The sequence below is a fragment of the Sebastes fasciatus genome, chromosome 15 (assembly GCF_043250625.1).
Source record: "Sebastes fasciatus isolate fSebFas1 chromosome 15, fSebFas1.pri, whole genome shotgun sequence".
In the NCBI taxonomy this organism is placed as follows: domain Eukaryota; kingdom Metazoa; phylum Chordata; class Actinopteri; order Perciformes; family Sebastidae; genus Sebastes; species Sebastes fasciatus.
The window spans coordinates 24,099,371-24,343,163 of NC_133809.1; the positions used below are offsets into that span (position 1 = coordinate 24,099,371).

At 39.2% G+C, this 243,793-nt stretch overlaps 1 protein-coding gene across 4 annotated transcripts; it reads right to left on the minus strand.

The window, feature by feature from the left end:
* Positions 1-67,621: 67,621 nt before the first annotated feature.
* On the minus strand, positions 67,622-218,989 carry lrfn5a (leucine rich repeat and fibronectin type III domain containing 5a). 4 transcript variants are annotated; one of them, XM_074660708.1, is made up of 12 exons: positions 217,953-218,989; positions 189,490-189,546; positions 143,888-143,998; positions 99,858-100,081; positions 97,394-97,522; positions 97,069-97,249; positions 96,309-96,464; positions 94,950-94,994; positions 94,551-94,810; positions 90,100-90,567; positions 70,445-70,718; positions 67,622-69,869 (listed from the first exon to the last, which is right to left on the minus strand). In XM_074660708.1, the coding sequence occupies exons 4-12, from the start codon at positions 100,052-100,054 to the stop codon at positions 68,937-68,939; spliced, it is 2,643 nt and encodes an 880-aa protein (XP_074516809.1). In that variant the 5' UTR covers positions 100,055-100,081; positions 143,888-143,998; positions 189,490-189,546; positions 217,953-218,989; the 3' UTR covers positions 67,622-68,936. The 4 variants fall into 4 exon arrangements, with proteins under 4 accessions (XP_074516809.1, XP_074516810.1, XP_074516808.1 ...); XM_074660709.1 differs by lacking the exon at positions 189,490-189,546 and having other exon boundaries at positions 94,950-94,991; XM_074660707.1 differs by lacking the exon at positions 189,490-189,546.
* Positions 218,990-243,793: the final 24,804 nt, after the last annotated feature.

Sequence of the window (243,793 nt, forward strand, 5' to 3'; positions counted from 1 at the left end):
TCAACCATCGCTGCTCTCTCCCTTTTGCCTCATTGAGCTGTTGAGGTGTGGCCAACTTTGAATGCTGTGAGTTTACAAACAGTAACTAACAACGGTTACATAGCCGACCGAGCATCGGTGAACACAGTGAGGCGACACACCAGAGACCGAACGAGATTGACAGCTAAAACCACAATATCACTATATATTTCACACACTTGGCAGTAATATTAGCTCGCGTGTCCAATAGAAATTGTGCCAGCTCGGGGTCCGTTTTGATACCTAAATCCAAACGAAGGTCCTTCCATGAATCGAAGGCCCGGCCGATGTTGATCCTAATTTTCCTCCGATGTTGGTCACATTCCTTTTTTTGCAAAACGGGCTTCAATAGATATAACTTTGTTTTTTTGCGCTTCCGTGGAATTTGTGTTGTGAGTCTGAGTTGTGGTAGCGGACTCCATTTCTAACAGAACGTTAGCTATGGTAGCACACTGTAAACCCTGTAAGTGGAGCTGAAAATGAAGGCACTCGTGAGCGTGCATGATGTCACATTCGTTGGATTTTCCCAGAAAAAAACATCCAGCATTCTTCACGTTAAAAAGCAGTCTACAGGCTATAGAGGACACTTAGAAAGTCGTGGAAAGTCTAATTTTTCACACATCAAAAATGATTAAAAAACCTTTATCTGTGTAAAAGATGTAAAAGAAGGTTTATCTTAACCTTTAAAGTTGAGTGTCAAATCTAAAATATTTTAGACTTTTCTATATATTTGGAGCTAATTATGAAAACTGTAAATCTGGGGCTGCTCATATTGTTTTATGCTTACTGTAGGGTAAATACATTATGCTAATAACCTTTATTTGAAATTGAAGAAGTCAGTGTCATCTACCTTCAGGTAGGTACTGTAGATATCATATAATTTGTATGAATCAGGTTTGGATCGTTTAAAAGAGAATGGTAATATTAAGACTGAATACCAGCGTATAAAATATTAATACCAGCATTAAAAAATCCCATGCGATAATGTTAGCTGCACCCTGCAGAAACCTGGATGGGCTCTGTGGGTCTATAACTGCAGTATTCATTAACTGCATTAGAACTGCACTACAGAGAGCAAAAGAGGATCAGTCGGTGCAGAAAAGAGGAAGAGGAGGAGGGAGAGGATGAATAAAAGGCAGAGGATGGAGAGGAAGAGGTGTGGATTAGGAGCAGAGGGTAACAGTGGGCAGGAAGTGTGAAGGGCAACATCAGGCTGCTTCAGGTGAATGTGAATATTGATTTAATTAACACTAAACTATGTTGACTCTCTCACACTGACACACACACACACACACACACTCTCTCCATCCCTGACGCCCCTTTCTCTGGTATCAATCTTTCAGCACTGTCTTGTTTTGGGAAGGTGGTTATTTTGCTCTGAGGAGAAATTACAATGTATTCCCAAATCCATTTTCTCCTATCAATTATTCAGATGTGACCAAGACTCATTATGCATGGAAATGTTCTCAGCTCACTGAATCGAGCGGAAGCTGTGTAAGTGTTTGTACACGTTTGTGTTTATCCCTCCGTACAGTTTAATACTGTCTGATCAACAAAGAACACGTGAGTGTGTGTGTGTACGTGTACATGCAGGTATCTGTCGAGTGTATGTCTGTGTTTACCTGCCGTGAAGAGAGTTAATACTTGCATGTGCACACTGAGGAACATCTGTTTGTGTAGAGTTGTGTGTACGTGAGTGTGCCTATAAACCGGAAAAACAAAGTTCGGAAACTTGTGTTTGATGAATTATTTCTCTGTTGTTACAATGCTAATTGGCATTGCATTTTACATTGTTGGAAAGCCTGTTTATTTACCTTCGCAATGATGCCCAACTTGTAAGGATCATGAATTTGTGGGATGAGCAGCACAGCTGATTATGTGGGTAGCGCCCAAGAAATATTTGCCAAAATGCTCCATCAATGGTAAAATACAATGTCAATTAGCATTGTAACAACAGAGAAATAATCCATCAAATACAAGTTTCCGAACTTTGTTTTTCCAGTATAGTTGCTTGTTGCAAAAAGAGAAACATGCGCCATTCAGTGGACTGGCAACTTTTGGTAGGGAGAAAAAGTGCATGTGCAGCTCTGATTTGATATTTTTATGAATCTTAGTTACACAAAACAAAGTATTGAAGGAATTTAATTTGGCATGTTGATGGCATTGGATGAAAGTCAAGGGATCCACAGCGTTCACACAATCCATGAATGTCTGTACCAAATCACATTGTTATCCATCCAACAGTTGTCAAGACTTTGCTTTGGACCGTAAATTTCAACCTCATGGTGGCTAGAGGAAATGTCAATGGTCCTACTAAAAATTATAACCTGCTGGTGACCCAAAATGAAATCTAATCACCGAGATTCATCCTCTGGGGACCATGAACATTTGTACCAAATTCATTGCTGATCTATCCAATTGTTATCGAGAAATGTCACTAAAAAAATAAAAATGTTAACCTCATGGAGGCATTAAAGGAAATGTCAGGATCACCAAAGACTGAAAGTGTTTTCCTATATGCAGACCATGAATGTATATACAACATATAATGTGAATCCATCCAGTAGTTGGTGAGATATTTCAGTCTGGACCAAAGGACTTAGGGATTGCCATCCCTAGAGGTACACCACTAACGTTGCAAAAAAAAAGTTGACATTAACTATTAAATAGATTCACGGAAGTTTTATTTTTCCTTACTAATCTTTCATCGTGTATAGGCTACACTTATTCACTGCCAAATGCTCACTGAAATATTAAAATAATCTCAGCCAAGATGAACACTTCCAAAATGTTCTGACAGTATTTCCACTTAGAGCAAACGCGCCAGATTAATTTAACTAAGTCTGGGCTGGACCTGCGTAATATGAAAGAAAAATGTATTTCTTTGGCACAAAACTTGCCTGTAGGTAGTTCAATTTCAGACATTTCCTCAATCCTTGGAGGTGTGGGGCTTAAATGAAACAAAAATGTTCTAAGCTCAGGTAAGAAATGTATAAATATGGATGAAAATGCTCCAAGCCTCAAGTGAAGGATGTGCATACTTACTCAACCAAGGTCCTGTCCATTTGTATTATGGTAGGCTGGCAATGAGAATCCTTTAGTACTTGGCAACAGGATTGGTGGTTATTTTATCCCAGTACAAGTGAGAAATATGGAATACATGGTGAATGAAAGCTTTGCACTGCCAGGATTCAGGTTCAAATCCCTTTTCCTTGTCCTTCGGGCAAGAAATATGGGTGTTCTCCCTCAGATAGATGGAAGACATCCATCCAAGCCATACTGGGATAGGCTCTTGGCTCCATGAATATTAAAAAAAATGAGAAAATCCTGAATAAAAGGTTTTTATTTGGGGCTTCGAGGCACTAAAGATAATCCTTTAAATATACTTTTCATATCTACTGTGAGTATATACCACCATAGAGTAGAGTCAGTGTTGCCTTTGCAGAATGACAATAAGCCTGACGCTGTCTAATAAAGATAGAACAGGTCACACGTACACTTCCCAGACCTGTTGCTGTGTGTGTGTGTCTGTCTCCATGCTCCAATTAATTCTGCGATGTTAATCAGGCTGCTGAACCATGATTAGTATGGTTGTCATGGCAGCACTCCTGGGATCTGACAAGAGTTTCTGGGATGGATTGACAGCCTGGCTCTCAGTCTAACTTTGACTTTAGCTGTGGTTTCCGAATTGCACTCGAACAGTTTGCAGTTGAGATGCAGAATGAGAGTCAACAGCATCACGTGTGAGACCATAGTTCTCTTATGGAAAAAGGTGGATTGCTCAACCCAGATAAGTGTGAACAGCTACAGCAATTGAGCAATTGTTGAGTTCAGATATCCTTTGTTTTTTAATTTAAGTGGTGGTAAAATATTGTGAGATCGATTACAAATTTGGGGCATCAGGTGCAGGTTGTGTAGTCTTTGCTTAAAGCCCTCATCCAGTCAGTGTTGCTTCCAGTTTTTTGTGGTTAAAGTTCTTTCTCAAACAGAGAATAGGGGTGTGGTAAATAGATAGACGTAATCATTACCATGGCAACCAGATTGCATCGTTTTTCAAACCAGTTTAGATGAAACTAGCTTTGAGGTTTACTGTTTATCAGACCACAAATGAGACAATAATTAGCACAACACACCGACCACCAACCACTGCACACCGGTTCACAGCGCACCGGAGGACGGATAAACATGTTGCCGAGGTTTGCTGTTTGAAATGCAGGATGTTTCGGGATGTTTTAGAGGTGCACTGTCCACCAGCACCGGCCGCTCTCGCCACAGCTCCCAGCTCCGACACCGCACCGGGCTGCTCTGTGATTTATTTATTTCTCTAACAGGACATTTCTCTTGTTTTCTCTTGGGCTGAAAGTTGTGCGCTCCCCATCATCCAGACCTGTTAGAGGCCGGCGAACCTCCAAACAGATTTATCGGTTTGCCGCTCCTCAGACGCAAACAAGCATGAGTACGTCTGCACAAGCTTGGATGATGACGTATGACTTGCAGCTTGTACTATAGTCATATGTCATATTCCCATTTCAGCGACATCCTTCTTTTTTTTTTTCCAGTACAAAATTAAGTTATTTGTCAAAAAAAAAGGTCTAAACAGTGTGGCTAATCAACATTGTCAAGAAATGACTCAAATAAATATTAAATATCATAGAAATGCCAAAATAAACTGGAGGGGGGCTTTAAACTGAAGTTATAAGCTTTGGGTAGTAACCAAAAGAAACTACAGATACAATCAGGCAAGAGGAGGTCTCTCCCTATGATGGCTGGTCGCTATCTACGTGATAGAATAAGTGGTTTAGTGACTGGGGAGGACCTAGATGATGAGCCACTGCTCCTTTTGAGCTGACAGAAACCACATGAAGTGGCTCAGGCATCTAGTAAGACTAGGTACCCGCTAGACATGGTTTTATCGGACAGCATATCATGTTATCTGGCGCAATTTCCGTCTGAAAATTGACTGATTCAACCGCCTACACGAGAAGACTGCCCTGGAAAATATCAAGCATGTCTGATAGGAATCAGGATGTCCGAGACAAGGTCAGGAGTACATGACAGCAATTAAACAGAGACCCTCACACATGAGGATGGCGATAAAACTCCACAGTGACCATGCCAGTGTGCTGATCCTGAAAATATCCTTTTGTCTCGGGTGCTTGGCCTAAAGACGCCTCTCGGCAGCCTCACTATTGTGAGTGCTTTGGGCACTTCCATCTGGAAGACCCAGGACACCCTGGAAGAATTACATCTCTCATCTGGTTTAGGGAACAAGGGAAACCCCATAGGGGCTGGAGAGAAACAGTGCAGCACTACTCTCCAAACCCAGTCTCCATGAAATTGCACTGGTCATAGTGGCAATGTTTTAGCAAGAGTAGAAAATGCTACATTTGTCATGAGTGGTGGTCAAGGTGGAGTAAACATGTCTGAGCTTGTGCTTCAAGTCACTTTTGACTTTTTTTTTTATATCAACCGAGACCACAATCTTTCCCTAATCTTAACCAAGCCCTTTAGGATTGTTAAGCGGACCGAAGTTAAATGATCTCGCTCACGTGAATGTTTCGTTTATTTCAATACAATTTGACTTGTTTTATTAGTAGAAATGTCTTTTTGCTAGGATAGAACAACACTTTCTCATCCCAACTTGTCACATTATGACGCTTTGTCAGGACCCCTTGGCATCACTTTACAGTCACAGTAAACATGTGGTTAACATTGTGAATTCAAACCTTTAGGTTTATGCAACAAAACATCTTAGTTAGGTTTAGGAAAAAGTACGGAAGTTACGTGACAAATAAGTCAACATTGACTTTTGGTTTAACACAGGACAGGAACAGAGGTATCTTGGGCAAAAGGCTGGTGTTTTTTCACCCACTCTTCCACCCCAACCTCCTACCTATGCCGTTTGTCGCTCTTTATACTTCCTTGTTCACAATTACGTGGATTACATCCGAATTGATTTCGTGGAATATATACGAATTACAGTGCATTTACTTTTCGCAGGTATAGCTATGAATGGTTTATGAGAAGAGCCTGCATCACTACATCACTTTATCCTGTTAGATGTTTGTGAAATTGACGTAATTAGCATAGAATTATTGAATTATGGCCAAAAATGTGTTTTGTGAGGTCACAGTGACCTTGACCTTTGATCCCCAGTTCATCCTTGAGTCAAAATGGACATTTGTGCCAAATTTGACAATTTTTTTTCTGAGATATCGCTTTCCCAAGAATGGGACGGACATCAGGTCACAGTGACCTTGGACATTTGACCACCAAAATCCAATCAGTTCATCCTTGAGTCCAAATGGACTTTTGGCGTTCCTGAGGTATCGCGTTCACGATATTGGACAGACGGACAACATGCAAAAGTGCCCTTGGATGTCCCTTTGGGCATATAGAACACGATAACTTGTCATCTATGATGGCTCAATGTGCAAGAAAACGTGATGAAGGGCCCTCTAGGGTGCCCTCTATGGTGTCCTTCCAGAGGATAGATAGAGATGAAGTGCTCTCCTGGGAGCCCTTCCAGTGGAGAAAACGTGATCAAGAGTTTTCTAGTCTAGGCTGCCCTTCAGTGGAAAAACGCAATGCAGTGCCATATAGGCTGCTCTACATGCAAGAAAACTTTCTGCATGCTGGCGCCCCGCTGCACGCCCCTGTCCCTCAGAAAGCCACCACTGACTGACTTGGTGTATTGGTTTATTTCCACAGCCTCTAATCTGAGCTTTGTGCTGTCACACCCGATGAAACTGGTCAGCCAATCTGCGACTCTTTGATTAGTTGATTAGTGTGGTTCAGGGTGAATCAATGTCATTGTGGGGAGTCTGCTGGCACTGCAGACGTGACATCGATAGAATAAGAGATTTACACATGCAGAGGCAGGAAGGGTCTTTAGCCTCCCAGTACTATAACTGTCGTATCAATACTGGATGGTCCTGGTGTTTTCTGATTAGTGTCTCAGCGCTGATTTACTCAACTGAGTGAGGGTGAATATTTCAGTGCAGCTGGAACATCAGTTATGTGTGTTCTTTGAACCACATGTTTAAGAAGACTTAACAGAAATTTATAAACTTCCCTTTGTGCATTTCACCTTATTGACATGTTTATCTCTTTGATTTGTAAAATATTCTCACACAGATGGGACTACTATCCCTGTTCCCACTAATAATTAATGGAAACCTGTAAGTAAGGATTTTTTTTTTCTGCCAGTGTATCCTGGCTGAGAAAAACATGTTTTCTATCAAGAAAAGCCTTCGGTGCCGTTCGTTGCGCATCTTTCAGTGAAGACATACTCTGCGGTTCTGATATAACTGATGCCATTGCAGCTATGCTGAGTTCTTCAGGAGCCACTGTTGTTGTTGTTGTTTATAACCAACACTCGCCTCTTTCACGCACGCCTAAGCCACGCCCACTGCCAGTAGCTCCTCACAGGACGCCTTACTTGAAGCCTGAGAAGATGGATTTTCATGTGATATGTGATCCCGTGATTCTTGCGTAACCTAAGGTCGTGATCGCGAGAATCCAGCCTTGCAAGGTTAATTAAATATGCCAACCAGTTCCATTTCTGGACATTTTGGTGCTCCAGGCCAGACATCCAGCCAAAGGGTAGATTTTCTTTCATATTTTGTATAGATTCCATTTATTAATTAATTTCTTAAATCATACTAATAATAATAGTTATTTACCAGTAATAATAATTCTAATAATTTCCTGATATATTACTTTAATTAACTTTTTTTTAGTCATTTAACATCACTCAAATTCAAAATGTATACTTTTTTGGCTGATGGACAGCCCTACAAACACAAAAGTATGTCACTGAGTGACTGAGTGACTCAGTGATGAAGCCACACGATTGGTCGGCCAAGTGTCGGAGTTTCCTCATCGGCCATTGCTCTTTCAAAATGAAAAGGCAGGGAACAGTCCTTTATGCAAATGAGCTCGTCAAGCGCTACGCGCCCAGTTCACGGAACTTAGACCAAGCTGTGAAACTAGGCGATCTAGTTCTAAAATGAAACAAGATTCTGCAGTGGCATAGCCTATTTCTTCCTTAAAATGTTTTGAGATGTTTAGATTAGATTAGTAGATTTTGGTGGATTGTTTAGATGGAATAACAGAAAGTTTACGAACAGACCGCCAGGAACCAATCAGGTGCATTCCACGATCAGGTATGTCACCGCTTGAACGGCCAGTTGAGTGGAGCAGCGATTCCCCTAGTGTCCTCGCCGGACCTGGTGGACATGTACCGCTGGATTTAACATCATAGACATGACCACTGACTATTTGTGTAACAATTTAGCCACAAATTCACAGACTGACCATACATGGTCCAGCCATATACTCGGTTTTGAACAAATCTTATTTTTGGGCTCTTGGTATGGTTGAAAAAAACCTGTGAAGTGTATTTTTTAAACACATTTTCTTCGTGAGTAATTCATATGAGGCCCAGTTCGCAGCTGACCTTGCAACAAGGAAACATATCTACCAGCTTTTTCATTTGGAATGAATGCAGCACATCTCTCTCTCTCTGTTTTCCATTTTGTCACTCTCCGTCTCTGTCTCTCGCTGCCATCTCTGCTCCTTGTTAAGATTCCTAGCAGGCGTTGATGAGGCATCAAGAAACGAAGAGTCACTAAACGAACAGACAGATTGTTAATTTCCCTCCTCTGGGCACAGACTGCATGGGGTTGGAGTCCAATTCTGTTTGGAGACGGAGCAAAATACTGTCACTAATATTAGCTTCCTGACCGTGTCAATCTGTCCCTCCATCCTTGACATCCTCCTTTCCACTTTGACATGTTTTCCAACCCCTCTGTCCTCCTGTCCCCCTCACTGTTTTTCTATCGCTGCCTCCCTGTTGGGCAAAGTAAGCTAAAAATAAATCCTGACACATTGTATATTAATAATGTATTGAATATAAAATAGATAGGAGGGATGAGTCAAGCTGTTCTGGACCATTTTTTTTATGCAATTAAGGAAGTCGCTGATTAAGAGTTTATTGAAGCAGAGTGACTCCTTCAGACCAGTAGGAGCACTAATGCATAGGATATACAAGGTATTTAGCCCAAGCTGTTTTTCTAAGATCTGTTATTAGTGCTGTTAAAAAAGAAAAATATCAATGGATATGCACTGATCTTAAGTTCATATTTGATTTTCCATAGAAAATATTCTTCAGGACCTAGGTATTTTATTTTGGTGGTACTTTTTTTTTTCCATAGGCTTTCAGTCCTGGTTGATATGGCAACATCCATAGTTACTGTGGTAACAGCAAGTGCGGTTTAATACAACAGCAAACAATCCTTCAGCAGCTACTTGTCAGAAATACAACATAAGATAGACTGTGTATATCCGTTTTATGACCAAACAAACTCATGTCAGTAAATAAGTCGGTAAATAATATGGTAGTAAATCAGTTCAACTCTGATATGGTGTAAACAAACTAAACTTTAGATGGTGAGGCTGTTATCCATGATAAAAAATAGCTGCATTATTTCCTCTTAAGCCCTCGTGGATGTGAAGGAAATTTGAATCCAGGGTGGAAATGGCAGACTCCACCACTAACAATAAAAACTTTATGAGATAATTATTGAATGCAAATACATTGAATGGTTATTGCAGAAAAATAATGTCCATAAATAAGTTTCAAAATAGAGTTTGATTTTACAAACTATTTTGTAACTTAAGTCTTAAAATGTCTAACTAAAATGAAAGGAGTCTCTGTCTGTCTGTGTGTATTAGTGTTGACAAAAATATTGCAGTATCGATTCGATACATATCGATACTGAACAATTGAAACTGTTTCAATACTCATTTTCCGAAGTATGGCTTCACTGGTACCGGCAGCGCTTTCTGCTTTCTCTTCTCTCCAACTGCAAGTTGACACACACATCGCTATTTATTTTTGCTAAAAATCCAAAATTGAATGCTCTCAATGTTGTCAATTTTTCCTTGTGGTTTCGAAAGTGGTATCGAATATCGATATTTTTCAAAGTATTGTATCGAAGTTAGAAATCCCAGCATTTTGACAACACTAGAATGCGGATACTCGACCGAAGCCCGATGGACTACTGTTTATTATTATTGCGTATTATTATGTTCACAATGTGTAATGTAGTGGACCTGACCAACAGCGGCATTGCTGATGCGTAGTACCCACACCCATCTCTGTCAGCACTTTCGTTGCACTGTTTAACACTGTTAGCACCGTTAGCACCGTTAGCTGCCAGCCGCGGCTCGCCGTTGCCATGTTGAGAGCCGTTGAGAAGCAATAGAAAGGCTCCAAATCCCGTATTTAGTACCTTTTAAAGTAAGTGATTATTATCTTCCCTGTTTCTGTGTGAAAACGTGGTTTACTTAAATAAAATCCAAGGTTGATTCATTTTCCGTATGACAGGCCTTGATGTTTTCTCGATTATCTTGGTTCTCAGTTATTCATGCTTGAAAACAAGTGCCCTCCCTTATGAGCTGTCAGTTAGTATTGTAAATTTCTAAGCTGATTCATTCCCTCCTCCAAGCTGCCTGTTTATACTGTTCGGGAAGAATACTCAGAAAGTGCTTTGGTTAGAAGTCCATGGGTAACAACCCAGTTTATCATCCATACTGGTCAAAGATAAAAGCTGGTGCCCTTACTTTAGCTGCTACTGTGGTAACCTGCTAGAGGATGCAAATATGCCACCTTTCCAATTAGATCCCAAGGACTTAATCCATTGCATTTACATGAGATTGAAAAGCATGTAAGCTTTAGTAAAAAGTCCTGTCACTTTCGTTTGGGCGGCTGCCTGGCCCGCTGGGGCCCGCCTGTAACAACAGGTCTGAACTATGGTGTTTGTTTATTTGAGTATTTTCACAAATTACTGAATGAGCTCCTTACGGGGTATTCATCACATATTTCCCAAAACAGTTTTATCTCTGATCAGTTTCCACCACAAATTGAACCATCTGCAATTTGCACTCCCAACGTTCTCCAAGATCTGCATGTCTGTAATATTGAGTTTGTTGGCGGTGAGTTGCCAGTGTATGTAGCCAGAGCTCATCGGTTGGAAGTGTTGGTGAAAACAAATTAGAGCTGATGATCTGCCAGCCCTGGAAAACTTTATTCCCAGTTAGGCGTCAGCTCAGATGATGAAGAGTGAATTCCAGCAGGGCACACAAAAACAGGATTGTGGACTGCAGTTAACAAACAGGAATGAGTGACATTTTTAAACATTACGGGAAGTTGATTGCTCCGAAACTGACAACAAAGATGCAACAATTTGCTGTTAGTTTTTGTTTTATTAAAGTTAATTTTAGAGCAGCATTACGGTTAAAGTCACCGAACAGAATTGACGAAACTACACAAGGTGGTGTAGCATTACTGTCAGAAGATGAAGAAAATCCAATTTACTGACAGCACTGTCAGCTAATGACACTTTCACACTTCTTCTCCATCCCAGCCTCCGCTCATTTCCAGTAACTTTCCCTTACCTGAGAGCTACGCTGTGTTGAACCTTTGATTTGTCTTGTGCGGGTGGCATCTGTGCTGCAGCGTGATATCTATAAAAAGACATACCAGCTCTATGAGCAACAGATGGTGCTGTTTTTTTCCCCTCACCTATTTCATGTGTTTAGCTGCTATTGTTTACATTGTGAAATACGGGAGAAAATGATCTGAAGGCGTGTTGTCAAAACTGCACATTGAGCCACTCTTTGCTCTAAGAAAATGTCATTTTGATAGACGTTGAACTGATGACAGGAGTTGCGTATATTGACAGATGAAACAGACTGAGTGGTGAAGTTGGTAGCTTCATTGTTACTCTCTCCTATCTATCTCCGTCTACCGTTTCCTTTGTCAGTCATACAAATTCAACTCACTTCATCTGTGTTAGAGAACTTTTTTTACATTTTGTGGACAAAGCAATGCTACTTGTGTATGATTATTTACCAATAGGTATGCTAGGTATGCTAAAAAATTGCATGAGCACCAGACAGACTTAGCTGAGATACAGAGATGATTTTGGAGTTACTTCTTATCACAGGTGACCAATGGGCCAAAATGTCAGTGTAGTACTTCAGTCATATTCAAAATAGGGCTGTCAATCGATTAAAATATTTAATCACAGATAATAGCAAATTAATCACGCATTTTTTAATGTTCAAAATGTACCTTCAAGAGAGATTTGTCAAGTATGTATTCTTATCAACATGGGAGTGGGCAAATATGCTTGCTTTCTGCAAATGTATGTATATATGTATTACACAAAATCAATTAACAGCACAAAACAATGACAAATATTGTCCAGAAACCCTCACAGGTACTGCATTTAGCATAAAAAGTATGCCTAAATCATGTCATACAACGTTTTTCATATGTTTTCCGTACTGACGTTACATTGTTTACATACATGTTTTATACAATTTTAAATTTAAACTTATTTTAAGTCCAACATTGACGTTTTCCCTTAACCTAACTAAGTTGTTTTCTTGCTTAATCCTTAATGAGTTGTTTTGTTAAACACACACAGAGTAAATGCCCACCATGCATGCTTATTCGCCCACACAAACACCTTATTTATCACGCTTGCACACACACACAAACACACACACACACACACACACACACACACACACACACACACACACACACACACACACATTCATGCACGGACTCACACACACACACACACAAGCTCAACCCTCAAAGACACCTCCCATTAGCTACTGTAGATGTCATGAGTGGATTTTTTACCCCCCCAAACACACACACACACGCACAAACACGTTTCCCACACACAACATATATACCTCCACCAATGCCCCTCCAACACATTTTCCCATGCCACCCCCCCCCCAAATCTCTATATGTGTCAGCAGTGGATTTTTCCCCCTTAAGTTAAGTCGAACAGCTCAAGCTTTGGGCTGATAGGCCAATTATCGAGTGTTAAGTCGCGGATTGTCGACCCCCCCAGTTGGATTACTGCGCCTGTCAATCACCTTTGGCACTAATCCAGATAAAAGTCACATGGGACTGAGAGAGACAGAGACAGAGGTCGATGTAGTCCGTTGGCAAAGCATATGACTTACCCTTATCTTTGATTATCTTCCTCTCATTCTCACTTTTTCAGTTAGACCCTTTCCTTAATACCTCTGTGGTTGTGACTTCGACTATATTCTGATGTCTCTTTTCTTTCCTCTTTTTCTTTGGGGTTTTTGTTGGTTTCCATTAGTTTCAAAGTGAATTTAAAGATGCATTCATCAATTATCAGCCACTAGGAGGCAGCAACATATCAAAACAGGCTGACAGACACACAGCTTTGGCATATTGTCACATTATGAACTTGCTAGGGCTATAGTCTAAATGATTTGCCACTTACACACCCAGCAGACACTTGAACACCATTATCATTTCACAGGAGTTGAATCTTTGACAACCTGATATGAGTGTCCTTTAACTCTGGTTTCATCATTACCAACTCCTGAGAAAAATATGTTGGTATTTAACTGCTAAATGCTCCACTATGTTCACCAGCCACGCCGGAATTTTGTCTGTGTGCTATCAGGTTCTGGGCATGTAATGCACAGTGTTTTTATCGTACATTTTCTGATGTAAATAGCTGTAGGGTGATGAGAGAAGTAAGACTCAACCGTATGGTAAATATGACAAGTTGATACAATAAGATAGAAGAGGCTAAAAAGCTCAGGGGAGCTGCAGAGTTGGCTGGAGATTCTTTGCAGGTTCATCACTGGGAGCGATAGCTGAATAATGGAAAATGCTTTAATAATTGACCACTGGGTCAAATGTTACTGCTGTGTCAAATAATGTTGGTTGTATAGGAATGTCATTCCATCTTTGGATAGATGTATTTGTATTTTATTCATATGCAACTGATTAACCTTTATGGTAAAGTATATCATTTTAGGGCTGTCATAATGGACTCATATTTGACAGAATGTGTTTGTTGTCCATAGAGTGTGAACTAAGGGTGTCAATCGATTAAAATATTTAATTGCGGTTAATCGTGTGATTGTCCATAGTTAAATCCCAATTAATCGCATATTTTGTATCTGTTCGAAAGGGAGATTTATCAAGTATTTAATAGTTTTATCAACATGGGAGTGGACAAATATGATTGCTTTATGCAAATGTATATATGTTTATTACTGGAAATCAACTAACAACACAAAGCAGTGGCAAATATCATCCAGAAACCCTCACAGGTACTGCATTTAGTATAAAAAATATGCTCAAATCATAACATGGCAAACTCAAGCCCAACAGGCAACAACCGCTGTCAGTGTGTCAGTGTGCTGACTTGAATATGACTTACCCCAAACTGCATGTGATTATCATAAAGTGGGCATGACCCCTTTGAAAATGGCGTTGCCAGTTAGTATGACATGGTTGGTACCAATGCATTCCTTAGTTTTTTTCTAGTTCCATATGATACCAGTATCTTCACTCTAGCTTTAACATTGAGCCCGCTACAACCTAAAAATCACAAGTTGTGTTAATGCATTAAAGAAATTAGTGGCGTCAAAACAAATTTGCGTTTACGCGTTATTATCGCGTTAACCTCAACAGTCCCAGTGTGAACCATTCATCAGGTCTATATCATGCCAAGCCTATAATTGTTTTTTCAATAGATATATATTTATTTATTGCATTGTCTCTTTACTAAAAAACTGATACGTCTGATTATTTTTTTGCATTTAAAAACTTTGAGCAAATCCTTCCATTTGCACACCACTTTGGTCAATCAATACTTCCTAAGACACATAAATACTTGGCTGGAAAATCAACTATACTGACTGAGTGTGTTAGGTTATCATCCCTGACTAGATGTGTGTTGTGATGTTTACCTTTGTAGATCAATACACCTTTGATTCAGATCTCGGTGGAAATCACATGGGACAGAGAGACTGATAGAAGGACTGGCATTTCTCATCTTCTTATCTCATCTACTGTTTAATGTTTGATTTGCCTCTGCGCTTTTCTCATCTCTTCTTTTTTTTCCAACCACCTTTAAATAATCCAAAGACCTATTAATATCACCCGGGTGACTGAAAATGCCACCGCTAATGCAGAGGTGCACCAGCAGCTTTAGATGAGGAGTCCACTTCAGCACTTATCTAGTCGCAGGGGAGGGAAAGAAAGAAGAGAGAGAGAGGGAGACAAACTCAATTTACACCTGGTATTGAGATGTGAGCTGCATGTGGATATGCTCTGTGGATAATGAGCAATCCAAATCACACCGTTGCATTTACACCTGACTTGAATATGCATCGCTGTCTGCACACTGTGTGCATTGTGGCTGCATCTCATTTTTCTCCAACAAAGAATGAGATTAATGGATTAACAGCCGCATTACAATTTTTTGAAATTCTAACCAGTATAATAATTCAATGTTTATATTATATGTTCCCTCTACATTATTAGCTTCTGGCAAATACGGCATGACTATGGTCTTCGGTCTTATGTTTAACCAAACGTGAGTATGAGGTTATATGAGGGACACATTGTGGTCATAGTTAATACAATACGATTCAGATCAGGCAACTAAAACACTTTGGGTTGGGCAAAGTTTTTGGTCTTAGTCAAACCTGCATTAACCGACGTTTGGCCACTTGGAGGGACCGCGATGTGTCACAAAGTGTTGACAAAAAGCTTCTTATTTATAAATCCAACAGACATGGAGCAACATTATCATTCATTTGGAGTCAACTTTCAGGTCGCTTGACAAAGTCCAATACTCCCTCTTTTTTTAGCTCTGTTTTGGCCTCCACTGTACCGACCCTTGAGGGAAATATCGAAGCAGTCCTCCGAGTGTTACGTTTTGCCTCATCAAGGCGTGAATATTACATGCGTGTGTGAAGGTGCAGTACCAGCAGGGGGTAACAAAACCACTCACTTAGGTTTAGGCAACACAACCACTTAGTTAGGTTTAGGAAAAATTTCATAGTTGGGCTTAAAATAAGTAAACTAAGTAAAATACTTATGGAAACAAGGTAACATAAGTGTGAAAAACATGCCAGGTGACTTATTAAAGAGCAACAAAGTCTGAGCAAGCTAGGCTAACTAGCTTCCTCCTGCTTGCTAGCTTCTACCTTCCAAGTAGACACTGTTTCCGCTACATTTCCAAACTGCTTTATCCTCTTTTGAAATAATGGAAATATATAGGAGGTATTGGTGGTATTGGCTACCTCATTTACTAACCATTTACCTACCTTTTTGCTGTGTTGCACTACTTTTCCGTATTGTAACTAAATACTCAAAGTAGTTGTTTATCAATGGAATTTGAAGGAGGTGCACTGCCAAACTGTTCTCATTCCCAGGGTGTCAAATACTGGCGCTTTGTCATGGACGTCGGTGTTCAATACCACCACAAAAGGCACCCTTGAGCGGCGGTATGAGACGCACCGGGTTACCATTAACTACTCATCGTATTTCTAACTTTCCTTTTTGCTTCTCTTTAAACTGTGACTGTCTTAAGATCATCTTTGTTATGTCTCTTTTCCATCCCTCATGGGGTTAAAAACCCTTTTACAGATCCCATCCCAGTAGGCTGGATCAGCATATTGCTCAACTGATGGAGGACCTTGTCAGCTGTGGCCAATGGACTGGAATACTGGAACTGTCTTTTCCTCTTCACTTGTCCTCCCTTGGCTTACAGTGTCCTCTCATCACTTCTTTTCTTTTAAACATCCAACATATTCAGAGCTCAAAAGCAGGATACAGCATATCCAATAATGTTGCTTTCACAGGAACATTGTATGTTACTTAACTTATTTGTTCTTTTCTCTCCTCTCCCCTCCTTCCCGGAACATAATGTACCTTGTCTACAAATACTTAGAGCATATTCCCTTCCCGGTTCTTTTGTTCCTTCTCCTCTTCTGTTTTCATGCTATGCTAAAGTGCAGTTGTGTTACTTTCGTCTCTGTAAGCTCAATTCTATTCTGCACATGTCCTTTGTTGGTGAGGCACACAATGAGCTTAACTGGAACTCGCTGTTTCTCTTCTTGTTATTCACTTTTTTCTACTATCTGTTACTACTCAAGCTACAGTTTTCTCTCCGTGGTTGCCGTGTGGCTTTTCTATTTTCCATGCTTCTCATCTGTTCACTGCATCGTGTTCTATTGGTTCAGAATGGAAAATAGCAAAGGGGTTCGAATACTCACATTTAAAAGGTTATTAAGAATTATGAGAACATAAATGAGCTCTGTCCTTGATCAATAAATCCCATTGACAGGTCTCTGTCACTTTGTTGCTCTACTTGACAAACCTTTCAACCTCCTGCACATATTTCATGGTCATTTCTTTACTGTCTGAAAGGCTGACAAATACAAAGAAAACAGCAACTGAACAAGGTTAAGATCTGCTCTCCGGAAGTAGAACTTTATTTTTAAATTAATTAAGTCTCCAATCAGAAAGCAGAAACCCAGACGCTAGATCAATCAACCCTTCTTCCTGCCAACTGCAAGTGCAAAATAAGATCTATAAAGAACCATTTAAGAGGTAATTAGTCCACTTGGTCTTTTTTGAACATCCTGCAGAACCTTGAAAACTCAAAAGGGTGAGAGAATGGTTGTCCATTACTTTCATTGAGGCTACTTGTATCTTTATCTCTCTTTAAAGCCACATCATAGGGTGAAATATGCTGTTTCTTTTTTTTGTAGTGTGTGTCTTGTTGAGTTGCACAGTGGGATACTATTATACAGTACTTCCAACCTCTTAAGATTTTTTCAGGGTTTTATATTTAGTTCTTTCCTAGATTCTATGTGCCAGGTATTAACATTGTACTATACAGAGGCCAGCTGTTTTCAGAAGTATAATTTTTGCTGGCTGGTATTTTACACCGTTCATAGCTATATCTACAAAAATGAATGCACTGTAGTTCATGTATATCCCAAAAAAGATTTTTTTGTGTAATTCACGTAATCGTGAACCAGGAAGTAAAAAGAGCGGTGAACGATGCGCAGGACGGAGAAAAAATAGCTTTGATTTATTTGTCACGTAACTTACATACTGAAGTCACGCCACTTACAGAGTTATGTTAAGCCAAACCATTATCTTTTCCTAAACCTAACTAAGTAGTTTTGTTGCCTAATCCTAACCAAGTTGATATTTTCCTTAACCTAACCAAGTAGTTTTGTTGCCTAATCCTAACCAAGTTGATCTTTTCCTAAACCTAACCAAGTAGTTTTTTTGTCTAAACCTAACTATGTAGTTTTGTTGCCTAATACTAACCAAGTTGATCTTTTCCTTAACCTAACTAAGAAGTTTTGTTGCCTGAACCTAAGGAAGTTGTTTCCTTTAAAGATGGAAGTTTATTTTGTAAAGAAGGTATGCATGTAACAAGCTGAAATTGACCCATGCTGCTGGACATTCGTAAGAAAACGAACAAAAAAGGAGGATACCATATGAACCGTTGTATGAGAATACGTTGCATTTCTGTAGAAATGCTTAAATCTGATCCGATGTAATGAGGGTTCATTCAGAAATGAATAAATCATGCATACAAGCAGGATATCAGTACCCTGAATTACATCTTTTTGTACACACATTCTGAAAACAGAAACAATGTCATCTTGTAGTGTATGTTTAAGGGATGTCAACAATAATTCAGCGCATCATTTCACATCTAAAACCCAAGTTAACCTGCAATTCTAAGTGTGGTCCATTTATATTCAATTCAATTCAAAATTCAAGGGCTTTATTGTTATGACTATAATCAGATGCACTATTGCCAAAGCACTGTATGAATACTTATATCAGTTTATATGTATTCAGAATATTTTTAAGAAAAAAATGATTAAATGTAATTAGTATTTAAGAATTCTGAAAAGCGAAACCTCACTGAAACAACAGATTTATATATTTTTAAAAACAGCATTTTCACAAAGTTGCATTAGAAAGAATAGATGAATCGAACATGACAGAATTTCCTTTTGTGTGTGATGTGTGTGATATCAGAATGAACACAATTAATGATTTTGATGTTAAGAAGAGGAATATAACACAAAAAATACATGAATATGTTGTATGTTCTCCGTAACTGGCTGCATTAACTACCACAACCTGTAACTTCAGTTCCCACTGCTTCAATAATTCGACAAAATTAGTTTGACAGAATTAATTGTACCTTGGGGGACAATATAGTAATCTAAAGGGCAAAGATTATTCATTTGACGAAACATATTAGCTAATTTGCAGGTAGAAGTTATTGATTTGAGGGCACTAATTGCTGCTCACCAATTAGTTATTAAAAAATAGCTCCTGCCTGAGCTCCTTAAAAGTAATACTAGGGATGAATAATTATCTGAATATGCAGTAAACGATTAAATATAGATTGGTAGATTAACGTCAGGAGTAATTAAGATCGTTTGAAGCGATTTTGAACTCTAATTTGAACTAAAATAATAGTTATCTATCTATCTAAAATTAAAATGGAAGGCTATAACTGTAATATTTGACTTAATCATAGTTTTCTAAAAATGTAGAAACCCTGTGATGATAGTGTGACTTCAGAGCTCAACAATTCACCTGTTTTTTTAATTTCAGTTTTACCAATTATTTTTTAAAACACAGTTTAAGGTTTAGGTTTGGTGCATTGAGTGAGTCATCACAGATAATTATGAATTACATACAGACCCCTTGCTTCTTTCAGCACAAGTGTCCTCAAAAAAAAGTCTATTTAAAGTGGATTCACTACTAGGACAGCAGCACAGACACTGGTAGTAAGAAATACAGTGTCATGCAGTACAAAGCCTGTTAAGGTCGGTCGTACTGTATTGCAGGTTTTGCTGCGGCACAACCAGGAGTCACTTATCAAACTTCCTTTGGTCAGCTGAGAGAAAACATTTGAGGTTTGGGCGGTTACATCCCGTACCTCAACGGACCAGATGACAGGATGATGAAGGGGTTCATCCCGTGTATGTTTGGCCTACATCAGCCCAGGTCACAGGAGACTTTGTCGGTACAAAGTCCTGAATTGAGCGTGTGAAAGATGAAAAAAATCCAGATCCGAACCATCAGCTCAGGTCTTCTCAGCAGAATGGAACATTACATGGACACAAAACCTTTAATGTAGTAGCAATAGTAGTACAATTACACTCCAAAATATTCAACATTTAATTAATCTCGAGAGAATATGAATGGAATAAAAATGTTATTCATCAAGCAGTGATGAGTCTCATCCTTTTCTTTATGAGCTTTTTATCTCTATACATTGTTTTCCTCTTTGAGAGCTTGGAGCTGCCAGTGTTTTTTTGTTTCACAATGAAAAGATTACATGCTTTTAGTTTGGGTTTACTCCTCATTATATCAGATAAAGTAAAGATATCCCAATGAAACCAAGCTGTGCTGAGCAATCAACCAGTGACTTCACATCAATGAAGACTGAAACAAAATCAAATGATACACATTTAATATAGACTTTTATCCACGATGAAATGCATTTAGCAGAAATATTACCCAACACTTGAGAGGTGTTGTTTTGCTTGGTTTGTCAAAACCAGTACATGAATTGGATAGAGTCGCTCCTTTGTCCATTATTTCGTCACCAGCCTGACCTGAAACTCTTCAGCTACTGAAGATACAGATTCATGACTAAAACCTGAACAAATGAGCCATCCCCAAATGAGCCAAATTTTAGGCTTTTTGCTTTTTGTCATTTGTATGCCACTTTTCATGTGTCATTTGTAAAACCACTCACTTAGGTTTAGGCAAAAAAAAAAAAGTTAGTTAAAAAAACGTCATGATTGGGCTTCAAATAAGTACGTAAACTAAGTAAAATATGTACAGAAACAATGTCACATAAGTAAGGAAAACACTTAACAAATGTCACTAAAAACCACGTCACAAACGTTGCTAACGTAACTTAGAAAACAGAACACCGGTCTCCTGTTTAAAAGTTGTGTGTTTGTTGGACCCATCCAACTCCCCACCCGCCATAGGCAGTCTTTCTCGCTTTTTATTCTTCGTCAATAGCTCTGAGTGTAGCATATTTACCTGTATGCATTTACATCAGACTCAGTACAGAATGCATGGCGTACTAATGACACGCCAAAAGCAATAAAGGCGTTCTTATTGCACTCTAAATGCCTTGCGGCATTTGTACGCCTGTTTGTGCGAACGGGCTGAATGAGCAGATAATAAGATGTGAAACCATTGGGATTTCCCCTGCTGTATCACCTTTATTCATCAATGGTTAGCTGAAGAAGAGCAGGATAAAGAAGAAATAAATAAAACACTGTTCTATACCCTCATTCCTCATTACCTTAAGGGTATTGATGCAATGCTCATAAAACACTCAGGGCCATACAGAGAGGCAGTGGAGAGAGAACAAAACAATTAAACAAATGCAGGAGCAAGCTAATGACTTGATGAAAATGCTGCAGAGATCAATCGATAGACAAATGCCAGACAGATAAACAACACTAGATGAGTTTGTTGGAGGAAAAACATTTAGGAAAATGGAGGAAGAGTGCTGTGGGATAACGAGGAGTTAAATTAATGCTGATGCGTGGTCAGATATAGGAGGAGGGCTGTCAACTTCACATGATCTTTTGTTGTGAGGAAAAAAGGAAGAAAGGTAGCATTTATATGAGCAAATTGTTTTTTTAATGAACACCAGTTTCTGCCAGAATACTGTTCTGAAGCATCTTTTACTTTTGGAAGAGGGTTCTGGTACATTATGCCTTATTTATATCTAGTCATATGGTGATAGATTGTGTTGGTGTTAGAAATATCTTTCAAAATAATGCACTCCAAAAAAAGAAAACACCAGCACTAACTACAGCCTCAAAAGAGTCTATTACTGTCTTTGAGAAACTATGCACACCATCTTAGTTTAGCCTTTTAGTGTGCTAAAATTGTATTTGAATAGTTCAAAGCACAAAGTATCATTAGTTTTGCAGGTATTTGATCATAAACCAAAGTATTGCACATATTATAATTTTGACCTGATGATAGCTAAGTGATTGCCAAAATGACTACAATTTATCCTGAGGGGGACACAGTGGGCTACCACCAGGTCTGAAAAGTGAAGCCAATGCTGAAGTGCCTTAAACTTGCATTATGTCTAATAGCCAGCAGGGGGCGACTCCTCTGGTTGCACAAAGAAGTCCAATTGCATAGAATGAGAAAATGACCCTTCTTCTCACTTGATTTATTACCTCAGTAAACATTGGTAACATGAGTTTATGGTCTCAATCGCTAGTTTCAAGTCTTCTTCGACACAGCGTGATCTTCATTTAGTAAATTATGGTCCCATTTAGAGTCAAATAGACCATAAAGCAGGGTGTGCTTTAGGGCGTGGCTACTTTGTGAGTGACAGGTTGCTACCACGCCATTGTTTAGTCTGGGAGTTTTTCGTCTTACAACTTTAACCCTTTCACAGTGTGTTTTCAATTCATGAAAGTTAATTAAAACATTTTTGCATTGCCTTCAAACGTCTCACTCAGCATTCAGTTGTACTTAGCTCCACCCTCTCGTGCCACTTCTGGTTGCAAAAAAACAACATGGTGATGGCCAAAAACCTAGATCGCGATGGCCAAAATGCTGAACTCGAGGCTTCAAAACGGCAGTCCACAAACCAATGGATCCCAGTGACTACGTTCACTTCTTACATACAGTACAGTACATTTACATCATCAAGGGGGGGACAAGAATGTCAGGGCCAAATTGTATGATAATCCATCCAATAGTTGTTGATTAAAGTTTCAGTCAAAGGATCACCGAAGTCAGTGAGATTCATCCTCCAGATACCATGAATGTCAGTACAAAAATGTGTGTGAATCCATCCAGTAGATGCTGAGATATTACACTGGATACATGAAAACTTTGACCTGCTGGTAGTGCAAGATGAAAAGGCAGAGGATCACCAAAGTCACCAAGATTCATCGTCCAGGGCCATGAATGTCTTTATCAAATTACATGCAAATCCATTTAACATTCGTCAATATATTTCACTAAAATCCAAAAATATCAACTTCATGGTGGTGCTAGAAGGACCATCAGGGGATCACCAAAGTCTCTAGGATTAAGGTATGAATGCCTGTACAAAATGTCATGGCAATTTCTCCCTATAGTAGTTGACCTACCGTGACTTTGCCATCTGCAGAGCCAAGCTTGGCTAAAAAACTGAAAATGAGACAAAAGCATAAATGTATTGGAATCATTAGCTCAGTCTGGTCTTAGAGATAAATTGAAACATCGTCAGCAAAAGAAAACATTTGTGATGGAAGAGAGCGACCTCATTAAAATGCTTAAAAGTTCATCAGTGCAGATGTGAAACTGCTATGTGTTGATATTCGTAAATGTTAAAGGAACTGAGAAAGGCCAGATAGTCAACACCACTTATATTAGAGAAAGCAAACTTTTGTTGAATGCTTACAAAGACCCATACAACACAAACAATAAAAACTGTTTTATTTATTTATCTGCCCATTGGAAAAGAACGGAGAAAATAATCGACACTGAGGAGAATGGCAGAAAGGGGAGACGAAAGAGCAATGAATGAGTAAATGGAGATGAATTAGAGGAGAAAAAGAGGAGGAAGTGATCTTAGGAAGGAAAAGCTCCGCACAACGATACCTAAAGGAGAAAAAAAGGCAGTAAAACCCGCCGCCAATCTACTCCAGCTTACTTCAACAAAAGATCAGAAGTGTCATCAAACACAACATATTTACCCAGCACACTCTAATTGCTATGTTTTAGAGTCACACTGATGGTACATTCTGTAAAGCTGGTGTGTCAGGCTTCCACTTCAGATTACAGCTGCAAACAACACCGTGCATTTATGTGCTTAACACACACGAGCACTCACTGACACGCAGACAAAATAAAATACGCAGCGAGGAAGAGAGGGCTGACAACTCCCAGCAGGTTAGCTGTTGTTTGCCATAAGGGGATTAAGTGTAGAGCAGATGGGACAGAGGCAAATGACTAAAATAGGACCAAAAAGAGAGACACAGAGTGAAAGATTCATACAGACAGAGAAGAAACACAAAGTTGTAATTTCAGCTGCCATATTATAATCAAAGCTAAAGAGACGTAGTCTGGCAGACAGACAACGGGGAAGGCCTGCTATTGTAATTCAAGGACAGTCTCGGGTTTAAGAACTTTATTATAAGAGTCTGTCTCTGGTCTGTAAGCAAAGAACATTAGGGGAGACGGTATTCAACTCTGAAGAGGTTTGGGACGAATGGCTATTCGTACATTAATGTAATTTATGTGAATTGTCCTGATATACTAGGAGCTATGTCACTCTCTATTACATACAGGGAGCGATATTGATTCAGTTACTGCCAGCATCAACTTTGACAAGTGAAAATAGGTTAAAGGTGCGAAACTTTGCATTAATATAGACAGAGCGAGCGACACGTCACTTTCCATGTTCGCTGATGTATGGAGCAGGTTAGAACATTCTCATTGCGAAAAACTGAAACAATCTGATGTTTGCTCATTCACATTTCGTCCAGTTAGGAAGAGTTGTAAGACCCAAGCCAAGTTCCCGTGTCTTGCTTGCCACAGCCTGTTTACTGAAGGGGATTTGCCCCAAAGTTAGCCACAACATTGGCTCAGACTCGCTTAAGGTGTGCTGACCTTTACGGTGGATCAGCTCTATTCTCATTATGACAAGCCGCTCCTCTTAGTTTTGCTCATACAACAGTTGTGGGCTTTAGAGGAACCGGTAGGCATATTTTTTAACTTTGGTGAGAGCCAGGCGAGCTGTTTGTCCCTTTTCTTTATGTTGAACTAATCTTACAACTTCCTGGCTCCAGATCTATTGTTGGCTCACACTGTTTGATATTAATCTTATTGATATTAATCTTTTCATCTAACCCTCAAGAGAGCGAATGAGTGTATTCACCAAAATGTCAATCTATTCCTTTGACTACATGTTCATGTGGGCATCATGCAAGATGACAACAAAAAATTGCAGAAAGTTTTGGGAAGAAAGAGGCGGCATGTTCTACCAACTAAGGGCGTCAAATTTGGTGGGGACGGGACATAATATTACGGGACGTAATATTGGCCAAAGACTTTATTCTCGTCTTCTCGAACACAAATACGTGGGAAATTGTGCAGAAAGTTTTGAACATGAGCAGACATTTTGCTGAAACACATGTGAGCTATTAAAGTCCAGGGGGTTATGAATTAATTAAAATGAATTAATGTATCATTGATGTGTCACATGCACATTTAAAGAGGTTACTTCCCCCAAACAAAAGACACAAAAGAGGACAGAATAGTAAATCATGCCTTCGTGTGTTTATAACATGAATATTTGAAAACAATACAGAATGACAGAGAACCTTGCTGCATTATATTCCATTATATTTTGAATTGTCACCTAGTGCCTGAATTGTGTGTTTTCCTTTACATAAATAAATACATTTCTACCATAAAGTAGTGCATAAAAAATCATCAGAATGCAGGTAATGAAGCGGTGACATTCTAAATGTTCTGGGGGAGGACCCCCCAGCTCACCATGTTTAATATGTGACCCCACTCCAATGTTGAAATGAAACTTTCTCCCCTCTATTATACTGTACAGCTTCAGATACTGACAAAGTAAACTATAAGTTAGAGGTATCATAAAACCCAACCTGTGCAGAAGAGATAGTCTGAAAAATGTTAGCAGATGGTGTAAAAGGGACAAGGACGAGAAGAGGTGAAGAGGATGGAGAGGAGAAAATGGAGGAGGCTGTGGTCCATCAGAAGTATGAAAAATAGATCAGTCTCAAGTCAAAGGTCTCTCTGCTCAACAAGACTTGAGAATGTGAGTGTCCAACACTGCATATAACAGTGGCACTGACACACACACACACACACAGTCACACTTCCTCTCTGAAGCTGATTTGTTATCGCTGCCTCTCCAGGGTCACTGCTCGTGTTTGATTGGCTGCCACACCGTAATTTAGAGGAAGTGGAGTGTTGCTATGCCGACACCAGTCAAGGCCAGAGACAGAAAGGAGGAAGAAGAGAGTGATGTGTGACGAATATTGATTCGTTCAGCGTAACATTTGGCCAGTCACTGCTTTCTGATGAAGTTAAAGGGTGATGAAGCACTAAGGACTGTATTTAGTAAATGTCTCAGGTGGCGCTAATGCACCTGCATGCAGCAATACAAGCATCAGTCTGAGTGGACATGTCTTTCTGAAATGAGGAAGGCAGGGTGCCATTATCCCTCCTATTATCTTTGGGGTCAATTTGACCCCATTCAATTTTTAACGTATTTAAATAAATGATTGACATAATTTTTTTTGCTTCATATTTAATGACTTTTCCTAATTTAATGGGGACAACTGGGTAAACATAAAATTAAAATGATGATATGTTTTCAATGTCCTGTACACATGCTGTACGCATCGGTGTTCTTTGGGGTCAATTTGACCCCATGCTGTTTTAGCTGTATAAAACATATAAGAAATATCAACATTTTACACACATTTGTTTTGGATGATATTGAGGTCACTATAACATGCAACTTTATAATCTTCAAAAAGCTTTAGGGCCCTAACCTAACATAACCATAACTGTAGTAGTGCGAGAACCACTGATAGTTCACACAACATGGGGGGAGGGGAAACATCATTCTCGCGAGAACTTTGATATTTCCCCACGCTTTGGGGGCGGCAAAATATGGTTCCCGTGAAGATATTGATTTTATTTAAAGGGCTATTTAGGTAGTCAACAAACAAACATAAAGTACCTGACACATAAACTTGGGTAACAATTTTAATTATAATCATTTTCTGGAGGTTTAAATTGCTGGGGTCAAATTGACCCCAAGGATAAAGGATGTTAGTAAATTTGAAGGTAACAGGAGGGTTAAATGCATCTGATGTTAGCACACCTAGAGGGCTGAATGAGATACCTCTAAACCATGACTATCTGGCTAACTTACTTGTTCTGCTTATCAAATGTGTCTTTCATTGTGTAAGACAGGGGTTCTCAAACTTGTTTGGGCCAGGGATTCATTTTTCCAACGACCCCCTCTTAATCATGGCAGCGATTAAGCAGAAGCTTACTACCATTTGTACTCTTAGATGCCATTTGAACTATTTGTATACTAAACTTTTCAACTTGAATACTTCAGACCTGTTTCATAGTGATAAACAGAAACACATTGCACTGTTGATAATGTTAAGATAAGATGACATAATCCGTTATTTGTCCCACAGCTGGGAAATTTGGGATGTTATTGAATGTTAATACCACTTATGTACCTTTAAACAGAGGGTGATTTTATTCAAATTGCACTTGGACTCTTTGGAACTTGCATGTATAGCCTTCATTTCAAGTAATTGATCTCAAAAGCTTTCAGAAAATGAAAAGGAGTAAGACTGGTGTAGTCATACAAGAAAAGGTAGTTTGCTAACTGTGTCTGTCTTTACTGTCAGTTGGCAAGCTCGTTAGCTCAGTTGCTAATGAAACAATAAGTTCACAGTTTATTCAAAATATGTATTTGTACCACTGACATCTGTCTTGTAACTGTCCTCATATCATTCCTCTTTTGTGGAACAGTTTATTTACCTTGCACACCAGCTGGATTCTTGCGGATCCACGAGATCAGCCAAGAATCGCGGGGTCACATATCACACGAAAATCCATCTTGTCAAGTAATGCATTTGTGTCTGACAAGCCAGATCACAGGCCAATCAGCTTCCTGCAAGAAGCTACTGGCAGCTACAGGTGTGGTTTAGATGATGACACGGAGGCCACTGTTAGTTCTTAGGCTCCTGAAGAGGTAAGCGTAGATGCTGCAATAGCATCAGTTATATCAGGACTGAAGAGTATTTTTTCATTGAAAGAAGAGCAAAGAACGGCACTGAAGGCTTTTTTAGATGGAAAATATGTTTTCGCTCTTCTCCTTACTGGCTTGGGTAAGAGTTTGATTGACATATGGTTCCTCCAATCACCTACCAAGTGCCTGCCTTTTTTCCAAACAGTTTCCAATGACGGCTTCTCAGATGGTTCTGTGTAACAAATCATCAGACGGGTCACGTTAGCAGTTAATACCCTGACTGAGGACGAATGAATAAAATTGAATTGAGCAAGATAGCTTCTACCATTTTGGATACAGTTCTCTATTCGATCAAAGATCAGCGCTGTCCACAGGGTTTAATATTGGTCAACGCCACAAATTTGCATGTCAAACTTCATCAAAGTTGAACTCATCACTAAAACTGATTTATTTCAGCCCCGCTAGCAAATCCACCGATTACGGTGACTCCGTTTAAATGACTTGATTTGGCCGTTTAATTTCAGAATTTTAAATGGTGTTTTTTACTGGCCTTCAACAATTCAGATTCCATCAGGTGACAGCGTGGATTCATTCCCCCTAGCTGCTCTCACCTTAGGAAACCTTGACCACTCCAGCTGAGCAGAAGTACTTCAACGTTGAAAAAATATAATTTCCTGTGGAGAAAAGAAAGCATCAGTAAAGCTGCCTGGTCCAGGTGGACCCCTCTTTTCCTGCCTGATAGCGTTAAAGAAGAGGTCAAGTCAGGTGAGGTTTCAGCCACTCGCCCCCGTTTGATCTGACCATGTGCCTGCGAAGAAATTGAGGTCCATATTTGATAATGGAATCACTGAGAGTCTCGCTGGCTAAGGTCCTAACATCAAGCACTGGCAGCTTCACCTCTGCATTTCAGTGGGTGTGTTTTGATGCAGTTCAAGTCCAAGTCCGAGCCATGATTCATTTCACCAGTTACATGGAGTTAATATTAAAGACTGCCAGTGACTGACTGATAAACTCTGTCTTAATGGAAGCTTATGTATTTGGCTGATGTGACAATAGTGAAATTTATTTTCTTTTTTTCTGACCTGTGTCTCTATTTTATACCACATTCTATCAGAATATAATTTGTATTACAGGTAAACACTCATTTTTACGGTATATTTTTTTTACTGTTTTGTACCAACAAGAAATTATACAAAACATGAATTGACTGACACCAATTATCCCTATGTCTTAATTAGTTTAAAAAGGTTAGATTTGCATAAAAAATACAGGAACATAATGCAGTAAAATATACAGTATTTAAGTGTTTAAGTATGTGAGAATAGAAAGGAGAGAGGGAAGGAAAGACAAGTGAAAACTGCAGCTTATTATGACTGTCAGTTATATATGAAAAATACCTAAACTCTATTTATTTTTTGGTTTATGATAGACTGCCTTCCCACTACATTCAATTATTATTTCTTTCTAATCGGAAGTAACTCCTTCATTTCCTATAAACTTTAAAATTGAACTGTATTATTTAGTATACTGTACATACTATACTTGAGTATATTGTCACTTCTCCACTTTGAACACCTTACGTATTTTAAAACATTGAAAAATGGAAAAGTCATCCATTAGTTTGTGGACTGCCATTTTTAAGCCTCGAGTTTGGCATTTTGTCAGTCACCATTTTGGTATTTGCAACCAGAAGTGAGGGTGGAGCTAAGTAAAACCGAACGCTGAATAAGACATTTTTGGCCGACCAAAATGTTGCAATTAACTTTCATGAACTGAAAACACACTGTGAAAGGGTTAAAGCTCTAAGACAACTCCCAGACTGGACATCGCCGTGGTAGGGACTTGTCAATCACAAGACAGCCACGCCCTAATGCATACCCTGCTTTATGGTCTAATTGACTCTAAATGGGACCATAATTTACTAAATGAACATCATGCTGTATTGAAGAAGACTTGAAACTAGTGATTGAGACCATAAACTCATGTTTACAATGTTTACTGAGGTTATAAATCAAGTGAGAAGTAGGCTCATTTTCTCATAGACTTTAATACAATCTCACGGCTTTTTGCAACCAGAGGAGTCGCCCCCTGCTGGCTATTAGTAAGGATGCAGGTTTAAGACACTTCCGCATTGGCTTCACTTTTCAGACCACAGAGGTTACCCACTGGTTCTAAAACGTGTTTCCCAAAATGTCAATATATTCCTTTAAGTGTTTAGCATCAAATGGTGCCCAATCTGTTTGGGTGTTCAAGACATTAGACACTTACAATTAAACGTTGCGATTCAGAAATGCCTTCATTTGGCCTTCTTCAGTTGTGCACCAGTTCTCATAGGCACAAAAGAACCTCATGTAACCTTTTTTCAAAAAAACATCTCTAACCTATTCACTCTTTATTTTTATTTTCATCATTTTCATATTGAATACAGGTACTTTCTTTTCATAATCCACATAATAATCAGCATTACTGTAATCCCTCATTTTTAATCCTCTAATCCCTAACGTTGCTCTCTCAGTCATTTTTCTGATGCCGCCTGAACAGCATGAGCGTAGGACTGAGGACTGCCTGTGCAAACAAATATGCAGGACAAATATTTCATTTACATCACTCCAAACAAATAGAGGCAAAAGGCAAGGGAATAAGAAAATGTCACACACACACTTACATGTGCTGGCAAGCGTGTACACACTCATCCCTGTAATTCTGAGAGGAGAGATGATGTGCAAATAGACAGAAAACAGAAAGACCCAAAGCATAGATATGAATACCCGTTTTGTGTTCCTAGCTTTTTAATACAACAATTGGCAAGTATCTCTTTGTATGGATGTCTTCTTGTCTTTTCAGCCAATAAACAATGTTAACAAACTTCAAATATTCCGAAAAATGGTAATTCTGTTTGTTTATGAATATTGTGGCGTATACTGCTGCTCCTTCATAGACTGACAGCAGCTCAGTATACCTCTATCTGAGCACAGAATAAAGAGCACTGAGAGGCCAACAACGAGGGTTTGATGGTAATGTTGTAAGTGTGACATGAATCCAAGAGAGTGTAATCTGGTTTCCCCCTTTTCAGATCCATACAACATTTTATTTTTCAAAGCCCAATAATCCAAAACCCAATGTAAAAATCCTTGGCTTTTTGTCCAGGGAACCAGTGCGATGCTAACTTCCTGGTTGACCTACGGAAATACACCATCCCTCGAGCACTCTATTGGGAACACGTTGGCATACTTACAAACAGGCAGTGGTAATCCTCAGAACTGAAACGTTTCAAAAGGGTGGCGAGCTAGGCCATGAGCGACCGTGACCATTCAAGCACATGCTGGCACAAATCCATTTGTTTCCACAGCCTAGCATGTTAGGTAAAAAATTATTGTTTCTTTGATGGCATGAGCCTGGAGTCATCTGCTGCTCTTCATCTAACAGCTCACTGTGGCAATTTCATCTTGTTCTATTCCTCCCTGAAATATTAAAGACATATCCGCTGACCAAATAGCTCAGAATGTGTCATATTTTGTTGTTAAGACCAATCTTTATCGGGGAATAACTTGATTGTATTTCTCATAATACCGTTGGTTTGCTGATGGAAAACTTTTAACATGATGCAGGAGCAGCAGGAAATGCTCAGTTTGCATCAGCAGTAACTAACAAAGTTCAAACCAATCTCTGATAGAGCTGTAAAACGATCGTAAACGGCAAAATAAGGCTGACGTCTTAAAGTACAGACAGGAACATAGGAGTGAAACTAAATTCTACACCACAATGATTAATTTGGACCATCAGAGCTAAACAAAAAGGTGCTTTCTTTCAGATTTGGCCCTCCTACCGAGGAGTCAGTCCAGCTTGGCACACTTCTCCCGTTCTGAGAATGTAGTGGAAATGTGTTTACAGCTTGGCACAGTAGTATTTCCCACTTTAATGCATACTGAAATATACATGTACCGTATATATTAGGGCTGCCAGTCAATTCAAATATTTAATCGCGATTAACCGCATGACTGTCCAGAGTAAAACAACATTAATCGCACGTTTTTCATCTCTTCAAAATGTCTTTAAAGGAGATTTTTCTTTTTAAAGAAGTATTTAATACTCTTATCAACATGGAGAAATGTTGAAAAATATGCTTGCTTTATGCAAATGTGTGTAAATATTTATTATTGAAAATAAATTATCAACACAAAACAATGACAAATGTTTTCCAGAAGCCCTCATAGGTACTGCATTTAGCATAAAAATATGCTAAAATCATAACATGGCAAACTCAAGCCCAACAGGCAACAACAGCTGTCAGTGTGCTAACTTGACTATGACTTGCCCAAAACCGCATGTGATTATCATAAAGTGGGCATGTCTGTAAAGGGGAGACTCATGGGTATCCATAGAACCCATTTTCATTCACATATCTTGAGGTCAGAGGTCAACGGAACTCCTTTGAAAACTTCCATTTTTTTTTCCTCACCAAAATGTAGCGGAAGATTGGAACATTATTTATCCTTCTTTGCTACTAGCTAGTATTACATGGATTCTTTAGGTTTTCTAGTTTTCATATGATACCAGTATCTTCACTCTAGCTTTAAAACTAACCCCCGCTTCAACCTCTGAAAGATCGATTGCGTTAACGCGTTAAAGAAATTAGTGATGGTAAAACAAATTTGCGTAAACGTATTATCTTTGCGTTAACTTTGACAGCACAAAAATATGTTTTCTCCCTTTTTGCGATATAACAAAACCAAACATCTCCTCTGGTACAGTATACTGTACATATGTCTCTTTTTCATTTACCTCTTTAGAGTTTATAACAACAAGCTATAGGCAGGCAAGGAAACAGAGATGAAAAGAGATAGCAATACAAATTTGAACAAAAGATCCGACAAAAAAGTAAAGAAAAATTAGGGTAACATTAGATTGAAAACAAATGGCATTTGCTTAATGTTTTTCAAATTTATATTGAATAGTTGGACATTAGTTCATAGACAAGAAGGTGACCACATGCATGGGTTCAGCTGTTAGTCAGTACTGTAGATGTTGGACAGTGTGCTTGCTGAGTATTAGTGACGCTTTCTCGGCCAAGATGTGGTTTTGCTTTCTTTAGCTTCCTTCTCTTGTGTGTGTGTGTGTGTGTGTGTGTGTGTGTGTGTGTGTATTTGTCTGTATATTGTGTGTGCTTGCGTCTATCTGGGCTCTGTTTTTTTCTCTGTTCATTTGCCAACAGCAGTAATTACATCACTGTCACTACACACTCAATCACACACAAATGAGCACACACAACTTATTAAATAGATGACCTGGTTTAAAGCACCATACTGGTATACCTATCTGTTGTCATGCAGTTAATAAAGCCTATGAAGAGTCTAAACCCCACTGCTGTATTTACCACAAAGCTCCCACTGTCTGCTGCTGTGAGATTAACTTACCGCACAGACGTCATAGGCTCCCATTATTTTCAAAAAATCCCTAAAACTGCTCAGACACACTGCCGCTGTCCTAACATAACAAATCATGTTGAACAGCATGCCTATTGCAGCTTTCCTAACTCGGCCTCGCTCATAGTTTTTGCTGTGAGTGAAACTCTTTTTTTAGTTTTTCTCATTAGGTGTCTATTGTTACATATACCTGGTGACAGTGACAGTGTTAGAAGAACGGAGAATCAGCTGGAGACACAAAGTTATTCTTTATATTAAATTCTGGTAGAATAGAAATACCTCAGATGCAGCTACTGAAGTCATGTTAGGAAGCAGATAGGAGAGCTATCTGATGGATTTTGTTTGTCAAGGAAACAACATTGGATGCCCTTGAGAAAAAAAATACTATTTTAAAGCAATAGAAAAATATAAATGTACACTGGTGTTACCCTTTATGATGACACTGTTTATTACAAGATGATACAAGCAATTATTGCAATAGCTACAGCATGTCTCTGAGCCACTGGAAACAAACGGTTTGTGTGGAGAAAATATATATTTACTTAGTGCAAGTAGAAAAAGTATTATGTATTGTCTTCGCATGCCCGTTATAGACATAAAATATACAGGTTTTACTGTTTGTACTACACTTTGTCAATGATGGGTCCTATTTTTCAAACAATATGCTAATTTTTCCAGAAATTGGACAGTGGTCCAGCTTTCAAATCTGTGATAATTATGTGACTTTTAAAGAGGACTTATTATGCTTATTTTCAGGTGCATACTGAACTTGTAGTTTGGGTTTCTACTAAACGTGTTTTAATATTAAAACAATGCTTTACTTTTCTCATACCCACCTTTTTTCACCCTCTGTCAGATACCCCCTCTGTCCTGCCAGTCATATGTGTTTTTGGAAGTTTCTGACAAATAACGTCATCCGGACAATATGGTGACAGGAAATGCTGGTATGGGTCAAATTGTACAATCACAAATGCACTGGTGTAGTGGTTGTAGATGAGGTGGATGTATTGCTAAGTAGATAGGTAGGTTGCCGAGGATGAGGTGGGTATACTCTCCTATATATTCCAATGGCTTTTTGTACCCCGTGTCCCTGTGTATACCCTCCACTACAAAAAGTAAAGTATACTCAAAAGTATACTTTTATAAACTAAAAAGTGGGACAATTTAGTCCCAAGAAGTATTCAAGTAGTACACTTCCACTAGTACAGTATATTAGCATACTTATTACATAAAGTATACTTGGGATTATACTTGAACTATTCTTAAGTTTACTTTAGAAAATAAATATGAAGTATACTTCTTCTTTGTAAGGGCACATAAGCTGTGTGCTCCACATCAGCTGAACAACCATCAGTGCCGCATCAGTAGTATAGAGGGGGTGCGTTTGCGCGTGCATGTGAAATGCGCGTGCACGTGAGCACGCGCGTGCGCGCGCGCGTGCGTGTGTGTGTGTGTGGATACAGGTGAACCCTTGGTGACCCTGGTGTCCTTTTTGTAACCCTAGGGCTGATGTTAATTATTGGTAGTTGTCCAAAGGTGTCTGCTGTAGGTGTTATCAGTTGCTCCACAACAAAAAAAAGAAAGACCCCATCCTGTGGATCCTGATGCAGATAAAAAATACAGTTGTATCCCAATATGTGTCTTTTATTACAGTATCATTAAAAGTTCAAACAAACCCCTGGTCCCTGTGACCAAATGTTTTTGCTTTTTGGTGTTTCCACAGAAGACCCATACTGTTGATCCTGAGTCAGATAAAAAAAAAAGTAGGTTGTATCCAAGATGTTATCAGTTGCTCAGTAAACAAAAGAAGACCCCCTCCTGTTGATACTGGTTCAGTGAACAAAACACTGTTGTATCCCTATATGTGAACTCCGTTGTATCCAAGAGGTGTCTTTTTTTATTACAGTACCATTAAAAGTTCAAACAAACCCCTGGTCCCTGTGACCAAATGTTTTTGCCTTTTTGGTGTGCCACAGAAGACCCATACTGTTGATCCTGAGTCAGATAAAAAAAAAGTCAGTTGTATCCAAGATGTTATCAGTTGCTCTGTAAACAAAAGAAGACCCCCTCCTGTGGATCCTGCTTCAGTGAACAAAACACAGTTGTATCCCTAGATGTGAACTCCGCTGTATCCAAGAGGTGTCTTTTTTATTACAGTATCATTAAAAGTTCAAACAAAGCCTAGTGTGCTGTGGTCAAAATGTTTATGGCTTTTGATGCTGTGGTGGTTGGTACTGTTTGCAGGCTATAGCAGCATGGATCCTGTAACCATATGTTTGTTTGTGAGAGGGTGTATGGATTAGCGTTGTTCGTAGTCGATATTAACATGTATCCAGGACAAAGGGTGTGAGAAGGGAAGTATGTCATCTCCTTCATGTCATCTCCTAAAATTCTTTATGAGATGTATCTGTGAGAGGGGGTGGGGTATGGGGTGGTATTGTTTGTAATAGATATCAGCATGTATCCAGGGACAAATGGGGTGGATGTGAGCGGGATGGGGGTCATCTCTTGTATGCCATCTCCTAAAATTCTTTAGGAGATGTATCTGTGCTGTAATGATTTGTTAACATTTTAAATTGGTAGATGTGTGTTAGTACACCACTAATTTTGCTTGTAGTCATCTCCCAAAAAAAAAAAAGCGGTGCAATGTCGGTAGAGTTACAATATAGTGGGTTTTTAAAAAAAAATAAAAAATGTATGTAGTGTGAATGGGGCAACCTCAAGGCCTGTCAACCATGCGTATTCATGAGATGTCACTAGCTCCATCTTTTACCTACACTTTGTGTATATAGTCAGCATTCAGCTGAGGTCGTGTTTACCAAACTTCACAACTTTTGAAGAGGACGCTTTTCCTAACGCCACTCTTGCATTTTGCACATTAGGTACAGTGTTCTTTTCTTTGGATGCTTCATTTTTGGCGTCTGTGAACATAGAGCTGATGTGACTTGCCAAAAAGCCCCAGTTTTGTCTCATCTGTCCAAAAGACATTCTCCAAGAAGCTTTGTGGCTTGTCAATATGCATTTTGGCATATTCCAGCCTCACTTTTTTATGATTTGGTGTCCTCCGGGGTTGTCTGCCATTAAGTCCACTTTGGCTCAAACAGGAGAAAATGGCTCATGGACTACTACTAAAACACTATGAATACTATAGAACTAACTAGCATTGTTAGAAAAATAATTATTAATGGGACAAATTTCTTGGGTATTTTAGCGTGCGATCAAGTGCCTAAACACATCAGGCTGCTTGGAGATGGTCTTATAGCTTTTACCTTTAACATGCTTGTCTATAATTTTCTTTCTAATCTCCTGAGACAACTCTCTCCTTAGCTTTCTGTGGTCCATGTTCAGTGTGGTACACACCATGATACCAATGTTTAATGTGTCCCTATGGTCAAATTATTTTCAATCTTTTCTAGGGGTACCATCATTTTGTCCAGGACAGCTTCATTAGTTTGTTTTTTTAAATGATTCTGAACCAAAATTCAAAAACATTAGCTGATTTTCATTAGTTCATTTTCAATACATTTTTATTTATTATTACTTTTTTGTCAGTTTCAAGTTATTTCAGTGACCATTGTTTTTTTTTATTCTTTCTTTAACGGAAGGGTACCAACAATTTTGACTATGTGTGTAGATACACACACACACACACACACACACACACACATACAGTATATACATATGTCTATATCCACACCCACTTACATATAGATATCCACTTAGACACAGCCAATGTTTAATGTGCCCCTATGGTCAAATTATTTTCAATCTTTTCTAGGGGTACCATCATTTTTGTCCAGGCCAGCTTCATTAGTTTGTTTTTTTAAATGATTCTGAACCAAAATTCAAAAACATTAGCTGATTTTCATTAGTTCATTTTCAATACATTTTTATTTATTATTACTTTTTTGTCAGTTTCAAGTTATTTCAGTGACCATTGTTTTTTTTTTATTCTTTCTTTAACGGAAGGGTACCAAACAATTTTGACTATGTGTGTAGATACACACACACACACACATACAGTATATACATATGTCTATATCCACACCCGCTTACATATAGATATCCACTTAGACACAGCCAATGTTTAATGTGCCCCTATGGTCAAATTATTTTCAATCTTTTCTAGGGGTACCATCATTTTGTCCAGGCCAGCTTCATTAGTTTGTTTTTTTAAATGATTCTGAACCAAAATTCAAAAACATTAGCTGATTTTCATTAGTTCATTTTCAATAAATTTTTATTATTACTTTTTGTCAGTTTCAAGTTATTTCAGTGACCATTGTTTTTTTTTTATTCTTTCTTTTAACGGAAGGGTACCAACAATTTTGACTATGTGTGTAGATACACACACACACACATACAGTATATACATATGTCTATATCCACACCCACTTACATATAGATATCCACTTAGACACATTCGCTTACACAGTTATCTATTCTATTTTACAGACAAAAAAAAAAAAAAGGACATATTTACATCCCTTTAGTTGACCTTTTTGTCGACATTACTTATTAATTAATTTTGTTTAACTCCAATCCTCACCCTGACTCAAAGTAGCCCACCCATGATCAAAAATGATATTCTCTTCTTTTATTTCTATTAACATCCCTCTCAAGAACCCACTGATGTTTCAAAAACATTTTGAAATGTTCAGTGTTTAACTGTTGTCTTTTTATAGCTTTAAATATAAATGCTTTCCCCATCGTAATGATGATGTTGTTCAGGTCTTTTCCTTTTTTTTTTTCATCACCCCTTAAATCACCAAACATTATAGATAAAGGACAACTATAGAAATTTGATTTGTAGACTGAGATCCACTTTTTTCAACGTTAATCCAAAATAATGCAACTTCCTTACAATACCAAAAATAAATGAATGTCTGACTCCTCTTCCTCCTCACACAATCTACATATGTCACCTTGTTGGATGCCCCATTTTAATTTTTTTTTAGCATTCTCTTAGTAGGCAAGAATTTGTAGATTAGTTTTAGTTGTAAAATTCTAATGGAGACATCAAAAGAAGTTGTGTAAATACATGCATATACTTTCCTCCATGGGATACATTTGTCTAACAAATACCCCCATTTTTGACTGGATAGCTACTGGTGTAGCAGAAATGTGTTTAAGTTGCATGTATAACTGATATATTTTCTTGTTTATTTTTGTCTTATTCATCCATGTTGTGTCCTTAATGTAGGGGTAACATGCCATTTGTTTTGTACATAATAATAGCTTCCTTTTCCAGATCTGAGGTATAGCTGCACAGAGTTGATTAAATGTAAAAAGGTCACAAACATTACCGTATACTATTTTAAATTCATCATAAGTCTTGATTTCGCCCCCACTATTCAAGAGGTCATTTATAAATAATATTCCTTTTTTCAAACATTGATTCAATAAAGATACGGTGATCATTAACCAAAATATTTCTATTATACCACAACACTTGGCTCTGGATTTCATAACTTCACACTGGTTGATGATATTGGTATTGAAACCAACTGACTATGGCCTCGTCCAAAAAGCCGGATAAGTATGGAAATGACTTTCTCTTTAATATAGTGAACTGAAAAGCAGTTAACTGGAGGTAAGGATAGAGTTCTTTGTGGAACAGAGGATGAGCAGACCTCAATCATTTTGCTGAAAACCACTGCGGATTTAAGATACATTTTGGTATAAGGGATGCTTTTAGTGCAAAGTTGAGTGCCTTAAGGTTTAACAATTTAAGTCCACAGTGTTTGTAATCATTATACAGATAAGCTCTTTTAATTTTGTCAGGCTTCCAACCCCATATGAAATTGAACACATTTTGCTCATATTTTTTAAACAGCTCCTCTCCTGGGGTAGGTAATGACATGAGGATATAGATAAACTGAGGAATCACTAAGGAATTTATCACGGTTATTTTTTTTCCATATAAAGTTAAGTTAGTCATTCCCCAAACTTTTTAATTTTCTGTCTACTGTATGTAGCTTTCTATCAAAGTTTTCCTTCATGATAAGGTCCATGTCTTTAGGGATATGTATACCAATGACATCTATTGGGCCATCTGACCATTTTAGTGGGCAGATTACTATAGATATTAAAATTTGTACCTTTCAGAGATCCAATTCGCAGCACAGTACATTTATCATAGTTAGGTTTTAGTCAGGAAATTACTGAGAAGTTATTCAACTCTTTAACTAATGCAGTAAAGGATGCAACATTTGGTTGATTTTGAAAGTTTACATCGTCCGCATACATGGATATTTTTGATTCCATACTATTTATTCTCAAACCTTCTATGTTAGTTATTCATTTGTACTTTTTGTACTAAGATTTCTATAGCTATAATAAATAGATACGCAGACAGTGGACATCCTTCTTTCAATCTTCTATATTGCTTAATTGTTTCAGAAAAAAAACATTGTTTATTATTTTACACTTTGGATTACTATACATTACTTTTTATCCAACTAATTAAAGAGTCTCCAAAGTTAAAATATTCTAAACATTTATAAATAAAATCCAAACGTACTTTATCGAAAGCTTTCTCAAAGGCAGCAAAAAAAAAAAAAAAAAAAAATGAAAGCAGAGGTTTTTGTTGAGTCATAATATTCAATTATTTCAATTATTTGTCTAATACTGTCACTGATAGATCGACACTGTAAGAAGCCACACTGATCTGGATGAATAATATTGGGCAGTACTAGTTTTAATCTGTTTGCAAGACATTTGGCTAATATTTTAGCATCGTTACATTGTAGTGTGATTGGCCTCCAATTCTTTAGAGTAGTGGGATCTTTATACCTTCCACCTGAATCTTGTTTCAATAATAGTGAGATTAAACCTTCCTGTCGAGTTTCTGTAAGTTGTTTTTTGCTATATGACCAGTTGAAGGTGTTCAGCAAAGGTGTTTTAACAGACTCATAGAAGGTTTGATAAAAGTTTACAGGTATGCCATCGGCTCCTGGACTTTTTACCTTTTTCAAAGGAGTTAATAGCTGGATGTAATTCCATCCAGCGTAATAAGTCCCTCACAAGATTTTTTCTTTCTCTGTTAACTTTACGGTATTATCGTCTTGAGAATTGGGGGTAGTATTTTGAGGCAATAAATCCTCTGGTGGGCTCTGTAAGGAGTACAATTTTGAAAAATAATTATGTTGTACCAGCAAAATTTCCCTTGGTTTTTTCAATGATTTTATTTCCTACTACAAGCTTCAAAACATTTTTCTTTACAGTGTTTTTATACTGCAGATTTAAAAAATATTTGGTTGATCTCTCCCGATTTTTCCAGCCATTCTATTCTATTTCTCAAATATGATACGTTGGCTTTCTCTGCACATAGTCGTTCTAACTCTCTTTCCTTGTGCTCAAGATTGTCCAGTAGAGCTTGTGACACATTTGTATTATTGTCTACCCGTTCTGTTAAATCTTCTATCTCAGCTATCAATATTTTTTCTGTCTCCAAACGATTTTTATTTTTCCTTGAGCTGTATTGAATGCAGTGTCCCCTTAAGGTGTATTTTAAAAGCATCCCATATAATCAAAGGATCCGCTGTATCATTATTCACTACAAAGAAATCTTTTATGAATTTGTTTGTTGTATCTATAAACTCTTTATCCTTCAATAGCTTCTGATTTAATTTCCAGTATCCTGGACCCCTATGAAACGTTGTGGTACAAATGCTCAAGGTTATAAGATGATGATCTGACCTAAATCTCTCTTTAATCTCGACTTTATTCATTTTTGGAGTCAAAGAAAATGATGTTAAGAAATAATCTATTCTGCTAGCCTGATTTCCTCGTCTCCATGTATATCTTGTTTGCTTTGGATTTTGCAATCGCCATATGTCAATTAAATCTAGTGAGGTCATGAGGCCAGAAATAGCATTATATGCTCTAGAATGATAATTCTTAGTTTGTATGCCTTTTCGATCCAGATCTACATCCAACACAGTGTTGTAGTCTCCTGTCATTATCAAATTTTTTATCATGTAGTTTTTCTTTTCTTGCAACATGTTGAATATATCTTGAAAGAATGAGGTGCATACAGATTTACTAATACAAATTCTAGGCTATCCACCAATATATCTTGTATAATATATCTACCTGCTTGATGTATTATTGTATCTTTGACCACAATATCTACTTCCTTTTTATACATTATCATTACAACTTTAGAATTTGAGCATCCGTGTGAAAAGTATATGTTATCCCCTCCACTCTGTTTTCCATTTAATCTCATACAGTTGGGTAGAGTGAGTCTCTTGTAAACAAAATATATCATAGTTTTTATCCGTAAGCCAACTAATAAAGTGTCCCCTTTTCTTCCTATCAGCTAAACCGTTACAGTTGAAGCTTGATATTACTAACTTAGACATATTTGATCTTCAGTGGATTCTATACTTTCATGATTCTTGAAAAAAAAAAAAAAGGATGGAAATAATAATAGTGACACCAAAACAACGGGAAGGGGCTGAAAATATTTCCTGTTTCTTCCATCCTCTGATGATATATTTTCTATTGTCATATTTCTCTCCCTTTTTAAATAGCGTCTAAGAGAAACATTTTACTATAACAAAACATCCAATCCCAATTTATGAGCGCAAAACTAAGAACAAAAGATCATCAATGCAGAAAATAAAAAAATGATGATCTTTTGTTCTTAGTTTTGCGCTCATAAATTGGGATTGGATGTTTTGTTATAGTAAAATGTTTCTCTTAGACGCTATTTAAAAAGGGAGAGAAATATGACAATAGAAAATATATCATCAGAGGATGGAAGAAACAGGAAATATTTTCAGCCCCTTCCCGTTGTTTTGGTGTCACTATTATTATTTCCATCCTTTTTTTTTTTTTTCAAGAATCATGAAAGTATAGAATCCACTGAAGATCAAATATGTCTAAGTTAGTAATATCAAGCTTCAACTGTAACGGTTTAGCTGATAGGAAGAAAAGGGGACACTTTATTAGTTGGCTTACGGATAAAAACTATGATATATTTTGTTTACAAGAGACTCACTCTACCCAACTGTATGAGATTAAATGGAAAACAGAGTGGAGGGGATAACATATACTTTTCACACGGATGCTCAAATTCTAAAGTTGTAATGATAATGTATAAAAAGGAAGTAGATATTGTGGTCAAAGATACAATAATACATCAAGCAGGTAGATATATTATACAAGATATATTGGTGGATAGCCTAGAATTTGTATTAGTAAATCTGTATGCACCTCATTCTTTCAAGATATATTCAACATGTTGCAAGAAAAGAAAAACTACATGATAAAAAATTTGATAATGACAGGAGACTACAACACTGTGTTGGATGTAGATCTGGATCGAAAAGGCATACAAACTAAGAATTATCATTCTAGAGCATATAATGCTATTTCTGGCCTCATGACCTCACTAGATTTAATTGACATATGGCGATTGCAAAATCCAAAGCAAACAAGATATACATGGAGACGAGGAAATCAGGCTAGCAGAATAGATTATTTCTTAACATCATTTTCTTTGACTCCAAAAATGAATAAAGTCGAGATTAAAGAGAGATTTAGGTCAGATCATCATCTTATAACCTTGAGCATTTGTACCACAACGTTTCATAGGGGTCCAGGATACTGGAAATTAAATCAGAAGCTATTGAAGGATAAAGAGTTTATAGATACAACAAACAAATTCATAAAAGATTTCTTTGTAGTGAATAATGATACAGCGGATCCTTTGATTATATGGGATGCTTTTAAAATACACCTTAAGGGGACACTGCATTCAATACAGCTCAAGGAAAAATAAAAATCGTTTGGAGACAGAAAAAATATTGATAGCTGAGATAGAAGATTTAACAGAACGGGTAGACAATAATACAAATGTGTCACAAGCTCTACTGGACAATCTTGAGCACAAGGAAAGAGAGTTAGAACGACTATGTGCAGAGAAAGCCAACGTATCATATTTGAGAAATAGAATAGAATGGCTGGAAAAATCGGGAGAGATCAACCAAATATTTTTTAAATCTGCAGTATAAAAACACTGTAAAGAAAAATGTTTTGAAGCTTGTAGTAGGAAATAAAATCATTGAAAAAACCAAGGGAAATTTTGCTGGTACAACATAATTATTTTTCAAAATTGTACTCCTTACAGAGCCCACCAGAGGATTTATTGCCTCAAAATACTACCCCCAATTCTCAAGACGATAATACCGTAAAGTTAACAGAGAAAGAAAAAATCTTGTGAGGGACTTATTACGCTGGATGGAATTACATCCAGCTATTAACTCCTTTGAAAAAGGTAAAAAGTCCAGGAGCCGATGGCATACCTGTAAACTTTTATCAAACCTTCTATGAGTCTGTTAAAACACCTTTGCTGAACACCTTCAACTGGTCATATAGCAAAAAACAACTTACAGAAACTCGACAGGAAGGTTTAATCTCACTATTATTGAAACAAGATTCAGGTGGAAGGTATAAAGATCCCACTACTCTAAAGAATTGGAGGCCAATCACACTACAATGTAACGATGCTAAAATATTAGCCAAATGTCTTGCAAACAGATTAAAACTAGTACTGCCCAATATTATTCATCCAGATCAGTGTGGCTTCTTACAGTGTCGATCTATCAGTGACAGTATTAGACAAATAATTGAAATAATTGAATATTATGACTCAACAAAAACCTCTGCTTTCATTTTTTTTTTTTTTTTTTTTTGCTGCCTTTGAGAAAGCTTTCGATAAAGTACGTTTGGATTTTATTTATAAATGTTTAGAATATTTTAACTTTGGAGACTCTTTAATTAGTTGGATAAAAAGTAATGTATAGTAATCCAAAGTGTAAAATAATAAACAATGTTTTTTTTCTGAAACAATTAAGCAATATAGAAGATTGAAAGAAGGATGTCCACTGTCTGCGTATCTATTTATTATAGCTATAGAAATCTTAGTACAAAAAGTACAAATGAATAACTAACATAGAAGGTTTGAGAATAAATAGTATGGAATCAAAAATATCCATGTATGCGGACGATGTAAACTTTCAAAATCAACCAAATGTTGCATCCTTTACTGCATTAGTTAAAGAGTTGAATAACTTCTCAGTAATTTCCTGACTAAAACCTAACTATGATAAATGTACTGTGCTGCGAATTGGATCTCTGAAAGGTACAAATTTTAATATCTATAGTAATCTGCCCACTAAAATGGTCAGATGGCCCAATAGATGTCATTGGTATACATATCCCTAAAGACATGGACCTTATCATGAAGGAAAACTTTGATAGAAAGCTACATACAGTAGACAGAAAATTAAAAAGTTTGGGGAATGACTAACTTAACTTTATATGGAAAAAAAATAACCGTGATAAATTCCTTAGTGATTCCTCAGTTTATCTATATCCTCATGTCATTACCTACCCCAGGAGAGGAGCTGTTTAAAAAATATGAGCAAAATGTGTTCAATTTCATATGGGGTTGGAAGCCTGACAAAATTAAAAGAGCTTATCTGTATAATGATTACAAACACTGTGGACTTAAATTGTTAAACCTTAAGGCACTCAACTTTGCACTAAAAGCAACCCTTATACCAAAATGTATCTTAAATCCGCAGTGGTTTTCAGCAAAATGATTGAGGTCTGCTCATCCTCTGTTCCACAAAGAACTCTATCCTTACCTCCAGTTAACTGCTTTTCAGTTCACTATATTAAAGAGAAAGTCATTTCCATACTTATCCGGCTTTTTGGACGAGGCCATAGTCAGTTGGTTTCAATACCAATATCATCAACCAGTGTGAAGTTATGAAATCCAGAGCCAAGTGTTGTGGTATAATAGAAATATTTTGGTTAATGATCACCGTATCTTTATTGAATCAATGTTTGAAAAAAGGAATATTATTTATAAATGACCTCTTGAATAGTGGGGGCGAAATCAAGACTTATGATGAATTTAAAATAGTATACGGTAATGTTTGTGACCTTTTTACATTTAATCAACTCTGTGCAGCTATACCTCAGATCTGGAAAAGGAAGCTATTATTATGTACAAAACAAATGGCATGTTACCCCTACATTAAGGACACAACATGGATGAATAAGACAAAAATAAACAAGAAAATATATCAGTTATACATGCAACTTAAACACATTTCTGCTACACCAGTAGCTATCCAGTCAAAAATGGGGGTATTTGTTAGACAAATGTATCCCATGGAGGAAAGTATATGCATGTATTTACACAACTTCTTTTGATGTCTCCATTAGAATTTTACAACTAAAACTAATCTACAAATTCTTGCCTACTAAGAGAATGCTAAAAAAAAATTAAAATGGGGCATCCAACAAGGTGACATATGTAGATTGTGTGAGGAGGAAGAGGAGTCAGACATTCATTTATTTTTGGTATTGTAAGGAAGTTGCATTATTTTGGATTAACGTTGAAAAAAGTGGATCTCAGTCTACAAATCAAATTTCTATAGTTGTCCTTTATCTATAATGTTTGGTGATTTAAGGGGTGATGAAAAAAAAAAAGGAAAAGACCTGAACAACATCATCATTACGATGGGGAAAGCATTTATATTTAAAGCTATAAAAAGACAACAGTTAAACACTGAACATTTCAAAATGTTTTTGAAACATCAGTGGGTTCTTGAGAGGGATGTTAATAGAAATAAAAGAAGAGAATATCATTTTTGATCATGGGTGGGCTACTTTGAGTCAGGGTGAGGATTGGAGTTAAACAAAATTAATTAATAAGTAATGTCGACAAAAAGGTCAACTAAAGGGATGTAAATATGTCCTTTTTTTTTTTTTTGTCTGTAAAATAGAATAGATAACTGTGTAAGCGAATGTGTCTAAGTGGATATCTATATGTAAGTGGGTGTGGATATAGACATATGTATATACTGTATGTGTGTGTGTGTGTATCTACACACATAGTCAAAATTGTTGGTACCCTTCCGTTAAAAGAAAGAATAAAAAAAAAACAATGGTCACTGAAATAACTTGAAACTGACAAAAAGTAATAATAAAAATTTATTGAAAATGAACTAATGAAAATCAGCTAATGTTTTTGAATTTTGGTTCAGAATCATTTAAAAAAACAAACTAATGAAGCTGGCCTGGACAAAATGATGGTACCCCTAGAAAAGATTGAAAATAATTTGACCATAGGGGCACATTAAACATTGGCTGTGTCTAAGTGGATATCTATATGTAAGCGGGTGTGGATATAGACATATGTATATACTGTATGTGTGTGTGTGTGTGTATCTACACACATAGTCAAAATTGTTTGGTACCCTTCCGTTAAAGAAAGAATAAAAAAAAAACAATGGTCACTGAAATAACTTGAAACTGACAAAAAAGTAATAATAAATAAAAATGTATTGAAAATGAACTAATGAAAATCAGCTAATGTTTTTGAATTTTGGTTCAGAATCATTTAAAAAAACAAACTAATGAAGCTGGCCTGGACAAAAATGATGGTACCCCTAGAAAAGATTGAAAATAATTTGACCATAGGGGCACATTAAACATTGGCTGTGTCTAAGTGGATATCTATATGTAAGTGGGTGTGGATATAGACATATGTATATACTGTATGTGTGTGTGTGTGTGTGTGTGTGTGTGTATCTACACACATAGTCAAAATTGTTGGTACCCTTCCGTTAAAGAAAGAATAAAAAAAAACAATGGTCACTGAAATAACTTGAAACTGACAAAAAAGTAATAATAAATAAAAATGTATTGAAAATGAACTAATGAAAATCAGCTAATGTTTTTGAATTTTGGTTCAGAATCATTTAAAAAAACAAACTAATGAAGCTGTCCTGGACAAAATGATGGTACCCCTAGAAAAGATTGAAAATAATTTGACCATAGGGACACATTAAACATTGGTATCATGGTGTGTACCACACTGAACATGGACCACAGAAAGCTAAGGAGAGAGTTGTCTCAGGAGATTAGAAAGAAAATTATAGACAAGCATGTTAAAGGTAAAAGCTATAAGACCATCTCCAAGCAGCCTGATGTGTTTAGGCACTTGATCGCACGCTAAAATACCCAAGAAATTTGTCCCATTAATAATTATTTTTCTAACAATGCTAGTTAGTTCTATAGTATTCATAGTGTTTTAGTAGTAGTCCATGAGCCATTTTCTCCTGTTTGAGCCAAAGTGGACTTAATGGCAGACAACCCCGGAGGACACCAAATCATAAAAAAGTGAGACTGGAATATGCCAAAATGCATATTGACAAGCCACAAAGCTTCTTGGAGAATGTCTTTTGGACAGATGAGACAAAACTGGGGCTTTTTGGCAAGTCACATCAGCTCTATGTTCACAGACGCCAAAAATGAAGCATCCAAAGAAAAGAACACTGTACCTAATGTGCAAAATGCAAGAGTGGCGTTAGGAAAAGCGTCCTCTTCAAAAGTTGTGAAGTTTGGTAAACACGACCTCAGCTGAATGCTGACTATATACACAAAGTGTAGGTAAAAGATGGAGCTAGTGACATCTCATGAATACGCATGGTTGACAGGCCTTGAGGTTGCCCCATTCACACTACATACATTTTTTATTTTTTTTTAAAAACCCACTATATTGTAACTCTACCGACATTGCACCGCTTTTTTTTTTTTGGGAGATGACTACAAGCAAAATTAGTGGTGTACTAACACACATCTACCAATTTAAAATGTTAACAAATCATTACAGCACAGATACATCTCCTAAAGAATTTTAGGAGATGGCATACAAGAGATGACCCCCATCCCGCTCACATCCACCCCATTTGTCCCTGGATACATGCTGATATCTATTACAAACAATACCACCCCATACCCCACCCCCTCTCACAGATACATCTCATAAAGAATTTTAGGAGATGACATGAAGGAGATGACATACTTCCCTTCTCACACCCTTTGTCCTGGATACATGTTAATATCGACTACGAACAACGCTAATCCATACACCCTCTCACAAACAAACATATGGTTACAGGATCCATGCTGCTATAGCCTGCAAACAGTACCAACCACCACAGCATCAAAAGCCATAAACATTTTGACCACAGCACACTAGGCTTTGTTTGAACTTTTAATGATACTGTAATAAAAAAGACACCTCTTGGATACAGCGGAGTTCACATCTAGGGATACAACTGTGTTTTGTTCACTGAAGCAGGATCCACAGGAGGGGGTCTTCTTTTGTTTACAGAGCAACTGATAACATCTTGGATACAACTGACTTTTTTTTTATCTGACTCAGGATCAACAGTATGGGTCTTCTGTGGCACACCAAAAAGGCAAAAACATTTGGTCACAGGGACCAGGGGTTTGTTTGAACTTTTAATGGTACTGTAATAAAAAAAGACACCTCTTGGATACAACGGAGTTCACATATAGGGATACAACAGTGTTTTGTTCACTGAACCAGTATCAACAGGAGGGGGTCTTCTTTTGTTTACTGAGCAACTGATAACATCTTGGATACAACCTACTTTTTTTTTTATCTGACTCAGGATCAACAGTATGGGTCTTCTGTGGAAACACCAAAAAGCAAAAACATTTGGTCACAGGGACCAGGGGTTTGTTTGAACTTTTAATGATACTGTAATAAAAGACACATATTGGGATACAACTGTATTTTTTATCTGCATCAGGATCCACAGGATGGGGTCTTTCTTTTTTTTGTTGTGGAGCAACTGATAACACCTACAGCAGACACCTTTGGACAACTACCAATAATTAACATCAGCCCTAGGGTTACAAAAAGGACACCAGGGTCACCAAGGGTTCACCTGTATCCACACACACACACACGCGCGCGCACGCGCGCACACGCACGCGCATGCTCACGTGCACGCGCATTTCACATGCACGCGCAAACGCACCCCCTCTATACTACTCGCATCGCTCGCAGCCAGTTAGGTCACTCCAAGAGAAAACGTAAAGTAATTAGGCTAATTTTGTCGCTGACACTCGCTCACATCGCATCCAGTTAGGACACAGTCTAAAAGGTATAATATGAATTTCACCGTTCCACTCAGCCAACAGCGGGTAGTGCAGTACCCTCAACACCTCCTTTCCCACCACTGTTTCAAATGTTTGCTACAACAGCCATCGCTTGAGCCTGTTTTTGTGTTTCAACATTAACACTAATTCACCTTCACAGCATGTCAAATCACATATCAAGTTTGCACACAGCTTTTCCACAAAACACATTCCAAAAATGTGTAAATTGCCATGTTTTTTTTTCACATGTAGCCCAATCCACTCCTTGTCAGCTCCAGAGCTAAAAATCACAGTGGAGCTGTAAACCTCCCAGGGTCTCTGGATGTTACCTGTATAGCCTCTGAAGAACAATTTTGTCTCATTTCTTTTAACGTCCCTCCTCTCCCTCTCTCCATCTCTCTTGCTGAGTGTTAAATAAAAAAAACATGTATTCCTCCTTTCATCTTTCCCTTCTCCCATCCACCACTCCCTGCGCAACACTCCCCCTCTGCTTAAAAAACATGTATTCATGCATCTTTCTCACCCCTTCTCTCCTTCTCGCTGTCAATCTATCAGTGTATCACCTCCCTCCCCTCTCCGGGCCCTCTCTCTATTTAAACATCTCTCCACTTACCATTCATTCATCCATCCGCAGAGAGGGATTGAAGAGCATGGTCACACTGCAGAGTGGGGTAAATTGGCAAACGCTGCCTGCACTACTGGGATGGAGGGAATGGTTGGAGGAGAAGGACTGGGAGGGGAGGAGAGGAAATTACAGCAGAATGGAGAGCTTTTGGAATGGAAAGGGAGAGACTCTCTTGACCTCCGCATTTCACATTTTTTATTCCTTCTTCACCGCCCCCTCCATCGATTTCTCTCCCTCTTTCACGGTTTATTTAGCCCACAATCCAATATGTTTACCCATGTTTCCTACCTCCACCTCTTCCATATACCCTCATTCTTCATCCATCTAACTCTCTCGTCCACTAATTCCCTGTGAGGTCTGGATATAAATGTTGCAAAAAACCCGACCATCTGCCGGCTTTGTGGTGTGATAATGTTCTTTTGAGGCACTGAAGCTTGATTCTAATACATGCTGACATATGAAACTGCATTGGAAACAAGAGCAATTATCTGACCCCCAATAGTAGATTTTTTTAGCCTCTATCCTCACTTCTCTCGCTTTTCTTTCCCAAAGGTGTCTGTGTTCCTCCATCTCAGCCCTCTAAACATCCTCAACACATGGGGGAAGTAAACAAGCAGCCTTAAGGATTGTGTTAACATTCAGCCAACAGCAATTGATCCACATTGGAGTATAACAGTTCTTATTCTTATACAATCTTCATCTGCTGTCAGTCATAATAATAATAATAATCTTTACTTATATAGCACCTTTCACAACACAGTTACAAAGTGCTTTACAATAAAAACAGAACACATTTAAAACACAAGGATAACCAAATGTACTAAAAGCAGTAAAAAAAAAAGTAAAGAGTAAAATAACTAAAATGTCATAAAATATAAATAAACTCACAGAAAAGCAATTCTAAAAAAGTGAGTATTTAAAATTGATTTAAAAGACGTGACAGAGTTTGCAGCCCTGATCTCCTCAGGCAGGTCATTCCATAGTCTAGGTGGCCTGACTGCAAAGGCTCTATCACTTTTGTGTATGAATCTGAACCTTGGAACCGCAAGAAATGACCCATCCGAGGATCTCAGAGTGCAGGAAGGGACATGGGGTAATGACAGATCTGATAAATGACTTGGGGCGAGGCCTCTCAGGGCTTTGTAAGAAATCAGTAATATTTTAAAATCAATTCCAGAAGCAACAGGTAACCAGTGTAAGGAAGCCTGGATCGGTGAGATGTGGTCATGTTTCCTAATCCGGGTCAAAGTCCTAGCTGCAGAGTTTTGGATGAGCTGGAGGTGGGAGAGGGATTTATTTTTGGTGATGCCAGAGAGCAAGGAATTACAGTAATCTAATCCGCTAGTTATGAAGGCGTGGATAACGGTTTCCAGATTTTTGGAAGGAAGAAATGGTCTAATCCTTGAAATGTTTCCAAGCTGAGGTCTGATTTCTCCTCGTCAACTAGAGGCTCTTTTGAAAGAACCCAACCTAGCCAAGAATGAGGGTTTACTTACCGACACCAACAAATTATTGAACGACATCCTTGAATAATGTAAAAGTTTGGGCTTTTATCAAGCATACAATTACTACACTTAAATTGTCAATTCACTGTGCAATTACAGTTGAAAAATGTGTGTGTGAGAGAGAAGCTCTCTCAGGACTCATACATACAATGTAAAAAAGCCCCTGAAAATGAACTCTTAAGATGTTTTTTAGCCACGCTAATGGATGGCAATGCTGACCTGTCGGTCCACCACTTTTATTCACACTGAAATATCTCAACAACTGTTGGATTGCCATGATACAGACAGTCGTGGTCCCCAGATGATGAATCATAATGACTTTGGTGATGCCCTGACTTTTCCTATAGCGCCACCAGTTTCCATTCATCCTTTAAAATATCAGGTCAATTTTTCCCAACACTTAGGACCAAATACCTACAGAAGCTATGACATTTCCATCAGCCTCAGCTTTGTCAGGATTACGTTAGGGAGGTGGACCCAAACGCAGAAAGACCAGGCGGACATGGCACAGTGCCAGACCGTGATATGTTTTGCGCTAATTTGCAAATGTTAGAATGCTAATACGCCAAGCCAAGATAGTCAACATGGTTAATAGTATACCTGCTTAACACCAGCATGTTAGCATCGCCATTGTAAGCATGTTAGATAAGATAAGATAAGATAAGATAAGATGAACCTTTATTAATTCCCGGGGGGGAAATTCAGGTGTCAAAGCAGCAAAGCGCAAGAGAAGTACAGGTGTAGAAAAAATATAGAAAAACAATAAATAGAGTTACAGAATATACATAGTGAATAAACATATTGTGTATCGTCCGTCAATAAAAAAATGTACAATAAATATATGTAATATGTACAGACTATAAAATAAAAAAATACAGAAAAAAATAAAATCATTTAAAGAGATAAGGGTCTCAAGTGTAAGCTTGGCCTGCAGATCGTTCCAGGACCAAGGACAATAGTGGAACACACTTGTTTTGCCAGTTTCTGTACTCATAGAAGGCACTTTGAACTGAAGCCATATATGAGATATAAGATTATGATGTTTTGGAGAAATACAAACTTCCGGCTTAAGTAAGTATGAAATTTGCCAGAGATGATCTTACAGACTAAAATGTACCCATAAATGTTAAATAAACAAACGATAGCGCTCTGTGCAGCGGCGGGTGCTTCTGGGCTCTGCAGACTGGGTCGAGCATGACGGGCCTTAATGGGCAGCGGTTCACTGACTGCAGTTCACTTTTGCTGCTGGATGCTGGATATACTAGTGTTACAACCAAACTCTTCTTCACTTCCCTGAAATCAACAAAGCAATGAGCAGTTCTTGACAACGCTTTCTGAACTGTCACGATCTCTGAACGGGCACGCCCCCGGACAAACACTGCAAGCAGTACTACCGGGAGCCAAGCAATCTTTAGAGCCAAGTTAGCTTTTTCCTCCAGCTCCTTTATGCTGATAAGCTTAAGGGTTTCTTGGCTCTAATTTCATATTTAGCTTGCAGATGTGAGAGAGTTATCAATCTTGTCATCCAACTCTTGGCATGTTGAAATTTGAGTGCATCACCCTTTGGGTAGTATTCTTCTGTTGTGATTCTTTTCACCACACAGAATTGCAAAAAAAGAAGACAAATCTCAGATACGGGTCCTCACTGTGATGATTACTTTGGATTGGGAGTCTTTGGTGGTGTTAGAAAATGTTGTTACCTAGCGTACACTTATAGAAATACATAATTGCATACCAGTGCCCCATATGCACAAGCTTTTCAACCTCGGCACGTATAAGCAGCAAGGCATGTTTTGTTTGAATGCATAGGTAATGCTGCATCTTTGACATCTGTCGGTGTTGACAACGTTACGCTTGCCGCAGATGTGTTGGAAATTATAGCTTTTCAGAAGTGCAGACCTTCTTCCACTCAACTATTCGTTCATCCATAAATATGGATTTTAAACGTCCTTGCTTCTCCCCTCACTCACCCCTATTCCCGTTCTGCCCTGCTATCATCCCTCCTTCCCTTTTTTCCATCCCTCCTTCACCTTCTTGTAAAGAAAAAAGGTGGAGCGGCAGTATATGAAAAATCAGACAGCATGTAGTATTCAAATCAGTCCGGTCCCCAGGGGAGTGCTGCAAGAGAGTGTACACTTAAGGTGCTTTGGGACGGGAGGGTGGAGAAATGGATGAAAGAGTGTTGCAGGGGTTGTACGTACACCTCCCTCGTCCTTTCATCCCTCCTTTTCGAGTCCTTCAACCCCCCCAAAGCCTCTCAAGTGCATTTGGCGCTCAGCTCTGTCTCCGATTTTTTTACATTTCGTGGCGTATGAGCAAGCCAGACATCCTCCGCACAGCATGGTGCTGCAGGAAGGTGTTTCTTCTCCTCTCATTTCACCCATTCATACTCCGTTTAAGGCTTGAGCTGTGTGACTAATTGGTTGGCAAGTCAAATCCAAGGGGTAAGGGTAACGCAGAGCAATAGTGTGTTTTCAGGGACACAGCAGAACAGCTTCAAGAAAACACGATCTGCTACGGAGCCAGCCTCTTCTTTATACTGTCATCATGTTGTCGGCTACAGTGTGCCAATGCACTCACAGAGCTTTTTTAGTAAGACTGCTTAAGAGTTGGAGAAGAAGTGAGGAGGAGGAGTTGGCCACCAGTTACAGGCAGTGAAATAAATGAAATAAGAAAAGACATACTTATTTGTGAGATTGTTTACTGTATGTAACTTCTGGGGCTCAGTGTTAAACTTGTGAATACTTTAATCTCGTCTTTACCAAGTTTTAAATGCAAAACTTTAACATTTAGTGGAGTTAGTCTGCACAGCTGGAAAGGTAACATTTTTTTAATATATGCGGTAGAAACATAACATCTCTTCACGTGTGTTTGCATTTCTTACTGTGTTCACACCTAACCTGCGTGGTGCTGTTGAAATTAAATTGGATGAATGTACTTGTTAGGTCTGGTTCGTTAAAACAAGTGAGAGTGCTGTCAACTTAACTTTGGTGAAGACTTCAGAACTGCACTGAGAAGTAAAAGTTCAACTAATGGAACATATCTGATATGTCAGGTCATTATTGTACCGTAACAACACATTCTCACTCCCAACTCGTCCAATACCGTCGCTTGGTCAGTACCCCTCGACATCGGAGACTGAGGCACGGGGTACCCCTCTTGCATTACTTTTGGACGGACCGGGGACGGCGTGTCAATATACGCTTGTTACATACACAGTTTCCTTTCAAAGTAGAAGAAGAACAAGAAGAAGAAGAAGAAGAAGAAGAAGAAGAAGAAGAAGAAGAAGAAGAAGAAGAAGAAGTTTAGGTCGTGGTTGACGTTAACTTCACTGACTAGCGACGTGACTCATGGGACTGACGACAACGACGAGTCACAGGACTGACGACAACGACAAGTCAAGTCACTAACGACTGACGTGACAAAATAAGTCAATGTTACTTTTAGTTTCCCACGGGACACGCACACCGATGTCCTGGTTGAAAGTCTTGTGTTTGTTTGACCCATCCACCAAATCTTTGACTTGCCGCAGGCCGGTTTACATGAAAGTTAGCCAACAACAACCAGTTGCAATAGTAACATTACACATAAAAATGGCCGCAGCTCTGACCATCCTTCTACGTTGATTTGAATGGGAATGTACTACTCATGTTCTATTTCTATGGTTGAATGCCCTTTCTCTCCTCTTGAAACACTTCCGGAGTATTTTAGAAGAATTTGACATCTACATTGTTTATATTTATATATAAATTGCTTGCTTGCTAGCAATTTAGTTTTTCCTCGACTTTGTTGGAACAGTACTACATGTCTTCAGACTAGCTGTCAATCGGCGAAAGAGTGTGAGATCATCAACAGGACTGCATGTATGTCCTTGGCATGAGATACTAACAAAATGGGGACACACTGGTTAAAAACATTGGTCCGTAAATTCTACAGGGTACCTTTTAATTGACCACATGAGGATATAAAGAAGTTAAGTAAAGTGAAGTGCAACATGACCTGCTATCAGCCAGTATAATAACCTTTTTTTCATTTTCTCTCTGGGCTGTGATTCAGGATGTCAGGTCACATGAATGAGTGACGTGCAAGACAATTTGACTTCATAAGTACAACACCTTTTCATTTTTAATAAGTGTGAAGCAAGAACTAAAATAAAAAAATTAACCACAGTACAGGTGACAGTACAGCCTAACATGGTACTAGTACTTTAAAATACAGATGCAAACAGATGGATTTGCAAAAATGTCAATCTTTGAGTTAGGTTTGTTATCAAAGATTCATTTGTGACATATTTTCAGCACATAATGTATCCCATTAAAGGAGATATTACATGCATGGTAACGGTGTGCTAGATGTGACAAAAAAACATGAAACCAGACAGTAGTCAGGTTTCATGGTTTTAACTTCATTTAACTGAATTTCTAGAAAATCTGCAAAAGAAACTGGTAGTGTTATTGGGAATATTAGGAGATGTCTCATCAACATAAACAGCTGGTGGCGATAAATTCTCAGATGCCATTGAATCATTGCAGGAGAAGAGTGCACAACAAGTTGCAGTAAATAAAAGAGCGCCAGTCAAACTTTAAACAACCTTAAATGATATGGAAAACATGATGGAAATATGGAATTTCTGTTTTGTTTTAATGCATTGATTTGAGGGATGCTACAGTCTCCTCATACATCGTGTTTTCAGTCTGTTTCCATTGCATTTGCATTTTGCATTCATCAATAAACCAACTTTACCATCTCAGCCAAGCGTTACAAGTGAACTTTTTTTGCAATAAATCTATATTTTTTTTCCTCGAATATCTGTCATTTCCGCTCAGTTTTTTTAATATGCATATTGAAAATGCGCATAAAAACGTTGGGTAGAAACACACTTTAGAACTTTAAACCTAGTGGAGTTGTAGCAATTGTACAGAAACACTAGAACAGGCTCATTCTCTTTGTCTCCTCTGAAATAATGCAATATGCGTAGAGAGCTTGATGTAAATGTTGCTGTTTTTCCTTGTTCCTACAGCATAGTAAACTACCTCGCCTTCCTCACTCGAGTCGGCATGTCATTTAAATGTTGCCTTGAGATTATTCACGTAATGAAAATTGAACCATCCGTGAAAGAAGAGGACATTCACAGTCACACATGGTTTGAATATGCAAGGCCAGATGATCATGAGTAACAAATATGATTCTGCTTTTATATATATATGCACCTTTACAACCTCTTATAATAAAGCAATAAAGTTTTCCATTCCATTTCTTCCATTAACTACTTCCCATATAGTGCATCAATGTTTCTTACAAAACAGGGACGCTTTAATACAATGTGCATAGGCTTTGCTTGTATTAAGTCCTTGATAATAAATAATGCCGGATCCACTTTAACAATCATGAATGTAGGGCGCCTTATCTCAAAGACCTTTTTATTTATTCTGAGGATGATTTAGTTGTTGTTTCTTCTCTTTGTCATGGAATGCAATTCATAATGTATGTAAATAAAAGCATGTAAATAGTGTCTTTCTATGATGTTTAAAGAGAAAAAAAGACACCGCAAGGTTTCGGATGTCTAATTTAATGACCTTTTTTTCCATTAAATCCGCAGTAGGCAGAATGTTTATGGCATCGTTGTGCAGAAATACCATAATAACCTTGCAGCATATTGTAATTCAAGTGTTTTGAGAGAAAACTAGACTTCTGCACCTCCTCATGGCTCTTTTTTCAGGCTTTAGAAAATCAAGGCCATGACGGGACACTTTGACCAATCACAAGTCATTTCAGAGAGAGAACGTTCCTATTGGCTGCTCATTCAATGGGAACAGCTGTCAATCTCTCGCAAACTCCGATCAAACTAGGCAGCGCTGATCAAAAATTAATCAATTTTATGTTACTGTAATGCCTATTTCTCGCATCAAATGTTTTCAGAAACATCTTGTAGTGTACTGTTGGGCTGGTGGGCGGTGCTTGGTATTTCCTCAACTGATCTCAACATGGCTGCCAGGTCACAAATGTTCTCATTTTACAATTAAACGGTAGTTTTGATGTGAGAAAAACGCATTACAGTAACAGAATATTGATTCATGTTTGATCAGCGCTGCCTAGTTTTGACCGTTTGATTGGAGTTCGCGAGTGATTGACAGCTGCTAAGAGACGGCAAGGCTCCAGCTCGGCTCTGATTGGTTGTTTTCCTCTGGTCTGTGAAATCTTGCAGATGCCATTAGGAGCACCGGAGGACACAGAGGCACATGATTTTTTTTCAGATGACCTGTCTCATGCACTACTGTCAGGATATAGTGATCGTTTATAAAAATAACTTTTTTTAATCATATTTGCTCCAATTCCATCCACTGCTGCTTTAGATGATTAGTTGCCTAACTATTTTCCTGTTTTCCTGCAGAGTCTGATCCTCAGCCGGTAACTTTCGAATGCCATGCTCAGAGGAAAACAAGATGTAGAGCCTCATTTGTTCCCGGTGCGGTCCATTTGCTTAATACAAAATGATGTTGCTAACTTGACACTTTGCACTTATTTAATAGGATGCTGTTCAAAAAACGAATCTCATTATTTTCCTTTGAGGTGATGTCGAGGTGATGTTCGCTTCACTCATTACACACGGACGTTCGAAACCAAATCACACACTCGCACACACACTTCCTGCGTCGAGTACATGCTGACGCTCTCTTTCTCTCGTACACAAACACATCGCCACAGTTGGCCGGCACATGCTGACACACTCATTAAGCATTCCTTCTGGCTTCATGAGCAAAGGAAAAGGGGCAGCAATCATTTCTCTCTTACGCACACACACACACACACACACACACACACACACACACACACACACACACAAACACATACATGTTAGTGCGATACTACTGTCCAGAACGATGCATTTACTTACTTATCATTATGTTCCTAATTCTAACCTCTGTTCCCTCAATCTCTCAGTTTGACATTTGATCCTATAGAAGTAATGAAAAGACAGTTATTTTACATTTTAGACAAATACATTCACACAGGCTTGAACACACACACACACACACACACACACAGAAGAATAATTAGCGTTCGTCTCATTATACAACACCACAGTCCCTGAGGGCACAGATGATTCAGAATGGGAAATCTCCTGTAAAACCGCAGGATATTGTCTGTGTGTGTGTGTGTGTGTGTGTGTGTGTGTGTGTGTGTGTCCCCACAATACATGATACACCTGCTCAGATGCTCATATAACCATATGGATGGCATAACAAGGTGGGGGGGAAGCTGAAAGTGAGAAGACTATCTGATACTGTGGTGGAGGAACTCAATATGCAGCGATGGGGGGGCAAAGCATATCAAAAATCCCGAGCACCAGTGTATCCCTCAAACACCTCACTAGTGCTTGACCAACCTCCGACTCAACACTACACCTGTTTCTAAACCTAACTAACTAGGCTAGGTGAGTGTAAGTTAGGCATGCAGGTACGTGTTGGAGGTACTGGTGCTTCACCCCTCATATGCAAGCAATCCCAATGTCACACACACACACATAAATAACCAATTGTCTATTGTCAATTGGATGGATAATGAATGATAGTTAATTCGGTTTAAAGTGAGTACTTATTTTAAGGAAATCCTTCTGGAAATCAACAGCTGTTTAGAAACTCAACTTTATCCTAATTAAAATAAAATAAATGTCTCAGAACTTTCTCTTCATTTCCCCTGTAATTTTTATAAATTACGTATTTCTTTCCATGCAATTATTTGAAAACAGACCCATAAACTGTAGCATTACCCATGTTTTCAAATTTGCTTTAAAATACCCTTCAACAGGACAGCCAGGAGGGTTAGAATGACTTCCTTAAGCCTTGATTACTCTCCTGTAAATGTGCATACGCTAAGCCTGATCCGGCTCTACCATCTCACTTAACAGTTTGACATGTGTCCAAGCTTCAGAAGTTAAGGTTGGCACAGTTAACTACATTGTGAAAGCGTACTTGTTTTCCAATCCAATTAAATTGCATTCCTTCTGTTTCATTGCGACATATTAGCTCCCATCAGCCTTAGAAAAACGGCCAGTCTTCTCCGAGGAATCAAGCCATCCACCCCTCTCTCAGCCCCATAAAGCCTGTAGCATCAACCTCGAGTTTGGAAATGAGAGATGGTGCTCACAGTCAGTTTCTTTTTCTTTTACATGGTTATTTTTCTCAATTGAAAAAGATAAGATTACTAATGTCACCCTGGCCTTGGTTGCTTGCTCTACTTGTGTATTCAGTGTCATTCATGCTGGAGGAGAGCACCAGACAAATTCTTAAAAATTCAAAATTACAAAGTGAGACAGACTGTGACATGGAAAAGATGAGTAACCATAGGAGAGAAAGGGTATAAGAAATAGCTTTAGAAAGTTTTAGTTAGCAAGTTTCTCTTATATCTTCATTTTGTCCCCCGTGCTGATCTCTGCTGTGATTGTTTTGTGCTGCATTAACTTGAGACTAGTTGTCAGTGAAAGGGACTGCGTGGTCTTTTTCTTGGCTTTTTCTCTGATTGGGTTTGAGTAACAGTCGATGGCATTCTTGTCTTTGTGTTACCCAGATAATAAGAAACCCATCACTTTCTATGTGTGGGGGCATTTTATTTGTTCGGGAATGACTTACTAGACACTGTGTATTTAGAACAGGAAGTGTAAAGCTGTCTTCAGCAGGATGACCCAGCAATCTGGAGTAGCAAAACAGGGATTTATTTAGTCAGAAATTGCTGAACCCACAGTTTACGCTATTCACTCTGGCTTAGCTTCTTCCTCACCTTTAACACCTGAAACACTGTTGATGTTAAAACTGAATTAACTGATATCTTTGAGCCAACAAAACATTGACCTCTCTCAATGTGATATGCAGAGCCGGCGTGTCCATATGGGCGAACTAGGCAAATTGCCTAGGGCGGCAATTTTTTTTTTTTTTGTCTAGAGCGGCAGAAGTGCATGCGCCGTTCCGGGTGATATGGCAAACTTGTGTTGCTATCCACCTGATGAATGTTATGCTGACCCCATACTAGAGGGTAATTGGGCAGATTTTGGGTCCCGACAATTGCAGGGGTGTTCCTGATTGTAAACTGATCGGCCCAAATGATCCTGTAGCGTGAGGGGATCATAGTTTAATCTATTTTGAATTGTAAATATAAAACATATTTGGCATCATTTTTGTCCCTTTAATGCATATTTTGGCTTATGTATTACGGTTTTATTTATATTTATATGTGTATGTATACATATGTACAGTATATGGGTATATGTAGGTGTGTCTGGGTACACATACTTCTTTCCGATTTATTTACTATTACTATTATTATTATTATTTATATTATCCATTTATTTATTTATTTATTTATTCTTTGTTTTCCCTTCTCTGGGATTTATTTAATGTAATTCCATGTGTACATTGCCAAACTTTCCGTATGTACCACATTATCTCCATCACTACAAAGAGGAACAAGTGGGGTTAAAAAATATGGGTCTAGGATAACACTGTTTGAAACATGTAAAACACTGATTTCTTTGTAGTTGTGCTGCTTTATTGTACTTTTTGTGCCAATACAAAATTTGAACATAAGTAGCTAGCTTGCTACCGGTCAATCACTTTTAACTGTAAGGTAGTGAGCTCATTAATCCAATGGCTAAGAAGACAACAAGTTTATACAACTTATTCAGAAGACATGTTAATATTGTATTTGTCTTCCGTCTTACAACTTTCTGCAAGCTCTTCTTAGTGTAGCAGTTTATAGGCTACTTGGACAGTTAAATAAAATGTAACATAGCTACACAGCTTATAAATAAAGTTGAGTGAATTCACATGTTAAAGTTCACCAAAGACGAACTTCACGCAAAAAAAATCGTCCAAATTTCCTTTGCTCCCGTAAGCGCCTTCACAGATTGCGACAATTCCAATGATATTAATTGATTCCAGCGTGTTAAATACTGGTGTGACTGGGCCTTTATTCTGCAACAGATGGCGACTTCACCTGGAACCGAAAAACAGCCAAGAGCAGATGGCCTGTTTCTCACCATTAGATGTCAGGCTTCACACACATTTACAGGTTTATGGTTTTGTTAACTCTTTAAAACTATTATGGATCACGTACCAAAGTCTGTAATAAGCAACATTAAAACTGGAGTTCTGTAATAAGGCTTTTTTTCGGCTCTTGTCCATCCTCCTCTCTCAAGCTTTTTCCTCAGTTTCAGCTTCTTGTCTCTCAGGCAACCCTGCCGCCCACCACCTGCTTCCACCAGATGACTCGAACTTCTGCTGGGGCTTGATCCGGTGGCCTCCATTAGAGCGCTCTGCCAGGTTCTGCTCCCCAGTCATGGATCACGCGACTCTGGAGTCCTCGACAAAACCTAATTCATTAATGTTGCACCTCATTCAGAATGTGGCAGGATGTTTATTCCTTGAAATGCAGTGTAAATGTCACAGATTATCACTTTAAGCTCCGCCTAAACACAAACTATCACTCACAACTCGCACAAAGGATGCTGCTAAATCCGCAAAATACAAAAATTATAAATGAGAGAAACTGGGAGATGGAGGGAGGGAGAGAGGTTATAGGGGAGGGAAAACGGGGAAGAAGGATATAGAGAGGGATTGTCTCCTCCAAAGCTTCTTACCATTAAGCATTTACAGCTTAAGAAACGTATTGGAAGGTCAGTCAAGGAGGCATGAATCAGGACATTACTGACACACTTTTAAAGAGAGGAGCGTTGTGGATGTGTGAGCTCCTTTCTGTGGCTGTATTGGACAGCTGTACAGCCGAGGCTATGGGCTTTTTTTTACACAAATTAAACAAGGACAATTGTTTTCCCTCTCATCCTATCGTATGACTCTCCAGCGACTCTGGTTCCTGTTTAAATATTCACCTGATGTCTGTTGGTGTCATCAGCTATTGTAATTTAAAACCAGCTAGAGTACCTGAATTTGATAGTAGGGGGTTATTATGGTTTCAATCCCACATGAGTTTGTGTTTGTATCTCACTCTCTTTAATTAAATAACTTCGTCAGGATAAGAGACATCAGTTTTATTGACTTCATTATTAATAATTTAACCCTAACGATCTAACAGTGTGGGCCCACCACTGCAGGAAAACACAGAATAAACACTCAAATATGCCCAGAAGGGTCAGTAATGATTCGCCATCAGTTCAGTCAATTCAATTTACTTCATTAAAACAGCAATGTCTGATAATTGAAGTGAGAACGTCCATTTGCAATTGCCTGTCAGAACAGTTTCATGTCAAACAATTTTCAGCGATTTAATTGCGAAGTGAATCAATTTCCTGCGTTGATGTTAACTGATAGTGACTTCACCCATACTGGCTGTGCCCCCCCACACACACAGGTCGCCTTGTTGCTGTAGGTCCACGATAGCAGACTTTGCGGTGTTTATGATATGCATGTGTGTCGGTGTTCTGTGCTCACATTGTTATTGCTGTGAGTATTTCGAGGAGGAGATGTTAAAGGTGGAGTTTGGGTTTGAGAAAAATATATTCTTAACTAATATTTGATTTAATTTATCACCTTGATTTGATATGGTCATATCACACCTAACCTGTTTGATGTGATTCAAATGAACCCTGGTGCATTTGGTTGGGTTTCATTTGGGCTGGTGTGAAAGGTATCAATCAAACTCGATGCTGGAACGGTTCATTTGTGGTGTGAAAACAGAACAGAGCAACCTCAGGATTTTAGAGTTGCGATTCCAGCATGAATTCAAAAGCTACGTTTTTTATTATTATTATTTCTGTCTTGTAATTCACTTTTTTTGTTTTTTTACAAACATAACAATAAAATTACTAAGACCGCATAAAAACACACACACACACACACACACACATAGAGTATGCATTGGTGGTATCAAAATGATGGAAAAAACTAGGGAAAGTATTGCTAAATATATAGCTGACATTTCTAATAGTAATATTTAGAGCAAACATCCCATTACATTGCTACCAATTTACATCTAAATAGGTATAACCATCCCTCACATATCCTGATAACTTTAATTAGAGTTTATGTATCGCTCAATAAGGAAGCTGGTTAATAATTAATAATTGATTTATGGAGAAGGGTTGGGATTAAATACATTTATACTTCTTCTCACTCCTTTTTGAATATGTAAATCAACTGTTTGACAATTTATTTTTCTTATGCTTTTCATTGTATGTAAATACTATTTGTTTCTGACTGTCCACTTGGTTGGTATGATCATTCTTTTTCTTTATTTCTTTATTTATTATTTTGTATTCTACATGTTCGAAAATAAATTTTGAAATGAAAATTAAATGAAATAACATCTTATTGGGTAAATGTCACCATGCCTTAGTTATCATTCATAAGTCATAGCCTAATTGCTGTTAAATCCATCTGCCAATCATGGGAACTGTCAAGGATGAGATCTATATAATTATTCAAGATCATTTGGTAACTATGGCAACACGTGGCACCATGCATGTCAGCAAGTGGAAGCTGAGATTTTCCCTGAACAATCAGAAAAGTGAAAAAAGGAGTTTAAACAGAGGTGTGTTGTGCTTTTATCCATCTGTGTGTATTGTGGCAGTCACTCAATAGAATATGAGTGAGTAATTACAGTATTGCTCCCTAATATTATGAGTACAAAACTCCTTTGTTTCAACCTGTCCATTATTATTTATGACACATGTGGTCCACTTCCACTCTGGACTAATAATGCTCATAGTCAGTATCACCATGGAAGATAAATAAACACATATGGTGCAGTGAAGTGCTGCATGACTTGCTGTCTTTTTCCACATGAATTCATGCGGTGCTGATGATGCAGGATGACAGTCACCAACACTGTCCAATGAATGAATTACCTGTTACCTCTTTTTTATATGCAATACATCAGTGTGAACATGAAATAGAGCAGAACTAGAAGGCAACGATGTACATTTTGTTTCTTTTTCCAGACCAATGCTGGATGTTTGGTGCTCTGGGACACTCATTTCATTCTTGATACTGATAAAAGATGAACATCAGAGACATTGACATACAGTATATCTCCTGTATCTGGAAATAGTAACTTGTGATCATAATGGCAATATACATGATGTTTGTAAGTTCAGATTTGACTGAGTTATGACATGCTTTATGTCAACAGGGTTGATGAGCACCAAGCAATTGTATCCATGTGCTCCCCATGTAGTGGTGGAACATCACTAAGTACATTTATTCAAGTACACTTAAACCTATAGGCAGAACATTTTTGGCATCATTGGGCAAAAATTCCATAATACAGTTTCAGCATATTGTAATTCAAATGTTCTTGGTATAGTATGTCGAAAAAAGTCATAGTATAGTATGTTGAATAAAAAAAGTCATAGTATAGTATGTTGAATAGTAAATGTCATAGTATAGTATGTCGAAAAAAGTCATAGTATAGTACGTCGCATAAAAAAAGTAATAGTACAGTACGTCAAAAAAAGGCATATTATAGTATGTCGAAAAAGTCATAAAAATGTAACAGTATAGTATGTAAAAAAAAAGGCATAGTATAGTATGTCGAAAAAGACATACAAAGTAATAGTATAGTATGTAAAAAAAAAAATCATATATAGTATGTCGAAAAAAGTCATAAAAAGACATAGTATAGTATATTGAAAATAAGTTTTAGTATAGTATGTCGAAAAAAGTAATAATAAATTCTTAATTTAGTATGTCGAAAGAAAAGTCATAGTATAGTATGTAAAAAAAAAGTTATAGTATAGTATGGCAAATAAAAAAAGTCATAGTATAGTGTGTCGAAAAAAAGGCTTAGCATAGTATGTAAAAATAAAGTCACAGTATAGTATGTCGAAAAAAGTAATAATAAATTCTTAATTTAGTATGTCGAAAGAAAAGTCATAGTATAGTATGTAAAAAAAAAGTTATAGTATAGTATGGCAAATAAAATAAAGTCACAGTATAGCATGTCGAAAAAAGTCATAAAAAGACATATGTTGAAAAGAAGTCTTAGTACAGTAAGTCGAAAAATAGTCATATTATAGTGTGTCGAAAAAAGTCATACTATAGTATGCCGAAAAAAAGTCATAGTATAGTATTTAGAATAAAAAAGTCATAGTATAGTACGTTGAAAAAAGGCATATTATAGTATGTCGAAAAAATTAATAATAAAGTCATAGTATAGTATGTTGAAAAAAAATCATAGTATAGTATGTCGAAAAAGTCATAAAAAAGTCATAGTATAGTATGTCAAAAAAGGCATAGGCAAATTGTCAAAGGAAACATAGTCATACTATAATATGTCGAAAAAAAGGCAATGTATAGTATACGTAAAAAGTTCAAAGTATAGTATGTCGAAAAAAAAGTCATAGTATAGTATAGCGAAAAAAAGTCATGGTATAGTATGTCAAAACAAGTAATAAAGTCATAGTATAGTATGTTGAATAAAAAAAATCATAGAATAGTATGTCGAATAAAAGAAATCAGCATAGAATGTCGAAAAAAGTCATAGTATAATTTGTCGAAAAAAAATCATAGTACAGTGTGTCGAATAAAAAAAATCATAGTATAGTATGTCGAAAAAAGTCATAGTATAGTATATTGATAAAAATAGTCATAGTATAGTATCTAAAAAAAAAGGCATAGTATAGTATGTCGAAAAAAGTCATAGTATAGTATATTGATAAAAATAGTCATAGTATAGTATCTAAAAAAAAAGGCATAGTATAGTATGTCGAAAAAACATTCGTAGTATGGTATGTCGAAAAAAGTAATAAAAAGACATAGTATAGTATGTTGAAAAGAAGTCATATCTGATTAATGCAAGTTCATTTATATGATTTACTGCACTTGTATGTTTTACTGCAATCATGTTAATCTTTTAGTTTAGTTCACCCAACCACCGTCGTTACACTTATGATTGGAAAAAACAAGATGGCGACGGCCAAAAACCATGATGGCAATGTCCAAAAAGCTGAATTTGAGGCTCCAAAACGGCAGTCAACAATCCAGTGAATGATGTCACGGTGACTACGTCCACTTTCCATATACAATTTATGGCCCCAAATAAGGGAATAAAAAAAATTCAAATTTCAAACAAACTTTTACTATTTTTAACCAATACTATTTTAATAATATGATTTTGAAATATTACAAAAAATAAAAAGCCCACAACAACATAATTAACTACGTGACCTTACTTTCTGGGTTTCCTGCAACATCACGCCAGTGTATACCTAACCCCCCTCCCCCCGCTAGTTAGACTTACCTCAGGCTCAGTGAGTGAGCGAGTGATGCTGACTGTGAAAAATATACTGTATCTTGTCAATGAGACTAAAGCCTCCTGGACCCCAGGAAAGAAAAGAAGATAAGGGAAAAAAAGGGAAAAGAAAGAGGTAATATGATGAATGAGAACAGCAGATTTGCTAATTTAGTAAATAGCTAGAGCTAATTTCAGTTACTCCCACCTTACAGTCATTAGGGAATTATTCAGACTATTCAGGTGTTTGGAGAATAACCTTCAACATAATGTTGAGAAACACACTTTCTTTTACAGATAGTGTGGTGCATAATAGGTACCGTTGGAGCAGTGTTTTAGATTGTGTTTCTTGTTGTATTTGTTTCCTTAAAAATAAAGTCAAAGACCTAAAGCTATGCAGTATCTGTGTGAGTGTATAAACACACATATTGGTGGTAGAATTGGCTGCGATGCAAGGGCACCAGCTAAAATCTTGCCTAGGGCACCAAACTGGTCAGGGCCGCCTCTGGTAGCAGCTCTTGGGTTACAGCCAGTGCCTGATACTTTAGGTGAGGTTTGTACTGTATAAGAAAGTGAAAGCATATAGCGAGACGTACTGCCCCCTCTCATAGCTAGGTTGTATTTCAGTTTATTACAAGTTTTCCTGGTATTTAAATGTTGTATTTTTAAAAAGCCTTTCATATGTTCCTATGTTTTTGGTCCATTTTCTACTACTGCTTTGGGCATTAACATTTTAATATCTCATAATTTGAACAAAGATAAAACAATGAATATTTTTGTAAGCACTTAACAACAACTCATCCCATGAGTCATTGGCATACTGTAATGGCCTCATGGGAGCACTTCTTTCTGAATTGTCACACTCTCTTAAATGTGTTTGCAGCCAGGTAAAAGTGGGATGTTTGGAAATGAGATTCTCTACCCTAAATTAACAGCCAGACAGTGTGTGCGTGTGTGTGGGGGGGTTTCAAGCAAAACACTGGTGCATCAAATCACAAAAAGATGAATGAAAATGGTAAACTTCAATTGTTTTAATTAAAAACTACCATACGTCTGTTCCGTTTTGGCAGTGGGAAATTGTTGTATTCCAAATGAAATGTAATAATGGGAAGAACAATTGATGCCACACACATTGATGCCAGATGAAAAGTGATTGTGACCTCCCATTATTGTTGTCTTTCCTGGTAGAAAGCAGCAATCTCAGTAGAGACTGATGCTGAAGACATATTGCGACAGTTAGAACGTCATCCTCGCTAAATATGCAAAGATCCAGTAAAGAATATATCCTCCATATGTATGTAAAACACACGTTTCACATTTCCAGTTTTCATTTTATCCCTTTTTATTTTACACAACATAACAACACAGTACATGTTGTCTTTTTCTGTACAGAAGCTTTCCGGGAGCTTGTGACCAACACAGGCTGCACTATACCAATGTCAGTGAAAAGCTCACAAGGTTTTTATGTTCTTCTTTTCTTTTATTCTTCCCTTTAAAAAATATCAATTTCGTAAGAGGTCCGTTAAAGTCTTCATTTGTATGTTACTGTTTGTCTCAGTTTGTGTCTGTCTATATGTCAAGAAATGTCTGTACTCCTCAGTAGGTAAGAAAGGCTATGTGTGAAATCTCTCTCTTCCTTTTTTGTCCCCTCTGTCCTAATCCCTCGTTCAGGGAGCATGGTGGAGTCCTAAATCCGGTTAGGTCATCTGTCAGAGGGTGTGTTAGTGCAAAAGAAGGCACCGACTGCTATTCTCTTGCCGTGGTATGGACACACTTCCTGTGGATGTGTGAACGTGAGAATGGTGTGCTTTGCAGTTCTTGTATTGTTTTTTAATCCTCTTTTTTTCCTGTAACAATTCCCTTTTCGTGGTATTTTCAGATAAGGTGAGCGTGAATCGGGAAATGACGTGGCGAGCCCATTGTCTTGTTTTATTTTGTGCTATAAAGTGGAACCAACGAGACAACTCGGGGACGCTACGAGACAAGGCGAGTTATCCACTTGCTGAAGGACCAACTGAAAAAACAGATCACCGTCAAAGTGAATAAAACTGTAAACTGAATACAGAGAAATTTTGAAAATAAAAAAAACAGGCTGAAAAAGAAAAAAGTATGGTCACGCTTTCACCCATAAAACACACAGTCGCCCTCTCACACATATATAAACAAAGGTTCCGACATTAACACACACATACTGTACACACCGAAAACGCACACCGTGAACGGCAACAACGCGCACACTGTTTCATATGTCACAAACACACATTAGCCTTCACTCATACACCTCTAGACAAAGTCAAACTAACACACACACACACACAAAACCTCAGACATACACTCATACAAAAGATAAACAATAATGGATAAACCAAAGTTTATGGGTGCTGTCTCCAGTTCAAACCGTGCTTTCTAAGATCCAGTCCGAATCGCACCGCCCTTTGTCCGAGTCTCCATCCCCGTCTTTCGGGAGTAGCATCCCGCTCATTGATTGGCTCCTTTTGTTCCGCATTATGCGCCCTATTTTGGGTGCTCCTCCTGCTCCCTGATGGGAGGAGTGAGTCTTTGAGCCTCCTTCACTGAGTGAGTACCTCCTCCTCGCCCTGCTCCTCCCTGCCTCTTCCACAGGGAGAGTCTGGTACTTGCCGGAGACAGAAGTGCCGGCGCGAGGAGCCCTGCGCAGGATGGGCGTCTCTCTAAATCGGATGGAGTGGACGGGGCTCGGCGTGGCGAGAGGGCTGGAGAAATTGGAAGGGGGGAAGGGAGGCGGGGTTTGGTTGAGAGAGGTGGAGTTGTTGCGGTTGGTGTTGAGGTTCTCCAGAGGGGTGGAGGGGAGGAGAGCAGAGGACGCGGTGGAGAAGGAGGAGGAAGGAGGACGAGGGGAGGAGAGGAAGTTTTCAGGAGCGGCTGAGGTGTTGGAGCAAGGCTTACTCGGAGCGGGCTTCCGCTTTGGCTTGGTTAATGAACCAGTATTGCCGGTGGGCGACGAGACGCCAGCTTGAGCTCGCTCTTCATCCGCTTTCTCCCGTTCCTCGGCTCCAGCTGTCGGACTTCTGGCCGCCCAAGGCTGGCTGAGAACTGACGTAGTCGTGGAGCAGTCGGGAAGGGATGAGTCGGACGACTGGGTTATCGTATCCCTGCACCCTCCTCCTCCTCCTGCTGCTCCGCTCCTTTTCTTTGTGCCTCCCGAGAGGTCGTCTAATCCGATTGAGCCGTGTTTAGAGGAGCTGGGAGTCACAGTGCATCCCTGCGACTGCTGCCCATTGGTCTGCGAGTGAACGTTGGTCATCGACAATGAAACGCCTTTACCCCCCTCACCAGGATTACACACCTGTGTAAAAAAACAGATGGAAGCTTAAATGTTTGATTAAATATTAGAAAATGACAAAAAAAATACAATTTCTCATTGTAAGAAATAATGACTTACAGGGGACCCAGTAGCCTAGTGGTAAAGGAGTGCACATTTCTTGACTTCGATGCCAGCCAGGCACCTTTAATACATGTCATACCCTTAAACTATCACTGTGCAATTAAGGTAAATGCACAAAAAAAACATAAAACGTTAAAAAGACTTCAAAATTGACTTTATATCCCCTAAGTTTTACGTTGAGAATCTTTTTTTTTTTCTAATTCCAAATGTCGGCTCCCATAGAAAGTCAATGAGACATGACAAACTTGTAGTAACATATAGACTCAATGGGATTTGGTTGCATGTTGTGATATACTATATCTCAAATGGTAAAAAAAAAAGTCTTGTGAGTGCTTGACAGTTAATCAAAAGTAGACTAGGCCAGATGAGGCCACCATGCGAATAATGCCAATCTACCCACGTAATGAAAAGCTCTCTCCTCTTATTCTCTCTCCTTTCTGGCCAGAGTGGATTAAGCGAGACAGACAAAGACCCACCTTGTAACGTATCATCAGGATGATAATGAAAACGAGCACCGAAGCCACTATTATCCCTCCGATGATGATGATCATAGTCCCGCCGAGGAACTGAGACTGCATAAAATGACACCTCATGTACTCCGACTCGGTGGAGAACTGCACACAGCCGACCACGCGGGTTGCTGTCAGAGAGGTGATGACGTCGTCGTAGATGGCCAGCACGCAGAGGTCGTACTGGGTCCCTGCTGCCAGGTTGTTGACCAGGAAGTTCTTGCTTGATGGGGGGATCATTCTGTGGCATAGAAAGGGGGTCAGAGAGGGAGGAGGAGACAGGAAATACAGATTTTCAATCCTGGAAGAACAATGTACAAAGTACAATAAGTAGTGGAATGCACAGGTAATGATAGGGTTTGGATCCCTTCAACAGTTATACGGAACAAAACTCTGAAACCACTGCCCAACATTGACATAGTATGACCTTTGCAGTTGACATGGTAAACATGTGTGAAAAATGACCGATTTACACACCCAGAAGAGAAGCTCAGACGTGTTTGAATTTACAGTAAGTCCAATATTCATTCACATTTTAGCTCTGTTTTGGTCTCCACCAACACTTTTAGGGAAATATCTGGCTCTTTAGCTGCTAAATGCTCCACTGTGTTCACCAGCTCGTCGCTAACCATGTCTGTCTCAACACCTTTCACAAACAAGCAGTCCTGTGATCCATTAGTAATAAAATGTGAAATGGTGAGAAAATGGTGATCACAGCAGCTCCCTCGCTCTCCATTTATGCATGTGTATAGGTCCTGTTTGTGCATGTGTGTATTTCAGGCCTATTTGTGTGTAATGTGTAATAAAAAACGACAGAGGGAAAAATGTAAATACCCCTCGGGGATCAATAAAGTATGTTTTCTTCTACTTATTCTATTTGACACCCTCATGCGACTGCATATACATAAATTCTTATCTAACAGTGGTGAGACAGGCGTGACAAAGGGCTTCAGCATGTGATAATAGCAAGCACATATGCTTTCTGCACAGCATACATAATTCATTCAACTTCTGCTTTGTTACAAAACACCTTCGTCCAGAGGAAAAATATTACAGTATATTGTTGAAAGAGGAGGAATGTAGCAAAATCGCTTTAACGCCACTAATTTCATTAACGCAATAAGGTTGTAACGGGCTCAGTTTTAAAGCTAGAATGCAGATGGTATGATATGAAACTAGAAAAACATAAGGGATCCATTGATATCAACCCTTTCATACTAGCTTGTCTCGAAGGAGGCTAAATAACGCTACAAACTTACCCCACATTTTGGCGATGAAAAACTGGCATGGCCATTTTCAGGGGTCCCTTAACTTCTGACCTCAAGATATGTGAATGAAAATGGGTTCTATGGGTACCCACGAGTCTCCTCTTTACAGACATGCCCACTTTATGATCATCACATTCAGTTTTGGGCAAGTCATAGTCAAGTCAGCACACTGACACACTGACAGCTGTTGTTGCCTGCTTGATATGTTATGATTTGAGCATATTTTTATGCTAAATGCAGTACCTGTGAGGGTTTCTGGACAATATTTGTCATTGTTTTGTGTTGTTAATTGATTTCCACCAATACATATCTACATACATTTGCATAAAGCAAGAATATTTGTCCACTCCCGTGTTGATAAGAATATTAATTACTTGACAAATCTCCCTTTAAGGTACATTTTGAACAGATAAAAAAACGTGTGATGAATTTGCAATTAGCTATTTTAATCGATTGACAACCCTAGCAGAAATAAAAAACAAATATAAATAAAATACTCAACAGGGATTGAAGAATGGAAATGATAAAGAATCAATGCACTCAGATCCACTATGTATAGCTGAAGTGCTGAATCCTCGAAAACCCAAAAGTCATCAGCAGAACAGGAGACCAATTAGGTGATTTATTATTGCACGGATCAGGAGAGATGCCACAATCTTTCGCCTTCAGGTTTCTCGATATAACATACAAGGGAAATCGTTTTCAGCTCGCAGTGAATAAATCCGGATATTGTTTTCGACGAATACAAAGATGCTCTGCCATTTTGAGTGAAGTTGGTAATTCTTCACTGGACGTTTGTCACATTAGAGATTTGCACATTTGTCCTTCAGTTTCCCTTAAAAGGCTTGTCAGCTTTCCTGGAGTCCCTCATTAAAATGCTAATGAAATCCCTCATTAAAACCAAAGAGGGTGGCTAGTTCACAGCTCACGGCCTTGTGTGCACTGAGAGTAGCAAAGGGCTGTTTTGGCCAGGTTAAGCAGCTGGTTTAGAGCTCGAGTTAAGCGAAGGTTAGGAGACATGGTGAGGTTTAATGGTTAGTATTAAGAGCTAGGGAACGAATGTAGCGGTAGGTCATTAGCGCGTCCTCGGTGGAATAACAGCACAAGGCTGTACGAGTGTGTGTGTGAGCATCTATATGACCCCATGAATACTAAACGGACCATCTGAACGCCATGAGTGTTCTCTTTGCTTCTCTTGATGTTTTCATCACTAAGGTGGTGAACCTTGTTCCCACACACACTCACAATGCCATTATTTTCTGTGTCAGGACACATAAAGTGACATTGAAGTGTGCAGGTTAATGATAGGAGCGAATGTCGCCGGCACCTACAAGCTCTGATACAAGCAGCTACATTTGTATACACATACATGCACGGACGGATATTAATATCCCTATTATTGCTGTGGCCTTGGGTTTCATTTGTGTGAATGTATGTGTGTGTGTGTTGTTGTGTGTCACATTTGCCAGCAAAGCATTAATATCTTTGTGTAAAATAATGTGTTTGTTTTATAACTCTGCGCGGCCCGCACATCCTGGGTTCATCTTTTTTTCTTGCAGGCATAAACACTGTCACGCTCTAAAACAGAGACCACTGTTTACCAGCTCATTAATACTGCATGTCTCTGGGATATGCATTCATATACCAGTAAGTGTACAGAACAGAGAGAGAGTAAACAGTTATGAATATTCAGTGGATTTTTGGAACATTTTTTGACCCTGAATGCCTGCACCTTTTGATTCTGCAATGATTGGACAGTATAGGAGTGAGACCTAGAATGGCACTCCGCCAAGCTGCCCGAGTACGATTGCCCCCCCCTCTCCGTGCAGCTTGCGCCATCAACCACGTGCATTTTTGTTTATGTTGAGATCAGCGCCATGAACGCCATCAGTGCGAATGCCTTAAAGTCTGTGGTGTTAATGCACAGGCTGAGTGGAATTATTAAAAAAAAAAGTCCCGAAGCTGGATCATGATCCGGATCGCCACCAAAATCTAATGGATTGTTCACTGTGCCACACCCCAGCCCTCCAATTTCATTCAAATCCATCATGGACTTTTGGAGAAATCATTCAAACGGACAAACCAACAAACCAACAAACCAACGCTGGTGAAAAGATAACCTCCTTCCTAGGCCTTCGGCCTTGGCGGAGGTAATAAAGCTGCACAGATGCACACAAACATATACATAAGAGATACCATAATCATACTTAAAAGTGAACACTCACAAAAACAATGAAAAGCTTATGTATCTTTGGTGTAAGTGCCTGTAGTTTGAATAAATTTTTTTTATATAATTAACTCCATGAAATCCATCCTGGGGCTCAGTATTATTGCTTTATAATAATAATAATAATAATAATATTATATTGTTACTACTATTATTATAGTATATATAAAACCACCTTGATAATAAATGATAAAAGTGTCCTCGTTCAACAAAAAAGGGAACAGTTTTGAAGGGAAATACAGTAATTCCAGGTGATTTTTTTTCTTTTTAACCAATATAACAAAACAAATTCTTGTTATTCTGGGTGAAAAACGCCTTGAGCGCCTTCGTAGCCGAGTGGTAGCAGTGCATGCCATATAACCGCAATGCCCCAGGTTCGATTCTGGCCTTGGGGCTGGTAATAACTCAATCAGTTGGGATTTTTGGAACCGTATGGACCAAGTACAGAGTGTGGACTGGTAGCTGGAGAGGTGTCATATCACCTCTTGGGCACTGCCGATGTGCGCCTGTCCATCAGCAGCCCCTTCACTCTGACATGTCTTCATTAATGCCTGTGTATAGGTCCTGTTTGTGAATTCGAGCCTATGTGTGTGTAATACGTAAAAGTAACAACAGAGTGGAAAAAATTCCCCCTCTGGAATCAATACAGTATGTCTTCTTCTTCCTCTTAAAAAACTGTAAATATGGAAAACAGGGAGCATTCTCTCTGCAGAAACAAGTTGTTATCACCATGCAAAACTATATTAAATTGTAGTTATCAAAATGTACAAATAGGTGACAAATTTAAGTGACATAGAGGCGTTTGGTTCCAGGGCAGTAAACTGGTGGTACTGGCTGATAATGCCATGGTGTCTATGTTCTCAGGCTTGTGTCGTAGGCGAACCTGATGTGGGTATGTTATAAATTGTCCTCCTACTCTCTCCGTCTTTGACTGTTGCAGTTGCACCTTTTGACAATAACTAGCAAATAATTCTCTCCCCATTTCCATTTCCATCATAATGTTGCTTTCCTGTGAAAATGTATTAATCAGCCCAGTCTCACCAAATGGCATATGAATGACATGATATTTTGTAAGTCATTTTGCGTGCAATAGCAACACCTTTATTGCTTTTGGCGCGTCATGCATACGCTATGTAGTCCGTACTGACTGCAATATAAACACATTCGCATAAATATGCTACGCTCAGAGCAAGTGACAGAGAATAAAAAAGTAAGAAAGACTGCTTATGGTGGTTGGGAGGGGAGGTAACACAGGACTTTTGAACCAAAAGACCGGTGTTAGTGTCCCAAAGTGTTATTAAGTTTAGTTAGAAATGTGCTTTCTGTTCTTATATTACATTATTTACATATGTTTTTTAAGCCCAACCATGATGTTTTTCCTAAACCTGACTAAGTGGTTCTGTTGCCTAAACATAACTGCTGCTGTTACCCTAGTTTTTTTTGCTGAAACATAACCATGACCATTAAAAAGGTAACGACGTGGTGCTAAATGTCACGCAAAAAGCCGCTTCACAGCGTTAAGCCTGTGGCGTATCAAGCCTAAAATGCGTTATCATGACACATGAAAAAGGCATGCTATTCATACGCCTTCCTGTGAGATTGGGTTGGGGTAATATTACAAGCTCTGAGCTCAGATGTGCTCTAAATCCCTCCAGGAATACTGTAAGAAATGTACATATCTCGTAATGCCTTAGCCTATTGGGCCTAATCAACACATGTCATGTTAAGGCTTGTGCTTTATACATAATTGAAATTGGTTTTAAAAAATGTGATAATAAGATGGTGTACTCTATATTGGAGGAACGGGGCACCACTATTCCAAAGGTTATTCCTTCAGCTGATGTTTTGATGATGGAGAGTACTATCTAACATGTCAGTCCTCAATCTCCAAAACATCAACTGTTGTCTCCACTGTCTCCACATTATATAACTATGCTTGGAAAGAAACATAAAGATCATGAAAACACAACTCTGCTCTATTAGCATAGAGGAAAACCCCTTCTCCTCACATCAGCAAAAGATAATCTAGTATCTATCTTGATCAGTATCTTGTAGCTCCATAAGTGGAAAGATATGCTTGATGAGTCTGACTTATCTGGATATCTATTAGTAACTTTTGTTCACAGTGAAGGCAGGCAATTGTGATTTAAAACAGCAACAAGGCCAATTAAAAAAACAAATGTTGCAGCTGTGTTTAATTCCAAAAAACACTGAATGTGTTTTGGTTAAAAATCAGTGAATGGGCTGCAATTATGTACCTTGCTTGAGGGTTTGTTTACTGCTTTGCCATTATCCCACAAGAATAAATGAAATTCTCTCTTTTCTCCACCTCAGAAAACCTTCGCTTCTAAGAAACCCATTCGCTGCACGACTTCTCCTCCTGACCTGGACGCGGCCCAAATGAGTTTTCTAAACGAAATCCATCCAACCGGACGCTCTGGCCAGTGACACTCACACTGCATAGTTTTTTATTGTCAGCGTGTAAGCCAAGCTGTCATCATTTATAATTCAAAGATACAATGCAACAATCGAGATATTGATAATGTTCTTCGGCGTGTTTGGACCCCTGTTCCGCCGCATGCTGAGTCCACAAAATACATTTTCATGCAAATCAGAAGATTTTCTTTTTTGTCTCGCATACGATTATTTCTCGACTGTGTGAGCCGTTAGCATTGTGAACTCATCCAAACTGACTCATTCATTGTGGTTAATTTCTTTGTGTCTGAGCTGAATCTCGCTGCCAGTATTTGAAGCCCTACAGTGGGCAGATGATTGCCTTGGCCGAGACTATTACACTAATCTATCTACTCTGCTCTGCCAAGCCCTCAGCCCAGGGCGCCTGTGTATGCGTGTGTGTGAGTGTGTGTGTGTGTTTCTGGGGGTTTCATTACGCTTTCATTACACGAGAGAAAGTGTCTGCGTGCATGCTCCCTCTATGAGTAGGCATTTGTGTACTTATGTCTATACGTGTCTGCAGTATATGCTATGTGTGTACATACATGTGTGTGAGTTCCATTACAGTAATCTTCTCCTCCCGCGGCAAACCTCCTCTTCCCAGTGTCTGTCATTGTGTCTGGCTCTCCGCCAACATCCATCACCGATACAGCACTACATGCTGGTATTGCGTATGCACGTGCACGGATGTGAGTGTGCATGTGTGCATGTTAATCAACTCTAGCTTTTTCCTCACTCCAAAAGCCAGGAGGACAATGTGATCTCCATTAGTCGCTCTCATCTTTTTGACTCAAGACAAATGATTGCCTCCATGCACAGAGCAGTGAACTATGATACCAGATTGTTCTACTTTCAGGCCATTTTCACTTGATTAAATATCGGACAAAGCCTACAGGACACAAACATGCATTATTCCAGGAAAAAAAAAAAAAAAGGCATTGAAAGCAACACAAGGCGAGGGCTTCCAGGTTGAGCTGGGGCCGTGCGATAAGAAGCCAGGGCTTCTAATAACTCAGCTACACTGCAGTCAGTGGCTGCCCTTGCAGCAGAGCCCAGTCAGACCATGTGTGACAGCAACTTCCAATGTTTTTTAAATGATATTCAGTGCTCTGGGCTAGCTCATTAGTGGTTTCATGTAACTGCAGGGGGATACTGTTTTTGCATTTTATTAGGGGAGTGTAAGCTGTCCAGTTTTGAGGCAAAACTGAATTTCATTTGTGTGTTTTTTTATGGAGTTTTCTGAGAGACTCGCACCCGACAGCTGTAAAGCAACTGGCATTAAACTCGGTTTTACTTGCAAACTTCTTTACGTCATGTCATATCCAAGACTTAGAGTCACAGGTTTACTCTATGGTTTTGACTAAATTAAAGGAATAGTTCAACAATTTGGGGAAACAACCGTATTTGCTTTCTTGAAGCGAGTTAAATGAGAAGATTGATACTTCTAATGGTAAATATGAAGCTACAGCCAGCAGTCACTTAGCTTAGCTTAACATAAAGACACAAGGGGAAACAGCTAGTCTTGCTCTATTGACAGGTAACAAAATCCACCAAGCAAGCCTTGCAAGCTTGATACATTATATCTCATTTGTTTAATCTGTTGAAAAAAATATACTATATACAAAATTACTTCCTGGAGTTTCGGGTTTGGGTTGTTAAATTTAGGCTAAGCTGGTACGTTATATCTTATTTGTTTAATCTATACAAAAAAAATTCCGTAAAAAACATTGAGTTTTACTGGGGGTTATGTACCGGACTACTTCTTGGCAGGGCGCAATTATTTCCTAGAGTCTCTGGTTTTGGTTGTTAAGTCCAAGCTAAGCTGATGGTACCTTTATACTTTCTGTTAAAATTAGACTAGAGTGATCTCTTGACAAGCTTATTTCCCAAAATCTCAAAATGTTTCTACAAAAAATTGTCCATATGACAAATTGTGTCTGCCATGAAGTGATATCTCACAATTGAATCCTGGATTACTTATATATTGTATTTTGCAACTTCAACAGCTATAAAAGAGTAGTCTATGTAATAAATAATAATTAAAGGCCTTTATACACCGGGGGCATGATGAATAAACGTCACGGAAATGCGAAATACTCGCCTCTAAATATTATATGTCTAGGGCTTTTATTGTGAAAGGTAAGAATGGAAACAGTGGATGTGGTCTGCGCTGCCTTTGTCAAAGTTGAAAGGAGAAATAATGTTTGCCGTCTTAGTTCGGATTACGGATCCCTTGTGTTGTTGTTTCATAAATAAAGGCGCCACTCAACACGTTCTGCACAACTTGATGTCTTTATTTGCGAAAATCGACCGTGTTACAAAAAGAAATTAAGCCGCTTCTTCGCCTCGTAATATTCGTAATATATTGACGAGCGAATAATCACATGAAAAAAATGCTGCCGGTGTGTAAAGGCCTTAAGAAATGTCTATTTTATTTTTATATTGTTACATGATATTAGATTATTTCAATCATAACTTCAATCTACAACTCCATGACACTTAGACAAACTCCATCTGTTGATGGAAATCATGTGATGTGATCAAAAGCTCCAGAACAAATACTAAATGGAAACTGCCATTTCCAAAGTCAAGAATGAGCTTTAGCTTTTAAAACAACATGGGCGAGAAATTAACATGCTGAGAAAAAAATCAAAATTGAACATTTCCATTACAGCTGAGCACCTCATTTGGTGTGACTAAAAAGCAACAGAATAGCTACTAATTGACATTGCGGTGAGATTGTTTTCCCCAAAAAATGCTGAAAAATTTAATTTGTACAAAATTTAAAGCAACATTTCAACATTTTCATTATATTCTAACATCTGCTTATGTTATTAGATAGCATCACACACACCAAACCCCTGCTAATGAAGCTGTTACAGCAGTTACATTTTCTTGGTATATAGTAAAAGATGAAACTACTTTGGTGCAAATATCAGTGGGCTCCTGTAGTACTGTACATTACCACTATCCATTATCATTAGAAGTGTTTGAACTGAAAAACATTGTAAAACTCCACAGCAGTGTTGGGATGGGACCAACATTTGGGTCACAGATATCTAAAAGTAGGTTGTCCAATTATTTCAGAAAATGGTATTCAGTGCTTCTGGCTAAAGCCTCCCATGCTACCGCAATGCAAGCTAGTCTAAATTAAATAGCCTGAAACATGGAAAACTTTGTCGGATAAGCCAACAAAATAGCATGCAGAAGCAGTTATGGGTTTTAACAAACTTTTCTTTACACTGCACTTTTTAAACATGTGTTATCCTCATGCTTATTTTTGCTGTTATATAATGCAGCAAATGGCAACGTGACATTTTTTAACGATTCATTTCCTTCTAATTCAAAATCTTTTTTTTTTCCCTGTACATTTTCTCAACAATTAAGAAAACAATAACACACCACATTGTAAGGCAAACAAGTGCAATCAAACCAGTTAAGAATAACTGGTTTATAAGCACAAGGAGAAGGGGATTAATGGTAGTTCAACTCCTGCCCCATTACTGTTGACCTCGAAGCTAATGTGGCTTATACGGCAGATGGCATGCTGCCATGCTAATAGGTCTGAGTCTCTCAGGCAGACAGAAACATTGCAGAAGTTAGCTTCTTATCTCTGTTTTACCATGCATAATGCCCCTGATGCCAGAGCTAATGGTTAACAAGCACCCACACAGCTTGTAGTCAGAGGTGGAACAGGGATTTTGAGCCCAGGCCAGGTGGGATTTGCCAACACTTCCCCATCCATTTTTATTCATAAGACCCTATTCAGAGTCCAACTCAGAGAAGAGTTGCTGCAAAAGTAAATATTAGCCACCTAGCTAGTGGTCTGGCAATTATTCCACAGTTTTATTAATGCAGCAATGGAGCGGAACAGTTCACACTGGTGGAAACAACTTGTTCCGAAGATAAGGATAATATTTTTCCCACCGATGAACAGCCCAAGAAATTTGTATTTTAATTACAGTCATAATATTGCATTTCCCAATAAAACACACTTTATTTAAATGCCAGAGTGGAGGAGTATTATCTAAAAAACGGTAATTATTGCCACCCTTTGATTTGCTTTCCTCACAATCATCCTCACACACAAAAATAACCGAAAAAGAAAATAGCTGGAAAGTTCAGCTCCTTTATGTGGAAATATTATACTAATACTCCTCTCTTATCAATCAACACAGATGGCAAGAACATCAAAGTATTTTTGTTTGCTCTTATCAGTTAATATTACAATCAAACAAACAGCAACAACAAAACAAATCTTAACTTAGAAATGACTTTAAGAGCAGTTCAATTATTTCTTGGTTTGTTGTGGTTTTTATATCATTCTATTGCTTCGCAGTGGTGTTCCTTATGTATTCAGACCCGAACATTCACACTTTGATCTAAGTATGTATGTTTTAGCATCAAAATGCTTTTTTTCCAACTTTTCCCGCGTGACCTGACGTAGGTTTCTGCATGATGACGCTGCTACATGTACAATTTACATCCTTATAGTCAGAGTATTAACGTTACATACAGTAACTTAGATGGTGGTACTGCTGTGGATGCCACCTTTGGATCCAAAAGTCCCACAATAACACAAACTAACTAGCCGATCGATGCAGCGGTAGACAAGAAACTCCTGTGTTCTGCAAGGTAAAATTACTGGTTTTTTTTAGTCTGGTGGCTTTGAAGAGAGCATATATAACGGCTTCAGATCCCTGTCGAAAAGGGCTGTCCAACATCAAGGTAAAGCAGTGCAGAACTTATACCAATCTCTTCAAAGCCACCAGACTCCATTGACAAAAACAGTAAGTTTACCTTGCAGAACGCGGGAGTAAACATACAACCCCACTTCAAAAAATCTGAATTTCCAAATTTAGAACAGCTAACATTGACTCAGCTAGTGCTAGCATTCACATTATTCATAATCTTGTTGATTAGCTTACTTTGGTAATTTACGTCACTGCTTGTCGCTAACAGCTGAGTGGGTGTTTCTATTTGAAAACCCTGGAAAAGAAAGCAAATTGACCCACCCTTTGATATCCATTTCCTCTTAGGGGTATGTATTAAATCAGTAAATAATTCCTCAAACATGATGAACAGTGTGTGATCTTCTCTTGAATAGAGACAACCAGCTTTTATCTTTTGCCAATTCCTATTTCCAACACTAAAGGAAAAAGGCTCCACACTTAGCATGATCTCATTATCACAAGCAACGCCAAAGTAGGCTACATGTCAAAGTGCCGTGCGACGAAAGCTGTCCCAGATGTGGAGAAGACATTTCAGCACCATCTGGAGCTGGGTGGAGACCTCCATCTGCCCAGCTCAGCTCCATTCCTCCAGTTTAGCTGAGTCATCTACATTTCTCTTTAATGCTGTGCTTGGCTCCTTCCACACTTTCTCCCTCCAAACTGTCATTTCTTCCCTTATCTACTCTCACTTGCTTTTAAATCTGTTGTTTTTAATCTCCCATACATTATTTTTTTCTGTATCTTCCTCGAGTAATTGCTTTTTTTCATTTTTTTGGCTTTTTTTCTATTCCTTCCTCCTTACATTTCCTCCATCCTTCCTTCTCTTATTTTTTTTATTTCCTCTTGCTCACTTCTCCTGCCATTTGTTCCTTTTTTTTCTCCTGTCATTTCTTTCTAAAATCATTATTTTTTTCTCTTTCTTTTGATCATTCTTCTTTCACTATTTTATAATTGTATCTCTTCATTCTTACTTCTTCCCATCCTTCCTATTATTACCCTTCATCGTACCCTTCTCCTTTTTATCCTTTCTTCTAAACTTTCTACATACTACATTATGCCCTTTTTTTTTACCCTTCCTCTTTGGTTCCTTCCTCCAAGCTTTATTTTATCCATTTGTCCTCCCAAATATTCTTCTTTTTTCCTTTTTCCCGTACTTCTTGTCACTCATTATTTCCTATATTCCTTCCTTTCTCGCAGTCTCTTTGTGCTGTATGTTCCTCTCTTCTTCCCTCCTGGTTTTCTTCTTTTTGTCATTCCTCCCTCTTCCTTCCTGCTTTCTTTCCCTCCCTTTCACTTTCCATCCATTTTATCTGATTTAACAGAGTCCCATAAATCTTCTTCATGTTCCGTTTGTCTCCTTCTATCCCTCCTTCCTTCCTTGCTTTCTTTCCTGCCTTTTACCACTCCACCCCCTCTTCAGAGTCATCCTTACTGCTGTGGTAGTTCCCCCCATTTAAAACCCCTCAGACTACTTACAACAATAAAACTGTTACGTTAGGCCCGCGATATGTTTATGGTGCTATAAAATCAGAATTGGAACATTACGGCGGGATAAAGGCGGATGTTTTTTCACGCCTTAAGCACAGCTGAGCAAGGTGTTATACCTAGGCCGCAGGGACTATAGGGAAGGATAAACTACTCCGTGCTAGTGAGAGAGAGAGAGAGAGAGAGAGAGAGAGAGGGAGGGGAGAGTATTCCGTTTTAAAAGCCTGGATTCATCCCCCATCCCCTGTTGTGCAGCCTCATAAAAAGCTTGCCACACAATTTGCTTGATGTGTAGTTTTTTTGGCAAATGGCAACCAGCCCCTGTAGCTTGATGGATCTGCTGGAGCGGAAAACAACCGCTGAATGAACATAGAGGGGAAAAAAAAAAAAACAACAACAACAGGCAGAGCAGATGAGGACTGGATAGAGAGAGGATGGGTTTGGGATGTGTGTTATTAAGTAACTTAGTGAATGTCAAAGTGGAGTTTGTGTCCCATAAAAGACAACGTAGCCTCAGTTTTTGGCAGATATTTTGAACCCTTTATGTCTGCAGGCTTGGAGTGGATGAACTCTAAGCCTTATATTTAGGTCAAATTGTCAAGGCTCAGCCTCCTAGCTATACTGCTAATGTTCTTATTCCCCTATGGTCCTCATCTCTACACTTTTGGTTGCTCAGAGATACAAGATGAACTCCAAATGGGATTTTTTCATTTCTCATCAGGATCCCCACATCATGGGACAACATATTTTAGCCATGGCTGCAGCTACTATTGAGGACACGTGCACATTGTACGTTTATGTGCCTCCACGCCGGCGACAGCCGTGGTCAGAGGCAATATGTTTTCGGATTGTCTGTCCATCTATCAGTACATCCGTAAGCCTTGAGGGAATTTCTTCAAATTTGGGACAAACGTCCACTTGGACTTAAGGATGGACTGATTTGATTTTAGTGGTCAAAGGTACTCTTGTCATCTCTGAAACGCCTAGAGTGAATTTCTTCAAATTTGGCAAAAACGTCCACTTAAAGTCAAGGAAGAACTTCTATGATGATGAATGTCTAATAGGATAAAATGATGAAATGATGATATTTACAGACCTGGATTTAAACTGCAACTTGACTAAATGGTGGAGGCCGTAATTCTGAAAAATTGGCAAATATAGGCCAATATACACACTAGTAGTATTTAATAAAATATCTTTCTTTGAATTCTTTATACTTTATATGCCTTTCCCTAATTTTTATTTTTGATCTCAGTGTAATTATTATCATTGCACTTGCCTGTTAGCATATCCTTATCCAGAATACCACGATTTTCGATGCAAAACTTTTAAGCCAACAAAATCATAAACAAATAAAGATTTCAGCATGTCCTCTCCAGAATTGTATTCCTTAATGTGTGGATAGGACTTTGAAATACCATTTTGGACATTGGACTCTCGCAAGGGGTCGCAATATGAATCTGAGGGGTTGAAAGAGTAGGAAATGAGAAATAACCGAATTCTGTTTTTCAGACTTCTTTCAGACAAAAACAAGACAAAAAAGTTTGCCTTTTCCTTACTCTAAATACAGTATGGTATATAAAACAATCTGAGAAGCAAAAATCACTCTTCAATTGAACTGCACACAACTCACACAGACGCAACCTTGTTTTCACTTGTGACAAAAAGGTCCAAATAAAGGCATAACCTAACCCAAATGTTAGTACTTTATTAATGGCTTATTATTGATATAAAAAGAATGACTACATGTCTATGTTATGTAAAATACCCTATTAGAGAGCAGTATTTCTCTATCACATATCTTTAACAGCCTATTTACCCCCATCATTGTTTAATCTATCCATTGACTAAACAATACATCTATTCATCCTATCATTTGTGAACTCATTATTACCGTAATCTCAGAATGGCTTGCATTCATCCAAACCCTTAATTAAGTGCAATAATTGGCTCTACGTCTGAATAAGAGCACATTCTACTTTGTGGCAGTTTTATGGTCGGCATTGTCGACGCTGGCTGTGAGTTTTATTATCATCATCGACACAGCTGTGGATTGTTCAATAAAACCAGCGAGGTGTAAAGGCCAACGACTGCATGATAGGTCATGTGTAAAAGGTTTAGTACATTATTTCAGCGACATCATGCCTTCCCTTGACCTGACCCTGAAATAAGGGGTTAACAGCTGAAGCTTAGATAAGGGCTGTGGGGATGACTCAATTTAGTTCCGTACAGTGTGCATTCAAGAAGGAGAAGAAAAGAGAAAAATAGACAAGATACGCAGATGGATGAGTAGCAGAAGATATATCTTTTGGTAGCCATGTAATACAAGTTTTTGCCATAGCATAGATCCCTACAGTTTAAATTGGCAATTGAGGAGTTGTTTGCTTTAACTTAACATTATGAAATATGATTGCAATGTAATGATGTACAATGTAATGGCTACAGAATGATTACACCATCTGCATTTAGATTGGTTTCCGATAAGCCCCGTTTTTTTCACTATGCAATCCTGTCTGCCACCGGGTCAACATCTACCGGGAAAACGAAGGCTTGATTTAAGGCACAAAGAAGAAGATAGCACTTGAGTTGTGCCTTAACTTATGAAGGCACACTCTTTATTGCCTCCCACATATAGAAGTCCTACAAATAGAAGCCCTAGATATATACACTGCATCACTGCTTACCAGAGAACATTTCGTTCAGAGTCAACTTAAAAAAATAGCTTACAGTAGCTATCCCCAGGTGGCGGAAATGGAGGACGGTGGAACAACCGGAGTAAACTCTACTGGCAAAAGAGCCCCATTGACGGATGAGGCAAAGAAGGTGAAGAGTGATAAAAAAAAAAAACATTCTTTCTACTAAGCTAGATCAGTAAGTAAGAAAACCTGCCTACTTATTAATACTTAATACCGGGTGTTTTACTCTGCCTTTATCATAGCACTGAGATCAAGGTCTCTAGTTCAAATTGGGATTCTTACGGTGGTTGCATGCTTTGGACAGTATGTTGTTGCTAACTGCGTTGTTGGTAGATGCTAGACTCTGAAGAAAATGAATGCAATCCGATTGTCTTTGCAACAGTGGCACTAACAATAATACCACTTAGAATCGCTAGGGTTGGAAAGTTGAAAAATTGTCTGTTGCCACTTTAAGGTACAATGAATACACAATTGTATTGCTCTGGATTAGTGCCTTGAAGAAAAAACAAACATGATAATTGAACTCAATTATGACAGAAAATCTTGAACCAACACCAACACAATGCAAACAAAACTAAATCGCTAACTTACTCAAGGTCTTTGACTAGGGCTGAATGATTTCAGGAAAGTATCTAATTTTAATTGTGACTTTATTTTCTATAAATTAAACTGCAGGCCACTAGTTTTCAACAGAACTTTTAATTTAAGATATTACATTATAGGTAATCTATAATCAATGTTAATCATGACACAAAATGGCATTGTATTTATAGAAAACAGCTGCATTGTTTGGCCAGTTATGATATGACAAACTGCTGGTAATCACTTCTTACAGTGGTTTGATATCTGACTAATGACACCTAATTAAGATAGCAATAAGCTAACGCTACAGTTTTCTCCACTGTAGCTACTTGAACAAACCAGTGGGCTACCTCCGGGTCCAAGAAATGAAGTGCCTTAAACTTGCATTGGGCACATTTTTTGCAGGGGGCGACTCCTCTGGTTGCAAGAAGAAGTCTGATTGTATAGAAGTCTATGAGAAAATGACCCTACTTCTCACTTGATTTATTACCTCAGTAAACATTGTAAACATGAGTTAATGGTCTCAATCATTAGTAAAAAGTCTTCTTCAATACAGCATGATGTTCATTTGGTAAATTATGGTCCCATTTAGAGTCAAATAGACCATAAAGCAGGGTATGCTTTAAGGCATGGCTACCTTGTGATTGACAGGTTGCGTTTTTGTCTTAGAACTTCAACCCTTTCACAGTGTGTTTTCAGTTCATGAAAGTTAATTAGAATCTTTTTGGTTGCCTAAAAATGTCTTATTCAGCATTTTGTTGTACTTAAAACCACCCTTTCCTGTCACTTCTGGTTGTAAAAACACAAAATGGCGAAGGCCAAAAACCAAGATGGCCAAAATGCCGAACTCGAGGCTTCAAAACGTCAGTCCACAAACCAATGGGGGACGTCACGGTGATTACGTCCACTTCTTATATACGGTTTATGAAGCTAACATTAGCTGCACAGATTCACACACACTTAAAAGAAGCTAAACTTGGATACTTTGTTCAGCAGCTATCTGCCATACACTCAACAATACTGTGTCAATACAATCCCCTAGACTGTTTACATGGAGACTGATTCGCCACACTGTTTTGTAGGTTATAATTAAATGTGTGGCTCTTCTGGATCTGAAAATTGAAATTGCTATTTTGACATGAAAATGATCTATTGTTAGGCCTAACTTCACCTCAGGGCCGTACTCATCATTATATTAAGAAATTGATTATTTACATGTTAAACAGAGCCAGAATTGCTGTGTTTGCTGCTTTGAGGAAGTTTGCCGTGTGACCGACTGGGCAGTAGGCCTGCCTCTGGTATAGAAATACAATACTTAAGCAGGATTACTGGCGTTAAAACACCAGTACTGTATCAGTAAACATCGGCCTGTCTCAAGTGTCTTTGAGCAAGACACCGAATCCCACGTCAGCTCCAGGATTGCTGTTCTGTAGCTGACCCTGACCTACCAGTGGAAGGAGTGGTGGGTGGGGTTTCCCTGCAGCGATCAATACAGAATCAAGTGTTACAGCTATTCCATTTCATATGGCGCAGCATATTGCATGTTCGGGAGGTTAACATCGTGGGGAGGATGTGCTCTGTAAAAGCTTTAAACTATCGCTCACTTATCCATCTGTTTATGCAGAGAGCTGAACTCACAGTATGAAGGAAACATACAGCTAGAGCATAATGCGGAGCAGGTGGGGAGTAAAGCGCAGAAATGTCAATGTGCAGCAAATCAATAAGTTCTTATTGAACCTGAAAAGCAAGAGCCCCGTCTGTGACAATAGGATCCGTCTTCCCTTGTCTGTCTTTCGCTTTTGCTCGTACTCTCACCATCTCTCCCCTATGTCGCTCCCACCTATGTCTTCCACTCGTCTTTTCCCATTCTCCCTCTTTTGTATTCTCTCTCTCCCGCTTCTCTTTCTTCTCTGTGTTTTGGGTAATGAAAAAAACAGAATCAATGGGCTGCTGCTTTGTGCCAGCAGAGGTGTTGAATGGAAATCAATCTGCTATCTAAAGACAAGAGGGCTGCGGGGGAAAAAAAACACGGAGAAACATGAACGACTTCAAGGAAAAGAGAGAGCCAGAGGAAGAGGGGGAAGGATGAAAAGACAGGAAGAAAGAAAGACTTTGAGTGACGTGACAGAGTGAGGAAGGATCGGGGTGGGTGGGCGTAAGGCTGTCCGATCACTCCCTCCTCTGCGCCCCCGCAGGAAGCTACTTGTTTTCGTGGCCGTCGCGCTTTCCAACGTAATACTTTCCAACAAGTATCTTAAAGGGCTGAAAGTATAAACGCAGCCTTTTTGTAAGATGACAATCTTAGAAAAGGCTTTGGAGAATAAAAGAGAGGAGGAGCAGAGAAAGAGAGGAAATCTTGATGCGAAAAGCGATGACGCTATATCTTTTCGCGAGACAGACAGCTATAAATCCCATCGGCGCCGTCTCTCGATGATGCATTCTCCAAATGGGGTTAAGTGCTGATGAATTATGTACAGAGATTAGGAATAATATGCAAGGCAGATAATACCATCTTCTATGAATGATCTGTGCTTGTTAATCATACATTGATGTAGTCACAGAGAGATAAAGACGCTAAGAGATCAGACATGAAACAAAACAACCTGGAGTATTGTCATCGTCGTGACCCCAGACGGTCAATCTCAATGCTCCACCGGCTCCTGATGATGACGATGAAGTATGTACAGGGATTACCAGCGATATGAAGGGCAGATAATGCTGGCAGATTTCCCTACGAAAGCCCTTTGTGTTTGTTAATTCCCTCTCCCCCATTTCACCGGAGTAAATATTTAGCTCAAATAACAATCATTCCCTGCGAGATCGATATAATCTGTGTAATCCTGAGCAAACGGCAAATGTCAAGAAGGACTGGCGCGGCCCTCCCTGTCAAGGCTGTCATGGCGAATCAGCTGGATAGTGCGAGCTGTATTATTTTGCTCGGTTTTCACTGAGGATCATGAACTTTCTCACGTCGCAGTCTGTCCGGCGCCTTTGCTGTCCATCCCTGTTTCATCTCCCTGTTTGTCTAATGTGCCCTGATATGAACTATCTGTCTGTGCTGTAATGTAATAAGCCCTGACAAATAGTCTGCACATATGCTCTGATAAAAACGATGCTCATTTTCAACATTTTCTGTTTTTGGCAAGGAAAGATTCATAATGTTTATGAAGTTATGCAAATTTAACTGAATAATTTGCACATCTGATTATTTAATAGCCTTTCATACATTTTTATTTGCCATTCCCTTTGGGTATATTTTATACACTCTATGCTGCACTTATTGGTAGCCTATTTTTCATTCACAGAATAAAACATTAAAGGGATAGTTCAGGTGCTTTGAAGTGGGGTTGTATGAGATACTTATCCATAGTAGGTGTATTAACTAGAGTAGATGATGGTCGGTGTGGCCCCAGCATCGAGAAACAGACAGGAGCACCGACACCGGAGCAAAGCAATGCAGTGCTGTGGATGGGGGCAGCAGAAAAACTTATTTAAGCCACCTCGAAGAAAGGCTCACCTAAAAAAATGTATATCCGTTTACGTGTATACTATATTAAGAATATTTTTTCCGATGGCGAACTGAACTGAAAGTAAAACGTACCGATATTGTTTTTGTCATTTGAGCCTGCTGGCTTTGGAGAGAGCATATATAAGTTTCATTTTCAGTTCAGTTCAGTTCTCCGTCAGAAAGGAGAAGGAAAGGGCTGTCTGACGGCAAGATAAAGCGGTGAAAATATTCTATCGACTTTTTTAGAAGAGCCTTATTTTAGGTGGCTAAAATATGTTTTTCTGCTGTCCCTGTCCACAGAGACTGTTTTGCTTTGCTCTGGTGTTGGTACTCCTGTTTGTTTCTCCAAGCTGAGGGCATGCCAACCGTCATCTACTGTAAGTTATACACCTACTATGGATAAATATCTCACACAATCCCACTTCAAAACACCCAAACTATCCTTTTAAAGTGCCCTTGTAGCACCCTGGTAGCGTGCTCGTAGGCCCTCTTTTGCGAAAGGATCCCAACAGGATCATTAAAGTTGCATCTAATCTACCGTAATCTAATCTTTACAGCCCAGACTCAGGTAATTATCTACCTCATCAGCCATATCATGTTTCAGTTTCCATTGCGTAAACCGTCTGACTCTACTGTGATGAACGCCATGGTGACAGCTGTCAGTCTTACCTGTAAACCAGCGAGTCGTCTTGGCTCCCATTGTACTGTATCTGGAACATCCTGATGCCCGGAATATTCCTCTGGAAGTTGAACTTGATCAACGCCGTTGACGACGTGGCCTCGGCCGTCACCACCCTCTTATCCACACCGCCCTTCACGTCGCCCGTCACGTTGCTCCCATTGGCTCCGCCTCGGGTCGACGTGGATATGTCCGACGATCCCGGGTCGGGCTCCTGGATGTTGTTGGTGTTGTTGGAGATGTGGGGGAGTTTTATAATAACCAGGTCTACAGTTTGGTGGGCTTCGCCGGCAGGGTTGGAGGAGATGCAGGTGAAGGAGCCGGTGTCTTTCACCGTACTGATGAGGATGTCCAGAGTCCCGTTGGTGTAGACCAATGTCCTGGTGGAGTTAGATACCAGCTTGCCCTCAGGAGAGATCCAGTGGATTGCTGGCTCTGGGTCACCTCTTGCCTTACACCTTTAAGGAGAGGAAACCAGTAGAGTTGAATATATTAGAAATAAGACAGAATTGGGTCAGCTGTACAGTAGAAGCAGAGTGCATTGTGGTTTCTGGATTCCCTATACCTTCCGTCTGGGACTAATATGGGAGGGGAAAGAGTCTGAACCTCAACTACTGTGTCAGCAGAGCACATTAATTTAAGTTAGAATGCCCTTTACATTCACATATTGGCTACCAAACAAATTCTCACCAGGACCTACTGGGACAAAGAAGTAGGTACAAGGGAAAAGGACAAGATGTTAGGAGCATTTAGCACTGAAGAAAGATGTAGAACTGAATTAGATTTGTATTATTTTCAATTAGCAGGTGCATCTATTAAATCAGTGGTTCCCAAACTGGGGGATGGGACCACTAAAGGGGCCCAGAGTTATAAAAGGGGGGGCTATGAATCTTTGGATGAATAATTAGTTTAGGGCTGCGACTAACTTTTATTTTCATTATCAATTAAAATACTAGTCATGTCAGAAACTAGCAAAACATACCACTCACAAGTCCTCTGAGCCCTTTTTAAAATGTCTTGTTTCACCCGACCAACACTCCCAAAACCCAAAGATATTCAGTTTACTGTCATAGAGGACAAAGGAAACCAGCAAATAATCATATCTGAGAAGGCTGAACAAGAACATTATTTTAAACAAACAAAAAGGACGAAAATGAGTAATCGATTAATCAACTAATAGTTACATCTATAGAGTCAACGTATCGTCATAAAACGGTTCTCATGATTTCTTACGAAAAGTTATTCCTCAATTTGTGTGCGTTTTCCTACGAATGTCCAGCAACACGTGTCAAAATCAAACTACTTTTAGGTTTAGCAAAAGATCAACTTGGTTTAGGTTTAGGTAACAAAACTACCAAATTAAGTTTAGGAAAAGATTGTTGGTTTGGCTTAAAATAACTATGGAAATGCTGTAGTAAGTAAGTATGGAATTTATGTGATAAAAAAATCAACGTTGACCTCTGGTTTCACACGAGGTACAAACACTGGCCTCCTGGACGATCCGGTGTTTTTGGACCAACCCATCCACCCTTACCTCCTCCCTATGCAGACTTTTTCACTCATTATACATCCTGGTTCACAATTACATGCATTACATACAAATTAATTTTGTGGGATACGAATTACAGTGCGTTACTTTTTTCGCAGATATAGCTACAAATGGTGTAAAATCAGTTATTTTGTAAGTACAATAAACCAAATAACTACATTGGTGGCCCATTGCTAAATATTAATGTGGTTCAGCCATGAAGAAGAGATGCAAATAAAGGACAGGAAACAGTTTAATAACAGACTTCTAGGCCTGAATTCCTGTCACTGTTGGACTGTTTCAACTTCACACAGCACGTTAAAAATCCCACCCACACTAAAGGCCACACGCTGGATCTGGTGTGCTCCACTGGCACAACTCCCTCCCATCTGCAGTGCCTGGACCTCGCGGTCTCAGACCATCTCGCTGTTCTCTGCACTGTTCCTGTCACCCTGCCCAGGCAGCGCACAAAACGTACCATCCAATACAGGAACATCAAGACAGTGAGTACACCAGCTCTGAACGACCTGATAGCGACCCATCTGGCCTCAGATCCACACGACAGCTCTGCTGATGGGCTGGTTGCCCACTACAACGCCACTTTATCCGGCAGCCTTTACTCCCTTGCCCCCCTCAAAACCCGGACTGTCTCCTATACCCGTCCCGCCCCCTGGTTCACCACTGAACTCCGCACCCAGAAGTCGCCCAACTCCATCAACATATGGCCAACCATGAGCTCTACGAAACGTTTCAATCTGGCTTCAGACCACACCACAGCACAGAGACCACCCTCATCAAAATCACAAATGACCTCCTCATCGCTGCAGATTCTGGTCACATCAGCATCCTCATCCTCCTGGACCTCTCAGCTGCCTTCGACACAGTCTCCCACACCATCCTCCTCACCCGCCTATCTGACTACCTTGGCCTCACCGGTTCAGCTCTCTCCTGGTTTCAGTCCTACCTCACAAACAGAAAACAGTTTGTCACCATCAGAGACTCCAGTTCCACCCCGGCCCCAGTCAACCATGGCGTACCTCAAGGCTCTGTGCTGGGACCCCTCCTCTTCACCATCTACATGCTCCCCCTTGGTCAGATCATCCGCCACCACGGTCTCAGCTTTCATTCATATGCTGACGACACACAACTATATCTCAGCACCAAACCATCCACCCAGCTACCCCCACAGTCACTTGTAAACTGCCTACATGCAATACAAATCTGGATGTCATCTAACTTCCTAAAACTCAACAGCAACAAAACCGAGCTCATGGTTGTGGCTCCCAAGGCCCTGCTCCGGAAGGTTGGAGATCTCCACCTGGACGTCGATGGCTGTTCCTTCTCCCCATCCTCGGAAGTCCGCAACCTGGGTGTCATCCTGGACCCAACACTATCATTCCAGTCTCATATCAGGTTCATCACCAAATCCGCCTTCTTCCACCTCAAAAACATCTCACGTCTCCGGCAATCACTCTCTGACTCTGTGGCAGAAACCCTCATCCACGCTTTCGTCACCTCCCGTTTGGACTACTGCAATGGAGTTCTGTCCGGGGTTCCCAGCAAAGCCCTGGACAGGCTCCAGTATGTGCAAAACTCGGCTGCCAGGGTTCTCACCCGCACCAAGCCCTGGCAGCACATCACCCCCACCCTCATCCACCTCCACTGGCTCCCGGTCAAGTCCCGCATCACCTACAAAATCCTCCTCCTCACCTACAAATCCCTCAACGCCCTGGCTCCTCAGTATTTATCTGACCTCCTCCACCCTTACACACAGCCCCGGAACCTTAGATCCTCAGGCACGGGTCAGCTCTCCATCCCTCACACAAGAATGCGAACTTTTGGGGACAGAGCCTTCAGTGTGACAGCCCCCACACTTTGGAACTCTCTCCCCATAGAGCTCCGCAACGCACCATCTCTGGACACCTTCAAAAGACTCCTCAAAACCCACCTCTTCACCAAGGCCTATGGCCTCTAGCTACTGTTACATTTGTTGTGTTTATTTATGTCTTTGTTAAGCGTCCTTGGGTTTTATGAAAGGCGCTATATAAATCCAAGCTATTATTATTATTATTATTATTATTAAAACAACTAAGACATGGATTGTATGTTGAATATTGAGGGACTGGAAAACAAATTAACTTCTATTCATAGTATCAGATTTCTTACTGTGATCTTTTGTATAGATGTGTGACTGAATTGAAATGCGTGCAATAAAAAAAAAGTACTTTTAAGTCGTCGAAATGATAAGCAATTAAAAATAAGTAGTGTCACGGTCATTGTGACCCTTCTCATTTGCTGTAATTACAGTGACGCGCCATGAAAACGTGAATGAATGAATAAGAGCTAAGTGTTTAGAGGAAGTGTTGTGTTTAAGGGGACTTTACTTCAGGCTCACACTGTATATGCAGTCTCAAGCATTAAAATGGATGCTGCACAAGATGATACATGTGAGGTGGGTTGACCCTCTGATAATCTCGATTTATACCTTATATATGGAGCTGGAGACAAGACACAATGAGGGAAAGAGAATAATAGCTTCTCATTGATTTCCTTTGCCCCCCCTTTTCTCCCCATAATTCCATATTTGAAAACATAACATCTATCATGATTGGAAGCGTGTGACCAATATATATGCAAATGAAGTAATCATCATCTCTCAGAGCTGTTCTTGATTTAGTTTCATCCTCCTTAAAATGTTAGCGTGATGTCCCTGTCTTTTGCTCCATTGAACAGTTGGGCATTTTTTTGTATTCTTGAGCGGCTTGTAAACATAATGCACAACTCCAGAAATTAAAACAGACAGTGTGTGTGTGTCTGTGGTTACAGGACAATGAGGAAACTTTGTTTATCTTTACATTTTTGCATGTATTCATATTTGTTTTATGTATCTCAGTTAAAAACATATATGGATACCTAAGTGTAACTCTCTGCCCTTCAAGCACCCTCATCTCATGGGAATATCTGGTGATGAGTGGAGGCTCGCAGAGAAACTCCTCCTCAGGGACGGACCAGAAGTATCGGCCAGAGAGGTGTTGGGGTGAAGCGCACGTCTCCAGGTCGTCCTCTCTGTTCAGCCTTCGCAGCCACAGTAACTCACAGTTACAGTGGAGAGGGTTCCCACCGAATGACAGCGCAAAAGAAGTGGAGGTCATGATCCCTGATGTGGCCAGGACCTGGTGGTGTAAAACAATGATTATATTTAAAACTAGAAGGGCACTTGTTTTTGTAAGTAAAAAACAAAAATCAGTGTATCCGCCCGTGATTCCAATCAGCTCCAAATTGTAATGGGCTGTTCCTTGGCCCTTGCCATACCCAAGTTTCATGAAAATCGGGCCAGCGTTTTTTTCCATAATCCTGCTGACAAACAGACAAACAAATAAGCCAACAAAACTTAACCGAGTTAAAAAAAAAACGTACAACTTTATTTGTCATATTCCACATATTCATTTGGAGCTGTCTAGTTCAACCAGTTTAAACCAGTTGAGTGTGTGCTAGCTTGCCCCTTTTCCCATGAACATATAAAGAAAGGGGAGTGAAAAAATACACATTTTCCCTTCTCTATGTGTGACCTGCTGCTTCCCAGAATTTGGATGAGCGATTGTATAAATCACCAGGGTCAGAAAATATGAAAAATGACTCAAAATGTATTTAAAATAACCATATTTTGAAGAAAATGTTTGAATTTGCGCTAAACAGTTTTACAGTAATTTAAAGCTGGTTGGTAACTTTGAGCAAATATGATGAAAAATACATAAGTTATTTTCTTATAAAACTGTCACTGTATCCTGACATTAGTGCATGAGACACATAATCTATAAAAAAGAGAAAAACATACAAAAGTTTGTGACCCGGCCGCCATGTTGAAAAAAGTCGAGTCAAAACCAAGAACGGCCCGCCGGCCAGAGCAAACTTTCTCATTTTATATACACTAGAAGATGCTGCTGAAAACATTTGAGGTGTGGAATAGGCATTACAGTAACAGAATATTGATTCATATTTGATCAGCACTGGCTTGTTTAGCAGTTTGATCAAGGTTTGTGAGTTTCGCGAGCAGTGATTGACAGCTGCTTTAGAGACTCCTTGACTCCGATTGATTGTTTTCCTTCGGAGCGGTGACATGTTGCAAATGCCATTTGGAGCACAGGAGGTCACAGAGGAAGATGTTTTTTTCCACAATTATCTGTCTCATGCACTACTGTCAGGATATAGTATAGTTTTATAAAAGTAACTTTTTAAAGATGTCTGCTCAAAGTCACCAACTGCAACTTTAATTGTCACTAATTTGAAAGTTGTTCCATTGACTCCAATTCATATAGCGGCCCAACAGCATTTTTTTTTTTGTATTCTTATAGGCCAAAACCTACACAATCACATTTATATCATCTGTAAGCAAAGCATGGAATTGCAATTTTTTTTTTATATATATAAACTATACCAATGTAAATTATCTGTTGATGTGAATATCAAAAACAAAAAGTTACTTGATTGATGAAGATATGAAAAAGTAATTATATCTCAGTTGTTCAAACAGTTGTCAGTTACACACAAAGGACAACTACTGTACAAATTGTGACAAACATTTAGTATGAATTCAGTTAACACTCACTCAAAAAAATGTTAGTTAGATGAAGTGCCAGATTGGGTTTTAGGCCATTTTGTTAGGTTGGGTACCTGAGCTCGTTGAAAAAGTGGGTCCGGTGGTAGCTTTTGGAGTTTATTAGAGGTGACGTCCAGACGGTTGAGTTTCTGTAGCAGGGAAAATGTTCCCTCTGGAATGAAGTCAAACATGTTGTGGTCTAAACTCAATGTATGGAGGCTAATCATTTTCTGCAGGAATAACAGAGAAAAACATAGAAGGTTAAGGATGTAGGGAGAAAAAAACTGTTTTAATACTTCTTTCTTAACTTCTTTAGGCTGCACAATCCTGGTTATTGCCACTTTCCCTTTAATAGTATAGAGGTGATAGAAATGTTGAAGTTGAATTATAGTGTAAACATGAACTGAAAACAACAAATCCATGATTTGGTTAATCATTATAGAAACGCAATTACCTAATGCAGCACCTAATTATCAGACTTGACTATAACTACTCAGTCATCTTAAGTTGTAAAGTATTTTAGTAAGCAGATCCACAGAGGCCCTGACATTTGTATTACATAAAAATTGCTTGTTGGCTTGCAAAGAGCACCGGGAAATTGAAACTGTGAGCACTAAAGCAGCTTAGAAATTAAGCTTCAGTGGAGTTTAATGAATAGTCCACATAATGGCCTCCGTTCAATCCAAAAGCCCTTAAGATCTCTTTATTTTAATTTCAAATAAACGGCCAAAAAAAGGCTTTATGGCCATTTTATTGTGCCTCCGATTTGATTTTTTTGAAGGGCCTCCAGCCAGACAGGTTTGAAATGCTGCTGCAGTTTAAAGAGATCCTGACCTGGATGGACTCCCAAGGAATAGAGTCCAGGTTATTGTAACTGAGGTCCAATTCTTCCAGTGCCAGCAGGTCGTTGAATGCTCCCTGGTGGATCAGCATCAGCTGGTTGTTGTTCAGAATCAAGTGGTGAAGCTTCGTCATCCCGCTGAATGTATCATTGCCTATCCTCGTCAGCCGGTTACTGAGAGACAGAGAGAGAGAGAGAGATGAAATGGAAAAAAAACAGCACTTTAGAAGCTTCAGAAATAAACTGTAACACCTCACATTTATTAATGCAATACCTATAACATCATAAACATGTATCAGTCTATTTGCAAATCCATACCTGTTGAGGTGTAGAGCTCTGAGGTTTTCCAGATCGTTAAAGGCATGAGGTGTGATGAAGGAGATGGTGTTTCTGGATAATGTTAGGTCTACCAGCCGTGTCATGTTTGCAAAATCTTTCCTCTTCACACTGTGGACATAGAGAAGAGCAGTTCAATTAGAAAATAGACTGACTGTATATCATAATTAGGGTTGTCAAAGTTAACGCCATAATAAGACGTTACCGCAAATTCACTTTAACGCCACAAATTTCTTTAACAGATTAACGCAAACTTGCAATATTTAGGTTGTAGCGGGCTCAGTTTTAAAGCTACAGTGAAGGCTAGTATCATACGATACTAGAAAACCTAAGGAATCCATTGGTACCAGCCATGTAATACTAGCTTGTCGCCAAGTAGGGTAAAAAACGGTGCAAATGTGCGCTAAATTTTGGCGAGGAAAATCTGGCATGGCTATTTTCAAAAGGGTCCCTTGACCTCTGACCTCAGGACATGTGAATGAAAATGGGTTCTAGTCTTCCCTTTACAGACATGCCCACTTTATGATAATCAAATGCAGTTTGGGGCAAGTCATAGTCAAGTCAGCACATTGACACACTGACAGCTGTTGTTGCCTGTTGGGCTGCAGTTTGCCATGTTATGATTTGAGCATATTTTTTTATGCTAAATGCAGTACCTGTGAGGGTTTATGGACAATATTTGTCATCGTTTTAGGTTGTTCATTGATTTCCGAAAATGCATATATACATTAATTTGCATAAAGCAAGCATGTTTGCCCACTCCCATGTTGATAAGAGTATTAAATACTTGACAAATCTCCCTTTAAGGTACACTTTGAACTGATACAAAATGTACTATGGACCAAGTATGGACCATTATGCGATCAATCGCGATTAAATATGTTAATCGATTGACAGCCCTAATCATAATAGGTCCTCTAGTATAGTTCTGCTATTGGTTCAAGCACTAGTTTTGAGTTACACCAACAAGTGAAGCTGTCAGAGAAAATTTATAGGTAAAAATGTATTTTCTTTAAAAGGTGATGTTGCATATGTATCAGTCTTTCAATAGTCATGAAAGATATATTTTATGGGAAAAGTATTTAAAAGCAAAACTAATTGAAAAAACAGACTTCACACGTGGTATTCCTTTTATCCTGTGCAGCTCATTTGTAAGCGTGAACAACTCTCTCTCTCCAAAGGCTACAAACCAGAGAACAGAGGCTCTAAAATGCAATGCTATCAGAAGACAGCCTTGAGCTGCTCCATTGACTATGAACCGACTATGACTTACTCTGCGGCCTCAAAGAATGTGTTCTTTTTTTCACACCTAATGAGTTTTATTTCATCCTAGTGCCGGCGGATAATGTGCTCGTATCGTCATAAAAAGCACCCTGGGCGATGCCGCTCCATCCAAAAATTCAGCGACTTATTCATCTTTGCCGGAGAGGCTCCGGGCTCTCTCGCCTGATGACATCATAGATCAGCGTCTCTGTTTCCAGCTTTGTGGAAAAAAAATGTTTCAGTCTCACACATTAAGACTGAATTTCCAAGTACTAGTGTACTTAGTTCTTCAAGTATTATACATTGGTTGTTAATAATTTAATGTCAGTGAAGTAGTAATATCATATTAATTAAAGAAACATTGTATTTCATGATAACTTTTCATCTTCTGGTGGAAATAGGAATAGTTTACTTTTTCTCGGTGGATATTTTCTACTACTATAATTTATAAAAAGCATGACGTAATTATTTATTGTCTTTAGTTTTTTGAGAATTATTTAACACACGTCAGAGCACCATGAGCACATTTTGAAAAGACAAGAGAAAATCACCAATTTTATATATATATATATATATATATATATATATAGCACCAGGAAAGTATGACGCGGAGGATGCTGACAGTTGTAATAATTAAGGTTTTAGTGGTGTGATAGTAACAGTATTCTGCCACTTACAGTTTAGTATGGTGCACTTAGTAAAGCAAAAGTTGCAGTTATAACTTTTGATGAGTAGCCTAGTTTTTAGTCATAGAATAGGAGATTTTTTATCCATGGTATTTATTGTACTAGCAGGGCTAACAGCCTTAGCAGAAGCAGCATTTGGTAGCAGTAGAATTATCTTCCTGGAGATGATCCTCCAGGAATGTGGCATGCATTTGATTGGCCAACACAGTGCAGTGCGTTGCCTGATGTCTTGTAGCAAAAGTTGAGCCTGGTTCAACTTGGGACGAGCTGGGCAACCTCACTATGTCAAAGCAGTGGTTCAGTATAATGAATAAGGCTGAAGCAGTGGTCTCATTGAAATGAATGAGGATGAGGTTCCACACAATGCAACTGTCACAAGGTTTGTAGGCTACTAGAAGTTGTCCTAGTAAGGTAGAATCAACAGAAGCAGTGTCTGCACTATTGGCTGTATAAACTACCAGTTCTCTTGACAGTAGTATAACTGACGTGACGGTTACCTCGTGACAAAGTTGTCAGCCAGCCGTAGCTCCACCGTGTGCCTATCAATGTTTGGCGGTACAAACAGTAGACCTTTTTTGGCGCAGAGGGTCGCCAGGTTGGGTGACAGGATCTGACACACGCAGCGCTTCGGGCAGATCTGTGCCCGCACTGCCATGGCAACTGCCAGCATTACACACAGCAACAGCCTCTCCATGGTTACCACCCCACCTAGACACGACACCTGAGAAAGACGGAGACAAAAAGCAAGAGAGAAATGGAGACATTAATGACATTGGACTTTTTTTTTTTCTTTCAGTTGGAATTTAGCATATATTGTATAAAACATAATGGAAATAAAAAAAGCAAGAACTGGAAAGACAGTCAGCGGCATTTCAATACCCAATCAAATTATTGGGAATTATCGCCCGTTTATTGACATTTTTATATATTCCCAGTGTTTCTTCAAAGTCTTCAGTATGCAGTGCAAGGAAAACCTGTGTGCTTCACACTGTGCACACTGTATTCACTTCATTGGGTATAACTTTCTCATGCTTCGTTGGATTAATAGACTACTTATCACACACTGCACATCCTTTCTATATCAACAAAACTCTATCCCGCTCTGAATGCAGAGAGCTATATTGAAAGTTGAGTGTATACATTGAAGATAGGATAGTAAATGCAGTATGGAGAAGAATTACTTGCACTTTGCAAGCTGTCGTCAATGTACTGACTTATTGTGCACATCAGTGGCTAAAGCCTGAAAATGTATTAAACTTGGCAACTGGAGTGAATCAGATTCTGATGAAGTTACAAAAGCCTAATGACCAGACATGAATAGATGAACCCAAAGGCCTCAAATAGTTGAATCACCACCAACTTTTAGGCGTCGCTAATCAAACCAGAGGAGATGTTTATTAGAGCAATTTACCCGCTCAGCAGTGTTGCAATGCATGTATATGCACACACACACACATTTTCAGTCATCATTAGTAAGCAGCAGTGCTTGTAGTTAATTAGGAACGGTTTAGAGAGAGAAAGAGCAGGGCGAGGCAGGGAGAGAGAAAATGCTCATTAATGACAACCTTGATTGGGGGTTTGAAGGACATGGGCGAATCAGGATTAAAGGGATCACACACACACACACACACACACACACGCAAACGTTAATACACGAACAGCCTGGGTGAGGGTGAAAGCAGTTGAGGTTTTTACCTCAGTGGACCTTTCTCACACTTTATCATAACAACAAAAAAGGAAATATTGATTTTGAAGATTTTGTGTGGAAACTCATTTTGTCAGTAACGAGTTGTGTGTATCTGTTTTTTCAGTTAAACGCCATTAATAAGAACAACTATCAGTTGGCAAATCATTAAAAATCCCCTTTATTGGTGTTTATCTTCCAGCATTCAGTTGCTTTGTCTTAATTCATCAGTAAAATGGAAAATTGTCAAAGAACAAAGCCTTTATTAACGACGTAGTGCCATTGCTGTGGATTTGATAGCTTGAAAGGGAGAAACCCATAAGCATATGTTATTAACCAATGTTTATGACTACATTATTTGCAAATGGAAAGGATAAATACCAGCCAAGCCAGGGATTTTTCAACAACCTGACAACCCAAAACTGTTCACACGTAAATTATTTATTAACCGTAAAGGTGTTCAATATGAAATTCAGAGCATATACGTATTGCCTCCACACAGCTCTCAACATGCCGATAGATGAGCCGGTGGCTCGCAACTAATGGTGCTAACACTGCAAGCAACGGCAGCAGTGCTGACAGAGCTAACAGTGTTAACCGAGGGGGGGGGGGGAGGAGAGGGGGTGCTATACGCTTTCGCAATGCCACTGTCAGTCGGGACAGCTGTGCTACCGTGAGAGCAGTGCAGAGCGGCGGCTGAGAGCTAGCCAGTGCGTCACACTCACATGCACTAACATGCACTAAAAGGCATGAGTTGCCGGCTGAAAATGCAGCAACGTTTGCAGCCACTTCAACAAAAAAATTATAAATGATAGAAAGAATACAATATTTGCAAAAAAAACAACAACATATCAGTTAAAGCATGTTATTTTAATTAATGTGTACATGTCTATATGCTGCTCATAGAATGATTTGATTCAGAAGTGTAATAAAGTAGCAAATCAGAGAGCTGTAACTCACCCTCACTAAGGAACACACAGTTAAAATCAAAATGCTCTTTTGTTCAGTTTTGCCTCCATCTTTGGTGCAAATTCTTTACTGGGTGTTTCTGCACTGTACTTCCCAGACATGGACTGTGTGGCCTCTCACTGCTCATAAACATCAGAAACATAAATCGAACCACTCTCTGTTTGCCAGAGGTGTTTCCGGGAGAAGAACTGCCAGACTTTAGGAACAAAAATACAGTGTTTAATGAACTGGCTATGGGCTAAATAATCAGGATAATTTGCAAAAGAGAGTAATGAGAGAGTTATGTCATTACACTTAAAGGACTGATTATGTGTTTAATGATAATATGGCACTATTATATATTTTCCTTATTGTCATCAGTGGGCAACTCCAGGGTCTTAAAAGTGTAGCCAATGCAGAAGTACCTTAAACTTGCATTCTTTCTAACAGCCAGCAGGAGGCGACTCCTCTGGTTGCAAAAATAAGTCAATTTGTATAGAAGTCTATGATTTATTACTTCAGTAAACATTGTAAACATGAGTTTATGGTCTCAATCTTTAGTTTCAAGTCTTCTTCAATACAGCATGATGTTCATTTTGTAAAGTATGGTCCCATTTGGAGTCAAATAGATAATAAAGCAGGGTATTCTTTAGGGCGTGGCTACCTTGTGATTGACAGGTCACTACTACGGCGTTGTCCAGTCTGGGAGTTGTCCGTGTTTTCGTCTTAGAGCTTTAATACTTTTACATTGTGTTTTCAGTTAATGAAAATTAATTATAACCATTTATAATCTGAAAAACGTCTTGTTCATTGTTCGGTTGTCCACCCTCTGGTGTCACTTTTGGTTGTAAATACCCAAGATGGTGACAGCCAAAAACTAAGATGGCAATAGCCAAAATGATGAACTTGAGGTGTCAAAATGGCAGTCCACACACATCATGGTGACTAGTTCCACCTCTTATAAATTATATACTTTGTCTATGATTGTCATCAAACATCTAAAAAAAGGAGTATAGTGCATTTGGCGTCATTTTGGGCCCATTTACACCTGGTATTAACATGTCATCTGCATCTGGATACATTGTCTTGATAATGACATCTGTTCCACGCAAATTTGTATTTACATCTGGTTTTAATAAGCGTTGTATTTAAACCTGGCTGCTTTCTGCGTGCAGTTACACTTTGCATTAACATATGTTTTCATACCACCGATGAACATGTGGTATGCAAATGAGTATTTATGGCAGCAGGCCTGCACAGGTCCCTATGTTGGGTCGACTCAAAATAAACTATGTTGATTGTAAAGACGAAACATGTGACCGGAGTGGATCATTGATGTGTTTTTAATAGATTTGGGACAACAATTGATATCTATGACACAGAACAATAAGCTACATCAGGCTTTGGATACACAGACAACACTTTCTATTAGAATAAATGTATTATTCGTTTTGGTCTTTTCGTGAGATTTGTTTACAAGGAGAAAAATATAGAATATCACCATCCTTGTCCTTTAATGCTGGCCTCTGTAACTAAACACCAGCAACATGGGACATTACAATGACTGTTAGAAGGACAATTACAGAGAAGTGTTTGGAGATCAATTCCGTATCCGTTTCAGTAATTGACACCTTTCCTGTTTTGCAATCTGAATGAAGCCAGTGAGATAAAAACTCCACCGCAATATGATGCAAATGATGCTGCATATTCATATTATATCAACCCAGGTCTGACTAAAAAGCCATTCAACTTTAGTTTCGTGGACCACTCTGTATACATTTTTTTTTTTATTTCTCAGCGTAATTACTGAGCTGAAATCTGCGGCAACATAGGAGGTCATACAATACCTGTTTCTTTGTTTTTTCTCTCTATTTGAGTGCATAGAAAGGAGAGCAGAAAGACAGAGCGGCAGCTAAATAGAGCGCCGGATGACTCATATGTTACACAGAGAGAGAGAGAGAGAGATAGAGAGAGCGAGAGAGCGAGAGAGAGCGAGAGAGCGAGAGAGCGAGAGAGAGAGAGAAAGCTCATGACCCTTGTGACACGAAAGCAGATATCAGCTCATTAATTACTCTGAGAAATGACTGTACAGTAATGAGAGTGAAAGAGTGAGAGAGACAGAGAAATGCAAAGGAAACGAGGGAGAATTATCAGAGAGGGAGAGGAGAAAAAAAGGGAGATCAGAGAGCGAGCTAATTAAAATAAGGGCTGAGCCGTGAAAGAAAAAGGGGGGAGACGGAATTTCATTTAGCAAAAAGGGACGAGGAAGGATAGATGATGTCGCGCTGTCATGCTTATACGCAACATGCAAAGCAACATTTCACACTGTATGGGAAAGGACGCACAGGCTAAATGTCACTTGTCACGTGTTGATAAAAAAAGTTACGCTAAAATTGAGCTCAATTTCACACAAAGTCCTCTCAATAAACACGCACGTTACATACTCGTGTGTAGCTTGAGGTGACATGTGGGACCACTGGGATCAAATGGAATGGCGAATTAACCAAAGGGATTACGGGTAAGGAGGACAAATTAAGCTCTGTTTGTAGTGGTGTGTAAAATACGATTCGGTTTCACACATGTGTTGCAGCTCCGCTTGATCCACTTCTTTGAAAGCCTTCCACACTGACACCCCTAGTTCCCTAAAGAGCTTCCATAAAGCCAGTTTCACCCCTGGCTCGCTCACTGATGAACAACTGGCTTCCCGGACAGCTCGAATGGATTCTCCACACGCTCCATACGCTGAAGCTGATCTTAGGCTGCATTCAAATCTCACGGGGATAACCAGCGGAACGACTTGGCAGTTACAGGAGCGACGACTTGGAAGTATTCACACATTCAAACTCTTTTGAAGCTGCCAAGAAGCTGTTATTGAAGATTTCTGTAGACTTTAGTTGCTCCTGATCAGGATTTTCACACTTAATGCATATGCAATTAGCCAGCACTACATCTGATGTTATATGTCTTATAGCAAACTTTATATTGCAGTGTTCAGAACGAATAGGAAATCCAGTAAAATTGTCTATGTATTAATGACATCTGTGAGCTAAACAGCCATGTAGAATCCCCAAATACCTTTCTATCTAAATCCAATGGGGTGGCTGTTGGTCTGTCATTAGCTTAGCTGCAGTCTAAGGTTTATGACAGGTTTAAACCTGTGCTGTCTAGAACAAATGCATGTAATCTCTTTTTTTGGGGGCCTTTTATGCCTTTAATGATAGTGACAGTGATAGTTATGAAACGGGGAGAAAGAGGGGATGACATAACAATCATGTAATCTCTTAAACCCAGTTGCTGTGTCCAGTAGAACCTAAATGCTGTTAGAGGTCATTGTATCTGAGGTTTAAGGTCATACATTATAGGGGCACATTTCTACTGCTAAGGTAATTTCAAGAATTTTACAAAGTATTTTTTTTTCATTATGTATGCTTTTATGACGGCAATACTATCATGACTGTCAAACTAACGTGATTTTGATTCTAGAAAGAGGATTACTGATTATCTGACTGAACTGAAGAAGTTTACTGTATATATTAACAATTACAAACAAAACAACATCAACAAAGTATGTATGTATTATATGACCAATTCCCTCTGCAAATGTGTGCAGTAGACTGCAAGGAGACAGAGTTATCATTGTAGAGACAAAATATAGTACTATATATCATTTGCATTTGTATTTGACCGATAAACAAATATGATTTTTGTTGTAAATGTGGTGGCAAGTGTGCAAATAGTTAGTGAATTGGTCAGTAGGGATGTCACGATACCAGAAATTTTGTAATTGATACCAATACCAGTGAAATTCCATGATTCTCCATACCTAATTCAATACCATGGTAAATAACAAAAACAAACCCATAAATCCCACCGTTTGCATACTGTTTTTTACAAATGTATGATTAATCCCCGATGATTCGCCTCAAGTTTCTCACCAGAAAACAAAATTTGAATGATAATGATAACCAAGCAGGACAGTGCAGTGCTGCAAACAGTTGACGTTAAACTCCTGCCGATTTCAACACAGATTTTTTGTTCTCACAATGTAGCATTATCAGGGACATTTTCTATCATACCCAGGACGCCGTTAGTCTCGAGCCCTGATACCTGGTTACTGGGGTACTGTAGAAAAACGAGTGCTGTCACATTTTCAGAATTTTGGCATTGACTTGGTACTGAAGTATTGGTTCTCCTGATATTCCTAATAGTCAGCTGAACTAGAACAATCTGAAAGCTAAAACCATTTTTACGACCATTTTCTGAGCGCTCGATCAGTGTGCTTTTATATGGTGTTCCTCTGAATCACCTGCGGGGCAGACCTTATACAGTGATTTCATCATACATTAAGTTTTGCTGCTGAACTTTGGATTGTTTTGACACAGCAATCAAGTCCAACTGAGCATGCAGCTTAATTTTATCCCATTGCATTTTGTTTGGTTTATAGCTAAACCCATTAAAACTGCAGCCAAGCTAAGATGCTAAGTGACACAGCAGCAGCTCCATGATGACTAGTTTTTCAAACAGGGATTGGTTAACACACATCAACTCACTGGTGGGTCAAGTTGTTACAAACTCACGCTGTGCCACCAGACTTTTCTCAAACCCACACATTTACTTACAATTCTAGTAGGGAACCCAACGTTTTCAAAAGATACCAAGCTTCTCAGGCTAAATGTTGTGGAAATGTGTAAAAGTGATGTACAATCATCTAGAATATTTCCAATCGATGGTATTGCACAGCCATGAGAACATAAATTCTTGAGTTTGAATAATTCCCTCAGTGTAAACATTATATAGCTTTTATTAGTCCCTATTCTGACTGACTTAGGCGAACTGTATTGTTAAGTCAAGAGCTCGTAGCCACCATCTTTACCACATGATGTGGACGTGGCTTTAGAAGTAGGAAACTACTCTGTCATCCTAAAGTGTCATCCAGCGGTTTGCAGGGCTCTTTGTTGAGGAGTGTCAGGTAGTTTACTATGGTACTTGTGTTGTTAAAATAGATTAGTCATGTCAGAGTTAGGAAAACACTTCATATGTTGAAGGGTTCTCCAACAGTCTCAGAGCGCTGGGCTCTTGCTGAGAAGAGCGACGTTGTTTACAGCAATGTAGTATTCAAACAGCTCCGCAATCCACACAGACCTAAAAGATTTAATTAGCATAGAAAATTGCATCATTATAGACTAGATTTCATAATAAGCATTTCTGTTTAGATTACTGTACAGACTGGTGCAAATACAGAAACTCTGCTTTAGATTGTCTCCTTCATTTGTCGGATTCCTGAAGGCTGCAGCATATTATAGTAATATGAGATTAATCTAATGCATATCTCAGTCATTTCATTTGACATAGTGCATTTGCTCTGTCACATTTAAATCACCTATTATGGAATATAGCATGCAAAGATTAAGATAATGTATACACTTTGATGTTATAGTACAGTATATATGATTGTTGATTGTATATGTGTTATTGCAGATGTGCCTCTCATTTTATTTATCATAGACATCTCCACATTGCTTATCAGCATGGCAGTTAACTCGAATTACAAAAAAAATAAAAATGCTTTGTTACCTAACCATAGAATATAGTCGTGCAGATGGTTTTGGTTTTCATTTGAACCACATTCTATTGAAGAAATAGTCAGAAAGGAAACTGACAGCTATTGTATATATTACTTTTTTCTCATAAAGTTCTCAGAAAAATTGGAAATTTTAACTACAAATCTACAACTACATGACAACTAGGCAAACTCTTGTGATTGAAAGAACAAGACGTACAACAATAGCTACTAAATGGTCCTTGTTGTTTGATTGTTATTCTCATGCTTTTTCCATGATCAAGCGTTAACTTTACCTGGGATTCCACAAAAGGATCCCAGGATTTATAATCCCTGGAACTACTTTTCAAGGAACTAAGAGGTTCCTTCATCCCACTGTTGTCTGTGTTTCCACCGTGGTCTAAAGACCTGGAAAGATTAGGCAAATTAGTCCACTGACGTGTGGAAAAGCAACATGACATGGGATGAGGGCTTCGGTGGTCACAGCACAAAACACTGCCTGCAGTTCAGTGTGTCCGCCTGTTTCATCTAAAAAACATACTGGAAAAAAAATGAAAAGGCCCCTTAAAATGTCCCGGGAACTTAATTTAGACCCTGGTCCCTGTGGTGGAAACGAGTTCCTCAAAAGGTTCCAGGGGAAAGTTCCTCTGGTTGAAACGGGGCTTTTGAACCTCTTATTGAAAGGTTGCTTATACAAACAAACTAACATGATACAACATTTTAGATGTTTTCTGACACACGTTAATTACATCCATAGAGTGTAATTTAAAGTAAGTGCAAAGCGTTTGGGACACTATTGTAAATGGTAAATGGACTTGCATATACAGTATATAACGCCTTTCTAGTCTTCCGACCAACGCTTTACACCTCATGTCAACATTCACCCATTCATACACACATTCATACACTGATAACAGAGGCTGCCATGCAAGTTGCCAAGCTAATATAATGTAATCTAGCCTTCGGGAGCAATTTTGGGGTTCAGTATCTTGACCAAGGACACTTTGACATGCGGACAGGAGGAGCCGGGGATTGAGCCTCCAATCTTATGCTAAGTGGACAAACCTTTTTACCTCCTGATCCCTTGTTGATTTCACTCATTAATGCACATCCGTATTGACAGGAGATGCACTTGAAATACAGCACGCATTAGCGAAGGGTTTGAGACAATCAACACAAAGCTTGTGCAAAATGGGAATACATTTAGTCCCGATGTTTTGTACACTCGCCGCACATATTTTAATTCAAAGCATGTACATTGCTGTTGCCGCTGGAAAACCTTTTAGCTGTTTTTTTTTTTTTTTCATTTTCTCGAGTGAATTAATAGTTAACATGGTCTTCTGTGCCTTCAAGCTTGTACCTTGGTTGTTTGTACCAGCATCTAATGCATAACAAAAAAGCACCAATGCCCAAGCCACTTAACTAACCTGCTGCCTTCCTGTTCTCTCGCTTCCACTCGTTGGCTTTGTTTTCCTGTCTGTCCACTGGAGTAGACCTTATGCTTAAGCTAATGGCTTTACCCACTTGAACAACAGGGGTCAGCAGCTGCCTAAATACATCACAATTACTCTTTATTCAATTAGTGCACTTTAAGAATGCTGCACTGAGCAAGGCCAAACACACACACACAGGCATGTTCTAGAAACTCTGAACATCATGCCTATATGAGCTTAAGAGCAACCAACCACTAGTGTAGACACACAAGCACAATCACAGACAGACAAGTAAAATGAATCCCAACCATACAAAGAGTCAATTTTCATCTGCAGTGTTTTACATCCAAAACAGATGCAAAAAGCATTATGTTTGTGCATAAACGTCATACAGACACACACACATACAGGAAGCATTAGCAGGAAGTCTTGAATTTTTTTTTGAATATAAGACATTCCTACAGCCTCAATCACACAGGCCCAGAAAAAACAAATATGCATTTTAAAATGACAACAGTGACAGATTTACCACTCAAATTTTTAGTATAAAATCCTGAAAGACTGATGCAAAAAGTCAGCATCCTCACCAGTAAGATCAGACTGTTATCTCATTCTAACACAGTCTTGGAACCCATCTGCTATCGGCCTGACGACGATTTTGCCTCTGTGGGCAACAGTCAATATTTTGGGGGTTCTGGTGTAGCCAGCGAATATCCGGATAACATATATCCAGAAAAAAACTTAATTATCCTTGCGACAGTCATTGTTTACAGCTCGGTTAGTAACTTGAGACGCGCGAATGGAGTTGGAGTTGAGAAATTACGTTTTCGGCTAATCTCTATAAACAGACATCTGCATATGAATGCAGATACATAAATAAAAAAAGCTCTCCACACGGACTGTTTACCTATACATGCAACCAAAGCCCACTCAAACGTGATTGGTCAATACTACTCGGACTGTAAACAGATTACAAATGGAAATGCTTCCGATACCGAAATATTGTCCCATTGCCAACAAATTCTACATTCAGATGCAAATATCTGTTTTACAGAGATTAATTATAACGTAACCATGTTTGCCTGCTTTTAACATTCCAAAAGTAAGGCTTTTGGGATGAGGACTAACCGTGGTTGTTGTGTTTAGCAAGCGTAAAGCTATCTAGGATAATGTTAGCTTGGGTTGCTGGAGTGTAAACTTCGCCAAATGCAAAAAAGAGCATGACAGAGTTGCTAATGTTAGTCTAAACACTGATAGCATCCAGGAGTGGCTTCCACACAGTGGGAAAATACTACACAGTGTGCACGCTAGCCGTGATCGAGGCTTTTTGTAATGTAACCTAAACTGTAACTACCTTTGAAAGTAGCTAGTACGCTAGATAGTTGGACATGCTAACAGTTGCAACAGATTAAACACACAGTTTAATCCATTCATTTTCTTTATTTCTTATCTTATCTTTACACTTGTGTTTTTGGTTTTGGAAAGGCTGGAAAGACCTCTTGGGTTGGGCCGGTGGATAAACTTTCAAACTGGTTTGATATTGAGCCAAACACTGGACCAGACCGTTATACCAAATTTTACCACTAGGCGTTGCATTTGACTAAACATGCACTCCCGCGTGGACTGAGAGAGCCCATGAATGAGAATGTAGCGACTCCTGCATTGTTGCCTCATCTATGTTTTTCGGCTCACCCCTTTCGTCAACTTCAAATCCATAATTGTGCCATATTGGTACTGTTTTACTTATTTTTTAGACTAACTGCTCTGTCTCATCTCATCATCCTAAAACACACATGAACTTTCTAGTAAACAAACACGCGCGCCATGTACATTTTCACCCCTTCCACCTCTACTGAAATGTAATCTCTTCATGTTGCTGGCCTCGGCTCGGCAGTAAATTGCGCACGGCCTGTCAAGCAGTGCTCCATTATAGTCTGTTAGGTTTGCATAAAATAAAATCGGATTAAGCTTGTACACCGGACCAGAACGGCAAAAAAGGACCAGAATCAATCAGAAACACACATCTCCTTCCAAACTCTAAATGCCAAGTATAAATCTCACTACAGCTCCGTCCACACTAGATATTTTTCAATTGCTGTCCAGGGGAGGGGTTTTAGTATCAATTCCAATCCATCCACTTTGCTCACATTGACCTGCGAGCCATTTTGCGCATGCATGTGTGTATTACATCAAGGCTGAGCAATCCTTCTTTAACCTGCCTCCACCCCTCCATCTCTATCTCCTCTTCATGACTAAATTGGACTTAATGGATGAAATCAAACTAATCAAAGGCAGAAACAGCCAGCTGGGAGAGTACATGAGCTGCCAGGAATACGAGACAATCACCGCCAAGGTCAGTCCCATCGCGGAATGAGAGAACACACAGATGGACTCACGCACACACACACACACACACACACGCACACACACACACACACACACACACATGCTTAATACCATACACACAAATACAAATGCATGTTTAATGCACACACACAGAAGTATACACCAGACACACGCAGATACCACTTGAGTATTGATTTTAGATCCGGTTATAAACACATGCATTATGAATATGACTGGGAAAGAAAGAGAAGCAGTGAAAGAAAAAAACGGAGAAAGAGAGAGGAAGATTTGTAATAGGAGATCTTGGCGGTGGGAGCCTAACAGCGGTGCTTTAAGTGTCTGATTCATGGCAGTGATGTGTAATATCTGGTCTACAATGCTATTTCCGCACCATTACATCACGGTAGTGTTTTTTCAAACGCGTCGGAGTGCATCCATCACTGGCTATCAGATGATATTATGTTCACAAGACAGTTTCTTTGCCAAAACATTAATATCACTATCCCTCAAAATGCATATGAGTGCACACATCCGGGATGCTGCAAAGTATCTGATGTAAAATGACTTCTTAGCTTATCGTTCTATGAGGGATCAAGAATTATTTGTGCCATTAAAATGCATAACTCATATTATAGAATGTGAAGTAGTCCATACATCATTGCCCCAGGATAAAATTGCATTACACCATGTAAGCTATGTTCGTGTGCACCCAAATGACGCGTATACTCTAGCATTTCTAGGGGATGCAACCTCCGATTCTGAAAAGTGGAGCCAATGCGGAAGTGCCTTAAACTTGCATTCTTAATGTCCAGCAGGGGGCGACTTCTCTGGTTGCAAAATTAAGTCGGATTGTATAGAAGTCTATGAGAAAATGAGTCTACTTCTCACTTGATTTATTACCTCAGTATACATTGTAAACCATGAGTTAATGGTCTCAATCGCTAGTTTCAAGTCTTCTTTAATACAGCATGATGTTCATTTAGTAAATTATGGTCCAATTTAGAGTAAAATAGACCATAAAGCAGGGTATGCTATAGGGCGTGGCTACCTTGTGATTGACAGGTCACTACCACGGCGTTGTCCGTTGCGTTTTCTTCTTAGAACTTTAACCCTTTCACAGTGTGTTTTCAGTTCGTGGAAGTTAGTTGTAACATTTTGGTCGCCTACACATTTCTTATTCAGCGTTCGGTTGTACATAGCTGCACCCTCTTTTGTCACTTCTGGTTGAAAAAAGAAAATAGATGGTGACAGCCAGAAACCAAGATTGTGAGGGCCAAAAACCAAGATAGCGACGGCCAAAATGTCGAACTCGAGGCTACAAAACCGTAGTCCACAAACCAATGGGTGATGTCACGGAGACTACATCCACTGCTTGTATACAGTGTATGGATGCAAGCATGTCATGGCAGGTGTATTTCTCAGGACCCAAGGAAGCACAGTGTCGAGTGTGAAGTCGTTTGGATGAGTGGCTCTCGAGAAAGCTGCAAGCACCAATACCGGAGGCCAAGCAAAATCGTCCCATTCCGAACAGGCGCTTTTTGAACGGGCACTGCACTAGTCTCACAAAAACGATACACTTATATCTAATCCACACCACTTGTAACGTGCAATACTACATTTATCCTCTGCATTTTTTTTTTATACATTCTATTTTTTTCCCTCTGGCAAGCTTAATGAAGTGTAATTTCCACAGGCAGCTGTTCAGATCACACATATACTGTATGTTGTGAGCTTATTAATGGTGTTGAAATGCCTCAAGTGTAGCTTTCCGTTGTCACTATGAGCTTATTTCCCCAGTCAATAAAAAAAAATCAATGCTGTTTTCTTCCTGTATGGCTTTTTTTTTGTGCATTTTGACCTTTATTAGATAGGACAGTATTGAGGTAGACAGGGAAGAGCCAGATCGAGTAAAATTCCAAGCTGTACAGTAATGCTCCATGTACAATTACAGTATAGGTAGTAAGTATTCATCGGCAGGTCTAGCCTTTGTTAGAGTTTAGCATGAGACTCGCGAACCCCTTCTGAAATGCAGCACTGCAAAAAGCTGGTTTGAATTTTGGTATTGAGAATTAGCTTGAAAAAAACACACTCTCTGTGTCTCATCTGTGCCCTCAGCAACACACAAACAAGAAGTGACTAAGGACCACGACGCTAAAGGTGCTTTCAGATAGCAAGCGAAGCAAAACTTAGAGGTGCTGTGAATGCATATAAGGCCAACGGAAATTCAAGCAAAAACAGGTCATCTCCAAGTTCATCCATTTATTTTTGTTACCTGTTTTTCCTACCTTGAGCAAAAAAAAGAAAAAAATGAGGTTGACTCAAGGAAAAAGAAGAGAGTTGGAGAAGTAGAAAGAGTTTCTACTAAATTTTGAAATCAGACTGTCTGGGATGTGACACACACACAGGCACAATTCACACATAGTGTGTTTTGTTAAAGCAATCCTCTGTACTGTCAGAGAAACATGTCCACTGGCTGTTTGTGGATAAAAACACAGACAGAGAAAAACACGTCAATGGTCAATGTTTGCCAGAATGCTGAAAGAAAAGAATCAAGCCTTGCAGCCAAGTACATATTATGCACAACTGAGTTTCCAAACGTCAGGGGAGGAAATAGTTGGATTTCCAGGCGCTATTAGGTGCTATAACACATTCAGGGAGTGCGTCATTGACTAATAGGTCACAGCTTATTTAACCCATAACACTCAGTGTTGTCTGCCGCTGCAGCGGATCACACTCTCAATCCCCAAAACAAAAAGGTTAGTCTGGAAATGTACTCAGCAAGGTCTCGCTGTGATTTCAGAGCTGTTATACACCCAAACAAACCACTCCGGGGTTAAAATGACTGCTGCAAACCAAATAGGTGTGAAAATGCCTTAAGAGGTGTTGGTAGCAGAGTACAACAATGTCTTCCACAACACCACACCGAACAAGCTTCCTTCTCTTCCTCCTCACATCTCCCACAGGATGCAGCGTCTCAAAATGTGAAACACAATGAGAGCTTTTCTTAGTGCTGATTTTCAGTATGTTTTGATCCTCTAAGAGGCGGAGAAGTGTTTGATGTTAATAAAATGACACCATTTATTTCACTCTGTCACCCAAACTGCCACAGCGCATGGATACACTCCCCTGCCAGAAGCATAAGGAAAGAGGGTGAGGTGCGTTCTGCACAAAAGAAATCCCATTTATCTATCCTGTCGTTACAAATGCTACTTTATCCTCCTGGGCATTTACACGAGGGAAAGCACTATGCAAATTTGGTGTTTTTTAATATGCATGCAGATAGAAATACGTAAACGACACATATTTTGAATCAGACAATCAGGTCTGAGTTCCAACTGAGACCAAATCTGCCAGATGTGCTCTACTTCACAATGCTGGATCTTCCCATCTGCATTCACACACACACACACACACACACACACACAAGTGGACATCCACATGCACACACATTCACACCCTCACAGAATCTCAAGATATCGTAACTCGGTTAGTATTGCAAGGAATTGGGAACAGACTATGTGGAGAGGATAATCTACTTATTTGTGGTTTCATTATTATTCTGCAATTACAAAGTCTGAGTTTTGAGATCATTACCACAGATTATGCATGCATTACTTTCCACCATATTTCAGAGCAAAAACAACGACTTTGAATTCAAACCTCACAAGCTATGAGATGTGTCCATTCATGTCAATATACCATTAAACCAAAGTTGCAGAGACTTAAATTTGCTTTGAATTAGGAAATTAATTCAACACGTTCTCACTCCCAGTCCCTCCCCGTCTCATATGGATGTTTGGTCAGGACTATTGGTGTTAACATTTTAACGCTCTGGGTGACCCTATAGCATCATTTTTCAATGTGCAGGACAGTCCGATATAGACTTTAATGTTGGTAAACATTGTGAATTCAAACAAAACTGCTTGGTTACGTTCAGGAAAAGATCATGGTTTGGGTTAAGAGTAAGTACGTTTGCAACATAATTTGGGAAACATATATAACGTACTATGTTAAAATAAGTCAACATTGACTTTCGGTTTCACACGGGACATGAACAGCGGTCTCCAGGGTGAAAGTCATATGTTTGTTTGACCCATTCATCCACCCTGAACTCCTCCCTACGTTGACATTTTCGCTCTGTTTACTATCCCTTTATAATTCTACAGCCACTAGAGGTCACCACCTAACTAATTTTCAACCTCCCCACAGTGATCCAGCTCATCAATAGATGATAACGGCCTACTGAGCCAACTAGGAGGTAGAATAGGGCCATATCAACTCAGATCTATGCTCCAGGGAACAACTGATAACGACCATTTAATCGACTGATTACGGATTCTTTGTACTATGTAACCTGACTTCCTCCTTTACTCTCGTCATAATTACAATGGCCACAAGAGGCAACCCTGCACATGCAAAACTAACGCTAAAGGGGTACATTGAGTGTCATAGTTTGATGCATTGGGTCACTGATCAAGCTACAATATTTGACGAATTGGGAGTGAGAATGCCTCAAAGTAAACACGGTAGCCTACTCTTTACTTTAGAAACTGGCACACAGAAGTTATGGTGATGAATATGGTCCTTAACAGTTTGTTGATCTGTAAAGGACTTCAAACAGTACATACTGTTTTCTTTGGTCTTCCCACATATTCTGCATATGCTAAAATGCTGTGTAGTGTAAATGTATGCATGTTCAAACTATTTTAAGCTGTTTGAAGTCTGTGTGGGAACAAAGTGAATATACAATTACAGACAAACTAAGCACAACCATAAGGGATCATATAGCCTTAATCAGTATGCATATATTATAATCAGAATGCACTGTAGTTCTCAAGCAAAAACACTGAAGTTCAGAAAAAAAAGCAGATTGTGAAATTCAAGAAAATGTGACCGAATATAAGAAGCTGATGTAAAAGGAAGCTGGCCAAAATGAGATGACTAAAAATAAGACAAAAAAAAAAACACTAAAAGACTAGTAGGAAATAAGATACTCAGAAAGGATTTATTTTCATAATGGGCTCTCTAGGGTGAAAAAAATATTAATCATGAATTGGGAAGGGGCAATGAATATTTTATTCAAACAGTCTAAATTGGGTCAGGCTGTTTCATATTAGAAGATATGAGATATAGACTGTGACAGTAATGGAGTGAAATACAGTAGTAGGCAGAGCAAGATCACATAAGACTGATGGAGACAGAAAAAGAGACAGGAGCGAGAGAAAACACTGTTTCCATTCAAGTGTCGGGAACATTTGAAGCAAACTTTTGAAATGTCATGAAATACAAATACAGTATTAGCTGCTTTATTTATATATTCTATTATATTGAAACAGTATGACTAGACGGTGTAACATTTAATTGATTGCTTTGGGGCAGCAGAATAAACTGTCAACACATCATTGACATTATTATCACCTTATATAGTTGATATGGACTTCTCGTCTCGTCTACACAACCAGCAGAGACAGAACAATATTAGCATTCATAACGTAGTCTATACAACAGTTTCTTTTGGGGGCAGTGGAATCAAGTTGCAAACACAACATTGACATAATCATAATGTTTCAAGCTTATATTGCAATCTTGTTAATTGCATTTAATAACAAATTAATCACGCATTTTTTATCTGTTCAAAATGTACCTTAAAGGGAGATTTGTCAAGTATTTAATACTCTTATCAACATGGGAGTGGACAAATATGATTGCTTTATGCAAATGTATGTATATATTTATTATTGGAAATTAATTAACAACACAAAACAATGACAAATATTGTCCAGAAACCCTCACAGGTACTACATTTAGCATAACAAATATGCTCAAATCATAACATGGCAAAATCAAGCCCAAAAGGCTACAACAGCTGTCAGTGTGTCAGTGTGCTGACATATATCTTACCCCAAACTGCATGTGATTATCATAAAGTGGGCATGTCTGTAAAGGGGAGACTCGTGGGTACCCATAGAACCCATTTTCATTCACATATCTTGAGGTCAGAGGTATGGACCCCTTTGAAAATGGCTATGACCGTTTTTCCTCACCAAGATTTAGTGTAAGTTTGGAGCATTATTTAGCCTCCTTTGCAACAAGCTAGTATGACAAGGTTGGTACCAATGGATTCCTTAGGTTTTTTTAGTTTCACATGATGCCAGTATCTCCACTCTGGTTTTAAAAATGAGCCTGTTACAACCTAAAAATCACAAGTTGCGTTAATGCAATTGGTGGCGTCAAAACAAATTTGCGTTAACACGTTATTATTAGTAGTAGTGTTAACTTTGACAGCCCTAAAAAGCATTATCTGAAAAAGTGTGCACCGACTGCTTATTTTAGGGAGGAATACAGTTAATACACAATAAAGCTTGTATTTTATACATGTATTAATAGTCTGTTGTCCTTTTCATACAAAGTAGTTTAGACAACTCACATCCTCATTCATTCCCTCACAGATAGCATTTCTCTCCCAGTGGCTGTCAGCTGGCATTGCAGTGTCTACTGACACACTGTGGGATCATTCACTCGCCTCCACTCTGCAATCCAGCAGAACTGTGTGGGGAGCTTAACATCTGACATCATGTCACGCCGTTTGAGTAAAAAAAACCTGCAGCATACATCGCATTGATATGCGTTTGAAATTCAAAATTAATTAGCTATTTGTGTGTGTCGGCACGGTTATGTTAGCCTGGAAATGTCTCTGCCGTGGCGATAAAGCACATTTGATTTGAATGGATGAAGAAAGAGTGCAGGAGTGAGAGAGTTAGAGAGAGAGAGAGATAGAGAGAGAGGTGGGAGGATGACAAACAGTTTCCATCATCATCCTCGAGGCAAAGAGGAGGCTGCATGCTTACATAAGAATACACAAAACACAGCACACATATGCATCTCCACACTCACACAAAGACCTTGTTGTTGTTTGTTTATATGCAGATCAGTAAATGGGGTTGGCCTACGGAGCAAAGATATTGTGGGAGGGCATGGCAAACATATTATGGCATTAGCTTGTAATGAGACATTGTTGGTTTTACGTGTGTGTGTGGTGTCTGGAAATAGCCCGTGTGTCTCTCTCATCTCCGTGCCTGTCTATCCCTCATCTTATTTTCAACTGTACAGAGAGAGTAGGAAGTGTGTGAGGAAGAGAGAGAGAGAGAGAGAGAGAGAGAGGCTGCGGTTGAAATGATGAACCAAGAAGCAGACATGTTTCATCTTACAAACAATTAAGAATAAAACAGCTAAATCCTCAATGGGAAACCAGAGCGCGGAGAATCTCACCGAGACAATGTTTCTTACAGGAGGAGCAGCTTCTTCTTCCCCTCACATGTCAACTATTGAATTTTCTTTCTGTGTTGGCAGCAGAAGCAATCAAACAGCTACAATCTCTAACAAGCATACGAGACAATCCCCAACAGCCCCTTTAGTTCTGACTGTTACCTTGAATGTGAATTACTTGAATGCTCTATTTTCGTCTAACTAGATTTCCACTTGAAAGGAGATCCGAACACACTTTGAATTTGCACAGACGAGGGCGACAGTAATACGGTTAAATTGAGACTTAACCAATTCATGTTTCATTCTAAAAAATCCTGATTCAGATAGAAAACCAATTTAACTGTAATCATCCCGAGATAAATTCCAAAATGTGTGATGAGTTAACCTGCCCCCAGACAGTCCAGGCACATCTGTGAACACCTGTGTTGCTAATGTTGTACCAGAGACAAACAACATTATCTTCAAGATCAACGCCATCTATGACATTCATTCATTTTTTTGTGTGTATGTTGCTGGAAAGCACTGTTATGCCCTTGTTAATGACACTTATTAGAGATTCCTGTTGGAGATTTCAGATGCAATTAGTGAAAAAAAGAATAAGATCAGAATAAGGTTATATCTCATTTGCTTTGTCCAAACGGCACCATTATTGTTTCTTTCATAGCTAAGGATTAATGGTAATATTTACTAATTAGCTAATTAACAATTACTTTGCTATGCCTTTAAAGCGCTGTTATGTACACTGACAGATGCGGCTGTGTTAAGCTGCAATGTTTGTTCTGTTCTTGTTTTTTTTTGTAGTGAATTCTATGGTTTCATTTTCATTGGGAACCACAAAACACACACAATCCCATGCAGTACGGGCCAAATGTTTGGCATGACACGGAAATAACTATTAACTCCTTTGTGCAACGTAACTGACATTTTCAATTTCCATTGGAAGTGTTCCCTCAGCTTGCCAGGGAAGATTTTTTTCTAATCGCACTATAGTCTTTGGGCACATAGGACTACTGTTTTGCAATAGACTCCATCATATTTTAGGAAAAAAAACAGTAGTCCCATGTGCCCAAAGACTATAGTGTGATATAAAATGGCTGTATTTCAGAAATTACAAGGAGCACAATTAATTATTTTGTATCTATGATCTCATAACATGTTGAATATCAACATATGCACACATATGCAGTGTAGAAAAAAAAAGATTATTAATAAAAGTGTGATTTTTTAAGTTTTAAATTTAAAAGTTGTACTGTTAGATACTTGCCCAAAGTATGTCTATACCAAATTTCAAGACTTTTGACCTTTCAGAAAAAAAACTTTGTATTTTTCTTTACATACTAAATATAGTCTTTGGGCACAAATGGGTTAACTAACTAACTAAGATTCAGTTTATGCTTAAACAGAAGTTCTTAAGACATGTTGCCCGCCCATGTTGGGAGTCAAAAGTGTTAATAGCTGCTCCAAACGGCCACACTAGAAGGGGAGTGCAAAGCTAACACACTACAACTAACAAAAGCTACAAAACGGGTTAGCGTGGCCAGCTACATTGTCATCGAGTCACTGTTGAAGTGTTACTTAAGTGCTCATTGATGGAACTATGTTGTTAAATAGCACCGGAAAGTAGCTAATGGCCGATTTTTTAGATGAAATGGAATGGGGTGAAAAAAAAACACATGATTGGTTGACGTTTCACCTCGTCGGTGTGTCGGGCGTCAGTTTGTAGCTTAATGTCACTGGTTTCCATTGAAAATGACTTGTATAATTTTGCGGTGTCGCTCGTAGTGTGAACACAACTACAGAGAATGGGGAGCCTTAAAATGTGTTGCAGTGTTTGCCTTTAAACATGAAATAAAGAAAATGCACATCTCTTAAGATTAGAAATACCATAACCTTTCCATTAGCAGTGATTATAATCCAATCACTGATGATAACATTGTGTATTTTACATAATGCCCTGTTCTCCCAACCGTAACAAGGTGCTGGGTGAGGGCGCCTTCTTCTCATCTGCATATGACTCAATAATGACCACCATTATTTCTTAATTTATAGCCATTGCTTTGTAATTATTGGGCAGTAATTTACCTTAAATCCCCAGGGGGAGTCAGACAGAACACAATATTGGCAGCTCCATCAATAGTCAGAGCTCAGCATTGACAACCATCAAGAAGAAGGCTGATTGCAAATTACATCTGGTTAAGAAGTATTTCACTTTGCCTTCAGAGCCTTCCTCTACTCTCACTCCACTACCTGACATCTCTAAAAACTTCCTAGCTCTTATGTTACTTTTATGTTTTCCTCCAACATTTACATTTTACAGAAGGACTATGAAGGTAATAATGGTCTGGACTTTACACTCCTTACAATCAGCTGGTTTTTGGACTTCATCTTGGTGGTTTTTAAAATTCATGTTTGACTTTGACAGTATAAAGCCATCACATCTGTAATAATGGAAGGTTGGATGTTAACATCTTGTAGGCAGCAGTTCCTCATGTCGACAGTGTGCATTCATTCCCCATCCCATTTATCTGAAGCTACCTTTTTGGTCCTTCCTACACAATGTTACAGAGACTGAAATCAGATGTGTTTTAACCTTCTGGGAATACACGTCACCAAAAAATTGCCAACACACTTGTTAGTCCACGTGACTTTCCTTTACACCCCATTGTTTACCAGTAAAAAGTGTGAATCTAAATTAACTGAATGCAACGAACACTGCTGGGCTCCATTTCCCAAATCCATTTCACGGACCTTCTTAAGATTACGAGGTGTTTCCCAAAAGCATCATAACTGAAGACACCCTTAGATATGATCGTAGCAAAAAGAGCGCCTCCTATACCCTCAAATTAGTGTTCATAACTTCAAAGAGTGCCATAAAGGCTCTGGAGCCTACAAGAGGAACCGCAAACTACATGTTCCATTGACATTTTTATCATTTTTGTTTATTTGTAGGTATATACTTGTCCTAATGTTGTAGTGTTGGCTGCACTCTGAGCACTGCGTTCTGAATAATGCAAGGAATAAACACATTATCATTGTGGGTACTTAAAGCTGCAATGGGTAGAAATGGAGCAAATATGATTAAAAAAAGTTTTTAGTACATGAGACCTAAAAAAAAATGTAGGCCTGTGTCCTCCAGTGCTTCTAATGGCATCTGCAAGATTTCACAGACGGAAGGAAAACAACCAATCAGAGCTGATCTGGAGTCTGCCGTTCAGCTTCCGTCTATGAGAGCCACGAGTCAATCACTCACAAAATCTGACCAAACGGTGAAACTAGGCAGCGCTGATCAAATATGAATCAATATTCTGTTACTGTAATGCCTATTTATTGCCTCAAATGTTTTCAGAAACATCTTGTAGTGAACTGTTTAGCTGATAAATGAGAAAGTTTGTGACCCAGCAGCCATGTTGAGATCTACTGAGGAAATACCAAGCACCGGCCACCAGCCGGAGCACAGCCAATAGGAACGCTCTCTCTCTGAAATGACCTGTGATTGGTCAATGTCTTGCGTTACGAGCTAGATTTTTTTTTAAAGGCTGAAAACAGAGCCATGAGGAGGTGCAGAAGTCTAGTTTTCTCTCAGAAGAATTTAATTACAATATGCTGAGAGGTTATTATGGAATTTTTGCCAGATGATGCCAAAACCTTGTTGCCTACTGAAGCTTTAACAACATACATAGCTTGGCTTACACATAGCTAAATTTGTCAACTTTAAAGTGCATTCAGCATTCTCGTCCTTACAATGGGAACCAATACCGCACACGCTTCAGGTGCTGCTTTGTAAAAATGCTTAAAAATGTGAGTATTAATAGAAATGCTTTCCGAAAAACACTCGTAACTCTAAGATCGGTTGTTATCTGGAAGCAAGGCCAACATCTCTGGTTAAGAAAGAGAAGCAAAGTTACTCAGCCAACTAAAATATAAATGAAAAAGTATACCCAAAACACAAAATATAGACAGAGTCTGTGCTTTAATAAACAGTGGACTCCTAAATGTATCCTCCATCCTCTTATCAAAGTTACTAAATAAAGACTTTATATCTTCCACCCTCCCTTTGAGTCCAGTTGGAGGCTGCACTTTAGACTCGGTCAAGTTTGAAACAGACTATGAAACTGCTGGTCCCAAGCCAGCCCACTGAGATGTTTACTTCCTGAGAAAAGCTGTCTTGACCTTGTAATTTCCAACCGAGGCACTCAATAAGAAATGAGACGCAGAGAGCGAGAGGGGAGAGGCAGAGATGGACGGAAAGAGACAGGTAGAACTGTGGCGCGCTAGCAGTATGTCGCAGGGGTGTATTTGTGTGCGTGTGGGCTCGGCTAAATAATTCACACTGATCCAAACATGAGCACAATCTTTCATTATTTACAGGCAGCACACACAATCGCATACACACACACACAAGTGCCACATTTAATGCATTCTGCATTGAAAAAAGAAGGCAGTCGAAACGAATTATCATACATTTTTCAGAAATGTTACGCAGCAACAGAGAGAGAAGGACAAGGAGGAAAGAAGTAAAGGTGAATCACAGCAGGAGACATGGAGACTAACAGAGCGGGGACAATATTAAACTTGCATAAACCTTTTTTTTCTCAATGTTTACCTTGCAGCTTGGTGCCCCATCGTGTCATAGCAATAAAAATAGTACTTCAAAGTGAACAGAGTGGGGTTGTGGTCAGGTCAACTGCTGCTTTTCCAGTACTTCTTCCCCCAAAAGCCCATCCTACATGGGCAACAACTTCTTGAATATGAATTCAAGAATGTCGAAGTCTGTCTCTAGCGACAGCGAAGATGCCCTTGAGCAAATACTCTTGAGCTGCCCTGCCTGCTTCACTGAAGCTAAAAGTAGCAGTCTGAGGTTATACGGTACTAGGCAGCTCCCAGGTGTGGGCTGAATTGTATGAATGTGAAGCAGGGTTCTGCTGGAAAACAGCATTAATATATTTAATTATGATTAGAAAATGTATTCATGTAACAGTTGCTCAAAGTACAGTGCAAAAAAGAAGATTAAATCAACTGCAAGAGCAATGTAAGCCAGGCAAGAAATATAGTTTCAACAACTTCTTGAATATGAATTCAAGAATGTCGAAGTCTGTCTCTAGCGACAGCGAAGATGCCCTTGAGCAAATACTCTTGAGCTGCCCTGCCTGCTTCACTGAAGCTAAAAGTAGCAGTCTGAGGTTATACGGTACTAGGCAGCTCCCAGGTGTGGGCTGAATTGTATGAATGTGAAGCAGGGTTCTGCTGTAAAAACAGCATTAATATATTTAATTATGATTAGAAAATGTATTCATGTAACAGTTGCTCAAAGTACAGTGCAAAAAAGAAGATTAAATCAACTGCAAGAGCAATGTAAGCCAGGCAAGAAATATAGTTTAAGTGCAATATAAGAAACAAATGAAAACCATAACTAGGAAAAGAAAAATGCAAAACCTTTTTCAGTGTATTGGTTAAAAAATGTTACTTTTTGATCGTATCCAAATTATTTGAGGCTTGATCATACATGATCTATTGTGGCTTTTTACCAGACAAAACTATATATATCAAATATACCCTACATTGCAGAGACAGTCAACTACTTTAGAGAGTTTTCTATCATTATAAGTCTCTGAACTTATGGGCTGCTTAAAGTGATTATTTGCTGATTTTCAACCAGCTTCGTATCATTACAATGTGGATAGTATATGCAAATGTTGAACTTCTTTCCATGTTGCCAGCACCCAAAGGCCCCGCTCATTTACCGTCAAAATTCCGCCAGTTGACACGTTTTTCGTGAGTGAAATGTTGTTTTTGAAAGGCTAAACACCAACAAATATGGACTGATGCAGAATATTTTGTTAGATAAAAACACGGTGTGAATTTATGACACTATTACGTCTATCTTTTCAAGAAATTTTGACTTTTTGCTATATTTTGTTTGTTATGTCCATAGTGCGATAAAAATAGAACATTTTAGGTGATTTTAGGTGTTGAAGGACATAGAAAACCTGAACAGGAATGTATATACTGTACATTTCTGTTGATACTCAAGAAATCCCTTCAGCTTCAATTTTACATGCACAAAGACAAACAGCAACAACTGTACAGCTTTTACACCGGTCTTCAACTGGCCCCAGGTTGCTTTGGCATTACAGTATTGACTTGAACTAGTCACACTACATACATTTTTCTAACTACAGTCCAGCTATAACAGCCATGAGCTGAAGTAAAGGCCACAATAATGTAAGCCCACACATACAACACTGTCTCACCTTGCTGGCTCAAAGAGAAACATTTGGGATACATCAGATCCCATAAATGAAAGTGGGAAGCAACTGATTTTGAAACATTTATTATTCATTGCAGACCATGTGAGTCAAACAGTTTTAATGAAAACAAACAGCTCTTTTGCAAAACTTGAAAGTGGAGGATGGATTCAAATCTGCAGTTTCATCAAGTAGAGGCCAAAGCCTCGCTGCTCAACTGAAGACCGAGTCATTTTGTAAACGCAGGGAGTTCTGGTGGAGGTTTTACATACAAATAGGACATTTTGCTAACTAATAAAAATAATTTGGATTCATTTTAGAGTTTGGAGTAAATCATCCCCTTGATTGACGTACGCATCCCGTCAATGTTGTCATCCTCAGTGTGTGTGTGCGTACACATGAGTGTTTGTGTGCATATGTGTCTGTGTGTGTGTGTGTGTGTGTGTGTGTGTGTGTGTATATGGATGAGTATGCATGTACTATGTTGCCTTTAATGTGTCAGGGACTTATCAATAGCCACTGGCTAATCACTACAGTATCTAGGTTAAATACAGATCACCACTGCATATGTGTGTGTGTGCTTATTTGCATGTGTACACATACAAACATACATAAATAACCACCACAATAACTAGGCTAAATACAGCTTGTGTATGTGTATGTGTATGTGTATGTGTGTGTGTGTGTGTGTGTGTGTGTGTGTGTGTGTGTGTGTGTGTGTGTGTGTGTGTGTGTGTGTGTGTATTAGCTGTTGCAGAAAAATACCTGCACACCACTGTGTGTGATCGCTTCATAATACCTGGGAGCGTGACTAATCTAAATTTATCCATCAAAAGCTACTTGTCACTTCACAGTCATAGAATCATTCACTGGTGACTGAAAGATGAAACGTTACGGTTTCTCTATAAATACACCCATTTAAACTTGTCACAGACATCATTATAATGTGAATAATTCGCCATTTCAGCATCAACAGGCATCCCCATAACTAACTAACACTATTGGCATTGGCAATATGTAACACAGTTGTGTGCATTTTCTTTGGAAATACGTGAATATATGTGGGATTTCAAAGACAATTTTGGGGTTCAAAACAAAGACATTTTGTTTAGGTTTAACGTAGCAACCAATTTCTAACATCAGCTGTACTGACATGAGGCTGATCCCCAAGAGAACAGAGAAGGGATCACGTTTTGAATTACTAACGTGATGTAGATGAATGAGTGTATAGCTCCCTCTACAACTTGAGCTTAAAACTCAATCTGTCCACCTCAAAGGGGCCACAATTGCTGAGACATTGTGTCTCTGAAAGCTTGTAACTGGATTCACCTGCTCTATAAAGGAGCTGAAACACTCTGTAGTGCTCAATAAAAAAAGAAAAATGTGAAGATTGTAAAGTCATGGTGCTTAAGTTTAAGGTAGGTGCTACAGTGTTGCAACAGCCATGCTATGCAAAGAAGTTGCGTTTCAATTCTAAATCTGGGATCCTTCTGCCACATGACTGTTATAAGTGAAGCTGAACAGACGGCTAAGACTATTTACTGGCAGGGAAGAGCTCTCCATGGTGCTGAATGCACAGCTACAGGGATGTCAAACAACTGAACGTGCCATTGAGGGCAGAGAGCCTGCATGCTCTTATTCCATTCAGACAATTACAGAAGATGGTGTTCTTTATCAATGCTGGGCCATCTCTTCACACTGTTTAACAGTCCATATGAACAGGGAGTAGGGATGGAGGAAAAAAAAACGATACAGTGTAGCATCGCGATATTTTGCGTGGCAATATTGTATCGATACAGAGAGGTCAAGTATCAAGCTTTTATTATATAAACTATTAACCTCTTAACAATCCATCAGCCTGCTGGCAGGACCGACTGCTATTCTGTCTTTCAGAGGCTCAGTCTGAAAGCTAGAGTGAAGATACTGGTATCATGTGAAACTAGAAAACATAAGGAATCATTTGGTTAAACTATGTCATGTTAGCTTGTCGAAAAATAATGCTAAATCACGCTCCAAAGTTCCAAAGTTTCAAAGTGACCTCTCACCTCAAGACTCTGAGATGAGCAGAATGGAAACTGTATCTTATTAGATAAAACAGATGTTGACAAACTGCACAATTTGCAGTTGAACAAAAGGTAATAAATCACAATACAGTATATCACAATATATCTTATTGCAATACTAGCATATCACAAAATGTTTAAAATCACAATAAGATCGTATTGTGACTTAAGTACCACGATAAAATTGTATCATGGGGCCTCTGGTGAGTCCCACCCCTAACAGGGAGTGACCCCCTTGCCAACCACATGTGAAGTTGTAGCATACAGAAACACGTGTGTCTACAGTCACCATAGTAAGTTGACATGAGAAACATGATGTATGGTGATGATGATATTTGTGTGAGAGGGCAGCAATTGCCACAGCATAGTGTAAGAGAAAGTTGTTAAAAGTTCCCTCTAATTCTCACTTGGCCTTGTGAAAATAATGCTGTGGATGGTGTCCACCATTTGCTGATGATACCATGCATTCCATGTGTTGCCAGCCACTTACTGATTTTACTTTGTAAGTCAAAATGTCCACTATTTTTGGAAAAAGGTGCTCATCAGAACCAGGTGACGAGCAGGATGGCTTCACAGCTCCAAGAAGGATGACATTCTCCCTTCTTTACATTAATTGGAACTTATCAAATATATGTGAACACAATTTTGCACAATGTTGACAGTCCCCAGGTTTAGAGAAGCCATTTTCAAGGAATATTTGCAGGGAGTTTATCATAGTGAATCTAAAAGATGGGTATTTTCAAATCTGATATCAGATCTGGGAAGGGCACTGACTGTTATTTTTTTGGTTTAATGGGACGTGTTACGATTTCTATGATCTGGCTTCTCAAGTCAAGTCAAGTAAAAGTTTATTATAGCCCAATATCACAGAGCATGCCTCAAAGAGCTGTGATAAAAAGTTATATAAACTACATACAAAGCATTATAAACAGACACAAACAATATATGCAATAAAAATAATAGCAATATTAGCAAAATATACAAACACATACATACTTTTAAGTTGGATAACCGTAATTAGTATTTTAGGCAGACTAAGTGAAGTTAAAGACTGATAAAAAGATGTGTTTGAGTTAACTTTTATATGATTCGACTGAGGTAGCCTCTCAAATTTGGGTAGGAAGACAATTGCGAAGAAGGGGGGCTTGGTAAGGGAAGGCCCTACCGCCTACTGATGTTTTATTTATTTTTGGAATAGTAAGGAAACCGGCATTTTGAGATAGTAAAAGCCTAGCAGGTATATGAGGGGTGACTAGGGGTGATAAGTAGGTTGGTGCAAATCCGTGTAATATTTTAGAAGTTAAAAGTAGGATCTTGAAGTCTGATCTAGCATGTACAGGGAGCCAATGTAATGAAATAAGAACAGGGGTAATATGATACAATTTGTCTACTTTTGGTTAATATCCTAGCAGCAGTATTTTGTTGTAGTTGTAGTTGGCTAATAATTGATTTAGGTAAACCAGAGAAAAGTGTATTGCAGTAATAAAGCCTAGATAAGACAAATGCATGAACAAGTGTTTCAGCATCAGCAATAGAAAGAATGCGACAGTCATCCTTTGCTTGTTTGTGGTGCTTTCTCCCCCCTGGAATAGAATGAAGTTTGGATTTTGAATTACTTAGACCACTGGTTGTAGCTATGTTCACAGAGGTCCAGTGCCATCTGTCTTTGGAACTACTGAAGCATTCAGTTTTGCACCCCAGATGCACCAGGAGCATGCTGGAGACAGTTCCTGGGCCTAGTGGTGGATTCCTAGACAGAGCTGTTGATGTTCACAAAGAAGAGGCACATGCCACTGAGGGACTCGGGATTCTGGAAGGCGGTCAAGATCACACTTAAGCTGCGACTCTGTCTCCTAGGGCTCATGGTATCATCAGTGCAGGCTGTTACAGTGGATCTACTGTAAATGTGCCTGGTCCAAAGGTGCCTCTGGCATCTAAGACCGAGCTTGAGCAGTCCCCTACAGGCCACTGTGGTTACCCTCAGGCAGTTATGGTTAGGCTTGCTTGTGGGAGAGCAAAGAGAAAATTGGCAAAGGATGTGCAATGGAGCCAGTGATGCATCTCCAATTGGTGGTGGCAGATCCCTTCTGACGGTGAAAGACATCCTCGGCCCAGGGGTAGCCCAGCATATCAGTGTCCTGGAGCTATGGGAAATACTTTCATTCTTCTGCCATTTACTAACATACCTTTAGTTTATTTAATTTGCAAACACTTGGGAGGAACAAGTTAAGTTTACTTGCAATTTTTACACTGTTTTAACCTAACACAATTAATTAAATACATTTTAAGTAAACGTAGCAAAAAAAGTAAACATACCTTGAAACTAGGGCTGTCAATCGATTTAAATTTTTTTAATTGTGATTAAATATCACAATTTGTTCAAAACATACCTTAAAGGGAGATTTGTCAAGTATTTAATACTACTATCAACATGGGGGTGTAAATATGCTTGCTTTATGCAAATATATGTATATATTTATTATCAATTAACAACACAAAGCATGACAAATATTGTCCAAAATCCCTCACAGGTACTGCATTTAGCATAAAAATATGCTCAAATCATAACATGGCAAACTGCAGCCCAACAGGCAACAACAGCTGTCAGTGTGTCAGGGTGCTGACTTGACTATGACTTGCCCCAAAACTGCATGTGATTATCATAAAGTGGGCATGTCTGTAAAGGGGAGACTCGTGGGTACCCATAGAACCCATTTTCATTCACATATTTTGAGATGAAGGGTGAAGGGGACCCCTGAAACATTTAAAATGGCCGTGACAGTTTTTCCTTGCCAAAATTTAGCATAGGTTTGGCATTATTTAGCCTCCTTTGCGACAAACTAGTATGATATTGTACCAATGGTTCCCTTATTATTTCTAGTTTCATGGGATGCCAGTATCTTCACTCTAGCTTTAAAACTGAGCCCGTTAATGCATTAAAGAAATTAGTGGCGTCAAAACTAATTTGCGTAACATGTTATTATCTCATTACCTTAGACAGCTCTACTTAAGACCAATAGCTCAAGGCAACCAGTTCCCTACATTTCTTTGTTAAGTAAGATCAATTTGCCAGCTTTTACAATGTAGTTTCTCTCAGCTAAAAGTCCCAGCTCAGGTGGGTGGACTCCAGGAAGTTACATTTCTTCCCCTTGGAACAAATGCTATCGCTCATCAATAACCATGGCCCATTGGCACCGGTGTTATTTGTTTTGTCAAATTGTCTAGCAAACAATCTTAACAAAACCCCTACAGTGATTCCAATACAGTAAACCGATACTTACCCCCGCTCCCTCATTCATTATATAATTATTCATCATCATTATTATTATTATTCCTGGGCACCATATGGAGCTGTGCGGTTTCAAAACAGTGTGATATTAACTCTAATTATCAATGAAAACTTGACATCTCATCTCTTTGCTCTCACCACCCACTACATCAGTTAAGCTTGTTTACCAGATGAGAGAGTCATACTGTAAACAGAATGCGAGAAAATGTTGTTGGAATTAATAGTTCAGTCGACACGCAGAGTCACAGAGGTGCTATGCAATGAGTGAAAAAGTGATACATTGAGCCAAATGATGAAGATCATATTATAAAGATGCACTGTAAATATTAGATGTATGCAGCCTTTCATCATTATACTGTAACATATGTTTATCTGCTTTAACATGAAACATTACACCACTGCTTCTGGTGAATGCTGACGTATAGTCTATAAAGTAGACCATTTTTTAACAGAAAACACACACACACATACACACACACGCGCGCACGCACACAAACAAGTCATTAAGAAAGCGTAGGCAGCACATTTCCTGTTGAGGGACTTGACAGCATATTTCTCCAATGAGTACAGTCATCTACGTCCATATTTGGACAACCACAGTGCACTTCCTCTCTAAATGTTCCACATACATCAGCATTTAACAAAGGCATAATGGGACAGATGGATTAAGAGAAAAAAACAACAAAGGAAAACAGAGAATGAGGACATATCAGAGATGCAGCGGAGCAAAAACCCACCTAATTTATTTTTTAAATGTGCATCTGCTCGTGTGTTTATTAATTGGTTTATGTAAAGATAATATTCCCTACACCTATATGATGCCTTTCCTCCCAGGACACACTAAAAGGCACACTGCAACTTTGTGGCATTTCACTAGAACATAAGACAATCGTACAGCAAACATTAGCGAGGACCGATGAGGACATGTAAATAGAGAGTAGTATTGTTAGACCTAGTCAGAGCCACTATTATAGTACAGTATAGAGTGGTGCGGGGATGATGTATTTTTGTAGTATATCCCTTGACAAAAAGCCAATGGGATTTTTCCATTGAGTTTTGAATTATTTCAGAAAATAAGCTCTAACGATTCTGATACTTACACGTTTTGTTCCGTAAAATAATCTCCATAAATGAACATCGATTTTATGATTTTTGAAGCGTAAATGCAATCGCCAGAAGTAAAAAGCTAACATTATAACGGCTATACACTATATATTGGCAGGCCTCCCTGCATGCACATTCAAAGCTCTGCAGATTATCCAGAACGCATAAGCGCGACTGGTCTTCAACCAACCCAAAACAAAACACGTCAACCCGCTTTTCATATCCCTCCACTGGCACCCAGTTGCCTTTCGCATCAAATTCAAAACACTGTTGCTCGCTTATAAAACAGCAACAAAAACGGCTCCGGCCAACCTGAACTCCCTCATCGGGGTCTACACTCCCTCCCACTCACTATGCTCGGCGAATGAAAGGCGCCTGGTACTCCTTGGATAACGTATCACAATAGGGCCCTAAGTCGCTAGCTAGACTCTTCTTCTCTGCAGTCCCCCAGTGGTGGAATGAGTTACCAAACTCAACATTCGATCCGCAGAGTCCCTTTCCACCTTTAGGAAAAAGCTAAAGACCCAGCTCTTTCATGAACACCTCTGCACCTAATATCATTGATACTATTGATGGTGTTGATAACGATGATATTGATGATGATGTTGATGACGATATTGATGATGATGATATTGAGGATGTTGTTGATGTTAATCAGAATTTTCATGACATTGATAATGTTGATGATGTTGTTAATGATGATGACAAAAAAAAAAAATCTGCCTCTATACACCTTGTGCATTGCCTCTGTGCATTGCCTGTCGGCACCTGTGTCCGATCGGACTTGAAGCTGTTGTTGGCATTTACTCAAGTAAGTAAGTAATGATTGGACGGTCAGCGTTTGGGGAGAGGTTTAGCAAACTGTCAATTATTTTACTCTTAAAGGGCACTCCACATACCGTACATTGAGAATTCCAATATGTTATCTCCGTGGCCTAGGAAAGTTCAATCAATATTTGTGAACATGAGCTACTCTCTCTCTCAAAGCCAGAAACCAGAGAAGTAAGTCTCAAACTTGTGATGTCATCAAGTATAAAGTCTGGAGCCAATGAATGGGACACAGATTTGCTGGACCCACAGAATGTTTATTTTCGTTTTTATACACAAATGAGCTTTATTCTGTTGTAGTGTTGTCAGTTGTGAAACAGAAAATGTACCCATATACTCAGAACATTCCCTTGTGTGCTCTCAGTGTCACCTAGAACAGCTCTCCCTATTCATTGTCTATGGAACAGCTCTAGACTTTATACCCAATGACATCACAATATTGAGTTTTAGCACTCTAGTTATTGGATTTGGGAGAGAGTTGTTCATGTTTATTAATGTTTTTTGCACTGTCTTAGACCATGGGAATAACATGTATGAACTTTGACAAGAGGCGTAGTTCCCCTTTAACATTCTCCATGAACAACCATATAAAATAAAGCAACATGGTGTGTATCTGTGCAGGAGCTCTTTAGGACGCTGTGTGTGATCGTGTGGTGAGGGGTGGCCTCTGGACATGGGTACGAATACAGAAATGAGCATTATCTACCCAGCTCAGGCCTTCATTTCACACGTCGGCAGTGTAGAAATTAAAAAAAAGCCTCTGGAATGGCTTTTCAACCATTATGGGCACTGCAGCTAAAATAATAATAAAAAAGAAACACTACAATAATAAGCCAAATATTATGCAGAGAGCACATCGACACCAAAGTTATGAAAGATCCAGCACTACACACGCTTTCTGCTAGGAATTCGGGATGTGCTGCAGGAGCATCTATTTTTACCACCGGAAAGACAGTGAGGAGAAGATAGACACAGAGGGGTAGAGATAGATGGAAAGGTATACGTACTCACATCGATAAGAAAACCAAGGCATAGAATGCAGAGATAGAAAAATATGAAGAAAGGAAGGAAGAAAGAAAGACAGAGAATGAAACCTTGTAACGTTGAGCCAAAGTGCTTAATAGAAATAAGTGAGAAAGACAGAGAGGGAGATGAAGAGTGGAAACAGGCGAGGGACAGCAAAAAGAGATAAGAGATACCTAGCAGGAAGAAGAGGAGAGGGAATCAAAGAGGGAAAAAAAAGAAAAAAAAGTGGCAGACATGTTGGCAAAGACGCATTTAGCTGTAGGGGAGGAAGGATAGCATCTGCAAGCTGTCTGACTAAACACATCAGTTTTAAAGGGGAAACGGGGGCAGCTGGGGGAAGACAAATGTGGAGAGTTTGACGTGCATTAATGAAACAGCTAAATTAAAAAGCACAACAGGGAATACATCCAATGCATTTTAAACAAAGCCCATTTTCCTCTTATGGCTGTATATCCACAATACAAATCCTCCCAAAGCAATGTCCTAAATAATGTACACTACCTCATGTACTATGCAAACTGTAGATCAGTTGCATTAGCTGTGCGCTAATGTGACAGGGAGTAGCGGGGATTATCTTTGCATTCATCAGAATGTATTTCACCAAACCTCACACTTTTTTTCCAAAGAAATATATTGTAATTGAGTTTCTACATTTCAGGAAGTCACTGTTTTCAGTTCATAATAAGAGAGGATTGAAACTTTATTGACATAGACTATATTAGTTATAAAAAGGTATTGTTTGTAATTCCTTATTGTTGAGTTGCTGCAGTTTTGAGCTGAGACTGTTTGGGAAAAATCTGTAGTTTTTTTTCTTGGTTTTTGAGTATACTGTTGAGTGACACTATTGCCCCACAATGCAATGCACAAAGAGACAGAGGTGCCCCTACTGTGATGGTGAGACAGCTTCAAGAATATCCATTCATCCATTCCTTATCTGTAACCGCTTATCCTATTCGGTATCCCTTGGTGCACAATAAAGTATATTCATTTCTTGTTTACCCACTGCAGAAAAAAATACATTAAGTATGATCCCGATGCCCATTTTGTGAATAAAATACAGTGTGGAGGTCTATAGTAGTTTATTGCTCAGAATACCTACTACATAAAAATGATATAGGTTTAAAGTCTCCACATAACCATTCTCACTGTAACTGTAACACACATCCATAAGACTCATACAGCATACAAATACACAATATTTTCGTTTTGTATGATATCCTAAGAAAAAATATAAAAAAAAAAAATGTTGTATGCGTTCTCCTACGAATGTCCAGTAACACGAGTGATCAGTGCGTCTGTGCAAGCCCAAAACACAGACAACTCCCAGAACGGACAACGCCGTGGTAGCAACCTGTCAATCCCAAGGTAGTCACTCCCTAAAGCATACCCTGCTTTATGGTCTATTTGACTCTAAATGGGACCATCATTTACTAAATAAACATCATGCTGTATTGACGGAGACTTGAAACTAGCGATTGAGACCATGAACTCATGTTTACAATGTTTACTGAGGTAATAAATCAAGTGAGAAGAGTCATTTTCTCATAGACTTCTATACAATCAGACGGCTTTTTGCAACCAGAGGAGTCGCCCCCTGCTGGCTATTAGAAACAAAATGCAAGTTTAAGGCACATCCATGTTGGCTTCGCTTTTTAGACCCTGGGGTTGCCCATTGAAGTTATGTAACAAAAGTCAGTTAAAATAAATGAGTATTGACCTTTGGTTTCACATGGGAGATAAACAACCTAAGAGAAAGTCCTGTGTTTGTTTGACCCATCCATCCACCCGGACTTTCTCCCTATGTGGACTTTTTTGTTTTTTATACTACATAACCTGACTTCCTTAAAGGCATCCCTGCACGTCATTGCTCACAATTAAGTGGGTTATATACAAATTACAGTGCATTACTTTCCATAGGTGTAAGTACTGTACGAACAGTGAATGAGAACAGCCTGAGATAAATTAGAGTGAACCAGCTGCAGCTGAGTCACTTACGTTTGCAATGCCGATAAAGATGGATATAGAACTACTCACACACCAGCAGCACATTGTCAGACAGGTGAAGACAACAGTGAAGACAAAGTGATGGATATGACGCTGAGAGAAGCAGAGGGAAGTAACGTTGGAATGTTAGAGACAGAAATAGAAAGAGAGACAGAGACGGGGGAGATGGAGATGAAAAAAAAGAGGCACAGTTGGAGGGAAGAGAGGTGAGCTGGGGAGAGGAGATAAACTTTGACAAAGTCCTTCTTTGAAATGTGCTGGATCGTAGACAGTGAAGAGTTCATGTAATCTATTTACACCTCACTGAGTGTGTGGGGGGGAACTGCATTCTAAATACAACACACAAGTAAAGAGAGATCACTATATTTCAGTTTTGTTTGTAAAATACACACAAATACTGTGTTTATGTTGTCTTTCTTTGACAGCAAAGATAGGCCACAATAAGTGGAATTTTATTAGCAACCGAATACTTAATTGCAAAATTGAATCACTACTGAAAACTTAATGTTGAAATTTCAAAAAGACAGAATTCATAGCATTGAAATAAAAGGAATTTCATGCCAGGTAAAATCGATATAGTATAATATTTCGGTGAAATACTATAAATTGAGCTGTATTCAAATTCAACATTAAGTATACAGTAGTGATTGAATTTCACAATTAAGCTGATTAAAAGCTTTGCCTTTCTTTGCTTCCATATATTTCTGTTCTAATTATTGCCATACATCAGTAATGTCCCAGCATACAGCACATCAAACATTTTGAAAAGAATGCCTTACTCTTTACACATCCATAGATCTAGTTTGTGTCTTTATGATTCACTTTATTTTGCAAGTACAACCCTGTCTCCTTCAAAACATACATTCCCATGCAACTTAACGGCGTTCTCATTTACATTTCGAGGGGAAATGTAATTTCTCATGGATTATGGTCACAACAGTTTTAAACACGTGGTAAACGTTGTAAATTGAAACAAAACAAAACAAAACAAAAACCCCAACAACACTACTTCATTAGGTTCAGGCAACAAACTACTTGGTTAGGTTTAGTAAAACACATCATGGTTTGGCTTAAAATGACTACTACATTGACTTTAAGTTTCACACGGGACATGAACAGCGCTCTCCTGGGTGAAAGCCCTGTGTTTGTTTGACCCATCCACAACCCCTCCTTCCCCCCCATAGTGGACTTTCGCACGTTTTATTTGATATTATACCACGCAACTTTCAACAACGTTATTATTCCACATAAGGTTCATTATCAGTTGCTCAATATACTACGTCAGCTGCTCTGCGCGTCGTATTACGTCCCTTGCTGTGGCTTTCCACGGACTATTTGTGATATGTGAGAGACGAATGTAATCCATAACAAAATACATTTCCCATATTTATAACGGAGAATGCAGTTAAGCTGTTTTGGAACACAATTTTTAGGAGACAGGGTGACATACACAATATCCACAGTACTCACATGAACCCTCTCAGAGTGTAACTTAGATGACAATGCCTTTTTATGATGGCTAATATTAAAAAAGCTAATATAATATAACTTATATAAGAACAGTTAATATGTGACACGAGCATAGAAAACACAGAGTGAAAATCAAACCAGCCTCTGTCTGTGTCCCTAACCTCACTGTCTCTGTCCATTTTTGTCATCCATCAGTGGTTTCTAGGCAGGCTGTGGGCTTTCAGTATAAAATAAACAAGTATGGTTACCCTCACATCCTGTTTTACACACTCCATTTCCTACTGCTGCCTACGGTGAGGGAAGAACAGAAAGATGGAGAGAATTGCTGAGAATTTTAGAGAGGAAGCCAAAAATAATAAGACTGTGTGCGATGTGATGAGGTCGTAATAGAGACAGAAACTCACTTCCTATACAAAAGATAACAAAATCCTGAGGGGCATTTTTTTGTGGAATACTATTGCATTTCAAAATCTCATAAACAAGAAGAAATGGCCCTAATACAGCAGAAACATGAGGGAAATTAACTGCTTTGTGTGTTTGATATAGAACAGCACACTCTTCATATGTTTGCCACAAAACAAGTATTATTTGTGCTGTAAAGTAAATATCAGCAGAGTAGGTTTAACAGCAATTCTGTTATCTAAATAGTAGAGTGGCTGTGTACACTGGTGGCAAGTCCCACTTAGTTCTACTCTATAGTCTGATTGTTGAATCCTTATATTCCATTCAACCAAACGTTGTAAAGATGTGTAGACCAAACACCCATATGTGAAACTGCACCAGTTCCTGTAATGGCACCTGTAGATCAGTAAGGAACAACTGCCTATCCGTCAAACCAAAAGGGATACATGAATAAATTACCTATCTCGGGTTAATCTACCATCTCCTCTTAATTTCCAGTTCTTTTGATATTTTGTCAGTATGTTATTAAGGCTGTACCGAATAAAGCTTCTATTGAGGTTTTCGAATGAAGCTTTGAATGTCTGTTGTCATATTTCTGGACGTCATCAGCCTAAAAAAATATACATAAAACAAAATCCTCAATTTGAATATAGTGATTTATTGGAATAAATTAGTTAGTCTTTTTTGTATTACATCAACCTTCTTTGATGAATATAACTCAGTCAGTGTGTGCCTTTGTGTGCTGCGAGTGGACCGCAGTGAAAATGTTGTTTTTGAAAGGCTAAACGCAGACAAATATATATTTAAGCAGAATATTTTGTTAGATAAAAATATTTTGTGCATTTTGGAAATATTACATCTATCTTTTGTCAATCAATTTTGACTTTATGGACTTTACAACGCTTTGGCGTTTTTTGCAAATGTTTGGATCACACGAGTCGGAAATAATTCTATGCAGCAACCAGTGGAATCTAATTCTACAAATAGTATTCAACTATTCACTACCAAGCCTGTTTGAAACCGGTAGGCTACCGACAATGTTATCTTTACATCGCCTGTCTCTCCTCTGCTCCGCTCCATGTGTGTGTGTGGAGAAGCTAAACCCTGCAATTGGTGAAACACGAGAGCAAAGGATATTAATGATCGTGTGCACCGCCAATGCAGAATGAATATCTGGGAAAAACTGATTAATGTAGCCTAATCTGTTTCTGCAACTGTGCAGAAATACCGTATTTAAACAGAACGAAAAGACGTGGAAAAAAGAAGCTATGTGGCATTCAAATGTTGAATTTGAATGTCAACGTTATGAATGATGCTTCGAAGCTTCAAACTATTCTGTAAAATTGATACGGCCTTTACTGTTATGTACAACTAAACACGATCTCAATGTATTAGTGTGTTAGGATCAGTAAATCTTGATTTTTTTGTAAAGTCAAAACATTAAAGAAGTTTAAAAAATCTGTATTTCTCAGTGTAGCTTGGATAAAAGTTGTCTTTGTTATTGGCAAATCAGCATATTTTACTTACTATAGCTACTTATACATATTCAGATTCCCTGTATGGAGTCATTCCTGCAGAACTGTGCCATGTGTGGTAGAGTTAGAGGGGCTTATGAAATGTTTTATAGGAAAAAAACACAATTTGAAGCGCTTTGGGACACATATTCAGGACGCCACCCCCCTCTCCTTATTGTACTGTGTGTCTATGTTCTTTCAAGTATTGAAATATGCATTGCTGTAAAACCAATTGCCTACAGGGGCAAAAATAAAAGTGAAAGTACCCAAATAGAAAGTGCCCAAATAGAGTCTGTCTATAGTCTGTTGTAAAATGTTTTTGTTATAAAAAAAATGTAATAGTGTATTGGATTTCTTTCCTTTTCTAATGTCTTTTTTTCATTATTATCATTTTTTACATTTCAACAAATCTATCTGTACCAGCTCAGCTCCTGTAAAAATAAGAAATACTTGACCTTGACATTGCTTTCAAGATAATTTTATTTCTTAGCTGCTTGCTCAACCGTATAATGTAATTACACATTATTACATTTAATTTGCACAAACCTCTAGTAAACTTTCTTTAAACTTTATTTTTTTGTTTCAAAGTCATGTTAAATGGCACCTGTGTTCTTTTGCTCATCTTCTGTCAGGTATCTGTGTCATGCTGGGAGTGGTGTGTAAGTGTTTGCCTGCTGTTGCTGACCAAGGGAAAACAAAAAAGAAAGAAAAGAACACTCTGGAAGTGTTCAGCATGACTAACAACTGCACATAAAAGCAACAGAGGCAAAGAGAGAGGCAGTTTTAAGCATGACTAACTAAATACCTTGGGGTGTGTGTCTCATGTATTTGCATTTCTTCTCATGTATGAATTATCTCCTTTCCCTTGCTTTCTTCCCTTTTATCTCTCCTATCCTCTCCTCTCCTCTCCTCTCCTCCTCACACCTAGCATCCCACTGGGCCAGAGGCGAAGCAGGTGGGAGAGGTTAGCTTGGTGACCCGGGCCAGGATGGCCCACGGCGGGTCTCGGCGGCCAAACTCCCCCATGGGGATCCAGGCAGTCTTTCAACTCTCTGGGAGAGAGAACACACACACATCCAGACACAACCTGGCGAGATTATCGCACACATGCACACTCACAGGCTGCCAGAGAAGGAGGTAACGAGGAGGTTAACGGAGGAAAAGCAGGAGGAGAAGAAAGATGTGGCCAAGAAAAAAAGGAAAATGATGGGAAATGAAATACGGGATGAAGATGAGAAGAATATAATGGAAGGTAAAAGGAGACGGGAGAAGGACGGAGAGGAGAAACAGAGGAGGAAAAAAAAGAGCATTTGAGGAAAAAAGAAAAAGATGGTTCTCTAGAAATTTTTAAACAGTGAAGAAGGGACAAAAGAAAAAAAGAGGGAGAGAAAATGAGACTGATTCTGCACCTTAAGGCCATCTCTGAAGGGGGTGATGGAAAGGTCAAACCCATCCCTCCACCCATTCATCCATCTACTTCCACTTCACGTATTCTCTCCACCACCCCCACATCCGTCAATCCATCCTGAACTCCTTGTACTTTCAGTCATTCATTCATCCCTCTTTCCATCTTCTCCCTTTTTATCCGACCTCCGTTCCCTCCATCCCTCTATCCATCCATCCATCCATCCAGGCCTCCATTCATCAAAGTGAGTAGGGGACAGAGGGAGACTTGACTTTGACTTTGATCTGTTTTGCTGAGCAGTTGAGGGCGTCAGCACATGCACAAACACACGCACGCATGCACGCACGCACGCATGCACGCACGCACGCACGCACGCATGCACGCATGCACACACACACACACACACACACACACACACACACACACACACACACACACACACACACACACACACGCCCGCAAGGCCGATCCAGCTCTAAAGAGAGCATTAGTTCAAGTTGCTCTCAGAAGCAGCAGGGTTGCGGGTTGAATTCCCCCATTGGTGCATAAGCCTCTGAGTGAACTCCAAAGCATTGAGATGTGTGACACTTTGTTCATTAAAAAGATAAAACAAACAGAGGCTGCTGTTTGATCTCTCATCTCTCTCCCCGTCTGTCTCTGCATCCCTCACTCCCTCTCTCCCTGAAGCAGCAGCAGAGCCCTCTCTCTAACGCTCAGCGTGTCTGCACATTCACGAGGAAGGATGACTGACAGGTGCTGAAAAGAAAGAAGAGCCAGGTGGACTGAAAACACACAAACACACTCACATGCTATATATTTTAGCAGTATGAATACTATTAGTGGGCCTGCCTGTTTGATTGCTCAACGTACTCTCATGCAACGGTTCGTATATGATATTTTCCGAAAGTTAGTCCTCATTTTTCGTGTGTTTTCCTACGAATGCACAAGACCGATGTTCTGTTTTGCAAGTTAGTGACATTTGTTACATGTATTTTTGTGACATTTCTGATGTGTTTTCCCTGCATATGTTACGTTGTTTCCGATGTATTTTACTTAGTTTACATACTTATTTCAAGCCAAATTGTGATGTTTTTTCTAAAACGTTACTAAATGGTTTTGTTACCTAAACCTAAACCTAAGTGAGTGGTTTCGTTGCTTCAACCTAACTGCAGACGTTACTGTAGTTTTGTTGCGTGGCGTACAAATGACACACGAAAAGGCTGAAATGTGTCTTCATGACACACGAAATGTCAGTTTAATGTCGTGCTATTTATATGCCTTCCTGTGAGACCGGGGTTAATTTATCTATAAATATAATTAAATGAAGAGGTCAAGGTGTTGATGGGTTCAGGAGAAAGAGAGAGAGAGAGAGCGTTACGATGAGAGGGATTACCTTGAGGATGACGAAGAGCAATGACGAAGATTCCGTGAAAGGCATGACAAACCACAAACACGCATGCAGGCATTTGTCCAAACCATGAGCGCTGGGTAACATGCTGTGAGAAATCCTCCACCTCCAGCTATGATTATATCTCAGCAAACACCCTTTTATATGAATATGTCTGAGATTTGTTATGGTCAGAGCAGATTTCATGTGTGCCTGAGGCAATGTTACAAATGTATAGCTCACACACACGTACAAATACACATACAAATACACATACACACCATGTCATCCTCCATATCTGCTTCAGTTAATCCACTGGGTTTTTGAGAATGCAGTGCAAAGGTTTAAATAATACAGATTTAGCCAGAATTGATCTTTCGATTAGATAGATAGATAGATAGATGGATGGATGGATGGATGGATGGATGGATGGATGGATGGATGGATGGATAGATAGATAGATAGATAGATAGATAGATAGATAGATAGATAGATAGATAGATAGATACATATATTCTTGACTCTTCTTCTTCTTTCTACCTTGTACCTTCTAATTTCCCCCCTCTCTCTCTCCTCCCCTGACTTACTCCCTCTTTCCTTTCCTCCTGCCTCTTTCTAGCAGAGTTCAGCAGTCAGCTACATCCCAAAGGAAGGTATCGAGGTTAGAAGTGTGGATCAAACAGCCTGCTGAAGAGAGAAAAAGGGAAAGCAGGGTAGGAGAAAAGAGAGAGAGATAGAGAGAGAGAGCAGATCAGCAGCAGAGTATCAAGGGTAAGGAGGTTAGAGGTGGAGTTATGACAGAAAAAGCCTATATGAAGATGACAAGCTACCATATTCCTGCCTGAAAACATTGGTGGGGAGATAAGAGATGATGAGAGAGGAAGGGTTGGTGTCAATGAGAAACATGTGGAGATGTATTAACAAATCATGCCATTGGTCAGACCACAAGCCTTGCTAATACAGTAAGTGGGCCAGCTTGATTTCCACAGCAGAGCCTGGCACATGCCTGGTGTCAATGACGTCCAGACTGGGCTAGACTGGTTTCCACTACAGGGAAAAGCACGGCTAGTCCAATTTCAATGCCAAACTCACAGATAACCAAATAACTTTATTCAGGTTTCCACTACTGGGTCAAACAATGACGTAAAACGCTAACGTAGTTTCCACTAGATCTCCGTTTCCACTACAAAGGCCAAACTAGCTTGGTTTCCAGGTGACGAACCCAAAGCCTGCTGCTTTGACCCAGGTGCAACTTGCTTTCCTTGACTACTGTGACTCAAACTCTAAAGCTAAGCAGCGTCAGAGTCTGCTACCAGGCTAGTCTGTCCTCCATTACAGCAAATCTGTTTGGAAGTGTCCCAGGAGGAACACATTTTTATCACCTGCCTCCACAGCAGAATTATTAAAGGATAAAGTCAACATAAAGGGAAATGCACTTTTTGTCTTGCTGAGAGGTACACTGTAGATGAAAAGTTTGATCTCATGTCTGTGCACTAAATATGAAGAAGCCTGCAGGAGATTAGCTAATAGCATTGCATAAAGACTAGATACAGGGGGAAGGAGCTAGCCTTGCTCCGTCACAAAGTAAAAAAAAAAGGAGAAAATCCACCAACCAGCACATCTAAGGCCTCTTAATGCATACAAAACAAAATTGGAAAATTTGAAAGTTGCTGGAACCAGTGGGCAACTTCCGGGTCTGAGAAGTGAAGCCAATGCTGTAGTGCCTTAAACTTGCATTCTTTCAAATAGCCAGCAGGGGGCGACTCCTCTGGTTGCAAAAAGAAGTCTGATTGTGTAGAAGTCTATGAGAAAATGACCCTACTTCTCAAGTGATTTATTACCTCAGTAAACATTGTAAACATGAGTTTATGGTCTCAATCACTAGTTTCAAGTCTTCTATAATACAACATAATGTCCATTTAGTGAATTATGGAGCCATTTAGAGTCAAATAAACCAAAAAGCAGGGTATGCTTTAGGGCGTGACTACCTTGTGATTGACAGGTTGCTACCACAGTGTTGTCCAGTCCAGGTGTTGTCCTTGTTTTCGTCTTAGAACGTTAACCCTTTTTACAGTCTGTTTTCAACATTTTTGGTCACCTAAAAATTTCTTACTCATCGTTGTACTTATCTCCACCCTCTTGTGCCACTTCTGGTTGCAAAAAATCAAGATGGCGACGGCCAAAATACAGAACTCGAGGCTTCAAAACGGCAGTCCACAAACCAATGAGTGACGTCACGGTGACTACGTCTACTTATACAGTCTTTGGCTTGAACTATTTCTTGGTTGGGTGCAATAAATTCCCATGAAACAACTTGTTTTTATTTATTTTTTTCATTTTTTTATACGGATCAAACAAACAAGATATAACATTTCTGTACATAGCTTCATATTTAGCGTACAGGCATGCGAGTGGTATCAAACTTCACATCCAACTCTCAGCAAGAAAGCAGATCAGTGTATTTCTTAAAATGTTTTGTCAGGCTATAGTAATGTATTCCTTTAAGAAAATCCATAAAAAAAAAAAAAAAAACATTGAAAGAAAGTACCTTACCTTCAGAGATGTAAAAGCGGATAACACTCTGCCTCAGGATTCACATGTTACCATGGCTACAACATCATGGAGGGGGGTAAAGGTCCAAAATCGTCTTTCTGTCTTCACTCACTATAGAACAGGAAATAAAGAAGAAAACAAATATTAAATATATTAAATATTGGACTCAGAAAGCAATGATTAAAAAAATGACAACGTGAATCACTGTCTGTGTCTCCATACCAGAACCTGTTACATTTATAGTGTATTTGTAGTGATTATGGCTGTTGTTTTACTTGGCCTACAGCACAGTAAAGGTGTACATGGTTTTCCAGCATGTACTGTGTTCAAAGCAGCTTCATTATTAATAAACTGCTTGTTTGGCCTTTAACTGAGAATAAAAGTAACCTTTGAACCAAGTGGAGGTGTGCTAAGTTGAGAGCACATGTCCTATAGACTGATGCCCCCACATACAGGCCTCACAAGCTGTTGCTGGATGTCAATGACTTGAACAACCCTTCCCATTGATCCAAAGATTCCCCTCTTCCTTCCTTCCTTCCTTTCTTAATCCTTCTCCCCTTTCCCTTCCCCCTGTTTCTATTCATCCTCCCACCCATCTCTTCTTTTTATCTCGTTTTCCCATTTGGATTTTACTCATCTCCCTACCCCGTCCATGCTTCACGTCTTCCCTCTATCCCTCTCATTTTTTTTTTCTCAGGTTTTCTCCTTCAAAGGATAGAGGACACAGCTGAAACAAAGGCTGCTTCTATACCAGCTGAGCCAGCAGGATGGAGGGAGGGAGGGGAGGATCAAAATGAGGCAAGGAGGGAAAGAATGAGGGCAAAGAGTAAGGTGGAAGGGAGGGTGAGCAGGACAGGGCTGGCAAGAAAATGAAGAGAGGGCAATGGGATGGCAACACTGAGAGAAGGCGGGGGTGGTGGGGGGACTTAAAGACAGGGAAGGATGTTACCGAGAAAAAAGCAAAAAAAAAAAAGCAGAAGGATGATGATGATGGAGGAAGGTAGAAAAAAGAGGAAAACAGGGATGAATGTGAAAGTGAAAAAGAGAAAAACGGAAGGAGATAAAGATAGATTCAGAGGAGAGTTAGAGAGAGCTCTCACATCAATAGTGTGGCGGTGTCTAGTTTCAGCAGGATAACACACACACACACACACACACACACACACACACACACACACACACACACACACACACACAAAGAATTATCACAGTCAGCCAATAATGAAATCTGCCTAGAGCAGCACAAACACATGCATTGTGCATCACGTGCAGAATCTACCTTTTCTTAATAAATCAGTACATTGGATTGCAATCACAGGTATGACTGCCTGAACACTATTGATCGTCGTGATCTCAATTGACATGAATGCATCACAGTATTGTTTTTTAAAAAGTTTTATAAAACCCTGAATTGTTTGGACTTATCAGATAACGTATTTGACTTTTAAATATTGGACAGAGTAGATAGATAGATGGCATGAACTGAATGATGGATAACGTCTGTGATTTATTAATTCCCCACTCTCAATATGACCTTGGCAACACGAAAAAAGCCATAACTAAAATTATACGGTGGTAAGATAGAGCCTCTTTGTCAGCAAATCTGCCAGGAGCAGCGAAAGTGATTGACTGGTATTAATATGTAGGACCACACCCTGCACTGCACGCAAGGCCATGAGCTTTAGGCAAGGCAAGGCAAGGCAGCTTTATTTGTATAGCACATTTCAACAACAGGGCAATTCAAAGTGCTTTACAGAAACATTCAAGAACATTGCGACAAAATGCAAAAGAACATTAAGAAATAATTAAAACAGTTATAAAAACATAAAAACATTAAAACATTAAAGATTAGAAAATAAAAACAAGCTAAAAATAAAAGCTAGGATAGAAGCTAAAATTGCATAAAACTCAAAAGAGTAAAAGTTATAGTGCAGTGTCAGAATAAAAAGCACCCGCAAACAGGAAAGTTTTAAGCTTTGTTTTAAAAGAAGTGAGAGTTGGAGCGGTCCTGCAGGTTTCTGGGAGCTTGTTCCAGATATTTGGTGCATAAAAACTGAATGCTGCTTCTGCATGTTTAGTTCTGACTCTGGGGACACTAAGCAGACCTGATCCAGATGACCTGAGAGGTCTGGATGGTTCATAACACAGCAGAAGATCAGAAATGTATTTTGGCCCTAAACCATTTAGTGCTTTGTAAACCAGCAGCAGTATTTTGAAATCAATTCTCTGAGAGACAGGCAGCCAGTGTAGAGACTTCAGAACTGGACTGATGTGATCCACTTTCTTGGTCTTAGTGAGGACTCTAGCAGCAGCGTTCTGAATCAGCTGCAGCTGTCTGATCGATTTTTTAGGAAGACCGGTAAAGACGCCGTTACAGTAGTCAAGTCGGCTGAAGATAAATGCATGGACTAGTTTTTCCAAATCCTGCTGAGACATCAGTCCTCTAATTCTTCTTATATTCTTCAGGTGATAGAAGGCTGTCTTTGTAATTGTCTTAATATGGCTGTTAAAGCTCAGGTCTGAGTCCATGACTACACCAAGGTTTCTGGCTTGGTCTGAGCTTTTTAACATCACAGATTGTAGGTGAGCACTAACCTTTAATCTTTCTTTTTTGGCTCCAAAAACTACGACCTCAGTTTTGTCTTTGTTCAGCTGAAGAAAATTCTGGCACATCCAATTATTGACTTGTTCAATGCACTCACTCAGTGCTTGTATTGGACTGTAGTCTCCTGGTGATAGAGTTATGTAAATTTGTGTGTCGTCTGCATAGTTATGGTAATTTATTTTGTTGTTCTCAAAAATCTGACCCAGTGGGAGCATGTAGATGTTAAACAAAAGAGGCCCCAAGATGGAGCCTTGGGGAACTCCGCATGTGATTTTGTTCAGCTCAGATTTGCAATTACCTATAGACACAAAGAAGTCCCTGTCTTTTAGGTAGGATTTAAACCAGCTGAGTGCTATGCCAGAAATACCCACCCAGTTTTCCAGTCGGTCTAGTAATATATTATGGTCAACCGTGTCGAATGCAGCACTGAGATCCAGTAAAACTAAAACCGTAGTTCTACCACTGTCTGTGTTCAATCGGATGTCATTGAAGACCTTAACAAGAGCAGTCTCAGTGCTGTGGTTTCGTCGAAAACCTGACTGGAAGACATCAATAGAGTTGTTTAGTGCCAGAAAGCTATTTCATTTTTGAAAAACTGTTTTTTCAATTATTTTAGACAAGAATGGAAGATTTGATATCGGTCTGTAATTATTTACTACTGATGAGTCCAGATTGTTCTTTTTGAGGAGTGGTTTGATGACAGCAGTTTTCAGGGCCTGTGGGAAGACTCCTGAAACAAGAGATGCATTAACAATCTGTAAAAGCTCTGAGACCATACAATCTGATACTTTTTTGAAAAGGCCTGTTGGCAGAATGTCAAGGCAGCATGAGGAGGATTTTAGATGTTGTATGATTTCCTCCAGGTATGTCTGATTTATTGGATAAAACCGTGTCATGGTATTTGCGCCAGGTTTAAGTGGACGCAGGGGAAACAAACATCCTGTACCTGCTATGGAGGAAGTGACTGCTTGTCTGATTTTGTGAATTTTTTCTGTAAAAAAGGAAGCAAATTCATTGCAGGCCCTGGAGGATAAAAGTTCAGAGGCTACTGACACAGGAGGGTTTGTTAGCCTGTCGACAGTAGCAAACAGGGCACGTGCATTGTTATTGTTACTTCCACTGGGCACTGGGAAGAGATATGTAGGGAAATACAGTATATAAAACATATTACTGAATGATTGATTTAATAAATTGATTATTATCTGTTCTCTTCTCCAGCTATTTGTTTATTTATTATTCCAACCTGAATATGACCTTGAAAGAAGCTTAACTATGACCACAAAGTGGAAAGTGGCTGCACAGCAGAAACCAGTCCAAGGCCATTATGTAACTCCACACCATATACATTGTTGTGGCAGCAAGGAGACAAATAAAAGTCATCTGACTAATCTCATCTAAGATTAGATAAGATAAGATATACTTTATGGTCCCTCAAGGGGAAATTTAGCCTGGGCAATATTGCTGCACACAGTTGCAATCAGTATAAAATAATACATGGGGAACAAGACAGTACAGCGGTACACCAAAGACGCAGGAGAAAAATATATATGTAAAATATTGAACATGCTCTGAGAGATAAAAGAAGCCTAAAAATACTAGGGCTGTGGAAGTTAACACGATAATAATGCATTAACACTAATTTATTTTAACGGCAATAATTTCTTTAACAAATTAACGCAATTTGCGACCTTTAATTAGCCTAACCTCTTAAAAATCCGACAAACCACTGCTGGGCCTTGGCTGCTATACAATCTTTTGGAGTTTTTACTGGCCTTAGTTTTTGAGGCAGAAGATAATGGCATCATATAAAACTAGAAAAACCTAAAGAATACATTGGTACCAACCATGTCTGTCGCAACAAAGCCTAAATTTAAAAGAAAATTTTGGCAAGGAAAAACTGTCATCGCCATTTTCAAAGGGGTTCCTTGACCTCTGACCTCAAGATATGTGAATGAAAATGGGTTCTATGGCTACCCACGAGTCTCCCCTTTACAGACATGCCCACTTTATGTTAATCACATGCAGTTTGGGACAAGTCAGAGTCAAGCCAGCACACTGACACACTAACAACTGTTTGAGTTTGCCATGTTATGTTGTTTTGTGTTGTTAGTTGATTTCCAATAATAAATCTATACATACATGTGCACAAAGCAAGTATATTTGCCCACTCACATGTTGATAAGAGTATTAGATACTTGACAAATATCCCTTTAGGGTACATTTTTAACTGATAAAAAATGTGCAATAATTTGCGATTAATTTGCGATTAATCCCGATAAACTATGGACAATCATGCGATTAATCGTTATTAAATATTTGAATCGATTGAAAGCCCTAATAAATACATAGGAGAATCATAAAAGCCATGGGTCTATCTCACCCGTCTATGCTTGAAATATACTATCCGTATGTCTGCCTTTATTAAAAAAGCATCGGTCGCCATTAAACTCGTGTTTTAAGAATCTGACAATTGCAGCAGCAGCAGCAACAACATTAAACTTTGATGGAATCCATAACAGCACAAAGCATTAAAGTTGCACCAGACAACATCATTACATAAACCGTGGTTCACTTTGGTTAGCTTCTTGTAGATTCCCAATGGGAGAAGATAACTGGTGCAGTCTAATGAGCCTGCATCCCCAGGGTGAGACTACATTTACTCAGTTTGGGTCTGGACTTTTGCGAGAGTGCGTATATCCCTTTAATGAGCCTGGGTACCCGGGGTGACATGCCACAGTCAACATGGTTCCTGATGATGATGAAAGCTTTTAAGAATCCCCACGTGAAACACGAATCACAATTCTGTCCACGGAAAAACTGTCTCCTAAAAATAATTACTTTCAATTATTCAATATCTTATGTAACTCCAAATTAGGAAAAGCCATAACTAGGCTGCACAGCTGTAAGAAGTCTGCTGAATTACAGCTTGTTTATTCTTCTTTTTATAGCTCACAGCATGGACATTATATAGACATCATACATTTATGTTTCGTGCAGTCAAACCGAGGATGTATGTAGCAAGCAATTATCACAACATGATATCATTCCCAGGGTTTTTATACACATTTGTAACATTATGTGCATGATAACACATATTCAACCAAATGGCACCATATTTTGCTAAATTAAAGGGGACCTATTATGCTTTTGTGCTTTTTTTCCCTTTCCTTTAGTGTGTTATATTGTTTTTTTGTGCATATAAAAGGTCTGCAAAGTTACAAAGCCGAAATGGAGTTCCTCTCCCCCACAGAAACACTGCTCCTGAACTACCTGAAGCGCCTTGCTGGAAGTCCCGCCTTTTCTTCAGTAACATGGTGATGTCACCAAGTAACACGTTTGCATAATCTCTGCCTAGCGGCTAGTTTGGCAGGCCCTCAAACAAAACTGGTTAGAGCGGAGGTGGAGCAGAGGCCGAAGAGTTAGATTCAGTTGACCAAACACAACAGAGTGGGCCAGCTGACCAATCACAGCAGACTGGGCTTTTCGGGAGAGTGGGGGGCGGGGCCGGAGCTCAAACAGAGTAGTTCAGACAGCCGGTATTAGAAAAATAAAGCATTTTTTGAACATTAAAGCATGTAAACATGTCCTAGTAGAAATCCAAAATACAAGTATGCACCTGAAAATAAGCACAATAGGTCCTCTTTAAGTACAAAATGAAATGGTCTTTTTTTTCTGCTTGAGTCACCTAAAGTATTGATCTGTGAGGAAAGTAGAGTATAAGTGAATCAATAATATTTCTAAGAAACTTGTTTGAAAAGTGTTTGAAGAGAAGAAACTAATAGGATTTTTCCATGAGCCCGGGTCAGCCAGCATTAGCCGCGCTGTGCCAAGTCGTGATGCCCTGCTGTGGTCCTACTGTGATGGTAGGAGGTGGGACCACTGCCAACCTGTGATCCCCTTAGCTGTGTCCTCGGAGGCTAGACTAATGCGCGTCTGTGCTGGAGACTGGGGAGAAAACTGTGTTTTAAAAGTCTCTGCAATTATCTCTCAGTACATTTGTAGCTTCTGCCTGAAGTTATTTTCACTCCTGTGTTCCTCTTTGCGTTTTCAGATATCAGCCTATTTACTGCTTTCAGCCGTATTGGAGCTACATCACATTAAATGCTTTTCAGTGGCAAATCGGCTGGATGTTTTTTTTTTGTGAAGAAGTTATATGAAATGCAATATCACCAGCAGAGCTTCATTAGTGGTGCTGTTCTTCAATAAATCAGATGTGAACAAATGCTGCGCTCTTTGGTCAGCGGACCAGTTATAAATAATATGGCAGGAATAGTACAAACAGAAACAGCCATCGAAGCTGACTTTCAACTAGTGGTCAGTATATGGGTTTTTTAATGGCCAATGCCGGTATTTAGAGAGCAGGGCAGCCGATATATAATGCAGACATGTTTTTTTTTTCGTTTTTTTTGCACCTGATAAAATACACCAATTTTCAATTTTGGCAATGGCCAAAAACTAAGATGGCGATGGCCTAAATGCCAAACTCGAGGCTTCAAAACGGCAGACCACAAACCAGTGGGTGACGTCATGATGTACACTTCTTATATACAGTCTATGGACAAAATTGATCTCATGTCGCCATTAGTTCCAGCAACCAAGCCGACTCCCAAAATGTCAAAATAACTGAGTGGTAGTGGGATTAGTACCTCTAATGTAATCACTGCATTTATACTAGTAATCTCTAATGCCTTGTGGGCCAACATTGCTAATAAATATTAGGAAATTAAAGTGTGGGCTTCCGATCGAGGATTAATTCATATATAGGTAGCAAAGAAACTAAATATAAAACGACAAGTAAGCAAGCAAGAGGAGTTGATTTTGTTGCATGGTCCAACATTTTTCACAGGTTACATCTTTTTGGCGAGAAACGTGAATAAATCCAGTTGTTTGAAGGAGATGTTTTCACAGCAATATAAAACAGATATTATAGAGGGAATTATGTCCTGTTTATCTTCCTAACACTAGCTCTAAGCAGCTTATAGTACATAATTAAAACTACTAATGCCAAAGCAAATATTTAAATCAAAGCAATGTATTTCTTAATCATTTGAATTGTGTGTTTTTATGCAAATTACCACTATAGATGACAATAACAAAGTAAAGGATAACATTTACAATCTTTCAAGGTTTATAATTTTGTTACAAGAGTATGCCACTAAACAGTACTTCATCTTTTATTCTTGAAAAACAAGTGGATGTAGTATAATCTAATATCCATGTTTACCCAGGTGCCTGGGTTGTTTGTGTGGAAAGCACTTTGATTTTTTTATTCCAGTCATTAAACCTGTACACCTGGAACACAGACACTCCACACATGAACACACACACACCGCAAATCTGTCAGAGGCACAAGTAGGAATGCATCTCTCACTCAAGCGTGCACACGGTCCATTAGCTGCCATTAGCTAACATCATTAGCTCCTGTGTTTTAACATTGCGGTATATGGGATACTGGATTCAAAATGCATACGCCCATCCATGCACCACACAGCAGACTCAAATGCATACCTTTGGATGTGAAGCGAAACATGTCATATCCTTATGGAATCGAGTCTGTGAAGCTTGTTTGGTGTGTATAGCTGCATGGATGTAAATCTGCCAAGCATAACAAACACCATGCTTATGTGAGTTGGTGTGTGTGTGGGAGTGTTTGTGTGTAACGGTTGACCGAGTCCATGGATAGAGCCCATTGCCAGTCAGCCAGCAAGTCACTCTTCTGAATTATTGAAACAGGTCAGTAAGCAGGAGAACAGTGTTTGCATGTGTATGTGTGTGTGTGTGTGTGTGTGTGTGTGTGTGAGAGTGTGTGTATTTGCAATTGTCTGTCTGTGTACAGCACTGCACTGCAGATTCACAGCTTAAGCTTTCTGTTCTATCCAGGACTGTATAGAGGGGATTAATGGCTGTGCCTTCTATTCATTTCAAAGCTAATAAATAGAAAACAGGAGTAATATCAACTACAGTTTTGTACAAATGTAAAACATTGCAAATAGTGGATTAGGTGCGTTTCAAATAGTTGAGCTTTCTGTAGAGATGTTCCGATACCATTTTTCCTTCCCAATACCAATTCTGATGCTTGAACTTATGGTATCGGCTGATACCGAGAACAGATCCGATACCAGCGTGATAAAAACAAATATGTATTTATTATTTTGATTATTTACCAGATGTTTACTACTGACCATGTATGGATTTGATATGATTACTATCTTTGTTGTACGGCCCATGGCTCAGCTTATACCCTTTTTAAAACATTAACAAATACATTCAGAGAATGAAAGCAATAGAACATTCTTTTATCATTCAGTTTGTCAGTTACAAAGAACAGAAATAAATGGCGCTCAGAATAAATAACAATTCCGTAATCTCAGTGGACAGTCTGTGTGCTAATTTGTCCCGCAGGGTGCATTATTCACACACCCTTCTATGGTACTGCCTACCCACAAAACGGAAGTCTTACATACTGTACATATCGCCGTTTTATTTGCTAAATGTTCCACTGTGAAATATTGCCAAATGGCTGACATTTTCCTCGCTCTGACTACGGTTACACTCTCTACTCGCACCGCACTGTTGTTGTTTGCTAACATCATGTGACAAACTCTCTTTTTTACAATAGTTTTTTCAGGGTTAATAAATTATGGTACGGGATTGGTGCATAGAATGGCGTACTGGCTGATACCCAATACCGAATTTTGAGCAGTATCGGACGCATTCCCGATACTGGTATCAGTATCGGAACAACTCTAGCTTTCTGAATACAGAGCTCCATCAAAAAACTATAACAGACCCTGTAATGAACAGATTCATATTTGGCAATATAAATAATGGTCATATTTAATAGTTCTGGAATAAGGCTAGAATAAATAGCGCAGTAGAATAAATACCATGGGTAACCAGTGTTCCTGGATGAGATAAATATGAAGATGGCAGGCAGAGCTTCTGATCTGTGTTGCTGTGATATTTAACGCACCAGTGGAACAAACAAGTTGTTGTACTTTTCAGCGGCGGAACAAAAGAAAAAAAATTCTCTTTTGATTTTTGTTTGGATCCACTCAGTCAATATTCACTTTGAGTCTTGGTATTAGTTAAAACAACAATGCACTGCAATGTTTGTTTGTTTTTTTTGGAAGAAAATGTCTGAATTTGGTTTAAAAGTAATATTTGTTAAGTAGGCTACAGTTCCATAACTGTTACCAAGTGCAAACTGAAAGAAAATCAAACAATAATCAAGACATCTGGTGCATCTCAAATATTAACAGAGATGCTATAAAAAGAAGATGTGAATCATTTAACTAATTCTCTAACATGTAGCAAAGAATTAGCCAAGGTTGAGAGGGTCTTTTGACGCTGAGTCAACAAATGTCACGTGTCATCTGATCCTGAGGCAGTTCTTAATCTGTTTAATCTGTTTGTGGATAATTATCATCATCTGTGCTGACAGACACAATCATCACTGTACAAAGTTAAGGAATGCTGGCACATCTCACTATTTTAGTAAAAACAAACTTCCTCTGAAGAAGATTCTACATTCAGTCATTGCATGATGGTTAGAATAAAAGCCAAGATGTTTTTTTGTGGATATACAATATTTTTGTCCAACTAATCTGAAAAAAACATTTGAAGTTTATGGGACCGAATTTGCATAATTTGGATGAATTGTCTTTGTTATCTTCAGGCATTTGCAGTTTTACTACTCTTGGCCTGGAAGAGTAGTACAACTCTTCTTTTATTATCACCATAAAGATGTTAATTGTTTTCCTAACTTTTTTTTTTTATATATATATTATCCAATATACACCTGCATTATTTGCTGCTGCAAACCCCCATGTCCCTTCAGAGACAATAAAGATCTTACTGACTCAGCTTATCTTACAAATGCACCGTGTTATATTTGCAGATCAAGAGGTAAACAATGCTGGTATTGATAAGTGTATACAGTGAATAAATAAGTCTAATTAGTGCAGCGGTACTATATGTTTGAGTTAAACCCTCTCAGTAGAGAACAGTATGGATGCTGACAAACACTTCCAGTAACTCTGACACACCACAGAGCTGGTGGTGTACAACACAGAGCACTCATATAACTGGGGAGTGGTCAATCTGTGGTGTTTATGCAACTCCAACCATGGAACTGCCATTATATCAATCCATTTTTCAATACAAAACCAATCAGTGTGTTGGTCTAACAGAACTTTACAGGGGCTGCGACTTATAACTGGTTGAAGAATCACCACAGTTCATAGAAGGACACTAATGTCCGCTCTTAATTGCATGATGATCCAGTCAGCGAGACATTTCACATCAAGGACAAATGTCAACCCAATGGTGTTGACTAGGTGAAAAGTCAGGATTCACCAAAGTCATTATAGAGTTCATCCCCTGGGCACTACGGATGTCTGTACAAACTTGCATGGCAATCCATCCAATAGTTGTTGAGATATGGCAGTATCTGAAGAACTACTTGCTGAAAAATAAGTACCCAACACATATAGGCTATTGTGAAACAGAGAAAAACAGCACATTTGAGCAGCTGTAGCCGTGCAGCGTTTTAGAGCTGCAACAATTAGTTGACTAATCGATTAGTCGATTGACAGAAAAATAATCGCCAACTATTTTGATGATCGATTAATCATTAAAAGTAAATTTTCATGCAAGAAAATGTTGTGTGCTGCTTTTTCTGTTTTATATCATGTTAAACTGAATATCGTTGGTTTTTGGACTGACAAAACAAGACATTTAAAGACATCACCTTGGAATATGGGATGGACATTTGTCAGTATTTTCTGACATTGTATAGACCAAACGATTAATCGATTAATCTAGAAAATAATCAGCAGATGAATCGATAATGAAAATAATTGTTAGTTGCAGCCCTATAGTGTTATAGCATTTGCATTTGATAAGATACTCAAACAAGAAACCAATAAACAAGCCCATTAAACTGTTGTCAGGCAATGAATTATCCATTATCAGTCACTATAAGCACCATATACGTATATATATGGGTGAATAGGGGCCTCCTACACCCACAAGTAGGTTTTATCATCTATTCACATGGTAGATCACGGAAAGAAGGTATAAAAGAACACCACAGCGACCTCTAGCGACTGTAGTAATTATTACAGGAGCAGAAGTGGAAGTCAGATGCTGTATAGACAGTGTTAATCTCCATAAGGGGTAGAGGTCGAAGACAGTGGATGGGACACAAAACACAAACACAGGTTTCACCCAGGAGGATGGAGTTTGCATCCTGGGTGAAACCAACAATATGTAGTTGTCTTTGTGTAGTTATTTTAACCTAAAACATGTTTTTCCCTAAGCTTAACAAAGTGTTTTTTTCTTGCCTAAACCTTAAGAAGCTGTAGTTTCGTTGCCTAAACCTAAAGAAGACTTTTTGTTTGTGTTCAAATGTAACATTTCATGCAGTTTCACAGTTTCAGCAGTTTTACTTTCACTTCTTCAACTTAGTAGGCGTAGTAGGCCCCTAATGACCCACATCTATGGTAGTGACTGAAAATGCCAATTTAATGGCCTGATAACAGTCGAATCAGGTGAATAAACTGACTCATAATTTGAGCACTGACATCATCATAACACTAAATAAAAAAAAATTAGGTCACTCAAGGTGAAAAAACAGTCTTTCAAGACTCGTTCAATCACTCATCAGTGTGTATGTTTTTGAATGTTAGACAGACAGGTTGGGTTGTTACTGACACCCATCTCCAATGAGAAGAAGAAAAAAAAAAAAACAGGGGCATTGACATCTCAGTAATTTTCCGTTATTCACAGCCTCACATCTTGCTTTTTAATATCACATAGCTCAGTGTGAAAATGTAAATACCAGATGACAACATACCGTGTGTGTATGTGTTTGTGTGTGTGTGTGTGTGTGTGTGTTGTGGGTGGTGGGGGTCTCTCCATCTGGAACATCTTCCATCTCTGCATTTGTCATTCTTCCCCACCTCATCCCTCCATCTCTGTGACTGCTGCCCACCCCTCCTCCCTCTCTCCGCCTATCCGTCCATCCATCCATCTCTGCCCACCCAACTCCCTCTCCCTTCCCATCATCCCTCAGTGCATTCGTCTCTATCCACCCCCCTTAGCTGCATTGTGGAAACCCAAAGTGTTTTCGGCGGACGATCAAACCCCTCTTTGTATTGCACGTGTCAAGATTTAAAACCGCAGTACATCAACTATCTAACTAGATAGCATTCAGGCTCCCTTGAGAACTTCATATTCATGTTTATCCTTAACAAACACAATCCTGGTCAATGTATTTTATGTTACTACTGTATCCTAATGGTAAATCACATTTGCGAGTAGGGAGTTATAGCATTTAGCTATCTGTTCTAGATGTAAATGTCTTGTCAAGTCAGTCAGCACATACATCCAGCTTGACATTTAGTTTCAACATAGAGGAATGAATGAGGGTGATGAACAATGTAGAGGGAGCGAGATGTAAATGGAGGATGGATGTAAAGAAGCATAATGTGTGCATGCATGAAAAGAAAAGCTCCGCTGTCTGTCGAGCTGCCTAACAAATGTAACATACACATCCACAAAGGAAATCACTGTGAAGGAGTGAGATGATGTGAAATTAGATCATCTTTATACGAGAGTATACTGCCCTGCAAAGACAGAAAAGTAACTACAGAATGGTGTTAATATAGTGTTCTTTTTTTAGTTTTAGTCTTGGTTATGTGTCAAATGTCCTTGTTAGTTTTCATCATATTTAGTCAACCTCATCCTGTTTTTGTAGTTAAGTTTTAGTTGACTAAAAGTCTGGACATTTTAGCTGTATCTTTGTCAAAGAAACCGTAACTATTTTAGTATAGTTATAGTCAATAGTCTTTTTTTAGTCATCAGATTATATTGGACATTTCAGTCAATCTGCTCCAGCCAAAATATAACCTTGTTTCATTTTCAGTCTATCGTTCTTTCAACGGCAGCTCTGGAAAAAAGGACCTTCAGTTTTCCTCTGTAGCAACTCAGCAAGCGCAAACCCGAGCAGCAGTGCTGGGTGACCACAGTGACCCTTGGCGGTGGGGTGAATTTGAGTAAGTTGGCAAAAAAATGCAGGCTGCCGTTGTAGTCCTGATAAACTGTGGCGTGCAGCACATGGAACTGCTGCATTGAAAAAAAAAAGAAAATAGTCAAAGAAAATAAAGAGAGAATATTTTTTTTACTTCTTGAGCAACATTTTAATCTCATCTTTTTTTCATCAATATTGCATGTTGATAGTCACCGTCAGTGTTTAATGAGGTTGGTGCCGTCTCGTCATGGTCTTGTCTTGATGATGAACATATTTAGTCATAGTTTTCATTAACCAAATCAAAACTACTACAGAAAGAGTGGAGGAGAAGGTTTTTAGACGCTTTTAAACATTTTTAGTCTGGTTAACAAACTATGTCAACATATGAAATGAAATGAAATGCTTTAATGCATTAATTTTTATACTTTTTTAGGCAGTTTTACCTGAAAAAAAGTATAGACTGTACAAAATATGGACTACAATCAGTATCCACAAACAAACAGTGCTCTTTAACCAAGTCAAAGTGCACACATTCCACTATAGAGTGAGAAGTTGAGAGGGCAGTTACTGCTATTCTGCTATTTGCTAGTTACGTCTTTAAAGCAATATACACATTTTTCTATCATGACTCAGTCTAGCTGCATTATTTAGTCATTGATGTATAATTGCCAAGATGCAGTTTTGTTGTAGCTAATATTTTTTTATTTGAAATCACAGCAAACAGCATGTGCATTTAGCTTTAGCCAAGACTAGCCAGCCTGTCTGTCTCTGACAGAGAGAGTGGTAGATGTAAGGGATTTAGTCTATGGATTACTAGGCCAAAGTGCAGGAACTGCAGCCTGAGAGGCAGTGCAAAGCCACAATTCAGTTAACATACAGCTTAAGTGCAGTAAGGCTACTGCAGTTAGGTTTGGTTAATGGATACTTGTTGTTTTCACAAAAATTAAACATTTATATTGAATAATAATTCTTATACAGTAAAACATAAAAGGTCAAAAGGCAGATTTGTGTCTTAACTCAGTTTTGACCAAATACGTAGGCCAGTAACTGCCTTTATCCTTTAGGCTTTGTATAGCAGTATACCTACATACAGTATGTGATCATGTATAGTTAACAGAGGATTGCTCTAGTCCTCTATCAGACACATAATCCCAGATCCCCCAGTGCCCCTTTAAGCACATAATCCTACATTATATTCCAGATGAGAAACAATGGTCAGGAAGGGTTATCCGCAAACTGGAGATTCAAAGCCATGTGGACATACCTTCTTAGATACTTAACATCACTGGCATGCCTGGCAGGCCCTGCACTCCAACTACACAACAAAGGGTCACCGAGCTAGTATTTGACCTTCTACAAATGGCTCCATAACACAACAAACACAGAGGCTGAGAATATTTGAATGTCAAAAAGTGAGCACCCAACTCTTTAAAACTTTGGCACCACTCCTACACAGATGCTCCTACTCAGCACCGACACACACAGCAAAGTTGCACTCGGTGCAAGCAGGGCTTCCTCTAAAATCCCATTGCTAGCGACTTAGCCCCACTTAAGCTCCTTTCACACTAACAGAGGTAGCCAAAAAAAAGACACTGCAAAAGGCCACGTTGCTGGTTTTAGAGCCTTTCATAATGTTCCATTGAAAAAAAACAATGAACACAACAAAATGCTGCCACACCTTTTGGATGACAATGTGGAATATTCAATTTGAAATACTTTTGAAGTCGAAACCCTCTGAGACATAGTTTGATGATTTTTGCTTTGCTTGGCTTAAACGCATACACACAGGAGGATTTGGAAGAAAAAGGGCCTGTCAGTAAGAGGTCAAGAATGTAGCTTGTTTTTCTCATTTTTATTCAATTTTGTAGCACATGACAGATATTTATACCTCATACAGTAGATGACAAAGTTCTTGACCCACAAGGAAGACATTTTGCTTTATTTTTTCTTTATTTTTTTTACCCAATTTGCAAGATGCGCTGCTTCTTCAAAAAAATACACAAATTATACTTGTCATAAAGCCTCTGTTCCATCTGTCTGGCCTTCGAAGCACCTTCCTCACTGAATTATGACAAAGTATTGGACTGTCAGTAGACAGGCTCATCCCTTTAAATGAACACAAGCTTAGTATCCCCTCAGTAACACGGTTGCTGTTGTGCACGAGAAGATTTGGGCTTTACTGGCTCCTTCCTCATTACAGACAGGTTCAAGGATTGTGATTACTGCAGATCAGAGCAGAGTTCAGCCTTTAATATTTGGTGGCAGCATGGTATTAACATAACCCAAAGCTGTTGCTAAGTAACTGGTAAATCACTGGTTGGAAACTTCTCCGTATCCATATCATCTTGCAGGTTTTTTACTGCATGGATACTGCTTTCATTACACTGGAGTTTGTGTGTGTTATAGGTAATAATGTTAATTACGTTCAATGTAAGTGATAAATCTCTTGAATTGCAGCTGGAGTTCTGATTTTTTATATTATTAGATACTGGCTAATTGGTGCCATAAAAAAAGAGAAATATTGTCATGTTGGAGTTAACCATCACCAGTGGGTAATCATCACATCCATCATATGGATTTTTCATCTTTACGCTAATGCAATACAATAACAAATCGTCATATATTAAATCCTCCATCCACCATTTTGGTATGTTTCTGTCAATTTGCTGGCAGACAGAGATGCACATTACATTCAACTAGAATTACCGCCTCATGGTTGTATGCCTCCGCCAACCAGTCAAGTTGCAGTTTCATCCATGTCTGTCCAAAATCTCATCACTTCATCATGTTATCCTCCTAGATATTTGTGTGAAATTGTCATAATTAGGATATTAATTCATAAGGTATGGCAAAAAATGTGTTTTGTGAGGTCACAGTGACCTTGATCTTTGACAACCAAAATTGAATCAAGTCATCCTTGAATCCAGTTGGACGTTTGAGCCAAATTTAAAGAAATTCACTCAAGCCGTTCCTGAGATATCACAAGAATGGGACAAATATAAGGTCACAGTGACCTTGACCTTTGACCACCAAAAGCAAATCAGTTCATCCTTGAGTACAAGTGGATGTTTGTGCCAAATTTGGAGAAATTTGCTCAAGGCGTTCCGGAGATATCACTTTCAAGAGAATAGGATAAACGTAAAGTAACATTGACCTTGACCTTTGCCCACTGAAATCTAATCAGTTCATCACGAAGTCCAAGTGGACGGTTGTGCCAAATGTGAAGAAATTCCCTTAAGGTGTTCCTGAGATATCGCTTTCATAAGAATGGAACGGACGTAAGGTCACAGTGACCTTTGACCACAAAATCGAATCAGATTTGAAGTTATTCCCTCTAAGCATTCCTGAGATACTGTGTTCACAAAAATGGACGTGCGTACATAAAGACGGACGGACGGACAACCCAGAAACATAATGCCTCCGGCCACGGCTATTGACGGCGCGGAGGCATAAAAATGCAAAGAGTGACCACAGTAATCTGTGAAAGGGTGGCGGATTGGTGATCAATAACAGTGACTCAACAATTTCTTGGCCAAGTGCTGAGACGCCTGGTTTTCAAAACTCATTCTCCAATACATATTCACTGTTTTGGAACAATAACCTCCCACTCAGCAGAATCACAAGACACTCCGAATCCCTGCGCCTCTGCTTTAATTAGCTCCCTCGCTTTTCACACTACCACACATAAATAGCTGTGCGGATCACTTGAACATATGTTGATTTCAAAGTTGCTGTGGATTCCCATATGAAAGGCTTTACCAATAAAAACTCTCAGATACACATCTGAATCTGGAGTTTAAGACACATACCCAATCAAATGTGCCATCAATGTCTCAGAGATGCTGTCAGCTCCAGATTCAGCACCTCAGATACAGTGTAGCGCTGACACAACAGGAGTGAGATGTGTTAATAAACCTATTAAACACACTGATACTCATCTATTCACTCATCAATGTGTATTGTATCAGATTACCGGGAAATCTGCAAAGTGCTTGTGCGTCATGGCAAAAGGTGCTGCTCAAAAGGTTGTAGTAGCTTCTAATAATTAATTTCATCACTGATTAACCTGTCAGTTATTTTTCTCTGGTTAATCATTAAGTCTATGAAATTAGAAATAGTGACCTTGGGCTGTCACAAAGTGACATCTTCAAATGTTTATTTTCTGACCACCAGTCCAAAACTCAAAGACTCGGGCTTAATTCAAGGATATACAACACAATAAAGCAGTAAACACTGATATTTGAGAAGCTGTAAAGAGCAAATATTTGGCATTTTTTTCCTGATTAAATGGAGGAATGATTAATCGATTATCAAAATATCTTAAAACCTTTAATCCGATTATCATTTCAGCTCTCAATGGGTATACCACAGTGATACCCAACTTATGGCCTGTAGGCCAAATCTGGCCTTCAATATGCTACCAAGTGGCCTGCCGACCATTTTCTAATAAACAATGAAAATAAATTGATTCACGATTGAAAAGTGCATAGAAAAGTGCTAAAACAGACTGATAAAGGATCCTTGAGCCCCGAATGTCCTCAAATCATAGAAAGAGATGAGTTATGGGCCTTTTAACCCTTTGAACTCTGCAACAGAGTTCAAAGGGTTAAAAGGCTACATTGGTATTTTTGCTTAATGTGATGGAATTTCTTGGAATATCGTCAAATGCTTCTATCCATAAAATCTGTACAAGCTAAAAGCTTATGTAAGTCTATAATACTTGATAAAAATATTGAAACTGTCGTTAATAAAATGAAAAAAAAAATCTTCAGGATTTCAAGTTTTTTTCATAAATGTCACAAAATAAACACATAAAACATAGAGATTTCTAAATGTAGAAACATGTCCAACATGTTCCTTAACACCCCCTAAGTCAATTGAACTATGCACATTTTTTAGTTTTTGAGATATGCTCATTTTTATTAACAGATCGAGGCAAAGACATTTTGCACGTAACGCAACAACTTCATCGCAAGCGTACAACGTGATGACACGAAAGACAGAACCGTTAGCTTTCTGCTGCAAAATGAATAAATGCTATTATGGTTTTTATTTTAGATTTTAAACAGGATCATTCAAGTAAACAATTTTCCACAAGACGTTTTTAAAGGGTTAATGTTTATTAATTTTATCTGATAAATATTACTATTTTTGTTTATTAACTGGCCCCTATATCTGCATTAGGTAATCATATTCACAGAATCTTCCCCAGCGGATCTACAGAACAACTTGGCCACACAGCCTCTTTTATATCCCTTTCAGAGAGCGACTTATCACTGGTCTGCAAATTGCTGCAGACTCATTTTGAAGCACGAATGAATCAGAGCTGCAGCTGCAGCCAGCAATTTTAGCCTGGTCACAAACCACAGTCCTTTTACCAGGTACTCTGGGAATTTACCGGCAATTCAGTCTCTGAAGAGGTTATCCTGACAGGAACAGCCCTTCTTTGAAACAGCAATGCCAGCCAGCCAACTCGACAGCTGTTCAGTATTTTTTCCGTTTAGTTCACTCGCTAAATCAACGCAAGCTTAATCTCCTGCCGTGAAAGAAAGTTTTATCTATTTATTTCATTTGGGATTTATGCCATTTTGATTTCATGAAACAGGTGGTCCGGGGATGCGTAAGTGTAATCCACTCAGAATAATGCTGTTATTTGTTCCACACTGTTAAGTCCATTGAGCTGCATTTGGGTGATATGTCAGCATGAATACATTTTCACAGGCCGGCCAAGCAGATGGTTTGTCAACAAAAAAAGGAGACGAGAATAAGGAGGAGCTGAATGACGGTGTTAATCACATAATGTAGAACATTTCTTTAGGCAGTTTACAGATGTTTGCATACAGAAAGGGAGAGCTTATGTTTTATAACAGGATGGGTATAGGGATTTTTTCTGTTTTGCTCAAATGATTCCAGACAGGTTTGTTTCTTCTGTAATTTAAAGAAATTTGGTCTGGACCTATACTAGGGGTAGGAGGAAAAAATCGATTCACCTATGTATTGCAATTTTACTTGTTTTTTTTATGATTTTGTAATATTTTTTTTAACAAATCAGCCAATGCCACCACTGTAGAGCACCCACATACTGATATTTATGTTAAATGCATTCACACGACCCCAATCGAGGTGACCATGGATGTAATAAGAGATCAGAGCTGACGGGGAGAGCTACAGAGAGCTAGTGACGGACTTGGCCAAGTTTGCGGAAATATAAACATGTGACCACATCCAGATTTCAAAATAAGGTGTTAACAAAGGTTATATATAAAATACATTATGGAAATAAGATGTATTGTATTATATTCACCAGAAGAAGAAACATGTTTTTGTATTGTATTGTATAACAAATTGTACTGTATTTGACTTCAGGGCATCTCTGACTACATACTTGCTGAAAGTCAAACATTTTGATTATACCAATTTAGAGATTTTTCCAAAGTAAAAGTCCCATATGTGTACCTTGAAAATGTTTGCGGCACAATAAAAACACATTGCTCCATAATTCCTGACAATATGACTGATATATTTGACTTTAGGACATCTCTGACTACATACATGCTGAAAATCAAACATTTTTACACTATCAATTTAGAGATTTTCCAAAGTAAAAGTACCTAGAAGTGTATGATTCAACTTTTTCCCATGGTCTAGTGTTAAAAAAGTTCACAAAAATCCCAATAAATTGTGATATCGGATTGCAATACTTATAGAATCGCAATACTTAAAAATACATATACCATACATATCGGCACCCAAGTATTGTGATAGTATCGAATCGGTAGATAAGTGTATCATCCCAGCCCTAACTTATACCATGGCCACTGAAAACTCTCGATTCTGATTTGGTGACAGGTGTGAATGAACTTTTAATAACCGTACAGTAAAACTGGTGTTTGTTTTGCAGTTCAAAATTAATGGATACAGTATTAAACTATACGTAGGTAAAGACAGCAACAACAAGCTACAGAGTTAGGGCTACTTTACTATAAAAGCAAAATAGATATAGTGGTCAGGACATACTGTATACTGTATGAGGGGAAAAGCGCCATCCAACACTTTGAGATGAACCACAGACTTTCTGGACTGCACACAAGTTTGACACCAGCTTTAATCGTGCAGAAAACTTGATTTAGAAACACATCTCTTCCATTTATGTAAAAAAATATATATGTCATGTTAAGTGCTTTTAAGGTTAAACAAAACATCAAATAACATCTTTAAATCCACACAATTTATGCAGACTTTTCTTGTGAAAATCCAGACACCAGAACAGTAAGGGCATTACGATTACATGCAAATAAAATCAAGAGGCAAAGTTAGTGATCTGGACAAGCTTTTTATAGAACATCAGACCTATATTTGCACCCCAACAACTCTAATATATCCGCAGCACCGCCTCCTGCACATTAAAAAAAAAAAATTAAAATGATATATATATATATATATATATAGATTAATTTCTGCAGAAGTTTGCCCTGCACACAAATATCCTTTTTCTTTCAGTTGACATAAAGTCTGTGCAAGTTTTATCATGAAAATGTCTCACCTGTAATAGTCCCTGCAATGTTCCATACTTCACAACCTTCTGTCAACACTAATTTGACTAATGACTAATAAATATACATGCCGATTTTCAGTTCTAGGTGATCTGATATCTCTGGTCTCAGCTACTGAGACAGCACTGGATTTCACCCAAAATTATTTCTGCTAACCTTGAAAAAAAACTGCAAATAGTTGGAGGAGAAAGAGGGAAAAGACGGTCCACCGCGGAGACACAAACGCCTTTGATCTGCAGCCCCATGAAACTGGCCAGCCTACACACGCATGCACGCACGGTGTGTATACGTGTGCGTGTATGAGTGTGTGCATAATTATGTATCTCTCAACAAAATGTCAGTGGACTTCAAAGGACATCAGACAAGTACACACACACACACACACACACAGACGCACACACTGCAGATCCCATTATTTTGAGAAATAGGCCAGAATATATTCTGCAGCAGTGTGTTTTAGTGCGTGTGTGAGCGTGTGAGTGTGTGGGTGGGTGTGTGTGTGTGTGTGTGTGTGTGTGTGTGCATGTGTATGTATCTGGGACAGAGGTATTGTATGTATTCCAGCTAAGTTTGCGTCTTTGACCAAAGAGCAAAAGAAGTTTTAAAGGATGAAGAGTCAGTGTAGGAACATTGAGAGAGAGATAACAAGATGGCAGCGCACACGCACATGCACACACACACACGCACACGCACACGCATATGCAAACACACACACACGGTGATGCAGCCACATGGTCCCAAGTTATAGATGCTCAATGTACAAACTATCTCATCTTAATCTTGGGGCCTGACGACTAAACTGGACAAACTCCAGCTTGCGCAGATTTATTTTCCTTTGAAAGTCACAAAGAAGCACATACTGTACTCTACAACTAAAGGTACCACATCTGGTGACGGGTAGACTATCAAAACAGTCCTGTTGCTAGGCAACCACCGAAGAACTAGTGAGAACGGGGCGAATTCTCGTGTGTTCCTGTACTGAAACAAAAATGGACAAAAAAACTAGATGAGATAGTGCATGGGGAAATGACAGACCACAAACCCTACAAAGAGGACTGGAGGAGAGAGAACTTCATCAGAATGAGATGCTCAAATACTCACAAAAAACTGTGGGCACCCACGGGGAAATCCTACATGAAGGGTGATTATATCGGGAGAACAGTAACGTTGTCAATTGAAGGTTGACAGAGTAAGGGAGGCGGTGTCAAAGTGGCAACTTTTAGCAGTGAATTAAAGTTGTGTGTGTCTATATTTACTTTTTTTGGTGTCATCCGACAGTTCCCTTTACGTTTTGGCTACTTGATGGTTTCATGAAGTGACAAAAAAGTGCATAATTTACTACCTATGTCCTTCTTACACTGCATTAATTTCAAAAAATTTCAAATGACCTATAGTTGACAGGACGTGGTTTATGGGTTAGCTCACTTTACAAGGGTGTTATGCCATTGTTCTGGTAGACCATTACTCTGAAACCCCAATGGTTAATTTTTTTTTCCATTGGCCCATTTGTCCAACAGCCCGTTAAGACCACTGCTCCAAAAATACTCTCCCTGCAACTAACAGAAGCAGTTGACTAATTATTATGCAGAATCGAACCTCCCCGATCTTTTTTCGCACACGGGAGAAGTTATTTTGCCAGAAATCTCCTTAGGTATAGGCAACAAAACTACATGGTCAGATTTAAGAAAATATCAGGGTTTGAGTTAAAATAGACCCTTTCTAGCAGAAAACCCTGAATGCTAACTTCTCCCATAAGCAAAAATACCACAATGACACCATTCTGCATAATGATTAGTCATGTGTTTGTTGCAGGGAGAGTGTGTATTTTCGGAGCAGTGAGTCTTCGGAACAATAGGGGTGTGTTTTTGGGATTACAGGCTGTTGGACAAATGGGCTTTTGGTCCATTTTTCAGACTATATGTGCGGTCGGACCAATGGCATGGTGCAGTCGTAAAGTGAGCTAACCCGTAAAACACTTCCTGTTCCTATAGATCATTTGAAAAATGTAGAAATGAATGCAGCGTAAGAAGGTCACAGGTAGTAGTAAAGGGAGTTGTTCTACAACTGTGGTAAGTCCAGCCCATTCGCAGGAAAAAAACTAATAAATGCCACAAAAGGGGGGAAACCATTTAAATGCTGGCAAGAGTTAGAGACGTAGTACGAAAAGCGAGAAAGACCATTCATGGTGGGCAGATTGGGAGGTGGATTCCAACAAACACTGGACTTTTAACCAGGAGACCTGTGATCGAGACCGTTGTTGCCCGGTGTTTTGTTTTGTAAGTTACATTAGTGACGTTTGTCACGTGACGATTGACATGTGAAAAGGCTAAAATGCGTACTTGTGACACGCGGAATGTCCGTGTAATGTCGTGGTATCTATACACCTTTCTGTGAGACCGGGTTGAGTCAGCCTACAATTGTCATGTAAATGTATAAGTACGGATCAAATGTACTTTATGGTGGATTGCATTACTTTGTCACTTGTTTGTAGTTTTAAAAGTAGCGACCAAAACGTGTGTATGTTGTGGGCGTGTGGCCTGGGTGAACTTAAGTCTGGTGAAACCCACTCACTTCTATTTTTTTTGTGCTGATTACTAACTTTTGCCCTATTTTTACTTGGTGGTACTTTGGTTATCCATTTCAGCACTTAATCAAAACACTTTGTTCTAGTTTGCCCTTTGCATTATATTTTCAGCCCATTTTATTTCATCAATGTTCAGATTCCAGTCGCAAATATTAAACATGTTTGGAATAATCTTATTGGAAACGACGGGCAGTGACTAAATCAGAAGACAAATTATTACAATCAATGTCAATACCAAACCAATGACCCATACTGGAAAAGGCTCTGTCCTATTTGTCTGATCAATCGACAAGAACAAATCGTGTTCCTAATCAGCTGGAAGTCATAATATGTGTCTCCGTCTTTACTAAAGTCTCTATTAATGTGTGTTGTTGCTTATTTGTTTTTGCAAAATGTATTCACTTGGCAATATTCTTGCAGATTGAGTCATATATGATCATCATAATTAAAAGATTAGAAAAATAAAACACAGACAACAAACAACTGCCATTAGTAATGTGCGTTTGATTGCTGATGTGATCCAACATTATTTCTCACATGTTGACTCACTGCTTCCATCTTAACTCGATTCTGTGATTCATAAGAAGCCGAGCAGATCTGTGAGTTATTGGGCATTAGATAGAAAATGTTTTTCTGCACCCGGAGCGTTTGAAAATGCTTCACTATACGGCCAGAATCCATCGCAAACATTTGAGATGTGTATCAATACTCACAAGTCTCATTAGCTGTTAAAGCGCTTCTGACTGCTTTTCCACACACATTTGCATCTCGCCTGATAAACCGGCAGCCGCATACATATTAAAATACTCAGAGGGAAAAATACACCCCAGAATTAGTTCATTTAGTAATAATCATCTCGGAAAAATTGGATTTGAGATTTGTGAACATTTGTATAAGGAGGAGGGATCAGCTTGTTTATGTTTACAAACTGGAGCTGGAGGAGCAGCTTATGGAAGTTTTGCTTTAAAGCAGCAGTAGGCGAGATGGGAGAAAATATGATTAAAAATTATTGATTATTATAAAACGGTGACTATATCCTGACAGTAGTGCATGAGACAGGTAATCTGAAAAAAAAACACGTGCCTCGGTGTCCTCCGCTGCTCCTAATGGCATCTGCAAGATTTCACAATCAGGAGGAAAACAACCAATCAGAGCCGAGCTGGAACCTGCCATCTCTAAGCAGCTGTAAATCACTCGTGGACTAGTTTGTGTCCCGGCAGCCATGTTGAGATCAGTTGAGAAAATATCAAGCACCGCCAGCACCAACTGGAGCAAACTTTCTCATTTTACAGCTAAACAGTAAACTACAAGATGTTTCTGAAAACATTTAGGCGAGAAATACGCATTACAGTAACACTGACAGTAAGATTAATTCATATTTGATCAGCGCTGCCTAGTTTGACCGTTTGATCGGAGGTTGCGAGTGATTGACAGCTGCCTCCGTTGAATGATCAGCCAATAGGAACTGGCTAGATTTTTTTAAAGCCTGAAAACAGAGCCCTCTCAGGACACTTGAATTGCAAAATGCTGAAAGGTTTTTATGGACTTTTTTGCCAAATGATGCCAAATACATTCTGCCTAACCCCACTTTATGGTGGCATTTGTTTCCACGCCTATATGGTGTGAAATCAGTGGCCTGTTCAGCCTGAGTGGGTGGCCTCTGAACTAATTAGCATCCATATATAACTCTTAGTTATGCTATATCAACCGCAAAGCCTATGGGGGGGGGAAACACAAACAGTATGGCTACAAGTTAATTCCAAGTCACTGCATCTGTGCAAACAGTCTGAACCAAATGAGTTGCATACAAATGCATAAAAGGGACTCATTGTATCTAAAGTGATTCCTCAGATTAATGTTTCTTCATGCATCATAGTGCTAGGAAACAATTACTGAACACAACACATACTGTATACAAAGCAGTAAAGAGAAGGTTCACTGGGTACTGCATATATATCCAGTATGGCCCCTGTGGATCTGAACCCACTGAACTGATAGTGTTAGTGCTCTGCCCTGCCTTTTGAGCTGCATACAGTACACTTATTTATGCATTATGTATACAGACACACACACAATTCAATACACAAGCACATACACTGATAAGCGTATGGCTATATGTGTGCAGTTTGTGATTTCAATTCATATGTATAATTCATGTGTGGTCAAAAGTGCAGGATTGCTGAAGTTGAAACGGACGCAGCTGCGTTATGTAAAAGCTTTAAGATGCTCGCTGTCACAACATATGTGCCTCTTTTGAACATATTAAACTACATATGCATGTAGTACATACAGTATGTACAGTATATGGTGAAGAGATTCCTTCCTGTCTTCTCCGCTTTTCAACTTCATCATCTCAAGCTCGTGACACCAGCTTCTGAGGCTCTCTAGTTATCGTCTTGTACCCAAGTTTAATGCATAACACTTCAGCATTAAACTGCTTTAAATGGTGATTGTGCACATAGAGGACGATAGCATTATCTTCTGATAGCATTATCTTCTGATCTGATACTGATTTCATCCTTCTCGTGACCCCCCACTTTAAGCCCCCCATCATGCCTTTCATAAACCTCAGTATGACACATTCTCGGAGAGATTACTCTTTAATCCATGTACTCAAATTGCATAATAATGCAGGCCCACACTACCTATATGTGCATTGCATAAGATCATGATTGAAACACCCACCAGCTGGTTACCATGACGTTAGTGACCATATCTATGAATAATAGCAACCTTTTTTTCTTTCACCCCAAGCACGCAACACAACACACCGTCTACTTAGTTGTGCACATTTTCACTTTACACATAGGGGTTATTCTTTTATAAATTAAAAATGACTCCAGCAGATGTTTAATCTGACAATGTAGAAAATACATTAGGGAAAGAGGGCATCATCTGTCATATGATATGAGAGTAAATGAGATATTCAAGAGCAGAAAATGTGAAAGCTGTACCAATAACTGGACTTTTGAGTATATATCAGTTCAGACATCAATTATCCACCTTATGTACATTCGTCATCTTCTCCCTGCTCAATGTGCCTATCATCCAAATGGGGAAAGAATGTAATTAATATGGGGCTCCATATACTAAAGGCCTAAAGTCAGGTCCTGAATTATTGTCACCTTCTCTAAAGTACCTGACTTATGGGACTTGAGCAGCACTTGAAGGCAACATCAGTTATTTTCTCTTTTCAGCCTTAACACTATCTCTGCCAAGGCAGTCTGACAGAACAAAGGGACAATGTGTAGGATTTGGTGGCATCTAGTGGTGTGGTTGTGGATTGCAACTAAATGAGTGCTCCTCCGCTCACTCCTTCCTTTCCAAGACTGTGGTAAAGTGAGCTGCAGAGGCCATCCTTACCATAATAACACTACTTTAGGAGCAAAGGAAGTCAGATGGCGGCAGGCGGTACCACGGTTTAGGACTTAGCGGAACGAATCTACACATTATTTATTACAATTTTGTCTTTCTTCTCATTATTTCGGGTGCTGCCCTAATAATATAGACTGGAGGATAGGACGATGGGGTCAATCTCACATTATCTTAACGCGTTTGAGATCAGAGTTGCCACACAGTCAGGAACACAGCCTCTGATTGGTAGACAGACTCAATCCAAGGCATCATGGGGTTGCTAGTGGACCGTTAACAACAACAATAACTGTTTGCCACAGTGTGGCATAGGATACTTTTGTGTTGGAAGTATCCTATGCCACAGTGTGGTATGCCCGCTGCACTGCATTGCTGAGAGCCAGAAACACTTTGTCCGGGTGGTAAAAAACCTGCAAAGAAGATTGTGAGAACTATGCTTCCAAACTTGGACACGATGTATGCTAGCAGTCTGAACAAGAAGGCCAGCAAAATCAGTAAGGAGCCAACCCACCCAGGTCAGCCAGCCTGTTTGTCACCGTACCATTGGGGAGTAGGTACAGAGCCATCAAAGCCTGAACAAACAGAATGAAGAACAGTATTTTTTCCCCAGAGCTGTAGCCTCCATCACCCCTGTATAGCTGTAGAGGACGGCATATCACCCACTCCCCACCCCCATCTGTTACTGCACCCCAGCACTTTATTATACACATCTAACTCACTGTGCAATACCTTTTTTTTTTGTTGTATTTATTATCTTTTATTGCCTATTTTTATCCTGTTTGTTTGTATCTTATTGTGTTGTTTTTATCTTGTTCTCTTGCTGTGTCTTGAATCTTGAATAAATAATCACAGAAGACATTCAGTGCTGGATTTATTTTACAAAGTCTCCAAAAGGACACTGCAGTTCAAGGCTGGTTTACAAAGCATCTAAAAGGGATAAAATCACATTGGACCCCTCATTGGAACGACACATCAGTTAGCTTCTGGGCAAAAAAGAAGTCTCTTGTATGAAGCGTTCCATAGATATTTAATGTCGTATACGACGGGACATCAAAAAAAGGTTGCCGATCCTGCTCTTTCTTTTGTGATTTTCTGTTTATTTCCCATAATTTCTAGTAAGATCAAAACAAATGCATTATTGATGTGATGGAACACGAACAATGAAATTACATATGGCGGCCTGGCAGACCGCTGAAGTGCCTGTAGGGGGTATTAGATTCCTGGCTGTCCTACTGTTGAACAGAGACTATGTAACTATTAAAAAAGGTGTGTTTTGTTGTTTAAGATTTTAACTTTTCATTTCTGAGAAAAATATTGTGTAATTTTTTTGTTTCAAAAGTTACATAGTGTCACTTTAAGCAACCCGGTCGCATTAAATGACGTGTAAATTACACGGTAATCGCAAGTCATTTCACATGCATTCAGAATCAGAAATACTTACCGCAGGGAAATTGGGGCGTTATAGTTGCTCTTAAACTAACATAAAGAAATGTAAGAAAATAGAAATAAATTAGTATGTAACATGTACATTATGTGCATTATGCTACAATATATAGTCACAGTATATGTAGAGAAATATAAGTAAATAAGAAATATAAGAATAAAAAATAAGATGATGAAGACCATGATGTTTTTTCGAAACCTAACTACATGGTTTTGTTGCCTAAAGCTAACTGCTGCCTGCTTAAAAATGACATGCAAAAGAAGCGTACAAACGTTGACAGGCTAAAATGTGATTTCGGAAAGTCCTTGTAATGCCGTGCTATTTATATGACTTCCCATGTGACTGGGTTGGTATAAGCTAAAAAAAATTATCATGTTTTTGTTGAGCCAGTGGAGGGCAACCATTCACTCTGTCTATGTGAAATGTTTGTGTTTTGCAAAACAGTATATGATTATTAAGTTTGGGGTACACATTTTCAAAAATCTACTATCAAGACTCAAGATAATTTCCGGTTCTGGAGCCCATGCAGCTTTGGGTTGGAAATAATATAACTGAAAAATAATTGGACTGTTTGAGCTCTTAGGAACCAAAAAATATCCTGAACTAGGTCATACATTCACTGTATAAATCCAACAGAACAGCAATTCATCTTGTTACCACCGCCAAGGCCGAAGGCCTAGGAAGGGGGTTATGTGTTCACTGCCGTTGGTTTGTTGGTTTGTTGGTTTGTCTGTTAGCAGGATTACTCCAAAAGTCCAACTGTAAACTGGGTAACTGCGTTTTTTTACATTAAACTCTGTTAAATTAGTGTTGAGTTTGACCAAAGCACACTTGTTGATTGTTGGAAAGAGTAACGACGACGGTTTAGGTGAGTTTTATTCTGTTTCTGTCCAGTTTGAATGAAGTGTTTTACGAGGCTCCGCTACATACAGCTGATCTCAACGTAAACAAAAACACACGCGGCAATCGTACTTGGGCAGCTCGGCGGAGGTCTGCGCTATCCGAGTGCCATTCTAGTTCTGTATTAGGTACTGCTGTGTGCAGTGCTGGGATTTCTGCCTGTGTCTTTTCTGCCTTTCTCTTGTAAGACTTTACTTTGACCAAGCTGGTTGTATGATATTGGGTTAGGCAGAACTGGGCTGTCTGCCAGACAGTGATGTAATTACATTGTTAACAGTCATTGTGTCAGGCACAGTGAGCGATACACAGGTCGCAGCCTTTACCTCTCTCACTTTCGAAGATGACATTACACTCGCTCTACCTTGCTCTCTCCCTCGCTCTCTCAGTCTCGCGCTGTCATCGATGCGGACACTGAAGGCTTGCGAGGGTGACAGTGACTGTGCGCCTGTTTAAAAGGCATCCGACTTGGAACTTTTACCGCTGTCCTCTCTATCCGTGTATCTCTTTGTCTCGCTGACATTAAATTTGCTTTCACATTTTGCCGCTTGTGTCAGTTCATTTTCCATCTCTCTCTGATACAAAACTTCCCTAACTTTTCTAATAACAGAAGTTATCTTCCCAGTCATCTGATGCTGGCCCATTTAGTAGTGCATCTAATTATTCAAACCATATCAGATCTGCTTTGTTTCTAACATTAGCATGCAACAGTGAATGAGCTAACTGCAGCCAATAAGACTAAGAAACCTCTAGAGGCGACTAGAGACACGACTGGGGCAATAATGTAAATACAGTGTGCCTTCAGTTAACATATAGCAACACACACTAAAACAGAAATACACCTTTGCTGAGCACAGAAACGGAACAGGAAGCGAGCATCACACACTGTACTAGGTCGAACAAAGGACGAAGAATGAATGATGAATAGATATTTTTGGATGAGAACAGGTGGGATGTTTCAAGTGAGTATTATGTGTGCAGGAGTACGCAGCTTGGAAGAAATCCAACAGGACGGATCAAAGAAAAAAAAAAAAAAAACTTCATTGTAAAATCCGGAGACACCTTGTTAGATCTGGTTGAATCTGGATAGATCTAGTAAAGTCCTGGATTTCTGCTAAAATATCTATAGTTTTCATTTTCTTTATCCTTTTTATTCTTATTCACGGTGACTGCGGAGCTGGAGCCTATCCTTGAACATACAGGGCAATAAGTCAGGAAACAAGGAATGGAGTCTGACGAATACTCATTTAAAGTTCACAAGGAGAGACGCTTACCAAATATTTAAAGAGTATGTTTGCTGTTAGGTGACAGGGCTAAGAAGAGATCAATCATCTTGCCTATATTTTGAATGAAACCTGCATTAGCTGTAAGCACAAGATGATCTTATTATCACCTTATACAATTGAGGTACTCTTTAATTAAGATTCTCTTGTGCTGCAATATCCACCTAAATTGTCACCAGCTAGTTGATAATGTACGTTGTATGTTTAAAGCTTTTTGGCTGAAAACAATGCTGATATGTGGAAAGGGTGAACTAGAACATTTGCAGATTTTAAATACGCAACTTTGGAGTCATCCTTGACCCCACCCTCTCATTCCTGCCCCATCCCAACCACATCACCAGAACAGCCTTCTTCCTCTCGGTAACATTGCCCGTCTCCAAACCTCACTGTTACTTACTGCTGCAGAAACACTCATTCACACATTCATTTGTAACATCCAGGCATCCAGACTACTGCAACAGTATCCTCTATGGAATCACAAACAAAGTCCTCACCAAACTCCAGTACGTATAGAACACTGCTGCCCGCCTACTGACCAGTACCAACTCAAGTGATCACATCACTCAAGTCCTCCGTGTCCTCTACTTGCACCCGGTTAAACACCGGATAAACTTCAAGATTCTGCTCACCACCAATAAGCCCCTCAACAACCTGTTTTCCCCCTACCTCTCCAGCTTACTCCACCAGCATGGCCCCTCCCAATGCCTCAGGTTTGCTGATACCAACTTCCTGCAAGCCTCTAGGACCAAGCGCCGAACCTGGCGTGACAGGGCATTTTCATTTGTTGCCCCCTCTCTGTGGAACTCGTTAACCATCAATATCAAAAATGCCCCCACATTGCCATCATTCAAACCACCATGTGAACCACTCCCATGTTTTTATTTCTTAGTTGACATTTCATTTTATTTAATTTGTTTCTTTAATTTTATTATTTTTGTCTTTATAAATCTGAAGTATTATTATTATTATTATTATATTATTATTTTTATTATTATTATTATTATTATTATTATTATTATTATTATTATTATTATTATTATTATTATTTAAATTGTGAGCACGGAATCCAAAACAATGGTATAAAAAGACGCAATAAATCTCTGTAGAGTCAGGTGGTAATTAAATGTGAATTCATCACTACAAGCAAAAATATTCATTATATTAGCTTTAATATGTATTACTATGTAAAGTCATTAAACACTATAAAAAAACTGTCTTTAACATAAGACATGAATACAGTTTGTTGCTTTTTACATCATAGCGATAAATCATTGTTACTGGCACTTAAAATGTTTATTAAAGTATTAACATGTAATCCTGTAGTCACATCTAGACACAATATTGATACAAGATGCTCACTGCTAAGCCAGCGCTACTGAGTAGATAAAGGAAATATCATTTATTTTTTGGTCTGACATTTGAATCTTGCATCCAGAGATGAAAATGTAAAAATACGGACTGTATCCTCAGCAAGGGTTATCTCGCTGTGACATTCACGGGATTAAGCCACTGCGACATCCTTCGGAGCAGTGGGTTGTTTTGATCATTAGGAGTTTGAAATCCCATTTCTGGTGTTCTGTTATCATTGCCTCCTCCACTTTACTGTTATTTGTCAAAGTAGCTTCAATGGAGGCTGTCTCGCTGTCTTTTCGAAGCAGCAAAAGAAATCATACAAAAGTGACAGAATGCTTTCTTTTTTAAAATAGGTCATCTTGTCCCTGTTTTTTTCTCCCTAAAGCACATTTGGATTGTTGTCGCTAAAGAACTCATCATCCTCCTCTCAGTCTTTGTCTGATTTCTGGATATTCAGTGTGACTCATTATTAGTAAGATATTACATATTAGCCTACTCACTTAATTTGCAGACCTCTCTGCCTATTATGCATTCACACTAGACATAAGCAATGTGCAACCAGGAAGCCTCCTATGAAGGTGAGGGTTCTAAATAAAATAAAATCAATGCTCATTAGCTTCTATGCTTTTCTTTATCTTTAAATACCCTGGTGACGTACAGTAAGAACACTCATGGACACACATGTACAAACGCACACAAAGATCCCAAGCTGCAAACGCACCCTTTCTCTGCCAAAACAATGTCACCTTCGGATGTACTCAGAGCTAAAGACAACATAACTGGACCAGAACCTTGAATTACAATGTGTGTGTGTGTAGCTATAGCTTTTATGTTTGTATTCGTGTCTGTGTGTGTAGATGATTAATCAGAACAGTGTCTTTAGCAATGTCAGCCCAGAGATGATGTATGAAAGCTGCAAACACAAAAAAAGGCCATCAAAAGCACGCATGCACAGGTTAGCAAACAAACACCAACACACTGTATACACACACACACACACACACACAGCTCCACAGTGTGCTTGCACCTGCAGTAAATTTTATGAGAATAATAAATGAAGTGAACTGCTTCTAATTGAGAGCTCAGTTCATGCACATTACGCTGTACAGCTAATTGCTATTTTGTGCAGGCTCTCACGGCTGCATACACACACACACTCCCAGTCCCATTGCACAGTCAAAGCCAATACACAAAATCGTAGTTAAAGCTCATTTCAAACTGTTGTGTGAAAATATTGCAGCGTAATTGCATATTATTAAATAATCACTTGTCAATTACTTCAGTAATTGTGTGTGAACGTACAAAAATATGCTCATGCAAACTCACGTAGGCATGCCCCCCCCCCCCCCCCCCCTTATATATCTCAGAAAAATTATCCTTTTCTCAGAACCACACAGCCAAGGGAGCCCAGTCTACCTTTTTCAGCTTGCAGATTCTTAACTAACCGCCGTCTGTCTGCCAAAAATGGCATTGAAACCGTGTTTCCGTGCTTTAGCCGTGGAGGGCAGCTCCTTGTTGAATAACCGAGTGCACACACAAGCACAAACATATACACACGGGGTTCCTCAGTCTGGTCCTCTCTTTTTTTTTCCACAGGCAAAAAGACAATCGCTCATTGCTGACAAGCATTCTCCCACATGGAGAAACATTTATGCACACGCCTACACAATCTTCATTTCTCTCCCTGACACCAGTGCTTGAAGTGGCAGTTCTCCCCTTATTCACATGCTGGCTTGTATATCAGCCAGTATAAGCAATCACTTGCTACTTAATCCTATTAATTCATTATTTCTTTAAGCATGTTTTACAGTGTCAGTCATAATCAGCTGTGATTGTATTGTTATATTATTATACTTGGGCTATGCATCTTCTGTAGTAGGCCTATAATACTCCAATAATCTTCCAACTGAAACATTACAGGGTTAAGGCGGTGTGTTTGCATAGTTACCCATAGTGTTAAAGGTGCTAATTACGGGATCACAAGCATTTCTATTGCCTCCAACGGCTCTAAACATGTCAACGGCGAGCTGGCGGCTCACAGTTAACAGTGCTAGCAGCACTAAAAGTAAAAATAATGGCAAAAGTGCTGGCAGAGCTAACAGTGTTAACTTGAGGGGGAACCTGAGGGTGGGTGTTGTGCGTCCACAACGACACCTTTGGTCGGGACAGCGATATCAGCTGTAACTGCCGTATGAGTGCAGAGCAGCAGCCGTGTGCACTAAAAGCCCTAAATATGCACCAAAAGGCATGCACGGCCGGCCCGGCTATGTCAACAAAGCACAGAGAAGCTCGGATTACAACACACACAGAGGGACATCACATGACTTCACTTCTCGTCCAGATGCTCTCCACATTGTATTTATGTTCATACGGCTGAGTCGCCCAAATAACCTGATATGAAGAGGGCAGAAAAGAGCACAAGGAAATGTCACGGTAAGCCAGAGTAAAGTATAGAAGTGCCAGTACCACAGTAAATACTGGCGCACATCGAGCACTGCCTGACACACACGAAAACACATCAGAATAGTCCCTGGGTCTAACCTGTTGTGTTTAAGTCTATATTGCTTGACTTCAGTAGTATCATCACCCCTAGCAGTCTTGCTTTCCTCAGCTTTTTTGGCTTATGCACTCGTAACTGCATGCAGTTCACAACTCATCCAGTATAAACATACTGACCGCCTCTGTCCAAACCATAAATTCAGTCCATCCACAGAGCTGTAAGTCTGAAAACTTAAAGACTTTCTGCATTTTAGCATCCTAGGTGGATGGATTGTAATTACAAGACAGATCATTGTGCAGAAAAAAGAACAAAACACACTAATTTAAAAATAATCAGTGTGTTGATGAGAAAATGTGAGTAGGAGCGAAAACAACATAATTTGCAGCCAGAGTGGAAAAGGTTAAGCAAAAACCAAAATAGCTAGTAAACAATGACAGCTCACCACAACTGTGCCCTTCCTAAATTTAAACTTTAATGAATCAGGTTCTCTTCACCTTAAGATAAGTGACAGCCAGCTGTTCAACCTCCCGCCATTATAATGGAGCCGCCACAGAAATAGCAGCGTAGCAGACAACTACTGTGCAGCGTAGTAATTGCTTAAAACAGCTTGACTTTAGAGAATATAACACTAAACTTGGTTGCCATTTTTAGAGTGCATTAAGGTAGTGTAGATATCTAAAATGTGGTGTAGCATCCTTATCCTTATATACGTTGAGACAATAAGAGAGATACAAAGTGGTGTGGATCCCCATCAAAAAACTTTTTTTTAAGTAACGACAACTGTAAGTAAGTCCTAAAAAATATTATAATAATTAGACCTGCACTCAAAATTATTTTCATTATTGATTCATCTAATCTAATTTCAAAGTAGTGATGAATCTACAAATAATTCACCTGAATCTGCAGCTCCCCTCAGCTTTACAGAGCTTTATAGCGAGTTTCGGCTTATTGTTTAGCTGTACAGTCTGCAAATTTACTGTTGTGGTTCACTCTCACCACTCATGTTTTTTTGGCCGCCGCAGGCAGCTGCTTTCAAAAGGAAAATGCTCTAAAACCCCACTGTACAATACCTGCTTGGTACCAAACAACAGACACACACATTGGGACTAGCCGGTGAACATAGTGGAACATTTAGCAGCTAAAGACCCAGCTATTTCCCGAAGGAGATGGTAGAGACCAAAAACAGAGCTAATAGAGCACGTATATTGGACTTACAGTACATTCGGATGGACACAAACAAGCCAACAAAAGCATGATGGCTGAAAATGTCATGTTGCCCCATGGCTGCTGAACCTGTAAATAAGCAACATCAACTTGATATAATGCTGTGTTCACAGCATGTTTCCACTGCCCCCAAGTGGCCTAAAAAAAATCTGTTTTTGATGATGTAAATAGTCATTTGGTATACCCTTAATCATCAATGCAACCACCAAAATCTTTGAACATTTATAATGTTTAGCCCCAGTTAGTCCTTAACAAGTCCTTTGGCCAACCATGGCCAAGTGTAAAGACCAGTGGGCAACCTCTGAAAAGTGAAACCAATGCTGAAGTGCCTTAAACTTTCATTATTTCTAATAGCCAGCAGGGGGCGACTCCTCTGGTTGCAAGAATAATTCTGATTGTATAGAAGTCTATGAGAAAATGACCCCACCTCCCGCTTGAGTTATTACCTCAGTAAACATTGTAAACATGACTTTATGGTCTCAATCGCTAATTTCAAGTCTTCTTCAATACAGCATGATGTTCATTTAGTAAATTATGGTCCAATTCAGAGTCAAATAGACGATAAAGCAGGGTATACTGTAGGGCATGGGTACTTTGTGATCGACAGGTCGTTATGACAGCTTTGTCCGGTCTAGGTGTTGTCTGCATTTTCGTCTTAGAACTTTAACCCTTTCACCTTTTGATCACCTAAAAATGTCTTATTTAGTGTTCGGTTGTACTCAAAGAACAAGGCGGCGATGGCCAAAATGCCCAACTTGAAGCTTCAAAACGGCAGTACACAAACCAATGGGTGACATCCCGGTGACTACAGCCACTTCTTACATACAGTGTATGGGATGGACAGGGTATCTGCATGCAGTGCAATGTGTGTGTGGCTGTCAAACATAGGGATAAGCCTATGGTCATATAGAGCAGGTGAGCTAATAAGAAACTCCCTTATATTGTAAAAATCAGACATGTTTTATAGGAAAAATAGATCAGAGAATAAATAGTAATTTACTAGATAGCCTGTTCAGTAACCTAGAACAATGTTAGAACTAACCAAATCATATTTTAAATCCAAGTTCAGCCTGAAGAACACACTTTGGATCCCGCTGCAGCAAATTATGTTTCAATTGCTGAAAAAACACGATAGCCTTTTTATTCGGAAGAGCTCTGTCACTCCGTGGCCGAATGCCTGAAATCTGGTCTGATCTGAAACATGTTTTCTGACTGCACATCCGCTTCTATTCCCCAGTGTGACTGCCTATGCAGGTCTGTGTTGGTGTGATGTGTCTTTTCACAGTCTCAAGGAAGACTGCTCTGCTAAGAAGTGCTAAAAGCTTCCAATGCGACGGTGACAGGTTGTTCAGTGTGCTTCGATGTGCGTGTGTGTTCCGCTTCCCTGCAACACACTGTCACGCTGCTGCCCACCAAGCATGCCACATGTCACATCCACTTTCCTCTAGACTCGTCACGCACAAACCTGAACACACACTCTAAACGGTCGCTCACACGCAGCTCAAAATCACGACTGCCAAACCACGTTCTTGACTAATCCCATTTCACACAAAGACAGTGGTGCGCACGCAGTTTGCAATCAGGGATGAATCGGCTGCACACTGATTGATTGCCGCAAGGTCAGAATGGAGAGGTGGAGAGAGGTAGGGAGACGCGGAGAAAAAGAGAGTAGGGAGTGTTTTGTTCCCACTTCTCCCAGTGTGTCATTACTGGGTGATTATGGTGGTAATGACCCTGCAACTCCAACACCTGTCAACTTTACATACACACTGTGTTATTTCTCTCCCTTCTCTCCATTTATCATGTTGTTATCTGTGGGGAGGGGTGACCTAAATCACCACAACTCAAAATGAGGGTCTGGGACCACCCAGGGACCAGCTCATTATACCTATTAGAGGATGAAAAGGGGTAGATTTTACTGTAATCATTTCTATTTCAATTCTACATCCTAGTGGTTTAACCAAATAACTCTATGGACCTAATATGGGTCTATTTAGGGAATAAATTCAATTTAAAATCCTCAGCAGGCTACAAAAGTGTTAATCGGTAGCAATAATCTACTGTTAGGAAGCCCCAGAGCAAGATATTTGTATATTAGATATAACTAAGTGCTGTAATGCTCCTCAATTGGCAGGTTAGTGTAAAAGTCTTGGTGTACTGGGAAGCTCCCAGCAGCTGACAGTTGAAATCTGCAGGGTGAATGTGTGTAACTGTGAATGAATGTGAGGCACGACTTTGCTGGAAAAGAACACCGAACTCAGCAAACACCTTTTTTGGACAAATAACCCGACAACCACAGTTGCAGTCCAGTGAGAGGCGAAGGCTGGGGAAAATATGTTATAATTCAGCCGATGCTCGGTCCAGTTTGGCGTTCAAAGGCGACTGCCATCTTGTGTGAAATCAGGCCTCTATTGATGGCAGCATAATGGAAGAACATGTGATGATCAGGTTTTGAATGTGCAAGTTAGGTAACCAATACAATGAGCCTTACGATATGCAAAATATCTCAGGAATTATGTCCATACTGTGAAAATCTGCACCTCGCAATTTACGTTCAATGCCAACATTCAGTGCCAATGCTGAAAGCAGTGTGCACTTTGTGTAGCAAGGCAGAGAGTATTGGTACGTGTCCACATGGGCTTTTCTTTGGACATGAGGGGTTGCGTCGCTTCCCAGCATTGGACGCTTGATGGGCTGCCACTAGACACAAGGCACCTGATTGGATGAACTTTTTCCCTCATGGGCTGGTGCTCCCAGTTTTCAAACTGGAACCAACATGGCAGCTAGTTTGGAAACCTTTTTTTTTTTTGTATAGTACGGAAATAGTTAACCAAAATGTGTTTCTGAAAATATTTGAGGCAAGAAACAAATCATGCAGGTGCTGAATCTGTCTTCATTTTAGATCAATAATGGTTAGTTTAGTTTTTCTGGAGTTTCCAGAGGTGACAGGTCGCATTGGACGCCCCTGCTTTGCGTAAAGTAGCCTAGACCTCATCTTTATGCAAATGAGGAGTGAATAGTGACTTGAAACTCAATGCTGCGCCACCAGAATGCATTGCACGGCTGCTTATATAGACAATGAATGTGAAGCGTGGAAATGACGGATCCTGTGGACACATGCCATGAGGGTCTAGAGGTTGGGTTGGTGGATTGACTTTTAACGCAGGGAACCATAAATCCCTACAATACCATCGGCATGGCATGCATAGATATTGTAGAGAGCAAGAATCTGAAAACGTTGTCAATGGGCATAAAAAAGCATTCACGTTGAGCGCAAAGATCTTGAATCTCGTCTGATGATATAGGATTGCAAACTACAGATAAACACTGTGTGATGTTGTATAGAGAAACAATAGCTTTATATTTGAACTGTTCTATCCCAGACATTATCAAATGTGAAGACAGTATAACTATGAGGAAACAACATATGTAATCTATTTGTACAAAATGTACTGTTGCATATGTTGGCCTCCTAGAATTATCACACCCAGTATTTGTGAAAAGTGTTGTTGTCATTACCATAAATTAATTGGAATAGAGAGAAAAGAGAGAAAAAACGAGGCGTGGAGGTGGTCTAAAATAATTCAGTTGTCTCACTGGGGAAGGTGAATTACAGGAGGAAGACATCATTTGAATCCTAACATTGTTGTCAATATATAGCTCAGCACTGCAGTTAGCGTATGGTATCTGTTTTTTTCACTTGTTCCAGTTGTGTTCGCCTCCATTTCCATCTATATACCACACAAATGTCAACATTCTGACCTTAAAGGGGTACTCCAGCAAAATCATGTGTCATGTCTACAGTTACATAAACAGATTTAAAAAAAAAAAATTTCACCATCAAAGCAGCAGAGCCAGAAGTAGCTTGACTTTTAGACCTGTGTATGGGTTAAGCTCCAAAATGGTAGGTCATACAATTCCCATAATGCAACTAAAAAGTATCTTCCATTACAAAATCCCTGACTGCTTAAAGCTCACATATTTCAAACTCCACACCTCCAGTTTGTGACACAGGCTTCCTGTTATACTTATGTAATCTATTATTGCCCAAGTAAAGACAATAACAAAGACGATGACATCATCAAGGTTGTTTTTTCTCAGACTTGACAAAGCTCCTCCAGAGCTACGGAGGATATTAAACAAATGTTTTCACAGGCTGAGAATGACTTCCCATTATAGGTCGACCGAAGCAGGGAACAGTCGATAGACAATTCTTTACTTCTGCAGAAGCCTAGTCAGCTACTTTTGCAAACGCAATTTTTAATAGATAATTTTTTTTGTCAGTCCAAATTCAATAATTCGTAAAAGGAAATGCTGAAGTGTGATTTGGTGGATTACAACATTGGAAAATATTCTATGTATTTGCAATGGGTGATGTGCTGTTCTGTAGCATATGACTGGCTAGGGTTACTTCTGTTGGGCGTCACATACTTTGTTAAATGCTACTCTTGCAAACCAGGAGGATCTTGAGGTGCGCTATTTCATTTCATGAATGGATTATGGAATTGTTATTGGCAGGATTATTTGGAAAAGAGAACGCCAAATTGGTACAGTAAGCAAGTTAAAGTAACAGTGAATGATGTATTTTCCTCCCTGTCTGCCTGTCTTGTATCTGGGAAGAGCTGATAGTGTTGTGTTACATATTTGAGAGATAACTCTTTTTCTCCCCCTCTACCTTGACTTTGTGTATGGAGCCTCCATGCAAAAGCTTCCCCTAATGACTGGTGGCGGCTGCAAAGCCATCGGAACTTTCAGAGCCCAGTTACACCGATAACGATAGTTTGTAAAATGTCCTATCGGCCTATTAATCGGCCAAACCAATTCATTGATCTACGATGACAATAAACAGATCTTCATGCGTGAATTCAGTGATGTGCCCATTTTTAAATTTTTTTTTTATTCTTATTTTACTGGGATGCAGGAATGGAAAAGGACATTTGATATTTGTTACATTATGATTGTTAAATGTCAGAACATTTTTGTTTAATCCATTCTGTGAAATAGTGAACATTCATAAAATCCACTGGACTTTTTCCCCATGGTTATAATCACTAAAAGCCTCTTCAAATAGCGCTCCCATCTCTTCATTGAGGAGACTAATGGCCGGGCAAAAACATAGCTTTGCTTTGTGTCTAATTGTGTCGCATGTATGTTCATGATTTGTTTGTTTGCCTGGATTTGCAAAAGACCCGCCGATTCCCTCTGTCTCATGTTGAAACATCTCAATTATCCCTGCTCACTTGTGTGTTTTCCCCTGTGTATGTGTGTGTGTGTGTGTGTGTGTGCTGACGTTATGGTGGGATCCATTATTATGCTCCTGATTTGTCAAGGAACACAGAGGCAGGGCTCAGTGCCAAGACCAGATCACATGCATGTGTGTGCGCATGCATGCACTCAATGGGAAATTTATTCAGATGTAACCATGGGAATTGTGGAGAGGCAATTTGTTGTGTTTTTATCAGATTCACCCCCTAAATCATGATGAAATTAACTGGCGAGGGCACATTTAATAATTTATCCTAACAAGGGAGGTAACAAATTACATTGGGTGTGAGTGTGATTGCATGTGTGTGCACTCGTGTTTGTGTGTTGGAATTATGAATGAAAGCAGAGCTACTTCACAGTCAGGCCTCAGGCATTCATTGGCACCACTCACTCTCTTCGCTCCGGTATTTCTGATGCTCTCTCAGTCCCATCGGAGTAAAAGATCTATACTGAAAAGCACTATTACACTCTGTGTATCTGTCCTTCACTCTATCTCTGCGTCTTTCTGTCTGTCTCTCTATTGGCGTCATTATAAAAGAAATGAAGAGGCTTGCTGGCAAAGTTAACCCGCTGCCATATTCCCATCAGCAAACATTCATACACACACACACACACACACACACACACAGTAGGAGTAGTTAGAGAATTGGCTGTGAAGCTGCTCCCAGCTTGCCCACTGTGAACTGAATTGAGCAATACAAACATCATTTAAACGGTCAGGCTAATGTATGTGTGTGTGTGTGTGTGTGTGTGTGTGTGTGTGTGTGTGTGTGTGTGTGTGTGTGTGTGTGTGTGTGTCTGTGCTTAATGTCTTTGGAATAGAGACAATTATGACATTGGAGTATTGAGTGTTGCAGATCCAGGAGTATAGAGATGAGAGAGCGAAAATCATAGACATTTTCACTGAGAGAAATGGGGAATAAAGAAAGAGAAGAGTGGTGAAGACATAGTTGTTTGGCAAAGACAAGTGAAGCAATCAAACAGCATGTTAGGGACCAACATTTTCTAAAGTAACAACTTCTGACAATTACTGAGATCAACCAGCAGAACTAAACTTCAGCTGCCACCCCACGGTAATAAAGAAATCGGAAAAAAACAGACAAAATCAAATGATTGTTTGATTTGAACTTGTTCAGAATGAATGTGTTCAACCACAAAGTGCCAAAGAAAGAAGCATTTTGTCTAGTGAGGACGCACATAAGGGAGTGTGGACTGTCAAGGTAAAACCCACCTTTGTGTTTTCCTGGCTTTATCCTTCATTCAAAGTTACTACAAGCGACTTTTAACTGATTATGGAACAGTCTCATTTTAATACTGATGCGAATATATGACCTACCAAACACAGTCTCACAGCAGTTTATGAAATAGTTACAAAATTGTATCTATTTAATTTGTGTACATAGATACAAATTACCCTTTTTTCGCAATGCGTGAACATATTTTTGGTGTGCTTTCCTACGAATGTTCAGCAACACGTGATGCACGTGTCAATTTCTGCTCCAGTCTTTTCAAAATAAAACAACTTAGTTAGGTTTAGGAATAGATCGACTTGGTTAGGCTTAGGCAACAAACCGCTTTGTAAGGCTTTGCAATTTGGGTTTGATTAACACCAGAATGAGAGGTTTTCAAAAAGGAGTCTGGCAGCTGCAAATCTTTACAACACGAGGCGGTGGTGCTCATGGAAACACTGCCGCTTTTAGTCCACAGGGGCCGCCAAAACAAACACAAAATGAAAGTTCCTTGTAGTAACTTTAACTGTGGATTAAAATATGCACTGCACAAGTTAAAGAAATTGTCAACATTTTGGGAAACGCACTTTTACCGCAAGTTAGAGGAGAAGATCAATATCAATCTGTGAACGTTACTAGAGCCAACAGGTGATTAGCTTAGCTTAGCTTAGCCTATAGCCTGGAAGCAACGAGGAACAGCTAGCCTAGCTTCTTGGTGACTAGCATCCAGCTTAACAGTGGTATCAATCTTATCTCCCTCTTGGTAAGAAACCGAATAAGCAAGTTTCCCAAAATGTCTAACTATTCCTTTAGTTCATTGTTTTTTTCTTCCTTGCTGGTAAATGTGCTTTTAACAAAAGTCATCTTCAAGTATTCTGCCAAGAAACATTCCTCTTATTTCGACCATATTTGTGTCGTTCCTGCAGTCCTCCTCTCTCTACACTCTATGTCCCTATTTGTCCTCCTCTCCTCTTCCTGAGTGATGTGGCGTGATGCACACTGTTACAGTTTCTAATTCGACCTCTCCTTTCTCTCCATCCATCCGAACCACCCCATGTGACTATCCCTTCCTCTCCTCTGACACTCCATCCCTTCTTTCAACCTTTCACACTTTTTACAACATGCCTTTCTCATGTTTCCTCTCCTTTTCACATTCTTATCTCTCCTCTCCTGTGACTTAACAAGCACCTTTTCCTCTCTTTCACACTTTATTTTCTCTCTTTTCAACCTTGTTGTTCTCTGTCCCTTTTCTCCATCCATTCCTCCTCTCAATTACCTTGTCTGGACAGCATCTGGTAGCCTGGCCCGGTGTGTGCATATGTGTGTGTGTGTGTGTGTGTGTGTGTGTGTGTGTGTGTGTGTGTGTGTGCATGTGTGTTCTGGTGACCAGGTGTCTGGGCTGTGTTGCACTGGGTTCTTGTCATTCTGGGGGAACAGCTGCTAACAGGTAACAAGTAGCTGGCTTCCCCGCAGGTTTGGAGACAAATTAGAAAACGGTCACATTATTCAGTCAGGACCTTTCCTGTGTCACCATGGGCTCCAGACGAAACAAATGGCCACATGTTGGTGCATGATCACCATCTTATTAAATCAGCTAACTCGGAAAAAGAACATTCACTCCAGTCAAGGATTACAATATACATTTTTTTTTTATTTATTAAAGTTATATCTGAAATATAGTTAGAGGTCTTTAAAATATACCATGACAAATACATAAACAACTTAATCTTATTAGACACCAGAACACAAATTGAATCTAATAGTTAAACTTCTTATCATAGACAATTAGTATGGTGTTGTAAAATTATTTAATGAAAATGTAATCTAATAAGCATATTCAAGATATTAGAAGTGAACAACAGTGTAAGTCATCATCAAACATAAGGCCAGCTGGTTTCACTAACAAGTATTGCCTGTGCTGACAAAGCCTGATAGAGCTTATTCCTCTCTTAGAGTAAACTGACTTCTCAACTGCTATCATCTGTTCCTCCTCAAATGACAGTTTGACTGCTTTCAGCATTTACATGTCAACAGACAAACTGAGGTCATCTCCTTACAGGGATTATACTACAACAAACATTTCAACTCCTTTTAATTTGTACACTCCAACTGCCACTTCAAACCATTTCAGGTCTTATTTCTTCACTGAACTCTTCATGTAACTTTCTCAAACTTCCTCCAAGTTCTTACACAGGGTTTGCGTCAGTGTATTGCAAGCCTGCCGGCTCTAAATTGACGCACCGCCATGCCTAAGCATCGGGGAATTATGTATTTTTTAAGATTTTTTTTTAACTAAAATATGTTATACAAGTAGCAAACTCCTTTAAGGAATAACTCTGTGCGTAGGTTGTGTGCTTAACGTTAGCAAGTGTAGGTAGAGTGTATGTGTGTGACAGAGAGTATGAAGTCAGTAGTAACATTATAGCTGTGAACATAGCAGTGCAGTGTGTGTACAGTTTGGACTGACGGTTAATCAATTATACAACTCCTCAAGACCCAAGCCAAGTTCCTGTGCCACCTGCTGATTAAAATGAAGTGGGTTAGCCCTGAAGCAAGTGTCAACTTCGGCTCAGGCTCGCTCGTTTAAGGTGGGCTGACCTCAAAAGGTGGACCACCGCTATTCTCATTTTAGTGACAGACCGCACCTCCGACTTTTGCTTCACCGCTTAATTTCTCTCAGAACTTCCACTTCAACTGACACTTCTACACTTATCTTAACACATACGATTTCAACTCCTTTCCCTTCAAATTAAACTTCTTACAGCACTTCCATTTTAACTGGCATTTCCACTTCTTTCAGTAATTGTATTGACACTTCAGCTACAACTTTAACTGCTTCAGTATTTCAGCCATTTCAACTGCAAAGTTTCAGCAGCAAGCACAAGTAACTTTTTTTCTGAAGATCTACTGCTTTATAGTTATAACAATAAGAAATGATTTCTAAAATAAGTTGCTTTTTTTCCTCACATGGTGATTAAGTGTGACGTATGAGGCAGAAGCGTAATGTTTCACCCTGACTGAGTTAACTGAATTTGATGAAGAAAAGATTTAAAAAGCTAATGTGAAAACCGCTTTGGATTTGTGTCCATTATAGTTCCGAACAAGCTGATCGCTCCTGTGGAATTTCCCAACCCATCATCACGATAAATATAAACCTGTTTCTGTCACTTGATGCCACACTTCCGTTTTGTGTCAGCCAAGCAAGAAGTAGGTTTAATGTAACAAGGGACAGACATGGCATAAGTGAATGCAAATTACCTCATTGTAGTACTGTCGGGTCCCACCTTCCCGAGCGACTGTCTGCCAGCTGTGGAGCTGATGATTGAGGGATGAAATGGAGGAAGAAGATTAGGAAACCTGATAATAAACTTCTTACAGGGTCTTTTAAAGCCTCTTAGGCCCTTTCACTCTCACTCTCACTTTACCTCCCTGCCTTTCTCTCTCTCTTCTTCTGAACTATTGAATAAATGATGAAATTCAATCTGGCTCTGCAATCACTCCAGTATTTTGTTTCCCTTCCTTTTCCAGCCTGTGTTACTGTCTCTCATTCTTATCTCTGCAATTGAATAAAGGATGAGATTGCAAAGTTTTCCCTGCAGTTGTTTGTCCTGTAATCTCTTTTATCTCATTAATTTGTCTCTGTCTTCCTCCTGGTAATTTCTACAAATAGTACTACAGAACTACTGTTTCTTTTCGAATTCCTTTCATAGCCTGGGTAAAACACACCATGTTTACTTGAATAAAGGTTCAACTTGCACAATAAGATGATAGAACTTCAGCTTCTCTTTAGTTTAAACTTTTAAAAATCAGCATAGCTACACTATCAATTCAAAAGCATTCAGTAATAGAAAGGCAAGGTCAAGAACCCTGAAAAAAGCACTTTCAAAAACACAAACATTTTTTGTGTGTATCTCACGAAGTACACAACACGAGCAAAGGCACTATACATTCACACGCACAAAACTGCCGCCAAAAAGAGACAGTTTACAGATCATATTACTTCTTGGCAAATTTAGTTTACTAATTACTCAATAGCAAAAGTAATTTGTTAAATTATTTTAGTTAATCAGCCCAGCTCCATCAAAAAGTGCCTTTAAAAAACTCCAAATCCTCCACACCCATATGTCACATCTTCTATATTTTACGTGTAGAAACAAATTACAAGACATTGTGGTTTAACAAGCAGCCAGCCTGCGGTTTGGACGTATTTACTGACCATCAACAGCTAGCTTAAAGACTCAAAACAAGCCAGGTGATTCCTGAATGTAGGCTTAGTAGTGGCTGAAAGTCACTTGAAAGTCCTGTATTTGTTGGACCCATCCACCTCACCTCCCACTAACCACAAGCAGTCTTTCTCACTTTTTGTTTTACATCACTAGCTCTGAGTGTAGCATATTTACACGAATGCATTCACATTCAGGGTTTCCGCCAGAGTATTGTAAGGCTGGCGGTCCCCCAGGCCTAAATTGACTCCCTGCTGGGCCTAAGCACCAATGAATTATGTATTTTTAAGATGTCCTTAAACTAAAATGTGTTATACAAGTAGCAAATTCCTTCACGGAATAACTCAGTGCGTAGGTTGTGTGCTTAACATTAGTGAGATTAAGATATATTTATATGAAGAGTATGAAGATAACAGTATGTGAGTGTAAACAGTTTAGGCTGTTGGTGAGGAAAAGCTACAACTCCTCAAGATACAAACCAAGTTCCTGTGTCTTGCTTACCACAGTCTGTTTACTGAAGGCTTCAGCTTAGGCTCGCTTAAGGTGGCTTGTTAAGGTGGACCAGCACTATTCTCATCATGACAAGCCGCTCCTCTGAGTTTTGCCCCCGCCACCGCCAGTCCCAACAACTTTTCTGGCGGAAATGCTGACATTGCAGTCAATACAGACTACAAGGCGTACAAAGGCTAAAAGCAAAAACGGCGTTCTTATTGCACACGAAATGACTTGCAATCGCCATTTATATGCCATTTAGTGTGACCGGGTAGATGCTTCAATACAGGTAGTGTACAATGCATTTGTACAGATGATATACTGGTGAATGCACCAGTGGTGGAATAACTATTCAGATCATTTACTCAAGTAAAAGTAGCAATAACACACTGGTACTTAAATTAATGCACTTAGTTACTGACTGTCACTATTATATGTTCTAAAGTGCCAAGTCAATCCCTTTACAGAACCACCGCAGCACTACAATAAAGACTACCATAGCTGTTTGCAGCTGATAAAGAGCCTGACTTTTCTAGTTACTAGCTTCCTCATATTAGATAAAGCATCTGGATTGTCTGCTGTTACTGAAGTAATATAGCATCACCGCATTACTAGTAGCATACAAAAGAGGTGCCGCTTGGATCTGATAAAGCGTATCTGGGTGGAAAGCAGATGCTGCAGCTAAGCCGCTGCTGGTTGTGGATTTTCACAGGATAAACACTTCCCTTCAGGTAACAAAAACACCCCTCAAGTCAGTAAAAGACCCTGATTTCCAAAGCATCTGGCTGTCTACAGATAAGTAATGCCATGTATTTTGACGGTGCAGGAGTTGTTTTTATTTATTCATTTTGGTCTATTAAATATTTTTACACCCTGTGGATTTTTAGACATGGTTTAGTAGATGATGGCATGCTGGGTTCTTTTATCTCAAATCTCTTGAGGACCTTCACTGTCACCGCTGCTGCTAATACAATATCATACCCTACTGTCCTTGTCAATCCATCTGTCTGTCTCTTTCTTTGTATCACCCATGCTCCATCTCTCTCTCCTTTTCTCCCTCTATGTCTCTCTCTCATTCCCTCTCTGTCCTCTTATCTGATGGAGTGAATAATTCATGTCTATTCTTCAAGGAGGCTCTTTGTTCTCCCCCCTAGTGTTTTCTTTTAAAGCACTTGGGGTAGTGTGTGTGCAGCATTTGTGTGCTTGAATGAAGTTAAACTCATTCCAGATTCCTCCACTTTCACTCTTTTTACACGCAAGTTCACACACACACACACACACACACACACACACACACACACACACACACACACATGCACACATGCACACAAACAGAGAAACGGGGCAACCGACACAGTCACGCCATATTTCTGAAAACAACCTATTGTTCCTGCATAAATTTTTTTTTTGTTCTCTGTGTACAGACGTCTGTCAGAGAAGAGACAAAAATGTGTTTTCTGCATGCTAGTAAATATTTGTGTGTGTGTGTAAAGTGTGTAAATATGTGACTTTTGGTGTTTAGCATTTTGTATAGCATGTCTAGGAGAGTGTGGTGTATCTGAGTAAATGTGTGTTATCGCTATGCATGTGAAAGACCACCTCAAATTACCATTTTTATCAGTATTCACCACAACACTTGAAAACAATGCCGCGTGTGTATGAGAGTATATTATTGTAGATGAGAGATCATTATAGTTTGGCACTTCCTAAACCATCTGTCCGGAATACTGATGGATTCAGTTTCTCTCTCTCTCTCCCTCACACAGACACACCTTTTTATATTCATAAGATCAACTGGAGTGAGAAAGAATAAGCTTACTACTAGTATTGAATATATTAATTACTTCAGAGTTAATGTTATTGCCTTACAGTGTGTGTCTTGGATGCCAATTTTATAAGAATAATTGTCCCTTTAGAGTAGGGCTGTAACGGTTTGTGTATTCGTGAATCATACTGAATTGTCACGGAACGGAGGTCACGGTCCGGTGCATGTAACCACACGCAAACTACGTTATGTAGATCAATGCTTGTAATGTGGAACCAAAGTTCACAAGCACAAGTTCAGCCCGGGGAACTTTTACCCATTCATGTGCCAAGGTTAGCACGCACAACAAGCTAGAGAAGGTAAATGGCATTTATATAACACCTTTTCTAGTCTTCCGACAACTCAAGGTGCTTTACAATACAAGTCAGCATTCACCCAATCACACAAACATTCATACACTGATGGCAGAGGCTGCCATGCAAGGTGCCAACCTGCCCATCAGGATCTAATCTACATACTCGTTCCAACACTGATGGAACAGCCTTCGGCAACAATTTGTGGTTGAGTATCTTGCCTAAGGATACTTTGAGTCACTCACACATTGGCAAGCGCAAATGAAATGGTCAGCTACAACAGCACAACAGCAACTGAAACCAAAATTTACAGAGGGAAAATGCTACTTCAGTCCCCAGTAGGAGGATGTTGTCTGTCGCTGACATTTGCACTACTGTCTGTTCAAAATTAACTAAATAAAATTAAGAAAAATGTATCCTTTGTTGTTTTTTTCCCGCTGTATCAAACTTGCACCGAAACTTAATTTCTGTATACTGTTACACCCCAACTTTAAAGATATATTGAAGTTCTAATCCTCAAGATATCAGTTCTATATCACCTATAGAACATATGTATTAATGTAAAGCTAACAACATTGTCCCGAACGTGCATGTGTTGTTTCCTGTAAATCCCTTGTGCATGTGCAAGTCATTTGAAACAAGCACCAAAATGGCGAACTCCATCACTCCACTACTACAACATATAGAAAGGTAACAAATCAATGTACATTTCAGGGTTATGGTAGAATAAATACCAACCATAAGTAGTAACATTATATTTAATATGATGGAAATATTAGGGGTTATGACTTCAAGTATTGGAGTGTTGTTGCTTGATTGACAGTCATGTCAGCCTATCAGCCGTGGTGGTTGGTCTGAGCTTGTCCCACCTCGGCTCCATCCAGGATTTCTTCCCTTTGATGAAATTTGGCTTTCATGTTAAGATCTATTTAACTTTAATATAATTCACACAGCATCTGTGGCTCTTTGTATTATGTTGCATCGCTCAAGGCGTGCTCCTATGGGAGCAGAGGGCCTCCGGGGGCCTTGCAGAGTAACTACACTTGAGGGCCCAGGTTCACACTTCAAAGTGAGGGGTGATTGCAACAGCCACATGCTTTTGTTCCATTGCTAATTAATGATATGCATGTCTGAGTGATATCTCACCTGCCAACATTGCTTCTTGCTATTTTCACACACACATTTATCATCCTAATTATCATCATGTTTGTCATTTCTTATGTCACCAAGGACAAACATAAAGGCAACCGATCCAAGTGTAAACACATCAAAGACAGAACCATGTCAGCCACATTGGATGAAAATCAGAGAAAATTAAATATAGACCCAAATTCCCCTTTGATATCGTCATGATAAGCAGAACTGGTCAAGGTCCAAAATTACAGGCCACAACAAGAGGAATGAAACATTACAGCAACCGCGAGTGTCTCCATGCTCATGTTAAATTGATTTCAGATCAATTTGGATAATTTATACAGCAGCTAGCAACTGCAGAGGCATTTCTAACAGTTCTACTGAACTAACACTAGCTTTATCAAGGAAACTGTCAAGCAGGCAATTAGTGGTGTTAACAAAGAAATTAAGAATTCCGCCTAGTTGGTTTGACAGCGTCACACGTTATGCCAACACGGTGGCTCGACGCCATCATTATATCCAAAGACAAGTTGAGTTTGTTTCTGTCTCCATCTGCCTCTCTGTCTTGCAGCCACCGTTTCCCAAGTATGATGTGCATCCAATAAGGACGCCATATGACTAAAGCGAATGCAGTACTCCACATATGGAGCTCGCCAAGCATACCGCGGCACTCATCAAGTGTCCTCGTCCACCACACAAAAGGTTGAGTTAATTTCTGTACGGCTGATTGGAATCACAGCCACTCCACCCGTCTGCGGCCCGGAGGCAAAATGAATATTCATACCAGTTTAGACCCTGGTCATGAATATTTATAGTGGTTAACACCACATATGCAAATGAGCCAGCCAACCCAGATGGCTTCAGATCACGACATGATGATCACACACACACACACACACACACACACACACACACACACACACACACACACACACGCATGCACAAACACACTCGTGAAGAAACACACATACTGTGAAGGCTTTCTTTCTACAGGCAGAGACAACATGTCTCACATATCAGAAAGACAAATCAGAGACAGGAAAGAGATTAGAAATGGGCGCAGAATTTAGCTGCCAAAAGGATTTAAGTGGGTAAAGATATTGACACCAACAGAATGTGACACTATATAGACAAGTTTACTCGACAAACACTCACATGTTGATGCGCCAGGAAAGGAAAGGAATCAGAAAGTAAATACAGAGTTTTAAATGTAATCCATTCACGTTTAACAAAGCCTGGTGTCGGTACTCAACAGTGGCTTATTGCAAGATTAAAGCTGGTCCTCGAGGATTGCTGCCACTGTTATGTTGCCAATATCTCTCCCGGGTTCCTGAAGTACAAGGTCGGCTGATAAAAACGATCAGATTAAAGAAGATTACTGCCATATAAACAGGGTAGATTAATGATAGTGCTGCCTACAGAATGCTGACATTGTCCTGGAATTCAAACCGGGTCAGTATTGTAAGAGTTGGAGCTGGAGTAAGACACTACCACTGTAATACTGAACACAAATCTGTAAGAAAATTATGTGATATTTTAAACACACAGAGCAACCTTTGCTTGGATTAGGGCGGGAGAATATGGCGATACATATCGTCAAAATTATATAAAAATGTATATTGTATATATACTTTTATATATTGTTTCTATCGCAATATAGGTTAGGCCTATACTTATTTATTTTTTCTCTATACTTCACTTAAAACTGTTATGATCATTTTGCACTCAAGTTCTTAAAATAAGAAAACACTTTTCATTTGATAAATATTGAATTCACTCAGGAATACAAATACATAGAATAAACAAAATAGACTTTACCATGTGGGTGTTTCATATATATATTTATTTATTAATTACCAGAAAACATGCTACATTGTGATATTTATCATTATTGAAATATGAAATGACCTAGAGTATATCGGGATATATATTTTGGCCATATCACCCAGCCCTAGCTTGGATGTCTTTCTCATGCTGCCTGCATACCTGTTTGCATAGGCAAAGATGTGAAAGGCTCATCACAATATGCAAAATAATTTGGAGTAACAAGACCTGGGGCCTCATGTATAAAAGACTGCACAGCTTTCACACTGGAAGATGGCGTACTCACAAAATTGGAAAAGTACGTACGCACAGAAATGTTCACATGTATAAAACCGTGCGTACGCCTGTTCCTGCGCACCTTTCCTTTATACATCCCAATTGACGTGAAATTGAGCGCAGCTGCACGTGCCACTTGGTCCGCCTTGTCTCCTCCCATTAATAACTATGCAAATGACTATAAACACGCGCCATGCTGTCACTTATTGTCCAAATAACAACGGCAAATCACGCTAGAAAAGGAACAAAAAAGAAGAATTTCACAGAGTGTGAAATTGAAGTGTTTGTTACTGAGGTGGAAGCTAGAAAACATATTTTATTTGATGGTCTTTCATCAGGAACCAGTAACAAACGCAACGTCTCCACAGCAGCTGACCGTGCGCTCCCGAAGGCTCCCGAAGGCTTCCGAAGGCGCACGGTCAGCTGCGCCCCGTGCCTCGGCTGCTGAGGGGCGCCAGTCTGGCCGCGTCCTCACTAAATATATACTATACGCTGTGCTGGAGTCACAGAGAGAGATTGTCAATACAATGAAGGATAATATATATATGCAACGAATTAAAAAGAATGAATGACGTTCTTGGTGGGATAAGTCATATATTAAAAGACCTTGTTGAAAAATAAATGTTTGTCTCAACTCACCTCGTTGCTTTACATTCTGTGTATCTCATCTAAACGGCGCCGTATAGCTGCTGCATTTGGCTCATTGTTAGGTGTGCCAGGGTCCGGTTCATCCATCTGTAGCTCCAGGGGACACAGGCTCACCACGGTGGTTTGCCACATTGTGCAGCATGCGATTTTGTTTTTGGCACGGTGGTTAAGACATGTCATCTCTGGGAAATTAGTTTAAATGTGTTTTTGTTGTGCCTTTCTGATGTTAAACATTATGCGCAAACTAGTTAAGAAATATGTGTTTTTTTTTTTTATCCAACATCATAAATAAAGCTCAGTAAGTTGAGTGGAAAAATTATTTTTACACATTTGGCGAGTTTCAGCACTTTGTAGTTTGACGCTGCCAAATGACAGAGTTTGTAGGACGGCCCGCACATTCTCACGACTGGTCTAGAGTTTGCGGCACGGTACGCACATTCTCACGCCACGTTGATTTTTATACATCCCGGTGTGAGCGTGAAACACAGCGTACGCAACATTTTAGTACGTGCGCACCGTTTATACATGAGGCCCCAGGAGTCTACAGCCATGCTAGCTGCTCTGTGAGGTTGTACCAGGCGGCAACCTCAGGCTCTGAAAAGTGAAGCCAATGCGGAAGTGCCTTAAACTTGCATTCTTTCTGATAGCCAGCCAGCCAAAAAAAAGTCAGATTGTATAGAAGTCTATGAGAAAATGATCCTATTTCTCACTTGATTTATTACCTCAGTAAACATTGTAAACATGAGCTTATGGTCTCAACCGCTAGTTTCAAGTCTTCTTCAATACAGCATGATGTTCATTCAGTAAATTTATGGTCTCATTTAGAGTCAAATAGACCATAAAGCAGGGTATGCTTTAGGGCGTGGCTACTTTGTGATTGACAGGCTGCTACCACGGCGTTGTGCAGTCATTCACCTTTTGTTTTCAGTTCATGCAGGTTAAATGTAACATTTTGGCCGCCCAAAAAATATATTATTCAGCATTCGGTTGTACTTAGCTCCACCCCCTTGTGTCACTTCTGGTTGCAAAAAAAAACCAAGATGGCGACGGACAAAATGCTCAACTTGAAGCTTCAAAACAGTGATCCACAAACCAATAGGTGACGTCACGGTGGCTTTGTCCACTTCTCATATACAGTCTATGGGTTGTACCTAGCATGCTGGAGTTTGGCAGGTATCATTTTTATCATGTTCACAACTTAGTTTAGCGTGTTAGCGTGCAAAGGTTTTCTAAATGTGACAGCTAACATAATCTTTAGACCAAATCCAACTTGTATTTAAGTTGACAACAGGCCTATTTGAGCATTTTCCTTTCCTTTCTATTTGATCCTTATGATCATACACACTCTTTCCTCTCACCACCCGCCCACACACCCAATCACCCACAGGAACTAACCCTGCCTGGATACTGTAAGCACAATCAGATACTTCCTTTGAGCCAAAGCCTTGCTAACGAGCTTATCGCACCACATACTGCGCGTGTGTGTGTACGTGTGGTCTTGTGCACGCCTGTTAACGTGTTACAAATGACACGTCTAATACGACCAAGCACACACACACACACCCACGCACACACACAGAGCTGTACTTGTGTTCTGATGCAGGATTAAGGCCAACTAGCCTGTTGTCTATAAGCTCGACATCACCTGAGATCACACACTGTGTTACGGTCAGTTCTCAGCACTTGCGATTGCATGCCTCAATGTTAATATGCTGTTGTATCAGGTAGCTAATTATGCTACCTAGCATGACAGAATGCATTTTTATGATACACATTGCTAGCCTTGAAAGTATAGCAATGTTGCTTTTCTAGCACAAATCCAGTGAAATGCACTTTAAATATGGCAAATTTAATCTGAAATGCTCAAGTAAGTTTTGCCGTGATGTTGCCTGACGAAACCAGCTGCAGTAGCGTCAGATTTGTTGCACTGTGCAGTCAGAATGAGGTCATGCTGAGCGACAAAGCTCAACTGGGTCACAGGCTGTGACTCACTGCATGTTGCAATATACCTGGACTCAGTAAAACCCACACCTAGCAATAAGGCATCAGCACAGAGCTCTCCCTGACATGGTTTGATGTGCATTTATTATTGCCAAGCAATTTCTTTAAAACTGCAACTGCTGGTGAGTTGACCCAGTATATAGAGCTATAAAAAATACACTGCTAATCTTTAACTGAATCTTGGTGGTTTCTACACAATTTATTTGTGATGGCCTAGACTCTTATGAACTAAATGTCCCTTCAATGGATGATGTGCTTTTACGGGTTAAATATTACAAAGACGGGCTAGTGCCCCTTCCTCAGGATTAACCTCCCTGCTGAGATCAGACAGTCTGACTCTGCTGAGGCCTTTGAATCCAAACATACAACTAATCTTTTCATCTAAACTGTCAGTAGGTTGCTTATTCTTTGATTACTTCAGGTTTTGTACCACCACCTTCTGGCGAGTTGTCTCAGTCTCAATTAATCTATAAGTACTTATGTTCCATGTTTGTCCTGTTGACGAGAATACTGAAAAATTGATTTTCAAATGTCACGTCTGCTCCAAGTCTTGTATATTCATTCATGTGCTGTGAAAAGCCCCAGCAGGGAAAGTCAGCGAGAGAAGATAAGATGAGTAAGACTCATGCTGGGATTTGTCACACACAGGCCTTAAACACTAACTTTACAATAGGCTGTAAATCAGTTCTCTACTCCCCACTCTTTTTTAAAGAGGACCTATTTTGCTTTTGTGTCTTTTCCCTTTCCTTTAGTGAATTATATAGTTTGTTTTACAAAGCCCGAAGTCCACGCAAAAGGGAGTTACTCTCCCCCACAGAAACACTGCTCCTGAACTGCCTGAAATGCCTTGCTTGAAGTCCTGCCTTTTTCTTCTGTAACATGGTGATGTCACTAAGTAAGACATTTGCATAATACCTAGCCTACTACTTAGTTTGGCACGCCCTCAAACAAAGCTTGTTAGAGCGGAGTTCAAAGAGTTTGGTTCGGTTGACTAATCACAACAGTCAGTGGTTTTCAAAGTGGGGTCCAGGGGATCCCCAGGGGTCCTTGGGGGGGTTCCAGTGGGTCCCCAGCAAATAGGGGAATCTTTTTATTGTCACTCTAATTCCATCCATAAGTAACACAGTGACAGAATATATGACTATTTTGTCATGGGTTTCATAAATGTTCTGTAATAAGACATCTAAAAGTAAAACAAATCCTATCAGATGGGGGACCCTGGGACAAAATCTTATCAAGTGGAGGTCCATGGTCTAATTTGTGTCATTTTAGGGGTCCTTGACGTGAAAACGTTTGGGAACCACTGCTTTAAACACCAAGGCAAATAATATTTTCTGCTCTCTAAACTAGTGGTGATTACATGCTCTTTCTTTGCGCAGTCGTAATGTAGTATTGTACTATGGTGCAACTCATATTGGTCTGTTTACAGCTGACCGCACCCAGCTGTGACCAATGGTGAGGTCATAGGTTTAAAAGAGTTATTAACTTCAACCCATAGAGGTCAATGCCTTTCCTCCATCAAACATATTTTGCAGTGTTGCTGAGAAATGATCATCAGCCTTACAATAAAGCAGTAATATTACACATCATCAACCATATCCGGGAAACAGTTATGTACTGCATATACGGTATGTCCACATATTATGTGTACATATATCGGTTGGATGTCTCACTATGCCTAGTCCATCTCTTGTAGATGTGCCGACCAGGTGCTGGTAAATGGTTGAGTCATGCTTTCACTTTAGTTCTCAGAGGGCAGCTGCGGTAATGTTGTACATCCTTTTATCGGCCCACTTGCTGAGTTTTTGTGTGTGTGTGTGTGCAGATACTTGCCTACATAAGTACCGTAGGTATTTGGCGTGCATGCTGTATTTGGTACCTGCAGTCTGTGGGAGCTCACAGAGAAGCTCTCGCAGTGTGTTTAAGAGTGTTTATGTTTTATGAATCCACACTCTGCTACTCTCTGCATCTTATCCATTAATCATGGCGCATTCATCCGCTTCTGCACAGAAACGTGTACAGTACACTGCAGATACTGTTGGATAAGCAGATTTTAAGTCTTGATATCAGGCTTAAAGGGACACCCCGCTGATTTTCAACCTGAACTCCATCGTTCTAAGACTTGAACATCCGTATCTATGATCGCCCCCCTTTTGTCATTCGGTCCGCCTGAACTACCCGTTGTATTTACTTCTTTGTTGTTAGCACTCCAGTCGAATGAGACATTTTGTTTGCAGAGTAGGGGAGGCTAATGCAGCTCAAACACAATGGTTGGTACTTACAGTATATAGAGCATATGGACAAAAGCAAATATAACTTACATTTAACAACTGACTTTGAAAATGACAGCTCATTAGCAGACATACACACACATACACAAACACACACACACACTCACAAACACACACGCACACACAGACGGTTCCATTAGCGTACCCCATTGAATCATATAAGACAAAACAGAGAATCTGGTGTTTTGTATTAATTTGAATAAACACATTTAGGGAAAATATTTCATTAGATTGATAAAATACAATAAATAAGTTAACAATTTATCACAGTTACATTGTTCACATGACATTATAAACCTCAGTTTACCCAAGCACACCCAGGTTAAAATAAGGTAACAATTTTAAATAACAGATTTCACTGAAACTTCCCCGGGTTATTACTTACATTTAGTCAATTATTTTTTTTATTACAAGTTCTCCGAAATTTTAGGTTTAAATATGTAAATGAGGCATTATCATATTAAATATGTGCTATATATATATATATAGTCTGAGAAAAATTACATGTATTCTACAAAACACTACAGGTGAATAGGGTAAAAATCGTTAACTAAGATATCACCACCATGCAACTTCCCCAGTTGATTACGGTACTTACATCATTTTTTGTATTACAAGTTTCATGAAAATGTAATATTTTAACATGTACAGTATATTATATGTAATAATGCTAACTTTTGGTGAATTTAGGAGAAATCTACAGACGCTAATAGACAAAGTAGTAAAATAAAAACCTAAATGTGTATTTTGGATGTTTTCTTTCCACTAGTCTGAAAGAAGATATTTTATGAAATCAAAATAGCCCAAAATCTCAAACAAGTGCATGAAAAACAATATTTTTGCCTGGGGTGTCAAGCCTTAAGGACTAATAACAATGACAGGTGATTCATTCTAATTTGTCCTCCCCTGCTTTTTACTACTATTGTTGGCATTCTACCGATAAAGGACTTTTTCATTATAATCAGCTCATAAAACCAAATGGTCTTTCTTATTGCATGCCACCAACCTAGTTTAGTCCCCTTGGCCGACTGCTCTTTATTTAACATACAAGTAGCACACTCCATTCTTAATTTGAAGTGTCGGTGGTCTTTTCATAGTTGAATATAATTTGTAATTCAATTATTGTGTTTGTTTATTCAAAAAAGGAAAAAAAACAAAACACCACAGGGTACCTTTAATTCTTAATTTTCAAATGCACACAGTCTAAAATGCATTTTATTTCATCTATACTGCAACCTACTTCAAACAATAATCATCGGCTTAAATGGATTTAATGGACCAACGTAGTCTAATCTATAACCAGGTCAAAGCTCAAACGCATACTGTAAACCGCAGGAAGCAAATTAATGTATCCGCTGTTATCTGGTCATCAAGGACCGAGGGATTAAACATGGATGGATTACGGAACAGGCCTAGGGAGAACCTTAACACAGCCTGTGATATGTGATACAGTATATGCCTGCGTGATATGACTAATAACAGTTCTTAAGTCAAATTGCTTCTCAAAAACGTCTTTACTTTGAAGACATCGCACCAAAGAGGCCATCGTGATGTCTTTGTGTGTCTGAGGGGGTGATGGGTAGAACCGTGGGCCTATGAGGCTTCTCACCTCATAGGGCTTGACAGTAATAGCGCCACAAAAAATAGGATTTCCAAAGAAACCATTGCCACCAGGATCATTACATTCAAGTTGCTTCAAGTGCAGGCCTTTGAGACTCAATGCCTGGATGAAAGTACTTCATCTTTGGACCTATCCAAAGTCTTTTTTCTTTCACTTGCTGATCTAATTCATCCCAAAACAAACAGCTCAATTTCACTCCCATTCAATCTGCCCAAATTGTGCTTGTTTTTATTAAGACATAATTAACTGGGCTCAATATTATAAGAGTATCCTCTAGATTTCCTGAATTTACTGGCAGCTGCCTCAAACCATACCAATATCCTTCAGCCAAAAACTATCAAGCCATCAGATTTTGGAGTGTTTGTTGGTGAGTAGCAGCTTGCTGAGCTCAGGTTAGTGCCAAGTAGAAAGGATAAAAAAAATTAAATAAAATACTGCCAACAGCTAGGATTATGTGGCTGCTTTTTATAGTAGTTGGTGTAAAAGCTAGCTAAGTGGGATGCAGTGATTTGGAAGTGATCACTGCTTGTGGAGCAGATGGCTAAACATTAACTAGCCAGAGTGAGGAGCCTACTGTAAAATGTATGCAAAAGCAAAGACACCATAAAACAGTGATAAAACAAAGGGGTCCCTTGACCTCTGACCTCAAGATATGTGAATGCAAATGGGTTCTATTGGTACCCACAAGTCTCCCTTTTACAGGCATGCCCATTTTATGATAATCACATGCAGTTTGGGGCAAGTCATAATCAAGTCAGCACACTAACACACTGACAGCTGTTGTTGACTGTTGGGCTTGAGTTTGTCATGTTATGATTTGAGCATAATTGTTATGCTAAATGCAGTACCTGTGAGTGTTTCTGGACAATAGTTGTAATTGGTTGTGTTGTTAATTGATTTCCAGTAATAAATATATACATATATTTGCATTAAGCAAGCATATTTGTCCAACCCCATGTTGATAAGAGAATAAAATACTTGACAAATCTCCCTTTAAGGTACATTTTTACCAGATAAAAACTCTTTTGCGAATAATCGCAATTAAATATTTGAAATGATTGACAGCCCTAAACATAAGTCATAATAGTAATTTTAAATGTCAGCAAATGATCGTTTCCAAGAAAGAAAAACAATTTAACAACTCCCAGGTGATTGTAACAGTAAACACGGAGGGTGTCATGGCTTTGTTGACATTGAACTTTGCAGAGAAAGATCAGATAGTACTGAAATATGACTCGTCCATCAGTTTGAGAATGAAAAGAAATGGTGAAAGTGAGGCTTATAATCATGTCACAGCACTCACTAGGAAGAAAAATAAATAAAATCCACCAAGAACAGAGCTATTCCAGTTATCAATATAATGATCGACGGTTGATCAATATGTGTATTGATGAACAGCTATGACATAAAAGCTGAAAACCACAAATCAAAGACACAAAGACCCTGATCAATCATGTCTGCAAGCCACAAAAAAAAAAAAATCTTAGCTTCTTATTTAGTTGTACAAACGTGAATAACGAGAAATCCATTCTGGGATGTATGTCCTTATTAACATACAGTATCCTAGCTGCTAATATGCCTGAGAGTCACTTTAGTTTTGACGTATGGTGAGTTTAATGAGACACACATACATGGAGGGTAGTGTGAACGCATATAGAAGTGAAATAAAAGGTTCCCCCATCACAGAAAGTCCCACCCTGTTAGTGGTTTTAATTGAACCCCACAATAATTGACTAAAGAAACGCCACACGTCATCAATGTTACGTCCTCAGTTTGGATCATTAGACTCAAAGTCTGTCCGAGTAAATAAGGTCCACTGAATAGCAGCCCGTACAGTGTTGAACCAGAAAATGTACCCATAGCTAGCGCCTGCTTTGTAGCGTTAATCTGTGTGTGAACAGATGGCATGCGCTAACAAGCTAGGCTAAATGTAGCTACTGTTGGCATGGACCAAGACTGATCTCTGACTTCCTGATCCCTAGCCTCTTAATTAAATGCACCGTTTAATCTAGTCAGTTTTCAGGCCCTCTGCTGCTCCAAAAAACACCGGCGTTCATCACTGATGACCTGCTCGTCCTGGCGATTAGATCATCACACGGTTGAACCTATTACATTGACAGAAAGCCTCCGATTTACAGGTAGTGTTGTTAAGAAATTATCCTCATCCTGACCAATGATTGTATTGTTGTTGATGATGACTATCAATAATATAGAATCTTGTCAAAACTGATAATTCTTATGAAGATGGTAAAAAATCCATAATGATAAAAGTGCCTCTACAAGAACCGATGTTGGACAGTGCCATGGTGATATTGATGGACCAATAACTTAGGATATACAGGTGCATAAAACAAGGATACATACTTTATATGGACGTTTACACAAAATATCATAAGACATACAGTGAGAACCACCAGAGATCCATATATCTTGTTGAGGTGGCTAAAATCCTGTATACATCCTGGGGTTATACTGAGCCTCTTTGTATTCAACTACTACAAGACTCTATAGCACTTGATGTTTGGACTGAAATTGCACGTGTCTCACTCACAGATTATCCTTCAGCATTTACAGCAATGTAGCACCACAATTCTGAAATTATTCCTAAGGCAGGTCAATCACTTGCCACAGCAAAAAGCGCTGGGTATCATTCCCGCTGTGTACAACAGCTCATGTCACTAACTTAAATAGTGTCAACCAGAGGTGGTGGGATTCATTATAAGGAGTGTAACTACTTCACAATTTGATGTGTGTCTGAATTCGATGCATTTAAAAAAAAAAAAAAAAGGCACAAAAGAAAGGAATGGCTTACTTTTTATCTTGACTTAGGTCTGCTGCAATACATAGTAAACTGCTGGTTTGAGAATGTGTATGAAATGAAGAGCCTTAGATAGATAATCAATAGAATGTATTGATACATCCTGAGTCAGTTGGCAACTTGACTGACATGAAGTTAGCGAAGTCTCAAAATGTCCTTCAACCACTCTCATTGCAAAGTGATCTACATATATTACATTTATAGCTATAGTACAGATATAATTAAATTAGCTGGGGAAAATGTTGCCAGTCAGTGATTGCACAGAGCTGTCTGTGATATCGAACTGGAATCACCGGTAACGGCTGCATACTGACTTATCCCTGGTCCTGAAATGTCTAGAAGCTATAGTCACTAACTGAGCTATACCTGCATACTGTAGCTGTCCATGGGTTTAAAGTGTCTGCTTCAAGCTGTAGCTGCATGGTGTAGCTGTCCATGGTGCTGAAATCTTTACTTCAACCTGTAACTGCACAGTGTAGCTGTACATGGTCCTGAAATGCTTACCTCAAGCTGTAACTAAACAATGGGGCTGCCTGTGGTCCTGAAATATCAACCCAAGCTGTAACTGCATAGTGTAGCTGTCCCTGGTCCTGAAATATATATGGAGTGATACAGTGCAGTGAGATGATATAACAGCAAGTGTTGTTTTGGCTTTGTTCTTCAGCGCATCAGGTTGGAAATGTAACAATGCCTGTGAGGTTAAAGTGCTGACTCGTAGCTTTAATTTGAGGGTGTTTACATTCATATCTGATGAACAGTCTAGAAACTGTAGCCCTTTTTATACATGGTCCCCCATGCGCTAAAAAATGTCCCCCAAGGGCTCTGAGTCCTTCACGGTTCACTCATTGTGGATGTGAACAAAGCCAAACACACTTGACAAGAGAAAAATATATTCTTTCAATTGTCTGCACATTTCCATTATCTTCTTTTGATACAATTGTGTGTTATCACTAATCTAATCTATAGGCTTTTCTCTACTGCTGCAGTGACCCATTTCCTATGGGAGCCTTTAAGTTTCCTCATTTACTGTCCTAAATCTCCATATCCTGTGAATGGAGTCCTATATCTAGACTAATGTCGGCATGGGAAATCTATATGTATTGTGTTTAATGATATTATTTAAAATTTAAAAGATCCACCGTCTAATGTTACTCTTTTTTCATTGTCCTAATGCTCCTGCTCCACTATTACAACCACAGCTGCAAGTCTTGAGGAGGCAGGGGTGGTCTTTCTTGTTTTTATCCCTTATTTAACCTGACAAGTTGAGAATACACTGTTATTTATGGAAATGCCCAGGGGGAGTATTTTCCAAAGAGATAAAAACACACACACAGACTGCGCATGTACAAAATCACACCTTAATTTGGAAACTATTCTATTTCGTATCACCCTCATTTGGGTTTACACTACATACTTTGTGTTTTAGAGTATAAAAAACAGGAACTTGGAAGATAAGAATCATGGCAACACTCAAGAGGATTTTGTGCAAGACACTAAACTGACATCATGTCATGCACAATGGACATGACATGATGGTTTGGCACAATATACAAATGCTGCTCTGCAGAAACCACAGACCACACATGTTGTCAGCATGTTTTGCTATCAGAAGCTGAGGACTCACAGGCATCTAGAGTTGCACAAACTCAGCAAGTTTGCCGGCTGTTCTGTAGGTAGATAAATGCGAGGATGCATACGGTGAATGCTAATTGGTAGGTCATGAAATGTAAGTAATCTGGCCGCATTTACACTAAACATCACAATCAGGGGTGAATTCACAAAGAATGGATTGTAGCCGCTCATAGCACCATAAATAGCGCATCATTTACAACTGCTATCTGCTAGGGATGTCAGGGTGAGGACATTTTCCCACCAGTTAATAAACTTGTGACAGCACCGGTGTTTACGATTACACTGGACATTTTACAAGAAAAGATGATGGTCAATATCTGTAGAGCGCTTACTTTGATCTTTAACGTCGGATGGCTGCGTGTCTGGGCTCTCCAGTCCAGCTTTCATGGCAAGGCCGCTGTGACTGCTCCATCCTCCGCATGGCGATTGCCTCATTAACATTATGGTTCCCTTATAGCATTGGGTTAAATCCAAGGTATTGCTAAATAGGCGCTTTTGCTTTTCGCGTTGACCCCAAATCCTCCGCCATCGTCTTGTCTGTCAACTCTCTCTCGTCCCGTGTGTGTAAAATCTGACTCCTGCTACTCTGTGCTGGGACTCCGTACTGACACTTTCACTTTCAGTTCGTAGTATCCGTCATCCGACTATGTATTGATAACACGCTGCTGATATGCCAAAATTAACTAAATGGATTTTTTTGTGGAAGGAGAGGGAAGAAATAATTTGTTGGTTTGTTTATATAATAATTTATTTAATTCATTTTTTTTCTCCCTTGTATTTTTAAAAATGACTTGTATTTTCCATGACGCAAATGTCATTGAATCCCGAAATAAATGAGATTCAGTGGACCATATAAATGCGCTTCAGTTACCACCGACTCTGTGAAGACGCTAATAATTTCACTGTAACTGTGTATGGCTATGAGCGTTGATCTTTGTGAATTGGACTGTTTTTGCAAAGAGGATCATTTGCATAGAAAGGGGCTATCTTTGCACCATATGGATATTACCTCATTTAAATACATGCAAATAGCACCGGAGGATCAGGACGCTATTTGCTTGGCAGCGCAGTTAGGGTTGCATTTCACCTTTTTGCTGGTGCTTTGAGAATTACACGGTTTCTTTTTGTCTTATTTGTGAAGGTTTAGCAGCCGCAAAAGCAATCCTTTTGTGGATTCGTCCCTCGATGTATTGTAGTTCACATAATGTTAACATCAATGTGTAAGATGGATATTTTTAAATGTGTATGTCCCAGTCTGATCCTGCTATGTCTGTCTACAAAGGGAATTTCACAATATTTTCAAATGGCAATACTACAAAGCATCTCTCTCAATTTATGAAAAGCTTTCCCCGGCATTGATGTTTCACACATTTTACCCTTGGGATTTTTTTTTTTCTTTTTCAGAAGAGCTACTGTACTGTTGGATTGAGTAATCCAAAGCAGTGTGTTATGGAGTGTGGGCCAGTATCATAGATTGAGTGCCATATCTGGTGGCGGAATCCCCTACTGACAACTGTGTTGCAATATTTATAAGTAGTACTATGATGACGGGTCCTAGATAGGCTGGAAAGCTTGCATCAGAATTCCTCTCAATTTTATCTGTTTTATTGCACTGAGATGACTCATGTTAAGAAGTATATCTATCTGCAGCTCATTAGTAAAGCACTCACAGTGGCTCTCTCTAACACTGTCCCACATAGAGTTTATACAGACATTATGTTGAAGCGGTACAGACCTTGTACAAGAGCAGAACTGGCATTTACAGTTACAGTAAGGACGAAACAAACAAATGTAAACGCAAATGCCATGGTGAACCTGCTATAAAACATCCACTGACCATGAAGCTGAAAAAAGTGTAATTGCAGATGACATGATATAACAACCACCAAAATCAATGGAAATCGTTCAGCCTAATGAGTGCAGAGATAGCCACAATTCAAAGCAGCAATCATGCTTTTCTCTATGCATAAAATATGGATTAATAACTATGTAATTATTAGACAGTGTTACAATTATTATCAGTTTCTGAAAAGATAGAGAAAAAAATCATAGAATCAGTGTTAAATATGACAGCATAATAGGGCCATCGTAGGTAAAGATAATCATTACAGGGATGGGGGTAATATTCCGTGGAAAAATTCTGAATTTACAAGAAACAAAAACTCAGATATTCTCTGACATTAAACTGGTAAATTAAGGAGAAAAAACTGACAAAGTTACGACAAAATACTTGGAAAATAGTGTTTTTTTGTTGTTGTTGTTAATGTCAGGGAATCACATCGCTTCACTTTGCAAGGTTGGATCATCCTCATCGTACCACAACTGCATTGTTAAACACTGTACTTACATGAGCAGCCGAGTGCGAAATATATGAATTATTTTAGTATTTATTTATGTTCATAAAAAAACATGAAAGCAAGCGTGTATATGTATCTTTCAGGACCTTTGCCTCGTTCAGGAGCTGTCCATCAGAAAGAGATCGAGAAACTGCTATCTTTAGGATTTATCTGATTGGAAACACAAAACAGGTCTAAGATTAGGATAATGTACCATGCATAGTCAGCATTATGCTCATAAAAGAACATGAAAGAAAACATGTATATGTATCTTTCAAGACTTTGACCTTGCTCAGAGGTGGTTAAATGTGTGACTTTATAATCTCAGAGAATATTCAAGTTATTTTCTAATAAAAGTGTGAGTTTGTTTCTCATAAATTTACAGCTTTAATCTCAGATATTCAAATTTTCTCTCGGAATATTATCCCCCTCTCCCAGCTCCGTAATTTGTATTTTATTTTATTTTGTTTTACCTACAATGGTCCTAATACACCGTCATATTAAAATTTATTTTTTTGCATTTTTCCTCGCATGAATTTGGAATTTTTAATTGTCCAGACACAGTGACAATGATTTAAATATTTTATATTCCTGTACTAACCATGGCACCATCATCCCCCCTAAATATCACTACGTCACGACGGGGTCTAATCGCCAAAGATTCTTCACAATTCTAACTTTATTGTGCAAAATGTAATAAATTGATTTTTTCACTCTGAATGAAGTCTCTCCTGATTGAAATAGCTTCTGTTTAAAGGGGTCAGAAGCACACACAGGTTGCTAAAGGTTGATTTAAAATGCTATACAACAGTGAAGTTCTTCCATTATTTCTTGTTTCTTATTTCCTGTTTATGAGACAGAGATTGACATGGCTGCATATTTTATCAGCTCTGAATACCCTTTATTTACCATAATGTATAGACAGTGGGATTGTGGGCAATGAGCCAGAAGCCTGTCTGTGTTGTATCACATTCACCCACAGTTATCTATCCTGAACACAGCTCATTATCGCCCAACGTGTCTCACATCTGTCATGTCACCAACTCCTCATGCTCGCACACAGACACACAAGCTTCCTCCCCGCTGGCCTCCTAAAGCAGCTTCTAGTGTCAGACACGTCACGGGTGATTTTGAAGCAGCAGGTGTGCGGAGAGAGGAGGGGTAGTGTGGCGGGGGGATCATATAGGTGAGAGAGTCATTTAACTTACACAGGAAAACATAAGGAGATAAAGAAAGAACCAGTGAAAGTGAATATCGACAACTGAATATAACACCTAAAATTCTATGCATTTACCCAGGCTGTTCTATTCATAGCTATATCTACGAAAAGTAATAGCTTGCTACAGGAATGAGCCTCTAAAACCCGGAAATGAGCATTTTAGCTCTTCCGGTTCCCTCTTCTGAAAGGTAATGGGATTTTTGAATGGGTTTTAAGTTAGATGCCTGAAATAAGGTATGTGGTTAACACAGGCTTATGAGGTTTAATATTTAGTTTTATGATATAAAATATGTCAGAAAATACCTCACTCGAGAATTTTGAAGGCTTTATACGTCTTAAAAAAGGAAGATGCTAACAAGTGGCTAAATGAGTCTATTAATCATCATCACGCGTGGTATAGTTTGTTTGTATCCTAATGTTAGCTTTATACTTCTGCCGATTTATGCTTCAAAAATCATAACAGTGGTGTTCATTTGTGGATATTATTTTACAGAACAAAACCTGTAAGTGTCATAAACGTTTGTTTGCCACAGAGCTTATTTTCTGCAATAATCTAAAACCAAATGGAAAAAATTCCATTGGCTTTTTTTTCGGGGGAACCAGGGCGATGCTAACATCCAGGTTGGCCTACAAAGTAATGTCATCCCTAGAGAACTCTATTCGCTATAATTTGTATATATCCCACAAAATCAATTTGTATGTAATCCACCAAATTATGAACCAGGAAGTATAAAGAGCAACAAACGCCGCATGGGGAGGATGTCGGGGTGGATGCGTCAGTCAAAAAACACCAGTCTTTTGTCCAGGAGACCAATGTTCATATCCTGTATGAAAACAGAAGTCAAAGTCACATCCGTAGTTATTTCAACCCAAACCATGATTTTTTTCTCAACCTAACTAGGTAGTTTTGTTGCCTAAATCTAACCAAATTGTTTCCTGTGAAGATGGAAGTTTATTTTGAAAAGATTGTATGTATGTAACGAGCGAAAATTTGACACGTGTTGCTGGACATTCGAAGGAAAACGCACGCAAAATGAGAAATAACTTTTTGTAAGATATCATAAAAAAACATTGTATGAGGGTGATTTACCACATGTTTTACAAAGATGACTTGTTGCTGACCGCTGCAATTAAAAAGCATATGAGCTGAATTTCAAAGAAAATGCCACACAAACCACAGCAACAACGACAACAACACACAAATCTATTCTAATGTAATTAATGACTTTGTAATGAATTTTAAGCAGGAACTTAACTAGAGCTACCAGCCAGCCAAAGACTAATCCCGCCTTGGCAAACACTTACGGCTATTTATTTAGAGTCACTGAGTTTTATCAGCGGTGCCAGCAGCACTACTTTCTGTCAGCGAAGCAAAATATTAATATCATTTATATATTTATGTTATTTCAAGGACAAAAATGCCTTTAGTTGTAGTTGCATGTAAATTGCCAGAACATTTATGAATGCAATATATCAAGAATATGTGCATTAGAATTATGGATGAAGTCAAAAGAGTCAAAAAATACATTAGTGTTAATTATTATTATGTTTTATAAGCTAACTTGTGTAACATTATGAGCTGTAGGGGGGTTATACGTAATAAATGCAGGCTGAGGTAAAGGCATTGCCTGTTAATATTTGATCAGTTAAAGTTTTAAATTAATCCTGAATTCACACTGCATGAAGGGTGAAATGTAGAGGATATGGTCCATTGTCTTGGCAGCTGTTTTGTAAAGAGGAGAGAGTTGTCTGGCTCATGCCAGAGTAACCAGAGTTGCATTAGTCAGGTGAGATGAAATTAAAGCAGACCTGTTCCAGGTTTGTAGAGGGTAAGTAACGTTTGATTCTGGATAGGTTACAAAATGGAATGAATGACAGTAATAACGCCCTTTACCTGACCATCAACTCTGTATGCCAAGTCAAAAAGAACACCATGACTGCGTAACATCCAACAGTATGTCAGATCCCCAAGGTCTTTCTGACATGTAGCGGTAGCTTCAGGAGGACAAACTGAGGGACAAACTGGGAGTCATGTGCAATGAAAGGAATTGTTCCATTTTTTTCCATATTTTCTAAATGAGATGAGGACACGAGATGTAACCCCTAGGCACACACTGGAGCTGGTTTCTGCAGTTGAATATGTGGAATTTCCTATCTCAACTGAGCAAGTTCGATTTAGGTAGGATTTAAAGCAGTCAAGGGCAGACACAGTGAAGCTGACCCAGTAATACAGGAATTACCTAGCACACTAAGTCAACATATATCTTGATAAAGTACATTTTATAGAAATTTATTTGAGAAATTATTTATGGATGATATAACAACAAAGTAATGTCTGTTTTGGGATAATCAAGCTAATCAAATCAAGGTAATTTGTACCATTGTTGCAAAAATCCTATAAAAATGTATGGTTGTCAATTTGCAACGATGTCCAAAATGGCCCATTTCCAGCAGAGATATTTAAGAAAGAGAGCTACAATTGTTCAAATAAATAGTATGGCAAAATCTCAGATGATTGAAGAATGTATTTATCGTTGGATTGCCCAACCGTAGTTGACGTTGTCGATAGCCACCCTAAGATTTAATCTTACATCTAACATCTAAACCTACACTGAGGTTCTGCTGTTTATGAGGTACCATTTGTGATCACATTGGAAGGTGTCAAACTCTCAGTTCTAGACATATAATAACTCATTTTCCATGCAATATATATTTTCTAAAACCGTGGAACAAAATGGTAACTTAGATATGTATGATCTGTATCAGTATATGAATCAACTGAATATGACCTATTGTGCTTATTTTCAGGTGCATACTAATATTTTGGGTTCCTACTAGAACATGTTTGCATGCTTTAAAGCCCAGTCTGCTCTGATTGGTCAGCTGGCCCACTCTGTTGTGATTGGTCAACCAAACCAAACTCTTCGGACTCCGCTTGTGCTCCGCTCTAACTAACTTTGTTTCAGGGCATGCCAAACTAGCCGCAAGGCAGGTATTGTGCAAATGTGTTACTTGGTGACATCACCATGTAACGGAAGAAAAGGCCGGACTTCAAGCGAGGAGTTTCAGGCAGTTCAGGAGCAGTGCTTCTGTGGGGGAGAGGAACTCCCTTTGGAGTGGACTTTGGGCTTTGTAACTTTGCAGACCTTTCACATGCACAAAAAACTATATAACACACTAAAGGAAAGGGAAAAAACACAAATATAGGTATTCCTTAATAAATTGTCTCATTATCTTCTGTAACACTAAAAGTAATCCCCATCATAAATGGCTTGATAAACCAGATTATTATCTTCAACTGGTTTTCAGAGCAAGAATTTGGACATGTCTTCAGTTGAGATCGTCTGGAAGATTCAGTCTGACTTGTCAATCATTTGCGTTTTAGCTGATAGTTGGTTGGGTGAGTAATGGAGGAATTAAAAAAGCGTTTGTCTTTGTTTCCTCCCTTTATACTCACTGATGGCATTTTAAAGACATATTGTTTTAGTTGATAATGACCAGGCGCTCACACGCACACTCTCACACAATTCCAGTCACCCGCACAATCAATCCAGATGTCACAGCGTCAGGGCAGCTTCCTATAAGGCCTGCCTCTCCACTGTTAATAGGAAATGTTCCCTAACATCTGTGGTCTCCATCCCTGCTATCTCCCTCTCTCTCTCTCTCTCTCTCTCTCTGTCTGTCTCTGAGCAGTAGAATAAATTGAATTAGAGCTCCACCACCCACTCCGCAGGATCCTGCAGCCCTCTGTCAGATAGCTAAACAGAATGAGGGAGAGAGAGAGAGAGTTGCAGAGAGATAAAAAGAGGGCAAGAAGAAAGGCGGGTATAATAAAAATCCCCCCTGCCCCTATAAAGAATAAAGAACAGTCCTTACAGCCTCTTTACTCCCCTGTACTACTGCCTGATAAGAGCCAACACATTTTGTTTCCTTTTCTGGAGGCTTTTTGGGGTGAAAGAGAGACACAAAATAATGAGAGAGAGGGGAAAAAATAGAGGCATCTGACTCACCTATGGAAGTTATCTTTTATTATCAAGATAGCAGTGGACCAGATGTTTATTGGCAAGTTCCTTGCTCTTAAAATACAAATATCGAAAACTAAGTGAAAGCCAGGAGAAGCTGTAAAATATAATCTCTTACTTTCCCCCGAACTCAAAAACCTGTAACACAAATGCGTTGCCATTCATCCTGAACCTAATGGCACAGCAAACCACTCCTTTTAGACGTAAATAGGAGGCTAAACACAACTAAAATGGACTGAAAATCACCGGTTTCCCTCCCTCGCTCAGTCACCCACACGCTTTTTCTAGAGCCGGGGATGCATTTGCATAATGCCTCCATATTCACGGGCCATTAGCACCAGCATGAGTGGCCCGCGTGCATAAATGTATCGCCTTGATCAATCAATGCGAGCTACTGTACCAGTACAAACCTATGCAACTCCAATCCAGCGGAAGATAGAGCCACGGGAGAGAATATAAAACATGTCATGACATGCCACCGTCCTAAATTAGAGACACTTTGAACTCCCTCATTTGGAAAAAAAAAGGGGTTGATTAAAATGATAATTTGAGATAATTTCTACTGATTTACTGCATATTATGATTCAATTTCATGACTTCTCAATTGCAGAGGATGCAGGACCTGTGTCAACAGAACCCATTGGTATAAAAGTAGATGTTTTCAGTGCAGCTGCTAAGGAAAACATGTTTTAAGGTGCAGATTTGACAGGAAACCATGATAGTCATTACTCATTTTCAAATACCTTCTCAAGTAGGGATGCACCGATACCGATACTGGATCGGCTATCGGATCGATACTGACTCAAATAGCTGGATTGGATATCGGTGACAATGGGGCCGATCTATTCAATTATATTCTATGTTTACATACTATATACATTATAAACTGTAATTGTAATCGCTGTTTAAATTTTGTCTAGTTTGTTGCTTCATTAAAAAGGTTCACACCTGTAAATCATGTGGATTTTGAAGATTTTTCAACCAATTTGTTGGTGTACGATTCATTATATTAATAATAGATAATAATTCACAAAATGTATATCTATTTATTTGTTACATTTGATTTACAAAATTAAGAATGATCCCAGTCACTTCAACTCAGTGAGGCATACAGCTTATTAATTAAACACTGGTATTGGATCGGTACTCGGTATCGGCTGATACCCAAAGTCCAGGTATCGGTATCGGTATTGAAAAAATTGGATGGTGCATCCCTATTCTCAAGTCATAAACACGCTCAGTGGACTTGGCACAGAACGGTCATTAAGCTCAGATCACAGAGTCAGCCATATCATACAGTACATAGGCAACATTCTAGCATATCTCACAATAACAAAAACAATATTTCATTCATCGGGATGGGTGCCATGTTTCTTAAGCCCTTTGGTGTATCATCTCCCCCATAACGTATACATCCCAGCCAAAGGACCAAGCAGAATTCCAAACCCCCAAATCCCAAATCCATGAAACAAATATGTGCACAAATACATGTGAATATACATGGTTTAAGCCGATTTTCACCTTCATTGTACAGTACGTCATCCTACATCCCATATTCATCATGTTTCCTGCTCCAACAACATGTTTACAGTAAGCATAGCCTCTTGTTGCAAGGACAGCTTACAGTAGAATATGCTTCCACTACCACAAAGAGAATAAAACAGCATAGTAGGATAGAAGTGCTAGTCCTTCAAAGCAAGTAAACACAGTGTTTGTGCTGAAAATGGGATTTTTTTTTTAAAATGTTGTCTTGTATTTATCTTGTTCTTGACAATTTGAAATAAAAAAACACAAATGATGAGTAATGTCTCACTACAACACGTGACTATGCAAGTTATTATTAATAGCAAATGACACATATTCACAGTCAGCTGAAGGAGAATGTTGAACACTGACTGAGATGCACCTTTTAATTAGAGTATAGTGCTCAGTTGAACTGTGTAAAGTGTAAACTGGACCCTGCTGTTCCGTTCACTGGTGTCACATGTCCGGTATTGTATGTCAGGACGCACGTGCGCGCGCGCCTGCCATCACTCGAAAACGGACAAGTGACGCCGGACTCGCGCACGCATTCAACACACACATGCATTCAACACACACATGCATGCAAACACACAGCATACAAAGGACACAGAAGCTCCATCATCATCATCATCATCTATAGCGCGTTGTGCCAACAAGGTGCTTGGGTTCAGTTGCGCACAGTTGCGCACAATTACGCACAAACACAGATGCACTGTTTTTTTGCACTGATTGTTGAAATCTTAGTTCACAGTTGCATATATTAAACTGTATAACCCATACATCACAAAGTCTAAACACATATACATATCCCCCCTCGCCCCATACAGGTTCAGTGTGGCGCACAAAACGCACACAAATGTTTTGTGCGTTTATTCGTCAATAACTCGCTATATCCTTAAAGTGCGCAAAAACCATCCTGTAGCCTATACCTGACAAGTATGTACTTGCTGAAGACACACTGCGCGCGCACACAAGTTATCTCGCTCTCTGGCGGCACTAACACGCGCTCATACGTGCGCGCGCGCACACACACATACACACACAGACGCGTATTCACAGCACACAACTGGGTGCAGAGCTGCTGAAACGTAGCCTTCTGAAACTAACCTATGTCTGGCTCCACCAAAAACGGTCTCAGGCACACACACGCACACGCACACACACATATCTTCTACAACTTAGCTCAATTTTGACCTTGCAATGTTCTTTGCAACAGCACCTTCCCTTGCTATCCACATCCATCCTCTCCGTCCTCTCTGCCTCCCTCCTAACCCATCCCAGCATCCAGACTACACGTCTCAACAAGGAGATCTAGAAATAGCTGTACCTCTGCCCCCTTTAGAAATAACTCTATACCTGTGCCCCCCTTTCCTACACCTCAGCCAACCACCATTCTCCCTGCTCCAGCAGACGCAGTCAAGAGAGAAAGAATTCGAAGAAACAGAGAGACAAAGATAGACAGGGGGAGAAGGAGGAGGAGAAAACCAAACCGTCATTTTACACGTAGAATAGAAAAGAGATAATAAAGAGTTTAAACTTTACCTCTTGATTATGGTTCCTTCTATTCGGCGGGTGTCAGGGCGCAATTAGGTTTCCAAATCCCATCATTTTGAACGACAGAGGTGGTGATTCTAGTTGTAAACTCCAACACAAATAGGTTCCAGATACAAGAAGAGTGCGCCCCATATATATATATATGTTTATGTCGAGGTAAATGTGCGTAATATCCTTCGGGTGGCTGTAAATTCCGTATGGGTTTTTATAGTTCAATCCGGTCTTCCAGAGGGGTGCGTCCGTTTTGCATTCTCACAGCAACCCGACGACTACATCCTCCTCTTCTTCTTCTCCCTCCTGTCGCTCTCTTCTCTCTCTCCCCGGCTTTTTCTCCCTGTTTCATCCCTCCATCCACGGGGTGAAAGGGAAGAATCCCATCCGAGAGAAACTGAAATGATCCCCCCACTCCTCCTCCTCCTCTTCTTCTTCCTCTCCTTCAACCGTTTCTTGTCTTCTCTTTTTTTTCTCCTCTTCTTCTCCTCGGCAGTGCCTCCTCTCTCCTTCCTTCCTTTTCTCCCAGCCGGTCGCTGTCCTCGTGCAGGTGAAATTTGAAGAATTCCACTACAAGAAAAAAAAATAATATCCCAGGCAAAAAGGGCGTAAAAGTCTAATTAATCCAGTGCGTAATGGACGCAGAGTTTTTGAAACACTCCTAAAAAATCCACAGTTGCGCCTTTTCCTGCTATGCTGGAGACCGTTAAACCTTTGTAATAAACGGCTTTTTGGATATTCACTTCACAGCCTCTAGTTCTCCCTCCGTCTCTCTCTCTCTCTCTCTAAGTCTCTCCTTATGGCGCTCACCCTCTCCTAACTCGACTCTGCGCGTCTCCTCTGCAGTCTGGAGTACAAGAGAAGAGAAAAAGAATAGAATAGAATATAATAGAATAAAGACGAAGTAACGTCCCGCTGAAGCTGTCTCCAGGTCACTTGCACCGGGATCTTCTACCGGTAGTCTACGGTCCCGCTGATCCTCCTCAGTGCTCCTCGCCGGTCGCACCGTTAATCCATATAGCGCAGCGGGCAGCATGACATGTGTCAGGTTTGATAGAACCAAAGAGTGCGACTTCCTGGTGCTGTTTTCAAAATAAAACCCATCAGCTATTTATTGGACACTATATTTCTTATCCATAATCTAGAGATGATATGTCTTGCCTCTTTGCATTATTTTTTACACTAAATGGTAAAATGGACTTGCATTTATATAGCACTTTTCTAGTCTTCCGACTACTCAAAGCGCTTTTACACTACATGTCAGCATTCACCCATTCACACGAATATTCATACACTGAATAAGGTACCAACTTTGCCCAGCAGGATTTAATTTAAATACTAATTCACACAGCAATTTGGGGTTAAGTGTCTTGCTCAAGGACACATCGACATGCGACCCAGAGCAGCCTGGGATCGACCCCCGACCTTCCGATTGGTGGACAACCTGCTCTTCCATCTGAGCCACAGCCGCCCCCACACTAATGTCCCACCAGAGTGTGTGATTTTGGTCAACTGCCCAGGGGGAATATCAACGCGTTCTCATTCCAACTCGTCACATACTGACGCTTTGGCAGACTCCTCGGTGTCACTCTTTTCGGTTGCAGTAAACACATGCTTAACGTTGACAAGTAAACAAAAACAATTGCTGAGGTTCTAGAAATAAAACCACTTTAGCAAAAAAAAAGACATGGGCTTAAAAACTGAAACTGAACGTTGTGAACACGGGACACGAACAGCAGCCTCCTGGATGAAAGCCCCTGTGTTTGTTGGACCCATTCACCTCCCCTTATGCCTGCCTGGGGTGTTTGTCTTTTCACTCTTAAAGCTACGTCACCACACTCCCCAGCTCACTTTCCCTGAGCGTTTGGATGGGTTTACATTGTAGTTCATGGAAAGCCCGGTGCTGGTGTCAGCCACGCTGACAGCCGTGACAAAGCATCAGTATTTGACGCCCTGGGAATAAGAACAGGATGGGAATCCATCATCTGAAAGTGCTTACCTTGTTCAGGGTCACAGGGGGGGGGGGGGTTTGAAAGTGTGACCGTCTAGCTATGACCGTCTAGCTGTGAGGCACCACTATTGCAATTTATGCACCACTAAATGACAATGGAAGTGAAATGGCCATAATAACCTAATCGTAGGACAATTTCTCATTAAAGTTTGAATTCTTTCAAAGGGTTTTTCGATGCTCCCATGCTATTCCTATATAAATATGTTTAATTTGGATATTTTAAGGTGACATTGTGCTATATAGCCTACATACAACATGCACACAAAGGTGGTGGCGGTGGTACTAGGTCTCAAAAGGGGTCCACTATGGCTCATTTTTGCCCCAGGACACCCAAATGGATTAATGAAATTGATGATTGATTAGTTTAAATAGGGTTGATGAAATTAATTTACAATTGCTAGCGTGTCGCTATGGTTCTATTCTGGTTTCACAGGCAGTAGTAGGTAACTGGTCAATGATATAGCTTATAAAAATAAATCCATCTGGTCAAAAAACTGATATCAAGACACAGGTAAAAGGTAATCATGTCAACAAAGTTACTCAAAAACAATTGACTTGACTAGATAATAAAGTAATTATATCAAACTACCCACTACATATATCACCTTTTTTAATATAGATTAATATACCTATCTATATCTATCCGCCTATATCACGTATATCATCAAAAAGAGAGAAAAACACACAAGCAGGACAGAGAAGTTTAGTGTGATTATGACCCTACCTTGCCATATCAAACCAAAACCTCCCTGTGCTTCATAAACTCGAATGACACCTACTGTGCCAGTGCTTTTATTTTGAAGCAAAAGTGGCCTCATTTCCGGACTGCGCCTTGGTAACCTAGTCTCACTTGACGCACCTTTAAGCCTGCTGCATGGAAGTTGTTGAAACCCCTCTGCACTAGCGCTCTGTGGCAGACTACACACTCTGTCAACTGGACGGTACATGGGCTCACATGAAAGTTATACTAAACAGCTTTTTGAATATAAATGTAATACTAATAATGATCCTAGCATTACATTTTCTCAACCATACTCTGGCATTTGAGAAGGCGTTTCTCTGTGTGACAGAGGGGGAAGTCTAAAAGACTGACTGCTGTTATATAGAATATTGTGTAGAGTTTGAGGGTATAGAGATCAGAGAAGAGGGGAGGGGCAGTTAGTAACAAACCCATACAGTTTGTGGATGGGCTTCATCATCAGGGTAACATTGCATGTCTAAAAAGAGAGGCAGGTGTACTGTACAACATCATCCCAGTGCTTTGTGAATACGTTCAAATGTAGAGCAGGATGTTGCTGTCAGAGAGCATTTATTAATCCCTATAGCAATGTATGATGAAATTATATAAGTGAAATGCGTTTGTGGATCATTGTCATTTTGATCTCTTTACAATCAGTGTTGGTTATTGTTAACCTTTCTTTCGTCAGTTACGGGGGATTCATTCCCTTATATTGCTGCATTAACCTTTACATAATTGGTCAGGCCTTCATCACCAGTTAATCAATAATTGGCAAAGCAAAATTTGATGTCAAATGATTCAATGTTCACAGATGAAGTATTGGCCTGCTGTAATCCTGAAGTGGGATTGGGGTTGGGTTATATAAATCATCAGAGGGTTGCTGGGTATGTTCTTCTCTAAAATTTCCATTCCGGTCCGTAACGTCTGTTTTTGTTTTGGATCTGTGTGATCCAATTCACTGCCCATTTCGCAGCCAATTAGACTGTTGTCAGGCTATTAAATAGGCATTATCCGTCGCTATAAGCCCCATAGATGTGCGTCAGTAGGGGCCTACTACCCCCACTATTAGTTTTTATCATCATTTCACATGGTAGATCACTGACAGAAGGTATAAAAGAAAACGCCAGCAATGTCTAGGAGAACTGAGACCAGAGTTTGCGTCCCGTGTGAAAGGTGTTTTCTTTGTGTTCGTAATTATTTTAATCCAAAATACAATGTTTTTCCCTAAACTTAACAACGTATTTTTTGTCCTAAACCTAAGGAAGTTGTCGTGTTTTTGCTTAAAGCTGAAGAAGCCTTTTTGTTTGTGTTCAAAACGTGACATTTCATTCAGTTTTACACATTAGGATGTCTTGCTTTTAAGTTTCACTTTCACTTTTACAACGTAGTAGGTGCCTAATAACCCACATCCATAGAGCTTATAGCTACTGATAACGCCTATTTAATGGCCTGATAACAGTCAAATCGGGTGCATTTTGACACCCTGTTGTCACATATGAAACAAATCGGCACGCAAACACAGCCTTCTGCAGCCATGGTAGCAAGCAAACGAACTGGATCAACAGAGATAACGTTAACGTTAGATTCTACCCAACTTTAAAGCCTTGGCACATCTCTCTTTGATCCGTGTGCAGCTGGGTTATCAAGGCAGCGAGTATTTGAGACACACAGCCAGTGAAGTGATTCAGACTACTTCTAGGCTGAGGCTAACGCGGTCCTGTCTACAGTAGAAGGTAACCCTCAAATTGCGAAAACCTGCGCTGCTATCAGTCACACCGGAGGAGTGGATGGGCCACGTCTCCAATATTTGAATTGAATTTGGACTGCTGTTACTCATTTTAAATGCTAGCTGACAGTTTTACATATTGTTCCTATAAGGAATAAGAATTCCAATATGTTATCTCCATGGCCTAGGAAAGTTCAATCAATATTTGTGAACATGATGTACTCCCTCTCAAAGCCAGAAACCAGAAAAGTAAGTCTCGAACTTGTGATGTCATCAAGTGTAACATCTGGAGTTGCTCCATAGACAATAAATGGAAGACTGATTTTGTGGACCCACAGAATATTTGTTTTATTTTTTAATCCCAAATGAGCTTTATTGTATTGTAGTGTTGTTATTTGTGAACCAGAAAATGTACCCATATACTTAAAACATTTCCCTGGGTGCTCTCAGTGTCATCTATAACAACCTTCCCTATTCATTGTCTATGGAGCAGTTCTATACCCTATGACATCACAAGTTTGAGTTCTAACAATCTAGTTATAGGATTTGGGAGAGAGTTGTTCATGCTTACTAATATTATTTGGACTGTCTTAGACTATAGGAATAACATGTATGAATTTTGAAAATGGGCATAGTTCCCCTTTAATAAAAATAAACTGAAGTTCAATTAGAGTGTGTATCTCATGTGGGATTAAATATAGTGGACATTTGTTTTAAAACTAAATTCCACTGCTGTGCCTCAAAACAACACAACAGAGTGACTGACAATAGCAATCAATCGCACTATATATAAAACACTTATATTATTCAGGCGAAGCTAAAGGGCCCTTAACTAACATCAGTGTTTTGATTGGTATTGATATTTTTTCGTTCATGGGAGGGAATACAGATGCTACACGCATGCTATAGTTAGCAGTTGGTGGGTGGCTGATTTTTATTCACTTTTACATTAATTTAATCAATTATCCTTAAAATGTGGCCATACTTGAGCTAAACCCAGTCCCTGCATCACGTGACCGGTGTTACCTCAGCGCTACAGAACGATTGGTCATGACAATAAACCGGCGTAATCTAACCTTCAGGCGACTGCTGCTGCCAATCAGTTTATTGATTAGCTCTTAACAGCTGTTAAAAGTCATTGAGACATTGTCAGGTGGCTGATGGGATAGCTCCCTATTGAAATCTCTATTCATTTGTTAGCTGAGCGATCATAGATGGGCGCAATTGACAATTGATTAACCATTAAAAGCCTAATCAAGCACATCTGTTGTGTCTCGATTCAATGATATAATCGATCCTGTAATACCACTCTGTTATTGTTAAGGGACATATGGGTGCAATAAATGCTATTTTTATTGTCTCACAATGCCATAGCATAAAGGGACCACAGTAGGCTAGGGGCTCGATAAACTGTTGATCACCAGTCACTCGACAATTGCATGACCGTGCGTAGGGATTTTTGCCTTTCAGTGTTCACTTTACAGCTTTACTGCGCCACAGTGTACTCATTTCTGCTACTAGCCATCTAAACTGGATCCACAGATTGTATGTCCAACTGGTCCTGAAGTTCAAAACATGTCCATCCTACGGTAACATGCAGGCTACTGCCCAGACCCAATGTGGGTATGGTTTAACATACGTTGTCGTTTTTTTTATTTGATTTTTTTACATTCTTGTTCCTTGTCAAAGCCTGATGCCTACATTACCCACAATGCAACTCGACTTCAGGTGTGTAATGCAACACTCCCATCACAAAGTGCATTCACTCTTCCACTCAAATTGGTGGGGGTTAGAAGCTTGGTGACTACTCGTAGGGCTACTGTTGAACTGCTGTAGCTGACAAGCTAACCATTAACTTAGTCACAATAACACTCGGAACTTCTCTCTATTTTTGGTCTACTGTTCTGATTACTTTCCCATGGCATTTTGTCCACCATTGCACACCATTTTGTTAAAAAAGAACTATTGAAGAGAGAAAATAAAGCTTGCCGAGCTAACAAACTTGCTAATGGTCAGTTAGCAAACTTGAAAGCTCATCTGCTTAGTTCTGTCTCTAATGGGATACTAGTTTAAATTTAATAAAGGAGTTTCCCATGGTTGTATATGAACTGTAGTAAGCTCTACAGTACACTTTTGTTGTTGGTGAAGTTGCCTTGAGAAGCGGTTATTCTGTTTATTTAAGGTCAAATACCGACGCTTTCTCACACCCCTCACCATCTGACACCAACGCACAAGGTACCCTTTAGTATCTGTATGAGACGCACCGGGCTTTCAACTAACTCCAATGTAAACCCATACATGTCAATATTAAACGCTCCGAGTAAGTGCTACAGGAATGTGGTGATGTGATTTAAAGACCTAAAAAACACACATAGGGCAGGTGGGAGGGGTGTTGGATGGGTCCAACAAACACATAGCTTTCATCCAGGAGATCGCTGTTCATGTCCCGTGTGAAACCAACAACTAACACAGCATTAAGTTTCACTTTCACTTTACAATCATAGTTTTAAGCCAAACCATGATGTTTTTCCTAAATCTAACTACAGTAAGTGGCTTTGTTGCCTAAACCTAGTCTTTTTGTTTGAAAGTTAACCACGTGTTTACTGCGACCATTGTGGAGCGTCATATTTTTACTTGCTTGGCTACCCAGTGCATTAGAAAACGACGCCAAGTGGTCCTGACCAAGCGTCAGTATGTGACGTGTTGGCATAAACCACCAAACTGACACCTATTAAATGAAATGCCTGTTCAATTCAGTGTAAATCAATTTTGTACAGACATTCACGGTTGCCAGAGGATGTATCCTACTGACTTTGGTGATTCCCTGACCTTTCACCTAGTGCCATCAGATGGGGAAATTGTCATTTACCCAGTAAAATATGCACATAATATGATTGGTGGTTACTGGATAGTGTTGTCAGTTAAGCTATTGATCATCTGGTAAAGCTAATAGATAAGAAAAAAAAAAAAAAAGTCCATCCTGAGTCAGAATTCATAGATTATATTTCTAGGAGCTTCAACAAATCAGTTTAGATCTGTGAAATATATACCAGGAGTTTATCCCTTTGAATTCTGTTCATACATATCGATGTATAGGGAATTTATGGGACAGCCACTGCCTCACAATATTCCTCTCCAGATAACGACTGAATTTAAAGTAGACTCTCAGCACACACTTAATCCCCAAACTCTATTTTTCTTTCTAGATTTCATCTATTTCAGTGGAAAGAGATCCTTGCGATGGTGTCTGTTCTCCCCAACTAGATCACTAGAGATCGGTTGAACAATAGGTCCTCTCTTATAAACCTAAAATCATTCTTATCTGATTTTTATAAGATTTATAACAAGGGGCTTGTCCTTAACAAGCACAGTGTCATGACCGGTCACTGACCAATGCTTTTAACACACTAAGCCACTAAAACTGTAGGCTTTCCAGTGGTGCTGATCAGTGCATTGATTGTCTGATCATCTGGGGACCATGTTGGAAACAGCGGTAAGACTGAAATAATTGGATGGCTGGGTAGAAATCCCCTCAGTGTGACTTGGATCAGTGATCAGAAAGGTAGACATCCAGTAACCAATTTAGGATAAGGTCTGATGTACTGTACGGTTGGGAAAACTACCTACAATTTTATCATTTCAAAACATTCGCTTTCAAATATTAGCCTTTTAGAACATTCTTAACCTGCTTATCATGATGGATCTTATGCAGCTTTACCAATATTGACTGTACATGTTGGGACAAACTTGCAGTTGTCAACCTGGACTCTTTAGAGCTAATCTTCTAAATTCTCTTCCCTTGCCAGCATTTGATTGGGTCAGACAGTATTCCCATATAGAATTGGCTGCCACTAAAGCTATAAAATCCCAAACCCTGGTAGTATTTGTGTCATAACTCTATCCACTAAGGCAAAAGCTGAAGATGGGAGCACAAAGGCACTGTCAGTATCAACATAAGCTGCTGAAGCTTTAGCCCTCTGTCACCGTGGATCAAGCTATCGATTAGCTGTTATGGCTATTGCAGACGGCAGCAGGTCATATTGGCTGAAATCCTTTTGCACACAGATGAGTGGTCAGGAAAGTACACACTCAGCAATGACTTAAAGCCTCAGTCCAGGAATTGTTCCTTTGCATCTATTACCTACACATTCATTTTTTTCCCTTAGTGGGGTGTAATGGCCTCCGACATAGCAATTAGAGCATGTAATTGTGCTGAAATGTTGAGGGGAAACAATACTGGCCTCACTAGATGTCCCTGTCTAGCTATTCAGTGAGCTAAACACTCAACCCAATAAATACCAGTGGAGATCTACTGTAGTGTTAGCGCTTTACATTCACTATAACCAAGGCTGGACTGGGACGAATAATCGGACCACTCCCTAAAAACAAGGAAGGTTTAAGAGAGAGGAAACATGATAAATGCCTTCAATAAGTGGCTGCAAATTTGTATACTCCACTATGATGAACAGGGCTTTCCACAAGGATGTGCAGTAACCAGCCAGTGAGGAAAAAGTAGCCAGCTTTTGGGAAAATGTTGGCCGGAAAAGTCCAAATTTGGTGTCTCTGGCACATTCTAATGCCACTAATCCATCATATACACTGATCTTAATTATTGCACATTTTAATGAGTTTGCCTGCCTGATTGTAAACATGAAGTTAAATATTGTAAAAGAGAATAAGGGGCCGCTCACATGCCGTGTCTAAAAATGTGTGGAAAATAACAGACATGCCGCTTTTATCCTTTTATCTTTTTATCTTTTCATCCAAGGTGCTTTTTTTTTTTTCAGTAAAAGCCTCACTGACTAAACTAAATAAAGTCAAAACAAAGATAAATGTATTTCCAGCACCGTCAGTCCCTCACAGTAACTTTACTGCTCAATTTATCTGTATGAACTTGGCTGACCTTTCAACCGGATGTTGTGACGTCCTGGGACGGAACGGAGGAAGTAGGTAAAATAGTTAGTGGGACAGATCAAAAAGCTCTGGGTAGCCCTGCAATCAAATGTTTAACTACAGTAGAGAGAAAAGATATATGCCGACTGTGATTGGTTGTTCCTCATCACATGACATGCTGCACGTGCTGCAGAGTTCCAAAAGTTGAATCTTTTTTTATCTCGGGATGCAGCCGTCGAGCCGAGAAAAATAGACGCTTGGGAATGCTTGCGTGTTGCAACGGCATCTACATTAATAATGGATGCGAGGGCGCAAAAAACGTGGCATATGCACAGCCCCTTAGGCTTCTTGTGCATTGTAGCCCACACAGTCTGTGAACAGCTATTAAATTTAAAACCACGCCTGTTCGTGTGTGATCAGATCTTTTGTAATTAAGAATCATTAGGCCAAGACTTTGGTCTTAAAACTAATCAATTTTATATCATTTGGGACCATTAGGTCGGTTAAATAAATATGTTACTACTTACACATATCACAGCCTTTGTCTGAACATTTAATTCTTCTGAAAATGTTTGCCCTTTAAAATCATATCCTGGAAGATTTGATTAAATCTACTTTTTTAACAAAAAAAAGTTAATGCCAAACAGTTAATTTATTATTTTACAAAAAGGATGAAGATAAATAAATAGGAGAATGTTTGTGACCCGGCTACCACGTTGAAAACAGTCAAGAAAAAACAGAGAACCGCCCACTGGCCAGAGTAAACTTTTATATTTGAGGGGAGAAATTGGCATTACAGTAACATAATCTTGATTCATATTTGATCAACACTGCCTAGTTTGACCGTTTGAACAGAGTTCAGAGTTTTGCAAGCAGTGATTGACAACTGCTGAAGAGACTCCTCGGCTCTGTTTTTTTTTTTTTCAGATTACCTGTCTCATGCACTACTGTTAGGATATAGTGACTGTTTTATAATAAAAAAAATGTATATTAACTTTCAATAGTATATATATTTGTTTCATATTTGCTCAAAGTTACCAACTTTAGCTTTAAAGTAACTTGACATATTAAACTATATATGTCAGCTATAAATTGAAAGTGCATACATATACTTTACATACATCATAAAGTAAACCACACAACAGAATTTTTTTATACTTTTGTTTTTTTAATTGTTCAGCATGATACTGAAGCATGAGGTGCAGTCAGCAGTCAGCAGTGAGCAGTCAACAGCTTTCAGCTTGCTGCCTCTTGTAATTCATGTAACTGGGTGGAAGTCGGTAAACTTTGATGAATTTAGTTGCTCCTCCAGGGAGTTGTTTCTCTTATGCACATATTAAAAAACCAAGCAATGACAGATCCTATAAGTGTCATGAATATGCACATCCTCTATTGTGAATGTCATTCTGCAATCATTTCTGTATTAGACATGCAAAAAACAATAAAAGAAGAGAAAAGATGTGGAAACTGGAAACAGAATATTAGGGAAGTGGCATATAAGCCAAGAGAGATGACTATGAAAAAGAAAAAAAAAACAGGGAGATGAGGACCATGAGGGCAGAAACTGGCAGATGAAACATGTTTGTGGTTCCAGGAACTCGTTAATCTACAGTCATATCCAGGAGCGTCTCATGTTACAATGCTTTGGGGAAACACAGCTTAAGACCAGGAGTGCTCATAAAATGGATTTTGCAATCATGTTAGCCTTAAGATGATTTGGGCAAACGGAGCCTTGTAGGTGTCAATACATTTGGAAAAAAACAAACAAACAAAAAATAATGATAATATATTTTTTTTGTGGGATGTCAGTTGCCTTTGGGGTGATCACCCTGCTTTAGGGAGAAATAATGCACTAAAAGCAAAATATGGGATGTGTTAAAACTATTTTTAAAGCAGCAGTGGGTGGAATTGGAGCAAATATTAAATCAAAAAATCAATTGCCTCCGGTGTCCTCCGGTGCTCCTAATGGCATCTGCAAGATTTCACAGACCGGAAGAAAACAACCAATCAGAGCCGAGCTGGAGCCTTGTCGTCTCTGAGCAGCAGTCAGTCACTCGCAAACTCCGATCAAACTGTCAAGCTATACTCCTATATTAATTAATATTATGTTACTGTAATGCCTATTTCTCGACTAAATTTTTTTCAGAAACATCTCGTAGTGTACTGTTTAGCTGTAAAATGAGAAAGTTTGTGACCCGGTAGCCGTGTTGAGATCTGTTGAGGAAATACCAATCACCGCCCACCAACCGGAGCAAACTTTCAGCTTAACTTACAGCTAAACAGCTCACTACAAGATGTTTCTGAAACATTTCAGGAGGGAAATAGGCATTACAGTAATATTTGGTCAGCTCTGCCTAGATTGTTCGAAGTTTGCAAGTGATTGACAGCTGCTGAATGAACAGCCAATAGCAACGCTCTCTCTCTGAAATGACCTGTGATTGGCCAAAGTTTAGATTTCGATTTTTCAAAGCCTGAAAACAGAGCCATGAGGAGGTGCAGAAGTCCAGTTTTCTCTCAGAACACTTGAATTACAAAATGCTGAAAGGTTATTATGGAAGTTTTGCCCAATGATGCCAAAAACATCCTGCCAACTGCAGATTTAAGTTTCAGTTATGTCTAATGAAGTCTGTAATACAGATTACCTCTGATCATCTTTATAATAAACAAACAGTTGTGTGTCTGACTGTTATTAGCATTGCTGTATTCACTGGCAACCATTATCCAGAATACTATGGAATTTGCAGAATGAATACATACGACTATTTCAAGAGAAGTTTGCATCATCTCAAAACATAATTGTGTCAAATACCAAGAATAAAAAAAGATCAAAGTGCTGAGTGAAAGACCTAAAACCTATGAATGTGAAACTCTGTAGTAATAGGAGACGTATCTATTTAGATATCGCCAAATCGACTCAAGGTCACATGTAATGATAAGGCTTTCATCATTACAGTCAACATATTACATCATCTCATGCATAAAACTCAGTATATGGTGAGAGGAAATGGGGGAAAATTTTTTTCCAATTCAAGGATTTTATTCTGAAATTTGCCCCTAAGGTTCCTTCTAATCATAAAGTTTCATTCGTGTCTGTAGCCATGATGCTTTTGTGGTCATACATAACACTGTTAGTAATACTGAACATATGTGTGCTATTATTGGATATTCAGATAATTGACAACAACAGGCAAAACAAATAAACTGTGACACTTTTAGGCCAATCTGCACATTATTAACACGGAAGCCGGACTAATGAGTAGTCCCTCATTGGCAGAGTCATTTGATCCTGTTGTAGGAACTCAAATTAATGAGAGCTCACCCTCATTAAATTCAGCATAGCGGCTAAAACTAGAGATAATTTAAGTATCTTGGACAATATGCCAGCACGTACAGAGTGATCTGCTGTGCAAAGGAGGAGTGGGGTTTTACATCTTTAATCAAAATGTGCAGCAGATTCTTGCTAGGCCGCCAGATAAGAGCTGTTCAGCACCACGGACAGCGCTATAATGCCTTCAACACCGCACTGGTGCTTTTCAAGAATGAATGAATTGAATCAGACAAGCACTAAAGTGAAAATTACAAATTAGCAAACATAAGTATTAAAACTGTCAAAGTTAACAAAATAATAATGTGTTAATGCAAATTTGTTTTAACATCACTGATTTGTTCAACGCATTAACGCAACTTGCGGTTTTTAAGTTGTAGTGGGGTCAGTTTTAAAGCCAGAGTGAAGATACTGATATCATATGAAACTAGAAAACTATGTCATACTAGCTTGTCGCGAAGGAAGCCAAATAAAGCTCCAAACGTACTCTAAATTTTGGCGAGGAGAAACTGGCATGGCCATTTTCAAAGGGGTCCCTTGACCTCTAACCTCAATATATGTGAATAAAAATGGGTTTTATCGGTACCCATGAGTCTCCCCTTTACAGACATCACATGCAGTTTGGGGCAAGTTATAGTTAATTCAGCACACTGACACACTGACAGTTGTTGTTGCATGTTGGGCTGCAGTTTGCCATGTTATGATTTGAGCATATTTTTTATGCTAAATGCAGTACCTGTGAGGGTTTCTGGACAATACACGTCATTGTTTTGTGTTGTTAATTGATTTCCAATAATACATATATACATATATTTGCATAAAGCAAGCATATTTGCACACTCCCATGTTGACAAGATTATCAAATATTTGACAAATCTCCCTTTAAGGCATATTTTGAATATTTTTTTGTGTGATTAATCGTAATTAACTATGGACAATAATGCAGTCAATCACAATTAAATATTTTAATTGATGACAGCCATAATCATTATGCTTGGTGTAACAGATATTTGCACCCTACATCCTTCCAGTAACACTATTTGGCTGCTGTATCATCATTGTAGATCATTTGCTCTGTTCTAACACTTTGGTTGACAATATGTTGAGTTATAGAACACAAGCATTACCCCACGGAGGACAAAATAAGAACTTGGTCACAGCAATAAAACCATATGGTGACTAATGACATGCAGCTAGAACACTGAGTTTATTGTTAAAATCTGGTGTATCAGCCAACACTGCAGTGTGTGTCTATAAGTGGAGAAGCCTAAGGGAGGCTGAGATGGACATGCTTGAGAACAGACCCCTGGTCAAAGCAAAGGCATAGTTATGTTCAAACTGTAGGGATTAACGACAACAGGACAATACAAATAAAATAAAGCCATTATCTGTTAACCACATAAAAAAAATACCTCCACTGGTGAAGCACTTAACACTGAAGTTGGCCTTTTTATGGTGTGAGTCATCTATAGTGCATAGAGCATCTAGAGATACAGTATGAGGTTCATTAGCAGCCAACGTTTTGACAGCTCTGACACAGTCAGCTTTGTTCTGGAATAATAAGGCTGAGAAACACTTTCTCTCCATACTAAAGCATGCACGCACACACGCACACACGCACGCACGCACGCACGCACACACACACACACACACACACACACACACACACACACACTTACAGTTGTCTTTGCACCACTAAAGTGAAGCTGAAAGTCTACATAATACAACACTCACTTTAAATATGAATTTCACACTTTTAAGTTAAACTGAGGTTTTCCTCCATATTTTTGGACATAGGTATTTGTAAAAACAGTGTCTAAGATTTAAGCCTATGGGTCGATGTTTCTCCTGGCAGGGTTTGACTGAGCATTGCTAAGAGATGTGCTGAAAACTTCTACATTAAAGGGCCAGTGTGTGTAGCATTTAGGGGGGATATTGGCAGAAATTGAGTATAATATTAATGGGATGTTTTCTTTAGTGTATAATCACCTAAAAATAAGAATCGTTGTGTTTTCATTACCTGAGAATGAGCCGGTTATATCTACATAAGGAGCGGGTCTTCTTCACGAAGTCAGCCACCTTGCACCGGCATGTTTCTTACAGCAGTCCCAGTTTGGAGAAACAGACAGGAGTTACCGCACATAACCAAAGCAATGTACTGCTGTGGAAAAAGAAAGATTCACCTAAAAAAAAATCAATATCAGTTCAATTTAATGCTATATACAGAATATTTTCACCGCTTTACCTTGCCGTCAGACAGGCTTTTCTGACGGGAAACTGAAGCCATTTTATCCGTTTGTGCTCTCGCCAAAGCCACCAGACTCCATTGACAAAAACAGTAATTTTACCTTGCAGAACACAGGAGTTGCTGCTCTACTGCTGCCTCGATCGGTTAGTTTGTTTATGTTATTGTGTGACTTTGGTGTTTTAAAGGGTTAGTTTGGATTCACCAAAGTATTTTAAATTTTTTTTTGGAGTCTGGTTGATTTGGCGAGAGCATAGATCAGGGGTCAGCAACCTTTACTATCAAAAGAGCCGTTTTAGGCAAAAAAAAAAGAAAATCTGTCTGGAGCCGCAAAACAACAATCTGAGTTTTCCAGAAAACAGCCATAATATTACAAAAAAAAAGTTGTAACATTACGAGAAAAAAGTCATAACTTAACGAGAAAAAAAGTCGTAATGTTATGAGAATAAAGTTGTAACATTACGATAATAAAGTCATAACTTTAAAAGAAAAAAAGTCGTAATATTACAAGAATAAAGTCATAACTTTACGAGAAAAAAAGAAAGTAACACGTAAAGTTACTACTTTATAATATTATGACTTTATTTTCATAATATTACTTTTTTCTCGTTATATTATGACTTTATTCTCGAAAACAAAATGTATTTTTTTTTCTCAATGTGGCCCTAATACTCTGTCGCACCACCGTACCATAGACCTACAACAATGATAAATAGAAATGAAAATGTAAACAAAAAAACAGTTATTCCTTTCCATTTTTAAAAATCCACAGGGAGACACTGGAGAGGGGCTAAAGAGCCGTATCTGGCTCCGGTGCAGCAGGTTTCTGACCCCTGGCATAGATAAAGGGTTCAGCTCCCCGTCAGACTGTCTAGCTCTCTCTTGCTGATTAGCTGTCTATTTCTTTGCTTCCGTGCGATAACGTACTGTACGTGCCTCTTCAAACTGGCGGCATGCTGGCCGTCAACTACTGTATTACTGACTATGGATAAGTACTTCATATATAACCCCACTTCAAAACACCCATTTGAATTTAAGTTCAACTTTAACACATTTTCAAATTTAGCATGAGCGAACACAGCTTATTATGTTATTCTATTCTTATAATAACCAATTGCAGTTGATTGATTGAGTTTTAACTGCTGCCGGTTTTTGTAAACAGATTGCTATCATATGAGCGTGATGCATTTCTCCCCAAACATTCCTCTCATTATCATTCGGCACCGCCATATGCTTTTCTCTGTTGCATACATATCGCCGGTGCAAACAGCGCTGTTCGTCATGTTCGCTTTGTCGTGCAGACTGTGCTTCAGGTCATAACATCTGCTCCGTAACCTAGGGAGCTGTGCATGTGTGTCATTGACTGTGCGAGTAGTGTTCCTGAGCCAGGTACATGTTCCATTCATGGCGAGATCTGCTCCTTACTCTCTGCTTCTCGCCATGTTATCTACCTTGGCTCAGATAAGGCTCCTAAAAGTGTGTAGAGAGAGTGTGTGCACACTGCCAAACAGATAAGACTTCCCTGCAAGCCTCTTATTCATGCAGCACCTAACAAGACAAGGCCACAATCATTCTGAAGCCGTCTTTTACTTGTTTACACTTCAGCATCACCAAAGAGAGCTTGCGCGCACGTATGTTTTTACGAGTGTGCCTGAATTAATGCATGTTATATGTGCGTCAAAGTGTGCGTTGCTATCTGTGCTCACATGCATGCTCACATGGGCTTTGTGTGTGTGTGGACATATTTGCCTTGTATTGATTGTGTGTTTCTGTATTGTGCTGCTGTGCGTCTGTTCTTGTGTGTGTGCACCCTGACAGATAAGCCTCTCTTGCAAGCCTCTTATTCGTTCAGCGCCGAGCAACAACAAGGCTGGCATTACTAATAAACTCAGCTTCCACGCTCCGATATGAGCAACGAATTTAGAGTTTCTCGAAGAGGCTCATAGGGCGAGGCCGGCGCATTGTAAGCCCCAAAATATTCACATTTCCAGAGGGAAACAAGGTGAATGGAAGAAAAAAAGAGAGAGATGGTATCTTTCTTTGCATGGCCCCATGCAGAGTGTGTGATACACAGACCATGATTGTGCAAAGCATGGCCTATAGAGCATAAAGACGAACTGTAACACACCATTAAACCATTCTTGTCAATGTCTGCACCCTGAAACAAAGCAGAGATAGTACGCCCCATGACTAATGGAGTTGTCAAGATCCAAAGTATCTTCATATAAGGGTTTGTGTGATATCTCTCGAAAAGTTATACCTCATTTGTCATGCGTTCTCCTACGAATATCCAGCAGCAAGTGTCACATTTCTGCTCGTTACATGCATACAGTTTTTTCAAAATAAACTTCCTTCTTCACAGGAAAACAACTTAGTTAGGTTTAGGCAACAAAACTACTAAGTTAGGTTTAGGAAAATATTGTGGTTTGGGTTACAATAACAGTAGAAGTGGTGTTACTTAAGTGCGGAAGTTACACAACAAATAAGTCAACATTTGGGTTAAAATAACTACGTAAGTGGTGTTACTTAAGTATGGAAGTTACTTAACAAATAAGTCAACGTTTGGGTTTCAATAACTACAGAAGTGTTGTTACTTAAGTACAGAAGTTAAGTAACAAATAAATCAACGCTTGGGTTACTGTAACTATGGAATTGGTGTTACTTAATTATGGAGGATTCGTAAAAAATAAGTCAACGTTTGGGTTACAATAACTACGGATGTGGCGTTACTTAAGTACCGAAGTTATGCAACAAATTAGTCAACGTTTGGGTTACAATAACTGCGAAAGTGACATTACTTAGGTGAGGAAGTACGTTGACTTTTGGTATACTACCTGGTTACCAACTACATGGATTACATATGAATTGATTTTGTGAGATATATACAAAAACAGTGCATTGCTTTTCGTAGGTATAGCTACAAACAGTGTATGAGAACAGCCTGCAAGATGTGTCATCACTTCACATTTCATCAAAAACAGGTGAGCTAATGTTTCTTGTTATACCTTTCATCATCACACTATTATGATGCCAATAAAAAGTTTATTTTAAAACAGTAAAAAGCACAGACATGAGTCATACTTTCCATTATGGGGCTGATGATTAGGGGTGGTAATCAAAAATGTTCTCATTTTACACTCAATTCAAATTGTGTGATTCCTGAGAGTCACTTAGCTTTCACAGTTGCTGCTATTGATGCCTATGCATTAAAAAAAATGACTCAATGTGCTCTCTCTGGGGGGAAAAACACTCTAAATTGTAAAATTATTCTAAGGAAGAGTTGACTTACCACCAATCCATTTAAATGGAGTTCTGGTGTATCCAAAGTCTGATATTTTATTCATCTGTGCCATAGAGCTCCATATGTGTTGGCAGTGTCAATGAGGGCTGGGAGGCTGGGAGCGGGGAGATCAATGATTTTAGAGGCATTGTGTGTAATTTTGAGGAGCTTGTTCCTGTTGGTGACAGTGAGAATGGTGAAGTAGCATGTGGAAGAGGATGGGTTCTATGATCCTCGTGTACAGGAGGAGCAGAAGATGGGGTGTGACTGAAAGTGGCGGAGAGCCTCTGTTGGCTAGCTCTCCACCATCTAATCTGGCTCACTGTTGATAGAGATGTGGCAGTGGGAGGTATTGGGTTTATTGCAGGTTTCAATCAGAAGTTCCTTAGTCTTGGTGACATTCGGGAGTAGGTGGTTCTCTGTGCACCACTTAGTGAAGTGGGAGATGGAGCATGATCTTCAGTTGTTTCGAACTTGATTTGAGATTCACTACCTGATGTCGCTGCAATGCAATCTAGCAAAAGTTCTATTTATATCAACTTTTTCTGCTGCACTGTGCTGTATTGGAAACTGCTTGCTATATAACAAGACCTTCTCCTGCACAGGATGAGCCTTGATAAAGTAGGACAACATTTATTTTCGGACATGGCCTCTGAATTTGACCTTTGTATTTACAGTCTTTTTTTAATTTTTTTTAATTTATCTATTATTATTTTTTTTGCGTTACACACATATCTCTATACTGACTCACTTTTTCAAAACTCTTAATACCGTTCTCTTTACCAACATGCAGCTCAACACAACAGTTAATCTCACATCCAAAATGCACTAATGCAACCAAAACACCTCATTTACATCTCAGGATCACCTTGTTTCAACAATTGCTACTGTTATATGATGACATAAAAAAACACTAACAAGTAGCATTACAATATGTAACACTATTGTCTTTTGAGTAGCTTCCATTATAAGTTTTTTTAAATAAATTATATTATTATCTAAAGAAATGATGCATATTCACTACATACTTGTATAGGATGGCTCAGCCTTGTCTCCTAAAAATGATGTTCCCAAACAAGGAAACTGTATTATGAATTATGTTTCTAGGGAAACATATTTTGTTGTTGATGTTTGTAATAAAATCCGCTGTTTGTGGCCCGTGTGAAACAAATTTTCAATGTTCACTTATTTTGATTTACTTCCATAGCTTAATAACATAACATAGTCATTTTAAGCCAAACCGTGATTTTTTTCTAATCCTAAAAGTATTGTTGTTGCATTGTTTTGTTTTGTTTCAATTTACAACATTAACCACATGTTTAAAAACTGTTTGAAACTGCGACGGTAATCTAGAAGAAAATATGTTTCTATGAAACGTAATTGAGAATGCAATTTATTTGTTTGGGAACGTAATTTTTGTAGGAGTCAGGGTTGGATAGCTGCAGATATCGATATACAGCAGTGCTGGTCAACCCTGACCTCTGCATCTCATCAACACTACACCTTACGTCCTCTCCTGCAATACAACTGGGAAATAATCTCTTTGCATGCCTGATCCATCCCTGGCAGTCTCTGCAGCTATGTCCAGACATCCAGCATTCATTTCATCCATGAGGGACATCTGAGCATGTGACTGGTGGTCATAAACCTTCAACTTCCATGAGGAACACATTTTTTAGATGTAGATGTAATTGAAAGTAAAAAGTGGAAGTGTAATTTACGGTAATTTTTAGTTATGTTTTGTTTTGAGCATACATTTAATAGTTTTTAAAATAGTATGTAAACAATTGCAAAATGGAGTGTAATAACACACAGTTTGGTGGTGGTTGAGTTTGAGATAAAAAAAAAAAAGATGTGATAATTGAATGTATTTTGTGAGAAAGCAATGGAAAGTGATCCACAGTTTAGTCCACATTGACTTCTGTTGTACTGATTGTGTGATTCTAAAGTTTGAAAAAGTTAACCAAACTGTAATATTTCACTAACTGCAAACTCTTACCATATTTATTTCAATTATATAGAAGATGAGGCAAATTGGCATGGAAAAAAAGGTGAGCAACGAAGCACGGTGATCACGATTTCTACAGAGAGTTTCAGTCTTGGAATACCGTAGGCTCGCTATGTCTTCACTAGACATCAGAGAAGAAGAAATCCACAGATATAGAGGAGGCAGTGAGTGGGAGAAGGTAGAACATGACCGAGTGAGTCAGCTCACTATGCTTTAGTTTGAGATGGTGGACTGTTATAGAACAAGTCCTATATAGCAAAGACACATTGAAACAAATCATAAAGCCAGTTTTGTACTATATACTCTGCACTACGAAAATAGCGTTTACATTGTGGTGCTCTAAACCAAAACAGAACATTTTCTTGAATGACTACAAAAGGTAGAAGAAATATACATGTGCATCTCAGGGGAAGGTATCAATAGTATGACATTTCTGCGTGTCATGATAACGTATTTTAGGCTTTTCAAGTGCCATTTATACGCCACGGGCTGAACATTGTTTATGCGGTTATTTTTCGGCAACAAAACTACGGTAACAGCAGCAGTAATGTTTAGGCAATGAAACCACTTAGTTAGCTATTGTAAAACATCATGGTTAGGCTTAAAATAACTACATAAATTAAGTTAAATAGCAACGCGTTCTCATCTCAACTTTTGGTCGCAGTAAACATGTGCTTAAAAAGCTCTCGGGTGTCACTTTTCGGTCACAGTAAACACGTGCTTAAGGTTGTGGAATAAACAAAAACACATGCTTCGGTTCAGGCATTAAAACAAAAAAAAACAACAACATGGATGGGCTAAAAACTACTACGTTTGTACAGTGACAATGACATTGGACGTTGTGAACAGGGGACACGAATGAACAGTTGATTCTAGCCTGATGCAGAGTACACAAACAGCGGTCTCCTGGATGATAGCCTCGTGTTTGTTGGACCCATCCAACTCCCCTCCCACCCTCCCGGTGTGTCTTTTCGCTCTTAAAGCTACGTCACTACACTCCCAGCGCACTTTCCCTGAGCATTTAATATTGACGTGGATGGGTTTACATTGTAGGTAATGGAAAGCTCGGTGCATGTCTTACCAATGTTAAAGGGAGCCTTGTGCAGCGGTGTCGAATGCCAGCGGCTTTGACAAAGCGTTGGTATTTTACACATTTGGAATGAGAACAGGCTGAAAATACAAACGTAAGTGATGTAACATGAGTACGGAAAACACGTCACAAACATCACTAACGTAACTTCAAAATATCTCAATAACACTTTGGGACGCAAACTCCAGTCTCCTGGTTGAAAGTCCTGTGTTTGTTGGACCCATCCACCTCCTCTCCTGTCCACCATGGCTGCAAAAAGAAAATTAGCACTGCATTGTACTTATCTGACAAAATGATGAAGGGAAAATATGAAGGATCATTTTTTGCAAAAATAGATATATACACTTTATTTTCATAAATCATGTTTTTCGCTCATTTTACAAAATCTCTAAAACTGGTTTTAGACCAAACTGCAAGAGCAAATAGTTTATGCAAGGTAGTGTGCACAATGAAGAGCAGCACATATCCTACAAAGAAGCTACAATGATGTTGCTGACTGCAACAGAATGTAAAGAATCACAATGTTAATTTATCTAACCTGGTAGCCCCGTCGTCTCTGACATTTCCTGCCATGTTTGAGATATTTTACTCAAGTCCGGTTGAGATCACACAGAGCAATGTAACTCTGAATTCAAAGATGCATACAATTACCTTATCCACCATTCTTTTCTACAGTAAAAAGTTCATCACCATAACCTCCGCCTCCCATCAATGCCAGAATCCATTTGGATGCAAGATGTGCAGATCAGCGTATTTACAGGTCAAAGTTTAATTGTCATTGTGCTGAGTGACGCGATAGCTCGCGCAGCTGCCCTTTGGAAATAATGACCCTGGCAGTGGAAGCAGACAAGGCATCTCCTGACGTCACTGTGTGGAGATGTATGAATAAATCAAGTTTAAACAAAAGATATCAACGCAAACATGCACTGCAAAAGGTTGCCAACCATTTACAATTCTTAAACACAGATAGACAAACATTATTACACTTCAGCTACGGGTTGACAGTGCCAATCACACCAATACTGCACAGTAAGAGAGATATATTACTGTGTGGAGTTTGCGGAAGCTTTTAGTCTGAGCCGCTGCTCTGCTACTGTTATCACTACACTGGGTGGATGAACATTATACTCTGTTTAATACATAAGGCAGTGATTAAAGGTCTGTCTATATTCATAACTGAACCGACAGAGATAAGAGAGGCAGCGGGGTCATTACGGGATAAGAGAGATAGTAAATTAAACCAGTGGAAATTCTCTTCTAATCTCTTTCCTCCTCACCTCTTCTTCTCTCTCAAGTTTTATTTCTGACGGGGAAATGGTAGCCTGCCTCTTTCACTCTGTGTATCTTCTTTCTCTGTCTTAACTCACACTGTTTGAGTGGTGATTACTCAGCATGGCTTTCTGGCACAGTGTCAAAAAGCTGGTTGATTGAGTGATTGACCAGAACGCCTGTTGGTCAGACTTCTTTTCATTGCAGGACTAGGTGAGGCTCCGCTACAGAGGGGGGTAATAATTACTTTCAGGAAGTGGCATTGTTATTGTCATTCAAAAAAAATATATATATATTGTAAAGGCCTGGGCTGACTGGGTTTCAGCCTTGGATGTATTTTGTAAAGCATTTAAAAAATAATTATAATTTTCTGTTAAAACCTTGTTCTGAGCTGCCAGCTCTTTTATATTACAATAGGTGTAAGACTTGCACAATGATATTATAATAATAATAATAATAATAATAATAATAATAATAATAATAATAATAATAGTAATACTAATTTAATTTATATAGCACTTCAGTGCTTAAACACAAAGTGATTTACAGATTAAGAGATTTACAGAATAAAAAAATAAAATAAATAAAAAAAGTAATGCCCCTGTATGACATACAAAAATTAGAACATATGGTCCTCAGTCCTGTTGGTGGAACAGCTAAAAGGTTTGGATCAGTTGATCTTAGGGACCAGGGTGGGCTGTAAGGGGTTAAACATTATTTAATATAATCTGGAGCCAGACCATGGACGGCCTTGTAGGTAATTCTAACATGTATGCTCAACATTGCAATGGGAAATTGGAGTGATATGACAGGACCTCCTAGATTTAGTTAATACTCTGGCTGCTGAGTTCTGGATGAATTGCAATTGTGAGACTGAGTGTGAGTTTAAACAGGTAAAAAAAAGTTTAAACAGGTAAAAAAAAGTAGTCCAGGCGTGATTATATAAAAAAAACATGTATGTTTAAATGGACTCTAATCACAAGATATCATGCCACAACTCCAATTCTCAGCTTTGATGAGTTGTATAGTATTGTGGAAGCAGACATAGACACCATTTTACAGCTGTTTGTTCTGTCAGAGTGTATTACAGAACAACAGCTGAGTCGTGAGGCATATTTAGACCGACAAGGGGAACGTAGCGACCAATAAACCAAGTGCTAATTAGGCTGTCGTTTGGGCTAATAAAAGCATGTGTAACAAAGCCTCTTGTTAAGTTATTTCTGTGGGGTTGTTTCCTTTTCGTTTTGCAGAACCCCTCTAAAAGTAAAAATAAGACCAAGTACACTATTAAGTTCACACAGAGATCATCAACAACAGCAATCCATATAGAAATGTATTTATGCAATCTATCATGAAGTTATCCTCCTAATAAATGATACTGGCAACATGTTTTGTACAATAAAAGAAGTCATCATTAATAGCTCTTGGTTGCTTTGTTTTAAGAGTAAATATTAGGGCTGTCTATGGATTAAAATATTTAATCATGACTGATCGCATGATTGTCGATAGTTATCGTGATTAATTGCAAATTAATTGCATATTTTTTTTACCTAATTTGTCAAGCATTACTTAGTAATACTCTTATCAACATGGGAGTGGGAAAATATGCTTGCTTAATGCAAATGTATGTATATATTTTATATTTGCAATCAATTAACAACACACAACAATGACAAATATTGTCCAGAAACCCTCACAGGTACTGCATTTAGCATAGAAAAATATGCTCAAATATTAATATGGCAAACTCAAGCCCAACAGGCAACAACAGCCGTCAGTGTGTCTGTATGCTGACTTAATGCTGGCTGTATTCCAAACCGCATACTTTACTAGTAGTACGTACTGATTTGGCCAAAATGTAGTATGTAGTATGCAGTATGCGAACAAAAGCAAAATCTACAGTATGCCAAAAATACCCGGATGTCGTACTGATTTGGAAAAAAATCTCCAGTATGCATCTGACCAGTCTACCTCGCCTACTGTATCCCACGATGCAAAGCGCTGGACCGCTGCAGGCTATACGGTTACAACAACAGAAGCCAAAAACGGCTTATTTTTTTTTATTTTTAGCAATTTCATCACTAAATTCAATTCTGAAAGTTTTCAAGGCGAGAAATCAACTGTGTAGATTATAAATATCGTCAGTTTTACGATATCATATGGCGAATCGAACATTTGTTCCACCGTTGTCGGAGTTTAGAAGCCTCACAAAATGCCGTGACATCTAGCTAGCGCCTGTCGGGGTCGCTGCCAGCCAGCCGGGTAGTCACGCTCAGAGACCACTATGAGCTGCCTGGAGCTCTCTCAAGAGACCGGTCTCGTAGACAGGAGGCTTTTATTTCTTTGTTGACGGATAGTTTGTTTAAATATCACAACACAGATGTCCATTATAAATTAACAGGAACCAGTGTTTATCTGCCTTTTTGGAGTTGAAAAGCTCCACCATCGCCCGAGGGTGTACCTCGCTGGAGAGCTGGCCACAGAGCAGCAGAGTGGCGGAGAGGAGAGGGAAAGAGCAGAGAGATTCCTACTGAGACAACATGACCCTTTTTAACATTTCTGTAATATCTGGAGGGAGATCACTCCAACTGAAAAAAGCAGTTTGAGAAACATAAATTTTGTGGATCAATATTTTATATTTTCCGTCTCCCCTCATTGATGATCCTGTTTGTCGGACTTCATTATGAGCTGTTAGAATAAATACTTTAAACCTGCAGTATCTTATAAAGTAAACAAGCATAACATAAACAACAAAATCATAGTTGTATTAATTTTTTTGTCCAGTGCTTTAAGAGCTGGTTTAAAGGCTAAAGCCTCGTCTAGCATACTGCAAAATACATTGCTTTAACCGTCACATACTGCATACTACTGAGAAACGCAGTATGCGGTATGTACTGTATACTGCATACTGCGTTCCTCAGTAGTTTGTAGTATGCGGTTTCGAATGCAGCCTATGACTTGCCCCAAACTGCATGTGATTATCATAAAGTGGGCATGTCTGTAAAGGGGAGACTCGTGGGTACCCATAGAACCCATTTTCATTCACATATCTTGAGGTCAGAGGTCAAGGGGCCCCTTTGAAAGTGGCCAAAATGGTCAGTCTTTCCTCACAAAAAGCACAAGTTTGGAGTGTTATTTAGCTTCCTTCTGTACCAATGGATTCCTTAGGCTTTCTAGTTTCACATGATACCAGTATCAAAACTCAGCCCGTTACAACCTAAAAATCGCAAGTTGTGTTAATGCATTTTAAGA

Bases quoted from the DNA above. Each gene is read 5' to 3' on its own strand.
- lrfn5a (XM_074660707.1), bottom strand. From the start codon at position 100,054: ATGGAGAGGCTGTTGCTGTGTGTAATGCTGGCAGTTGCCATGGCAGTG. The intron at 97,523-99,857 runs GTAACCGTCACG...CTATGTCCACAG, and splicing joins GCTGACAACTTTGTCACGAG to TGTGAAGAGGAAAGATTTTG. The intron at 94,995-96,308 runs GTACCCAACCTA...TCTGTTTGTCAG, and splicing joins CACTTTTTCAACGAGCTCAG to CAGGATTATGGAAAAAAACG.